Source organism: Zalophus californianus, chromosome 3 (genome assembly GCF_009762305.2).
Source record: "Zalophus californianus isolate mZalCal1 chromosome 3, mZalCal1.pri.v2, whole genome shotgun sequence".
Lineage (NCBI taxonomy): Eukaryota > Metazoa > Chordata > Mammalia > Carnivora > Otariidae > Zalophus > Zalophus californianus.
In genome coordinates, this window is record NC_045597.1 from 184,255,802 (window position 1) to 184,544,159 (window position 288,358).

General features: G+C 38.4%; 1 protein-coding gene and 1 pseudogene across 7 annotated transcripts; both read right to left on the bottom strand.

Annotated features, from left to right (window-relative positions):
* Positions 1 to 16,706: 16,706 nt before the first annotated feature.
* On the bottom strand, positions 16,707 to 186,826 carry LOC113920572 (SPHK1 interactor, AKAP domain containing). 7 transcript variants are annotated; one of them, XM_027590804.2, is made up of 14 exons: positions 186,369 to 186,826; positions 163,420 to 163,498; positions 152,258 to 152,363; positions 130,572 to 130,679; positions 63,203 to 63,262; positions 61,458 to 61,592; positions 55,438 to 55,693; positions 50,387 to 54,131; positions 36,953 to 37,138; positions 36,595 to 36,621; positions 35,010 to 35,096; positions 32,782 to 32,834; positions 32,510 to 32,691; positions 16,707 to 18,457 (listed from the first exon to the last, which is right to left on the bottom strand). In XM_027590804.2, exons 1-14 carry the CDS (start codon positions 186,391 to 186,393, stop codon positions 18,314 to 18,316), a joined length of 5,193 nt encoding a protein of 1,730 aa, XP_027446605.2. In that variant the 5' UTR covers positions 186,394 to 186,826; the 3' UTR covers positions 16,707 to 18,313. The 7 variants fall into 7 exon arrangements, with proteins under 7 accessions (XP_027446605.2, XP_027446608.2, XP_027446607.2 ...); XM_027590807.2 differs by lacking the exon at positions 163,420 to 163,498; XM_027590806.2 differs by lacking the exon at positions 63,203 to 63,262.
* Positions 186,827 to 253,529: 66,703 nt separating this feature from the next.
* On the bottom strand, positions 253,530 to 255,022 carry LOC113920199 (annotated as a pseudogene).
* Positions 255,023 to 288,358: the final 33,336 nt, after the last annotated feature.

Genomic DNA, 288,358 nt, shown 5'->3' on the forward strand with positions numbered 1-288,358 from the left:
AAATCTTAAAAAAAAAAGAGTAATGCCTGAGAATTTTCCAGAATTCTTTAAGACCTCAATCACAGATTCAAAAAATTTATTAAATCCTAATTATAATAAAAAGAATGGTATATTTAGACATGCACAAGCTAAAACACATCCAGGAAAAACCTTAAATTTATCCTTGAAGGAATAAAGGCAAATTTTCCTATCACTATGCTGTATAACGAACCACTCAGTGGCACATAGTAATTTTATTATGTTAAAACAATTCTATGGGTTAGGAATTTAGATAATACACAGCAAGGATGGATTGTCTCTGCTTCATGATGTGTGGTGCCTGGGCTGGATGACTTGAAGCCCAGACTCACTGGGATTGCCAGCAGGAATGTCTACACTTGTTCTCTCCAGCAAGGTAATTTCAGGCTAGTCTGATTTTTTTGTATGGCAGCTGGATTCCCTCACAGTGAGTAGTCGATAGCAGAAACTGAATGGCATTTAATTATTTAGCCTTAGAAGTCACATAGCATCACTTCCACCAAACACTGTTGTACGAAAATGTCAGAACCCCACTCAGATTCAAGTGCAGGGAACACAGACACTGTTCAGTTGGAGGAGTGTCAAATAACTTGTGGCCATTTAAAAAAAATCATCTTCCAAGACTATAAAAAGCTGGATATAAAGTAAGGACGACTCTTCTCAGAGGCATGAATTATTGCAATGACTTAATCAAGTTTGTTTGATATTATTTTCATGGTGCATTGTTGGGCATCTATTATAACAGATTTATAGGGCTCCCAGTTTCTAGAGGAGAGATGCCAGGCTTAAGCCCATTTCATTCCAAAGAAAGATACCAAGAGAACTCTTTGAAGAGATACTTAATTAATTTCTTGTATGCTGAACTCCATTATTAATCCAAGTGTTTTAAAAAGATGGTCAGAGTTATCTTTCAAATTTTTAGAAAGAAATAAATTTTAGTTTCAAGAAACCTCAATTATGTTATTGAGGAAACCATATGTAATACCAGAAATACTTAGTCAACAAGTTAGAAAAATGAAAAAATAAAAATAAATGTAAAAATAAGCCTGTTTATCCTGACAGATCTATTTCGTTAGACCATAGTAGTCTATAAACCCTTACTTCACTCTCTAGGCTCAGTCACATGTCCAACCCTAAATCAACCACTGTGGCCAAGGAAATAGAAAGTGATGACTAGTTCAGCCTAGGTTGTGTGCAAACTTCTAGAGGCTGGGACGTTATTAGTTTCCCTTTAAGCAAATAGATACAAGGATGGAAATTAGGAATCATTGAGATGGGACAAACAGATACTAGAAGAGGCACTACCAAGTGTCCATGATAGGTCAATATATATTCCAGGCAGAGAAAAGAGCTTATGCACAGTTCTTCAAGGCCATGGATTATTTGTGGGGAAATGGCAAGAAACTGTTATGGCTGGAGTAAATAATCTAAAGTCTTTGCCCACGAAACCGCAAGGCCCAGACTATAATTATGTCACACTGAGGGGTGATTCTATAATTGTTTCACTATCAACACTAATTTCAAAATATAGAGACATATATTCTTTTTTTTTTCTTTTTTTTAAATTCTTTATTTAAGGGCGCCTGGGTGGCTCAGTTGGTTAAGCGACTGCCTTCGGCTCAGGTCATGATCCTGGAGTCCCGGGATCGAGTCCCGCATAGGGCTCCCTGCTCAGCGGGGAGTCTGCGTCTCACTCTGACCCTCTTCCCTCTTGTGCTCTCTATCTCTCATTCTCTCTCTCTCTCAAATAAATAAATAAAATCTTTAAAAAAAAATTCTTTATTTAAATTCAATTTAATTAACATATACTGTATTATTAGTTTCAGGGATAGAATTTAGTGATTTATCATTTGCATATAATACCCAGTGTTCATTACATTGTATGTGTTTCTTTTTTTAAAATTTTTTTATTGTTATGTTAATCACCATACATTACATCATTAGTTCTTGATGTAGTGTTCCATGATTCATTGTTTGTGTATAACACCCAGTGCTCCACGCAGAACGTGCCCTCCTTAATACCCATCACCAGGCTAACCCATCCCCTCACCCCCCTCCCCTCTAGAACCCTCAGTTTGTTTTTCAGAGTCCATCATCTCTCATGTTTTGTCTCCCCCTCCGACTTACTCCCCTTCATTCTTCCCCTCCTGCTATCTTCTTTTTCTTTTTTCTTAACATATCTTGCATTATTTGTTTCAGAAGTACAGATCTGTGATTCAACAGTCTTGCACAATTCACAGTGCTCACCATAGCACATACCCTACCCAATGTCTATCACCCAGCCACCCCATCCCTCCCACCCCCACCACTCAGCAACACTCAGTTTGTTTCCTGAGATTAAGAATTCCTCATATCAGTGAGGTCATATGATACATGTCTTTCTCTGATTGACTTATTTCACTCAGCATAACACCCTCCAGTTCCATCCACGTCGTTGCAAATGGCAAGATCTCATTCCTTTGAGACATATATTCTTATGGAGCTGAGATATAGGACTAGGAAAATATAGAGAATCAGGGAGTATAAATGCAGAAGTATTACATAAAAGTTTCCTTTAAAGAATCTTATATTCTCCAAGATCCTAGCAAGGCTACGTCAAGCTGTGTTGACCACCCTCAATTATATGCTCTATTCATGGGTCCATGGAATTGACACTTGAGAACTTCCCTTGAGAGTCATGATCAAATATGCTTTGACCAGATGACAACTAGATTTATAAATATTCCAGCCTGTTTTACCTCTACCTCTCCAGACTTATACATCATTTTTCAAGCAGGCATCAAATTGGGGTGATCTTTCCGAAATACAGTCAAGGATTCAGGAATCACATTGACCCTATACCTTGGAGAGCAGCTTGCTGTTTACAAAGCACGTTTGCAAATGTCGTCAAACCAAATACTTGCAATAACCCTGAACAGAAGGTATACTGATGTTCATTTTACAGATAAGTAAACAGAGGCTCAGAAAGGTTAATGATTACCCCAGATGATCTGGCAAGCTCCCAGATGATATCAGTGGCAAATGAGCCACAAGGCTAGATTCCCTTATCTCAAATTCTGCATCCCTTTGGCTCCTTATCATGAATAAAGCAGACATTACCAGAAGTCTCTCACTTATTAAACTATGACTTAAATCATAGACTCTACATTATATTTTAAGCTACTCCATGTATCTGGAACGATAGCAATAGCTTGTCTAGATTTAAAATACTAGAATAATATAAAACACAAGTAACCTACTTTCAGAACAAATGTGCATAAAGCACATTGTTTGAATAGACTCTACATCTTTTTTCAAGCACTTCTACATTTTGTTCCTAACCACTTTTGAATCATAAGTCCTCCCATTTTCCATGCTCTGTGTCCTATATTGCCTTGGCTTTGAGACCAATCCTATTGCCTACACGCTTCCTTTTGCTTAGAATTATTTTTCCAACACCTCTTTCATTTTTGCTTTTCCGAATTTGATCTGGGCTTTAAGGCACAGGTCATGTGGAACCTCAAAGGCATTATTCTCCAGCAGATCCCTCAATCTTTCTCCCTGTAACTCTATTCCTGTCCAGTACTATCTTTCTGTCTCAGAATGTGTGTGTGATCATAGAAAGGCAGAAGGGGGCACTGAGCGTCTCTAGAGTTGCCTTAGTTCTGGCTGATATAACAGAATACCATGACTAGGGACTTAAACAACAAACACTTGTGTCCTAGAGTTCTAGAGTTTGGGAAGCCCAATATCAAGGCACCAACAGATCTGGTGTTTGCTGAGGGCATACTTCCTGGTTTGCAGATGGCCATCTTCTTGTTATATACTCACATGGTGGAGAACAGAGAGAGAGAGAAAAACTCTTTCTCATGTCTCTTATAAAGGCACTGATTTCATCCATGAAGGATCTACCTTCATGACCTAATTAGCTCCCAAAACCCTGCCTCCACATACCATCACCCTGGGGAATTTAGGCTCCAACTTATGGATTTTGAGGGGGGCCCAAATATTCAGTACATAATTCTGCACCCCCCAAATCTATGTCCTCATATCAAAAAATACATTCATTCCATCCCAATAGCCGCCAAATTCTTAACTCATTTTAGCATCAACTCTAAAGTCTGAAGTCCAAAGTCTCAACTAAGTATGATCTAAATCAGATGTGGATGAGACTTGAGGAAAGATTCATCTTGATGCAAAGTCCTCTCCAGCTGTGAACCTGCAAAACCAGAGGAGTTACGTGTTTCCAAAATACAATGGTGGGACGGCATAAGATAGACATTCCCATTCCAAAAAGGAGAGAGAAAAAAAGAAGGAAGAGGCGATGGGTCTCTGACAAGTCCAAAACTTAACAAGTTAAACTTCATGAGAGATTAAGGCTCAAGAATAGTCCTCTTTGGCTTGATGCTCTGCCTTCTGGATCCACTGGGTCATGTAATCTGGCCAGCACACATGGCCTTGCACTGAGGAAGGCCTTGTGATTGATTTATTGCTCTGCTGTCACCCTCTTGAAATTCTTAATACTTTTTTGAACAGAGGGTACGGCATTTGGACTGAGGCCAACAAATTATGTAGCTGGTGCTGCTTTCTTGGCTCCAAACCCCAACAGGTTGGTATAGAAAAGAGGGAAAAGGAAAGAAATACACATCTCTCACTTATCTGGCCAGGTTTGAAACCCTCTTTCTTGGTTGTCATTGTTTCTCTGGCCAAAACTGACTTCTAGAAATGGGAAAACATAGCTTCAGATCTGCACTTCTTAAGCCATTTCAGCCATCTTCCCAGCTGCGTAGCTAATGTGTCATCAACCTTTACTTTTTTCCTTCTCCTCCTTGGGTGGAGGGTATTTTTTCTTTCTCTTCTTGAAATCAAAGGAGGAAACACCAAGATCATCCCTTAAGGAAGGGATTCTGGTTTGTTTACTTTTTTGATTGGCTGCCTTTTTAGACAGCAGGCTTGATTATTTTACTTTAAACACACCTGAGCAGAGAAGAAAATTCCAGAGAGAAAGCACAGCTGAGGTGGGGGTGGGGTGGGGGTGGGGGAAGAAGGACCTGTTTGGTGCGGATAAGGTCGTCACTGGCATGGTGCGTTTGCCTTAATTTACTGGGGACGTTGTGGTAGGTAACTGTGCTATTTTGCTGGTAGTCTGTTCAAGAAGGTTGTCTATTGGGTACCAGGAGGCAGGAGTAAGAAGCTTGGATGCGGGAGGGGGAGAGAGAGAGGGTAGGGAATGGGGGTGGGTCATCAGGCTGCAGGAAGAAAAGGCAGAGCTGGAGTTGTGTCTCCCTCTTCAGAGATGTGAATGATTCCACTGGGCCCTCCAAAACGCTCACACACGTATCCCATGGGGAGAGCAGATGTTTGGGTTCCTGCCTCAAGGGGGGCATTGCCAACAGGATGGTATTAACAAGAGAAGCAATGGCAGTCAATAGAAAATTGTAGTTGTGCTTCTAGATAAAGAAAGAAACATTTGCCCTGCTTCCCTTCCTGCTCCCCAGTGCCCAACACTGAGAGAGATAGAACCAGAAGAGAAAAAAAAGGACAAAAATAGCAGACACTGTCCCTCTTCCCACTTCAAGCTCTTAGGCCACAGCCCGGCTGGTGCTCAGCGGAAGGGAACAAGAGCTTTACATCGCACATAAGAACTAGGCTGTAAATTGGATTAGACTGGCTGGAGATTTTAGTTATGAAAACAACCGGAAACTATGGGGTCTGCCCTAGAGGCATAATTGGTGGCAAAAAGAAATTTGACAAAACCCAGTTGGCCTAATAGTTTAATTTAACCTTGCATCATGTTTTTGTTTGCCTCACACAATTCAGATTGTTTATTAAACCATTTACATTTTCAAATCGACTGCTAAAAGCAGTCAGGGAAATGCTTTCCTGTTTAGTTTTTGTTGGGGGTTGGGGAGAGAGAAAAAGAAAGAGAGCCCAGTGTATAATTTCTTCCCTTCCATTTGGACAAATTCAGGTCCATGTCCACCCCTGAACTGATAATTGTTCCAATAACAGAAGGTTGGGCTCTGTCTGATGGGCTTTGTCCAGCCTGCACCTGTCCCTGAGATGGAATCAGCTTCTGCATCACATATGGGTTAGGTGGAGGAAGGTGGACTTCTACATAAAATCAGGTAAGGAGGAGAGGGACACAAGGTGCTGCTGATGAGGCCACCCAAACTCTACTACATGGGGCCACCCTATGTGATAATCATCTGTTTCCACCTTAGTAATGACCCACATGGCCCTTGCGTAGTGTTGGCCAATTTCCTTTGGGCTTCTCCATGCCACGGATCTCCTCCATTCCCTAGTCTGTGGGAGTGACTCATGCCCAGACAAGGGAAGGACAGGTGACAACATGTAATTGGGGACCAACAGGCCTGTGTGCTGTGGTCCCTTCATCATCCCTACCCTCTCCCCACTGTCCTACCTTCTAGACCCATCATGAGCCAAGGTTGGCAATTTGTTACTTTGAAATACCCTCCTTTCAGGACCCCTGGGGGGCTAATCGGTGAAGCGTCTGCCTTCGGCTTGGGTCATGATCCCAGGGTCCTGGGATCGAGCCCTGAGTCGGGCTTCCTATTCGGCGGGGAGCCTGCTTCTCCCTCTGCCCCTCCCCCTGTTCTTGCTCTTTCTCTCTTTCTTTCACTCACTCTCTCAATAAATAACTAAAATCTTAAAAAAAAAAAAGAAAAAAATACCCTCCTTTTAATTTTTTTTTCTTGCTGCCTCCTGGAATCAAGCTCTAAAAACAGTTTAAAATTCACCTCCCAATGTGTCTGAGATGTTCATTCTTCCCATTCTGAACACTTGGCTGGCGTGTACTTCCTCTGTCTTCCATTGAACAATTCTGCCCTATAGCTGGCTGTTAAACTTTCATTTTGAACGGAGAAATGGTGCAGCATTCATTATTGGTTAAGAATGTTTGATGTACTGTAACATTTTAAAAGGTTAAATATGATACAACATTTGAAAAATTCTTCTAAAAGCATTATGAGAGAAGTCAAATAGATTTTTTTCCTTGGTGAAGAGAATTTTATTGTGATTTTAAAGCTTTGGAAAACATCTTATAACCAGGTGTTCTTCCAGATTGAGGGCAACTTTACATTTTGCATTTACATGAAGTATTTATCCAGAGTCAGCTATGGTGAATGATCTAGAAGTATCCCTGCACGGGGATATTCTCAAACAGTTCTCTCGGCCTTTAACATAGTCATCAACTCCACTTCCCCAGCCCTATTTGCTGTCAAAATAACAGTTTTGTTTATTGTTCTCTCTCTATTTGGGGAGAGTGATGGTTGGTAGCTGAGAAAATATATGATTGAACTGACACAGAATGATCTGTGGTTTGTGATTCTGCTTCCTTTTCCTCTCTGTTTATCCTTTGACCTCTCTCACTTCTCATGCCTCCAATTTATGCCAATTTAAAATGCATCCTGCTCTGCTGGTTTCTAGTTCTGTGACCTTAAGCAAGCTATTTAGTCTTGCCATGTCCCAGATTCTTCAATAATGAAATCATAACAGTAATACCCATCTCCTAGGGCTGTTGTGGAGATTGAATGAGTTAATACGTGTAGAGCACTTAAAATAGTATCTGGCATATATAGAGCAAGTGGTCAATAAATGTCAGTGGTGGTGGTTGTTATTTTTCTTCTTATTCTTGATACCTTAATGAGGTCCCCTTGCCATTTTGAATTTCAATTTCCTTACCTACAAAATTGGGTCCATAATTTTTTCCCACTCAAATGAGTTATAGGGACCCGTACAAGGTGCACAGAAGGAGGAATCATTAGTAAAATGTTGGCTAATTAACACCGGGGTGCTTCTTGACAAAGCTGTCCTCTCTTTTCAGGATCATTAAAAGTTGGCCATGCTTGGACTTTTGTCAGATGCTCATTAGCAGATGTCACTATCTTTCAGCTCAAGGGCTTGCCAAAACCTCTATGCCGAGCTGAGAGAATTCATTTTCTTCCAGGAATAAATTCATTTATTTTTGTATGTTATTTATTCATCAATCAGAGGAGCTCTGATGACGACAGTATTGCCCTTGACAGTTGGAAAGACAGGACTCCATGTCCCAGGCAAGAGTGTGCTCATGTGTTGCCAACCAGTGTGCTCATGCAGGGCAAGAAAATGCCATGTGCAGGGACATCAAGAATTGACGAATAGTCCAGAAAAATGTCCTAAGGGAACATTTTGGGATTTTAGTTGAGGGTGGAAAAATATACAGCCCGAAAGACATGGAAGTGAGAGGAAAAACTGCCAAAGAACAGGGATGCATTGGCTCCCTGCACAGTCTGCTCTTTGAAACGGTTAACTCTTCAACTCCTGTTCCCACCATTGCTGACTGGAGGCACGTGTCAATGTTGCCATGGTAACGAGTCAGTTCAAGCTCTCTCAGTTGTGGATGTGTAGACAGTAGCTGACATTGCAGACGCCTTCTTACTTAGGACCCCAAATCACATGTTTATATTGACTAACAAGTGGTCAGGGCCATTTCATGTGACAATTTTTTTTTTTTTAAATTTTACTTATTTATCAGAGAGAGAGAGAGACAGAGGCAGGCAGAGGGAGAAGCAGGCTCCCCGTTCAGCAAGGAGCCCGATGTGGGACTTGATCTCAGGACCCTAGGATCATGACCTGAGCCGAAGGGAGACACTTAACCGACTGAGCTACCCAGGCGTCCCTCAAGTGACAATTTTTGATTTCTTCAAAAACTTTCAGATTTACCTAGAGAGGAACTTGGAACCACTGGGGTTAAACATGATCCAAACGAACACTGCCCAGCCCTCTTTCACCTCACCCTGCTTTTTAATTATGTTTTTTCCCAGCACTGTTCGCTAATGCTCTATGCTCAATTAAACTTATTTCCTATATTGTACTTTTGTTATGGCTCATCATCTGTATCCCTCACTAGAATGGAAATTCTAAAATGCCAAGCACACGGTCTGTTCTCTGTCACATTTTCTTGGGTCATCTTAAACAGTGCTTGTCATGCCTGGTGCCTCATAAACGTTCAGGGAATGAAAAGGCTAAATATGAATGCCTATCAGAATGCCAGGCAATTCTCCTGAATTCCTTTTCCTGGCTCTCTTTTCTGCAAATTGGTTACTGGGCTGTCAAGAAATGCTTAGCCAGACGGTAACACGTTGTTAAGGGCATAAGAACCTATAGCTTCCTATTTCTTCAGAGTTATCTACGGCAGCTCTGTTGTAATTGGTGCATTTTTTTTAAAGATTTTATTTATTTATTTGACAGAGAGAGACACAGCGAGAGAGGGAACACAAGCAGGGGGAGTGGGAGAGGGAGAAGCAGGCTTCCCGTGGAGCAGGGACCCCAACGCGGGGCTCGATCCCAGGACCCTAGGACCACGACCCGAGGCGAAGGCAGACGCTTAACGACTGAGCCACCCAGGCGCCCCAGGAATTGGTGCATTTTTGAATGGCTTTTTTATGGTAAAAGGAAATAACATGAAATTTATTATCTTAACCATTGTTATTATTTTTTAAATAACAACATACACTTTTATTGTTTATTATTATATTTACAATTAATGACTTACTACAAAAGCCATGTGCTGTCTCCACTCACTGTTTTTTAGCTAATTACATTATGCAAATTATTAGTAAAATAATGGAAGCGCAACCATTTTTTTAAGTTTTTGTGCTCATAGGAGGTATTTATGTAGAAACAATTATTTTGTTAATTATATATAATTCTTATTCTTCCTCATTAAGGTATATCTCTAAGGATTTCTTCTTTTTTATTATATTATTCTTAACCATTGTTATTGGTGCATTTCTTTCAACTATCTCTGCCCCCCAGTTTTATTAAGCGATAGTTGACAAACAACAATGTAAGTTGAAGGTGTAGAGAGTAATGATTCAACTTACATATATTGTGAAATAATTATCACATGAGCTTAGTTATCATCCATCATCTTAGATATCAAAAAAGGGGGAAAAAAGGTGTTTTTCCTTATGATGTGACCTCTTGTGATTTACCTTCTTAGCAACCTTCTGGATATCTTACTGCAGTGTTAGCTACAGTCATCATTCTGGACATTCCCTCTCTAGCACTTATTTATCTTATAACTGGAAGTTTGCACCTTTTGGCCCCCTTCCTCCAATAATCCCCTCCTTTCAGCCCCCACCACTGGTAACCACAAATCTGATCTTTTTTTCCTATTAGCTTATCTTTTTAAAGATTTATTTATTTATTTGAGAGAAAGAGAGAGAGAGAATGGGGGGAGGGACAGAGAGGGAGAGAGAGAATCTCAAGGAAACTCCATGCTGAGCACACAGCCCGACGCGGATCTCAGTCCCAGAACCTTTGAGATCATGACCTGAGCTAAAATCAAGTTGAACACTTAACCGACTGAGCCACCCAGGCACCTATTAGAATTTTCTTTTTAAGATTCCGCATACAAGTGAGATCATACAGTATTTGTCTTTCTCCATCTGACCTATTTCACTTAGCACAATGCCCTCAAGTGTTTACCATGTTGTTACAAATGGCAGGATTTCCTTCTTTTTGTGGCTGAATGATGTTCCTTTTCTGGGTACATTTTAAATTAAAAGTAATATATTTAATCTGCTTGGACTGGCAGGTGGTTAGAACTGTTATCTCTGTTATCAGCAAATTTTGACAAAGAAAAAAAATGCATGTGGTTTGATTGGAGGATGGACAGCAGGAGCTCATCCCCTGGCAGTTGAGAAGGAACTAGAAGAAGCTCTTGTTGCATGGAAACCTGTTCCGTGGTTATAAAGATTTGGGTCAGACTAGTATATATATATATATATATATATATATATATATATAAAAAACAAACAAAAAACACAAGAAATAACCAGTGTTGACAAGGATGTGGAGAAAAGGGAACCCTTTTGCACTGTTGGTGGGAATATAAATTGGTGCAGCTGCTATAAAAAAGTCTCCTCAAAAAATTGAGCAGTCATCAACGGAGCCCAAGGCTTTGACTGAAGTATAAAGCAGCCAATGTGGACATTTATCTTGTCATGTATTAGACATGACATATGTTATATAAACTCAACTCCGTATTTCTGCTGGAGTTAGAATTTTCTTGCTTTAAAAGTATTGTATATTCCTTCAAGAGTTACAGAGGTTTCTTTCCCTCTTCCCTGTCTTCCTTTCCTTCTCTCTCCCTCCCTTAGTTCATTCGCTCCCCTCCCTCCCTCCCTTTCTTCCTTCCTCTCTCTCTTCCGTCTTTCTTCTTTCTTTTTCTCTTTTTCCTTCTTTCTTTCTTTCTTTCTTTCTTTCTTTCTTTCTTTCTTTCTTTCTTTCTTTCTTTCTTTCTTTCTTTCTTTCTTTCTTTCTTTCTTTCTTTTTCTTTCTTTCTTTCTTTCTTTCTTTCTTTCTTTCTTTCTTTCTTTCTTTCTTTCTTTCTTTCTTTCTTTCTTTCTTTCTCTTTCTCTTTCTTTCTCTTTCTTTCTTTCTTTCTTTCTTTCTTTCTTTCTTTCTTTCTTTCTTTCTTTCTTTCTTTCTTTCTTTCTTTCTTTCTTTCTTTCTTTCTTTCTTTCTTTCTTTCTTTCTTTCTTTCTTTCTTTCTTTCTTTCTTTCTTTCTTTCTTTCTTTTCTTTCTTCTTTTCCTTCCTTCCTTCCGTCCTTCCTTCCTCCCTTCCTTGACTAGGACATAATCTACACACACACACAAAAATGCCTTTAAAACAGTATTCTTTATAGTTAGAATCTGACCCTTTTGATATGATTTCCACCCAAATCCATGAGATCCTAGAAGGGGGGTTTCTTTAAACAAATATGTATTGAGGATCTTTTTGGTACTAAGATAGAGCAGGTGCAAGAGGGAGGATCTGGAAGGTGATAGTGAATGAGTTGTATGGTTCTAGAGATGTAGAGTCTAGAGTAAAATTCTGAAAATGGCTCAAATAATTCTCCTGAAACTGAACAGGTAATGCCTGAATTTTACGTATGTGCAGTTTTCCTTAGATTTTCAAAAGAGCCTGTACCACAAAAGTATTCAGAATCATAACTTCATTTTTCTTTGCCTCTCTGAATACTCTCAAACATTCCTTCACCTCTTTATCCAAAATTGCTCAAAATCTGATTTCTCTGTATCTTGCATTGAGGAAACCAAGAGACAGCCTGCTGCTTGATGTTTAATAAGAGGCCTGTTCAAATCTTTATTTCCCTGAGACATGGAATTCCATAGAAGAACCGATTTGCTCCTCCTGGGAATGCCACCTTTTCCGTTCTCTCTGCCAAACAGCAATGTGTAGAATGTTATAGCTGGAAGTGATTTCATATATTATCTGTATACTTTTATCTGTTACATTAAAAAAACAAAACAAAATGTTTCAGAAAAAAAAAAACTTAGGTGCTGGAGGGCACACGCAGCTGGGACTGGAAATGACTGCTTTGTCTATAGATCCTTGCACTTACATTTTAAAAGAAGATCCAGATGTTGAGTGAAGGAAAAAGGAGATACTGATCTAATTGAGGAAGGCTTTACTAGACATTTCTAAGGCTTTGGCAAAAGGCTGACATGTGGCCTACTGCCTTTATCCCTAAAAATTATATTGTTATACTTAAAATAATTGGCCTGTTGCTTGAAAGAGTAGGCCAGAGGACCCTTCCCACATGGCACACATGGCTGTGAAGAATCCAGTACACTTAAAACTGGAGGCTGTCTTGGTTTTATCCACCTTCATTCGACTTTGACAAATGGCGATTCATTCTGTTTCCCTCCGGAAGAAGTAAAACTCTCCTAACTTACCTGTGTCCCATGCTGTTGTTTGTGATATGGCAAAAGAGGGTTGTATTTTGTGTTTATAAAGATTTGGGACAGACTAGCAGAAAAAAACAAATAAGAAATAACCAGTGTTGACAAGGATGTGGAGAAAAGGGAACCCTCGTGCACTGTTGGTAGGAATGTAAATCGGTGCAGTAGCTATAGGAAACAGTCTGGACAGTCCTCAAAGAATTAACAACAGAAATACCATATGATCCAGTAATTCCACTCTTGGGCATTTACACAAAGAAAAGGAAATCACTAATTCTAAAAGATATATGCACCTCTGTGTTTGTTACAGGAGCATTATTTATAATAGCCAAGATATGGAAACAATCTCAGTGTCCATTGATAGATGAATGGGTAAAGAGACTGTGGTGTATGGATGATGGAATATTACTCAGCCATTAAAAAGAATGCAATCTTGCCATTTGTGGCAGCATGGACGGACCAACAGGGAACCATGCTAAGTGAAATGAGATAGCCTGACAAAGACCAATAGCATATGATTTTGCTTATATGTGGAACCTAAAAAACAACGAATACAACAACAAAAAACAAACAAGCAGAAACAGGTTCATAAATACAGAAAACAGACTGGAGGAATGGGTGGAATAGGTGAAGGGAATTAAGAGGGACAGACTTCTAGTTCTAAACCAAGTAAGTCACGGGGATGAGAACTACAGCATAGGGAATAGTCAGAAATACTGTAGTAACACTGTAGAGTGACTGATGGTAACTGTACTCATTGTGGGGGGCACTGAGTAATGGACAGAACTGTCGAATCGCTACATGGTACACCAGAAACTAATATAACCTTGTATGTCAACTATACTTCAATAATACAAATTAAAAAAAAAAAAAAAGACTTGGGCCGGGTGTTCAGCCCAGGGACCACACAATCTGCCAGGAAACAATCTTTGCACCTGGGATCTGTGGCGCTTTGAGCATCGTGGTAGCATCTGGAGTCCCTGCCACATTCCGGGCCGGAAACAGGCGCAGCAGAGATTGAAGTAGTAAATGGGACAGAGTTCAACAAAGCAGTGAGAATCTTCCAAAGGCAAATAAATAACTGGTTGATAAGAATTTAACAAAAGGCCATTTCTAAAGGACAGACAGGGAGGAAATAGGAAGGAGATGTGGAAACTGAAAAGAAGCAGAAGAAACTGGTTATGGGGCTTTAACGGGGGTGGGGAGAGCATTTTAAGGGAACTGTTACAGGAAATGGAAAATTTAGGTGGTCGAAGGATTCTTGCAGCAACACCAGCAGATTGTATTTTGTTGGCTTTTCTCAAGCACAATTTTTGCTGATGGAAGGGAAGCTCAGATGTTTTTTCCTTGTCCACTTCATTCAAACGTGTTTATACTCAATCGGCCTCAAAGTCCTGCTGATAATGTCCTGAATATGATTTAAATGCATCCCAATACCATGAAAACATTTTCAGTTCTGTGATCAAAATTCTTATGCAACTAAAATAAAAGGCAGTTTTTCATAGAAAGTTTCACTTGCTTATGTCCAAAAGTAATTTCATAAAAAAAAAAATCTCAAGAAGCTTAATATACCAGGGCAGCAGATTCTGGTAAGCTAAGAAGAACGTTTTGGTAGAATTGTGTTTCAGGAATTAGTGGTTGAACATCGTTAGTTGGAAACAAAAGTTACCCACAGCCTACTAGGTTTCCCAGTGGGCAAGGCTTTGTGCAAGGACTAGGGCGGAAGCCATGGACCCAAAGGTGGCTCCACCCTCAAGGAGATTACAATCATCACAATCATTGATGCCCAGAGATGCAGGTATTCCACTTACCATGCTAGAAGCAGGTGGTGGAAAGGGTGTCAGGAGGCCTGGCTTGCTCAAACCCTGCAGATCCTGAAAAGAGGCTTGTTTTCAGATCATGCCTTTGGCTGGTTCCTAAGGGCTAAGCTCTGAGCCTTGGACTCCAGAATGACCTCTTATTTGCCTCAGACAGGGACCCCCCCCCAAATTCTCATTCTTCGCCTTATAAATGATTAGCTGAATGACTCATACCCACTGATCAACTAGAGCAAGGTGCTTGTTCACCACATTCATTTCACCAGAATTCAGGAGCTTCTGTCCTTTCTCCAGGCCCCTGAATGTTGACCCATCCTCAACCTGGTCTAACCTACAGCCCTCGTTAGAAGCCCCTCCTGAGGGGGTGCATAGGTGGCGCAGTCAGCTAAGGGACCAGCTATTGGTTTCGGCTTGGGTCATGATCTCAGGGTTGTGAGATCGAGAGCTCTCTGTAAACTCTGCACTCAGCACAGAGTGTGCTTAAGACTCTCTCTCTGCCCTTCCCTCCAATCCTTCCTTCTCAGTCAATTGCTGGCAGGTCTCCCAGGGGGACCACTCTCAATGTTACCACAACCTCGGTGCCCCATTGCAACAACCCCTTTCTCCTTCTCATTATAATCCTTTCAAATAAAGTCTCTCCTTGCCAATGTTCAGAGTTCATTTTTATTTGACATTACCCTGTAGCTGACTGGACAAGCCTTTACATAGCATTATTTATGCTTTCTTCTTGGTGAATAATATAAAGTGCTCAGAAGTCTCAGTGTTTTATTTGCACAAATTCTAATAATTTATTTCCTGAATTCAAAGAGCACTGATCCATTTACCTCTAAGCCCGATAAGTTTACCTCTAGTTTACTGGAGTCTAGGTCAGCTTATCCCCAAGCCTTGTTTGCTTTGTGCTTCTTTCTCCCATCCCCCAGACTTGCTGTAAAGGCCACAGCCCATGGGCCTTGGGAAGGTGAGAGGGAATGCTTGGTTGTCAGGTTCCTACTGGGATTGTCTAGACTAGAGACTACAGGCTCCCCTTCCTTTAACCTAACACCTTCTAGAGCCTCAGGCTCTGCCCCTTCAGGGTATTACTTATACCAGCAACCCCTAACTGGTGGTGATTTTTGTCACCCAGGGGACGTTTGGCAACGTTGGCAGATATTTTTTGTTGTTACAATGGGAGGAAGTGGTTACTGGCATCTAGTGGATAAGGGCTGGGGGGCTGCTAAACATTCTAGAAGGCACAGTAACAAAGAATTATTTAGTCCCAAATGTCAATAGTGCCAAGGTTGAGAAATGCCAATTTACATGAATATCACTGGTGCTAACTAATTTAGTCAAAGAACATGGGCTTATTCGAAAGTTAAAAGTGTAACAGTAAAGCTTGTCTAAGGGATGATCCACCTTCATCCAATCATACTGTGGCTCTTGTGTTCTATGAGGCACTTAGGACTTGTGGAGAAAAAAAGATGAACAATTCGGCAACAAAAATTTATTGATTAGTTTGCAACATTAGGTACAACATGTATATAACTTTATCACACGGTTACAATCCAGTATTTGTGCTTTGTAGGATAAGTAAACATTCATTTGAGCACAATAAACATCCACACACAATATTCTGGGATTGTTTAAAAAATAAATATATCCTTTTCCATTTAGTAGCACAAAGAACTTTTGGCTTGAGATAATGGATACATTTTAAAATTTGACATCTTGTTAATGTGACGGCCATATGCACTCCAATGTTCATAGCAGCAATGTCCGCAATAGCCAAATTGTGGAAAGAGCCGAGATGCCCTTCAACGGATGAATGGATAGAGAAGATGTGGTCCATATATACAAGGGAATATGACTCAGCCATCAGAAAGGATGAATACCCAACTTTTACATCAACATGGATGGGACTGGAGGAGATGATGCTAAGTGAAATAAGTCAAGCAGAGAAAGTCAATTATCATATGGTTTCACTTATTTGTGGAACATAAGGAATAACATGGAGGACATTAGGAGAAGGAAGGGCAAAATGAAGGGGGGGATCAGAGGGGGAGACGAACCATGAGAGACTATGGACTCTGAGAAACAAACTGAGGGTTCTAGAGGGGAGGGGGTGGGGGGATGGGTTAGCCTGGTGATGGGTATTAAGGAGGGCATGTACTGCATGGAGCACTGGGTGTTATACGAAAACAATGGATCGTGGATCACTACGTCCAAAACCAATGATGTATTGTATGGTGACTAACATAACATAATAAAAATTTTAAAAAATGTGACAAATTAAACACATATCCTAAATTTGGACTATTAATATAATAAATGTCTAATGAGCACTGGGGAGGATTCCTCCGTCTGTGTTGAAGAGGGAAGTAAGTCTTACAAGGAAGCTTTCTTGACATTTCAAGATGTTGATGATGCATAAGGCCAGCATTGATGGCATGGGGCCTTGTTCACACTTAAAATTACTTCACAATTTTTAAAAATAGAATAAAAGCATGGTATTTCAGGAAATCTTCAATAAACACCTTCTTTGGTCAAGAAAATAAAAGCCAGTGTACCTCATTTAGTTGAAGGGAGAGGAGAAGTTAGATACTTTTTATTTTTCAGAAGAGTCAATCTCTGTTATTAAAATAAACTAAATGTGATAATGTGTTTTCTTCTTCCCAAATTAAATGCCAATATCTTTGAATCAGAAGGAGTGTATGATCCTAGTAGGTTATGTCAAATCCTGCGTCTGTTATTACAAATGTCACCCAGGTAACAGGTCTGCCATACCAGAACCAACACATTTATAGTAAAAGCACTGAGCTCACATGTCAAGATATGACACATAACACAACAATCCCCTCATGTTTTATGAACCTCTAAGATAACTCAATATATTATTTAAGATAATAATCTCTTCATAATTTACAATAAAAATAAAATGAAAGTTTATATCTTATATAATTTAATACACAAGCAGATTTTATCTCAAAAGACTTTTTTTTTTTTTGTAAGAAAGATTTTCCTTATGGTAAGAATTCTGTAAGCATGTTACCCAAGTGATACAGAGATGGACATGAGACCATCTTCAGTCTTTCTCTCTCTCAACTAAAAACCAATAGTATTCTGGTTAGGTGGGAACACAGATATTGTTGGGGAGGTGCGGAGTATTATCAGTGAGTTGAAGTAAGTAAATGAAATCACCTCAGTAGAGGACATCAGTAATACTCTTGCACTTCCGTTAATATCCACTGATATTGGTCTGATAGTGAAAATCTTTTGTATCAAAATTCTGGAAATTTCTCATCCATATCTTAAGTGTTGACCTGGGCTGACAGCCCCTGAGTCAGCTTGAAAGAGTAAAATAAAGATTATATCATAGTTTACAAAATTATTTTGATTAGTTACTTTGCTTCTAGTTGATTCACATAATTGGAGACATTACCCAGAAGTTTATATAATTAAAAATATTTAAGAACAACTTTCCTGGATTTTTGGGCCTAGTTGTAAGCTTTTAGTTTAGGGCCCATTAAATTTTTGGTTTTTCCAGCCATCCTAATGCAAGCTCTTTTGAACTCGCTCATAGGTTGTATTGATTTGTACAGACCTATTGCTTTTCCTCAGACTTATTCCATGTGCAGTAGAGTTGAATAGCAGATTTTTTATAGCTCTGCTAATGTGATGGGATGTTTTGAGAAAGTTTAGAGCATTTAGAGCAAACCACTGTAATCTAAGCTGGGAGAAAGGAAAGGAATCTCTAAAGGGCAAAGCTGTCTTATCCCAGTTCCAAGAGCCAGTCAAAGAGACTTGGGGTCCCATCCTTCTGTTTCTCATGCATTTTGCAGTACTGAACAACGGCATGAAAGATATCTCCCACTTTCCAGGACTTCTGCTGAACCAGCCGCACGACATCTAAAAACTAAAATCAAGCACAGAGTTAGGATTCACATATTACGGATGAGCCCCAAATTTATCACATTCAATCATTCTTCCAAAACCAACATCTCTCTGGGCTATATTTTTAATCTCTAGTGACAGAGGACTATTTTCTAGGACAGTCTACTTCCTTTTTAGACAATTCAGATTGCGGGGGAGTTCTTTCAAGTGAACTGGAATTTTCTTCTTCAGAGCAGTTGCCATCCATTGACTGCTGGAGACTAGATGGAATTCTTCTTTCAAGAGTCCGTCTTTTAGATATTTCCAGAGTTTCCTCAGGTTTGCTTTTCTCTGGGTTGGACTCTCTCTGGCAGGACTGTACAGCATAGCTCCCAGGACCCTCTACCTGTCCCAAATAATCTCTGATTGGATGCATACATTTAGGCTAAGTAAATCAAGTGCTAAACTTTTGGGTATGGTCACTTACAGCCTCTTCACTCCATCTTGAAAAATCCCCTCCCCCATCATCACATTTCAAGAGACATTGGCTTTCCATTGCAAAAGGAAAAGTAAAGATTAAAGAAACACCCTAGATTTGTCACCCAGTTATTGGTACCAGCTTCAACTGGCCACGACTTAGAGACAATGTTTTTGGCTGCAGGTGAATTGTGAGCTGAAGTGTTGAAAGATGAGAAATCATTGTCGATCATTCCCTTCATGACACTGTGGGCTGAAGCCAGGGTGAAGGCCTCTCAAACTCCTTAGGCAGATACTTTTAAAGAAAAGTGACAATTATTAAGGGCCAAAACCTGTACGAAGTACATTTCTGCATGTAACCTCATTCAACTCTGTCAACAACTCTGTGAAGCAGACATTAACAATGAAAAATTGAGGTCTTGAGAGATGAAAACATGTGCACGATCTTTAGGATGATGTAAACAAAGAGCCAGATAGGAGGTCAATAGCAACTATAGATAATAGTCCCCCAGGGAAGGACAACACCTAAGCCATATCCTACTATCTTGTGCCTGTACCTGATAGGTGTTCAATGAATATTTGCTGAATGAGAGAAGGAACAAATGACCAAACGTGAGTCAAATACATTCAAAATGACCATGAAGACTATTTGAAATATGGGATGGCAACCAGAATCATTGAGGATGAACCTCATCTAAGTATTCTTTCTTAAGTGTTATGTAATGTATTTACACATATGTAATTTAAACATGTGTATCTTGAGGCTGTTTAGTCAACAATTTTCTATTGATAGGATGCTCCACAAAAGTGGTTGTAAGCTGAGGCTGAACAGAGCCTAGATTAGTGAAATGGTAGTGGGCAAGAAGCACAGTAAAAGCTGATCATGTGGCATCTGTCTTATTGAATTGTGACTGACAGCGTTGTGTATGTTGTGGGGTAGGATAGCCCGGACCTCTCTTCACTCTTCACTAGAACAGCAATGGAAGGTTAGCTCCATTCATCTCCCTTGGTCTCAGTGATAACATTTCATAAACTACTAGTTGTTTGGGACCCCTTTGCAACTTCTGCCTAGTTTCCTGTCTGTCAGATTCCTGAAATTTTAGAGAGCTTTATCTTTTAAAAAGGTTAAGACTTTGCTTAAAAGGCAAATACCCTCAGATAGGGGAACATTCCTAGCAACTATTAGTAATTTATGGAGATGAATAAAAATAACTTTGTGAGCTGTTACTTATATCTTGGCATGTATGAATGATCCGAGGCATGTTTTCTGTCATACTAATGGTAAAAACATGAAGCATCAGAGAAAAAGAGAGAAAGGCTAGGATGTCTTTGCCTGATTTGACAAATCAGACTTTTCCAGCTCTTACTGGAAGTCTAGAAAGTAGGTGTTACCAGTGGAGAAGGCTTGAACATCAAGTTTCTGAGGTCTCATTGTGAGAGGTTCATAAGTTGGTGACTTCTCTTCAAGAATTCCTTCAAGTGTCACCAATGGCCTTAGGCCAGACCCATCCCTTGAGGGTGTCTCCTCTCCCTTAACATGTCTTATAAAGATGCAGTCAACATAAAATACACAGAAATATAAAATTAGCCTCAGCTCCTTTCTTTCTTTCTGTAAACTCTGGCTCACTGGTCTACCACTCTGTTCCCAACTTTTATCCCTGAGTCATTGCTCTAAGAGACAATCAAAACTCTGGAGCAGATGTCAGTATTTGCTAAGCCCTTCCCAGAAGGCTCTCAGCCTCAGACCTCTTTAGAAGCTCAATTACTGCTTCTTTCCATCTACTTAGGACTTGTTGAAGGAGGATCTCCCACTGTGGTGATGACCACAGGATGAGGTTGGTTGACCCAAAGTTGTCAAAATGGGCCAGAAGGTAGTCACTCTGCCAGTAGTTTGTGGAATGGTCACAGGCTAGAATCTGTCTCATGATTTCTAAATCCAGTCTGATATCCCAATAAAGAAGCTTTTAAAAATGATCTGGCCCCACTAACTATAGCCTACTCTGAGGCTGTGATGACTTAATCTCAGACATCAAGACCTTGAAACATCTGTGTGTCTCATGAGCAAGAAGGTCTTACACTTTCTTTTCTTCCTTGACTGCAAGAAATTTCTAAATAAAAATGAGGCTAAAATTGTGAAGAAGCCAAGAAAGGACATTTCCAGCTTGTTACTATAGCCTTTAAAACCACATTCAATTTAGCAGCTGGCCCTAGATTTTTCATTGTGCCTGTCCATGTGTTTGCTCTGGTAATTTTATAATCAGCTTCAGTATGTCAGGGATCTGAGTTTTCCATTTCAATGCACTGAAAAATAAAAATCAAATATTTTCATTTCCTGCCATTTCACAGTCAATAATTAGGTTCCCTTTCTATAGATCATAATTGGCATTTCCTTGAGCAAATATTTTGTCTTAAGAAACTAGAAGGATTTACATCCTGTGATGGTGTATCATTGACAGACTCATTTGAAGAAGAGTGTTACATGGTAGAGGACTTTTATATTCACAGGCAGATTTACTAAATTAGACCAGTCGTTTACAAAATCCTATGGTAAAATCTATGGGAGTTGTTGCAAGCTGTGAGATTTTTAGGAAACACTCAGCTTGGATTTCTGAAAGTAACTACCTTCTTTTGCTCCAAGGCAGACTTCCATTTTATTAAACACAAGTGAGTTGGTTTTTATATTGCTTCTGCAATTATAGCCTGTAGAGCCATGATTACCAGCCTTGGCTGTACCCTGGAACCACCAGAGACCTTCAGAAAACTCCAATGCCTGGGCTTCATACCAAGAGGAGATTCTAATTTAATTGGCCAGAGCATCTAGGTCTATAAATCTCCCCAGGTGATTCTAGAACACACTGAGTTTGAGAACCTTGACTAAAGGGTTCAATTCAAGACAATTTCTTATGTTTATAAGCAAAGAGATTTAGAATCTATTATCCACGTAAATGTCAGTATTCTCCACCAAATTCATATATTGAAACCCCAAACCCCAATGTGATGGTATTACGAGGTGGGGCCTTTGGGTTTAGATGAGGTCATGAGGATGGGGCTCCCATGATAAGATTTATGCCCTTATAAGAAAAGGAAGAGACACCAGAGCTCTCTCTGTCTACCTTAGGAGGAAAGAGGGAGGGAGAGGGCCCTCACCAGGAGTGGAATCTGCTGGTAACTTGATCTTGGACCTCACAGCCTCCAGAACTGTGAGCAATAAATGTCTTGTATAAGCAGCTCAGCCTATGGTATTTCGTTAAGATGGTCTAAGTTAAGACACTATATAATTCTTCTCTATTTTTCCTTCCTTTTTTTCTCTTATTGTCCTACCACCACTTTTCATGTTGAATAGAATGAGAAATTAGATGTGAGATCATGTCTCTTCTGACCCTCACTTTCTTGGGGAGGTATGCATACACCTGTTTCCTCTCTTTCCTCTGTTCTTTGCATTGCCTCCAAGAAAAGGAAGTAATTTTCAAATGCATAAAGATGAGAAAGGCACTGATTTACAGTGAAGCCAGTCATCAGGCCATTCTAGCTCACAGAAGCTCATTCGATTTAGAAAAGGAGCTAGAGTGCAATGATACCTTGTATCCAAGAGGCAGAATAATTGGCTAATTTATGTCATTTTTTTAAAAAACAGTTACCTTCATGATTTTTTTTCACTTTGAATTAATCAGATTAAACTTTTAAAAAAATTCTTTATTTAAATTCAATTTAGTTCACATATACTGCATTATTATTTTCAGGGGTAGAATTTAGTGATTCATCAGTTGCATATAGTGTCAGCCATTGTGAATGATGTTTACAAACTGTTTTAGATCATTAGGCATTACGATTCTCAGCAATCTTTGCCCTGGAATTTAGGATACTTAAAGTTACCTCAAATTCTGCCACTACTTCAGGATATTTCTTATGGAAGGGGGTCTCAAACTTCAGTACTCATCAAAATGACTTCACTTGAGGGAAATTGTTAAAAAATACATATTTCTGGGCCCCATCGAACATAATCAGGGCCAAGGAAGGGCCTAGGCATATGAATTGTAAGTAAGTGTCCCAGGTAATTCTGTGCATTTGGCTCATAGTTGAGGTGTGAGAAATCCCATTAAAAAAAAAAATTATTATGGTATGTTAGTCACCATACAATACATCATTAGTTTTTGATGTGGTGATCCACGATCCATTGTTTTTGTATAACACCCAGTGCTCCATGCAGTACGTGCCCTCCTTAATACCCATCACCGGGCTAACCCATCCCCCCACCCCCCTCCCCTCTAGAACCCTCAGTGTGTTTCCCATAGTCCATAGTCTCTCATGGTTCATCTCTCCCTCCGATTCCCCCCCTTCATGTTTCCCTTCCTTCTCCTAATGTCCTCCGTGCTATTCTTTATGTTCCACAAATAAGTGAAACCATATGATAAGTGACTTTCTCTGCTTGACTTATTTCACTTAGCATCATCTCCTCCAGTCCCATCCATGTTGATGTAAAAGTTGGGTATTCATCCTTTCTGATGGCTGAGTAATATTCCATTGTATATATGGACCACATCTTCTTTATCCATTCGTCTGTTGAAGGGCATCTTGGCTCTTTCCACAGTTTGGCTATTGTGGACATTGCAGCTATGAACATTGGGGTGCATATGGCCCTTCTTTTCACTACATCTGTGTCTTTGGGGTAAATACCCAGGAGTGCAATTGCTGGGTCATAGGGTAGCTCTATTTTTAATTTTTTGAGGAACATCCACACTGTTTTCCAAAGTGGCTGCACCAACCTGCATTCCCACCAACAGGACAAGAGGTTTCCCGTTTCTCCACAACCTCTCCAACATTTGTTGTTTCTTTCCCTGTCCATTTTGCCATTCTAACTGATGTAAGGTGGTATCTCAATGTGGTTTTGATTTGAATTTCCCTGATAGCTAATGATGATGAACATTTTTTCATGTGTCTGTTAGCTATTTGTTTGTCTTCTTCAGAGAAGTGTCTTTTCATATCTTCTGCCCATTTTTTGACTTGATTATTTGTTTTTTGGGTGTTGAGTTTGAGAAGTTCCTTATAGATCTTGGATACCAGTCTTTTATCTGTAGTATCATTTGCAAATATCTTCTCCTATTCTGTGGTTTGCCTCTTTGTTTTGTTGACTGTTTCCTTTGCTGTGCAGAAGCTTTTTATCTTGGTGAAATCCCAATAGCTCATTTTTGCTTTTGTTTCACTAGCTTTTGGAGATGTACCTTGAAAGAAGTTGCTGTGGGTGATGTCAAAGAGGTTACTGCCTATGTTCTCCTCTAGGATTTTGATGGATTCCTGTCTCACATTGAGGTCTTTCATCCATTTTGAGTTTATCTTTGCATATGGTGTTAGAGAATGGTCGAGTTTCATTCTTCTGCCTGTGGCTGTCCAATTTTCCCAGCACCATTTATTGAAGAGACTGTCTTTTTTCCATTGCATGTTTTTTCCTGCTTTGTCGAAGATTATTTGACCATAGAGTTGAGGGTCCATATCTGGGGTCTCTATTATGTTCCATTGGTCTATATGTCTGTTTTTGTGCCATGCTGTCTTGGTGATCACAGCTTTGTAATACAGCTTGAAATTGGGCAACATGATGCCCCCAGCTTTGTTTTTCTTTTTCAACATTTCCTTGGCGATTCGGGGCCTTTTCTGATTCCATACAAATTTTAGGATTGTTTGTTCCAGCACTTTGAAAAATGTCATTGGAATTTTGATCGGGATGGCATCGAAGGTATAGATTGCTCTGGGTAGCATAGACATTTTAATAATGTTTAAATTATTAAATAGAAAAATCCCGAATTCACCGATCCACGAGCATGGAATGTTTTTCCATCTTTTTGTGTCTTCTTCAATTTCTTTCATGAGTGTTCTGTAGTTCCTAGAGTATAGATCCTTTACCTCTTCAGTTAGGTTTATTCTGAAGTATCTTATGGTTTTTGTTGCTATTGTAAATGGATTGTTTCTCTAATTTCTCTTTCTACACTTGCATTGTTAGTGTATAAGAAAGCAACTGATTTCTGTGCATTGATTTTGTATCCTGCCACATTACTGAATTGCTGTATGAATTCTAGTAATTTGGGGATGGAGTCTTTTGGGTTTTCCACATAAAGTATCATGCCGTCTGCAAAAAGAGAGAGTTTAACTTCTTCTTTGCCAATTTGAATACCTTTTTTTCTTTCTGTTGTCTGATTGCTGTTGCTAGGACTTCTAGTACTATGTTGAACAATAGTGGCGAGAGTGGGCATCCTTGATGTGTTCCTGATCTTAAGGGAAAGGCTTTCAGCTTTTCCCCATTGAGGATGATATTCGCTGTGGGTTTTTCATAAATGGATTTTATGAACTTGAGGAATGTCCCTTCTATCCTTATACTCTGAAGAGTTTTAATCAGGAAAGGATGTTGTATTTTGTCAAATGTTTTTTCTGCATCAATTGAGAGGACCATATGGTTCTTCTCCCTCCTCTTATTAATGTGTTCTATCACATTGATTGGTTTGAGAATGTTGAACCTCCCTTGCCTCCCGGGGATAAATCCCACTTGGTCGTGGTGGATGATCCTTTTAATGTATTGTTGGATCCTATTAGCTAGGATTTTGTTGAGGATTTTGGAATCCGTGTTCATCAGGGATATCAGTCTGAAATTCTCCTTTTTGATGGGGTCTTTCCCTGGTTTGGGGATTAAGGTAATGCTGGCCTCATAAAATGAGTTTGGAAGTTTTCCTTCTGTTTCTATGTTTTGAAACGGTTTCAGTAGAATAGGTATTATTTACTCTTTGAATGTTTGGTAGAATTCCCCAGGGAATCCATCAGGCCCTTGACTCTTGTTTTTTTGGGACGTTTTTGATCACTGCTTCAATCTTGTTACTGGTTATTGGCCTATTCAGGTTGTCAATTTCTTCCTGTATCAGTCTTGCCAGCTTATAGGTTTCTAGGAAGGCCTCCATTTCATCCAGATTGCTCAGTTTATTGGCATATAGTTGTTGATAATAATTTCTAATAATTGTTTCTATTTCCTTGGTGTTAGTCGTGATCTCTCCCCTTTCATTCATAATTTTATTAATTTGCATCCTTTCTCTTTTCTTTTGGATAAGTCTGGCCAGTGGTTTATTGATCTTATTAATTCTTTCCAAGAACCAACTTCTAGTTTCGTTGATCTGATCTACTGTGTTTCTGGTTTCTAATTCATTGATCTCTGCTCTAATTTTAATTATTTCTCTTCTAATGCGTGGCTTAGGCATCGTTTGTTGCTTTTTCTCTAGTTCTTTAAGGTGTAGAGTTAGTTGGTGAATTCGGGATTTGTCTATTTTTTTGAGCAAGGCTTGGATGGCTATGTATTTTCCTCTTATGACCGCCTTTGCAGTATCCCATAGGTTTTGGACCGACGTGTTTTCGTTCTCATTGATTTCCATGAATTGTTTAAGTTCTTCTCTGATTTCCTGGTTGACCCAAACATTCTTGAGCAGAGTGGTCTTTAGCTTCCAAGTGTTTGAATTTCTGCCAAATTTTTTCTTGTGATTTAGTTTCAGTTTTAAAGCATTGTGGTCTGAGAACATGCAGGAAATAATCTCAATCTTTTGGTATCAGTTGAGACCTGATTTGTGACCCAGTATGTGGTCTATTCTGGAGAAAGTTCCATGTGCACTCGAGAAGAATAAGTATTCTGTTGTTTTAGGGTGGAATGTTCTGTATATATCTCTATGAGGTCCATCTGGTCCAGTGTATCATTCAAAGCTCTTGTTTCCTTGTTGATTTTCTGCTTAGATGATCTGTCCATTGCTGAGAGTGGAGTACTGAGGTCTCCTACAATTAATGTATTGTTATCAATATGACTCTTTATTTTGGTTAACAGTTGGCTTATGTAGATGGCTGCTCCCATGTTGGGGGCATAGATATTTACAATTGTTAGATCTTCTTGTTGGATAGACCCTTTAAGACTGATATAGTGTCCTTCTGTGTCTCTAATTACAGACTTTAGTTTAAAATCTAATTTGTCTGATAAAAAATTGCTACCCCAGCTTCCTTTTGAGGTCCGCTGGCATGGAAGATGCATCTCTATCCCTTCACTTTCAGTCTGGATGTATCTTTAGGTTCAAAATGAGTCTCTTGTATGCAGCATATGGATGGGTCTTGCCTTTTTATCCAATCTGCAACCCTGTGCCATTTTATGGGAGCATTTAGGCCATTCATGTTGAGAGTGATTATTGAAAAATATGAATTAATTGTCATCATGTTGCCTGTGAAGGCTTTGTTTTTATAGATTGTCCCTGTAAATTTCTGTTGTATATCACTCTTGGGGTCTTTCTCCTTTTATAGAACCCCCCTTAATATTTCTTGCATGGCCGGCTTAGTGGTCACATATTCTTTCGGTTTCTGCCGGTCGTGAAGCTCTGCATCTCTCCATCCATTCTAAATGACAGGCTTGCTGGATAAAGTATTCTTGGCTGCACGTTCTTCTCATTTAGTACCCTGAATATGTCTTGCCAGGCCTTTCTGGCTTGCTAGGTCTCTGTGGATAGGTTGACATTATTCTGATGTTCTTCCCTCTGTACGTAAGGAATCTCTTCCCCCTAACGGCCCTTAAGATGGTTTCCTTATTTCTAAGATTTGCAAGTTTTACTATTACATGCCGAGGTGTTGGCCTGTTTTCCTTGATCTTGGGAGGGGTCCTCTCTGCCTCTAGGACGCGAACATTTGTTTCATTCCCCAGATTAGGGAAGTTCTCAGCTACGATTTGCTCAAATACATCTTCTAGTCCTCTCTCTCTCTCCACTCCCTCCGGGATTCCAATTATTCTGACATTGGAAAGCTTCATGGTGTCACTTATTTCTCTGATTCTATTTTCATGGATTCTGAGTTGTTTTTCCCTGGCCTCCTCTTTTCCCTTTTTATCTATTATATTGTCTTCCAGGTCGCTTATTCATTCTTCTGCCTCATTTACCCGAGCTGTTAGATTATCTAGATTGGATTAGATCTCATTGATAGCATTTTTAAGTTCTGCCAATTCAGCTTTCATTTCTGCCCTTAGAGACTCTATGTTGCCATTAACTGATTTCTCCATTCTAGCCATTGTCTTCACAATTGTTAGCCTGAATTCCATCTCTGACATCTTGGTCATATCTGCATCCATTTGTAAATCTGCAGCATAAGTCATAATCTCTGAGTCTTTTCTATTTTGGGGGTTCCTCCTCCTAGTCATTCTGTTGATGGGTGGTTGAGGGAATGTATAGAGTCCAAATTATTGACCAGAACCCAAGCAAGATGCACCTGTTTTCTAGGGACCTTAGGGTTGCTGGCCTCTTGTTTTCCCAGCCTGTCTTCTTGGGGAGGGGCCTGCTGCGCTGTGACTCAGGCAACCCTGTTTGGGCGGAGTTGCCCTGCCCCCCTATGGTGGGGGATGGGCTCAGTGGGAATCAGTTTTTGGGGCTTTTGTTCTCTGGTGGCTTTCCATGTCTCTTCCATGAGTCAGAGCAGAAGAGACTGTTTCCAACTCTCTGCCTCAGGGCAGAGAGATCGCAGTCTGCTCTTCAGTGAGCTCTCCAGGCCACACCATCTCTGTTTCTGTCCATGCTGCTATAAACTGCAGCAGCCTGGATTGTGTGCCCCTCCGCAGCACCCCCAGTCCTGCCTCCAGGTCGGGGCACGTCTCTGCCCTTTGAGCTTCTAAAACCACCAGCTGCCCCCAGATCGCACGCATGACCCCGCCGCTCCGGGTTTCCGTCCCGGGGCTGCCCTAAAGTCCTTTCCATGCCATTACCGGTCCGCGAGTCTGTGCCCCGTCCCCAGCACGCGAGGCTGTCGCTCACTGGCGGTGTAGGATCCCCACAGCCAGGCACCCTCCTGCTGCTGTTTATCCTCCGATATTTGCCCGGGGAATCACGGCTCCCCACTTCGCACTTCGAAACCAACTGCCTGCGATATTCTGTTTGTAGAGATCCAGATCTTCTTACATCTCAGGCTGGTTTCGTGGGGGCTCAGAGTGGTCTGGTAGATAACCAGCTCAATTCTGGGGACCAGTTGAAATCGGGTCCCCTACTCCTCTGCCATCTTTCCTCTCCCTGAGAAATCCCATTTTCAATGTGTTTGTCATCTGCTTCTAAAATAAGTTTGCATCATATTTCAAGATTTCTCTTTACTGGGAATCTGAGCTTCTCCCAGTTTATATTCACCCTACTCTGGGTCCCTCTGGAACTGGAATGGAAACTCCATGGGTCATGTCATAAGTTTTGTCTCTTTTGTTCCCTATATTTCCAGAGCCTAGAACAGTGCCTTGTTGTACATGCTTGATAAACATTTGATGAATGTTCTGAGTGTACAACTTTCAAGTGGACAGCATTTTAATGAATAGAAAAAAACACCATGAAAGAGAAAGCTTAAAAATGAAAGTGTCATTTTATTAGAAAAGAGTGACACTACGTTGGGCACCAAAAATGCTTGGAATTTGCCTTTGAGTTGAAATGTGGCTGAAATTCATTACAAGCTGACTTTAATTAAGTGCCCTTCAACTCCAAGGTCAATGGTGGGAAAGATGAGCTGCTTCAGTATTTACTCACGATACCCTTTCCTCTTCAGCTCAGGCCTGTATTGTCACAAGGCAGGGGGGTTGATGAGGGAACACCCTAGGGGGACAATTGTTAACTAAGTTAATTTATTTTAAAAATTCAGAATTCACACAAATGGGGACTCAGGGCATAGATCTATGAGTGATGTTTAATACTCGAGTGATGGTGGGAAAATGACATTTCTGAGCTAAACAGAGATGCTTCTTTAATCCTCTACAAACTGAGTAGGAACATGTGAGACATTGTTGCCTTTATGTAAGACAAAGCCTCATGGGAGGCCACAATCTCTCTTCCACACTACTTCAAAATAACTACTTAACTAATTAAGAAAGACAATCAGAATGAGGTTTCCAAATGCAACATTGATAAAAGAAAGGATGTCAACATTTTGCCTATGGATTTGCTTTATTTGACCAGTTCCATCTCAGACAACAAACAGTGCCCATTTATGGAGAAGCCAGTCTGTATAGAGAATTTTGAGTCTGAAAAAAATTAGAATATTTAGTCCCTAAAGTTACATTACTTAGAAATAAATTCCTTGACCTGATGCTACATTGAATGAGTAAAACATTACTTCCTGTTTTTCTTAATAACATTAGTGGAGCATTTATTGTCTCAGAAAAACAGCTATGAGCAAAGGCAGGAATTCCCTCCGGGAATTGAAAATTAGTGAGGATAGTGGGAGGGATGGGGTGGCTGGGTCATGGACCTGGGGAGGGTATGTACTACGGTGAGTGCTGTGAATGTGTAAGACTGATGAATCACAAACCTGTATCCCTGAAACAAATAATACATTATATGTTAATAAAAAAATTTAAAAATAAAATAAATAAAAAGTAAAAACAGAAAAAAAAAGAAAAGAAAATTAGTGAAGATAAATAAATATCAAGTCAGGGCCCAATTTACAAAATCAAGTTCGTGACACACCCTTGTCCTTTCACCTGATAAGGATTTATAAGACACATATTCACATAGAGTACTATGTTGTTTCTTCAAAATGGTTGATTGTATAAAAATCTACTTTATTAAAAGACCATCCGAAAATATACCAAGTAATGCTCTGGAGATAAAGTTGGAAACCAGCCCATCTTTCATTTTTTCCAGGAATTTGAGGATCCACTTTACCTGAGAATGTTCTTGTTCTGCCCCCCATGGCAGGGAGTCTTTAGGATTGTGTATGACAAGAAGGAGAGGTCCGATGTGGAGTGCTCTTCCACTCCACTCTTTGCACTGCGCAGGCTGGGTGGTAAGGTGGAAGGAGAATTTATCACATAGTGAACCACTCATTACCTTGCCAACAAAGGTATGGCAAGTATAGGATAGTATCTATAGATAGTATCTAGATTCAGATGGCATGGAATGGTAGGAAGAGAAATATGTTACTGGTTGGAGAGAGAAACTAATGTGGAAGAGGGCAGTATCAATTATGTCTCCTCAGTTTTTCCAGTAGCCAATGCCATTGGCTGGTGATGCAGAAATGGGGAAGCTGTTCTAATTACCATGTGCATGGGCCACGTGGTAGAGGATTTTTCATTTCAGCCTGCTAGATTTTGACAATGAGAATTCCACATTTAAAAAAAAATCCAGATCATAACTCCAAGGCAATGTAACCCGAGAGAGACACTATTGAGAATTTTCCAGGAGTAGGCTCAGACATCACTACCTGAGGATTCTCTCATGGGCCAGCCACTCTGAGTCCTGACTTGCTCATTAAAAAGGGATGATAATAGCCATTGGCTCTTCTCACAGGGTTATTGAGAAAGAAGTATAATGCATATGTGGAAGTACTTTGTGACAATAAGACATTACAAAATACACTGTGGCAGTGATTGGCAGGATCCTAAAACAGCTTCCAAGATTTCTGCCCTAATCCTCACTACCATGAATAAGATGAGAAAATTATGACCTTATTATGTACATGACAAAAGGGATTCTTCAGTTAATAATGTGTTAATCAAAAAGGAGACTATCGGGTGAACCTAATCTCATTGCATAAATCCTTTAAAAACCATTTTCTCTGGTTGGTGGCAGAAGTAAGAGACATTGACTGCATGAGAACATAGAGGGGTCCATACGAAAAGGAATGTTGGAACTTTCTAGAAGGGGCACAGCAAAGAAATGGGTCATCAGTCCTACAACCACAAGGCACTGAATTAGGACAACAACCTGAACAAACTTGGAAGCTTGTTTTTCCCCACAGTTTTCAGACAAGTGCCCAGCCAGGCTGCCATCTTGATTTCTGCCTTGCAAGTCCCTAACCAGAGAGCAAAGTAGAGTTCACCCAGCTCCTGGCAACAGAGTTGGTGGTGTTGTTTTAACCTAGCAAATTTGTGGCAGTTTGTTACACAGCAATAAGAATCTCATACAGCAACGTTATTATTAATTTGAACATCTTTAGAAGGAGCATGCTTTTAAATTATGGGAAATTGAGGTTGAAGACATTGGCAGATGGATTTGTGCTTTAATCTTAATAATTAACTTTCTATAACAGTGGACAGTTTTAGGGATATGGAGTTAGAGAGATAGTTGCTATTAATTTAGAGGTTGGCAAGGGATCTATTCCCTGACTTTATATTTCTGGTAGGTGGAGAGTGATAAGGAGGAAGTCCGTCTAATGCAAACCTGTTCAGTAGAGGGTTACACATGCATCTCGTTGACACCATGTCACAGTCTGTTTTAAATATCAGTATGGCCTCACTTTAGTTTCTTGTATCTATCAAGCCTTTCCCTTCTACCTTTTATTTAAACGAGTGGTATGAGGAGGTTGGTTCCAGAGCAAGGAAACATCAAAACAAAAACAAAGAAACAAAACACTAGACTCTGAGAAAGTTCCCATCTCCGCATTTCACTTTCTCATTGTCACCAATGAGCTGAGACCAACTGAGGGTCAAAGAAACAGTTACCATGATTATATTGATGCAGGTGGAAGGTTTCAAAGTTCTAGTCAAAATTTTAAGGTAAAAAGAACAAATAGTTCACATTTAAATGAGTTGACTGGGAATTTACCGAGTTTCCAGCAGTAATAAAAGCACAATTTATTCACATCCAAAAACAGGACGGGGTACCTTTTCAATTCTGTTTTCCTGAGATTTCTTAAAGTAGATGGTGGGGATCCCAAGTTCCGAGGCAGCTATCCACTGCAGAGTGGCTCGAAGTTCAGCGTCAGGGCACTCTGGCTCCAGGTCAAAGTTGATCACTAGCAGACTCCCCTGGGGGCTGGCTGCTCCCATTGGCACTACAGAGACACCTGAACACAGACCACAAGCCCAGGCTTACTACATGTTCCAAGGGGAATCACAAGCAAATTGTATGTCAAAATTATGGGAACGTGGCTTACCCTCTACGTTTTCTGACTGTCCTTTAAGAATCTCCTTTTCTTCTACTAATTCACTTTGGGAGAAAACAACAGTATATGGTTGGTAATGTTTAGACATTAGCTGTAAATAGACGATGCGGCAATGGATCTTATTGATCTAAAAGCTTCTGAAGTTCAATCTAGATTTATCATTTTCATAGAGGGTAGTAACACTGGAGAAATATCAATGTGGCTATTACGTAGGATTATTGGGTCTGCCATAAATAGTCCTGGCCCTTAAATAGGCCAGATAAACTACATAGTTTTAGTTGGAATAATAGGTGTGGGAGACTAAGAAATTCATCTTTCTCTTCTCCTCAACTTCTCTTCATCACTGGTTTGAGCAATCAGGGAAATATCTTGCAGGCAACTAGGTCTGATTTGGGGACTTATCCTTCTTCTGTATTTGACTTGTCATTTAAAAGACCATATATTTCCATCCTAACACAGCGATTTTTCCCCCTATACTATGATAGCAACAAATTTACATTTTAGTCTAGGAAAATATTTTTCTAATGTTTGTGGTTCTTTGATCTGAAATAAGGGTAAAAAACAACCAATGAACAGCAGAACTTAAATTGTACAACAAAAGATCTCAATTAAAATTGAAATTTTTCTTTTTCTATCAGGAGGATGGAGTAGGCTGGAGGAGATAAAAAACTAGAGACATAACTGAATTATTTCATTAGTTAAAGCCATGTTTAATGTTTGAGGTGTTTTCATACAGTAACTACTTGTTAGGGAGTCTTAATGTAATGGCAGGACTCAGTAAATGCTTCCAAAATGAGAGCATATGTCCCCACAGCTGAAAGGAGGCGACCACCTTGGGAAGCCTGTGGTTGTCCTATATTTTTGTATGGGCTAGAAATTCAGAATACAGGATCTCTTAAAATGTGTATTTTTATGAGAGTATTCTCCCTTATATTTTCTCTTACTGCTAAGATTTACCGGCTATAAATTTCACTGTATTCCTCTTAATGTTGAGAGAGAGAGAGAGTATAGTTGTTCTGCCATGCATATGGAATTATTTCTAGAAGAACAACCAATTTCCCAAGGGTCTAGAGCCTCTGCTAGGTCTCTGCAAGAGATATAAGTGAAATGAAAGATGGTAGGGACAGTTTCTGCTATTGTGGAGCTGCAGGATGCTGATAGGAGGTGGTCATTTTAGTTTTCCCTGAATGCATATATGTGTGTGGGGTCCTAGGCTCTAACCCTGGAGAAAGATGGAGAAAGGTAGATAAACAAATGTTTCCTGAAGGAGAAAAATAAATTTACCCCAAAGTAATTTTTTGTTTGTATTTTGGTTCTACTTTTAAAAAACAAAACAAAACAAAACAAACCCAAGACCACGTGTATGTTCATCTCTATTTGTGAATAGTGGCAGTAAGGAACAACAAAGGATTGATTCCTTCAATCACTAAGGAACACGCCCGCAGGCAGGATACCTGATTACATAGTGAAACAAAAATGACTTAGCTATAGGGAGTAACTGAGGAAGTAGATAAGGGAGCAGCATTACTCTTATATTTCATTTTTATCTTTCTGAGATTTCAGAAAACTCCAAACAGTAATAAGCTAAGTCATAGTGGTCAAAGATAGATTTCAATTCATTTACTTTTCCAGAATAATCACAAATTCTGGATATAGCCCTGACCTCATGTTGTCCTCCTTTTCCACACTGTATTCTGTGCTACACATGTTGTGCTCCTCTAAGTGCTATTTCTCCTTGGTCTTTGGAAGGTCTTGAGGTCTTGGGAAGCAGGGTCACTGTGTGGCAATGACATATCTGCATTGTGGCACCGTTTGGTATTAGACACATTTAGTAGTGATTATCCCAGGTGTCTACAAGTAAAGGAAAAATCATTCACATTATATTCTATTGAACAATAGTCTTTGTTGGTTGGCATGGTATGATTTAAAAGGATTTTTGCTCTTCTGTGTCCAATTAAGTAAAATGACATGCTATTTCTGATTATATGGATAAACTTTTTCCAGGATGATTTTATCAGAGGGGGCAGATTTGAAATCCAGAAAACAGTGGTGCTAATGTAGGACTATTCTCAGCCCCAGTTCTTGCTCCAGTGACATGGAACCACGGCAGTCTAGACATGATGATTCAGCGGTTGGGCACAGTCTGAATGATCAAAATGGATTGCCAGATGGAATTAGAGTAGTGGTCTCACAATCACTGCATCTCAGTGGCTACTTACTTAATCATGGGAGAAGTTGGTATGCCTTCCTGATAAATGTCCAGGTCCATAGTGCCAAGACTGCTAGTGGCACTACTGTTGCCATTGCTGACAAAGCAAAAGTTTACATATTAATGCCTGTCTCCACCACCTGGCCACACGACCAACACTGACGTTCCATCTTTCTTCCTAAGAGGTCCTTCTTTGGGTCCCCAGAAGAATATTGTTGGGGGCCTCCTAAATTAATATTTATTTCTGGACAAATTAGGGGAAGACACAACAAAAGACACTTTTGGCTCCAGCCAATCATCATCATCATCATCATCATCATCACTGGTTTTGGATTTTTGCACTGGTGTTATAGCTAGTGGGCCACACCTAGTGGGTGACTATCAGCATGGCTTTTGTATTCCTCATTCTAGTTACAGTGAGGATGTTTATCTGTCAGCAAGAGATCCTTTGGTATACCCACGGAGACTGAGATACTTCTGAGAATGCTGGCTGGGGGAGATATCAGAAGGCTCATTTGCTAGCTTCTTGACTTCTGACAGAAACCAGTAAACACATGTTCTCCTTTTGCCATTCAAGGGATTTTTCTGAGGGATAGTCCACAGAATATGCACCTGGCTGATTGTTTTCCTGTGGGACTGCAGAATTTACAAGTATGAAGCTGGGCAATGCCAAAGTTTTATTAGCTTCTTTATCGTAAAATCTTTGAGAAGCAGCACCTGATACCTTGTGTATCATGGAGAAGGAGGGCTGCTGAATCATTTACATAGGTTACACGATCAACATATGGTCTAGTTACTAGCTTGGAACTTAGTTGCTGAAACATAGGAGACTTGAGCCAATTTTTAAGCTCTTTCGGTGCTTGCAGAATGGAATGCATCCCATTTCAGCAAACCAATTGAGTTTCCTCATACTCCCACTATTTCCCAGGGACATCTCTTCCATGTCAGGTTTCCAAAGGATGAGTGCTTGTGTGTCCTGTAATGAATGGGACAGTCTTCCCTGGGGAGTACCATGAGTAACAAACTGTACTCCTTCAATTTCAAATTCCTGCTTTGGGTTTCATGTGGGGCATTGAATATATTCACTGATTGAAATCTGATGACTCAAACATCACACTGAAGGCAATTAACATATAAACTGCTGCTAGGTCTAGAGATTTATATTCTTCTCTCTTTTTCTAAACTCCATATTGTAATAATTCCCACGGGTTTGGGGGGATTTTAGACCAAGTGTTTAACACTGAAATTTTCCTAAGTCTAAACAGACTGAACTGCCAGAAATAAGACTGCTAAGGAGCCATTACCCCCAGATGCATCTGAATCCCATTTTCCCACTGGTCTTTCTGGGAAGTCTGCAGATTTTGTCCAGTATCATATCAAATAAGACTTGGGGCAGAAATGTGGAGATTCTTTTCATTTCCACCTCACAGAGGGATAGTGTTTAGTTTATGTCTCTTGATGGGCTTGGGTCCTTCCAAATCTGATCTTTCACTAACTCCTCTCTTGCTTTCTCTGAGCAACAATACACAGGGCAGGGGAGAGAAAGGGGAGAAACAGTTAGGCCAAACAACACAACACAATGTGGAAACACTTGCCTCATGTAAACCCAGCCTGGGTTGCATCTGAAATACAAATGAACCAGAGAGAAAGTATCAAACACACCAGGTGTGACAGCAGCTCTTATTTAAAAATTCCCAGTTGTTACTGAATGCACTAGCTGGGGCTTACAGAGAAAGGAATACAACTGACTCTTAACCTTGGCCAAGGTAATTAAAGGCCCAACTGGATATTAAGAAACCTCTCAGCACAAATCATGACAGGCAGGCACCTTGACCTAGCAGCAGCTTTCCTTTTTGCTCTATTAGGGACCCTTTTTGGAGAACCATTTAGAAAGTATTTTTAGAATCTGTGTTGAGACCTGTTTCCCTGGGAAGTCAAGTAAAGAGCAGGTACCTCAGGGATCGCTCACTGAGCTGCAGAAAGCTACTCGTGTCATCCGGATTGGACTCCTCATTGGCAAGCTGGGACCAGCTGTCTGTGCTCTCCCCGCTGCTGCCGGAAAGGTTGGGGAACTCATCGGGGGCTCTGCCTTCTGCCGAGACTTCAGCCCCTGCTACATCTCTGGCATCAAGACTGTCACTGTAGATGGGCAAGATATCATTACCAAGAGCAGAGACACAAGGCAGAACTTTTCATGGGGACCTGGCTGGCTTGTGCCGCAGTGAGCAGGATATACTTGGAGATGGGTGGATTTTTTTCTTTCAAGCTATTCTTTCTCCTGGTGACCTAGGTCTCATTTTGCCTTTTCAAGATTGCTGTCCATCAGTTTCCCCATCTCTTCATTTTATGTCTTTCTACTGACTCCCTCCATTCACTTCAAAAACACAGTGAAGCACCCTGGGCTGCATACATAAGCGTAAATGTGGGGCAGTAGTGTTTCTAATGAAGAGACTCAGAGCCTCCTCCCCAGAGATTATGGGTCATTCCTTCTGCAGGGAGACCAAGAAACCTGCATTTTGAACAACCACTCCAGGTAATTTTAATGCAAGTGGCACGTGGACCATGCTGGGAAAAAAAACGCCCACCCGGTTCTGTAGGTTTACCTAGTTGTATTGCCTGCAAATGGCTCTGGACACATTTTGCATTTGTAGCTACGCAGTTACACCATCCTCTCTCTCTGAAACCTCTGATTTATATCAGCACCACCTTTCGGCATGAGTGCTTTTTCAGGTCAAGTTGCTCTGCAAAGCATTTAACCCTGGATCCGACAGGATTTTCTCCTTGCAGCCCTTGTTTTGCTGGCCTCCCAGGACTTTCTGCCTCTCTGGTCACACCTTGCCGAGAGCCTGGTTCCCCGTGTTGCCTCTCAGGGCCGTGGTCGCCAGCTCTGATGGGTTCACTGCCCTCCGTTCCAGTCTGTCCCTAACAATTTCATCTACTCTCCTGCCTATGAAAATAGCTTCTAAATCTGAACTCAGCCTGGGCCCCTCTTTCCGCTTCTGGGACTCTCTTTTCAGCGGGTATTCTGAACATAGTCAATCTGTCTCATTAACATTTTGAAATCAACACATCTTAAACGAATTCTGATTGCCCTCCAATCCTCTTCTTGTGTTTTTTATTTCCATTGCCCTTTCTGTCTCTCTGCTCATGAAATTTTCTTAATTTAGGTCCTTCTAAATTGCTTGAATTTAGATTTGGAAGGAACCTCATAGATTTCCTGTAGATTATGATGCAGAAGCTTGGTGAATTAAATGATTTGTCCAAGATTGCAATGAGTTGGTACCAGACTTTAGACCTCAAGTTTTGAGACTCATGGGCATTGCTCCATTACTCTTGGCTGGACTATATTGTACTGGCCTCCTAATAGTTAAGCCCCAGCTATTTCTCCTCTTTCAACCACATGATCCAGAAATTCCATTTTTAGGAATTTATCTCCCAAAACCAAAAACACTAATTTGAAAGGACATATGCATGCCTATGTTTACTGCAGCACTATTTACAATAGTCAAGACACGGAAACAACCTAAATGTCCATCAATAGATGAATAGATAAAGAATATATAATAAATATATACAATGGAATATTAGTGATTAAAAAGAACACAATCTTGCCCTTTGGACAACATGATGGAACTAGGCGGTATTATGTTAAGTGAAATAAGTCAAACAGAGAAAGACAAATACCATATGATTTTACTTTTATGTGGAATGTAAAAACAGAACAAATGCTGGAGAATCATTGTGAGGTTTGCAACACAGAAAGAAAACCTCAAAATTATGAAGCTTGGAGCTTGTATAGGAGTTGCTGCTGATACATTTGCCTCTCTTCTTCACCAGGGGGAGAGAGAAAGGAGAGAGACAGAGGGAGATAGATTGACAGAAAGCGGAGGAGGGAGAGAAAGAGAGGGAGGGAGAGAGAGAAAGAGAGAGAGAGAGAGAGATCACTAATAAATCCAAATGTTCTCTGCAGAGAGGAGGAAACAGTCTCTACTTCACCACCCTGGATGGTAAACAAATAGCTCCAGAAATGTAAATTTCTGTATCTCTCTAAAAGTCTCTATCTTTAGGGTTAGTATTCGATCATCCTTTGATCCAGGTGTCAATAGTCTTTGTTCAGAAAGCCGAATGTACAGAAATATTAACATATTCATGCAACCTTTCTCCTGACACTACTGACAGTCATCAAAAATTAATAGTATAGCAGAGAAGGACATTGATAACTGCAAGCAAAAAGCAAGAGTGTATTTCTCAGGTGACAACAACAAAAAAATGCAATAACCTGGTGTAGTGGATACAGAATGCCATTGTACGCTGACTGCAGAGAATTTGTCTGCTGCCAGTGTGCACTGGGAATTACCAGCAGACAGAGAACTGCCTGGCCAAGGTTGTACGCTCTCTCAGTGAGCATCCCAACAACCAGCTGATACAAAGACACAAAAGGCCAGTTCTTGTCTCACTTGGCACCAAACCTGACAGACCATTACCTCTTCAGGGGTTCCTGTAGGATGTGCTGAAGCCCCAGTTGCAAACATATCTGGGGGCACCTTCTCTCCATATAATCTTGCCTTTCCTACCTCCTTACAGATATATGCACACATATCTCTGGAGAGCACTTCCTCTTACCAGATTATTGTCCTGAAAATCTCCCTCTTAAAGTCTGTTCCCAGGGGATGCAACCCAAGACACTCAGTGTGCTTCATTCTAAAAATAGTATATTGGCTGCAGAAAAGTCTATGTAATTCTCTTCAATCTTAGGATTAGTACCATTATCTTTTCTCCAAAAATGGTTATACTTGAAAAATTTTTAAATGAGTTCTAATATAGAGAGTAGAGTTTCAAATGTGTAAATTTTGGAGTTTGATGAAAAATTTCCTTTTTGATAGATGAACTGGTTTTCTAGAAAATTTCATGAAAGCTTTGGATACTTGCTTCTAAGACTCCTTCCCACAGCATTCTGCATAGATACAGTATTAAGGTGTGGCTGTTTCTAGCATGCTGTGCTACTAACACTTGATGAAAAAAAGGTCCTTAATAAGCTTGATTTTCCTTTCTAAAATGTTGAGATTTTTCCAAAAATCTCAGGGAGATGAGCAGGGAGAACGTGAGAGAATGGCTGCCACCAAAAAGACATTGGGTGAATTTAGTTAAATTCAAATGAAAGAAAAGTTTATTGAAGATAAATGGAAACAATACAAATACTCCCCAAAAGGGGGTAAATAAGCCAAGTACTGAGCACAAAGGAGAGGCTTCTAAAACCATCTGTTTTCTTAGGTAAAAAGAAATTTCCTGGACTAATTCTTTACTAAATTAGGACCTTACATTACTAGAAAAGCTCATTCCAGGATATTTCTCACTAAAGCAGAAATTAAATCTCAGTGATTGACATTGAATATTCAGGTTAAAAATGAGTCTGTCAGCATATTTTAGTTGATCTAATTTCATGCTCTATTTACAGTAATTTTCATATTCTATGTCACATACCTGGGAATTCAAAATGAATAATGATTATCTAAAATACTGGTTTTCATTTTCTTTTGAAAGAAATGTATAGCTTTGCTCATTTATTTATGAATAATACACAGATGTGTTATGCAGATGTACGTAGATGGCCTTTTTCCACTTCTGATTTCATAGTTCACATACAGAGCTTCAGAGGACCGTTTTTTATATGATATCAAATTCAATTGTAGAATTTCCGAGTTAGCAGGGACCTCAGAAATCATCTAACCTAATGTGCCCCCAACTTAATTTACTAGCAAACCACTGTCGTGATTTTTGCCATACCTGCATTCCCTCTATATTAATAATAAAAATTGTAAAAATCAGTTTAAGTAAACTAAATGTGTATTTTAAAAAGAAATATTGAATCATCACTGTAAATGGAAAACAGAAATCACTCGCCATAGGTAGGAGGTAACAATAAAAATATAGAACTACAGTAAAAGCCCTCTTTCCAATGGGTCATCCAGTTGTTTAGTTATAAAAAGTTCATTGAAGAGGGAAATCATAACAAACATACACATTTCTTAAATTTAAATTTTAGTTAACTTACAGTGCAATATTGGTTTTTGGAGTAGAATTCAGCAATACATCACTTACATACAACATCGACGCTCATCACAACAAGTGCCCTGTCTCATACCTATCACCCATCTAGCCCGTCCCCCACCCACCTCCCTCCATCAACCCGCACTTTGTTCTCTGTCTTTAAGAGTCTCTTATGGTTTGTTTCCCCCTCTTCTTTTTTCCCCGTCTCATATATTCACCTGTTTTTTTTCTTAAATTCCACATATGAGTGAAATCATATGGTATTTGTCTTTCTCTGACTGACTTATTTCGCTTAGCATAATACCATCTAGTTCCATCCATGTCATTGCAAATGACAATATTTCATTCTTTCTGATGGCTAATATTCCATTGTATGTATATATATATATGGCACATTTTCTTTATTCATTAATCAGTTGATGGATATTTGGACTCTCTCCATAGTTTGGCTATTGTTGATAGTGCTGCTATAAACATCAGGGTGCATGTACCCTTTGAATCTGTATTTTTCCTTTGGGTAAATACCTAGTGGTGCAATTGCTGGATTGTAGGCTAGTTCTATTTTTAACGTTTTGAGGAACCCCCACACATTCTCCAGAGTGGCTGCACCAGTTTGCATTCCCACCAACAGTGCTAGAGGGTTCCCTTTTCTCTGCATTCTCGCCAACACCTGTTGTTTCTTGTTTTGTTCATTTTAGCCATTCTGACAGGTGTGAGGTGGTATCTCATCATGGTTTTGATTTGTATTTCCCTGATGATGAGTGATGTTGAGCATCGTTTCATGAATGTTAGCCATCTAGATATCTTCTTTGGAAAAGTGTCTATTTATGTCTTGTGGCCATTTCTTAACTGGATTATTTGTTTCTTGGGTGCTGAGTTTGTTAAGTTCTTTATAGACTTTGGATACTAACCCTTTATCAGGAATGTTGTTTGCAAATATCTTCTCCCATTCCATAGGCTGCCTTTAGCTTTGCTGATTGTTTCCTTCACTGTGCAGAAGCTCTTTGATGAAGTCCCAATAGTTCATTTTGGCTTTTGTTTCCCTTGCCTCCAGAGATAGGTCTAGTAGGAATTTGCTACTGCTGAGGTCAAAGAGGTTTCTGCTTGTGTTCTCTAGGATTTTGATGGTTTCTGTCTCACATTTAGATCTTTCATCCACTTTGAATTTTTTTGTTAAATATACACATTTTAAATATTTTATTTTAACTTTAAATGCATAAACATGTCTTTATTCACCAAATTTGAACTAAAAAAAAAAACCTTTTAGTTTCATTGATTTTCTCCATTCTTGGCTATTTCTGTTAATTCTGTTTCTTTGCTCTTATTATTTCCTTCCTTATATTACGTTGGATTTAATTTGACCATCCTTTCTTAATTTCTTAAGGTGGAATTTCAGATTGTTGATGTTAGGCAATTCTTCCTTTAAAAAAAGCAACCCCTGCAAATTTTGATATATTGTATTTTCATTCTCATTCACTTTATTTTCACTAAAATAAAAAGATTTTATTTATTTATTTATTTATTTGAGAGAAAGAGTAAGCCAGAGAGAGAGCATGAACAGGGAGGAGAGCAGAAGCTGGATGTGGGGTTCCATCCCAGGATACTGGGATCATGATCTGAGCTGAAGGCAGACACTTAACTGACGGAGCCATCCAGGCGTCCCCATTTTCATTCATTTTAAAGTTTATTCTAACTCCCCTTGTGATTTGTTCTTTGACCAACAGATACTTTAGAAGTGTGTTGTTAATTTCCAAATATTTGGGGAGTTTCCTAGATGTTTTGATTTTGTTTAATTTCACTGTGGTCAGAGAACATGCTCTATAATATTCTAGCTTGTTTTTTCAATTTATTAAGACTTATTTTATGGCCTCATGGCTTAGCCTGGTTAATGTTTCAAGTATACTTGAAAAAAAATGTATATACTGCTACTGTTGGTGGAATGTTTAATAAATGTTAGTTAGGTCAATTTGATTGAAAATGTTCAAGTCTTAAATATCCTTATCCACTTTCTGTCTATTATTCTACCAGTTACTGATAGAAGGGTGCAAAATTTCTGACTCTGATTATGGATTTGTCTATTTTGCCTTCCAGCCTTCCAGCTCCAGCTCAATCAGATTTTGTTTCATGTAGTTAGAATTTTTGTTATTTAGGTGACTACATATTTACAATTACTGTTTTCTTAATGAATCAGGCTCTCTATCATATAAAATATCCCTCAATGAATCAGGCCCTCTATTATTATAAAATATCCCTCTTTATCCCTGATAAAATTCCATGTCCTGAAGTCTACCCAGTCTGATTTTAATATAGCTACTCCATCTTTCTTTTTATCATATCTTATTTCATCTTTGATCTTTCTTTTTCCATTCTTTTACTTTTTATCTATCTATGTCTTTATATTTGAAGTGCATTTCTTATAGAGTGTTATAGTAGGGGCTTGCTTTTATATTCAGTCTGACAATCTCTGTATTTTAACTGAAGTGTTTAGACCATTAAGAATTAGTGCAATTATCAATATGATTGTGTTTAAATATATCACCTTGATAATTATTTACTATTAATCTCATCTGTCCTTTGTTTCTGTTCTCCTCTTTTCCTGCATTTCTCCAGATTAACTGAAATATTTTTAGCATTTCACTTTATCTCCACTATTAATTTATTAGCATAGCTCTTTGTCATATTTTTAGTAGTTATTCCAGGGTTTACAGTATGCATCCAATTTATCACAGACTACTTTCAGATTACATTATACAAAGTCACATAGAATGGAAGATTTTTATGACAGTATACTTCCATTTCTCCCTCCCATCATTTGTATCATAACCAACATATACTTTAGTTCTACATGTCATAAAACATTTTTGTTTTAAATAATTATCTTTTAAAGAAATTTTTTAAAAGTAGAAAAAGTGTTGTGTATTTACCCACATACTTAGTATTTGTGGATTTCTTGGTTCCCTTGTGTAGTTCAAGTTTCCATCAGTATTGTTTTCCTTCAGCTTAATGACTTCCATTAGCACTTCCTTTTGTGCAGATCTCCTAGTGGCATGTTCTCTAAGATTTTGTTTGTATACAAAGTTACTATTTGGTCCTTATTAAAAAATTTTTCATTAAGCTTTATTTATTTATTTATTTATTTTTTGAGTGGCTTCAGGTTCTAAAACTGAGTGGAGAGAACAGAGTTCCCATGTGCCCCTGGTCCGCACATGCATGCCTCCACTATCAACATCTTGCACCAGAGTGATATATTTGCTACATTCAATGAGCCTATGTTGACACATCATTATCACCCCAAATCTGAGCTCACATTAGGGTTCACTTTGGTGCTGTGCATTTTATGGAATTGGACAAATGTATAATGACATGTATCCACCATTATAGTATCACACAGAATGGTTTTATTGTTCTAAAAACCTTCTGGGTTCCACCTTGTCATCCTTCCTTCCCTCCTAACCTCTGTCAACCACGGATCTTTTTGCTGCCTTTTCCCAGAATGTCCTAGAGTTGGAATCATATATTATGTAAACTTTTGGATAGGCCTCTTTCACTTAATAATATGCATTTAAGTTTCCTCCATGTTTTTTTCATGGCTTAATAGCGCATTTATTTTTAGTGCTGAATAATATTCCATTGCCTGGATGTACAGGAGTTTATTTATCCATTAACCTACTAGAGGAAACCTTTGTTGTTTCCAACTTTTGTCATTTATGAGTAAAGCTGCTATAAAATCCTGTGAGCAGGTGTTTTGTGTAGACATAAATTTTCCTCTCATTTTGATAAATACCAAGGGGCATGACTTTTGGATCATATGGTAAGTGCATGCTTATTTTTGTAAGAAGCTGCCAAACTGTCTTTCAGAGTGGTTGTGCCATCTTTGCATTCCTACCAGCAATAAATATGAAAATATGAATTCTTGTTTTTCCACACCTTTCTCAGCATTTTGTGTTGCCGTTTTTTTTTTTTTTTTCCATTCTGATAGGTTTGTAGTGGCATCTCTTGGTTGTTTCAATTTGAAATTGCTTAATAACATATGATTATTGAGCATCTTTTCATATGCTTATTTGCCTTCTGTATATCTTCTTTGATGAGGTGTCTGTTGAAGCCTTTTGCCCACTTTAAAAGTCAGGTTGTTTGTTTTCTTATTATTGAGTTTTTAAGAGTTCTTTATGTATTTTGGATAACAGTCCTTTATCAGATCAGTCTTTGGGAATATTTTATCCCAGTCTTCAGCTTGTCTCTGGTCCTCTTGCCATGTGTCTTTCAGAGAGCAACAGTTTTTAATTTTAATGAAGTCTAGCTTATCATTTATTTTTCTCATGAATCATGTCTTTGATATTCTATCTAAAAAGTCATTACCAAACCCAAGGCCACCTGAATGTTCTCGTATGTCATCTCCTAGGGTTTCACAGTTTTATTAAATTTTACATTTAGATATAGAATCCATTTTGAGTTAATTTTTGTGAAGAGTGTAAGTTTTGTTTCTAGACTCATTTTTTGGCATGTGCATATCGAGTTGTTCCACCAGTATTTCTTGAAAAGACTATCGTTTTTCCATGGTATTGCCTTTGATTCTTTGCCAAAAATCAATTGACTATATTTGTGTAGATCTATTTCTGGAATTTCTATTCTGTTCCATTGATCCATTTGTTCATTCTTTTGCCAATGCCACACTGTCTTGATTACTATAGCTTTATAGTAAGTCTTAAAGCCAGGTAGTGGCAACTTGACTTTGTTCTTCTCCTTTAATATTGTCTTGGCTATTCTGGGTATTTTGTCTCTGCATAAACTTTGGAATCATTTCATTTATATCCACAAAATAACAGGCTGGGGTTTTGAATATGATTGCACTGAATTTATAAATCAAGTTAGGAAGAACTGACATCTTGACAATATTGAGTCTTCTTATCCATGGATAGCCTTTATTTTTTGCTAAGTGGAGAATACAAAGCTGGCAGTTTTTTCCTTCTGCACAAGAAAGATGTCATTCTTCATCTTTTAGCTTTCATTTTTTTCTGATAAGAAACCTGATTGTGTTCTTCAGTATGTAAGTTGTTTTTTCCTCTGAGCTGCTTTTAGGACTATTTCTTTGTCTTTGGCTTATAATAATTTTATTACGATGTGCCTTGATGTGGTTTTCTTTTTGTTTATCTTGCTTAGGATTCATTGTACTTCTTGATTTGTGAGTTTATAATTTTCACCAAATTATATATTCATGTGTACCTTCAAATATTGGAGCGTGTTTGTAATAACTATTTAAAGTTTTTGTCTGCTAATTTCATCATCTCTCTACTTCCTGAATATATTTATATTGACTGATTATCCTATTGGTTATTGGTGACATTTTTCTGCTTCTTTGTTATTTTTTTACTTGTATTTTTTTACATTTTTAGAATTAGTTTCAGAAGTAGAATTCATCTTGTGATTTGAGGTTCTGAACCCTTATTTGATGGGGCTTTACCTACTGAAATCCTTTGAGACTTGGGCTTAAATACCCAGGGATTTATTGTTGTCTCTTTGAAGGTCTCACAGTGCTGTTAACTTGAAATTGCTTTAAGTTAATTTACCAATTTGGGGTTTTCTGGACCACACAGATTGCATAAATTAGAACCTCACATATGCATTAGGGAAGCTGTGGTTATAAATTCTTAGAGGATTTTCTCACTTCTACCTAGAGCCCTAACCCCAAAAGATACTTCTTCTTATCAACTCCTTTTCTGGTGAGTTAACCTTTTTTACTAAGTTTGTACTTTTTCTGACGACATAACACTTCAGGATATGGAGGTTGGTGTCATTTCTAAGTCTTCACCATTCATGGACCCACAATCTTATTTCCCAGTTTTCACTAGCTTTTAGAAAATGAACTTGTAGGTTAGGGAGACTGGCAAGGCCTCAAGAGCAAGCACAGAATTACTACTTTTGTTTCTATATCCTTTCATTTTCTGCCTCCAAGATTTTCATCATCGTTTATTAATACTGTTAAGCTCAGCCCTGTATTCAAAAGGGTATTTACAATATTTAATGTGGGATTTCTACGTGGTCTGTGGTGGGAAGATGTTTTTAGGTTAGCTAGAACACCAGTACTGCTTGAAACACAAATGTACATCTTCCACTTCAATTCTTTACATGATTGGCACCCTTTCATCCCTTAGGTCTCATCCAAATGCCCACATTCTATCTTAAGTAAACACATTCCCCAACCAGTTGTTCTCCATCACATTATTCTTTTTATTTCCCTCTCCTAACACATTGTAATTATCTTTTCCCAAAGGGTCTTTCTATGCATATTGTCATCTCTCCCACTGGGTGTGTAGGAGCTATGACAGCAGGTACTAAATCTCTATTTTCTATTGTGTGTTTAGCCCCAAGGACAGTGTGTATCACAGAATAGACATGCAAATATTCGTTGGATGAATGATTATTTTCTTGTAGCAAATAGAAATAAGAGCAAAACATAAAATATACTTCTAAAAAACCAGATTATGCCAACAAGGGCGACATGTGAATGCTCAGAATTCTCAGCTTGGTGTTTATACCTTGTGATCTCAAATTATCAAAAAGTTATATAATTGTTCTTCAATAATCTCAGAGAGGGCAGCTGAGTTAAGAACACATTACTGCCCACCAATAGGATACGATTTTCCCAGAAATCAAGAATTGGGCTATCCTCAATCATTTACCTTAATAATTGAGGGATTATTCAGGTATCTGGACAAATGTGGCAGCTTCAAATACAACAATTATTTCCATTTGGGCATGGCTTCCATAATGAATTCTGAAATTGTTACTCTTTTTTCAAATAAAAAAATAAGAAAGTGATTTTTATTTCAGTATGCTGGGCTTTTATGAAGTTTTCAGCAGAATTATGAAAATGTCCTTCAAAAAATAGCCTAAAAATATCTTCAGGACATGACACCTCCATAGGGCCAAACAGAATCAAGAGTGTCTGTGTCACCTCCTTCCCTCTGTGTAAGAAGGCAGGAACTATTTCACAGAGAACTGAGTTCTGTATTTTGACATATCAAATCCCCTAATTACAACGCTGAGCTTAGAAAATGTGGTCTAAATATAACTAATTTCCCCCTTGTAAATCTGTTTTAACAAAATTTTCACACAGTTCATAACAGGTTTCTCTTGGGAAAAAAAAATCTCTCGAAATAAAGGCAATCATATACCCTAACTCCAAACAACAAAAACGACCATAAAGTAAACATTTATTGAGTACTTCTAATGGGCTAGGCACTGAGTTAAGAGCTTTATCCCTATTGGTGAGTAAACTGACATAGAGAGATTAGGGAATTTGCTCTAGGCTAGTTAGTGGAGTTCTATAACAATTCTTTATGTTGCTCCACAAAGAAAAATATATTCAATGTCCTTATGTTTTGGAAGCAGATTCAGCTCTTGAATTTCTAAGACTGATGATTCACCATTCTTTTTTCTTTGGTTGTTGGAAAACCAAATCAGAAGTCCATATCATGAGTTGAGAGAATGTGTGCTCGGGTCCTTATATAGAATATAAATCTTAATTAGTGGGAAGCTTTATTCATGCATATTTCCCCAATAATTTGGAAGTGACCAGGTTTTATCTATTTTAAGCATAATATTAGTGATATTTCACTCAAAACTTTATAACGAATATTATTTTACTTCAGTGGCAATCAGTATTTGATTTGAGCCTGCAGCCATGAATCTTGTCTTCAAAAATGCTCCCTAACTAGGTAACTTTCTTGGGCTAAAATTCTCGGCTGGTTTATGACGATGTTGAAGAAGATTCTAAGTCAGACACCCAGAATCTAAAATAAGACTTTTCCATTTTCATATATCTCATATTAAGGTAATTCTAAAGAATATCACTTTGGTATTTTGTTTCTTCAACTCTTTGATCACTTTTAAAAACTTGTTTCTCCATACTTCCTGGAAGTGGTGAACACTAAAGTGAGGTATTGGTATTCCTATAAGACACTGATAAGTATTATCTAGAGCTGGAGAATTATGATACGTATGAATTAGTTTTGGTCAGCTTGGCCTGTATTCCATTTTGTTTAATTTTATGTTCTCTTGCTTGTAAGTTTTCATGTTTTTTTTCCCCCTTGAATTGTTCCAGGATTTAATTCAATTGGAAAGTTCTCAGCACTAAGTGGCTAAGAAAGAAATACTCAAGTGCACCTGGACCATCACCACCCACACCTTGTAATGATGCCCTATAGTGATAGGGAGCACCTTTCTTGCTTCCCTTGTAGGGGTGGGGAAGTATTAGGGATTTTCTAGAGCAGCTGAAATTTGATGAAGACTGTGTTCAACTTCCCTACTGCACCTAAATAACAGGCTCTTTGTACAATAGAAATATGCCCCTGAAAAGACTACATAGGCTATTTCTCCAACTTAACGTTTTCCAAGGCTAGTAGCTTAATATCTGTTTTTTTTTTTCTGTTTTATTTAGCTAGAGACAAAAAAAGTATAAAATAAGTCATGAAGATGAAAAGTACAGCATAGGGATTATAGTCAATAATACTATAATAATGTATGGTGACAGGTGGTGACTACATTTGTGAGCACTGACTAATGTATAGTAGAACTGTTGAATCACTGTGCTGTGCACTTGAAACTAATATAGTATGTCAACTAAACTTTAATAATAAATTTTGACACAATGGTCTCATATTCAAGAATATTATGAATTTTCTATGGAAAAGGGGAGATGTAAAAGGACTGATTCTTCTTTAAGAACCTGGAAAGAAATAATTCCTTTATCTCAAATTCAAAACGCATTGTCACTTACACTACAATTTTCTGGAAAGGAACTATTGAAATAGCAAAATTCTAATTTTACTTTGTAACATTGCCATGATTATACCATGCATCTAAAGGTCCAGCATTTGTGGGACAAGGTGTCCTTGCAAAGATTTTTAGAACAAAACAAAACAGAAAAACTTGAAAGGAGAGATGATAGAGAAATGATATCAAAATATTTAATGTCAGATTCCAATATTAAAACTTACTTAAATTTAACTTTTTTCAAATAAGTTGACATAATTTTCCTTTTTCCTTGAAAATTTTCATGAATGAATTTTAAGAGGTAACATAGTATGGGATATTAATTTTCATGAGGAAAATGAAACTCTATTTCCTCCATTATATTGATGAACTCCATTTGTTTTAGAAATTTAAAAAAATCACTTCCAACTTTCTATTATAAGTGTATATTAACCCAGGAAGGTCATTTATTGTCTCAGGATTTCAGTTCTCACCTCAATAAAGCCCTTAGGATTTAGAATGAATACTAACTAAGAAGCAAACTCCAGTACCATGCACCCTATCTAGTCTAAGGGGTCATTCACTCACCTAGGGTTTTGGCAGGCACTCATGGCAGTGTCTCCACCCCTCATCACATCTGGGACATTTTCGTCTTTCAAATGCTCCTCTGCTTCCTGTAGGGGGCTGCTTTTGGAGGGGGAGTGTTCAGATTCTCCAACACACTCTTCTCTCTGATCTGTTTCAATCTGAATTAAAGGCACTTCCCTTGAGCAAAGTGACCGCCTGGCGTGGTTGACAGGCACAGCCCCATGGCACAAAGTTTCCTTTTTAAAAGAATCTAAACTGTTGTGGTTTGTAAGAGGAACAGCTTTGCTCGGAGACAACACTGGGGGATGTTTGCTTTCGGTAATGGAGTCTTCCCTTGGGTTACCAATGGACTCTTGAACAAGAAGAGTTGGCCCACTTTGCACTCTGCTCGAAGCTGAGCTGTTTGCACATTTCTCCACTTGCATGGGAGAGCCACCAGAAACAGGTTCAGCCTCAGCTGCCTCGGCATCATCCACTATAATTTTGTTCTTCCGCATGAGGGCCTTGATTGAGTTTGCCCATGTCTCATGAATTAACATGTTGGTGATCTGGTCAGTTCCGCCTCTCCGATACAAGCAAGAGTCAGATTTGCAGAGACCCGAGGAGGAAGTGCTACTGACTGGATGTACACTTAGGAAATCTTGCTGGCTGTTTTGAGCAAAGCCATCTAAAGAGTTGGCTTTGATGGGCGCATTCACCGTCAGCCTGGCACCCAGAGATCTGCCATCTGGCATGGACGACTGCCTGTGACACAATGGGGATCGCAGAGAAGGTGACAGTAAGCCAACTGTCCAATCCTGGCTGCTTCGTCTGGAGGAGGTGCTGTCTCTGCTTTCTCTTTCAATGTCCCTCAGCATGTACCTATAAAACTCCTCGGTTATGCTCTCAGTGCTGGACTGCTTAGAGGGACAGCTTGGCCTCACACTGAGGTGGTCATTTTTACGGCATGCCTGTTGCATGGCTGAGTTCAGGATGCTGCTGGCATTCTTGCCCGCATAGTAATCCAGCAGTAACTCAAACCCTCTTCCTTCATTTTCCATCTGGTTCACCATAAACCTGGAAAACTCCTCAGTGATGCTCTCACAGCTGGACTGCTTGGAGACAGAGCTGGCCCTGCTAACTGGCTGACTTAAAGTACTCATTAAACCTAGGCTATTAACATAAGCCTGGGCATTAGAGTCCTCTTCTGGGATGCTTTCACAGCTAGAGGCCTTTAGTCGGTTCCACCTGTCTCCGCTGAGTAAGCGGTTCCGGGGATGGCTCTGGGCTTGCCAGACGCCATCCACCATTGAGAACTCTGTTAGGTTCATGATCTTGGCTGCCACTTCGTTTGCAAAAATATTGACAGAATCTGGGACATCCTCAAGATTCATTGACTCGTCCACAACCCTGTTCATCAGCTTCTCTTTAAGCTCTGGGTGCTCATCCGTTTTCCTCTTGATCTCACTGAGCCTTGGTGGCTTGTGCTTCCTCACTGTGGCCCCACTGGTCTGGCTTTCTTTCTTCCTCTTCAAGGACCGGCAGGATACGTTCGGAGTAACCAGGAACTCATTCCCTCTCTTCCATGCACAAAACCAGGGTTGTTTTCCATTTGAGTTGTCAAGGCAAATTGCTGCGATTTCAGTTGCCATGGAGACAATCATCTCTGCTAATTCTTCCGCAAAGTCTGTAATGCAGTGTATATTTGCATGTTTTGCCTGTAGCATGGATTGAGCAGGAAGCAGCAAGTCATTCCCTAACAAAGACCGGTTCACTTGAACTTCGTTGTTTAGAGGGGAGGCACGATTATACTTCTCCTGGGTGTTTGCACTGGTGCCGTCCTCTGCATCCTGGGAACCTCTGCTGCCCTTGCCCACTGCCAGTGTCCATTCTCCCTCCGAACGGGCTCTGTACTCATCCTCATTGTGCCTGAGCATCTGATGAGGGTGGTTTGGATCTTCTCCTGCGGTTCCTTTTCGATATATTTCTCTGGGGGGTGTTTTAGCAGTTGAAGATTCAGGCACTCTGGGACTACAGGGCAATTCAGATTGCAGCACGGGTTTCTTGAAGAGTCCTGGCTTTGCTGGGCCCTTGCTGTCTTGCTTCAGATAAACATCATCTACAAGACTAGTGCTACACGGATTGCTAAGTGGATAGCTGCTGGAATATTCAATGGTTTTGGTCCATGTTAGACCAGAAGCCTGGTCAGGTGGCCGGCAGCCAAATTCTGTTTCCATCCAGCTGATGGTCTCATTAGCGAGGGCAGTGGGGCCTTCCCCAACCTGTACAAAATGACTCATCTTCTTGAACGTGAAGCATATCACACTGAAGAGCAGTTGATTTGCACTTTCCATCAAGGTGTCAAGAGTTTCAGGTGAATGCCTGCTATCGTTGGGATCAATTATTTTGTTTTTCTGGTGAGCGTCATCAATGCATTGCTTCAGGATAACATTGGACAGGGTCTGTGCCAGGTCATTCCTGAGGACGTTTTTGGAGCACAAGATCTGAGGCTTTGAAGCAGTGTCTATGATTCTCTTGCTCATTGATTCCATGAGGTCTCCAATGCTGCTGCAGGGATTGGGCCTTGTTAAAACCAGAGCAGCTTCCTTGAGCAATGCCCAAGCAATGGCCTCATTTCCCAGCTCTAGGTTCCCCACTGTCACTAGACTGCAAGGCGAGGGGGCCGCTGCACAGGCCTCAGCTGCACACGAGAGGCCTCTGGGAGTCTTCGCCTCTCCTGTTTCACCCAGGCCACACACAGCAATGGCACTCGCCACCTGAGTCATGCCACACAGAGCAGATGGAAAGGAGTATTCACTGATGGATGGCTCCTTGAGTACTTTGGATATTTGAGTCTGCAGCGGTTCATTGCCTCCCACTGGATGGGGTGAAACCAAAGATTCTTGCTCCATTTTGAGCCTTTCTGTGGCCTGAGGACTGGAAATGGTTCCAATGACAGTGGCCGCACAAGCCAATGCAACTTCTAGAGCACTCTGAGGGTGTCTGCTGGACTTCTCTCCAGAGAGGACACCCGAGGTTTCAACGGAGACGTCCACCTCAGACCATGAGGAGATGCCCACCTCAGGCATGGCATCACTGCCGTCTGGACTCTGAACAATGACGATTTTGGGGAGCTCATCCCATGACCGAGGGCCCACCATACCTTTGGTGGAAGAGCCACTGGGTAGCAGAGCATTTCCAACAGAAACACTGACTGCCGATTCCTGGGGCGGTGTAGGCTGAGAGTGGGACAACCGAATAAATGCATCTTGCAGCACCGATTCTGCTAAATTTGTAGCATACTCCCCAGTTGTGGCTTCTCCACCTTGTTTGGGAGGAAGGGAGTTTATACCATCTTCACGGTCCCCTGGGTTTAAGCTGTTGTCATGCTCAGCAAGGGCACCATAGACGGGAGGCCCACTGTTCTTAACCATCTTGGAGAAGTAAGCATCCCCTGGAATATATGGTGCCTGGGATTTTTCCATGTGACCTTTAACATTTCCTGAATAGTAATAATTTGTGGTTGGCCTCTCCTTCTGCACAGCTTCATCTTTCCATTCCGATGCATCGAGGCTCTGCAAAGTGGTGTCTGCTGCTACTTTTTCCAGAGATCCTTCTGCTTTCATCGTCGGATGATATTTGCCAATACGTTTGTCTTCCAAAGCATAAAGCAACTTTTCCTTGTTGTAATTCCATCCCTCCTGAGTGGCTTCCTTTGGTTTTTTACTTTCCAAAACATTAGCTGAGACATTTATATTTTCGTCACCTAGTGAAGACAAAATGAGGGCCCCCTATTACTTTTTGGATAGCAGGATCTCATGAGTCTAAATTAACAATTATTTTTAAAAAAGGCCTTATAGTACCGGGGTTTCCCTCCCCTCCCAAACAGCATTTAGAATGTTCCTTCAAGACAAGTGAATCTGAAGAGGTTTTTGAGTTTCATTATGGAGCCCCACTCAACAAAATGGCTTTCAATGTGGGATATTAATGTCAGCACTAGAGTGGGAGAAGATAGCACTGGGGAGCTGAGTGCTGATCACCTTTCTTTCTTCTTTTCTTTCTTTAAAGATTTTTATTTATTTATTTGAGAGAGAGAACACGAGGGGGGTGGGGAAGGGGCAGAGGCAGAGGGAGAAGCAGACTCCCTGCTGAGCAGGGAGCCCGATGAGGGGGCTTGATTCCAGAACCCTGAGATCATGACCTGAACTGAAGGCGGACGCTTAGCCAACCGAGCCACCCAGGCGCCCTTGATCATCTTTCTCCATGGCTCCATGGGAAAAGTAACCCAGACAGTTGCATCTTAGAGCTTCCTAGTGCAAATGGAAGGAGGAGGAAGAATGTTTACAGCAACCTCCATAGTAAGCCTTCTTGCGAAACTTTGCTCTGAAGTTTGGGTAGGACTTGTCCCAGGGACTGACAACAACATCTGCAATATCCCTTCCTCTGTGGCTAAGAATGGGGAAAAGGAACACATCGTTCACTGAGCTCTTTGAATCAGTCAATCAAAACTGAACAAATGCTAAGTGCTAAGTATTCTCCTGTGTTATTTCCTTCTGTCCTTACCATAATAAAAGGTAAATATCATAAATACATAAAGCTGAATATAGTAAATGTAACAGTGCTAGAGGTATTATTATACTCCCAAATACTAGATAAAGAAACTGGGGCTCAGAAGGACTAGGTAACCAATCCAGGCTTCACAGTCTCAAAGAGGCAGTGCTAGAATTAGGCCAGTTTAAGTTGGCTTCAACTAATAGGTGGCTTTATGGAAGTCTCAGGGAAGATAACTTTCCTCCCTGTGATAGTCTTAGTCTCTCGGCAGGCAGGAGGATGTCCTTCAGCATCCCTACAGCATCGTTAGGAAAATGGAGCCATCCAACCATCAAGTCTAAGTGCATGAGTCAGCATCCTCACTCGTGGTCTGTTATCTTCCTGCCCTCCCTAAACTTGGCATGTGAAGATTATGATGTATCAGCCAAACTGACATGGTCTGAAACTTTCCTGAAATTTTACTCATCTTTAGAGGGTGACTAATTTCAGGATGTGCATTTGTTTCATGGGGTAGTTCTCACCGCTCCTACAGTCTTCCACCTCGCTTTCCTCCTCCAAGTGCTCAGAGGCGGTGAGGAAGTCCTCCTCGATTGAAGACAGAGAGCAATTGGTGTCATCCTCCACTTTTAAGATGTTTGTTTCCAGGTGGAGCTGCCGCTCCTGCACCAGTTCGAGACCGATCAAAAATTTGTTGATTTCAAAGATGATGCAGTTGGTACTGTTTGCCCTGTTCCCTCTCGCACACTGGACCAAACAGATATCTGGCAGCCAAGGGCACTGAAAGTGAGAGGAAAAAAGGCATTTATTGAAAGAGAGAATAAAAAACCATTGCTTCTGACCTTTCTTCTTCCACCAGTCTTTCTTGTTACAAGGAGTGGGGGAATGTTTAAAATATTTGGAATATCTTCTGGGCTTCGACTGATGCATTGTTTGAAAAAAATTCAAGTGCTATTCGGGCACACAGGGTACCTAGAAGAAAGTCCGACTTCAGGGAAACTAGACCAGTTGCATCACATATTTTTGTTGTCTCCTGTCAAAGCAAAAGTGGCACAGTTAAATAGGCTAAGGAAGACTTTCTTCAAAGCTCTTAAAGTAGGGAAAGAGGGGCCAGAACTGACCTGGACCACAAATCCACTGAAACAAAAGGCACGAGGGCTTTTAAGAGCTGGTGTCAGAGGGCTGCAGACCTTCTGCTCTTGCTAATTGGCTTTATCCAGAGGAAAAGCTAAGGTTCTTGCATCTGCATGGCAGGAGGTGGTTTTGCAAATTGGAGTCAGGCTCCTACTGAATCTAGGCTCCCATCCTTCCACAGAGAAAGGGAAACTATCTTTTTGATGATCTTACTTCAGAGATGGTTCTCAGGTCTTTGAAAAAGACACTCCTGGGCTTTAAACCTGGCATGAGGCTTTTCATATGATTTACATCTCAAAGGGGCAGAGACTCCTAACGATGTTTTCTAAAGTAAATGTTCTAAGAAAAGGGTGTCAGTGCCTGGAGTCAGGAAGAAGCCTGTCTGAAGTCTAGTCAAGCTGAGGGGAATGTTGAGGCCGTCTTTTGCACCCTTATTGATTAACCTGAGTCCCAGCTTTTCAGACCAAGATCCTTTTCTGCCTTGGTGATGTTCAGTAAAGCCTCTGTCAGTATTTCAGTATTTCTATTACCTACAGTTAGAATGTATAATGTGTATTGCTCATCTGAAGAAGCAGACACAATGAGGTACAAAGAAGTCCCCTGGAAGAGCACTGATTATTTCTAAAAGGCCAGCATATGAGGAAAGCAGTGATAAGGTGGCCCAAATCATTGGATGGTGTCCCTGTGAGACCTACTAATTCTGTTCTGTTCTAGGGTGGCAGAACATAACCTTATTCACCACTACGCACTTTTCGCTCTCCATATTGTTGTTCATTAGAACAGCAATAAAAGTTTCAATTGCTCCTGCACAGATGACTAGTAAATTACATACATATCTTATGCATTGGGGTTTTTATTTTCATAAAAGGGACAATACATTGATTCATAGGAATTTTTAACAGAAAATTCTTTGAATGGAAACAGGAATTAGTGGGGAGGAGAAAGCTAAATAAATTTATATCAAAGTGGAATTTGAAATGTTTGGGGGAAATATTCTATGCATACATGTTTATCCTACAAAGAGGATTATTTAAATCAAATGTTTATCTGCATTTAGAGTTCATTGGGTCTAATCTTAGTTAACTTGCCATTTTGGAATCCTTGAGTCTGAATACATGTGTGTGTAAGGGGTAAGTATGTGCGCATGCAGAGAAATACAGACACATAGACATCCATATTGTATTTCTGAAAGTAGTATATCTTTTTTCTTACATAAATGTCATTTATTAATCTATTTGGTTGAATATTATGATTAGAATAATTCCAGGACACTTGATTACAAAATGAAAAATCCGGTCATTCTCCAAGGGGCCAAGGGGGCTCAGAAACAGAATTGATATATGTGCTTAGGTAATTAGGTTTTTTTTTCAAGGAAGGGGGTTCATAACCTCACTTTTCAAAGTGTGGGTTGTAGACTAGCAGCTTGGCAGATTGTTAGAAATCTATAATCTCAGGACCCACCCCAGATCTAGTAAATCAGAAACTGCATTTTCAAGAAAAATCTCTTGGTATTCCCACATGCATTAACATTTGAGAAGCACTGGTCTATAGCTTTTATGAAATTCACAAGGAGTCTGAGATCCCCCATGATGATGAGGAACTAATGCTGTAGAGTAAAAGTAGCTGGCTTGATTAAAACTTTATTTCCACGAATTCAGACATAATGCACTAACTTGAAATTTACAAGATACTTTCTGGTGCCTATTATATGCAAGGTATGCTGGGAGGTAGAAACATGAATTAGATGGGGTTTGGGAGTGGGGGGTGGGGCACGATAGCCTGCCAGTGGATCAGGCATGAATAAAAATAATTATAAAGTTGAACTAGAAGTTACCATATTTATAGGTAAAAAGGGTTGTGCATTGGCCATTTCCTATCATTCAGATTAAATATTTATAACATAAGGTTTTATGTATTGTGGCAGGAATCAAAAGAGATATTATTAAATCAACATGAGCAGTTAAGTAATACCTCAAAATAAACTTGGAGAAAGGATTGTATGAAATGTGCCATGTTTCATGACTATTGCGTTTGTAGAAAGAAAATATATTTTAACTATCTTCTTGAAAGTAAATAAACATCCTAGGAGTCTTAAGTAAGTGAAGGCCAAATGACACAGCCTGTAAAATAATGGCAGGTATTATTATATAATTTTTATTGTAGTCTATTAGGTGCCTTGACTATCCTATTACCTTTAATGCACACATGGTTTCTATGAGGTTGGTGGTGCCATTACTCTTTTACAGAAGAGAGATCAGGCACAGAAAGGCTAACCGATCCTTTCAAGGTTACACAAATATAAAATGGAAGAGCCAGCACCGAAATCCAGGCCTGTTGGACTCCAATTCCTGTGTACTTTCCAATTCTCCCCGTGGCTTTCTGGTCTAATCAGCAAAACTCCAATACCCACTGAGGATGTGCAATTCGGAAAGAAGAGTGGTTTGCACCTGGACCTCCTTGAACTCATGCATGCCCAGTAAAATTATGTGTCCATCTCACAGAAAGGACAGACACAGGAGTAGATCTTCTTATTGTACCTAATATGCATCTCTGAAATCTTTTATTTGGGATTATTTATTTGAGACAGAAAGGCGGGAGGGAGAGGGAGAGAGAAAAAATCTTAAGCAGGCCCCAAGCCCAGCACAGAGCCCCATGTGATGCCCAATCTCAGGACCCTGAGATCATGACCTGAGCTGAAATCAAGAGTCGGACACTTAATAGACTGAGCCACCCAGATGCCCCTTATTTTGCTTTAAATAACATTTTCTTTCTACTTCACCTTTATTCAATTTTTTGGACATGGAAACAAAACACTTTTCATTTGAATAGTCCTTCTCAAGGTGGCTTCTTCTTATTTTATTAAATCACTATGTCTAGTCTCTGAGAATAGAGGGAAGATATTTTTTTAAATCTCCATTTTATAGAATAAGAAATTATAGTTGAGAGAGGTGAGGTAACTTGTTATCTGGACTACCAAAAATCTTTGGCGTCGCAATTTCCTGTGTCAAAGGTGCCAAGTGGCTTGTTGATTCCCTTCTTCACAGGGTCACTGGGAACGATAGCTGTGCCCTGGGGCCTGCTTTAGACTTCTCCCCCTTAACCCAGCTCAAGTTGCCTATGCCAGTATCTCCATGATTATTTGTGGATTACCAAGTAACTAACTCTCATGAGTCAGGGCAGCCAAACTGAGACTATCCTTAAACAATTAGGTTATGGCTATGGTTGGTTAACATGGGATTCCATACTGATATGCTGCCCAACATTGCTGATCTATTAAAATACATGGACTGTGGTACCTAGAAAATGAGGTAGACCTTTGGGAGACTGCAGAAGGGTGAAGTGGTATGCAGGAAGTGAGGGGGACTCTTGGGATAGAGATGAATGAAATGTTTAAGAGTGCTACAGCTCACAGGCAATTCTTGACAGCTCTTAGGAAAAGTATGCAGAATGTTAAGTATGTTTTTCATGGATGATATTTGATGAGTCCTGGGCATTTGGACTTTCCCTGACCCCAACTAACATCCGTGCTGCTTTTGTGACACCACATCATTCAATCTTCTTCTGGTTTTCATACCCTGTGGGGCACCATTTTCTGGTCTACTCACAGTCCAAGTGATTTACATGGAGTTAATTGACCTCAAACTCTGAGGTGATCATGTGACCCAGCCTGGCCAATCAGAACACTGCAATCCTCAGGCCATAGTGATTGGTTCAGAAATGGGCACATGACACACAAGACCCAATAGAACACAATTAGACTTTTGCTGTGAGCCATCTGGAGGAGACATTCACTCTTGCTCAAGTTGAACCCAAAGGGATAGTGTCTCCTCCTGGGAAGAGACTTGTCTGATAGTGGGTACAGAGAGAGGAAGTCCAAAAGAGGCCACAGGGGGAAATCCATGTCCTGAATACACTGTCCAAATAGCTGTAATAATCTACCCACTATACTTTTTAGTTACATTCCTTTTATACATTATCCAATTTTCTGTCATGTTTAATTACATATCCTAATAGGCCTGGTGCAAAAATACTAAAAAACTCAGATGTGAAAATTACTTTTTGTCATCATAGTTTTGCCCAATATAAAGAGAAGGCACTTAGAACCATTTCTGTTTTCTCTTTTCAGGTGATTAATTTTACCACTAAGAAAATGTGTTATTAGATTGACCAGGAGAAATATTATTCTAGTCTTTTTTTAAAAAGATTTATTTATTTATTTTAGAGAGAGAGAGAGAGAGAGAGCAAGAGGGGGAGAGGGAGAGGGAAAGAGAATCCCAAGCAGACTCTGCGCTGAGCACAGAGAGACATGGGGCTTGACCTTAGGACACTGAGATCACCACACTGAGATCATCGCCTGAGCTGAAACAAAGAGTCGGTAGCCTAACCGACTGCACCACCCAGGTGCCCCTTTTCTAGTCTTGATTACCAAATTGTAATAGACTGTGTGTGCAGATTTTTACAAAGCATTTGGACTAGATGCAAATGGGTGGATTTCTGAGTTTTTTTATATTTTGAAGGACTGAAGAATAAAAGAATATTTTAAAATTTTCCAGCAAAACTGAAACCCAAGAAAGAACAACTGGAGGCAAACAAATGTTCATCATTTTAACCTGTAGCTGTGTTATGTGTCACTATCAGCATACCTTATTTGGGAAGATCCATGATCTTTGATACAGTGTGCCTTTAGAAATCTTATATTTGTTTCTGTAAATCGCCTAGATGATTTAGAATTGTAAAAATTTAAAGAATGTTATAATGATTTATCTAATAACAATGAACATCAGTACACTGAAAGAGAATAATAGTGTCTGAATTCCTGCTTTATTTTTAGTAATGCTCATTTCTTCTAGGAATTTTACTCTTTAAGGAAAATTCAGTCTTTAAGGACTCACTCATTCACTTCACTCTTTCTAGGAAACTCACTTTCCATCCATAGGGTTGTTATCCTATATTTATTAGCCTGGCTCATTTAGTATATCCTAAGAAGTAAATATAAGAATAAAGAAGAAATGCTAGGATTCTGGGACCATATGGTATGAATTAGAATTTTGGTATTGTTTGTGAAACAGAAGACGAGTCTGTTTTTGATTACCTAATAGATTTGAAGAAAACCAAGCTAAGCAGTCAATGCCCAGTGTGTCTGCTCTAGTTTAAGTGCAAGTTAGCATCATGAACTTAAGAAGATAATAAATGTTAGGCTTTGAGGTAAGGGAAGCTCTGTCAAACTCTGAGTGGCATATTTAGAAGAAATAAAAAGAAGACTCTTCTTGATTACAAAGAGATTTTGGGGTCCTATGCTCTGGGAGCTTACGTGTAGCATCTGTTTGAAGTTCATACTGACTTGTGCCAAGAACTGACCATAGATAACTTATCACTAATGAATATTTTACCAAGAGCTTACATGTCTTACCTGTGAAACTTCGAAATCTGCCTGGAGATTTCCAGATGTTAACCCACTTAGAAGGACAATTTCATTTTCTTTTGGCTGTTGGACATTCATGGAGCTGATGAGTTTTGGAAGATCTGGTGAAACATTGACCAATTTCTGTAGAGGAAGAAATTAGGTAGTTTAGATAATTTCTTTTCACCTCCAAAACTCTACCCCAAAACTACTTATTTGCAAAAATAATACATAACGTATGCAAGCGATAGATTACTTAATCTACTAAGATGATTACTAGAAGAGATTGGGTGAAATTGAAACATAAAGGTTTAGATTGGAATAGAAAATTACTTAAACATAAAGCTTTAAAAACTCTTTAGTTCTAAATTTTCCAAAGTAGATATTTAATAAATACTGTCACATCACAAGTATACATAGTAAGGATTTTTTTTTCCTTTTAACTCTTGTAATAAGAGATTGTTGACTAATAATCATCTGTTCTAACAAAGTCAATAATAATCATATCAATAATAAAATAATTTCCAATATTGATTTTGCTGTATGTACTAGGTGCTATGCTAAAGACTGTACATACATTACATCTTATACATTTAATCCCCACAACACCCCCACATGGATTAGGTACCATTATTATTTTCTTTTTACACATAAGTAGCCTGAGGCCCAGAGATTAGTTTACACAAGGTCATATAGCTAAATCAGTGCCAAGTTTCTACTCTTAGCCATAGTAGAAGACTGTCTGAAATCACTTGTATAAATCTTCAAACACACAGTCCGTAAGATGCCAACTTGCTTTGGTCTCTCCTGCTCTATTTGACAGACTCTGTCTGTACTATAAGCCCATTAAATGAAATCATATGTAAAAATTTTTTCCCAAAGATCCCTCCAGGACTACACAGATGAATGATATTTGAAGGTCTGTGGAAATCTATAATGGATAATCTGTATGGGCAATTGGGTTTGAGAAACTTCAAACACATTTGCAGCATTGTCAAGAAAAAACATTATAGGAATAATTAAGTAATCACAGCCCCACTGTTCTGATTGTCAACCTACAAATAGTGTCTATTACACCACTATATTATACCAAATAGTGAGGTCAAACCCATCTTCAGCTTTGGGTATGAAAGGATAATCATATCACACCAATTAATTCTTCCTATCAGACCCCCTATTGACTCTAGTCCAAAGGACTGAGGGGCCCTTCAATTTCTTGCATGTTGTCAAGGATTTACATCAGGATCCTCCCAACCTTGGATGAGCTTGGAATATGTACTTGCTGCAGAACGCAAAGAGTCTGAGCCCCAGTTGAGTGTAGGACTGGGAAACCAAAGTTAGGGACAAAACGTTTGATAAAAGCAGCAGGAAAGAGCAGACCTGAGAGCCACAAAGAAGGGCTGGCTGGTATCAAGCAGATTTGGAAAAGCCTTGGAAACATCATCTCAGCCAGGGCATTTGAGAACAGAGGAGGTGGGGGCAGACAAAGCCACTATCAGGCCCCACGCAGGGGAAAGCACCTGTTTGGAGAGCAGCCCCATTATATTGGGAAAGCAAGGTTCGCAAGTATAAGGAAGGCAATCTGTGTGGGAGGTGGCAGGGAAAGGGTCAGGGAATGGGTTGTGATGAAGCCATTCAACTAAAGAGTTTCCAACTGAATGAGCACTATTTGTAGATGAAGTCATGTCTGCTCTCTTGTTGGTGCAGCCAGCCTTTGTCATGAGCTGCCAGAGAGCTCATGTTCCCAGTGTTACCTGCTGCAGGTGCTCCGTGCTGCATGCATCCTTGTTCACATCCAGGTTCACGAAGCAAACCTGGGAAAAAACCCCAAAACAGCCAAGTAAGTGAAAAACATGGCAGTTCTTTTTGAAGAAAGCATGGAATCCATTTGGGGGCAAATGATTTGAGAATCCTGCACATTTTGTACACTTGGTCTGACACAGAAACAGCCACTGTACCTTTGGGCTTCTGTGCAAACCTCTAACACCCTAGTCACAATTCCCTTGATCCCACTGCACACCCTCTTCCATTCATGTCCCAACAAATGAAACAGTCTCTATGTATTCAAGTCAATGTAAGTCACAACAAAATCTTCAGACTTATAAAGGGTTATCGAATCTCATGAAATAGGAGAAAAGACTTGTAATACTTTAAACCTCTGTTTTTTTTTTTTTTTTTTTTTAGATTTTATTTATTTATTTGACAGAGAGAGAGCCCAAGCAGGGAGAGTGGGAGAGGGAGAAGCAGACTCCCCTCAGAGCAGGGAGCCCGATGCGGGGCTCGATCCCAGGATTCTGGGATCAAGATCTGAGCCAAAGGCAAGACGCTTAACCAACTGAGCCACCCAGGTGCCCATAAACCTCTGTTTTTAATTGCAATGAAAATTCCTCTCCATTTCTCTTTTTTTCTCATCCCCCCACTTTCTCTGCTTGTTTACAATCCAATGCATGATAAGTGGATTTCTCTTTGTTTCATGGTTTTTGTTCATTTATTTAATCCTGTTGTGTAGTTTGCCCCTTTTTAGCTATCTTAAATAAATGTCTGAATAAGCTAGAGTATGAAACCAATAGCGACAATCTTAAAAAATAATTCAGAACAACAACAAAAGAATTGTTATAGCTTAAGTCTCAAGTACAGCACATAGAAAAAAGTCTATTATGGGCACTTGCTTGAAGATGGGGAGAAGAAAACTTAAAACACAAAGAGGTGAGATATATTCTTTTCTTTCCCCTTAAATAAATAAATTTAATTTAATTGAAATCTTATTTATTTAATTATATATTGAGTATGGTTGGCACAAAGTGTTACATCATTTTCAGGTGTACATAATGATTCAAGTTTTTTACTCCTAACAAGTTAATTTGCCCATTATAAAACTGATAACATTAACTATCTATATATTTATTTTAGTCAGATGTTTGGACTTATGTAGATGCTTGGAAGCATATGGGGCCTTTCAATTTCAGTTGTTTGGGGTTATGGTTTCTCAGAGTCCATCTTTTCTCTTTTTGCGGTTAAAAAAACATAATTGAAAGGTTTGCAGTAACTCTTTAAGAACTACAATAGTTATACATTGCTATAGTGTAAAACTCACTATTGTTTTTTTCCCCCAATGGAAGGTTTTCTTGATTTCTGAACTCAATATTTTTGCAGCATATCTCTAAGATACAGTATCTGCTTGTTAAAAATAACCTGATGGGCATTTGGGGGAAAAAGGGGAATGAACTGCCATTCACACTCACACTCAGAGGCTCTCCTCCATTGGGTTAATAAGATGTCTAAATAGGAACCAAGCATGAGTTCCTTCAGGGGCAGCATGAAGAGAGGCATGAATAGCAGATAGTGCTTGGAAGGAGTTCATGGTTTATAGCAGTTTGTGAATATTCATACAATAATTGGAGCTTTGCCCTTGGAAAACTGGTTCAATATCTGTTTGTACTCCGGGGCTTTGAATAACATGCAACTGGGACTGCATTTACTGAACTGATTAAACAGTTTTCCATTCACCTTAAAGAAAGGTGTGTTACCTTATCCTGGCACCACAAGGCTCTTATCTTCTATCACAGTGCGAGAAGATAACGCAGAGACCATGCGAAGTAACTACTTCTCTGCCCTCTGATATTGTCTTTTTTTCTCTGAAGATGAATTTTCTTTCTATTCATTCTGGGCTGTGATGTGAAACCCTGCCTACATTTGGAAGAAACCCTCCACACTTGCTAGCTGGGCCAAGACCAGAACAAAGCCAGACATAAACCAATCATTTGCTTATACTTGACACATATATTTTTCCATATCTTGGTGGCAGAGGATGATCCAGGTTTTCAGGGCCTGATGTACACACGATTTTGGAAGAACTTCTTTAAGGAAAGGAACAACAACAGGAAAGAATGTCCAATGGAAAAAAGACAGTCTCTTCAACAGATGGTGTTGGGAAAATTGGACAGCCACATGCAGAAGAATGAAACTGGACCATTTCCTTACACCACACACAAAAATAGACTCCAAATGGTTGAAAGACCTAAATGTGAGACAGAAGTCCATCAAAATCCTAAAGGAGAATACAGGTAGAAACCTCTTCGACCTCAGCAGCAGCAACTTCTTCCTAGAAACATCGCCAAAGGCAAGGGAAGCAAGGGCAAAATGAACTATTGGGACGTCATCAAGATAAAAAGCTTTTGCACAGCAAAAGAAACAGTCAACAGAACCAAAAGACGACCAACAGAATGGAAGAAGATATTTGCAAATGACATGTCAGATAAAGGGCTAGTATCCAAAATCTATAAAGAACTTATCAAACTCAACACCCAAAGAACAAATGATCCAATCAAGAAATGGGCAGAAGACATGAACAGACATTTTTCCAGAGAAGACATCAAAATGGCCAACAGACACATGGAAAAGTGCTCAACATTGCTCGGCATCAGGGAAATCCAAATCAAAACCTCAATGAGATACCACCTCACACCAGTCAGAATGGCTAAAATTAACAAGTCATGAAATGACAGATGTTGGCAGGGATGCGGAGAAAGGGGAAACCTCCTACACTGCTGGTGGGAATGCAAGCTGGTGCAGCCACTCTGGAAAACAGTATGGAGGTTCCTAAAAAAGTTGAAAATAGAGCTACCATATGACCCAGCAATTGCACTACTGGGTATTTACCCCAAAGATACAAATGTAGTGATCCGAAGGGGTACATGCACCCCGATGTTTATAGTAGCAATGTCCACAATAGTCAAACTATGGAAAGAGTCAAGATGTCCATCGACAGATGAATGGATAAAGAAGATGTGATATATATATATATATGCAAATGGAATATTATGCAGCCATCAAAAAAACCCTGAAATCTTGCCATTTGCAGTGATATGGATGGAACTAGAGGGTATTATGCTGGTGAAATAAGTCAATCAGAGAAAGACACATATCATATGTTCTCACTGATATGAGGAATTCTTAATCTCAGGAAACAAACTGAGTGTTGCTGGAGTGGTCGGGGGTGGGAGGGAGGGGGTGGCTGGGTGATAGACATTGGGGAGGGTATGTGCTATGGTGAGCACTGTGAATTGTGTAAGACTGTTGAATCACAGACCCGTACCTCTGAAACAAGATAGTAGGAAGGGAAAAATGAAGGGGGGAAAATCACAGGGGGAGATGAACCATGAGAGACTACGGACTCTGAGAAACAAACTGAGGGTTCTAGAGGGGAGGGGGGTGGGAGGATGGGTTAGCCTGGTGATGGGTATTAAAGAGGGCACATACTGAATGGAGCACTGGGTGTTATACACAAATAATGAATCATGGAACACTACATCAAAAACTAATGATGTAATGTATGGTGATTGACATAACACAATAAAATTAAAAAAAATATATTAAGAAAAAAAAAAGAAAAGGAACAACAAGGGGCACCTGGATGGCTCAGTCAGTTAAGCTTCCAACTCTTGATTTCAACTCAGGTCTTGATCTCGTGGATTGTGAGATCGAGCCCCACGTTGGGCTCCATGATCAGCAGGAGTCTTCTTGAAGATTCTCTCCCTCTGTCCCTCCCCCCACTCTCTTGAGCATGCTCTCTCTCTTTCTCTCTCTTCCAACTAAATAAATAAATCTTTTTTTAAAAAAGGAAAAGGAACAACAAAACTGAAAATTCTAAATTAGATGTGAAGGTAAATATTCATTTATTTAGAAGGAAAAAGAAATCACAACAAATCTCAAATTTAAAAAAGGTGACAAATATTACAAACATGACCACTTCCAGAAAAATATTTAACCTACTGCCCAATACATCTCCATAATAATTTTCCCTACATTTTTGGCTCCATACTCTTTGATCAACTCTTCGTATGGTAGTAGTTTTATAACATTTTCTCTAGATAAAACAGAAAGATAATTCAGTCTTAATCTAAGACTGTTCATTGATTTTTTCAGCTTTACAAACTTTTATTGATAATATCTTACACATTTTCCAAGTTGTCAAATTCAGTGGGAAACCACTCTAAGATTTCTTTCATATATGAGTTTCTATAGGCATACTCACTGTTTGTAATACTATTACAAGCTTGTGCTCTACAAACATAGGAATTTGGATAAATTGTCTTTTGTTTAATTCCCATTATAAAAGAAAAAATGCATGGTGCAATTATAATTTTCAATGCTATCAAGGAAATTTCCTCCAGGAGAGAACTTCTCTGTTGACCAGGCATTAATGAGACCCAGTCTTGTGTTTATAAGTTCACATGTCTGATGACTGAAAGAGTTCTCCACAGACTAGTTTCTGGCACATAAACCTTGTTTTCTCTCCACTATCTACATATATCTAGTTTTGGAAACAGTAGGATATATCTTATATTGTGAAACCATCTCTGACCTGATACCTTCATGTCTCAATGTCTGACTGAGTTCCCATTGTCGATGGTAAAAGTATTTCTGAGAGCCATTACTACATGTGCCTGGCTACCAATTGCTTAACTATACACTAAAGTGACCTCAAGCCACATAAATATATCTCAGGTCCACACAACCCCACTCAATTTCCCTTCAGTCAGACTCCCACACATGTTTGTGGTCACTCCAATAACTCTCAACATAATAAGATGTAGTGGGAGTTTGATTGGAAGGAGATAATTTTAGTTAAAATGTCTTCCTTTTGAAAATTTCACAAAAACATATAACCATGTGAGATGCTGGGAGTGGGGCCTGTGCACCTGATGAGCCCTGAGTTTTCAGCTTTGATGGTTTTATAGTCACGCTAAAATGGTCCATGTAATGGTATTGCTCTCTTCATAGGTTCACTCTCTGTGACCTTGGGATCTTTATTGAGACTTAGGCATCCACTAACACTAAACTCCAAGTGGAGAATGTGACAAGCTTGTGTCCAGAAGAGCTGGGGAATGGTGGGTGTGGGAGAGGAGGTTTGTGCAGGTTGAGGAGAGGACAAAGAGCTTCATGTTTCTGAAGGGTATGGTTTTGATGCTGGGTTCTGAGAAGACAAGCAATATGAGGTATTGTTCTTACTCTCAAGGAGTTTTGGTCTGGAGTCAGAATACATTCCTTAAATCTATGAAGCACATTTTTAAGTATTACAGAAGTGGCCAGTCTACATGCTGGAGATGAAGGTGGGAGAATGGGGTCAATCACAAATAGTGGTGCAGGGAAGGCTGGATTCGAAGTGAGCAGACAGGACACATTTAAAATGGCACAAAAAATGAACGGATAAATCCCCCCTGATCAGCGCTTGCTGAGTGACAGTAAGAGGCTCTGAATTAAGCACAAGAGAAGAGAGGGAGGAGACAGAGGACATGAAGTCCAAGGCAAGAGTCACGTCCTAGAGAAATTCCAGAAGTGAGGCCAAAGTTGGTGAGCAAGATGCCTTTCTTTCTACACTATGAAGACTCTGGGCATAATTCAACAGAGTTTTTAAAGAGTGAAGCAAAGAAGAAATCATAATTTTATGCTATGCTCCATGTGCAATAAGAGTTGAGAAAGACCTGAGGGTTAGACTTTCCCTTCCAACAAGTGAGGCTGCTCCCTGTGTTATTGCAGAGGTTATAAGGAAACTTCTGGTAATGGAAGTTGAATATAAGCTTCTGGGGGCTTAGGGTGAATGTTCTATGTGACTAAAATATTAAATCCTGGGAGATTCTGCATTATGGTTCTATGAGCTGTGTGTCGAAAGGAGTCCCTCAGGGTCAGGAGAGAATGCCATTAGTGGGGAAGTGAGGCTGTATGTTGGAGATACCAGCCAATTGGGAATAAGATGTAACTTCTCTGTGTTGACTCTTCATCTCAGTCTGGAATGATGCTATTGAATTATCTGTAAAATGCCCAAGGGTGCAAATCCAAATATACCAAATGATCCAGGGAAAAACGTTTTTAAGTATGTGTGTTTATTTAATAATCTCTTGAACATAGTTTATTTCCCTTCAGCTTTCACTAGATTGTTTATTCATGAAGGCAGGCCCTGAAATATTAGTGTTTAGCAAAGCCTGGTACTTGGTAGGTGCTCAAAAAATGCTGATAAATGCACACGCATGCGTGGAGTGGAAGTGCTGTCTCAGTTATCATGGGCATCACCCCTGTAATAATCTTTTTCCTTATTTATGTCATGAATTCCGATGCTGTCAATAAACAAAGTTTACTTCCAATAAGGATATAAGGCAATAGAGGAGTTATAGAATTAACTGAGCTAATGTTAATCTAGCAGTTGGTACTGTTTAAAGTACTTGGATTGGTTTCTTTTTTCCGTGAATAAGGATTTGCTAAAAATCAGAAAAAGGCCAAAGTTGAGAACCATAATTGGTAATAAATACACATAAAAGATATTAACACTTTTCTTACAATGGAAAAAACTCCTTTCTTTCACATAAACTGTATTTCGTGTTGTGTCTGCACATGTCCTGGTTTAGACCATCTGCAGAGGTACTCAGCCGAGGCAGATGGAAACAAATCATCACTGGCAGAACACAGAAAAGAACCTCTTTTCTTGCTACTTAACAAGACCAATATTGTGGTTGTATGTACCTTTCAAATGCAAATGCCTCTCTTCTGTAATTATTACAGTTTTAAAATAAAATGTTGGAAGAATAAGTATCACTGAGAAAATGATGCCACTTTACGATTGTGGCTTTTATTCAATCTAATACAATAGTCTTCAAAAGTTATTTGTACATCCTAACCATTTTAATGTCCATAGGTGATATGCTGTTTACTTTGCTTAGTATTATGGATTTTTTTAGCCAAGTAATACCAATTATTTATTTCACTATAAGTCCCTTTTCAGAAATAGAGGACCATGTAGGCATGTTTATTTTTTTTATTATGTTATGTTAGTCACCATACAGTACTTCATTAGTTCTTCATGCAGTTCCATGATTCATTATTTGCCTGTAACACCCAGTGCTCCATGCAGTACATGCCTTCCTTAATACCCATCACCAGACTAACCCATCCCCCCATCCCCCTCCCCTCTGAGACCCTCAGTTTGTTTCCCGGAGTCCACAGTCTCTCATGGCTTGTCTCCCCCTCTGATTTCCCCTCCTTAATATTTCACTATGAAATTTTAGTAAATAGTGATTTAAGATATATTTTAATGCAGGGGTGCCTGAGCGGTGTGGTGGGCTAGGCATCTGACTCTTGGTTTCTGCTCAGGTCATGATCTCAGGGCAGTGAGACTGAGCCCACCTTTGGCTCCCTGCTCAGCGTAGAGTCTGCCTGAGATTCTCTCCTCCCTCTGCCCCTGGGCCCCATGTGTGCTCTTTCTCTCTCTCTCGAATAAATGCATCTTAAAAAAGAGATATATTTTGGTGCAAGCCACTGTGAGAAAAAGGTTAACATTAAAATGTAGTAAAACAAGAAAAAAATAATTTAAAGTGGATTGTAATTCATAACATTTTTGAGTAAATTATATTTAAAAATGGTTTTAAATATTTATTATGTATTTATTGTAGAAGTCAGACAAAGCCATTTTAAGTCAGACAAAAAAAGTGTCAGATAGAAGCAATACTGTATATCATGTACAAAATTCAGGTTTGACATTTTGAATTGAAACCACAGAGAAAGAACTGATGATGACTGCCAAAGGCAAACTCCCGTTGTGTGGGGACAGTTTTATTTTTTCATGGACTCTTCAGATAGTTAATGTGATAGTTGAGAAATGCCATTGCCTTATGGGTCCAGGAGGAGCCAATCATGGTGCCAGAGGTTACATGTCAGCAGGCTTTTAGCCCAGAGTGTGGGGCCTCTGACTTCTGCTGGGTACTTTCTCATCTCTCCTGAAGTCAGCTAACGCCTGTGAAGGAAATCATCCTATATGGAGATCCTGCTTAGATAATGTTAACAAAAAACAATGATGTAAAATTGCCTTTAAAATCTGGGCATTGGAATGTTTACTATTACCAAATGTATACTTAAGTTTTATCTTAGAAGAAAGCCAATCCCTTCCTCCGGGAGCTTCTAATAACGCAGCCATCTGGCCATGTGGAGCGGGTGGGATCCCTTAATCTGGGGGTATTAAAATACTGATCTACAAACCTTTTGAAGAAAAAATTGGCTCTTTTCTTACCCCAATCTACAGGCTCCTACTAGATTCAGGACCCTGGACCAAAATTATCTTTGAAAGAATATGACATTTTCCTTGATTAGTATTTTAGACTAATGATAAATAAAATGGCAATTTATGCATCAATGTTGTTATGCCATAGTGCTGTCAGACATTCTGGAACACACTTGAGGTTTGGAATGATAACTGCATTTGTATCCAGTTATTACTGCTTTGAAATGATTGCAGTAATCACACAAAATGAAATATAAAGTTTTACTTACACTGGAGACTGTCAAATCTCTCTGCTTTTTAAACTGTCAATATTTTAAAAAATATCTTCAAATTGCTGTTCTGAAGGCAGCTGTTCAAGCAGTTTGTGATGAGAGACTCAGTAAAAAGTATAGAAATTCCTAAACAATGCCAGATATTTTAACTAGCCCATACATTAAGCCAATTTTATCCCTAAATTAAAAAAATAAAGAATAAGTATGCTTCTCAAGGAAATTATTTTCCCACTATTTTGTTGTTTCTAAAGACATTTATTTTGGAGCAAAAGAGCATACTTATATATAAAATCTGATATACATTTACCAGTTAAAAAACACACTATATTTATCTTAAGTTGCCATTTTAAAGATGTGCTTTATTGAGATATAATTCACATGCCATGTGACTTACCCATTTAAAGTATACTTCAATGGTTTTTAATATATGCACAGGATTGTGCAACCATTGCCATAATCAACTTTAGAATATTTCTTCATCCACAAAAAAAAATGTATTTATTAGCAGTCAGTCTCCATTTCTCCCCAAAAATCCTCTCCCTAGCCCTAGGCAATCACTCATCTTTCTGTCTCTACACATTGGCCTATTTTGGACATTTTATATAACCAGAGTCATTCAATATGTGTTTTTTGGTGACTGATATAATTTTTTACAACACTTTGATTTGATAATTCTACACATAACACTATGATCATCATGCTAAGTGCAGTCACCATCTGTCACCACCCAACTTATTACAATATTATTGACTATATTTCCTATGCTATACTTTTCACCTCTGTGACTTACTTATTTTATAACTGGAAGTTTGTACCTTTTAATCCCTTCACCTATTTCACCCATCCCCACTCCCCTTTAGCGCATGCTCGCGCGTGCACACACACACACACACACACACACACACACACACAAGCTTTTTGACTATAATTTTGCCATCTTTCATCTCCTTAGTGATAAGAGCTTTCTCCTGTCATCTTCTCCCACTGAAAGGGGTAGTATTAAGGAAAAATGATGCCCAAGGATGGTGGGGACAGAGATGAGTCAAATTTCCTTTGGAACAGAATTTATCTGGAAGCTTTACCTTGTTTGTATTTTAAATTGAAGGGAAAAGGAATACATATGATAGACTTGGTTCCACTTTGTTTACTTTTTCTCTCACAGAGGTTATTAGGTTTCTAATACATAAAGAGCTGAGATAAATTTCTGAACCTTCAGGAGTCATGCTCTGGGATAGTGCAGGCAAAGAAAATGCAAATATGGATCAAATATCAAGCAGATGAATTATTACAGATGTCCAGGGGCCTTCTATTCATAAGCAGACCTTTGGTTTCTTTTTGAATCAAGATGACTTTTCAACTCTTCACTTTGAATACAGCAAGTAAGCCAAATTTCAGGGAGCCACAGTAATACATTAACGAGTTTAATAGGGAAAATCTTTTTCTGGAGTATGTGGAGCATGTACTGAGCAAGGGGAAGTAGACAAAGGATTCATGTCTTCTGATAGATGAGCTAGACCTCAGGAAGTGGTAGTTGAGATGACTTGTTTGCTGATCCTAAATCACTCATGACTGGAATATGAAATGCTTTCCCATTATCAGGTCGAATATGATAATTCTATATATATCATCCTTCAAAATTCATTGTAGTTACACTGCTTTTTTTTTAAATAAGCTCTTACCACTCTCTTAGATGGTTTTAATTCAAACCTTTAACTCTCCTTAATTTGGATAAGCATGCTCAAATGAAAGCATGACAGAGAAAACAGGGCTATTCCTGAATCATGGAAGCCACAAATAACTCAGATCCCCAAAGTATGAACAACCATGATAAAAAACTAACAAGAAAGAACTGGAGAAGCAAGAAGGCTATGTGACCAAAACCCACCTAGTTTTCAAAAATTTTAAAATAATCCTATTTTCCATGTAGAGACACATCATTGTTCAGAGTGTTAAAGTTCTGTAAATTTCACCATAAAACAATGGAGTAAATTCCAGACACAATAAATGAGGTATCCATGTCGACTCTTTAGAATCTTTAGCTGACTCTTGGGAGAATGTGTTCCCCTTACATGGCTAGAACATTCTCTCATCTTTCAGGTATGAGTACAGAAGAGGCAAGAGGTTGTGCTTTGCCTACAGTCAAAGCCTGGCTCTGTACTTGCTAGATCCTAGTCTAAAGAGGTGTAATAAAATACTGTGCAGAATTTCTATGAAGACTAAAAGAAATACAAAGTAAAGAACATCAGAGAAAATTGGATGCCATTTTATGGATTTCTGGATTATTGTCTATAAGGGTGAATTATTTGAAGTTGCTGCTCTTAGTCCACACAAAAATGGCAATTTCATAAGGCCCAATCTAAATAATTTGAGGTAGAATATTATAAAGTGCATCTATTTCATAAAATGTAAAGCAATTAAAATTTGGATCCTTGCATGTAGCTACTCCCACTTCTACCCAGATCTTATTTACTTGGTATAAATCTTTGTCTCCATTTAATTATGTAAACATTATTTATAATAAAAACATTAAATTATTTTTTCTAAATCTTTATTATTTATGTTTGGGGTACATATAAGTATAGAGTGCCACCTTGTTTTTTAGGGCTATCAAATATTTAATTAAGAAATGCCTTCCTTCTTATTCCCAGAAGTATTTGTGACTTAATTTATCTAAATGTACACATGGGTATGAGTGCTGCCTGGTATCACATCCGTAAAACCAATGGATGAGTCCAACAGACATGAAAGTGCCAAGTGCATATAGGGAAGTAAAAAAAAAAATACAGTTTAAAGCAGAAATGTAGGCAAGTTAAAAACATCAACCACTGTCTAATCATTATCATTTAAGTCCCTAAATGTGAATACTGCTATTTGTGAGAACTTATAGACCTAGACATAACAGAGACTCTTTTATTAGGAAAAAGATCTTAAATCAGAATGAGTAAATACCCACTTTTATGTATACAAATCAACCACTAGGATCCAACGCATAATTTCAATTTCTTAATACAGTATAAAAAAGGATATATGGATTAGTTTTACTTTAAACACTTAAAAACAGCAGCCAGGAATGCACTTTTTACCAGTGTGGAAAAGCTTATCAGTTAAATTGACAAAAATCCTCCTCCAGGTATGATGAGACAACTCATCTTTGACTATCACGTAAGAACCAAATGCTATAGGCTTGATAAATTACTGTAAATACATAGTTTTAAATTTTGTAGAAATTTTTTTTTAAAGATTTTATTTATTTGTTTGACAGAGAAAGAGAGCACAAGCAGGCAAAGTGGCAGGTGGAGGGAGAGAGAGAAGTGGTCTCCCCACTGAGCAGGGAGCCCAATGCGGGACTCGATCCCAGGACCTGGGATCATGACCTGAGCCAAAAGAAGATGCTTTAACCGACTGACCCACCCAGGCATCCTGAAATTTTGTAGAAATTTTTGTATTGGTATAAGAAAGTGGTCAAGTTTCATTCTTCTGCATGTTGCTGTCCAGTTTTCCCAACACCATTTTTGAAGAGACTGTCTTTTTTCCATTGGATATTCTTTCCCGTTTTGTCAAAGTTTAGTTGACCATATAGCTGTGGTTTCGTTTGGGGGTTTTCTATTCTATTCCATTGATCTATGTGTCTGTTTTTATGCCAGTACCATACTGTCTTGATGACTATAGCTTTGTAATATAGCTTGAAGTCTGGAATCATGACACCTCCTGATTTGCTTTTCTTTTTCAGGATTGCTTTGGCTATTCGGGGTCTTTTGTGGTTCCAAACAAATTTTAGAATTGTTTGTTCTAGTTCTGTGAGAAGTGCTGGTGGTATTTTGATAGGGATTGAATTAAATGTGTAGATTGCTTTGGGTAGTATAAACATTTTAACAATGTTTGTTCTTCCAGTCCATGAGCATGGAATGTTTTTCCATTGTTTTGTGTCCTCTTCAATTTCTTTCATAAGTGTTTTATAGTTTTCAGAGTAAAGATTTTTACTTCTTTGGTTAGGTTTATTCCTAGGTATCTTACTGTTTTTGGTGCAATTATAAATGGGATTGATTCCTTGATTTCTTTTTCTGGTGCTTCATTATTGGTTTATAGAAATGCAACAGGTTTCTGTATGTTGATTTTATAACCTGTGACTTTGCTGAATTCATGTAATAGTTCTAGCAATTTTTTTGGTGGGGTCTTTTAGGCTTTCTACATAGAGCACCATGTCACCTGCAAAGAGTAAAAGTTTGACCTCTTCCTCGCCAATTTAGATGCCTTTTATTTCTTTTAGTTGTCCAATTACTGAGGTTAAAACTTCCAGTACTATGTTAAATAATAATGGTGAGAGTGGGCATCACTGTCCTGTTCTTGACCATAGGGGTAAAGCTCCCAGTTTTTCTCCATTGAGGATATTAGCTGTGGTCTTTCATATATGGCCTTTATGATGTTGAGATACATTTCATCTATTCCTATAGGCAGTAACATCTTTGACATTGGCCACAGCAACTCTTACTAGACACATCTCCAGTGGCAAGGGAAACAAAAGCAAAAATGAAACTATTGGGACCTCCTCAAGATAAAAAGCTTCTGCACAGTGAAGGAAACCATCAACAGAACTAAAAGCCAGCCTACAGAATAGGAGAAGATATTTACAAATGACATATCTGATAAAGGGCTAGTATCTGAAATCTATAAAGAACTTATCAGGGGCTCCTGGGTGGCACAGTTGGTTATGCTTCCAGCTCTTGGTTTTGGCTCAGGGCATGGTCTCAGGGTCGTGAGACTGAGCCCCGTGTCTGGCTCTGTGCTCAGCATGGAATCTGCTTGAGATTCTTTCTCCCTCTCCCTACCCCTCCTGCTTTGTGCTCGCTCTCTCTAAAATAAATAGATAAATAAATAAATAAATAAATAAATAAATAAATAAATAAATAATCTTTTAAAAAAAGAACTTATTAAACTCAACACCCAAAAACAAATAATCCAGTTTAAAAAATGGGCAGAAGACATGAACAGACATTTTTCTAAAGAAGACATACAAATGGCTAATAGGCACATGAAAAGATGTTCAACCACTCCTCCTCAGGGAACTACAAGTCAAAACCATGATGAGATACCCCCTCATACCTGTGAGAATGGCTAAAATGAACAACACAGGAAACAACAGATGTTGGCAAGAATGCAGAGAAAGGGAAACCCTTTGCACTGTTGGTGAGAATGCAAACTGGTGCAGCCACTCTGGAAAACAGTATGGAGGTTCCTCAAAAGGTTAAAAATAGAACTATCTTATGACCCAGCAATTGCACTACTAAGTATTTACCCAAAGGATATGAAAATAAAGATTTGAAGGGTACAGGCATCCTGATGTTTATAGCAGCATTATCAACAATAGTCAAACTATGGAAAGAGCCCAAATGTCCATCAACTGATGAACGGATAAAGAAGATGTGGTATATATACACAATGGAATATTACTCAGTCAGCCAAAAGAATGAAATCTTGCCATTTGCAATGATGTGGATGGAGCTAGAGTGTATTATACTAAATGAAATAAGTCAGTGAGAGAAAGACAAATACCATATGATTTCACTCATCTGTGAAATTTAAGAAAACAGATGAACATATGGGAAGGAGAAAAAAAAGAGAGAGGAAAGCAAACCCTAATAGACTCTTAACAATAGAGAACAAACTGGGTAGAAGGAGGTAGGTGGGCAAGGATGGGCTAAATAGGTGATGGGTATTAGGAGGGCACTTGTGATGAGCACTGGGTGTTGAATATAAGCAATGAATCACTAAATTCTACTCTTGAAACCAGTATTACACTATATGTTAATGAATTAGAATTTAAATAAAATTTAAATAAAATTTGAAACAAAAAATTTGTAGAAATTTATGTTTTATATTTTATGCTAATGAACTAGAATTTAAAATTTGAAACAAAAATTTGTAGAAATTTATGTTTTAACTCTTCAATTAAGCTTTCATTAGAGGTTATTTCTAATTTTTCACCTTCAAAGTAATAAAATCAAATAAACTTCCAGTGATTGCCTTTCTTCACTTCTTAAAGTCATATACATTTGCGAACACAAAAAATGTAAAAGTGCAGACACACATTTGCAGTCTGAGTAGCTTAACTATTTTAGAGTAAATGAAAAGCAATTCAAGCACTTAAAATTACTAGGAATAAATGATAGTGAATCTAATTTTAAAATGCAAATAACTGATCTAAACTAGACATCTAACTAGCACATCTCATATTTTTGACAGCCAAACCCATAAATAACTCCAAACTTTACCTCTCCAGGATGCCTCAGGTATACTTGAGCAAACACTTTGTGCATTTCCAATAATTAATGCTGCAGTCCGTCAGTATAGATAAAAAGTGCAAAAACCAAACACTCAAAAGCAACTTCAAAACACACATGTGTTGGCGATGTAATGCAGGGAAGTGGAGTGACTCTCTAAAGAATTTAGTCCTCCAATTCAGCTGTTAAGGGGAGAAAGGTACTTTTCCTTCCTTTGAACAGATCTAGATTGACTGTCTACATTGATGAATGGCACCAGAAAGCAGTTGTCACTTCCACATCACTAGGCTCAGTCTATTTGGCCTGCGCTAGGTCTACATATGAAGCCATTAGCTCAAGGCACATGTCCCAATTATTGTCCCCATAGCTTTGATCCTGAGGGCCCTTTAGCGACTCAACTTAAAATATTCTAACAGGTTGGCAAGTCCTTAGAAGTAACTTGCTTTTCAATTAAATGACTGTAGTTTACACATCGTCAATAAATAATTAGGTAAAATAATTAAAGAGAAACAAAAAATATAGAGAGAACATCTATCATAGTAAAAGGATAAAAACTAGTCTTTCATATTTGTTTCCTCTGACAATGATTCTGATTACTTACTAAAATATCCATGTTTCAAAAGACTTTCTGCATAGTGAATACAGTGAGTGTGTTTGTGTGTGTGTGTGTGTGTGTGTGTGTGTGTGTGTTGGTAAAACTACATATATCCTGATTTCTGGCTTCTTTATCCAGTTTGCTTCCTTAAACTTTATTTCTTTAAGGTAATGACTTCTGGAGAAATGGCTAATTCAAGTTAGCTCAGGCTGGTAACAAATATGGCAAGTAAACCTTCAATTCCAATTATGGAATCAAGTATTCAAAATAGGTGACTCAGAAACTCTTCGAACACTTTATATTCTCTAACTACTCCAAAAATCATAGACAGCAATAAGGCAGGGAGCTGTTTTTTTTTTTTTTTAAGTTTCATGTTTCAATATTTCTGACTTCAATCATGAAAATGCCCATTAATCTGACCTCATAATTTACAGAAAAAGAGGGAAAATTAAAAAATAAATATCATTATAGTTTCCTGTGTGAGGTTAAAAATTCCAGCTTTCAACTGAAGAATACTGTGAATTGCGTATTTGTAGCTTTTGGAAAGCCTCCAAAAGACCTCTCTCTGTGCAAGAGAGGCAGCACTGTCCGGACAAGATCATCTTGGGCTGTGAGGCCGTGAAGCTCATTCATTTGTAATGCCCAAACCTCATCATAGCATAGTCTGTAGCCAGCTAACATTTACCACTTGAAAGGGAAACAGAGTAATACATAAGAAACATTCTTGGGCTTCAAATAACTTCATCAAATTTTTTTCACTAGGAGTAAATAATAAAAGAACAATCAAAACAAATAACTTCTAAAATGTAAGTGCAAATACATATAGGAAAAATGTGTTTTTAGTATTTTTATTGCAGCATAGAATAACAGAATTTTAGAGCAGGAAGTGCATTTAAAAATCTTCTGGGAGTGCCTGAGTGGCTCAGTCAGTTAAGTGTCCTGGCATTGATTTTGGCTCAGGTCAATCTAGGGTTGTGGGACCCAGACCCACATCGGGCTCTGCGCTAAGTGGAGTCTGCTCAGGATTCTCTCTCTCCCTCTCCTTCTGCCCCTCCCTGCTCACTCTCTTTCTCTCAAAATAAATAGATCAAATCTTTAAAAAAAAACATCTGGTTCAACTCTTTCATTTCATCTGTAAGGAAACTGAATCCCAGGTAAGGAAAGCATGCCAAATTTCAAAGCTAGTTCGTTCGTTCGTTCGTTCGTTCGTTCGTTCCTTCCTTCCTCCATCCCTCCCTCCCTTCCTGCATGTACTTTACTCATTCTATTCACTCATTTATTCATTTAAAGAAAACTTAGAGGGCAACTTCTATGCTTGTTGAAGTAAATATTGACATACAACAATAAAAGGGTCAGAGATCCTTCCCTTCCTTATGATCTGGGGGACTAAAGTATTTATTTACTGGAAATCAGACCATTGTAAATGAAGACAGAGAGGAATGGATGTTACAACAGAGGTACAAGCTAAAATGATAATGGAATCTAGATAAGGGAAAAGGGTGGGCTTTGAGACGCGGAGGTTTAGAAAGGCCAGATGGAGACCTTTGAATAAATTAATCTAGGAAACAAAATGAAAAGGTAGATATACTGGAAGAGAAAACTGGCAAAATGGTAAATGAAGGTTCCATTGTCTTGATAGGATTCTGTGCTTTCTATTTTAAGCACTGGGAAGCAACAAGAGGATGATGAAAGCTGTATCTTAACTTTTGCCTCATTGTCAGCTGAGGCTGTGGGTGTCAGTTGAGGATAGATGCCCCTTGAAATCTCCTTCAATTACCTTTGATGCTTCAATTCACTGGCACAAAAGTGGAGCATCCTCCAGAGATTTCTACAAGGTGGCCATCTTACTAGAGATCAACTCTGGTGTGAAACTCAGTCATTTCTTTGGTTTGCACAGAAAAAAAAAAAAATTCACACCAGCCCTTTTAGTTTAGTAGATTATGTCAATATCTTTTGGTGAAGAGGGGTTGTGTGTGTGTGTGTGTGTGTGTGTGTGTGTGTGTGTGTGTATAGGGGGTATTTACCCCTTTACCATCACCCTGTGCTTTTCATTCCTTTCCTTCCATCTTATCTCATCTACTCCCTCCTTGCTACTCCTGGACTTCAAATTCTCCATCATGCAGTATGGTTTCCTTGCTGAAATCCTGACACAGCCCAAGGCAGGATTGGGAGTATATGATGGTGGTTGAGAACTGGACTCCTATCCCAGGTCCCCCCTCTTGAGCAACCTCTTAAAAGGCTCCATATCCTCATCCATAAAATGAGGAGACCACAGTATCCAACTCATTGAGTTTTTGGAAGGGTTTAAGACATAGAGCTTATAAAGCCTAGCTGAGGAAATGCTCAATAAATATTTTTGCTTTGCTATTATTATTATTTCTCCATACACTTACCAATTTATATTTAAAATTATTTAACTTTAAAGTACATACACTGTTTAACAGTCTTTTAGTGAAAAATATCTGCCTTGGGGCGCCTGGGTGGCTCAGTTGTTAAGCGTCTGCCTTCAGCTCAGGTCATGATCCCAGGGTCCTTTGATGGAGCCACACATCAGGCTCTCTGCTCAGCGGGGAGCCTGCTTCTCCCTCTCCCACTCCCCCTGCTTGTGTTCTCTCTCTCTCTCTGTCAAATAAATAAATAAATAATATTTTTAAAAAAAGAAAAATATCTGCCTTCTACCTTGTCCCCCTCCTAAATTGTGACATTTCCCAAACTCCTTCTTCAATTTCTTCAAGTATACTGCTATACTGATCTCAAATGTTAGACATTGTATCCTATACTGTAAATGAGGATTTAGCACTCTTAGACTGTTATCTCCACTCCACTCTCCCTCCACTCTCTCCTCTCCATATTTTTATATCACAATTTTTGGCAAATCAGTATTTCATGTTTGCTTTGTTGTAACCAAGTAATTATTGATCAGTGGGAGCCACATTGTATACTGTGATTTTCCTTTTTCCATAAAACTTACTCTTACTGGATTCAATTCTTGACTTACATAGTAGATTGAATCATTGTTTGGCCAATATTCATCTTTTGCCAGCTCCATAGGAAGAATCTACTTCTCTGCCCATTAACTATGAACATGGCTATGTGACTTGCTTTGGTCAATGAGATCTTAGCAGATGTAACTCAAGCCAATGCTTGAAATGTACTTGTGTGGCAGGTACGTTTGTGCCTATCATCTTCCTTATAGGAACTTGCTCTGAGCCTAGCCCACTGACTCAAGGACTGTAAAGGACATGATCAACACCCAAACCCAGTCAAGCCCAACCTGGCAACCCCACAACAACCTGAAGACCCATGTGAAGTATATCTTTGGATACCACTGAAACATTGTGGTTGACTCTTACACAACAAAAGCCAGTTCTTACACCTATTTTTTCTGATTAGTTTTGTTTTACAGTTAGTAATCTTCTTTAAAATTCTAATAGATTTACAAAAGCATTAAGAATAACACTTTTCATATCATTAAACACAATATGACATTTACTTTTTTCCCGTTTAACCTGGAGACATTTTTATCGAGTCCCCTACCCTCTAGTCTCATCCAGGTTAACTGTCCTTCAGGTTTCATGCACAGCTGCCTTCCTCAGACTTTCCAGCCTCACCTATTTTGGATCATCTGTTTTAAATAGCCAATGTCTCATTTCTTGATTTACTCTCTTGTTTTGAATGTGCACATTTGTCAAGTAGCTTTCTTAGGGTGCATGGGAGAAAGCTTTAGGCATTGCTCATTTTGGAAAAGTCTTACTTTAATCCTCACTTTTGATTGATAGATTGGCTAGGTATAGAATTCTAGGTTGAAAATCCTTTCACTAAAAAATTTGAAGACATTGCTCTGATGTCTTTCAGCTTCCAGCAATGCTGTCAAACAGCGATATGCTGTTCTGATTCTTTTCCTTGTGTTAGCGGCTTATTTTTCTTATTAGAAGCTGTGATAATCCTCTTTATCCTATCCCTTGTATTATAAAATTTCGTGATGGTAAGACTTACTGTGGATTTCCCCTACTGGTTGTGGCCTATTTTCTGAGCTCTATTAAGCAAAACACTCTTTCAAATCTGAGAAATTTTATTATCTTTTTGATAATTTTGTCTCCTCCATTTTCTGTTTTCACTCTACCACTTATATTAGTTAGATATTGGATTTCTTGAATTGATCCTCAGATTTTTTTTATTATTTCCTCTTTGCTTGCATTTTTTGTTATACTTTCTGAAAGATTCTCTTGACTTTATCTTCCAATATATCTATGGAATTTAAAAATTTCAGCTCTCACAATTTTAATTTCCAAACTCCCTTCCCTTTTATAATTGCTTAAAAGAATAAGTCTTATTCTCATTTTATGGATGCACTGTTTTACTTATTTCTCTTATTGTAAACATTCTAGATATTTATTTGTTGATGAATTACTTTTTTCCCTATATCTTTTTCTATTTCTTTTGAGTTCTACTTGTCTGTTTTATTTGTATCTTTTGTGTTAGAGGTTTTTTTCAAGTCTCTGTCTTTAATTGCACATTTATATTTAGGAGTGATGAACTCAAAGTCAGATTGGAAACCACTGAGTGTTTATTAACTAACAGTTTTCTCTGTCAGTTGATTGGATGGGGGTACAGCCATATAATCCCTTGCTATCAGCATGTAAATGTTCCCTTCCTTGCAATCAATCTGTTTATCCAAAGAGGAATTCTCCAATTTATTGCTTGGGGTATTGTAGTTAACAGTTTGGCTTCCAGCATTTTGGGATCTTGGTAGTATAGGAGTTGGAAAGAGTGTCTTATCACTTAGCACTTGGACTTTCATTTACACGCAGGTTTTAGTACTGTGATTTTCCCTTATCTTTCTCTGGAGACTGGTTTAGTGTCACTATGGAATAAACCTTCAATACCATTGGTTTATTGAAGAATCATTGGCTGAATATTTTATGCACCACCTACTGTGTGAAGTGCTAAGAGTGCAATGAACAAAACTTCTTGCTGAGAAGGAAGGGATGGTGGCCTCCTATGTAGGATTAGGGAGAGTTTCTTACTAGGTATGTCTCCTGATGCAAAGGGAAGCAAGGGCAAAAATAAACTATTGGGACTTCATCAAGATAAAAAGCTTCCAGTTAAGAAATGGGCAGAAGACATGAATAAACATTTCTCCAAAGAAGACATACAGACGGCTAACAGACATATGAAAAGATGTTCAACATCACTCAACATCAGGGAAATACAAATGAAAACCACAGTGAGATATCACCTCGCACCAGTCAGAATGGCTAAAATTAACAATACAGAAAACAACAGGTGTTGGTGAGGATGCAGAAAAAAGGAACCATTTTACACTCTTGGTGGGAATGCAAACTGGTGCAGCCACTCTGGAAAAACAGTATGGAGGTTCCTCAAAACATTAAAAATGGAACTACCCTATGACCCAGCAGTTGCACTACTACCTATTTACCCAAAGGATATAAAAACACTGATTTGAAGGGATACATGTACCCCAATGTTTACAGCAACATTATCAACAATAGCCAAATTATAGAAAGAGCTCAAATGTCCATTGACTGATGAATGGATAAAGAAGATGTGGTTATATATACACAATGGAGTATTAATCAGCCATCAAAAAAAATGAAATCTTGCCATTTGCAATGATATGGATGGAGCTAGAATGTATTGTGCTAAGCAAAATAAGTCAGAGAAAGATAATACCATAGGATTTCACTCCTATGTGGAATTAAAAGAAATAAAACAAATGAACATGGAGAAAAACAACAACTTAACTATAGAGAACAAACCGAGGGTTACTAGAGGGAAGGTGGGCAGGGGAATGGGTTAAATAGGTATCAAGGAGGGCACTATTGCGATGAACACTGGGTGTTGTATGTAAGTGATAAATCACTAAATATTACATTTGAAACTAAAAACAAAAACAAACAGAAAACAACAACAACAACAAAACTGGATGAAAAACGAAGTGATAGCATGACTAAGAAATGTCAAGCAGTTAACAGCACCACCTACCAGCTCCTGGGATTCCACCCTCCACCCCACCAACTGGGGAAGGTTCGTTGCTATGGCATTGGTTCTCTTACACCTGGAGGGTAGAGAGGATTAATAGTGGTGACAGCAGAATTTCAGGTTAAGAGTGCCAGCTCAGAGTCTGGTAGGAACTGGGGCACCTTCCTCAGGGAGAGTTATATGCACACAGATGACAGCTGATGGCATTCGGGCTTCCAGTGGAAGGAGATGAGGCTGCCATCTGAAATCCATTACTCCCTTGAAAGCTGTGCTTTATGGCAAACCTCTGTCTCTTGAAAATGCGAACAGTAGTATTTAAGGACTTTAGCACATTTCTTAGAGACCACAGGATTCCAGATTGCTATTCCAGTTTCTTTGGGCACATTGGTGCCAATTATCTTCAACAGCCTAGAGCCCCCAGATGTGAGAAACAGCCCATGTGAGTTTGATGAGATCATTCTGGTGCTGACCACAGGATGGATCTTTATTTTTTGCACACCTGATCTCCACATTCAATCTTGAAGGATAGGTTAGGATGAGGGTAAGAAATGGGAGTGCATTTTTTTCTTCTGATCATTCAGACCTCTTAAGTGCTACCTCCTCAAAGTGATCTTGTACAATCATCCCATTATTGTCTCTTCTGGCACTGAACACTTCTTCATGGTGGTTATCACATCTGCATAAGCTTTATTTATTTCCTGTCTTTTTTCTCAATTAGAAGGTAGATTTATGGAGAACAGGACCGCCATCTATCAGTGTGTACCCGACATCTATTAAAGTGCCTGGCACCACAAATGTTCAGTAAATAGCTGCTAAATTAATAAAGAATGACCAGGTCATAGAGGAAGATAGAGAGATCTTGAATTGGCCATGTCAAATGTTCCATTTTGGCCCAAACCTGTGTTGTTTTGGACTATTGCTTTCTGCCTGATTTGATTGGAAGCAATTTTGTAGTTAATTTTAGCATAATCTGGCAGGACCTGCTTTCCCTAGGAATCAAGCTGGCAATTCTCATTCTTTCAGACTTGAGAGCATCTTAAAGTGTTTTTTTTTTTTTTTTTAATATGAACAAGGGGCTACAGCAAATAAGCAAAAAAAAAATATCTTTGTTCTTCAGGAAGTATTACATATGGGCACGAGCCAGAGGGCATCATATTTCTAGGTAATAAATACAGTAAATAAAAGGCGGCTTATGAAGTATTGACAAAAGTGTTTGTAAGCCAGTTATCAGACAGCTTTTGATGTATGAATAGGGAGAATCCCCTTCACACTTCCTGTGCCTTGTATGGGAAGGGGCTTTTTTCCTTTGAGTGGCTGTATATGTGTGTGTTCGGGGATATTTTAAGGTGGATTGCTCTAGCAGTATTTCTGAGAGTAGTTGAGATGGTCCTCATAGTTAGGAAATAAATAAAATCACAAATCACCGGTGCTCGACAAGGTACACTTGACTTGCTCAGCGGACTAAGGAAGTTGCATCAAGTACTTGCATTCAACAACTTCAGCTGCCACCGCACAATTAAAAAGGAAGGCATAAATGAAAGTCAAAATTGACTTGACCGTATGTTTTACCTCTTCCTTTAAAATTATCTTGCATACATAGTTGCAGAAGATGTTCTGACACTTACTACAAGTAAAATATCTTAAAAGAACATAGTATTGAAAAAATACACTAAAAATCATGCTTTTGGTACTGAATACCATCACACTTTGGGGTAGGGTTTTAACATGTGAATTCTGCAGGAACACAAACATTTAATCCATAACTTCACGTGTCTGTCTTGGAAAGACCTCTATGTGGGCAGTTTCTTTCCCCGGACTCTGCCCTTCTCGAATTCTAATATTAGATTAAAAATTGGTCTCATTTCATCTCAGATCCTTGTACTTCTACAGAGTTACAGAGATAGGCCTACATTTGTTTTGTTCCCGCTGCTGCTGCCTGCTCTAGGACCTCGTTCTCTGTGACTGGGAGCAAAAGTCTTCAAATGACATCCCCAACTTCAACTATCTCCATTCTGTGTCCTGCTCCTCCCCAGCCTAAAAAGTTTCCATTTTTCCTTTAATGTCTAGAGGAACCTTAGCAAGGGGGATGAGTCACTCCATGTGCTAAGTGCTTATACATAAATTATATCACTATACATGCATTATATTACACTTTGTATACTTTAATCTTCATGTGCATTCTACCATTATACACACATTATATCACATAATGTCATTTAATCCTCACCATCCCCAGATAAGGTAGGCACTACCACCTTCATGCACTCCACTCGTCAACTCTGCTCCTTAAATTCCAGCCAAATGAGACCAGTGGAATGGTCTGAACATGCCCAGGGCTTGCTTGCTTCTACGCCTCTGCTCACACCTTTAGCACTACTGGGGAGGGGCCTGTTGTCTATGTTGTGCTCCTCACCCCCTCCTCTATGCATCCATTCAGACCTCAACTAATATGCTGTCTTCTTCAATGCCCTCACTTGCAGGTTTTCTGAAGTCCTGTGTTCCCCTAAGCATTTGTTCTTAACTGCTGCTACATAGCATTGTCCTAGTCATGTTAATAGATAGAAGGGTCTTCTTTTAGTAGTTCATGAACTCCTTATTAGAAGTGTTTGCTTATTCACTTTCACTTAAAAAATTATATATAGTAAAATTTATATCCAATAAAGCTCAGTTTTGGGGGTGTACAGTTCTATGAGAAATCTCTTTCCACTGTGTGTGGGCACAGCAAGAAGGCAGCTGTCTGCAAACCAGGGAGAGAGTTCTCACCAGAACCGAAACCCTGTTGGACCTTAATGTTCAACTTTCCTCCAGAAACTACATAGCCTCCAGAACTGTGAAAAAATAAATTCCTGTTGTTTAAGCCATGAACATGTAAAATAAAATAAAAAGAGTAATCTTGAATATTTTTTTTTGCCTGATTGCATCAAACTAAACAGGGAAAGAATCATTATTTAGAAATGGGAAAATAAAAATTTTCAGTGGGTTCAAAGTGGACAAAAAAAATGGGAGCTGTTATTTTGACAGGCAGAAATCTGCACATACCACGCAAGAGATAAGCAGACCTGAGACAAATTTGTTTCAGATAAAGTAAACCAAATGATAGGAAAATAATAAAATAATATTAATAAACATTCACTCTTTCGATTTGGCATGTAGAACTTTCTTTTTTTTCTTGAAGCTACATTAAAAACACCATTTTCTGTAGAAACTCCCTCCAAAGTCATTTGATACCTGTATTTTAATTGGGTAGGAAATGTTCTGATGTCATGTGTAGATTTACATACATCTTTCTCATATACCTTGTCAGATTGTGTCATGTTAAAATTTCCAAGTTACGGCGAATTTAATCACACAGTCCACGGCTTTCTGCCCTGTGGTTCTTGTAACCAGTAATGAGATACTCAGCTATACAGCCTAAAAAATTAAACAGCTAAACAGCTTTTTAGCAGCTACAGATGAGTGGCATACAAAACCATGTCTTGAATGCGATCTTTGTGAGCCTTTTACTTTCTGTTAGCAATAGCAATTTGCTTTCTCTACCGGGCCAATTAGTTGTAGATGTGAGCCAATATTATGTTCATATTCTCTTTCTTCTCTCCTCCATCAGTTTTCATAGAAACAACACCAAAAATATACACAATCTATTTTTCTCTGTATTTCTGCTTTACAAATGAGTCTTCACCACAGAGGAGTTAGAATTTTATGAAAGGGGAAAGATTAATGAAAGCAGGAGGAAGCTGCTGCAGGTAAATAATTAAAATTAATAAACTTGGATTCTAAAATGATTACTAAGTGAGAAGGAAGATAATAACTAACATTTATTGAGTCAAACACTATTCAAAACACTTTGTGTCATTATTTTACGTACTCTTCATAGCGATCCTGTGCAGTAATTACTCTAATTATTCCCAGGAAACCAAGGCACAGAAAAGGTAACCACAATGTGTAAAACCCTATGCTAAAAGTCATCAGGGGAAAAAAATAAAATAAGATAAAATAAAAGTCATCAAGGGGCATAAAAATATCAACCCAAAGACCCAAGGTCTAGAAGAGAAGGTAGCAGTTGTAATAACATGTATTGGTTGTGTTAGTGAGTGCTAGGCACTGTGCTATGCATTATTTTAATTTGTCTTCTGGAAGCCCAAAGATGTAGTTATTGTGATTTCTGTTTTCTAGCTGAAGAACTGAGACTTAAATAGGTTAAGTAAATCCTGCAAAGTCAGGCAAATACTGTGCATAAGAGTGAAGATTAAATTCCAGTCCGCATAAACATTTTAACAATGTTTATTCTTCCGATCCATGAGCATGGAATGTTTTTCGATCTTTTTGTGTCTTCTTCAATTTCTTGTTCTGTAGTTCCTACAGTATAGATCCTTTACTTCTTTGGTTAGGTTTATTCCAAGGTATCTTATGGCTTTTGGTGCTATTGTAAACGGAATTGATTCTCTAATTTCTCTTTCTACAGTTCCATTGTTAGTGTGTAAGAAGGCAACTGATTTCTGTGCATTGATTTTGTCTCTTGCCATATTACTGAATTGCTGTATGAGTTCTAGTAATTTGGGGGTGGAGTCTTTTGGGTTTTCCACATAAAGTATCATGTCATCTGCAAAGAGAGAGAGTTTGACTTCTTCTTTGCCAATTTGAATAACTTTTATTTCTTTTTGTTGTTTGATTGCTATTGCTAGGACTTCAAGTACTATGTTGTACAACAGTGGCAAGAATGTTGCCCAGAGCAATCTATACTTTCAAGGCCATCCCGATCAAAATACAAAAGCCATTTTTCAAAGTGTTGGAACAAACAATCTTAAAATTTGTATGGAATCAGAAAAGATGCTGAATCACCAAGGAAATGTTGAAAAAGAAAAACAAAGCTGTGGGCATCACGTTGCCTGATTTCAAGCTATATTACAAAGCTGTGATCACCAAGACAGCATGGTACTGGGACAAAAACAGACACATAGACCAGTGGAACAGAATAGAGACCCAGATATGGACCCTCAACTCTATGGTCAAATAATCTTCAACAAAGGAGGAAAAAAGATGAAATGGAGAGAAGATAGTCTCTTCAATAAATGGTGCTGGGGAAATTGGACGGCTATATACAAAAGAATGAAAATTGACCATTCTTTTACATCATACACAAAGATAAACTCAAAATGGATGAAAGACCTCAATGTGAGACAGGAATCCATCAAAATCCTAGAGGAGAACATAGGCAGTAACCTCTTTGACATTGGCCACAGCAACCTCTTTAAAGACACGTCTCCGAAGGCAAGGGAAACAAAAGCAAAAATGAACTTTTGAGACTTCTTCAAGCTAAAAAGCTTCTGCACAACAAAGTAAACAAAGAGGCAACCCACGGAATGGGAGAAGATATTTGCAAATGACACTACAGACAAAGGGCTGATATCCAAGATCTATAAAGAACTTCTCAAACTCAACATCCAAAAAACAAATAATCAAGTCAAAAAGTGGGCAGAAGACATGAACAGACACTTCTCAAAAGAAGACATATAAATGGCTAACAGACACATTGAAAAAATGTTCATCATCATTAGCCATCAGGGAAATTCAAATCAAACCACACTGAGATACCACCTACCACCTTACACCAGTTAGAATAGCAAAAATGGACAAGGCAAGAAACAACAAATGTTGAAGAGGGTGTGGACAAAGGGGAACCTTCTCATACTGTTGGTGGGAATGCAAGTTGGTACAGCCACTTTGGAAAGCAGTATGGAGGTGCCTCAAAAAATTGAAAATAGAGCTACCCTATGACCCAGCAATTGCACTCCTGGGTATTTACCCCAAAGATACAGATGTAGTGAAAAGAAGGGCCATATGCACCCCAATGTTCATAGCTGCAATGTCCACAATAGCCAAACTGTGGAAAGAGCCGAGATGCCCTTCAATAGACGAATGGATAAAGACAATGTGGTCTATATATACAATGGAATATTACTCAGCCATCAGAAAGGATGAATACCCAACTTTTGCATCAACATGGATGGGACTGGAGGAGATTATGCTAAGTGAAATAAGTCAAGCAGAGAAAGTCAATTATCATATGGTTTCACTTATTTGTGGAACATAAGGAATAGCATGCAGGACATTAGAAGGAAGGGAAAAATGAAGGGGAAGAAATCAGAGGGGGAGATGAACCATGAGATACTATGGACTCTGAGAAACAAACTGAGGGTTTTAGAGGGGAGGGGGATGGGTTAGCCCAGTGATGGGTATTAAAGAGGGCATGTATTGCATGGAGCATTGGGTGTTATAAGCAAATAATGAATCATGGAACACTACATTAAAAACTAATGATATACTGTATGGTGACTAACATAACATAATAAAAAAAAGAAACTAAACTGGAAAACACAAACTTAAAAATAAATAAATAAATAAATAAATAAATAAATAAATAAATAAATTCATTCCAGTCCACTTGTCTATTTTGCTGGCTCCAATGTGTCTTTATTGAAATAAGGACCTCATACTTAGGGACAGAGGTCAGTCACATTTGAAGGAATCTCCCGTGGTTTGGTTCAGCAACCCATTTCTAATCTGGGCTCCAAATCCCTTTTTTAATAGTTTACGGGCTATAATAAGAGCTCGACACCAGGAACTCTAGTGTGGAACCAGAGCCGTTGCCATGATTTCAGAGTACAAAGAGAACTTAGAAGTTGTCTTTCCAAAAAGAAATGCTAATCCACATATATCAAGATGTTCACAGGTATTCTGGGGCTCACAAGTTAATTGGGTTAAAAGACAGGACCTAAAACTGTTTTTCAGATTTGCCATCAAATTTGGAGTTTTAACCATGTTTGAAAGATAGTTACTCATGATACAATTTCCAATATTTATACGTTTCTTCTAATCTACATTCAATGGAGGTGGACCTGGACTGTCCAAACTATTTCTCTAAGGGATGTTTCACATTCCAGGATATTCCTGGGAATGATTCTTCCTGCAGGATGTATATTTTGGGGCATGGAGTGGGGTGAAGGGAATGGATTGTATAGATCTATCAGTGATGGACTGCTCTGAACTAATGATTTTGTTTTTTATTTTTATTTATTTATTTTTAAGATTTTATTTATTTATTTGACATAGAGAGAGAGAGAACAAGTAGGCAGAGAGGCAGGCAAAAGGAGAGGGAGAAGCAGGCTCCCCACTGAGCAGGAAGCCCGATGCGGTACTCAATCCCAGGACCCTGGGATCATGACCTGAGCTGAAGGCAGCCACTTAACTGGCTGAGCCACCCAGACACCTTTTTTTTTTTTTTTTATTTTGGTGAGAACACTTACCATGAGATCCACATTTTTTTCTTTTTTTTATGTTATGTTAATCACCATACATTACATCATTAGTTTTTGATGTAGTGTTCCATGATTCATTGTTTGCATATAACACCCTCAAAAAGTTGAAAATAGAGCTACCATATGACCCAGCAAGTGCACTACTGGATATTTACCACAAAGATACAAATGTAGTGATCCAAAGGGGTACATGCACCCCAATGTTTATAGCAGCAATGTCCACAATAGCCAAACTATGGAGACAGCCAAGATGTCCATCAACAGATGAATAGATAAAGAAGATGTGGTATATATATATATATATATATATATATATATATATATATATATATACAATGGAAAATTATGCAGCCATCAAAAGGAATGAAATCTTGCCATTTGTAAAGGTGTGGATGGAACTGGAGGGTATTATGCTGAGTGAAATAAGTCAATCAGAGAAAGACATGTATCATATGATCTCACTGATATGAGGAATTCTTAATCTCAGGAAACAGAGGGTTGCTGGAGTGCTGGGGGGTGGGAGGGATGGGGTGGCTGGGTGATAGACATTGGGGAGGGTATGTGCTACGGTGAGTGCTGTGAATTGTGTAAGACTGTTGAATCACAGACCTGTACCTCTGAGATCTACATTCTTAACAAAATTTTAAGTGCACAATACAGCATTATTAACCATTAACTACAGGCACTATGTTTTACAGCGGATCTCTAAAACTTACTCATCGTGCAGAACTAGAACTTCAAACCTTGTTATCAGAGGCTGGAAAAATTATTTTCATTGCAAAAATGACTTATTTAAAACATTACTCTGTGTGATATTTACTTCCAGGGCTTTAATATATTTGCAGCTGAATCCACGATGGTTGTTGAGGATTTTTCTCTCCAAGAAGTATTTAATGTTGGGTTCAGTAGGTGATTTGGATAAATCCACAAAGAACCTGAAGTAGGAGCCAAGGTGGGTGGCAGAGCTTGGAAGAGGTGTCCCACAGGGAGAGGGTGAGAGTACTCAGGTACTCTGAGTTTGGTGGGTGATTGAGAAAGGACCATGAGAAAAAGAGACATTACCAAAAGCAGCCCATGAGAGGGGAACGTGGTGGCCTTATCTCTAGGAGCAGAACACAGGTTGAAGCTGGTGACAAAAGCTCCATGAATCACACTGGATTTGGGGCCAACCTTGGACAATTTTTGGAGCACTGGGTGTTGTATGTAAATCATGAATCACTAAATCCTACACCTGAAACTAATATTATATTGTATGTCAACTAACTAGAATTTAAATAAAAACTTGGATAAAAAAAAGAAAAAATTCTCCATTTTCATATGTGTGCTTCATATATAGTTAAGTGTGGATATTCTTTTCTTACTGTTAATCTTCCTCCATGACGACATAATATGGGGATAAAGCAGTAGGCAGGTTGGACTCTGATCGCTGTAGGTATGCATACCTAGGGATAGCAGGATGAGGGATGAGAGCTTAAGTCAACTAGCTTTATTACTGTATTATTGTTATTATTATTATTATTACTATATTACTACTACTAGTTGCACTCTCAATTTTACCCGTGACCTGGTAAGTAAACATTACAATATAAGGCTCAAACAAGGATTTTTGCTTGGTGATAGAGCTCTGATATTTGAGCTGAAGTATTTATACTCAAAATATCCAGGGAATGAATTCCCTTGGAAAGTAGTATTAGCTGTGGCCACTTCAAACCAAACCAAACAAACACACCTTGTTTTCCTTGGAAAATGAATGGATCTGGTAGTGATTGAACCTAGACTAGACTGCAGCCTTACTGGACCTGATGCAAAGGTGATGAATGAATGATTAATACATCCAATCCCTTCCAGATCCCTTCCGCTGGCACTCAGAGTCCAAAAGTAGCCAATTTGCAGCCTGGAAATGTGTTCAGCGTGGAACGGATAGTGTTTCGAGTGAAATCAAGGTAACATTAAATAATAAGATGAAAACATAGAGGAAGGCAAACCGTAAGAGACTCTTAACTGTAGGAAACAAACTGAGGGTTGCTGGAGGGGAGGTGGTGGGGGATAGGGTAACTGGATGATAGGCATTAAGGAGGGCACGTGATGTAATGAGCACTGGATGTTATATGCAATGGATGAATCACTAAATTCTACCCCTGAAACTAATAATACACTATATGGTAACTAAATTGAATTTAAATAAAAAATTTTAAAAAATGAATAATTTGACGATTTCACACTTAAAAATCTGGATTTCTAGCCTCTTTATAAAGCTCTGGATAATAAGCCTTCATTTCCTGATGGCAACAATTCCAGAGACCTTTTCAAGTGGCTCGTGCTCCCTGGTTCTCCAGTCTCCACCACTTCCTAGTGCATCCTGGACACTGAGGTCTAACCGCAAGTGTCATCTGTCATTGTGTTTTGCATGGTATTTTTTTTAACAGTAGAAAAATAGGTCTCTGAACCCATCTCTTCATTAAAAATGAGAAAATAAAAATGCCAAGACTAAGAGTTTTAAGAAAAGGGTAGAGAGCCCATTACTTTGTGGCAGTGAGTACTGGATCTACATGTTTAATATACAGAGTATATCTGTCTTTAAAAGAAATAATGATAAAATAATATTATGAAACAATCCATCATCAAGAACTCTACAGGTATAAAGAAAAGATGCATGATGAAACAATTGGTGATCTGTAAAAAAGGACTGAAATTTTAAAAGCATTTGTTTTGGATGTGAGTAGAATATGTGATGCTTCTGCAGAATTAGTTATGCATTAGGGAAAATAACTTATCTGAGCAACTGCTTTTTACAGATGGCAGATTTATTAGATAAAGTCTATCGAGTGCTGCAGGAATCATGTGCTCTGAATAGAAACAAGCTTTTACAAACAAAATTCTAGTTGGAAATAATGTTGCTTGGCATGTTAAAGCTACTGCTGAAATTTTACTATATAATTTACATGGAAAATAATTTGTGCCATCTTTTCAAAGCACAGATTGATTTCTATCTATTTATCCATCCATCTATCTATCTACTATCTATCATCTTTCTATGTAGTACCACCCAGTTAATTATATTCGTTCCTGGTGTTGATAATAATTCTGCTTTAACCCAGAACTTTTGGATATAGTGCTCCTAATGGCATAATGTCAGGAAATACCTTACCGTGTTTCTTGAGAGAGGTCAAATAGTTTATTGTCAACTGGTCAATAAGAGGTGGTGTTGCTGCTCTGGTTGGTGTTAAAGTCAGACTCATTATGCAACTAACATACACAGTGGCAACATTTTTCAAGAATGTAGAAAATAGTTCGTGTGGTACGTTATGAACTGTTTTGTCTGTTTTTGTTAAAAAGTTAAAACTAGACAATGTTATGAACAAAACCATTAGCTCCATGAACTTAATATGCTCCATGAACTTAATATGGTCTGATAGCCTGAGTCAAGATAAGATTGCTGGATGCATGGACATGAAATTCTACACAGTGCTGATGCTTTCAGTATCGCAAAGTGCTGAAGAGGATTTTATCTGTTGAAAAACATCAACTTATTCATGCATCCACCATTGCATTAAAGATCTGGCCACTTCAGTTGCCAGTACAACCCATCTAACCACTGAACAGCTATCAGAATGCATGCTTTCATTGACCCAATAATCCTAAAATTATGTATTTGGAGATGTCATTTGGGAAGAAATAACCTAGTTCACTATATGCTAAATTCAGTTTCCCAAGTGAAACTGAGCCACATTGCCCACACTATGGCTTTGAAGGTTGAGGTTTAAAAAGCCAAACTGAGGGTTCTAGAAGGGCGGGGGGTGGGAGAGGTTGGGTTAGCCTGGTGATGGGTATTAAAGAGGGCATGCTCTGCATGGAGCACTGGGTGTTATACACAAACAATGAATAATGGAACACTACATCAAAAACTAATGATGTAATGTATGGTAATTAACATAACAATAAAAAATTGTAAAAAAAGCTTTCTCTGGTCAGTGTTAAACTGCAAGTAAAATTAATTAACATTGCTCAAGTTTTCTCTCTTAATATTGAAATTGTGAAGGAAGAGCTACCAATGGAGATTACTGAAATAGAGAACTATAACTAATCTAAAAATGATAACATTAGAATACCTAAATTCTCTCTCTCTCCCAGATAAACTACCTTAAATATAAGAAGCATGAATCTATTCAGCCTTGGTAGTACCTGTGTTTGGGACTAGTTGCTTTCCATTATGGAAAGTAACAAAAGAAAATATCACACTCAGCCAGTGGAATCATGGCTGAACTTGGTAATACACATTGCAGATTGAAATATAAAACCTGCCATCGACATCTTGTATAGAAGAAAAGGTTTCAGATTTCTAGTTTCAGATCGAGTTCTAATGAGTTACCATATAAAACTGTAATAATAGGATGTTTCTATTTTTACAATATATAGTTTAAAATGTTTTACTTTACAGTGTTATTTTCAGTGTCAATCATGTTTGTATTATGTTAGGTATTTTTGTCTACATTTAGTAAAAATGAATGACAGATGATTACATTTCTGGCAGATGCTGGCTTTATTCCTGTGTGTCAGTCATTACATTACCTGCCTTACCCCATGGGCATTTGGATTTATGTTCCCTGATATAGATATTAATTAAAGTGTGAGAGCATGAAGGGAAAGAGAATGTAAAAGAAAGAGAAAGGAGGAAACAGAACTCTTTAAATTCTGACATAGGATCAGAGTAAGAGAACTGACAAGGGACATGGGTAGCCAGAGAAGTAGATGGGAAACCAAGAAAATATGATGCTGTAAAACTTGAGAGAAGACAGTGTTGGCAGAGGCAATCCACCATGAGCCCTGTGCACCCTTGTACTTTCTTGCTGGGTATGCCAAAAACACAAGGCCTTGACTACTCTTTACCAGGGCCATTTCCTAGCCTTGTGTTTACAAAAAGCAGTCTTAAAGGATGAGGTATTTTTTTTTTTTTTTCAAGATGGCTTTGGCTATTCAGGGTCTTTGTGGTTCCACACTTCCTGGTTTCAAACTATACTACAAAGCCACAGTTATAAAAACAGTATGGCACTGGCATAAGAATAGACACATAGACCAATAGAACAGAACAGAGAGGCCCAAATTAAATGCTGGTATTTAAGCCAACTATTATTTAACAAGGGAGTCAAGAATACCCAATGGGGTTAGGACAGTCTCTTCAACAAATGGCTCTGGGAAAACTGGAGAAGCACATGCAGAACGATGAAATCAGAACTCTATCTCATATCACTCACAAAAATTAACTCAAAATGTATCAAAGACTTTAAACATAAGACCTTGTACCGTAAAAGTCCTGGAAAAAATTAGGGAAGAAACTCATCAATATTGGTCTCAGCAACAATTTTTGTGGACAAGATGCCAAAAACACAAACAACAAAAGCAAAAATCAATAAATGGGACTATGTCAAACAGAAAAGCTTTTTACACAGCCAAAGAGACAATTGACAAAATGAAATGGCAGCCTACAGAATGGGAGGAAATTTTTGCAAATCATAGACGAGATAAGCGGTTAACATCCAAACTATATAATGAATTAACACAACTTAACAAAAAACAAACACTCTAATTAAAAATGGGCAGAAGAACTAAATAGACATTTTTCCGAAGAGGACATAAAAATGATCAACAGGTACATTAAAAGATGCTCAACATCATCAATCGTCAGGGAAATGCAAATCAAAACCACAGTGAGGTATCACCTCACTTCTGTTAGAATGGTAATCATCAAAACAAGAGACAACAGATGCTGTCAAGGATGTGCTGGAAGGGGAACCATTATACACTGCAGGAATGTAAATTAGTCCAACCACTATAGAAAACAATATGGAGGTTCCTCAAAAAATTAAAAATAGATCTACCATATATGATCTAGCAATTCTACTTCTGGTTATATACCCAAAGGAAATGAAAACAGGATACTGACAAGATACATGCACACCCATATTTATTGCAGCAGTATTCATGATAATGAAGATATGAAAACAACCCAAATGCCCATCAACAGATGACTGGATTAAAAAAAAGATGAGACATATATATTATAAACAATGGAATACTATTCACCCATGAGAAAGGAAGATATCCTGTGACAACATGGATGAGCCTTGAGCACATTATGCTAAGTGAGATTAAGTCAGACAGAGAGAGATAAGTGTTGTATGATATCACTTATACGTGGAATCTAAAAAAGTCAAGTCTATAAAAAAACAGAGTAAAATGGTGGTTACCAGGGGATGGGGGAGGGAGGATAAGATTAATGGTATTTAAGGGGGCAAACTTATAACAAGTAGTAAATAAGCCACAGAGCTCTAATGCACAGTACAATAAAGCCAATAATATTATACTATAATGATGTGATGCATATTATTTCAATGGCAATCATATTACAATATATAAGTGTATCAAAGTAACACACTATACACGTTAAATTTGTAAATTGTAACATGCCACATTTGTCGAATAAAAAATTCATTTAAAAAAAAAGGATGAGGCAGTGTTTCCCCTCCCTACCGACAAAAGAATAGGCTCATTTATGGCTCACTATAAAAGCAATGATTTTTCCAAGCTCATCATTCTTTGGTTGTGCTGCAAACGCAGTGTGCATGACGTATACTTGGGATCCACCAGTATCGGTCCTGTGGTTCTTTGAAGGCAAGAGAAACTGACAAAAGCACACTGACTCTGACCACTGCTGGGTTTGAGTAGTAAAGTCCTTTTGCTCTGACCCAGCAGTGTCGTGTCTTTTCTTGGAGTTGGTTTAACAGTAACAGCCTAATTATTAACTTGAACCCAGGGTAAAATCTCAGCTCTTTCACAGTCCTTGACAGACACGTATTCACCTAAGGAGGCATCTGCTTTGCTGAGAGGTCAAGAAAGATAAGGATGGGAAAAGGCTCTTAATGATCCTTGATACACTTGGTAAGAGTAGTTTCCATGGAGTTCTGAGGGCTGAAGAGACAAGCCTAACCAATGTCAAAAAGTTTGTTTATAAACGAAAGTACAGAGGAGGCTAACAGCTGAAAGAAGCAATGGGGTCAAAGGAGAATTCTATTCAGTTATTACATTGTGTCTCCCTCCGTCCGGCTTTCTGCCCCAGGCTTTGGGGCAGAAACTTTATGAAGGCTGCTTCTTTTGGTTGCGCAAGTCTGTGCCATTATAACTCTAGGGGGCGCCATTTACTTACTAGTCAAGGTAGAATTGTAGGGTTGTTATAACAGTTTTCTGGAGGGAGGTAGTATGTTGATTCGAAGAAGGCGTGCTCTTTGGACCTGTGGCAAAACTGCCTCAGGGGACACTCAGGATAAATCTGCCATTGAGCAAACCAACCTCAGGCCGTAGAGATGGCCTCCTTGCCTGCCCTTGACAAAGATTTTATCTGAGTTAACTAAGCACCGGGGTCAGCAGTACTAGGATTCATTGGTGTACAAGACACAGTTCCAGCCCTCAAGTTCCAGAAACCTTTCGGGGAGAAATAGATGCTGACCACGCTGAGGCATGAACAATGGATAGCTGTCAGCCACCAAAGTGGGGGGGAGTTCAGAGAAGTGAGAATTGTTTGTGCAGACTCTGAGTTGAAACGATTCACATTGGAGTGGCTAAGGAACAGTGGCGTGAAGCTTCCGATGGCATCCTTTATCCCACGGGGCCCCTGTGGTTCAGGCTGGAAGGGCATCATTCACGCTGGAACTTAAGTACGCCCTCAGAGGCCCAGAACAAAACTGAAAACTGTAGCGGTCCCAGAAAGAAGGAAAGAGGTATGTATGTATGCTCCACTTTTCCTAATAATTAGACAATCGAAGAAGAGCCAGAGAAGCTCCAAGTGGTTCTTGTTTATTTTTTCTCATGTTTTCCCTTGGATTTTGCCTCTGATTTCCCAATAAAATGTGGTCTATTCTACAGCTGAAATATACCTGTGCTCAGAAACTTCAAAGGTTGAGGATGCCAGGGTGCACCTCTCGACGCCATCCTCAGCCACAGCTACACCCTTCCTGCACCTCGCATTCTTGCCTCTCTCCTTTGGGTCTCATCTTGACACAAAGTAATTCATTTTCTATGAAATGGCAATTTGTGCCTCTTTGAAGTGTATCCTCTTTTCTTTTTTTCAATATTTTATTTATTTATCTGACAGAGAGAGACACAGCGAGAGAGGGAACACAAGCAAGGGGGGGGAGTGGGAGAGGGAGAAGCAGGCTCCCGGCCGAGCAGGGAGCCCGACGGTGGGGCTCGATCCCAGGACCCCGGGATCGTGACCCCAGCAGAAGGCAGACGCTCAACGACTGAGCCACCCGGGTGCCCCAAAGTGTATCCTCTTTTCAAAAGGTTATCCAATTACCTTCTGTCTCCTTTCAAGCTACAGTCAAGCTGTTTGAATCTGCAGATGCAAAGCTCCCCTTCACCTTCTGAAGAGAACAGAGAGCAGAAGAGCTGGCAGCGCCCTGCAGCCCTGCTGTGTGTGGGCAGTGGAGCCAGAACCCAGAGCTGCAAATTGCTCAGATGGTGACAAATCACACTCATTTCAGTGTCCACAAGAGAGGCAACACATTTCTCAGCTAGTCGAGCTGTTTGGAGCAATAGGAGCATTCACTCTTCCATAATAAATTCTCCTAGCGCAAACTTACTGGAGCAGATGATCCCTTAAAATTCACCCATTGTTTTTAGCACCCATTTAAACAAAGCCAGTAAACCAAAGAGATAATACTTCAGAGGCTGTAAATGTGTTTTTGATGTACTATCCTGTCTATTAGGCTTCCTTTCACTTCTTTATTCGTCTGTCCTGCTTCATTGTGTTTACTCCTTATTGCAGAACATATCCAGGATTGTCCTTCCCCTAATGTGAAAATTCAACACCATGGATATGACTTGAAGAGCACAAACCACTGAATGTGTGTTGAAAGACTCAACAATCTTGGTTTTTTTGTTGTGTGAGGATGTCAGGCAGAAGGCTATTTTGCTTCTCTCTTGCAGCCTAGCAGTAAAAGAACTGAAAAGGCAGTAGCATTTGCCTTTTTGATTTGTACACTACCGAGGCTAAGTAATTTGAATTGCAGAGACTCACTGGTACCTGTTGGAAATACTGGTGGGTGCTTCCAATCACAGTCAAAAGTGATTTATTCTTAAAATCACACAATGAAATAAAATAGATAAAAGATCAATATCGAGCTAGCAATTTGCAAAGCATAAAACTATATATGAACTACACACGTGGAGCTAGAAATCTGGGAAAGTTGAGGTTTCACATGCTCCAGTACAATCATCTTGACTTTGTGATTGACAGGCCCTCTTGAGGGCTGAGCCAGCCGCCTATCAGACAGACAGACAGATGTGCAGAGAGACTATCATTCAGTCATGTATTCAAGGGCCTCTGGTTCAGAGCTGTGAGTGAATTTGATTCCAATCAGGGCCCCAGGACTTTAAATGAGCATTTCTGTGCTTCTGTTTTCTGTTTATATACTGGGGGACAGGTGAGACTTCATTTGAAAAAAGATTTTTGCTGCTTAAAAAAACAAAAGACCATGATGCTAGGCATATTCAGAGGCTTTATATGAATTATTTACAAATATACACGTATAGTCACAAATTTTAGCTTGAGTTGTTAAATATATAAGGAGATGGAAATCTGCATTTGTCTTTGGGACCAAATAAACCTTGAAAGTGTTACCTAAAGCAGGTTAAAGTAGAGCAGCACTAATATTTTGAACATGTTAAAATTTTATGTTCCAGGGTTCTTTAGTTATCTTTAAAACATCTTTGTTATTATTTTGAGTTTCAAACATTTCCTCTCACTTCAGGCATTTTGTGTTTTATTCCTTTGGATTTTAATATTACAGAATTTCATTTTTGATGAAAATTAATCACCAAACAGCTATGAGGTGGTGAGTTGTGTTCTTAAAATCATGTAACTCCGACAGTCCTTTCTTTCAAAGATGCATTAGGATCTTTCCTTATGTAAATATCAAACCTAGTTTATGATTACATGTATTTGCCTTTGATCATGTTTCTGCCCCTGCCTAGAATTGTCTTCCCAATTTTTTTCATCCAATTAATGTTCACCCCACAATTTAAAAACATAATCACACCTCCTCTGGAACCTACTTTGCATGTTTAGTTTTTTTCCCATCACCTTCTCTGACCTGAAATAACTCTTCCCTCCCCTGTGATCCTACCTCCCTTCATTAGTCTCTTTGCTGCTAAGATATCACCATGAGGTGGAGCTGAGAGAATGACAACCTTCCCCCATCTCCACAGAGTGCCTTGTAGACATGACTTATCTAGCTTTATTTAATTTGTTGTAAAAAAATGTTTTTATTTATACTTTTACAGATAATATGGCCATTATAATAAGTGAAACAAAAAATAAGTAAAGACAAAATGGATCACCCCAACTCCTCTCCCCACCTCCGCCCTCCAAGATTCATTCCAGTGCAGTAATAAATTTTAACAGCTTAATGTATGTCCTTCCATATCTCACTCCAAACCAATCTGTATCTATATAGATGTACAGCTCTATCAACATATACATGTATGTATGCATGGGTGTGGGGATCTTATTTGTTTTGTAACAATAGAATTTTACAATGTATGTTACAATATGCCTTTCACATGGACACCCATATATCTAATTATATATAATTGTTCTAATTTTTCATACACGCACTACAGTTTTCAATAAAGGGGATCATAATATAATACACGATGGGTTTTTCATCCACAAGATGCGAGAATGTATTTGGGAGGCTTACTGGGGGAAAGTGTAATCTTTCTTTTATTCTTTTCCTTTTTACTTAATTTGCCCTATTCCTTTATCTGTCATTTTCATGTGAAATCCCTATTCCTTCTACACCCTGATCTGTGGTAAGAACCTGATATATGTATTCATGTGTGTGCATGTTTGTGTATGTACATATATATATGCGGGGTTTGGACGTTGCTTTATAAAACTGAGATCATATTATATATCTTTCTTTATATGTGATTTCTCCCATTCATCAGTATATTTTGGAAATCCCTCCAAGGTAGTGATACAGATCCAGTGCCTTCTTTATATTAACTGCATTTTATCCTTTGGGCCAACAGAGCGTAATTTGTCCAACCACTCTCTTATTAAAGGGAGTCACTTTACTTCCAGGTTTGTTGGTTTGTTTATTTCTGTTGTTGCCACTATGAAGAATGCCATATATAGATTCCTGTTTTCAGTTATTTTAATGGATTCATACCAAAAGTGGGATTTCTGGGTTGAAGGGCACACATGTCATTTAAATTTTAACAACTATTTTGGTTTCTTATCTAAACATGTTGGAATAATTTAGATGTCATCAGCAGTTTGGGAGAACATCCTTTTCCTGTATTCATGTCAGTAATATAGGTGTCTTCTTATTACTAAGAAGCATAAAATTGTAACGTGTTTCCTTGATGAAGCTCACGGATCGTCCCTGTTCTTTTTCTTTTTTTCCTTGTCTTTTCAGTCCCTTTTTAATGGAAAAATTCAGTCCCCATGCACTTACTTTGCCATTTCACCTCTCATTAATCTTCCCAGTTACTTGGTGAACCATAGCAGTCTGCAGAATCAAGTCTTTTTTTTAGTTCAGGTGAACATTTCCTTTTAAATTATTTAATTAACATTTTCCTTTCATTTCCTTAACATTCCTTTTTCTTTTTCAGAACCTTGTCATTCTCCTGTTCAATTTCCTACATCTGTCTTCTCACTATTGAATGCTTTTATTTTCAAAATCAGCGGTTTGAGATATTTCTTTTGCTTTATCTCCTGGACTACAAATTTGAATCTCTACAGTAATTGTCTTCCACTCAACTTATCTCTTGAAATTCTTAGTTTTAAAATAACGGCTTTCAGCGTTCAAGAATTCATTGTTGTGTTGTGAGTAGGTTTCCTTACGTGCTCTGTACTGTCCAAGACTAGCCAGTCTAGAAGCCCCAGAGTCTCCCTTCAAGAGGGCAGCTAGGTTGGAGAGAGAGAGCTGGGTGAGAAAATGATGTGGGACTCATGAAGCCACCTCGTTCCAGATATTGAGTAACTTACAGAACTAGAGGGAAGTAGTTCGAATGATTCAAGCTTGGAAAACATACAGAAACCCCAAGAAACTAAGTGGCTGGATCCACTCCAGATCAGACCGTTGAAAGATTGATTAAGCGCTACTGCCATTGTCACATTAGTCAGCTGTGACTTGCAATGTTGCCACGTAATATTGAGTGCCACCTGCAGGGAATGAGTTCTGACCTGCCCCCACTTCCTGTCCCAGTTGGGAACAAGAGCAAGTTATTGGCCAAGCTTAAGTCAGACACCCATGTGCTAGCTGGAGAGTGAGTACCTATCTGTCTTTTTCAGCTTCTGAAAGAATTAAAACATTAATAAATCCCCTAAATATAGGAAGGAATTTCATATGCTAAGCAGACAAAGAAACTTCAACAGCAGTGTGATGATTAATTTTATGGTCAACTTGACTGACCCATGATAGCGAATTAAACATTACTTCTAGATGTGTCTGTGAGGGTGTTTCTAAAAAAGATTAGCAACTTTCAATTATATAATACAGTATTGTTAACTGTATTCACCATGCTATACATTAGATCCTGAGAATTTATTCATCTTATAACTAAAAGTTTGTATTCTTTGACTACCTTAATCCATTTCCTAAACCTGCTCACCTCTGGCAACTACCAATATATTCTGTTTCTATAATTTGTTGTTGTTGATCCTACATATAAGTGAGATCATATAGTTTTTGTCTTTCTCTGACTTATCTCACTTAGCATAAGGCCTTCAAGTTTCATCTATGCTGTTGCAAATGGCAAAATTTCTTTTTTTTGGCTGAATACTATTCTGTTGTGTGTGTGTGTGTGTGTGTGTGTATACAGTGTGTATATTCATATACATGGTATATGTATATGTGTATGTACATATATTTTTTCTTTATCCATTCAACTGTCAATGATACACAGATTGTTTCCATGTCTCGACTATTGTAAATAATGCTGCAATGAACATTGGATGTAGGTATCTCTTCAAGGCACTGATTTCATTTCCTTTGGATATACACCCAGAGTGGGATTGTTGGGTCATATGGTAGTTCTATGTTTAAGTTTTTGAGGAACTTCCATACTGTTTTATATAATGACTGACAATTTACATTCATACCAACAGAGCACACAGATTCCCCTTGCAATGTCTTATCTTTTCAATTACAGCCATTCTGACAGGTGTAAGTTGATTTCTCAACACTGTTTTGATTTTCTCTGATGATGAATGATATTAAGCACCCTTTCATATATTTGATGGCCATTTTTATGTATTCTTTTGATAAATGTCTATTTAGGTCCTTTGCCATTTTTTTAACAAGATTATTTGCTTTTCTTGCTATTGAGTTGTATGAGTTCGTGATATATTTTGGTTATTAACCTCTTATCAAATGTGATTTGAAAATATTTTTTCCTATTTTTTAGGTTGCCTTTTCGTTTTGTTGATCATTTATTTTGCTGTGCAAAGCTTTTTAGTTTGATGTAGTTCCATTTATTTATTTTTGCTTTTTTTGCTTGTGCTTTGGGTGTCATATAAAAAAATCATTTCCAAGACCAATGTCAAGAAGCTTTTTCCCTGTTCTTCTAGTAGTTTTATATTTCAGGTCTTATGTTTAAGTTTTTAATCCACTTCAAATTAATTTTTGTGAGTAGTGCAAGATAGGGGTGCAATTTCATTCTTTTGAATGTGGATATTGAGTTTTCCAACACCACTTACTGAATTTTCCCCATTGTATATTCTTGGTTCCTTTGTCAAATATTAGTTGACCACTTATGTGTGGGTTTATTTCTGGGCTGTCTATTCTGTTGCATTTGTATTTGTTTGTTTTTGTGCCAATACCCCATACTGTTTTGATTACTACAGATTTTTAGTACATTTTGAAAACAGGATGTGTGATACCTCCAGCTTTATTCTTTGTTCTCACATTTGCATTGGCTATTAGGGGCCTTTTGTGGTTCTGTTTAAATTTGAGGACTGTTCTATTTCTATGAAAAATGCCGTTGGAATTTTGATAGGAATTGCACTGAATCCATAGACGGCTTTGGCTAGTATGGATATTTTAACAATATCAATTCTTCCAGTCAATGAACATGGGATATCTTTCCATTTATGTGTTTTCTTCAATTTCTTTCATCAATGCCTTTCAATGTTTTCAGTGTATAGATCTTTCACCTCCTTGATTAAATTTATTACTAAGTATTGTGTTGTTTTTGATGCTACTGTGAATGGGACTGTTTCCTATATTTCTTTTTCTGATAGTTCATTGTTAGTGTATAGCAATGCAACTGATTTTTGTATGTTGATTTTGTATTCTGCAAATTTACTGGATTTATTAGTTCTAACAGTTTTTGGTGAAGACCTTAGGATTTTCTATATATAATATCTTGTCATCTGCAAACAGACTCATTTCTTTCTCTTTTTTTTTTTTGTAATTTGAAGGCCTTTTATTTCTTTTTCTTGTTTGATTACTCTGGCTAGGACTTCTAGTACTCTGCTGAAGAGGACTGGTGAGAGTAGGCACCCTTGACATGTTCTTGATCTTAGAGGAAAAGTTTTCAAACTTTTAACACTGAGGATGATGTAAGCTGTGAACTTGTGATATATGGCTTTAATCACATAGAAATACATTCCTTCTATACCCAAATTTTTGAAAGTTTTTATCATGAAAGAATGTTGAATTTTTTTCAAATGCTTTTTCTGCACCTATTGAGCTAATCATATATTTATCTTTCACTCTGCTAATGTGATGTATCACAATCATTGATTTGCCTGTGTTGGACCATCTTGGATCTCAAGGATGAATCCCACTTGATCATGGTGTATGATCTTTTTAGTGTACTGCTGAATTTTGTTTTCTGGCATTTTTTGGATAATTTTTACATTCATATTCATCAGGGAATTTGTCTGTAGTTTTCTTTTCGTGTTGTGTCTTTATTTGGCTTTGGTATCGGTTGAATCTTAGCCTCAAAAATTAAATTTGAGAGCATTCCTTCCTCTTCAATTTTGTGGTAAAGTTTAAGAAGGGTTGGCATTAAGTCTTTAAATGCTTAGTAGAATTTACCAATGAAACCATTTGTTCCTGGGCTTTTCTGTGTTGGAAGATTTTTGATTACTGATTCAATCCTCTTACTCATTACTGGTCTGTTCAAGTTTTCTATTTTTTCATAATTCACTCTTGGTACATGATATGTTTCTAGGAATTTATCCACTTCTTCAAATTTGTCCAATTTGTTGGTATAAAATTGTTCATGGTAGTGTCTCATGATCCTTTGTATTTCTATGATATCAGTTGTAATGTCTCTTCTCTCACTTCTAATTTTATTTGGCTCCTCTCTTTTTTTTCCTGGTTACCTCTATCTAAATGTTTGTCAATTTTGTTTATCTTTTCAAAGAATCAACCCTCAGTTTTGTTAATCTTTTCTAAGAATCAACCCTGTTTTGTTAATCTTTTCTATTGCTTTCCTATTTTCCTTATCATTTATTTCTGCTCTAATCTTTATTATTTCCTTCTTTCTGCTAACTTTGGGCTTAGTTTGTTCTTTTTCTAGTTCTTTGAGATGTAATGTTAGGCTGTTTATTTGAAATCTTTCTTGTTCTTGATGCAATTATTTATAACTATAAACTTTCCTCTCAAAAATTTTTTTGCTGTATGCCACGTTTTATTTTTCCATTTTTTTTAAAAAAATAAGATTTTACTTTATTTGGCAGAGAAATAGAGAAAGAGAGAGAGGGAAGCAGGCTCCCCACTGAGCAAGGAGCCCAATGCGGGACTTGATCCCAGGACCCTGGGATCATGACCCGAGCCAAAGGCAGACACTTAACCATCTGAGCCACCCAGGCACCTGTTTTTCCATTTTTGTTTGTCCCTAATATATATATTTTTTATTTCTCTCTTGATTTCTTCTTTGATCCATTGGTTGTTCAGGAGTATGTTATTTAATTTACCTGTATTTGTGACTTTTCTAGCTTTCCCATTTTTATTGATTTCTAGTTTCATACCACTGTGGTCAGAAAAGATACTTGATATAATTTCTATCTTCTTGAACTTGCTACAACTTGTTTTATGGCCTAACATATGATCTACCCTAGAAAATGTTGCATGTACTCTTGAGAAACTTGTTCTCCTGCTGTTGGATGGAATGTTCTGTATATGTCTGTTAGGCCCATTTGGTCTATGGTGTTTTACACATCTGTTGTTTTATTTTTTTTTTTTCACTAGAAAATAATGTTTTTTGAAATTCTACCAGCTACACAGTTTGCTCCTGACATTAAGCTCCTTCTTTGCAATTCATTCTTGCTTAAGTGGTCTCATGAATCCTTTCTTTTCCTCCACGGTCTGGAATTGGCCATGGCCAAATTTGGAGGTGGTGTCAAAGAACTTAAGGTCAATCTTCTCCAGGGCCTGCTGAGGACTTAGAGAGAGAAAACACTTGCTTCTTGGTTCCCAGCACGCAGTCTTTCAGCATGACAAGGTCATTGGTCACTTCATCATAGTGGACAAAGCCACCCAGAGGGTTAATGCTCTTGTCAGACCGATATAATCAGTGGAAGCATTGTTCTTGATCAGTTTGCCATCCTTGAGGAAGTAGCCCTGGACAATCTTGTAGATCTTCTTATTGATCTCAGTATGGTGATGTAGCCTTTCAAATCTGTTGTTTTCTTATAGATTCTCTGTGTAGATGATCTATCCATTGTTGAGGGTAGAGTATTAAATTCCCACCTATTATTGCATTGTTGTTTATGTCTCCTTTTAGTTCGATAAGTATTTGCTTTATATATTTAGTTTCTCTAATGTTGGGTGCATAAATATTTAAACTTGTTGTATCTCCTTGATGAATCCTCTCCTTTAACATTATATAATGACCTTCTTTGTCTCTTGTGACCAATTTTAGCTTAAGTTTTCTTTTTTTAATATTTAAGTATAGTTACCTCTTTTTTCCTTTGTTTACCATTTGCTTGGAATATCTTTCTTCCATCCCTTCACTCTTAGTCTTTTGTGTGTCCTTAAGCCTAAAGTGAGTCACTTGGAGGCAGCATATTATTAGATATCAGTGTTTTTATAATACAAGAATTCAAGAAGGTGGAAACTATGGCATATTACTCCTACCTATACTAGATTAAACATATTGAAAAGTTACTTTGGCATGACATGATACTGTGTTTTCCAGAGGTGGTTACACCAATATGTATCACTTCACATGTTCTTTTTATAACACAACACAAACATTCCTCCAGCGAATGGTGGGATCATTTCTTCCTTTTTTATCTTTTATCTTTTTTTAATCTTTTATCTCTTTTAGCCCATGTCTACAGTAGAAGCAACCCTGGCGATATATGAAGATAGGCCAAAAAAGGCATTATAGCTTCCATCTAGCTCCTGGAATACATGCCTTGGGAACCCTGAGCCACCATGTAACAAGTCTGGCTACTCTGAAAACCTTATCCTGGAAAAACCACTTGGAGAAACAGAGAGATTAAAAATAACACATTGAAATAAAGAGCTATACACAGCAAGGCCCAACTGTTAGAGGTCCCAGCTGTTTGAATCTTCCAGCCCAGACGTTAACCATTTGAATGAGTGAGCTTTTAGATGATTCTAGTCTCCAGACTTCTGGCCAACTTATTTGATGCCCAGTGAGCCAGGCTTCTAGTCTTCCTGCTGAGTCCCAGACAGCATAGGGCAGAAACAAACCACCCCTTTGTGCTCTGTCTGAATTCTTGACCCACAGAATTTATGAGCATTAAGGTTTGGGGTGATTGGTTGTGCATACATATTAACTGGAACAGATAATTAGAAAATCAAGGACTTTCAGAGATAGAAAAGAATTCTGAGAAAAATCTAGTCAAAGTTTATTTTACATATGATAAAATTGGCTCAGAGGGGCAGAATAATTAACTCACCATCACACAGCTCATTTGTGGCAGAACAATGGTCTTTCCTTTCTTGCGAAGTGGGAAGAGTGCTGGTCTGGTAGAGAATGCCCTACATGAGTTAGTGAATTGGGATAAGGTCTTCTCTCTAAATGAATATCGGTTCATGCAGCTCCAGATACTCAGGGTGGATAAAGCAAGACCAATGGCAATGAGGTTCCCAATAGTTACTGCATGCTTTCTAATATACTAGGCAGATCCAGTCCAAAAAAGTGTTAATTGTATGCACATGTGTGAGTATGTAGGTGCTACATAAGGGTTAGGAGGATGTGGGAATCTTTCCAACTCTGATTCATCTGACTCAGAAGTATGACTACCAAAAAGAAAAAAAAAAAAAAAAGAAGTATGACTACCAAGGGAGCATGCCTAGAATTATTAGATGGGTAGTCTTGAAAAAAATGCATTATTAATGTACTGCTTAATAACACAGAAAGAACTAAAACATGGTGACATAAACAAAAGCCTGACCCCTCTGAGATCTTCACATGTGAGTGTGTTGCCTAGATTTTCGGCTGTACCACAATGCTCTCCAAATTAAAGCAGCACATCAGCAATCACATAATTTCTGGTGCACTGTTAACTCTAACAACTAGCCACCTGGTCACTCCTCTCGGCTAAGGGACAAAACTGCTGCCCTCAGGACACTGTGAACTGAAGATCTACATGTCTCAGCCCCTCTGTGAGTAAGTTTGCTCAATGTTACTTTAGCAACTACTCCTAATATCATTTAATACCTTTTTATTAAGAGCATATAGTCAAAGACTTTGAATCTGAAGTTAACAGAGCTATGATGCCATGAGGAAGACCGAAGAATCATTCCCAATGACTCCCTGTGGTTAATGTAGGAGAGAACCACTCTGTGAATTGTCTGCACTAAGGCAGGCTGCATTTTTTGATAATTTGAAAAGAGGTGTAAGCAATTTAAAAATTACTGTAAATGTCTACTATAATTAAAAAGTGTATTTAAATGCAAAACTATTCTGTAATGGGAGTTAACTGATATAAACCCAGTATTATGTGTACTTTATATTCAAACCCATGCAAAAATAATCTTGAATCATTGAAGTCATCAGAAGTATTCCCTTGATAGTGTATGACTATTTTTTAAGGCTGTCTGCCTTCTTTTTCTTCCTTTCTTCCCTCTTTCCTTCCCTCCCTCCTTCCTTCTCTTTACCTCTCCCGCTCTCTCAGTCTCTTTCAACTGTTCCTGCCAATCAAATTTCTGTTCACCATGAGATAAACACTGTCATCACAGAAAAAATGAGGTTATCCTATTTCAAAGCCAAGAAAATTTTGGCTCCAAGAGCAGAGACTGTGTCCAGTCACCATTGTAGTTCCAGGGAGTAGCACAATGCCTATTGAGGTAGGAAGAACATAATTATGGAAGTAAATTAAAATTATAGAATATCATCACAAAAATGGATTTCAAAGATGAAAGGATTTTTATACCTATGTTTTTCTCTTGTGCCATGTGTGTAGTAACTTTTTAACACATTGTTTTTTGGTATACACAAATGTGTCTGTTTTTCAAAATTAATAATGACTTAGAGCTCAGGTTAACTTACTTCCTGAAATCTGAGGCCCAGAAATGAGGAAATGTATCCTGGATCCCACCACCTTTGAATTCTCAAGGACTTACTTTCCTCTTCTAAAGAGCTGACCAGTGTTTGATCCTCTCTCTGAATTGCAAATCACACATCAAAGATTTTTCAATGACTGGGAGCATGGCTTTTGCAATTTTTGGTAGGTTGTGATTAACAGGCTACAGTAAAATGGGATAGCAAATGAGGGTTTACAGGACTAAAAATACTGTTAGTAATTACAGCTTTGAGAAAAACAAAGGCTAGGTTTATGCAGGAAGCAATATGGTTCTCCCCAAAGATACCCAATTACTCTTCAGTGAAAAAAGAAAACTCAGTATATATGTCTAATTCTCAGATGTAAGTCAGGGGAAAATGCTATGAAACATGTAATTTCTTAAGACACTTTGAGTAGTTAAGCTAGAAGAAGCTAAGGTGGGGGGGAGGAGAAGCTAAGAGGTAAAACAAAAAGACCACTAACGTGAAACAAGAATAAAAGAGTTTGTGGGAAATTATTATGAAAAGTCACGTTGATAAAGATTTCAAATCATATCATGGTTTTATGTAATGGGAAGCAGAGACCAGCCAATTAAAAGTCTTGATGGTGGAAAATAAATTCCTTCAAACACTTGATGCAAAAAGACCTGGGAGTTTCTTTAGATAGAACAGAAATAGTCTTGTTTTTATTCATACTAAACCAATACTGCAGAGAAGTATTATTTATCTTCCAAAGCATTAGCTCTTTGTTTTAGCATATAGGTTGGCAAACTGCTTCTATAAAGGGCCACAGAGTAAATATTTTAGGTGTGCAGGCCATAAAGTCATTGCTGCATTTACTCATCTCTACTGTGGTGGTGGGGAAGCAGCCATAGAATATACCTTAGTGCATGGGTGTGACTGTGTCTCCATAAAACTTTATTTATAAAAACAGGAAGTGAGCCAGACTGCATTTTACCAACTGCTGCTCTAGAGAATCAAAGTTACTTTACTTTCCCAATTAATCCTTTAATTGGCAAGTGACGTGGCCAGGAAGAGGCTGTTTGGCAAACGTAATTAGAAAATCTGGTTTCAGGCACCAATTCCATCACTTTATGATCCTGGACTAGCATTAAACTTTTTAACACCCATGTGCATCTCTTCCATAACAATACCTCTTCTGGTTACTTCATAGGGTTTCTGTAAAAAACTCAGTGAAATAGTATTACTAGTGGAAACACTTTGTAAACTAAAGTATTATAAAATTCTCATTACTAACAGGTGGTAAGTGAGCAGAAAATTTATTAGATAGGAAGTTAAGATTGTAGCAAAAAAGCAGATGCAAATGTATGGAATCACTAAGCAATCACTTTCAGCGGCCTTCTGTTTCTATATAAAATGGAACAGACAGATTGCTCGATTGCCGTGAAATCAGAGGGCTAGAAATGGCTTGAAACAGTATGGAGACTGCAGGAAGTGCTGGAAGATAGGACTCTTGGTTAGACGACTGTGTCTTATTCCTGGCTTCACCATTTACTGGCTGTGTGACTCAGATACACCACCCATGTCAACCTCGCCTGGAGAAAATAATACTCCCTACTTTCTAGAAATGTTACATGAATTAATGAATCCACTTAATGTCCTTAGCAGAGCTGCCTGACAGACCAGAAATATTCGATAAATATAAGTCCTTTTTTATTGAAAAAAGTTTCACAAAGTCATGTAAGTCTGGAATGGAAGAGCCTGCAGAGGTCATTTACCAGATGCCTGAAGCACCTTTATGTTGTAGCTCTTTGTTCATCCCATCTCTGAACACTTATTAGAAAGCTCATTACTTTGCACAGAACTCAGTATAGGTAACGAATTCAATATTTCTATCATTATTATAGGAAATTTATTTCTTCATAGGAAAAGATAAAGCCGTGTTTAGATTTATTGTCTTTTTTTCATTTCTCCTACACATGTCTAAGCCCTAAAACAATACACAGCATCTTGCCACCTTAATATATGGTACCCACCGATGTAGCCTATAGAATGCAACACTGGCTAGGAAACCTTACTTCACCTGCCTCTCAAAGGATAGGCTGGCAAAGCCCTGCCCATTTCATCTTTCAAGGGCACTGTGTGTTGTTAATTGGCATTGATAATTAGTATTAATTTTTAAAAGATTTTATTTATTTATTTGAGTGGTGGGGGGAGAGAGAGTGAGAGAGAGCATGCACAAGTGGGAGGGAGGGGCGGAGGGAGAGGGAGAAGCAGACTCTCTCTGAGCACGGAGTAGGACCCGGGGTTTGATCCCAGGACCCTGAGATCATGACCTGAGCCGAAGGCAGATGCTTAACCAATTGATTCACACCCAGTATTAATTTTTTTTTTTAATTTTAAACAAGACATGAGATTCATAACAGAGTAGCCCTACAAATAGGAAGGTAAATAAATGACTATACAGATTTGAAAGTAGCTTAACGCCTGCATGGGTTTTTCCCATCATTAGCAACACCCTAAGAAAACATCAGGTCCATTCATTTCACATTTTTATATATTCCTACATAAATACTGTTTATTATAAATTAGTCAAGTTTTTGGTTGGTCTTGTTTTCAAACAAATGAACTGACATAAATTTTCATGCACCACAGGAATCCATTATTTCTATACCATCTTAAATGTCTTGTGAAGCTTTGTTTTAGGCAATCTCTAAAATGTTCACCCTTGATTAATTCTGAAAAGTGCTTTCAAAAACTATAACCCAAGCGGACTTTGCTTAAACACATTAATTTCTCCTCCAGTTTCCAGGCACATGCATAGGGCTTGAGTCCAATTCTGTGCTTTTCTCCTTTCAAATCACTTCTCTTTAGACCAAAGGGATCTCTGCCTAGATGGCGAGTCAGAAAGGGTTATGATGGACAGAGGAAAAAGGGCATCTTCACAGACAAGCTTACTGAAGGAAGAAAAATAGTCAGTAGAGTTGAGTTGTCCTAAGAATAGCTTGAAGCCTGTGGCATTGATTGACGAATTCCCTTTGCAGTTACTAAGGTAAACCAAAAATACACCCCTAGTTCTTTTGCCTTTTAGGTCAGTCAGACAGAATGTGTTTTCACAGACAAAGCATCAGAGCAACAACAATCTGCTGAGTTAACAGAATACCATGCTGACGATCAGTGTAAAATTAAAAAGTAAAATAAAATAAAGGCAGAAAACATTATGCTGCTCTCACTAATTAAGCAAAATATCACTTTCTTCCAATACTTCCTTGTCAAGAACAATGAATAAGCATTTGAAAAGAGTCTTAAACCTGCAAGAAACTTTTGAGCTCACATCGACCAAGTGACTTGGGAATTTGTGGTGATAAATGAAGTACAACCCTTAATTTTCTTAGATTTTTAGCCTGCATTTACCTCATATTATTTATCAATACTCCTTGACAAAAAAATGCAGTGACCAGAGAACTTTCTTTGCTACAGATAAATCTATCCATGAATTTCTGGTTGAAAATAAACAAAAATTCTAGTGTGTTTCAAGAATACACGGCTAAAGTCTCTTGTAGGTTGGTGACACAATTATGTAGGAGCAAATAATGACATAAGTGGACAATTGGGTCTTTTCTGCAATCAGTACTACAGAGAATGACTCAGTTTTAGCTATTTGACACTTATCATCATTTGCCAGATCTCATTTAATGTTTAAGTACCTTCCAGCCAACAACGAGATTGCAAATCAATTCATATAATATCTAAAGGAACATTTTAGCAATGTTTATTTTGTGGGTTCACTTTGAAATTATATTATATTCCTTAAAATTAAAAAAAATCAATGCTGTTTAACAAGTTTTTAATGGCGGCTCTGGACACCGAGTGACCCCTGTTAAATGTTTTCAGAATAAAATTAATAAAAGCGTCTTCTGAAGTTGGACTCCATGTATTACAAGAAACTCCAATTTTTTCCCCCCTTGTCTCTCTTGACAAACATTCACTTGTTAACTTTACACAAAAATGAGATGCTCTCAGATGGTAGATCCACTTGTGGTGAACACAGCATAATGTATATAGTTGTCGAATCACTAGGCTGTACACCTGAAGCTAATGTAACATTGTGAGTCAACTATACTTCAGTAACAAAATAATAACATAAAAATAAATAAATTTTTAAAAATGAGATGCTCTTCTTCGGGGACATTGAATGCCTTAGCTTTCATAAGACAATATCCACTCTACCTTCAAGAAGTCTGAATGCAAAAGGATATCAAGCTAATTTTATTTAACTGGAGACATGAAGCTCCTGACTCTAGAGTTATAAACCCTGCCTGGGTCACCAACCTCCATGGTATAGGGTAACATGGACTAGAAAAAGAAGCCACAGTTAGTTTCAGATCAGGGATGACAGCATGGGGAACTCTGTGCACCAACTCCCCTGTGAAATAGGCAGAACTGGCAAAAACCATAAAAGCAAACATCTTAATTCTCAAGAAATTGTCCTCAGGACATAAAGAAAATGAAGAGATTTTTCAAGAAGATCTAACACTCAGAACAGGGAGACTCTGTAGCATTTAACCCATTTAAACCACAGCTCACTTTCTCCTTTCCCTGCCTCCCCTTGGCGTTCAACTTGACAGAGCCCTTTGGGTTCCTCTTCCCTTCCCAAACAAGGATTACTGTCTCTCACTGAGAGTCAGAGACCGCCAGCATTTCTCATCCTGCCTAACTCTGAGTTGAAGAGGTTAAATTCTTGGTGAGTAAAGCCAAGAAGTCAGGGGCTTTTTTCCTCCATCTGGGCCCTACTTAGGGGCCACCCCAGAGCTGACAGACTGACAACCCCAGAGCTGACAGACTGACAGACATGGTCAGTCCACCGTGACCACCCTCACTCAACCTGCTTGTAGAGCAGAGGTTCCAACTGGCAGGGCCAACCAAGAGCTCTAGAGGCTAGTACGCCACCCAGTACTGAGTAGCGCTCGGAGAGTTTGCCCTGGAGGAGATGTAGTCTGTAAGAAAAGAGAGCTCAGAAGATCTCCCCAAAGGAACTGAGATTATCTGAAATGGAATGTGGAAGCCAAGATAAGGGCACTCAAAAATAGGAGCTCCTCTTAATTAAGAGCAATAAGCTAAACTGCAGGCCAGCTAGTTTACTAGAGAGAACCAGAAAAAAAAAATAGCTAAAGAAAAGCCCTCATGGGGTCAGAACAAAATTTAAAACTGGTCACAAAAATTATGCCTGCCTAAATTTAACTGGATCAGACGGCTGAGCAATGTATACTCTAGGGCGTTGTTAAAAGCAATAGAGCAGTCAGTTGGTAAAATAGTAAAGTCAAACAGGAAGGGGTATAATGTCAAATGAAACAGGCAGCTTAAAAGAAAGATCAGAGGGAGACCGTCAAAGAAAGACTTGCTAAGACCAATGTCATCCTAGGTGACTGCTTAGGCCCAAGGCTATGCATCCCTGAGGAATGACACCAAAGGCTTCACGCTGTAATGGGGAAATAGATTCACTAAAACAACATAGCCTAATAAAAAAAAAAATAAAAAAAATCAAATAACAACAAAACAAGCCCAGGAGAGTGAGGGGGGATCAGTATCCAGAGTTGTTATATTACCTAAAATGTCCACTTTTCTGAGCTGCTTAAGATGCAGAGATTCTTTGCTCATATTTCCATACCCCTCAGAGGTTCTGATAGAGTAGTTTGCACAGAGTAAAACCCAATAAATGCCAGCTGGATGAGAAAGTGTAGGCATTGCCCCTTGAGATGACCAAGGGCTAAGTGGCCTGGCTTGATGGTACAGACATATCAGATCTTAATGACATTTATACCTACAAATGATGATGTAACCAGGTATGTCAGATACAATCAACAGTAATTTATCTACAAACATGTGACAATCTTAAATTTACTAAAAACAACCAATAAAGCTAAATATCTTGGAACTTTTCAATAATACTAATTTAGGGTCTTCAGCTTGGATTGCTAATGCAAGTTTCTTATGCCTCAATCCTACAATGAAGAAATTATATACTTTCTATGACATTTTGATACAGTAATTATAATATTTTACAGAGATGGGGACCTACCATAAAACTGAAAAAGTATACTCACTGCACTAAGAGCTGGTGGATCTGGGGTTTAGATTTGGCCTTGCTACTAATTTACTCCATAGCTCTGAGCAACCCTTTCTCTTCATTGCAATTTTTTCTTCTCACCTGAAAAGTGAGAAGGATGGGCAATATACCGTCTTAGGCTTATTCCAGTTTTTGGGTTTTGTGATGTCACAAATGGAAGCTTAGCCACTTAGTTTGGCAGAATAGGAGAACACTAGTTCATTCTGTTTGCTTAGCATGTGGTGTAAATATGCACTCCAGTTAGTATTAGATTTTGGTGCGACCAGTAGGCTCTGGCAAATAAATATTGTGTTTCCAACGTCAAAGTGTGCCAATGTCAAAATGTTTCTTCACTGACCTGTGATTTAGTGTAGCACTTTAAAAATTAGGATAGCGATGGTGAATCAGCTCCTTTGGAATTCATATTCAGTCCAATTGCAAACTAGAGCCATGGTCTTGAATTAAGACACTGAACTGATTCAGCAGCCCCTGGAGGAATTCTGTGATGCTGAGGGTGGTAGTGGGGACTGGGAATGTAATTATTCCTACCACCAGAACCTTAAAATAAATCTAGGAATTTGTTGCTGCAAAAGATTTCAGGAGGAAAAGATACCAGGGCCTTAGGGTGTTCTTTGCTTTTTTGTTTTGTTTTGTTTTGTTTTCCCCTTCTGTGTTTGCTTTTGATTTTTGCATATTAAATCTCAGAAGAAATTTGTGGGGCATTAGGCAATAAAACAGTGACAGTGAGAATGGAAATGCACAGCCAGACTTGAAAAATCAAAACGGTTTTCAGTAACCGATTAGAGATGAAAAGTAAAGGAGAAACATAAGGTGAGTGTGATTCTAAGGAGCATAGCATGGGGAAATATGTAGATTACAAAACCATCAATGGAAATTGAAAATTTAGAGGGCAGAACATATTTTTAGATACCTACCTCCAGTTATATTTGGGTTATTTATGAAATGTTCAGGTGGGTGTATCCAACAAGTACCTAGAAATATGTCTACAGTACACAGATAGCAGTCACAGGCATATAGATGTGGCTAAAGTCATGAGATATGGATGAATGATCCAATGAAAGCAATCAGCAAGAAGGGACCAGGCTTTTGCACAGATCATTGGAAAATGCCACCACAAAGTGCCAGGTGGTGGAGAACAAAAGTCCAGGAATAAGACAAAGAAGTAATGATCCCAGAGGCAGGAAAACAATTAGAATAATAATGTTCTTGAAGTCATGGAGAAAAGAGCTAGTTTTCAGAATCTGGGTGAGGGTATGAGTTCAGTGAGTTCTGCCAAGTAATATAAATAGTGAAAACACATCAGTGGATTTGGTGACACTAATAAGAACAATTTCAACAGAATGGTGAGCCAGCCAAGTAGTAGCCAAGTAGCAGAGACAGTATACTTTTTATTTGTTTTTAAGTTTGGTGATCAAGAGAAGGAGGATGTACGATGAATGGTTTCACAGGCAGAGAGGGGCAAGGAAAGTGTCTCTTGCTTGCCTTGATATGTGCTTTTTAAAGAAGATTTGGAGTAACATAAGTATATGTAAGAATGGAAAAATATATATAAGTAATAAGAACGCAGCGGGGAACAATACTTTTATTTTTTTAAAGATTATTTATTTATTTATTTGACAGAGACACAGCAAGAGAGGGAACACAAGCAGGGGGAGTGGGAGAGAGGAGAAGCAGGCTTCCTGCTGAGCAGGGAGCCCGATGCGGGGCTCGATCCCAGGACCCCGGGATCATGACCTGAGCTGAAGGCAGACGCTTAACGACTGAGCCACCCAGACACCCCGAACAGTACTTTCATTAAGAACGATGACCACTTGTTCTCTTTAAGACAAAGCAATTTTGAAGCACTACAATATTGAAGTAATTGACAAACTAGCTGTCAGTTCCAAATACAGTAAGGAATGCAGGAAATCACAGTGAGTTTCCCAGGAATTAATCTGAAAGAAGAATGCAATATTTTTTCCTGAGTTGTCATGAATAAGCAATGCTTAAAAGATGAAATGACGGTTTTGTGTGAACATAGTTGGACTAAAAAAGTCTATAAGAATTTTTGAGGCAGGAGGCTGGCTCCAGGGCAGCCTAGGAAAAGGAAATAGCATGGGCAAAGGGACACTGATGTTTAAAGAATGGCAAGTATTCCAGCAAACTTGGGGAAAGGGTGGTAGCAGGGAGTGAGGGTTGATCAAGAGCCAAATTTGGACAGGGCAGATGGTGGAGGGTCTTGAAGTGGATGCTTGAGCCCAAATATGTTTATTGGATTAATTTATTTTATTTTTTTATTATGTTGTTAATCACCATACATATATATATATATAATATGTTAATCACCATATATATATATATATATATATTACATCATCAGTTTTTGATGTAGCATTCCATTCATTGTTTGCGTAAAACACCCAGTGCTCCATTCAATACATGCCCTCTTTAATACCCATCACCAGGCTAACCCATCCCCCTACCCCCCTCCCTTCTAGAACCCTCAGTTTGTTTCTCAGAGTCCGTAGTCTCTCATGGTTTGTCTCCCCCTCCAATTGCCCCCGCTATCGGATTAATTTTTATCTTTTGGACCATTCTTTTTCGGTTGGGTCTTCATGAAGTGAATTGTTTACTTACTAGACCAACACTTACAACAGAAATATATCCAATATAATATTATAAAATGTATATATATATATAAAATATATAGTATATATTATATGTATATGCATACATGAATATATATATACATATATGCACACATATGAATAAGGGAAATAAGTTGGCTTAATCCACTGTCCTTTATTTTCCAGATTAGTTAAGATTTTATTTTCCAAATCATCTTCAGAGAGTAAGGCCACAGAAGATGGTGTTGTCTATTCATGGAGAGTGGTAAAAATCTAGACACGCTACTTCAGGTAATGAGAAAGAGGGTTCTAATAATCTACTTGGTCCTACACTAACATACTTTTTGAGCTGGAAAGCATTTGAGAGACTGTTTAGTGACAGAAGTTCTGAATTCAAATGCAAATAGAAATTGGCAGGTAACAAAAAATGACACCAGCTGTGCACAAGATGAAATGGCAGCTGTCAGAAACTAGAGTCCTACCAGCTCATTCCATCCCATAGACATGCTCTGTTTTGTTTACACAATGTTGAAAGAAAATTTTATTACTGGTCAATTTTTAGAAGTCAGATTTCATGTAGAAAACAAAATTTCTGACTTCTCTTAAAAATGAGGAGCCCTTCAACTCAGGACCCACATTCCCATTTGGAATAGAGATGAGCTGACATGCCTGTTCTTTCTGGTTTGTGGGGGGAAAGGGTGGAAGGAAATAACCTGGGTACCAAGAGTCGATGCATTAGGTATCAGAATCAGGGTGCTTTTCTTTCTTGTTGCTTTCCAATTATCTCTTATGTAACTGCCATTATATTTGATAAATAAGGAAGATATGTTATAAATAAATGTAATACACCTCAATCTAGAAATTGGTTGCCTGGGATATTCCAGTGATACTGAATTCTGTGTGGTAGAGGCAACAGCCATAAATTAATGGACCTTGACCTACAGGTAGGTATTTTGGACTGGTTTTGGCTGTCTCATGAACTTTCATTTTCAGTCCTTCCTCCCAGTGCATATGGCCATTGATGGGGGTAACAGGTGAGCAAGGATCATTAGGGAGTAGTGGAGGCTGTGCTTTCCTCCCGTGTCTCTGCAGGCGTGAGGGGAGCTCAAGTTGAAGCCTATGAATAGTAGATACTTCTGGAGAGACTAAGGGTTAAAGTTGGAGAAACTTTAGAGCAGCAATTGCAACTGGGTGAGATTTTGCCCCTCATCCACCACCCCCAGCCAGGAGACACTGGCAACATCTGGAGGCATTTTTGGTTGTTACAACTGGAGAGTAGATGCTACTAGTATCTACTGGGTGGAGACCAGGGATGCTGCTAAATACCTTACAATGCACAGGAAAGCCCCCCACAACAAAGAACCATTCAGCCTAATCCAACAATAGGGTCAAAGGTTGTTGGCCCCTGCTTAAGAATAATTCATCTCTGGGTCCTAATAAAGCTACCCAAGCCACTACTGACTTAGGCTGTCTGCTGAATTATTGTTTTAAACGAAACCCTAGGCACAACTTAGCAAGGGGCAAACTTTCCTTCGTCCCTTCTGGCCACTTCAGATGCTTCTGGAAAGTACATTGAATGCCTCCAGATAATTTGACTCAATTTCAACCAGCCAATGTGCTCAGTACTGTCTGAAATGTAAAGTAAGGGCTGCCTCTGGTCTTAATAAGAGAGTAGTATTCAAGTATGGAAGAGCAGAAATTCTTCTTTTAGCACTTTCTTATTTCCTAATAAACCTCTAGGTTGAGCTTGTGTCATTGTTACAAAAGAGAGAAATAGTATTCCAGAGGCTCTGAACCAAAAAGCAGACATCCTACAGTAGTCATTAGTGAGGCCCACTTTTCTAAATTTCTTCTTATTTATTAAAAAAAAAAAACCTTAAAACTCTAAGTTGTAAAAAAAAAAAAAGCTATTACTTATAACTAGTTTTCTTGGGATTCTGGAAGAACTGATTAAGAAAGACATGTTGATCCAAACAAACAATTCTACTAAAAAGAAATAGAAATTATATAGTCGATATCCTTGAAGCTGAAAAGTATTTAATGAGGAACATTGTTTATTGTTTTTAGTTTTTCTTGATTGATAGGCTTTCCACTCAGAGGAAAATTGCTATAATAGCAGGAATTGTATGAAATTTGAAACTCAAAGCTATTCTGAGCTATTTTAATAATGCATTCATCTGTCAAAATGAATTTTAAAGAGGAATAGTATGAACACCCAGGTTTAAATGTACACTCAGGTCTATTCATCCGACTGTACTTTAAGCACAAAAATATCAGGATATATAAAATCCTCCATTATGTATTTGAAACTCAGGTTTACATGCTTAAATAATAATCTCTTGCTTTTGGGGGACCCTGGGACATGGGGATCGCCATATGAGCACTTATCAGAATACCCCATGCTCAGTTGCAAATCCTTTTTTTCTATCTATACACCTTTTTTGGTTTGACTGATCTGCTCTACTCTCTGAGCGTCCCCGTGAAGACGCTCAAATCTCTTATCTCTCAACCTGATCTTTCCAGCAACTCCAAGTTGTGCACCTGACTGCCAACTTGACGTTTCCACTTGGATGACTAGAAGACATCCAGCACCATCCTCCTGCTCCCACATCCAACTTGCTCTCCCCATCACAGTCAATAAAATTTCCACCCATCTAGGAGCTTAAGCCCAAATCATAAGACTTAATTCTTGATTTCTCTCTTTCCTTCATCCAACTGATTAACCTGTCCTGTTTAATATATATAATGTACAATTTTGGAGCTTATTTTTTATACACAATTATATTGGGAGGCTTTGTTTCCATGTGCTGAAATATTTTTATTTTACAAAACTTTGTAAAGAATGCATCAATCCTCATGGTATAAATGTCCAACATTTATTTAACCATTCCTATACTATGGGGCATGCAAGATTTTTCTATTTTTTGACATCACATGCTGTTGAATTCATTGAATACTTAATCATATTTACTATGTGCAGGCACTGTTCTAAAACTTTAGACATGTTAATGCATCTAATCCTTACAATCCATGAGATAAATACTATAACATCTCTATTTGACAAATGAGAAATCTGAGGCACAGAGAGACTAAACAACTTGCTCAAGATTATGTAGCTAGAAAGGGGAGGTGGGATTCAAATCGAAGTACCCTGACTCCATGTTCCTGAGTCCGTGTTTTAAGTCAATCTGGTTTGTTCCCTTGGGTACATTACTTTGCTCATTGACTGTATTTTACATCAGTCTGCACATAACTCTGGCCATTTCTTTAGAAGTGGATCAATAGTCATGAATATTTAAAACGTTTTGGACAGTACACATTGCAAAGCTTTTCTCCAGGAAGATTACACTAACTGTCAATTTCTACTCCTTATGTCAGTTGTTGAGAGTGTCCTGTTAACTGTGCTTACATCAACACTGGGTATAATAATTTTTACAATCTTAACAAGTTTATTGGAAACAAATTCTGTAATAGTTATAATTGATTATCTTTGATTATCAGAGCAGTTAATTGTTTTTTTCAAGTCTAGAATAACAATTGTATTATTCAGTGAATGTCTTTTTTAAAAAGATTTGATTGATTTATTTATTTATTTATTTATTTATTTATTTATTTATTTATGAGAGAGAACAAAAGCAGGTGAGAGGTACAGAAGGAGAGGGAGAAGCAGACTTCCCACTGAGCAGGAAGCTTGACGATCATGACCTGAGCCAAAAGCAGACACTTAACAAACTAAAGCACCCAGGTGGCTGTTCAGTGAATTTCTTATGTTTGGCTTTTTTCCAACTCTGCTGTTGGAAATTTCACTTTTTCATAATGAATTGTGGTCACTCTTTATGCACTGAGATATATATATATAGTTGTTATTTGATTTTTCATTTTGTTTCTGTTGTTTACTGAAGTATATGCACTGAAAAATTGGTTTCTGCAGTTGCATCAAACTTAAATAGTCATACAAATAACCACCTAGATTTCCCTCTTAATGTCTTTTCATATTATGACTAGTCTCATTCCACTTGTTTAAGTAATGCTTAGATATACACTGTAATTCCTGCGGCCAATAAAGAAAGTCAAGGATCTTAATTTTTATTACGCAGCATTTTACCTATAACATAAGCGATAGAACATGAACTCAATTTTCAATTAAAATAAACTTGTAAAAACTCCCTCTTAGTTTCAGGATCCATGACATTGATAAATGTTCAGACTAGATCTAACGTCTACACCCACATTACTACTGTACCACTTGTCCACACACTGTAGGTGTCACCCTCAAGTTATATCAAAACTCTATTCAGTTTTATTTATCACATTTCTAGGTGTCAGTTTCTTGCATGTGACCTCATGGACTTAGAGCCGCCTAGTTGCTTTGGTGGGTGGCTCTTTTCTCTACCACCCCTCCATGTCATGCTTTATCACAAAGTGTTCTTTCTCATTTATTGGCTTCTAGAGGCTTGGTAAAGTTTAGTGGAACTTTTTTTCATTGGGAGTCAAAAATTTTCCCTGGGACTCATGGATTTCCCAAGGAGCCTCAGGAGCTACTGCCCAGGGCAAGGTGAGGCCACACAGACCACTTGTGAGCATCTGCTCCATGGCACTCAGAGCTGCCTCACTTTCTCGGTTTTATCTAGGGCTGGGTTAAGAAGCAAGACTCCAAAAAGTTCTTCTGGACCAATCAACGGTGGGGGACCAACCAACGGTACCAAAACCCTGAAAATCAACATGGAAGACACGTAACTTACCAAAACTTCTGTTCAAGAGCAGTCCTGGATGAAGATGGCAGGAATAATGTACCAGGGCTGAGGGCTGAGAGCTCCCTCTCATGTGGGCAACCTGACAGCGTACTGTCTCCTGAGATCGGGTCCATTTAAATACAGGGCTTTCGTTCTGCTCAGTCTGGCTGACTTCCACTGCCAGCATTTGATTTTTCACTTTTATGGGGGCAGCATTTAGCTTCTCCTTGAAAATTCTTGAATAAATATTTAAAGAACATTATTGTGTAGTTGGAACCAAATTAGTAGCCTGAACAAGAGTTTCTGCAGCTCTGGGTTCAATCCTGGTTTTAAATATTTATGTTCCACACTGAAGTATGTAGGGATAAAGGGGCATTGTGTCTGCAAATCATTCTCAAAAGTTTTAGAAAAAAATGCTATATGGACACTTACAGATGCATATACACACACAAAAGGGAAGGATTATGGGGAACCTGGGAATTCTAGGAATTCCTGCAATTTTTCTGTAAGTCTAAAATTAAAGAATTAAAAAAAACAAGTTCCAAACTTGATTTTTTAAAGGAAAAAAGCATTAAAAGTTTCTTGAAATCTTGGTAAATACCTGGACTAGATAATGTAAAATAACTCTTCACAGTTCTATAGTTATATTTTTCCTTGATCATATAAGTCTAGATTTTTCCATAGATCAGCTTATCAAGTGGAGTATTTGTCTCTTCCTTAACTTACCTTTTTTTAAAATTTCATAACAGACTTGGTATAGAAATATTTGGAGAAATAATATAGAATAAAGAGCAGTCATCCAAGATATCATTTTGTCATTTTTGCCACTGGGTTGCATTGACATCAGAGACTCATGGAACAGCTGTCAAATATCTTCTTAGTTTTGCAATATCATGTGTGGGATGTTGAAGCCTGCCTGAAAATTTAATTTGTTTATTTAAAAATTGAAGGAAAATGTAACACATTTTCAAATACTGTGATTCATCAATTAAGATGCACCCTAGAGGGTATAATTTATTTGCAGAGTAATAGCCAAATCTTAAAATGATCCATAACAAAAGAGTCTGACACTAGATATAAATAGAAGGGCCATATGCACCCCAATGTTCATAGCAGCAATGTCTGCAATAGCCAAACTGTGGAAAGAGCCGAGATGCCCTTGAACAGATGAATGGATAAAGAAGATGTGGTCCATGTATACAATGGAGTATTACTCAGCCATCAGAAAGGATGAATACCCAATTTTTGCATCAACATGGGTGGGACTGCAGGAGATTATGCTAAGTGAAATAAGTAAAGCAGAGAAAGTCAATTATCATATGGCTTCACTTATTTGTGGAACATAAGGAATAACGTGGAGGACATTAGGAGAAGGAAAGGAAAAATGAAGCGGGGGGGAAATCGGAGGGAGAGACGAACCATGAGAGACCATGGACTCTGAGAAACAAACTGAGGGTTTTAGAGGGGAGGGGGTGGGGGGATGGGTTAGCCCGGTGATGGGTATTAAGGAGGGCACGTACTGCATGGAGCACTGGGTGTTATACGAAAACAATCAATCGTGGATCACTACATCAAAAACTAATGCTGTATTGTATGGTGACTAACATAACATAATAAAATAAAATTAAATTAAATTAAAAAAAGAAATAATGTGAATTGTCAAGGTAATTTTAATGAAGCATTAAAACGAGGGTTTCTGAAAAATAAAAAAAATAAATTTGAGTAAATAGCAAAGGGTAATAGCAGATTAAAAAGAAACTAAATCAGTTTTTAATTAAAAAAAAAAGTCAAGAGACTTGAAAAGTCTAATTCCTACCCCTTGTGTTAAGGACCTCTATTAAGATAATGTCTCAGCTGTTGGGTTTGGAAATTGGCTTCCAATTCCATTACCCTTCTCCACATTTCTTTCTTTTAAATAATCAGGTTAGGGGTGCCTGGATGGCTCAGTTGGTTAAGTGTCCAACTCTTAATTTCAGCTCAGGTCATGATCTTGGGGTTGTGAGATGGAGTCCATTGTTGGGCTCCGCACTCAGCTCGGGGCTGGTTTGTCCCTCTCCCTCCCCCTCTACCCCTCCCCTTGCTCGCTCTTTCTCTCTCTCTCTCAAATAAATAAATAAAATCTTTAAAAAAAATGAGGTTAAAAAAAAAGACCCTGAAGGTTAAAGTTAGTGTATTAATTTTTTTTTCAGAATGGCAAATTAGAAAGAAAATGAAATTATATAGTTTGATAAGAGAATGCTATTTAGGAAAACATAAGCAAATTTTTTATATTGGATACCTGATGAAAAACTTTTAAGGGTGACTTTTAGAGGGCTTCTTGAGCCAGACTTCCTGGCAAGCTGTTCCTGTTTGGTGTGCCTATCATATTTCTGACTACGTCAAACTACTCTTCATTAAGGCTCTTCATTTTAGCTGTGAAATGAATGCAGTTCTCTATTGAAATAATAACCAAAAAATTCTTCGCTTGATGCTTGAGAACAAACAGTCATACTGACCCAGGAGCACCACACCCTGAAGGTTTTCCAAGTCTGAGTTTGTCCCTCAATAAAAATTTTAAGTGGACATCTCGAATTCAGAAAATGTTGGTACGCTGATGTTCTTAGTTCTAAAAAACTACAAGTCCAGACACTTCGAATGCAGTATATTGGATCCCAAGTCAATTAAAATGGGATCTCAAAAAGTTGGCTGCTAATTTTGATAGGGAAGAAATCAGTTAAAGAAGCAACGATTAACACAAGAGCTATGAACAGAGTACAAAGCGATAAAATATGAACCAATATTGCTACAGGTTACTCAGATTCTGTTCTGGTTATTTGAATAGAGATTTTTTGATCTGGGATGATTTTATTAAACTGAATTTTTTTAAAGGTTTTATTTATTCATTTGCAAAAGAGACAGAGAGAGAACAAGCAGGGGGAGAGGCAGAGGGAGAGGGAGAAGCAGACTCCCTGCTGAGCAAGGAGCCCGATGCCAGACTCGATCCCAGGACCCTGGGATCATGACCTGAGCCGAAGGCAGACGCTTAACCATCTGAGCCACCCAGGCGCCCTATTAAACTGAATTTTAAATGAAACTTGAATAAAGATATTATTTTAAAATACAATAATTTCCCCTTAAATTATACCTTTCACTTTCATCCTGCTATGGAGAATTTGTTTTTAAAAGGCAATTAAGTACATGAATTAATAAAACCCTAAAAAAAAAAACACACCAAAAAACCCCAAAACCCAGGAGCACCTGGGTGGCTCAGTTGGTGAAGCGGCTGCCTTCGGCTCAGGTCATGATCCCAGGGTCCTGGGATCAAGCCCCACATGGGGCTCTCTGCTCAACGGGGAGTCTGCGTCTCTCTCTCCCTCTGCCTGCCGCTACCCCCTGCTTGTGCTCTTTCTCTGTCAAATAAATAAATAAATAAATAAATAAATAAATAAATAAATAAAATCTTAAAACAAAACAAAACCCCAAAACCCTGACCATTTTGGCCACTCCCTATGTATTGTTTGATTAAGAGGTCCGGGTCTTGATCTCCATGGCTCACCTCTATTTCCCTTCTAGAATCGCTTCCCTCCAGCAATGTCTAACTTTGGACTCTGTTTTCTCTTCTCACCCTAGAAATCTGTGCCAAGTCAGAAAGACAGAAAGGACTCCCACTTTAAGAAAATGGGACTAAAGGATACTTTGGAGAGATTAGGGGCTGGCAAATTTACCACAGGGATTTTGAAATTTCTTTTAGCTTTAGAGTCATGGACAATTTTTATAAACATTGTGGGAAAACAAATCTTCCAGTATGTCTTTTATTAGTGTTTAGGATTTTTCCCCTTTCGGAAAGAATAGAAAGAACCGTAAAAGCTCAACCTCACTGATGTCATCTGACACTATGAAGGGACAAAGAATTAAGGAAGGAAGTCATATGGTTTTAAGTCCAAATTTGAATCCATTGGGATTGGTGGGGAGTGGGAGGAGAGTTCTTTTCCCTTGGGGAGATCCAATGGTAATCTTGAATCTGGCTATAAATTAAACATTTTTAATTGCAGAGTTCTAATCCAGATTCCAAAAACAGAAAGTTTTGAGAAGACCTCTTTGCCCTCCACCGCATAATTTTTAGTGCCCCAACTTTCCTGCTTTCTCCAAGTGGGAGCCTTCATTTTTTAAAGGTTTTATTTATTCATTTGAGAGAGAGAGTGGGGGGAGGGGCAGAGGAAGAGAATCTCAAGCAGACTTCCAGCTGAGTATGGAGCTCAACTCAGGGCTCCCTCCCACATCCCTGAGATCACCACTGAGCCGAAATCAAGAGTCCGACGCTTAACAGACTGAGCCACCCAGGCGCCCCTCCAAGTGGGAGACTTCTTAATACAGGAGCTGCTTGGAGAACAATTTTTTCCAGAATGTAGCTGGAAAGCTTTTACGCTCCATTTTTCTCCCTTTTACAATGGACAGCTGTGTGATTAGAAATCTGTACCCACAAATGTCTGGATTTTCTAACTCACCTCAGAAGTAAATTTGCAAAGGAGGTATCACTATTAAATTACTCGCCTCCTAATCCTTTTTGTTTTCCCCAAAGATTTTTAGACAGCAACCAGTTATCTGGATAAGGGATTAAAAGTCCTAAAAGTAGTGGGATTAAAATCATTTGCCTAAACAAAGAGATTGAAATAAGTCTGTTGAATGGACTCTGCTTTCCCTGTGCGACGAGACTCTGCGGTGTGAAATGTTTTACATCCTCTGTCTGCCAGTTCTGGTTCTGCCCATTTTATATAAAAAGCTTCTTCATCCCATTTTCAGCTTCCTTCTTTTTTTTTGTTTTAATTTTTTTTTTCTTTTAACAAAAATGCTGGCATTCAACTTACCTCCCAGAATAGCTCAGAGCTGAAGTTCTCAGTTTAGTCATGAGAATTACATTTCTCTCCGCTTTGGAAATACTCTTCCCCAATCTCTCTAATTATGACCCCATAAGGGCGAGGTGACTTCAATTAAAATGAAACATATCACTTTGTAGAACATAGAGGAAAGAGCATCTTTGAACAGGAAAAAGAAATCATATTGTTGATTTCTCATGTCAATATGTACCCACATATTACGATAAGAATTTTGCTTATAAGAACATCTCTTCCTTGAAAAAGAAGGTTTTGTATGTAAAGCTCAGCTCCAGTATATTAAAATGCATACCTGTACATTTCTTAGGTTGAAAGGTTTTCAGATGATGACTATAACTTATAAGAATGGTAGAATATTTTTACACCATTTTCGTGTTGGAAAATAACCCACTAGCAGCAGTTATAAAATATATTGAAAAGAATCCAAGAGGGCTCTTGAATGGTCTCTTATTTCTCATCATACAGTTCTATAGCTGAATCGTTTTCTCAGTCAGTTTTGAAAATATAAACATCATTTTTCCTTTTCAGAGAATTGATCAGATTAATTTACCCACTGAAATGAGCAAAATGAGAGTAGAAACATGAGCTCAGCATGCTATTTTGTTAACGGTCTGTGCAAACCAGTTATGCATTTTCCAAAATGATACTTTCCTAAGCTTGTATTTAATGAATTATGAAACTTCCATCTTTAGCATGAGCACACGTCCCGGACTCCCTGCTTTCTCAAAGTATACCCCGAGAGTTGTGTTTACTTACGGTAGCACAGTTTTCAGACTTGTCTTCCACAAAACCAATCTGGCAAGGCGTCCTTTGGTTCTGTAGCCAGTAGTCTGTAGACTCGAGCAGGCTGTTGCTGCAAAGAACCTGGAGGGAATCGAGAAAACCTTCTTAGTGTCACACGGCCAGGCTTTCTATTTCAACAAGCAGCTCTTTTCTGAAGAACCTGTAGGTGTTTTCTTCACCTCAGAGCATCTGGATATTGGAAAAAAACTTACATGATAATAGCACCTCTAGAATGTGTAAAATATTCAACCAGGAGCTGGTTTTAGAGGAATACATTGATGTTAATACTGATCTTTCTTCTGTCATCAAATCCAACATCTGGAAACTTCAATGATGTCCAACGTGTGGAAACTTCAAATGATTATTTTGGGGTATGGTTCAATTGATAATGAGGATCAAAGTTCATTTTAGTGCTAGTGCACTCTATGAATATTTTCAATCTTAAAAAAAAGTGTTTTTCCTTTTGGTGCAATATTGCTACTGAAATGATATTCCTTCAGCTTTAGCTTTGCCAACATGTCTGTGAAAGAGGATTCAATTCTTACAGAATACCCAAGGTACTATGTTAAGTTTAGAAATTATTAAGAATAAGTAAAGTGCATCATGACAATCATTTTCCATGTTGAAACAGTACAGTAAAGCAAAACAAATTTGAATACATGAATCAAAAAAAAAACCCAAATATGATTAACAAATGACTGGTTTCTGGGCTTGGATTGTAATGCAAGGAAGAAAAATTATATTTCTGAGACAAGATATTTTGAAGATGCAATCTCATGAATAACCAAACAATTCAAATTCTAATGTGTTTTAACACTACCCAAACAGTGTATAAGATTTTTCGCATCTTATGTGAGATTTCCAATGCTCTCCTGGGGTCCTCTACTTTATTAGGGTACACATCTGCTAATATTTGACTCACTACCTTCACTTAAGCAATAGAATAGATTTAATCAGTTTGGTTATTGCCACAAAATAGAATGACACTTCAATTACATTTCAGCTGCATAACAAAGGATTGTCGTATGCTGTAAAGATAAAAACACATGAATTTTTCTCTCAGTGTGAGTTAACCAAATATAATTATGACACAACTTTCCATAATACTTTTTGTTTTTGCTGAGAAATATTATTGCTTTTAAATCTTTTCCCACTCAATGTTTGTTATTACTAGAGATGACAGATTTCTATTGTCCTTTTCTAGAATAGTACAAAGAGCCACATAGTGGACAAGCAGGTAACTGAATGATGAACGTGGACTATGATTGTGGACTAAAGTTGGCAACAGAGCTTCTTGGTTCTCTTGCAGATTTTACCTAAACTATGGTTCTCAAAACACCGGCTGGGCCCCCAGGGGTCCCTGAGATCTTCCAGGGAGGCCAGCTGTCAAACTATTTTTATAGTAACAGGAAGACTTTATTTGTCCATTTCACTGTCATGGTCTCTTAAGTTTCCTGTGGAGTTCTCCAGGACCCACGCCAGGTGTCAGGGCACAATTGGCCTCATGCAGAAGCCAACAGCAGAGTCTGGCTGCCTTATGTCAAGTGGGACATTAAGGAGATTTGCTAAAACTGTAAAATGAAGTCGCTCCTCTTCTCACTAAAAGAGGTTTTTTTCTAAAAAACATTTTTATTTTACATAAAAAACATGCATATTAATTCCTGTGTTGTTCATTTTAGCCATTTTTTTAAATAAAGAAGATGTGGTAAACATACAACAGAATATTAGCCCTAAAAAAGAATGAAATCTTGCCATTTGCAACGACATGGATAGATCTAGAGAGTATAATGCTAAGGGAAGTAAGTTAGTCAGAAAAAGACAAATACCATATGATTTCACTCATATGTGGGATTTAAGAAACAAAACAAATGAGCAAAGGGGGAAAAAGAGAGAGAGAGACAAATTAAGAAATAGACTTAATTATAGAGAACAAAGTGATGGTTATCAGAGGGGTGGGGTTGGGGGGATGGGTGAAATAGGTGATGGGGATGAGAGAGTGCACCTGTCGTGATGAACACCAGGTATGAACAGAAGTGTTCAATCACTATACTGTACACCTGAAGCCAATATTACATTGTATGTCAATTAACTGGAATTTAAATAAAAAGTTAAAAATATGCATATTAACATGTAATGTGTTTATTATTGTTTTCGAAGCATTTTTAAAATAAAAATTATTATTATTTTAAAATAAATAAATAATAAAAAACCTTTCTTAGCTTTAATTGATAATTTGAAAAATGTCAGCGAGTATAACCGCTATAAACAAAAGCTTTGTGAGATCCCCAATACTTTTTTTATAGTGTAAGGGAATTTCAATTCCAACCCTCCAAAACTGAGAACTATTAATCTAGACTCACTTTATTTAAAGTAGAAAAAGGCTCTTGGTCCACCCCACTCCTCACTGGTAATCACTTTCACTTCCAGCATGGAATAAGAGTTTAAGAACATGTGCACAAGGGGTCTGAGTTGAAATCCTAGCTTAGTAATTAATGGTTATTCTACCATTCTTGGTTATTCTACCAAGGTTATTTGGGCAGCTGACTTCAGTAATACTCACCTGGTAGGATCATTGCCTATTCAGGGAGGTGAGAAGTGTCAGACACTGTGGCATGCAGATAGCAGGTTATCCTCTTTTCACTATTCTTATTTGTAATTAACTACAAAGGGAGACAGGAAATTGAATGCTTTCACTTGAAATTAGTGGATTGAAAGCATTTCAGATCTGTGAAGACAATTTGTCTTTAGCAAATCTTCTAATCTAAGGTGTGATTTTGGTTTTGCACTTTGTAGTATTAATAGTTACAGCTACTATTTTTTGTATGCTTAGAATGTGCTGGAAAATGTGCTAAATTTTTCCTTCTATCTTTTTTTTTTACCTTTTAATTTAATCCTTATTGCAATGCTACAAGGTAGAAGTTATTTTAAAGATAAGGATCTTCACAGAAATTGTTCTTTTGAAGGTGAAGATCTTGAGGCTCAGCGAGATTTGAGTTTCTTTCCCAAGTTGCTCAGAAACTGGCTTTGGATTTGGTTTTGAAGGTACCAAGGTCTTTACGTGAAACAATTTAATTATGCTGCCTTCCATAACCCATGCAAAATGACTCTAAGTTGGCGTATGTTTCTCAAAATTTATGGACACCTCATTTTTATTAATATAACTATACCTTCTTATGGACTTCCATTTTTTTTTTTTTTTTTTAAGAGAGGGAGAGCATGAGCAGGAAGGGTAGAGGTAAGGGGAGATAGAGAATCTAAAGCAGGCTCCATGCCCAGCATGGAGCCCAATGTGGGGTTCAATCTCATGATCCTGAGATCATGACCTGAGTTGAAATCAAGAGTCAGACACCAACCAACTGAGTCACCCAGGCACTCCTATGGACCTCCATTTTAAAGCTGTTTTTCATGAGTGAAATTCTGAAGTGACACTTTTCCTTAAGGAGAAGGAACATTTTGTGGTGTATATTATAATAATTAAATTAATCCACTTGGCAAATATTATCAGTATTGAATTTCTCAAAGAAAAACATGGTTTTACATCTATTTGTGTTAACACTGAAAGAAACCCATATTGTCATGTCTCTGCTCTTTGCCTGTCCGTGACCTTTAACATTTAGAACACCCATCAGTGAAACAAAGTTTTCCTTCACTCTGAACCATAAGAACATTAGAGACTTAAAATGGAGGCATCAAATGAACATCCTAGTTAATTATACTTTACTGTGTAGTATAATAAACACTCCGACTATAATCACTTCTTAGTCATTTCAAAGCTCACTCCTCAAAAGGTAGCCACTGGACGTCTTCTACTTTCTATATATTCAAAGCACATAGAATTATGGTTGTAACAAAATATGTCAACAAAAGAAAGAAACTGTCATTTATCAGAGCATATGAACTATTTTTGTCCAAGGTCAGCCTTAGGAAGGGGACAGAGTTCAGAGACAAGTCATTTGGGTCTTTCAGAAAGTGGTGACTGGGTTGGCATGTTTTCCTGGTGAAACACTGGGAGGAAGAGATAGAGACACGCAAAGGCCTCAGCCTGTCACCTCCCACTGTGAAATGCCCACAGCTGTGACAGACACTGCCTCATGACGAGGCCGATGGAGACAGCAGCTGGCTAACTTGCTGGATTTCTCCTGCATTTAACTCCTTCAACAGAGAAATGAGGGCAAGAAAATGAGTCTGTCAAGTCTTCTACTTTAAGGGTATTTTTGTACCTATTTTTAAAGTAAATAATAACTGAAAATACGCAAAGACCTTGTTCTGTTCTATCCTAGCAGTGAGGAAAGTCAACAGCTTTTTGGATCTGCTTACTCGGTAGAAAATGCTAGAAAGACTACCTGTTTGGCTAGTCCATACCCTGGGATACAGAGTGTCCTCTCTACGGTATATCTTTGCTTCGGAGGAAATAGAAATGGCAGAAAAAAGAAGTGGAATTTAAAATGAAACCTAAATCTTTCAATGCTTTAGAAGAAATATTTTGAAGAGAGCTTTGATGAGAGTATTCACTATGTAACTTTAAAATTTGAATTTTATTCATCATAATTAAAGAAATAGTTCACTTGATTATGTTAACAATTAAAGTTGCCCCATACATTTCATTAATCGAGATAATTAATACCGATATTCTTGATTAAATAATACTACATTTATTGAGAATGTTCTGGGCTAAGGCCTTAGGATATTATCTGAATTAAACCTCTAGACATACAAGGTAGAATTGAAAGCCCATATATGTAATGTGCTTAAAACAAGAGAACGTATAGCAAGTTCTCAATAAATATTAGCTATCATAACAATGATTCTTCTCTTTTTTCATGGGCTTAGAGGGGTCACTAATTTGCCTAGTTAGTGGAGAAGCAGGATTTGAGCTGGGCTCTCCAATTCCAAAGCCCCCATTAGCCGGTGCTCCATTGTAAGTTGGTAAAATCACATAATTTCTTGTGCTTGTGTCTAAGGAATCGCAGTCTATGCATTTATTCATGTCTCTCTCTCAGGACCCTGGTCTGGGTGGTAAGGAGGTTTGAGTTCCAGTCCTGAGCCTACTGTCTGTTCGGTTAAATCACTCACTAGCTTCCAGCCTCAGTTTTGTTAACAATCAATTGATGCGATCTGAAGGCATGTAACTTCTACACGGAGCAGCACGTAACTCTCCCCCTGGTCTTCCTGCTTGCCCTCGCCCTGCCTCCTCTTCTCCCAGGTATACGAAAAGCCAAATAAGCAAAGAGAATAAAAATTCAGCCTTCAACAAACCACTTAGCATCACATGTTAGGCAATCTTAACCTGTGAAGAGCTTTTGGTCTAATGGTTTAGACAAACCATCAGAGACACAGGAATGCTAGAAGGAAGAATACATACTTGAAAGTCTAATGATTCTGAAGCCTTATGAATATGATCTCCCTGCTGAGAGAGTCACTTTCTGAGGGGGAAAAGAGAAAAGCTCACCAGGTTCTCAATGGCTCATTTATTTATCTGCTGTTTTTAGTTTCAGGTTTACTTATTTCAGATGAAGAGCTAATCATGAATGTATTGTGTGTTCACAAACTTGAAGTAATAATGACACGTTTTTCTCTTAGAAATGCAGGAGTGTCCTAAACATTGAAGAAAGATCTATCTGCTCTATCTTACAGTGATTTCTCTTTTTTTTATAGAGCGATCCAAATTACATAAATTTACCTTTGACATAGAATGGGGAGGGAGAAATAAACTCTTAGTAACCTGGACACATCTAAGCAATGCCTTAAATCTTTGTTCAAAAAGTAACCGAGGTTGGAAAAGACAGTAACTTATGGTTGGTTAGTCACAGAGGTTTAGAGGCAGAACTGGAATTCTATGCCACCTTATCACTTACTGAGTAAACTTGGGCAAGTCCTCTAACTCCTGTGGGACTTAATTTCTGCATCTCTTACATGAGGACAAATGAAGCCCCTTCTGAAAGTTGTTCCAAGGTTCAAATAAGAGCCATGAAAAACTATGGGGAAGAAACTGAGGGTTGCGGGAGGGCGGGAGGTGGGGTGATGGGGTAACTGGATGATGGGCATTAAGGAGGGCACGTGATGTGATGAGCACCGGGTGTTGTATGCAACTGATGAATTACCGAACTCTACATCTGAAACTAATGGTGTACTATATGTTGGCCATTTTAATTTAAATTAAAATAAATAAATAAATAAATAAATAAATAAATAAATAAAATAGACTCTGGAAAAAAATGTTTGTAAAGGACTAATCTCTTCACAGAGTAGGCAAGTGATATAGGATAGCTATTGTCACGAGAATGCAGTACAATTTAGACAATGTTTTCCATCGGAACATTTTCTTGATCTTTGTGCCACAGTTGACAATGTTTTATTATTCATAATTTATGATGTACCACTCTTTTTTTCCTCCTTCTCTAATCTCTTTCAGTCAATATTTGGTCAATGAAGGTTCATTGAAATCTTTAGATATCTGACACTTGGAATATTAAGATGAACAAAAATGATCACTGCCCTTTTGGAAATTAAGCTATAATAGGGGAGAACAAACATTCACAGGACTATGATAAAGAACACAGGTGCTTTGATCAGTGGCAGCAGCGCAGGACAGATATCACCCAGGAGGAGTGGGTGCTTCTACCCGTGGCAGGGCTGGCGGGAGACTGCACTTGACCAGAGCTTGCAAGATACTTCCGAGTGGTCTGGGAGCGTTGGGGGAGGCAGTGGGGAGGACAGGTCTTTCTTTCTAAATAGCTTTTCGTCCTCCGATGCCCTAACTGGGAATATTCCCTCTAGTTCTGTCCTCAGGGTGCTGCTCTTTTCCTCAGAGAGCTCACTGACTCCTGGTCATTAATTACCATCTGGAGGGAGGACTCAATGGTCCACAGCTTCAGCTTTGACCTTTCCCTAGAGCTTGGCTTTTCACTTTTCTAACTGTTAGTTACTACGCTTAGGTCTCCCGCTGTCACCATGAAATCTTGGTTTCTAAACCCAAACCACCTCCTTCCCCAATTCCAGTCTCTAAAAGAAACCTGACTCCCTAACTCCCCTGTTTATAGTTGAAGGCAGAACAATTCTCCTAGCTACCCAGGCTTGGAACAGCTGTGCCATCTGGAATACTGATTTGTCTGTTTCTTGTCTTATATTCTGCTCTCCAAAGTTTAGTTTAGTTTAGTTTAGTTTAGTTTAGTTTTTTTTTTTTTTTTTTAATTCTCTCCCCATGAGACTGCATACCATGGACTAATCTAGTCTCTGGGGGATACAACAGTGAATAATACAGAGTTGATCTCCATATTTATGGAACTTAAAATATAGCATGGGATCCAAATAGTAAATAAAGGAGCGATGAAATGCACATGTAGTTACAAATTGTGGTGGGTAATTATGAAGAAATTCAACACGGCACACAGACAGAGCATAAAGGGGATGGGGATGATATTTGGGAAGGACGGTTAGGGAAGGCTGGAGCCCTAACAGTTCATGTTGTAATTGTCTGACTCTTCTATCTCCCTTGCTCCCTCATCCTTTACTTCCCAAATCCACCTAGCTCACTGAAACCAGAGTAAAGGATAAGTATGTAAGCTTTCATGACAAACCTGGTTGCAAATTCCAGTTTTTCCACTAATTAACTAAGCAGCCGAAGGCAAGTCACTCAGCCTCTTTGAGACTCAGTTTTCCCATGTACAAAAGGAGGTTGATATTGCCGCTCAGAATGAGGGATTTTTAATAGACATTAGAAATAATAAATGCACACAGCATCTGATTAAGTGTTCACAAAAAGGTTTACATCTGTAAATTACTGATTTTATGTAATTCTATTCCAAGACCTTCACCTTGATTGATTAATTGAGCCAGTACATATTAGCATTTTACCAGCTAGTCCTATTAGCCACTAGGCTAAGCACTGGATAATAGGAAAGAAGGGACATATTTGCTGTCAGTGAGCCCAAAATTTTATGGCCTAGCATTCAAGACAGATCCTAATTCAACTCCCACCTGTTAATCATTTCATGGACATTTACCAAGCTCCAATGATGAAGATATTGTCCTATGCCCAATATAGCTGTTTTCTAAGCTTTGTCTCCCGTTATTTCCCTGCACATACCCTCTGCTATAGTCCACGTTAACTAAAGAGCACGGTCTTTATGATGCATGTGGTTTTCCTCATATCTTTTCATCTGCTCCCTGAATTTTTTCCATCTGTGCTCTTGCCCAACCATCAAGAACTAATTGAATCAAGGCTCCGCTCCCCATAGCACGTGTTTCTCTTCTGGTGAAATCTCTATAATGAAAACAATACTTCTACCTCAGAATTTTAGAATGTGCCTGTGTGTCTTTTCCTTCCTATTATGATATGGGTGCACGAGTATCTTACTCAATTTTATCTTCCACACTTATCTCTTGACACATAGTTGGTACTAAGCAACTGTTTGCTGTTTGGCACCAAAATATTTTGTACTTTGTGTAATGTAGATTTGTAATTTTCTTTTCCGATGATTGTGCTTCAGAAAGAAAACCTGTGAGTGATTTATTCAATATGAAGAAAATTTAAGAGTTAAATCTAGGCACACAATGATATTTTATATTTCTGCAAGGTTTTTACTTCTCTCAAGGATTTTATGCAAAGGTAACAATTTTAAATTAGAGCAAGATCTGCATTTTTGCAGATCTTATGCAGCAAAACATAATCAAATTTCATTTTCTGATAATTTTAAGTGTAAAGATGGAAAGCAGCCCCAAAGCTTTTTTTTTTTTTTTTTTTTAGATTTTTATTTATTTATTTGACAGAGAGAGCGAGAGAGTACAAGCAGGGGGAACAGTAGAGGGAGAGAGCCCGATGCGGGGCTCGATCCCAGGACTCTGGGATCATGACCTGAGCCGAAGGCGGACACTTAACCATCTGAGCCACCCAGGCGCCCCAGCCCCAAAGCTTTTAAGAGAGGAAATTTCCACACACAAAATGCTGTATTTGCTTAATGTATGCATTGTGATTAATGATGGAACGTTTCTTAAAATTAACTGAATAATGCCATCAGAAAAAAGGATTCCTCTTTCTTCAAAAGCGGAGATTTACCTGCCCCTCCAAACAAGTAGACTTAGAGAAGTTAAGTGTGCTGGAATTTTAAGACATCAATGCGAACAGGGCCTGGCGTGACCCCTGGTCATCTGCTTACTCAAGAGTTTCAAACAAATATTATTTTTAAAATGAGTCATAATACAAAAAAGGTTTGGAAACCACTGTCCAAAGAAATCTTTCTTACAAATATGACACTCAATTTTCACGGAAGAAAGAAAAAGCAAGAGCTATAAAATAAAGGGAGTAAGAGAAGCCCATTGGAAGAGCCATGGGCATCATTCTGAGAAGAATCTCCAGGCCCCACTGGTGTTCTAGACTCTAAGAAACTTAATTAAATGTTTCTTACAGAAGAAGGCTATAGTGTGAGCAGGACAATCAGATTTTCATAGTAAGTGGGAGAGATAGCAAATAGCTGATTAGGATGAAGGCAGCTACTCATAGACGCTGTCACCTCTGTGCTCCGTGGTATAATTAATGGCATCTCTACTGCAGGTAACTCTTTCTTCATGGAGATATCATGATCCTATACAATTCACCCCCCTTTTTTGGTGTTGTTATGAGTTTTTAAAAACACACATAACTGTGTCACCACCATCCTGGTCAAAATGTAGAACAACTCTTCAGCTCCAACCCCCGCAAAAATTCCCTCCTGCTCCTTGTAGTCAAATGCATCCTAAGTCCCAACCCCTGGCAGCCACTGATTTGATTTCTATCCCTAAAATGTTGTCTTGTCTAGAATGTCATGTATGTGGAATCACTTAGCATGTAGCCTTTTGTGACCTGTTTCTTTCACTTGGCATAATGTGTTCGACATTCATCTACATTGTTGTGTGTTTAGTACTTTTTTCTTCTTTTATTGTTGAGTGGTGTTCCATTGTATGGATGTGTACAGATATTTTACAAAACGCATTTACCAGGTGAAGAACATTTGGGTCGTTTCTAGTTTTTGGTTAAATATGAATAAAGCTGCTATAAACATATGCCTACAGGTTTTTGTCAGAAATTAAGGTTTTGCTTTGCCTGGGTAAGTACCCAAGAATGAAGTTAATAGGTAGTATGGTAACTTTGTAAGTCAGTCAGAGAAAGACAAATACCATATGATTGCACTTGTGTGTGGAATTTAAGAAGGAAAATAGATAAACTCAGGGAAAAGGAAGGAAAAATAAAATAAGATGAAAACAGAGAGGGAGGCAAACCATAAGAGACCCCGAACTTTAGGAAACAAACTGAGCGTTGCTGGAGGGGAGGTGGGAGGAAGGGGTAATTGCTTGATGGGCATTAGGGAGGGCACTTGAGGTAATGAGCACTGGGTGTTATATGCAACTGATGAATCACTAAATTCTACCCCTGAAACGAATAGTACAGTATACATTAATTAAGTTGAATTTAAATAAAGAATAAAAAAAGAAACTGATAACCTGGCTTCTAGCGTGGATTTATCACTTTCCATTCCCGCCGGCAAGGTATGAGAGACCAAGCTGCTCCACATCCTCATCAGTACCTGATGTTGTCAGTTTTGCTTTCAATTCATTTTAGACATTCTATCAGGTTCATAGTGGTATTCCATCCTAGCTTATTTTCCTTTTAATTTGTAAAGATATGATTTTTTTTCCTTTTTAATATTCTTCTAAAATTAAAATCTTAATTTGGATTCTATCTTGCTGCAAACCCTATTCATAAAACCATAATGCATAAATTAGACAATATATTTTTAAACTTTTTTTAAAGATTTTATTTATTTAAGAGAGAGAATGAGAGATAGAGAGCACGAGAGGGAAGAGGGTCAGAGGGAGAAGCAGACTCCCCGCTGAGCAGGGAGCCCGATGTGGGACTCAATCCCGGGACTCTAGGATCATGACCTGAGCCGAAGGCAGTTGCTTAACCAACTGGGTCACCCAGGCGCCCATATTTTTAAATTTTTTAAAAATATTTAATTTATTGATTTGAGAGAGAGAGAGAGCGAGCACGGGGAGGGGAAGAGGGGGAGGGAGAAGCAGATTCCCTGATGAGCAGGGAGTCTGAAGCAGGGCTGGATCCCAGGGCCCTGAGATCATGACCTGAGCAGAAGGCAGATGCTTAGTCAACTAAGCCATCCAGGTGCCCCTAGACTATATTTGATGCTAACTCTGAATGCTATCTCTAAGAGAAGGATAATGCCATCCACAGTAACTTTTCATTCATTCTCTCATTCATTCCACAACTACTTGTTGAGTACATATTAGCTTTGAGGGTTTTTAAGTCTTGTTTTGTTGTTTTGTTATTTAAATACACTTTTTTTTTCATAAAATGCTTTTATTCAATGGGAAAGCCAATTAAGAGGTATAGACTTGGGAGTCCAGGAAGTGATGTCCGAGTAAGATATATTTGTTAAACTCTCCTAAAGTATAAGCATAGATAGTCAACATTTATATCTCTCTCTGTTTGCTATTTACATGAAGTGTAGAGTACAATTATCTGAGATGCAACATTATACTAGTATTTGTCTCTTTCTGTCTGATTTATTCACTTAGCATGGTACGGTCGAGGTCCAGCCATGTGGTTGTGAATGGCAAGATTTCATTCTTTTCTATAGGTAAGGAGTACTCCATTGTGTATATATACCACATCTCCTTTACCCATTCATCCACTGATGCACACTTCAGTAGTTTCCGTATCTCGGTTGTCGTAAATAATGCTGCAAAAAATATGGAGGAGGGGGTGCATCTGCTGGTTCTACTAGGTGCTGCTTAATTATCCAGGCAATCAGGGGTGAACAAAACAGGAATAAAGACAAAACAGACACAGTTTTATTCTCATGCTGTTGGAGGAGGGCAGACCATAATCAAATAAATTTTAGAGAAAGAGAGAGAAATTGAGGGAGGGAATGAAAAGCACTTTGAAGACAAAGCTGGAGAAAGGGATCATGAAGTAAGGGATGCTTATGTCAGAAAGTATTTTCTGGCAGGACTCTGTGAGGGTGATGCTAAGCAGAGAGCTGAATGAAATGAGGCACCAGCCACACAGCCTTTTGGGGGAAGAGCAGCCCAGGCAGAGAACATCAGCAAAAACAAAGGCTCAGAGCAGGAGTGTGCTGGTTGTACTAAAAGAACAGAAGAGACACCATTTTGGCTATGCAGTGTAAGCAGAGGAGAAGAGACGAGAAAGTATTTCATTATAATTTTGGAATGTTTAGTCACTGGCTTAAAGAGCAGTGCTAACTTAACTTTTTTTTTAATGACTTAACTTAAATTTTTATAATAGCTTAAAGCACCCCCCACACACACACGAGGTCAGAAGACTTTGTATAATTTTACACATGTAATTTCACGTTGATTTAATCTATGCTTCAACAAACTTTCTGAGAATTCTGACATCTTTTGTTTCCACCTTGAAAAATAATTAACTTTGCATTCCTTCATGGGGAAACTATAATGCTTATTTAAAACACACCGAGGAGCGCCTGGGTGGCTCAGTTGTTAAGCATCTGCCTTTGGCTCAGGTCATGATCCCAGGATCCTGGGATCGAGCCCCACATCGGGCTCTCTGCCCAGCGGGAAGTCTGCTTCTCCCTCTCCCACTCCCCCTGCTTGTGTTCCCTCTCTTGCTGTCTCTCTCTCTGTCAAATAAATAAATAAAATCTTAAAAAAAATAAAAAAGAAAGAAAACACACTGAAATCCTGAGAAGAGACAGTGTACAAACTGGAAATCAAATTATGTGAAAGAAAAAAAAACTAGCATAGAAAACTCAGTGATTCAGTCTTCGTTTCTCTGAAGGTTTAATTAAATGTTAAGATAACATTTTCCTTTTAATGATGATTCTAGTGGCTGGCTGCCTGAGTTCTTGTCTATTTAGTGTCCTTTGACAAAAAGGAGAAACTGTTACCCAAAGCATGTTTGATTATTCCTAGGACATAGTCTGTAATATAATTATCTGCTGGTTGGATGTGAAGCATTCTTGCCTCTTTAATACTGACCCCTACTACAATTTGGAAATCTTGTAATTGATTATGTGAAAGGAGATTCCAAAGTGAACTAAGCATTGCTAAGAATGTCATTTCAAAATAGGGTGAGGAGGGCATGGAGGAAGTAGGGCCTATGCACAACCCCTGTTTCAATTCTGTGAACACCATGAACTTTTGACTTTTGTCAATTGCGACTGGACCACCTCCTGAAATACATCCTTCTACTTTGGACTGAAATAGTGAAACATCTATTGGCTAAATGGCCAATCCTGTATTAGTCAGTCAGTTTAAGTTTGTCAGCACCAATCATAATTCCTTCAAAATAAGTTATGTAACCTGGTGGTTTTTGCCTTTATAAGCCTGTACTCCCCACATGCAATTCAGAGCACACTTTCAACTTCAGTCCGCTTTGCATCTAAGACCCCAAATACATACTTTTGGTTGCTCAACAGCCTCTTCTTCTTGGTCAACAATTATTTTTAAAGTATTGTAAAATAAGGGAGTTTTTCAGGCCCTGGAACAAAACAGTTCTCTATTATTGAGGAGGGGAATGCCTAGAAAACACCAGATCAGAGGCATAGTTGGTTGGGAAGGTTGAAAAGGAAATGGTAAGCACAGGATCTGCACCTCATTCTCTGTCTTTACTGTGCAGGGGGTGGGAGGCAGTACCCCCAGATAAGAAAGAAGGCACCATTGTCATACCTCATCATAAACATACCTCTAGGTAAACTGTATTTTTATAGCAGGAGAGTCCTTACCTATGGAATGCTTTTAGCAATAGGTACCTGGTCTAACTAAACTTGCCTCTGATAAACATGGAACATACTGATTTATGGAGTATCTATCTCTGACAAATGTCACATATGGATGCACTTATCTGAGTCTAAAATGGAGATTTTTCATGAACAAAAGTGATCTCTTCTTTGAAATTATTGTCCTGGTGTATGTAATTTAGAGACTCTGTGTGTTGACCTGGGCCAGAGCATGTCCTAATGTGGCAAGAAATGAACTAGACAGAGCCTCGGTGACAGTTTCAGATATCTCTCTACATTTCTTGGGCTACACAGTTACTTGTTTCCTGGAAACCACATTGTATTTCAGTGGAGTCACAGAATGCTATAAGAGCATAGAGGACAATTCAGAAATATCAAGCCATACTTGTTTACTTCTGCCACATCACACAGATGTCAGCTGGCTGAAGAATGCTTTGAAAGTTGATCAGAGCTTTTTCTGCATGAAAGTGATAACCGAGTTTGAGTCTCAAGTGTAAAATGCAAGAGTTACAGAAACAAATAGGCTCAGGAAATGCAAATATAGTATAATTTATGAATGGTCAGCAATGTTTTAAACAGAATAAAATTAGACGTATAAATAGAGGACAGCTGATTGCTATTTAATTGCTATTTAGAAGCACTATAATGCTGTACTGTTGATATGATCAGTAAGGGGATGTTAGGAGAAGCAAATGTTAATTCTGGGAGAAGCACAATATAAGAAAAACACACATGCCGGAAAATATATGGTATGCATCAAGGCTTACCATTGATTTTGGATTATTTTGTATAGGCTTCCAAAATGTAGGTAGTGCGAAATTTACCACTGGTCAAAGGGACAGTGGATTTAATGGCCATGTATTATTTGGGGATTGATGCATGCCTTTGGCCTTTGGCAATTATAAGAAAGTGTTTGGAAGAAGCTACTGGAAGCATCTACCTTCTTTAAGATGTAAACAGATGGACACATAACTTGCTAAGGGAGACACCTGCTTCTTGGATGCTCTCCATCCTGGAGAGTATGAGCCCTCACATGCGTCTTTCAGGGTGGGTCTAATTTTGGAAACATGGACACAGAAGTGAGGGGGCTCATTCTCAGGGATGAGGCCCCCAAGGGCCTCCTCTGAGGGCTGCTCAAATTTATCTGGGCCATATCCTTCTTTCCTTCTCTGACACTGGCCGAAGTGACAATTGGGCATTTCAATCAGAAGACCAAACCTGGAAGGATACAGGAAAAGTGGAAGCTCTTACGGCTGGTGGGGGATGCATTGTTTACTCCATACTCCAAAGCCAAGAGCGCTGCTTATTTGGGAGACTGGAAGGGAAGAGAGTAAGGCTTAACGTAAGTGGTAGGAAGCAGGGATGGCAGGTCTTTTTTAAACACCCACAAATAGAAAGGAGGAAACTTTCTATTATTAGATATTTTTTAAAATTTTAGACCCCTTCCATTCTTGCATAGAGATATGTAATACATAATATAAAGGCTTGGGGAAACTGCAAGAATTCAGAAAAAAAAAAGATCACTTGCCTAGTTCCCATCATGTAGCATCACTCTCAACTCCACAAAATGTTCTAAGCTATTTTGGGTTTTCAGAGTCCTACTTTTTGGTTAAAAGAAAAGAAAAGAAAAGGTACTGCAAGCTCCTTCCAGGAGTTCTCCACACATAGCAAAAAGGATGCTCAAGGAACTGAGCTGTAGAGGACAGAAGAAGACTGGCATATTGGAATCTCAAGCATGGTAGAGCAATTGCTGGAGGCAGAGAGAGAGGAGTAGAAGTTTTCCAACATACTAGCTTTTGGAATAAGAAGATAAATCATATTCAAACTGCAAAATAAGCCATAATTGATAGTTTTGAACAAAGTTTCCCACATAGGATTACCAAATTGGCATTTTCCGAAGAATGAACTTGCGTGTGATACGTGAAGCCCCACCTCTGCATCTCAGTGTGGATCGGTTGGAGGCAGAGGAAATCTGTCCCACCAGAGCCTTCATTTGCTGCCTTCTGGTCTCAGTGCAACTGTGGCCTCCTGGATGTCAGTGTGGTCAGGGCATAAGGAAGGTTTCTTAGGTGGTCAGGGAATTTTGTGGCTGGCTCTGTGTCTCCTCCCACTGCCGGGATGCAGGTCCCGCCTCTCCTCTCCCCGCGCCCCTACCCACATCAGGTGTGCCCCTCCTGGCATCCCAGATTCCAGTCTCCCTTTGCTCTAAGGAATTCTTTTTAGAACTACTAAATTAGCTTTCTTCAGATATCACTTTTAGTAAGACAATTCTGCATTTATTTTCTTTAAAATCTCCCTATTTCTTCAATGCCTCTGACTACTCCTGCAGAATGTCAATAAAACAGAACACCCAGCAATTTGTACCAAAATGTAGCTAGGCCATTCTGGTATAAGGAGCTGGGTCTGAAGACCACTGCCAGGTTGCTTGATCAGAAGAGCATGTGTATAAAGCTGTGGAGTGCTGCATACTCCAGGATGAAAAGCTTCGTATCTTCCTTCTATAGAAAGTGAATATGCCCAATTACACTGACTTTGTTTTTAATTTTATTTATGTATTTACATTTTTTTAAAGTCCTTCCTTCCTGTAAGGAATCAGCTTCTAGAAGCACAGAATATTATAGCTATTTTCTATCATGTACTTCCTAGAAGTACTAATGGGGCCTTTGGCCCAGAACAATACAATTCTGACTAATAAAAATGTCTTTGGAGGTATAGATCAGATCCCAAGAAAGCCTCCCAATTTATATGTCTGTGCCTGCACACATTAATTGAATTGCTTTTGTTAATTACATGCCATCAAGACGATATGAGCTTAGATGAAAGTGTATTTTACAGAATAATATGAAGCATCCAGGGACATAATTCTTCAGAGGTTTTTGTGCCACTGTTGACAACAAATTTAACTCAGTTTAAAGGAGGCTAGTCATGGCAAAGAATGCTCTTGAGGCTTCAAAGAGATGATCAGATATCTTATTAAGATCAAACTCCACCTCTGGGAAACTGAAGTCTTTTCACTCTGCTGCCTTTCAGGTCCAGGTTTAATGGGGATTTAATTAACATGACATAAAAAGAGAGGGATATTTGGGTGTTGATTTTTCCCCAACAATTCTTTCGTCACATGAATCCTATTCAGACACTTGATTCCACTCTATCTTAAAGAGCAAATCTTCAGTCCCATGAAGTGGAGCAAAGATTAAAAATGCCTAGCTACTGTGGAAATGTGACATCGAGTATAATGCTTTCAAAGTAGAAGAAAATCTAACAGAGAGTCAACATAACGAGGGGACAGTGCATGCTACCTTGGATTAGTTTTTAAATTCTATTTAAATAAAATTTGCCCTGTGTAAAGATTGTTTATTTGGAATCAACTAATATGTACTGAGCACCAGCTGTGTGTGCTAAGAACTTACACAAAACGGGGCTGCCTGGATGGCTCAGTCGGTTAAGCATCTGACTCTTGGTTTTGGCTCAGGTTATGATCTCATGTCATGGGTCAAGAGGTCGAGCCCTGCGCTGGGCTCTGAGCTCAGTGGGTAGTCTGCTTGAAGATTCTCTGCACCTCCCCCACAATCACACACACGCTCTCTCGCTCTCAAATAAATAAATCTTAAAAAAAAAAAGAACTTACCCAGCTTTTTTGCATATAAACATCACACCAACACCAAGACATCCAAGTCAGAGAAGTTAGGTCACTGGCCTAAGATCACACAGTAAAAGAGAAATCTGGAATCTAACTCAGATCTTTGTATTCCAAGTCCAGCTTTGTTATGTGGTATCCTACTGTCTCCTAGAGACAACAGATTTTGATTTATTATAAAGAGAATATAAAGGCTTTTTTCACTTAGTGTCTAACAGATATAAAATTGTAACATTTATAATCATTTAACTCATTTAATGGAAAATCCCTATGATTCAGTTTAATAATAGTGATTGTATTTGTCTTATAGGAAGGATTGGTCCTATGAGAAGGGGTAATATCAGACAAGATCTATGTGAGATAAGATTCAAGAGGTACCACACAGGGCTCTAGTAGTCACTCTCCACCAGCTACTCTTTCTCTCCAATTTTTTTCCTGCAATATTTTGAAATTCCATCCTTTTAAACACATGATTTTGGAGTATCACATTGCACACATTAAGACTTTCCTCAAGTTCAGAGCTCAGTAAATTACTGTGACATAGAGGAGATCTCATATTCCAAGGTGGATGGATTGATAGTGTCTGCTTGGAGCTTCAAGATGAGTAGAATTCTGAATTCAAGTCTGGGTTCAATAGGCTCAATTATCAATGTAAGTTAAGGGAGGGGGCGAATAGTAGTAGTTCAGCAGTAGTAGTAGTTAACTAAAAACAGGTTTTATTTGTCACTACTATATTAACCTACACAATCACTACTACCTCAGTGAGAATTTATCTGATAACTTTCCTAGCATTTAGAGGAAGGGAAGAAGACAAAGAAAGGATCATTCTGAGGCTTGAGCTGGTTATATAATCATATAACTTATTGTGGCCCTTCTGAGAGCAAAAGGGGGTCTATTAACAAAATGCGAGGATAATATATGTAAACTACGATTGGGTGGTAGGGTCATCTGAGCTCTGGGGAAAGGCGGTCCCTTAAGGAGTTCCTCCTTTAAATAAGTCCACCCAAATCTTTTTTCCTGATGCTATGGCTTTTTCACAGCTGTGGCTCCCAGCAACTATATTTCCCCAACAGCAAAGAGGAACTGAAGCAATTGCACATGTGTAGGAGTCCTGAAACCCTTGGAGATTCAATGTGACACACAGGAGAGAAATTCAGTCAATTTGCAATTTTTCAGAGGCTGATTGTCCAACTAGTGCATTAACTTCCAGACCCCTGTTTTATTTCTCCCACCAGTTAATTTAGCAATATGTCAGTTCTGATAAGAAGTTTTGATGGGGAAGAAGATGAGGCTATTACATAAAATTAGTTTGGGGAATTACCAATAGATTTCAATTATCCATGGTACTCTTACTGAAGGTTGATCGACTGTGAACCGTGGTGATTCAGCTGGACAGCTTTGCTATTTCTAAGATAGAGCTCTCCTTGTCTTTTTGTCTCTTCGAATACACATTATATGTGCATTTATAGATTCTCACTTGCCCAGGCCCATTATCTGTGATTAACAAGATTTGTTTTTTCAAATTGATCAATGATCACTTAAATCAGTTTGCAGTAATATATAATAATAAAATAAAAGGATGAACTCATTCAATATTCAGTGTCTTGTTATTGAGAGCCTATGTTCCAGATATAAAAAAGAAAACAATAGTGAGCTACTCTTTTGAAGGGAAGGAAAACAATTAAAGCCCGCATGGTATATAACATGTGGCATATAGGCTACTAAACTGTCTTTAAATGCAATTATTATGGAAGCTTAAGAGAACATTTAAAATGAAAGGAATGCACCCTGAACACTGGAAAAATACTCCAGGACACAAAGGTGTTAACTTCTCCTGCATTAATTTGTAGCAGCTCCTCCTAAATTAAGTTGGATAATCAACCTAATTCACTCATTCAAATCTTGATCATACTTGAAAGCCCAAATTGAAACCCAATTCTCTTTCTGAAGACTGTTGTCTGTTTCAGGTCCAGAGTCTTTGCTATAGATGCTCACAATATTCATTTTTCCCATAATTGATACTATCTTCAGATATTGCTGTATAGTTACCTCACATAGTTATTTAACTTATGAATTACTATGTGATTTTCACATGAGAAACCAGTATTATCTCCCAAACTAGGCTATAAATATATATGTATTCTTGTATCTCTCCCCAAGATCTAACAGAATTTTGAATGTATTTATACCAGAACATAGGAAATTGCTTGTAATTGATCATTTTTAATCTGTAAAAAAGAAAATTTCATATGGTTCAACCTGCTAACAATCCTAGAAATGGTTGTGGTATGAGTACGATTATGTTTAAAACTTTAAATTCATATATATGTACATACATATATGCACACAGACATATTTTATATATATATATATATATATATATACACACACAGATAATAAATGATTGAGTTTGGATTTTTATTTTTTGAGAAGACACCAGTCCCAAAGAGCTCTATTCAGTAGCTTCCAGACATGATTTTTAAGAAATGAATATGACGACTTCTTTTCCCAGAAAAAAAAAAAATGTAGCGGAGACAACAGAGCATAAAGTACTAACTCTCTCAGGATGGCAGTGTGTATATCGAATTATTTTCTGGCACCGTGTACTTATTGAAAAATTATTCTGTAGAATAATGTTACTCATAGATAGTCTTTGAGTGCTTACGATACGCCAGGCACCATTCTAAACATTTCACGTCTATTAACTCACTGAATCCTCACTTGTCACCTTTTTTTTTCAGATGAACAAACTGAGGCATGAAGAGGTAAGATAATTTGCTCAAGATAACACAACTAGTAATGATTGAACTGGGTGTCAAATTCAGGCAGTCTGGTTTCAATCCTTAATTTAAATACCACCTGGACTCTAATCAATAGAAACAGAGTTATTTAAAAATTAGAATAAATGAAACATCATGTAACTTTGGGAAATGTATAGCATCTGGTGAAGACTATCATTTGGAGTTACAGAGTTGAATAGAACATACCCCAAGGCTTGAAGACCTGCAGTTTTAGATCTCTCATATAAGCAACTCGAAATCATTTTGAATTATAGTACCTCAGTTTTCTGCATTAAAAATGGACATTTATAGCACTGACTCTTCTATAAGGATTTTATTAGAGGAGAGTGAATAATAGATCTATAACACATGAAAATTAGAGCCTTGAACCGATTAGACCAGTTTATTTTTACATTTGGTTATGAATGTATACATGCAAATAGTTTTGTAAAATTATGTTTAATGCTACTTTTCTATAGTCAGTATATGTTCTCTAACACAGATATGTGTGTGTCATTTTCTTTGGTACTTGAAAATGATATAAACACCACACAAGCAGAGAATAAATAAGGCTGCTTAACTGGGTGTAGTAATCAATCAATACACATATGCATACATAATGTTACAATATGTATACATAAATAATATATATATACACACACACACATATATACACGACACAAAATGTTTAGTAATAGAATTTGTCTTGATTTACACCTACGAATATTTTTTATAATTTAACCTTTTTAAAATAATTAATGAAATAATTCAGTGTGATATCATCTAAGGTTGGATGAGAAGAAACACATCTTCCTCTGGAATTCTGCAGCAAATATTAACAAAAGCTTTAGTTGGGAAATCGGACGTTTTGCTTTAAGTTTCTGGGCCTTAAGTTGGATTGACTGGAAAAACGAAGCAAATGAATTTATATTGTTCAAATGACAACTTTCAGCCAGGGCGTGAAAGCAAGATTTGTTTTTTAGTTCTAAAGTCTATATTCTAGGAAATGTAATTCTGTGTCTCATAATAAAATAAGCCAAGCACACCCTTCTCTTTAAGAAAGTATCAGAAGAACAGCCATGAGTGTTTCTTAGATACAGACCTAGGTGCTTCCTATAATATGAGCCACTCAAAACCTGGGAGGGTTTTTCTGAAAGGAAATGCAGCGAGAAGCTATTACCCATGGCCAAGTTTGTGAAAAGGAGAGGTAGAAGCTTTGGGCGGACCCACAGTGAGGGCTTATAATTTTCAAGTCATAGCTATCCGAACTGCTTGAGTTTTCTGATCATTCTCATGAATTCCATTTTTAGTGGCGTCAGAGGTTAACCAGGCCAGCAAACTGTGGGCTACTCCATTGTTTGTTTTTGTTGTCGTTGTTGTTTTCTGCTTTAGAAAAAGTACTTGGAGAGTCAAACTACACTAGTGATCAAGTTCAGTCAGGGAGAAGAGAGTGCTGGTAGGCAAGCTTACCTTCTTACAGGCTGTGATGGAGCTCCCCAGGCCGCCTCTCAAGCTGTGGCTGGCATTGCCCTCCCGCGGCGCAGACACCTCGTACATCAGTGGTGACTCCAAGTTGCTGTTGGTCCCCCAAAACACAAAAGAGAACACATTCAGGTGAGTCATCTCCGTATTCAGAACTGAAGAAACACAATGTGGTTTATCAAAAACCATCTTTTCAGATTGCACGGAAACTGCAAATCCTGCTACACTGACATTTCTGTTGGCTTCACTCCTATAATGGGGGGAACCGCTGTGAGCTATTCTCCTGGGAATAGGAAACTGTGATCCAGTGACTTCTCATGGCTTACGTGGATGCAACGCATCTCTCTGACTTCCAGCCCTGCTAGTTTTTCTTAAGCAAGCAGTTTTAAAACCCAAATAATGCTTTTTGAACACCACATTAATTCTGCTCGGAATTAAAAATGTAAAAATATTCATCTTATTTCTTGAAATGAATGGCCAAACATAATTTTAATCAGGAGGCAGGGCAGTACCATGAAAAGAATGCAAGCTTTAGAAAAAGGTACATCATCTCTTTAGATCTCTGTGGCTGGAAACATTACCTTAACTTCTCTGCCTCCAAAATTCTAGACTTATCTCCCCCTCCCCCCATGTCTAATTGAGATCATTACCAATCCTGCTTTTCATGATATGACTGGAAGATTTTGAATTCAATCCAATTGAAATACAAAAAGCCCTCTGGATTTTATGTATTTCTAAATATTTCTCTTCTGAAAACCTGAAAACTAGGAATTTTAAAAAAGTGTATGGGTATCTGAATTCTACACATTTTACTTTTGTTGTTCTTGACCACATAGAATATGGACAACTCCTCAAAACATATTTTTTTTTGGAATATGATCTAATAAATCTTTGTGTACTCATCAAGCCAATATTTAAAAATGTTCTCTTAAAAGAAACAGCAAATAGAAGATCAGTTAAACAATGCATTTCTAACTAATATGTAACCTTCATGTTTTAAGTTCTAAATTAGTCAATTTTCATGACATTAAAAGTAAACATAAGTCAGAAATACATAAATGAAGTCTGTTAGTATTTCCATTATTAACTATTATGAATGGCTTTTTTTTTTTAATGACTGCTGATGGTGTATATAACAGATCATAGATTCAGGTAAAAATTGCACAGAATAATTCAAGTAAAATCTATTTTATTTTAAATTTTCATATATTATTTTCTGAGTAATTGCCACCTTGAGGACTAGAATGAGCTTAATTTAAGTGAAAGGAGAGCACTCATGTTAATCTTGGCTTAACTGGGAAAAGGCAGTGGAAAGAAAAAAGAAAGGAGGCTGGTACTTGGCTCCAGATTCCTAGCTACTCTGCTGCCTGCTTCTTTGGATCTGTCTCTTCATTTTTAAATGAATGTTGGGAGTAAAGTCGTGGTCCTTTCTGGCACTAGAAATCACTTGCAAAATATCATGGAGAGCCCAAGCCCTATTTTTACAGGTGTCTCACAATGTGGGGCCCGTAACTTTTAGCTGACACTTAAGTGTGTCTATACCTCACACCCAATAGCAAATGCCCCTCTGAATGCTTTCCTGGCCTTAGGACAGTCTGGCTCTTACCCAAATGCCAAACGTTTATCATTGGTAGGTTCCAAGCCACTTCTATGTGGAGGGTAAGCCCGTAGACCAAGCTAACTTGGATATGTAATAACTTGGCTCATGAGTCAAGGAAATCATACTTTCCAGGGTTAGGACATCTCCCATTTCTCTCTACAGGGTTAACAACCTTAGGAGTGAGATGAAAGCAGGCTGAGAAGTAAGGTTGAGACAGATCTGATGTGAAACAGGGTAGGAAAAGAGCTTCAATAATCTCTGATTGCTCTAGAGGAGAATGCATCTACCTTGGGGAGAGTTAGTTAGGTCCAAAGTAAGGGTTAATGGGAACACAGAGAAAAGTAAAAGATCACCCATGGAAATTCCTCATTTCCCCATAAAGCACATTGTATAGGACTGCAGGTAGACAAGGTGCTATGGTAATTTTCATGCATAAAAAAAGTTTAAGGACTGCTGCATTAGTCTAGTGGAAGGAAGAAATGACAAGTCTACCCACATATACCTTGATATGAAAGCCCGACTGCGTTTAAGATGATTGTGAGATCCCAGTTGGAAATGAAGGTGAAGAAGGACTTTGAAAGTATTATTTGCCTATAAGGCTCACTCCATTTGTCCTAATGCTAAGTCTGTATAGCACTAATATAGAAAGTAATTTTAAATATATATGTGCATATGTGTGTATTTATTTATTATTGTGAGAATTAAACAGGGTAGTAGACTCACATTAGTGGGAGTAAAATCAGTGCATTACTCGACAAAGGTGACGCAGTTCCACTGCAGCAATATTCAAAGCAAAAGCAACTTCTAATCCCCAGAAACACATTATAAATCAATTTGGTGACGCCTAACATGCAAAACTATGTGTAGAGAGGCTTCTCTTTTAAACCATGTGACATGGGTGTGAGTTCCCAGTAAGTGACTTGACAACGCAGCCCAATCTGTTCCCATGCCTTTGGGATGGAGATGGAATTTTTAGAGTGTTTGCAAAGATGCTGTCTTTGGTCTCTGGGGAAGCAGAACATCGGCTGCTACAGGATGAGGCAGAGACAGCAACATGAGACTCATGCATTTATTAAAATGAGGGCAAACTGACATTAAAAGAACTGCTGTCAAGATACAGTGCAACCTTCTAAGTTGCTCCTAATGGAGAAGACTGCAAGTTCTTCCCTGGGACATTTTCTTTGATTTTGACAAATGTTGACAGTATTTCTTAAGCACATCCTTTCAGACTGGTTTCATGCTGAAACTGCTAAATGTGTTTCAATGAGGAGGTAGATCAAAGTGGAAAAGAAAGTACAAAAGCAGAGTTTGAAGTAGTGACTTTAAAAATACAATGGGAAGAGAAGTAGTCTCCCTTACAGAAAATATCATATGTGAATGAGGTGCTGAGTTACCACCACAGTACAATCATCAAGGATTCATGCAGTGTGAATAAGTAGGTCATCAGCAGTGACAATGGCTTAGAGAATAGTCAGTGACTTCTCCAGAGAGAGATAAGTGTCCTGTTACTGGAAATCAAGTTGCCTATATTTTGCTACTCAAAGTTTGGTCTGTGAAACAACAGCATTGATACCGCTTAGGAGCTGGTTATATACCCAGGAATTCAGGTCTCTCCCTAGAATTACTGAATCAGAATCTGCATTTTAACATTCAACCTGGGGGATTCACCTGCCCGTTAGAATTTGAGAAGCATTTATCTGACATGTTAAATTAAATACATATTCCCATTTGCCCTTGGATCCTTGCACATGGTAGTTCTTCTTTGAAGAACACCCACCCCAGGCCTCCTCCTTCCTCTTGAATAATACCTACTCTACCTTTTGGGTCTCCATTTATAAATCACCTCTTGCACCTCCTTCCTCCCCAAGGAGGCCACTACTCCTCTCCAACGTATCACCAATACCTCATGCAAACACAAACACACTCACACTCTAACCACGCCCTCTATTCCCAACCTTACCCTAACCCAAGAAGTGGGATGGACACTCTTCTTGTGTGTTCCAACAACACCCTGTACCATGTCCTGTTACAGCACTTGTCAAATGGCATATAATTTTGTAATATTTGTCTGTCTCCCCTTTAGGCTGTAAATACTGAAAGAACCCGGACCTGTTAGGATGGAGAACAGCGCCAGCCAGTGGTGGATGCTGAATTAATACTTATTAATGTTCTTACCTTCCTGAGCATCCTGGTGGACATCAAAAGATTAGGCACAAAAGAGTGTTTGAATTCAATGCTCAATTTTTTGCAGTGGTGACAGATGGTGAGATAAGCCACCCTTGAGGAGATCATTTAAAGAGTTTCCCAGGATAGATTTAATGAAAAGGGATCCTGCTGCTATTGTTGCTCAAATGTCAAGTAAACGAAGTGTAAAGTTAAAATAAATTTAGCAGAACCTAAAAGGTAGGATTTGTTCTTATCTCCTGCCCACTTATAGAATGTTTGCAGTAAAATGTAGTAATCACCATTCCTTTGATTATCTCTATCCTATTAAGGATATTTACTCTTGAGCTTTATACTAAATCCTTCCATCTCAAGACTGGAGAAAAAATAAAAGCTCACCTCTATCAGAAGAGAACTTTAAAAGGGAATTGAGATGGTCTCATTAAATTCAGTTTAATGACATACCACAACTAAGAATTTAGAGGGCTTTAAAACACAACTTCACGTGGTTCAAAATGAAAGTGTGCTCAAGTGGATGTCCTTATTTTACTCTCAGCCAAAGGGATTAACATGTTACATGAAGCTCAGAGGTTTAGGTCAGTCTTTCAAAAACCAATTTGTTTTTAAAATCCCATGATGTTTGTTTCTCTTACCTTCATCTTCTTTTTAAAAATTTTTTAATTTTTTTCCTTTTTATTTAAATCAATTAGCCAACATATAATACATCATTAGTTTTTGGTGAAGTGTTCAATGTTGGTTATTAAGGAGGGCACATGATGTGATGAGCACTGGGTGATAATGAGCAACTAATGAATCATTGAACATTACCTTCACCTTCTGACTAGTCTATTGACAAAGGCTTTCTCCTTGGCCAAACTTTAGTCAGGCTCCCCCAAGTGTCTTGTCAACTAGATCTTGACCTTGAACTACATCCCCGCCCTTGACCCACTGAGCCCAGTTTTTAGCAAGGAATCCTGCTACGTCAGTTTAGTAAGAATCCCTCCACCCTTGACATCTCTCCTCATCCCTCACCCTTGATAACTAGGTCCTTGGTTGGCTTTTAGCAGGAATACTGTTAGGCTATTTTAGCAAGGATCCCCCTACCCTCAGTATTTCCACTTAGTACACTGACCCCCTCACTCTGCCTATTGGCTGTAAGTTCCCATTTGTCCCTGTTATATGTGGAATTGAGCTCAGTGTTCTATACTGATGTCTTTCTCTCCGACTGCAGTAACTCAAATAAAATTTGTCTTGCATTTTTAGCAAATGTTTGGTGCAAAATTTTTGTATACAGTATGTGCTTTTATACTCTCCTGCTCCTTCTTTTCTTTCCTAGGTTGGAGACATCAGAACATGATTTTCTTATCATGCAATCCATACAAATTAAATATGTCACCAGTTCATCAGAGGCTGAAAGACCTAAATGGTCCTCATTAATTCTGTAAGACTTCAGTAAGCTTATCAGAAGGAACAACTATCCAAATTTTGGAAAATATTTAGAAACACTGTTAAATGTCCTACTTCAATATTTAAAGGCAACTGAGTAACTATAGAATGGTGAATTCCAGACTTTCCCATCTCTTGGACCAGTGAAATAACAATAAAAACATCAAGAAGATTATAAAGTGGCCATCCTTTTATTCCCAATAAGGACATTTAAAAAAAAATCCCTACCTCTGCTTTCACCATAATTCTTCAAAGAAAGACCATTTTAACAATGTAACAAAAAACTATGATAGATGATTTAAGAATGAAGGATATTTCTTTTTAAGAAAAGATAGTTGAGGAGCGCCTGGGTGGCTCAGTCGTTAAGCGTCTGCCTTCGGCTCAGGTCATGATCCCAGGTCCTGGGATCAAGCCCAATGTTGGGGTCCCTGCTCAGTGGGGAGTCTTTCTTTCCCTGCTTATGCTCACTCTCCTTCTCTGTCCCCCACAGGCACACCTGTGCACACATTCTCTCTCTCTCAAATAAATAAATAAAATCTTAAAAAAACATAAACAAAAAAGACATATGATTATAGGATAGTTAATTCATTTGGTAGACAATTTGTACACCAGGGGCTAGTGATTTCTCTATTTTCAGTACTAGTCGGGCTGAAATCTTTTATCATGAGAAATTAAATTGAAAATTGCTCAAAAGAGACTTTTTATTCAGGCAACTCTCAAATCTGTCAGATATATCCAGTAAAACATAAACCTCATCATATGTAGATACCGTGCAAAAATATGTAGATTATGATAGAAAAAACAGTCAACTTCTTTATATAAGAAAAGTGTGTGTGTGTGTGTGTGTATACAGGTATATATATATACATGTAACATCATATTCAACAGTATATATATATATATATAATAGAAAATATATTGAACAATATCTTGTGTGTCTCAGATGCTGTGCTTTGCAAATCCATATATTATCTCTAAGAAAAGAGGTGATAGCAAGTAATGTCCTCATGAATTTAACCACTACTATGGGGTTTATTAGCTTTGGACCTTAAAAAGCTGTTTCACAATCTCAAGCTCCACCAAGACCACGAGAAATCATTTTAAAGCTGTATCTTCTTGTTCAGAAAAGCTCAGGCAAAACAGCATGATAGCTTAGCTTCCTTTTTTCTTTTTGCTAATGAGGGCTATAGGGAAATTTTGCAAGACAAATATCTTGCAAAGGTGTTTGCAAAAAGACTATTTAAACGTAAGGCAAAAAGTACACATCACTGTTGCTAAGTAAGTGTTTCATGAATATGTATTTATCCATGAAAACTATTACATGTTTCCTACTGAAGTATTTATCCCTAAGTCCTTTGTTTCTAAAAAAAAAAAAAAAAAACTTTTAAGTGTCTATTTGTTTCCATGGTCAAAACACTTTATGTATGTCACTGCATTCTGCTGCATCTAGACTTTTCAGATACATTCAGAATATATGTTATGGTAACCACCTCAGCTCCCAAGGATTTCTGCTCTTCCATCAAACCACCTGGCCCAGTGCTGTTATAAAATCTTCTCTGTGTTACTTTTAACAACAATTACTATCATTTAATGTATAGTGGGTGCTTAGAGCTCTAAGAGATATTTTACTTAGTCTTTTAATTATACCACTTTTATAGATGAGAAACTAAGGATTAGAGGTTAACATAATAGAATCCAAGATTATATTACTCGTAAATAACTGATCTGAGATTTCACCTGCTTCTCTTAGCACTATACCATGTTCTTTTCCACTATGATCTCTCATATTCCATCTAATCCTTTGCTTCTATGACCATGACATCCAAATCAGTCCTAATGCAGCCAAAACCCTGCCAAAGCACAGGCTTTGGCATTTGAGAAACCCAGATTCAAGTTTCCACTCTCACCATTTACTATCTGGATGGAATGGGAGGGGTGCCTGGATGGCTCAGTCTGTTGAGCATACGACTCTTCATTTCGGCTCAGATCATGATCTCAGGGTTGTGACACTGAGCCCTGCATTAGGCTCTGCTCTGGGCATGGAGCCTGCTTAAGATTCTCTCTGCCCCTCCCACACACCCCCTCCCTCTCTAAAAAAAAAGAAAAAAGAACTGGACATGTTACTGAAACCTCTCTAAGCCTTGGTTTCCTCATCTGTAAAATGCAGATTAGATTATAATAGAAGCTTTGTCATAGAACTGTTCTGGTGGTTAAATAGGGTTATTCTCGTAAACCAGCAATGTAATGTTGGCATAGGGTTAGTACTCAATATTAAATTGAGAAATGATATCACATTAAGCCCTATAAGCTAATTTAGTCTTAAGAGTTTCCCTGTTGGATTTCCAGCACTTCTGAAAAAAGATTTATTTATTAAATTAAATATAACATATGCAGACCTTTTGAATAAATGCATAAGTACTTCTTATGGTGACATTTCTCTTTTCTGTTCTCAGACCTAGGTTTTGAAAATATATACAGTAAAGATTTTCATAATTATGCTGACTCTTGACTATTATCACAAGATTATAAGATGAAGAATAATTAAGGCTTTTTTAAATCCAAGAAGACACAGAATTCATTCAATTGGTCTAAAACTGTACAAAGATGTGGCCCATTCAGGCACAGTTTTATATCTATCAACATGGGAAAATATCCAGAAAATTGAAGCAAAGTTGCAAAACTCACAAAAGATCAGTCCGATATTGGTGAAAATTTGATTTGAAACTGTTTCTAGGGAAAAGTAGCTGTATTGCCAAAATGCTACTTTAGTTGAAAAAAAAATTAATAAGATTACTTTAATAAATACATAAGAGAAATTTTTCTAAGGTATTTAATATGTTCCCTCTGTGTTTCTGTTTGCCCTCTTCATTTGCTTGGGAAACCTTTTCTTCTGGAGATACTGGGAGTTAGGCTTCCATGGAGCCCTGCTTCAGTCATCACAAACATCACATCATGCAACTGAATTAAAGAACTGTTACTAGAGGGGTGGGATCCAGATTTAAACCATGCATGCTGGAGATATATATATATAAATATATATATATTAAGATTTTAATTTATTTATTTGAGAAAGTGAGAGAGAGCAAGAGAGAGAGAGCATAAGCAGGGGGAAGGCAGAGGGAGATTGAGAAGCAAACTCCCTGCTGAGCAGGGAGCCTGCCGTGGGGCTCCATCCCAGGACCCTGGGATCATGACCTGAGCCCAAGGTGGATGCTTAAACAACAATGTCCAGGCACCCCTGGACATTTATACTTAAATCCAGTTATATGAAGTGGTGCCTAGGTGGTGCAGTCATTTAAGTGTATGTCTTCATCTCAGGTCATGATCTTGGGGTCCTGGGATGGAGCCCACAGTGAGCTGCATGTCGGGCTCCCTGCTCACCTGGGAGTCTGTTTCTCCCTCTCCCTCCATCCCTCCCCACCCCCCGTGCTCTCTTTCTCTCAAATAAATAATATCTTTAAAAAAAATAATGTGTGACATAATGCATGTTGCTTCAGGGAGTATATAAATTGACATGACTGCTAAGGAAAACAATGTGCATGCTTTTCAAGATTTTTATCCGTGCACACCTGTCACTCAGGAACGCCCTTTATAGGAATCTATTCTAGAGCACAGAGAGCAAGATCAAGTACGTACTGAGATATTCAACTCAATATTATTAATAGAAAAAGCTGGAAATAAATAATATGTTCACCAATAGATACACTGATGGATTTAGTATGCAGACATTAAGATAATGTCTCTTCTCCCGCCCAAGAAAAAGGTGCAGGAAAATATTGCTCTGTTAAATGAACATAGTTGAACACAAAATGTTATTTTAGGTCTATTCTGTGCTCAAAACTTTGCAGTATCACTGCAGTTCATTTCCAGGAAGGCCATAAGTCATTGCCGTGGGCTGTAAGGCCCTAATGCCTGGACTCCCCATCAACTCTGAGACCTCATGTTCTCCATGCTCTCTTCATCTCCCCCTCATTGTTCTGCTGTCTTAGTGCCTTCCCTACCCTGGAATGCTCTTTGCCCGGAGACCTGCACACTTCACTTTATCACCTCCGTCAGGTCTTTCTCGAAGGCCTCTTCTGGATGCAGCTTCCCCTGACCATCCTGTTTACGGTTGCCACCCAGACCTCCCTATCCCTGGCTTCCGATCTTTCCTATCCTGCTCTGCTTTTCTCAGTATCAGTATCATCTTCTAATATTCCGGAATGTATTTATTTACTGTTTATTATTTTTTATGAGTCTCCACACACCCCACAGGCAATAAACTCCACAAATGCAGGAATCTTTGTTGGTTTTTCAAGATACGATACCTGTGGAAATCACAATTCAGGAAACAGATCTTCACCTATCAATTTAAAATGTATCAATTTCCATTTTAAGGCACATCTGTATTTTATATCAAATGAACATGGGTTCTCCAGTCTAGCTTGGGTTCAATTAAAATTGCTAGACTTTCTTTCCAAATTTGTTATTTAGTTCTCGAGGTGAGAAAGAACATCTAATTCACTACTGAACCTCACAAAGTGCCTAACACAACACCTGGCAATTATTAGTCAGTGCTCAGTAAATATGGTAGGGTCAATAAATGGCACCGCTTAAAATCTTAGCGATTTGTCTTTGTCAGATAAAAGTAAAGACAAGCTCTCAGTTCTCACTTCATGCTTTTGTCTGTGATGGTCTACAATCCTGAGATACAAATGTTGGTGAAACTATCAAATAGCTAGAAATAATCCATATAAACCATGAGGGAAATGTCATGGTTTTTGTCAAGATGAAACTCATGTAAATTATAATTGCAATATTTGAACCCACCACAATAAATGAAGAGATGTGACAACATCTACACATTAAACAAATATGCCAGATGAGAAGACTAGCAGTTAATATAAATATGTCAAGACTGAAAAACTTCTTATGTCATGTGATATAGTTAAAATATGACTGCATGGTGGAAGTCAGAAGACCTGAATTTGGGTCCCAAATGTCACTTTTATTAGTTTGACCTTAGGAAATTTACTTAATCTCCCTGAGCCTCAGTTTCTTCATCTGTCAAATGGGACCAATACTAGTTACTCTTCATGATTTGCTGCTATTAAAGGGAGAAAGTCTCAGCCAATAGTAACAGGTACAACTGATTGACATTCACTCTACCTCCATCGTTATGACGGGATCTTTATCTTTGTCACTTCATAGCCTCACAGCGTCAGGACAGTGGAGGGGCTGCTAGCCTATTATCTTCATAAGAATAAGACTCAGAGGTTTAGAATTTGCTCAGAGTTACACAGTTAAGTGGCACAATTTGATATGCAAACCTAGATGAACCAGACCCCTGGTCTGTGCTCTCTCCCAGGTGCCCAGCTGTCTCCACGTAGCACCACTTGCTTTTGTCACAGGCTAAGTTTCTTAAGAACTGTTTTTCTTTTGGATGCTCCCATTTTATGGGGGGGGGGGGGCTTTGGGCCCAGAGAAGAGGACTGCAGACAAGGAGTGAGGGTTCACAAGAGGGGATGTCGCTGGCTGCTGCACCAGGTGGGATGGTTAGTCCCAAGGGAAGAGGGGGGCTTCAGCCAAACACACTGCCAGCTCCTGGTCTCCATGAAAGTGGAATAAAAAAACCCCTCCTTTTGTGATTTCAGGGATGAGGAAAGCCCCACCTAACTAAACATTTCTGCCACCTAGCAAAACTTGATACCGGAGTCCCTGCGAATGCCTTAGAGTCATTTATGGGACACAGAAAGGGTAAAATTTGACGGTAAGAAAGAGATAACATGCACTGCAGTGTGGAGCTTGGCAGAAATAGTGTTGCAAACCAGAAAGCCAGCAGTCAGGGTCAAAATCTTAGAGTTGGGAACCCAGGGGGCCCATGGGATGCTGGAATGAAAGTGGAAGTCCTGGTTATGACTTGGCTGCATACATCCCTTGGACCCCACACTCCACAACCCACCTGGATTCCTGGGAGTGTCTCCTGGTGGACAAGGCAGCAGAGAGGCTGGTAGGTGAGTTTGGTTCAACTACCCACATGGCTGATGGAGAGGACCACACCCACAACAAAGGAGTTACAAACACCAGCAGATTTGGAGAGGAGGCAGGAGAGGAACAGGGTGGGGGAAAAAAGAAACAGAAATTTTAGTGTCATTCAAGGAGAAAGGCACACTCAAGCAGGCTGTCTTTAAAAAGAACAAAAGTAGCTAGATGATGAGGTTGTTAACAGTTCAAAACAAAACAAAACAAAAAAACCTCAGAAAAGGGTTCAAAAACTGCACGCATATTTTCAGATAGCGTCTGTCTTGAGTAATGTGCTGGATGTGTGATTGGGCTTCACATCTTTATTGCATCAAAAGGTAATCCACATCTTGCAGATAAGAATTTCAGATCCTTCTAACCTAGTTTACGGCTATCTATAGGTGAGGAGCATTTTGTGCTTCTTAAGTTTAATATTTTAATACTAAGATTAATATTAAGAGAAAAACAGGGCAACAGATTTTTATGGAAATTGAATGCCTTGTAATCAAGTTTCTCTACAATGCTTACCTGGAGGTATGCTCCAGTCCTTTTTTTCTTAATTCAAATCAATAGTGTATTACCTCAAATCTCAAAAGCTAGAAAGTCATTATAACTATGAAAAAATAATATATCTATATCTTACATATTAGATTTATAAGAGCAAAGGTGAATAAGGAGACAGTGAAATTATCTTTGCATCTCCATGACTGATAGTTAGCAGTACATGATTAGAATTCAAGAAATTTTATTGTGTGGATAAAGACGTCAGAGAAGACAAAGGCAGTAAAATATCAGAGCTATGAAAGCAGGAGATACCTGGTGTGAGGGCATGGCCTATAGCACCATCTGTGGTCATATAGGAAGACCTCCAATCTATGCCATTCACTAAGGGTTACAGTTTTCTCTGGAAAGGTCTTGTCTGCTTTCTTTAGACTTAGTCCTAAAAAATTCATATTTATTGAAGTATACAAATTTTCTTCTTAAATCTCACTTTTTGTTTGTGGCTCATATGAAAAAAATGTACTTTATGTGTGTGCTTTGATTTATATTCAGCAAACATGATAAACTCATTTATTAATCCTAATAATTCATCTGCAGATATTTTGGGCTTTCTGTGCACACAATCAACTAAACTGCAAATGTCGAGAGTTTTGATTCCTCCTTTGCCATACCTTCTACTTTTTGTTTCTCATTATTGTCTTTCCGTGTTGGCTAGGATCTTCAGTGAAAGGTTGAATAGAGTAGTGCAAAAATCCTTAAAGTTATACCACTATGTATTATGTTTCCTGTAGGTTTTTATTAAGGAAGTTCTTGTCTATTTACATTTTTCTAGTATTTTTATCCTATTAATCATAAAAGGATGTTGCATTTTATCAAATGTCTTTTTACATTTACTGATATAACCATATTGCTCTCTTCCTTTAGAATGTTAATTTGATGAATTATAATTGATTTGTAATATTAAATCAGTCTTCAATTCCTGAGATCAACTCACAATTTGATTACAAATGTATTATCCTTTTTATATATTGTAGGACCTAGCTTGCTAATATTTTGGTTAGGAACTTTTTCCCCTCTGTGATTGTGAATGAGATTGACCGTATTTCTTTTCTTCCCTTGTCAGATTGGTATCAAGGTTATGCCAGCTTCATAAAAGAGATTTAGGGTATTCCTCTTCTATTTGCGGGAAGTGTTCTGGCGCTATAGGAATTAACTCTTCCAGTGAGGCTGTTCGGGAGTGGAGCTTTCCTGTTGGCAGGGTTTTAACTACAGAGTCAGTAACTCTAATGTTTATCATGGTTCCTATTTCTTCCTCAGTTACTTTGGTAGGTTCTATTTTTATTTAAAATTGCCTTTTTAATCCAAGTTGTATATATATGTATTGACATGATGTTTTATACCATTACTATAATTTTGTCTATGGTATCTGTAGTAATGTTCTTTTTTTTTTTTTTGTCATTCCTAAAATCACTTTTTTGTGCTTTACCTATCCCCTTTTTAAATTAAACATGTCAGGGATTTTTGCCTCTTCAAAGAACCACCTTTTGATTTGTCTATCCTTCACAGTACTACGTTAATTTTCAATCACATAATTTCTGGTCTCATTATTATTTACTTTCTTGAAGGTTATTTTGTTGTTTCTTTTTAAAATCTCAGGAGATCGATATTCACTATCATCTTTAGGCTTTCCTTTCATTTTTTTTAATGTATGTCTTTAAGGACATAAATTTTTTCTCTTATGATAGCTTTACCTGCATTCCACAAGTTTTGAAATGTGGTACCTTTATTATCTTTCAATTCAAAGACTTTTTGATTTTCATTATAATTTTGTTGATTTTATTTCAATTTATATGGAAAATTTCAATTTGTCTTTTCATTACTGACTTACAGTAGAATTGCATTTCACTCAGACACCGTGGTGTGCATAACACTGATCTTCGTATTAAGAACTGCTTTATAATCCAATTATGTGGCCAATTTCTGTAAATGTTATATGTAATCTGCAGGTTTGGGTTATCATAGTCTAGGTATGTACATTGAGTTAAGTTGATTGTGATAGATCTTCTAAGTTTATACAGATATTTTTTGGATAAATTCTTTTTCTATTTCTGTCCATTTTTGTTTTAATTTTAAGGATACTTTGTTATATGAATACAAATTTAAAATGTAGGCATGACTTGCTGATTATTCAACCCTTTCCATTATGCAGTGACATAACTTCCGGCAATGCTCTTCTGTTTTAAAGGTTATTTTGTCTGATAAAAGCAACATCAGTTTTCTTTGGTTAGCTCCTGAATTATGTATTTTTTTCCATCCTTTTAGTATTTTAAGTTTTAAATATGTCTTACTTTCTTTGATTTTGCAAAATCCAAATGATAATCTTTGCATTTTCTCTGGAGCATTTAGTCCATTTACTTTTAATGTAACCATTGTATGTTTAAAATCTTTTATAATATTCTTTAGTAACACTCCCAGTTTTTGCCTATGAGAAAATATATTTATTTATTCTTGCAAGATATTTTCACAAAGCATAGAATTCTAAACTGGCAATTATTTCCTTCATACAGTGACGATATTACCTCATTATCTTTGGGTTCCCATCGTTGTTTTTGTGATATCAGCTGTCATTGTTAGTTTTTAAAGGTAATGTATCTTTCTTCTAGCTACTTTTAAGATTTTGTTTTTCTTTGATGGTCTGTTGATATTTAGCTAATAATTCCTTATTATCATATCCACCCTTCAGTTCTTTTAGTAAACTTTAAAATGTTTTATTATAAATTCAGTCATTTTCATCAAGAGGATTGATGAATAACTTTGTTATATTGCTGGAATTAAAACTCATAGGCCTTTCAAAGTTATCTGATGGTGTGGGGAAGAACACACAGAGAGAGGAAAATAGTACCAACAGGTTTCAAGGATGAGAAAAATGTGAATTAAAAACAACTGACCCATTTCCTGAAAAGCTTTTCATGAAGAATTAGAAGTAGTGGGGTGGAGTAGATAATTAAGTGACCTAAAGATACCTAGTCATTCGGTTATTTCATGCAATGGCAGCATGCTGTAGCAAAACAGAAACAGCAATGGTAATAATACTTATTATATGTCACCCCTTGGAAGTTAAATAAAACCATCTTCATTTTTTATGAAGATTAACATATAGCTAAAGTGACACATTTTTCAAGATGGACCTGGTTTTAAATCATTTACAGAACTGTACTTCAAAAACACATCATATTTGGCAGGGTAAGTGTTGAAAAGTTTGGAAAGTTTTAAAAAGATGGTCTTCATATGCAGATAAATACAGCATACAATCTTTTTCTTGAAAAGCAGCCATACTTTAAAGCAAGTTTACCTCTACTCAATATATCAAAATGCCAAGGCACAGAAAACACAATATCTGAGTTTATTGATAATCACTGAATCTTACATTTTGTGTTATAAATTCATTATAACAATACATTGTTGTTGGGTTTATAGATTTCATTTTGTAGAAAAAGCTTAGGTAAGTGACTCACGTACAGAATTCAGATAGGATGCATGCTTCCTCCCTGCCAGATCTAAATTGCTTTCTCTACAAGGCATTTTTTTACCCTAATGGAAGTTGAGTAGCACAATCCAATATGTTAGAGAGACAGATAGAATGATCAATTTTTCTATGACTCCACTCTGGTTTAATTTTTTAAAAAACCAACTTAAAAATGATCAGGTTTCAGAATGAGATGCAGAAATGAAGGAAAGACTCAAACATCTACTTTTTCTTTTCTCATGAGTTCATTCAACTAAAAATATAAGTAAGTGAATGGACTAATAAAAAGACAGACAAAATGCAGATCATCATATTAAGTCCTAAGCTATAATGCTTGAAAACATTGAGCTTGCAAGAGAAAAATACATCTGCACTTTCCACTTCATAGGAAGAGTATGTGAACCAAAGGCACTTAGAGATTCCTCTAAGTTTTATATTTGAGAGGAAAATTTTAGTTAAAAATAATGAAATTCTAATTTGGGCAGCCCTTCAGAAATTGGAATAATTGATATTACTGGCTAAATTATATCTTTGCACAATTTTAGATAAATTATTTTTAAGCCAACTATCCATTTATAAGGTTTATTATTTAACCCACCTAAGAAAGCATTCTTGTAATAGTATAGCAACATTCTTCCTTTTTTGTGTAAATCATATTCCTAATCACAAATGCCTCTACCATATACCACAAGGCATCATCAAACTGTTCAACTGTATTTTTTTCATCTAGGTTAATTAATCTCAATTATTGAAGTTTAGCTGGTACGGTTTTCTTATTTCATCTTTAAAGCTAACTTTGCCCAATCTTTCTGCTTTCGGGAGGTGAAATCAAGGCCGAGAGCTGGGACCAGCATCTCCGTTGGAAGGTTAGCAATGAATACTCTTGTCACTCATTCTGCAGTATGTATTTCCGAGATAAAATTTGACAAGGGTAAGAATTGCTGCTTCCTAAAGGTAGACATGAGAATAGAGCAATCAGAACACAAATTATTAAATAGTTGGAATCTATATGCAACTATTATTAATGGGAACCTCAAGTGTAATGTCACATATGAATCATAGCAACCTAAAAGTTCACTCAATAAAAAGACCATAAAATGCATATAAATATGCACTTCAGATTGTATAACTCCATAGATTCCCAAGTAGTCAAGATTCAAGACACCTTGACTTGTTCTTGGAAATCACATTTCATCCTTTCTAGGGGACACGGAGCACGGAATTTTACTGAGGTTGAGCAGATGAACGTGTTTCATCATTATTAGGACAATATAGCCATTGTCACTGCAGGTTGATGCTGTTGCCTCATTAGATGTCACTAAGAAAAGTGAACTGAGAGCAGTGAGCAAATCCAGATAGGGAGATTATGTAAAGAGACTTCCAGGCTGCTTGGTGCCTTGAAACACTCACTCTCTTATTTCCAAAGTGTTCAAAGTACAATAAACATATTTCTGAGACAAATTCTGTAATTTAATATTTAATGGCAAGTTATAGTTGCAAACAGTAAATTAAACATCTATGTGGCACAGGCAAAGAGGGAAAACAAAGTCTCAAAGTTTAGGAGCTGCTGTTAATTGTAGTTCAGGGAGAGAATGCCGCAGACCATCCAGCTTATTAGACTGTTTCTCGGCAAAGTGAAATGAATGTGTCCTAGATAGAAGATCATCCCGGTTAGAAAAGTCTTCCCTTGTGAAAGATTTAAGCTAAAATATGACAACTAAGAGAACAAGACTTTTTCTTTTCCCTTCAAAACCTTTTCGAGATAAGATTACTATCTTTTATGTATACCTTCACAGTGTCTACATTATGATTTCTCAGAGAATCTGATGTGCATGTCTCAAATGTAGCTACAACCTGATTGTGATAGACCCACAAACAGCAACCAAAAGGAAGCCTTGCTTATATCAGTGTTCTTGATGTGTACTGTAGGATTGCCTGAATGGCTCAACTCTTTTCCACTGTAGATGAATGAAGTTCACCCTCCAAAAAAATTACAAGTGTAAGGGCTAACATCAATAAATAGTCAGTTATATATCCCAAACCTTTTGGCCACTAATTCAAATTTACCTCTGAGCCTCTCATTTTCTTAGGCAAGATCTTCTAGAAATGCACAAGCATTTAATTTCTTCTGAAATGCTCAATCAAAATGAGATTCCTTTCTAACAATGTGTTAAGTTCTAATAGACACTTTGTACGCAGAAAAGGTTACTGAGCACCAAGAATTGTATGAAGTGTTCAAGACGCTACCGTGAATAAAATCGAAAGCCCTACCTTCATGGCATTTATATTGCATCGATGGAGAGAAACAAACAAAAAAACAAAAAAGCAATATATAAAAGTAGAATATGTAAAAGATTAAGGAAAATAATACTTGAATATTGCTCTGATGAAGTGAGCATTTTCACATAGGTTGCTTAGTTTTCTCTGCACACAAGTAGTGAGAATTGGGTCAAGAAACGTTAATATACAGATTCAAAGTAGTTAAATAATTTGGCCAAAATCACACAGTACATCAAAGAACATCTTATACCCAGGTCTTCCAATCCCATGCCTTGAGATTTTTTCCATTACACAACACTGTCTACACAGTATCAAAAGTAAATTAAATGTTCCCAAAGAGTTGTGTACTGAATATCATGGAAGTGAAATATCCAAATGATCTGAAAGATTAAATATGTATCTGAATATTTCAGGGTTCTCCACTCATAGGCTCAAAGAAAGCAGGACTCAAAGAGAATAGAATGAAGCAGCTGGATAATTAGCAATGGAACACCTGTTATTCCCCTTTTCTATTTGTTTTTTGTTTTGTTTCTTTTTTTTACTTTCAGAAGAACTCAGAGTCTATTTGCCTTCTTGCAGGTGTTTCTATTACTTTGGTCTATTAATATGGGAGTAAAGGAGGCATTATTTTGATGGAAAGGCAATGGAAGAAAGAGAGCAGTACATGTTCTTAAGGGTAGGGATAGTTCACGGAGATCACTGGAATTTGAAATAGTTGGACTGCTTTACAATTGCTAGGAAAGCCTTCTTTGGAGAGTCTTGAAAACAAACATGTCGGCTGCAATATTTTCACGGATTATTTGGATGCCACAGAAGCTCAGTAGTTGTTCTGTTTAGGTTGAATAATTATGATTCTTGAAAGTAAAGTTACCAAGAAAAACAAGGAACCAAAGTTTAAATAATGTTGCTATTCATTAAGCCGTATTCACCTGCTTCAGAGGGCAAGACTGATGTAGAAATGCCAGGGGCAAAACAACATGCCAAATTTAGTGAAGCTAATTATGACTGATATGCTTGCAAAAAGTCAGAAATAATGCATCAGAATGGACACCACACTCACGGGTTCATTTCATCCATGACTTTGCACTAAAGCCAAGCAATAGGGAAAATCCAGCAATTATCTAGTGAATTTAATCAGTGCTGATGTTCAGTGTTGATCATCCATTCAAACAACTTCCTATTTATTGTACAAACTGTCCACTAACTGCCTTGTGGAGCAGTGGAATCAGGATTCCAGTCTAGGTTGTGGGACCCCCAGGTCTGAGCTCTTCCACCACTGTCCTGCTAACTAACTTAGGCATAGTCCAGGTTCCTAAACATAATGTCAAAGCAAAAATTGTACCAGACAAAGTTCACCAGGTAAGGAAGACTTTATACAGGGCTACTGCAAAAGGAGAGAAAGCAGTCTAAATTCAACTCCCTTCAAACAAAAAGTAGGAGAGTTTTTAAGAGCAGAGGTGCTGGTGGTGTTAATTGGTCCTACCAAAGGAAGTAAACTTTCTCATATCTTCCCATAGGAGACAATTTTATAACTTAGAACAAAGGTGCCTACAGAAGCTAGGCTCTTTCCCTCCTATAGAAATTGGGAGATCTGGGTGCTATCTCCTATGGTGTTTACATTCCAAAGAGACTGTTTCCAGGTGCTTAACAAAGACATTCCTGGCTCATAAAAACAACAACAATTAAAAAAAAAAAAGCTTTGCAAAAGGGCAGAGAAATCAATTGCAAGCACAAGTTTTTTTTTTTTTTTAAAGAAAATGCTCTAAGAAAAGAGAAGCCTGGGGCTGGAGTCAGGAATATGATGTCTAAACTTTAGTCAGGATGAGGGAAATGTGCAGTCCATCTCGGTGGATGGGCTGTGGGTGCTTCCATCATCAAGCCCTTGGCTTCCTCTCCATCCTCATTTCTTACCACAGGGAACCATGCACTTTGCTTCAATGCTATCATCACTATTCATCTATGGAAATAATTTCTGTAAAAGTGTGTCTTTAAAATCTCCCTCCAGACTGATCTATTGTTTGTTGACTACTACTGGGAATATGTCAGGTGCTGGGAGCCAAGCTGGGATCGTCTAGTTTATTAGGAAAGGGAGCAGAGGAATCAGGTGTTCCCTACCCTCAGCTGCCAGGTAAGGGCTTTAATATAAAAACTTCATCCCTTTGAGGAAGACAGAAATGAGCCAAAATACAGATTAAAGAGGAGTAATTTCAGCTTTAGTTTAGTGTTTTGAATGAATCTGAGAGGTGATGCTGTCAGTGGCATTTGTGGGCTCAGAAGCAGGAGCTGTGGAATGTTGCATTAATCATGTCCATCTTCTCTGTGACCAGAACATTCAAATGATCTTTCGTTAGAACTATGTGAACCTTCTCAGTTAAATGCTTTGATATATTTATTTCGTTAAGAGTAGACTTTTGTATACCAATCAAGGATACTCTGATGAGACAATGAATATTTTTTAAGTGTACTTTTTCAACATACTCTAAACCTTTGCATATTTGTAAGATAATAAATGTTTGGATCCAGGGTCCTGAACTCAGTGCCCCTTCCCTTACATGGACTTTCCTGGTCTTCCATTTGAGATATTAGCATCTATGTTCTCTGCACTCATAGGTAAACTTGGCTCAAGAATTATCAGGTAAAGGGTACATTTAATTTATTCACCTTCCTTGATGCCTTTTCATACATTCAATCTAAATTGCTACCTGCACATTAAAAATAGGCTGATACTCGTGAGATATTTTGTAAACACAAAGACTTCTGTAATCTTCACTACAGTGGAGATTCCAGATGATTGAGTTTTTGAAATATTCAATTGCACCCGTATGACTTCATTAGATAATTTGCTCATCTACAGACAATGTTTGTGAAAATAGAAAAGGTTTTCAGCAGTGCCATACCCTGGAGAAAATCTGGTAAACTTAAAGTCATTGGAACTTATCCCCCCACAGATCAGGTGTCCCAGTTATTCTGCAGTTTCAAGATTGTGTAAGAAAGCAAATGGACCGACCACTAACAATTAGTCTCCAGTGAAGATCCTTCCCACTTGAGTGTTTATCTCTGTGCATTGCATCAACACCTTCGATGGTTGTTTTCTGTTAATGAGTTCAGAGGATGTGACTTTTATCTAAATCAAATACTAATCAATTGAAAGAAATCTTGCAAAAGATGCAGGGATCAGAAAGGAGAAGAAAATGATACTGGAGAAATCTTTATCACATGTCAAACCATCTCTAAGTAAGCATCTGGTAGAGTGAGATCAGTTAACATTGGAAGAAGAGAAAATCAAAGAGGGTGATGACATGACAGATATTTTCACAAGAGATTGACTTGAGAATCAAAGAATTAAAGGGAACATTGGCAAAATGGATGAGGCTACTGAATATAGTACTAACACTGTTTATAATATTGTGACCAAAAGTGCCATGTTAACAGACAATTTTGAAGGGAAAATTATGATCTTCCAATCAGCACTGAATCCATTATTTGTTTATTACACAATTCATGTTATTTTAAAAATATTGATAAAATGAACTAATTTTAGAAATTTTATAATTTTTAAGATAAATTTCCAGTCAACTATATTAATTGCCTTCACTATTTAATGACATTTACTCTTCTTTGTAGTAAATTTACTTCATGTGCCCTTTTCCAGGTTCCTGTCATCCTCACATGACGAAGATGGCCACTTAACCGACTGAGCCACCAAGGCGCCCCATTGGACACTTTTTAAATAGTGATTCATACGATGAAACTATAGCTCATTTTCTAAATGATAAGGTTCCAATGAAGTCACCACATTTTTTTCACCTTTGCAAGAAAAGAAGGCTAATGGTTTAACAGAATGCCAGGTCAGATCACTGACCTGTTGATAATTAGACAGGTGAAGTGTATTATCTCTTTAATTGCTATTTTGAAGCACTGTTAGTTCATTCAGGGGAAAAAAAAGTAGAAATTAAAAATCTTCAGGTTATATTGAGTGCATGAGTCAGCAATGAGCACATCAGGTGGGGCCAAGATTTCACATAGAAAAAAATGACTTCAACTTGTCCCTTATTTTTTACCTGAATTTCTTTTCTTTTTTTGGTTTAAATTACTGAGATATATTTTTTATTTGTCTGCATAAAATAAGTGGAAGTACTGGCTACTGAAACTATAAATGAACGAATAAATCTATTCATAGGCATAATCTATCAAAAGTTATTTATTGCATTCTTTCATTATTATTACGTTAAAAATTAGATTTTTGGGACAAAAACCAATTAAGTGTATTGCTTAACTTATGTTAATACTAAAGTATAAGGAGAGAAAATTATCAATTCTCCTAGTATCTTTGGAAGCAAAATTAAATATTTAAAAATTCTTCTCCTTTTACTTAATGCATTTTAATACTTAAAGTATGCTCAAATGTAAAATTTACAAACGAAAAAGGGCACTTTTAGGCACTAACACTTGATACAAATTGATATCCATTACATATGCACATATTTTTAAAATGAATGTATAATATCATGTTGAATAAATAATTAAAAAATACATCTCACAAAACTTTAGCATTCTATTTTATTATGTGTTTATTCTGAAGGAGCTGGCTCTACTTTAAGGATAATTATTTAATAATCATTTTAAAAGAACTGCTTCTGACTTTTCAAATCAGGTTATCATTAAAGAAAGTCTAATTAAATATGAATACACCATTATTTTATACCAGTTCCAATTCGCCACAGGTCAATTTAATTCCTCCCAAACACAGGAAAATTATTCTTTTGTATTGCTTATAAAGAAAATGATTGAATGTGTGAGTCATTTAATAATGGATATTCCATCTTGTTCCACTAGGAATTTGTAACAGCTAACAGAAAAGATATATATAATAAAGTGGTAAAACATAAGTTAAAACTCAAGGCTAAGGAAAATAGAAATTGTAACAGAAGATCAGTATCATGGTTAAAGACAGCACAGGTATTCAGGTAATAAGCTCCTACATGGTTGTTATAATTGAACTTTGAATTTGTTTCTGGGATTTCTGGCAGCTGAAGTGAAATGGAGACATGGGCAGTTATATAGTTATTATATTTCTTGAGGAAAAGTAAAGAAGGTATTTAGATGTGGGTGACAGACAAATTCTGCTGCACCAGAAAATACCAAGAGCTTTTATGTTTTGGAGCTTATTGTTAGGATTATTTTAAACAAATACCATGCAATGGGAAGTATAGGAATCAGGAGCTCAGGGTTTTGTTCTTGGCCCCATCTCTAAATATTTGTATGATTTGAGTAATTCATTTAACTTTTTGTGATTTCAATTTCTTTATCTGTAAAGGAAGGGCATTGAACAAGATGATCTTTACCGAAGTTCTTTGTAGCTCTAATATCCCACGTTTGATGGGTTCCCACTTCTCCAGCACAGAGAGAAAACACTTGATCTTTCAAAAGACATATTTTATAAGTAAATTTCTTACTAGGGAGAAATTGTTTTAAGAAGTTGTTTTTAAAAAATTCTTTAAAGAAGTTAGGGGTCATCTGTCAATCTCAATCAAATAAGAGAACTGATCAGCTTGGTTAGCCTGAGAGAAGCCACTTGGGAAATGAAGAGAAACTAGAGTCAACATGTGCTGGGTATCTACTTCCTAGTATGTCTCCTTCCATCTGCAATGCCCCCTGCCCCCAAGGTCACATGCAAGGAGGACAGGAACTCAGTCTTACCCTATCCCAGAAACTTGAAGGTGTCAGGAGTGAGTGTCTGCTCAATAACTGTTGCTTGATATCTGACTCTCCAGTCTTCCTCTTCTTCTGTTGACATGCTACCAGAATCACGGTGCAGCATTAGAAGCATCTAATGCGGGGTTTGAGGTCTAATGTCATTGCCTATCTTGAAAGTGGTGTGGAATCAAAACAACCTTTGAAAATTCCTTAACAATTTATAAATTATGGCCTGTTGCCTTTTGTGAAAAAGTCTCATGACGTTATTTGTGTGTGTATGTACTATATAGAAATGCAAGATATGTATTAAAAATACAAAAAAATATAAGCTTACCATGCTTTTAATAATGAGAGACAGCCAGAGAATGAAAGAATTAAAAAAGGAAAATGAGCATGTAGCATTGAATTTACATGGGTTAAATGTGCTTACGGTATGCCATGATATCACTAAATAGCAGCAGCTCTGTGGGACTGTGCAGTGGGCAAGGAAGGATATCAGGACATCAGGATTGAGTGTGATTCCCCGTTCACACTCCATGTCCTCAGGAGGAGAGACCGACAGGCCACAGTATTCACTGTTATTATCTGGAGCTGGTGCATAGGGCCTGCTTTCTGAGTGCTTCAACAACTAGCCCAGGTGAGTTCCATATCTCCCTTTCTCCAATCCCATCCTCATATCACTGCATGTTAGTGATGAGGATCTTTGGAAGTCCAGAGCAAAAAGAGAATTCTGTGAGATCAGGCACAATGCACTAGGTTTTACTGTAGTTTCAAACAACTCCAAAATCCCAGAGAATTAAAATCACAAAGGTCTAGGGGCACCTGGGTGGCTCAGATGGTTAAGCGTCTGCCTTTGGCTCAGGTCATGATCCCAGGGTCCTGGGATGGAGCCCCACGTCTGGCTCCTGGCTCAGCGGGGAGCCTGCTTCTCCCTCTGCCTCTCCCCCTGCTCATGCTCTCTCTCTCTCTCTCTCTGTATCTCTGTGTCTCGAATGAATAAATTAAAAAAATCTTTAAAAAAATTTTTAAAAAATCATGAAGGTCTATGTCCTGCTCATATTACATATCCTTCGTGGATTAGCTGAGAGCTCTGCTTCAAGTTGTGGTCACTCTAAAACTCAGGCTGGTGAAACAGCCACCACGTGAAATCTGTTATTCACCATCATAAATGCCCTCTTTCTCTTTAACACTTCCACTTGGAAAAGACACATGTCCCTTCTACACACTTTGGATTGGCCCAAGCAAGTAATATGGCCATAGCTTGTACCAAAAAGATGAGCAACTGAAATCCTACCCAATGCTTAGGAACACAGCTGGAAATATTTGCTGAAGAGCATTAATGACCATTGCAACAAAGAGATATGCCAAAGAGTGAATTCTGTAAGGTCTCCAGGTCCACTCTGAACTGGTCTTATGTTCTTTTTTTTTTTTTAAAGATTTATTTACTTATCTGAAGGAGAAACCATGAGCATGGGGAGGGGCAGAGGGAGAGGGAGAGGCAGAATCCCAAATAGACTCCTTGCTAAGCATGGAGCGCGACATGGGGTCTATCTCACACCCTGAGACCATGACTTGAGCCAAAACCAAGATCAGAAGCTTAACCGACTGAGCCACTCAGGTGACCCCTGGTCTTATGTTCGTAAATAAACTTCAGGAACCGGGTCATTATGTCAGCTTAGCTACACTGAATGACTCACATACGGCAGTGGAGAAACAAATCATCCTGTCCCTTTTCCCCTTTATTTAAGAAAAAGGAGAGAGAGAGAGAGAGAAAGAGAGAGGGAGAGAGAGAGAAAGGGTACTCCTGGTAGAATCTCAAGTGCCATTTCAGAGCCAGGGTGATAAATTTTTTAGTTAAATCAATGCCTGTGGTGGCCCCCAAAGATGTCTATTTTTAAATCCCCAGAACCTGTGCATATGTTGTTATATGGCAAAGGAGAATCAAGTTTCAAGAGGGAATTAAGGTTATTAATCAGCTGACCTTGATGTAGGGAGATTATCCTGGATAATCTGGAAGGATCCAATGTAATCACCAGAATTTTTAGAAGTGTGAAAGGGAGGCAGAAGAAGAGGTCAGAAGTCAGAAGGATGTGTAGGAAGATGTAGGAAAGGTGTCATCAAGCAAATGCTTCCAACTCTGAAAGTTGGAAAAGGCAAGAAAACAGATTCCTCTATAAGGCTTCCAGAAAAGAATGCAGACCCGCCAACACCTTGATTTTATTCCAATGAGACCCACGGCAGACTTCCAATGTAGAGAATTATAAGATAATAAATTCGTGATCTAAGCCACTAATTTGGCGACGATATGTTAAAGCAAATAGAAAACTAATATAACACCTTTATTTTTTTTAAACTAACTTGTACTTCTAAAACCCTGGCTACTCTAAGAAGTTCTATTAACTATTTCAATAATTTGGCCATGCAATATGTATTTTAAATTAAAGGAATAAAAAGAAGCACACTGGTCTGCATATTATTTTTTTAGAGAGAAATTCTCTCAAACCATAGGTCCAAATATGTCACCTCTTCTATTTCATGCAGAGTGTGGCTTGATATGCAGGTAAGTTTTCAGTGCCTGGATTCTTAGACCTCTTTGGGAACAGACACAAACTTTGTTTCATTCATGTGCTTGAGTCTATTGGTTGTCATGCTCTGGGTTTCCACTGCGTTCCTGTTGTGTCAAAATCTCTTACAGCATCCACCTGTCTTCACAGTTGTTTTTGAGTTAAACACCATAGTTTGAGAAAAATTGAATCAAAAGACATTTAGCAAAAAAAAAAAAAAAAAAATGCATGTTGAAATTGTATACTATGGTCCTTGAGGGCAAGAACCATTTCTTACTCACCATTATATAGGCTTCAGTAACTTTCTTAGGAGTTCAAAAATATCTGAAATAAATGAAGCCATGTGGCATGAATAAATGTCTTGGAGGCCTCCAGTGTAGGAATGTACATGTATTAGGGAACAGAAAAGGACAGTGATGTCGTTTGACAACACTTGAACACTGGAATTTGAAAAGCAGTGTTCAAATTCTGACTCTGTCACTCACTAATTGAATCATCTTGTGCAAGTCATTTAACTTTGCTAAGCCTAAATTTCTTCATCTTTAAAATGGGAATAAAATAATTGCTCTGACTTCCAATTTCCACTCCAGGAAACTCTATTACCCTATACAAGATATCAGGCTTTTAATAAAACGTTATAAGTCATGTTAAAAGGCAGGAGAAAAAAAAAAAACAAAAACACTTTCAAGGGACAAAGCAACCAACAGAACCAGACTTTACTGTGTCACTGATGTTCAAACTATCTGGCAAAGAATTCAAAATAATGATTATTAGTTTAATGGCTCTGATGGAAAAGGTACACTGCATGCAAGCTGACATGGGTAAATTTTGTAGAGAAGTGGAACTAGAAGAAAAATCAAATGGACATGTAAGAAATACAAACCACTGTAATGGAATGAAGAATGCTCTAATAAATTCTTCAGTAGAATCAACTTAGCTGAGGAAAGAATCAATGAACTCGAAGTTGGCCAAAACAAATTACTTAAACTGAAACAAAAGGAGAAAAAATAGAATAAAAAACTAACTAACTAAACAAAACCAGAAGTGAGTATCCAAGAACTATATTCTGATATATGAACAATTGGAATTCTAGAAGGAAAAGAGAGAATGAGAACAGGGTAGGAAACATATTAAGAGATCATGGATAAATTTTTTTCAGAATTAATAACAGACACTAAACCAGAGATCCAAGAAGCTCAGAGAATACCATGCAGGATAAATACAACACACACACACACACACACACACACACACACACACACACACACACACTCCTTGGCATATCACATTTAAATTGTTCTAAATAAAAGATTAAAAAGAAAATGTTGAAGGTGGGCAGGGAAAAAGGACATATAACATAGAAAGGAGCAAAAATAAGAATGTGAAACAGTTTCTTAGCACAAATCATAAAAGCCAAAAGACAATGGAGTGATATCTTTAAAACAATGAAAGAAAAAGTATCTTGACAACCTAGAAAACTATAGTCAAAAAAATATGATTCAAAAAGTAAAGGAAAAATAGACTTTCTTGGGCAAAGAAAAACAGAAAATTCATTGCTAGCAGACATTCCTTATAGGAAATGTTAAAGGAAGTTTTTTGGACAGAAGGAATGTAATATTAGACAGAAGCTTGGCTCTACACAGATAAAGTGTCAGAAATGGAATAAATGAGGGTAAAATAAAATTTATTTTTTCTTATTTCTAATTGCTCTAAGAAATATCTGACTTGGGCGCCTGGGTGGCTCAGTCGGTTAAGTGACTGCCTTCGGCTCAGGTCATGGTCCTGGAGTCCCGGGATCGAGTCCCGCATCGGGCTCCCTGCTCGGTGGGGAGTCTGCTTCTCCCTCTGACCCTCCCCCCCTCATGTGCTCTCTCTCTCTCTCTCTCATTCTCTCTCTCTCAAATAAATAAATAAAATCTTTAAAAAAAAAGAAATATCTGACTTTGTGAAGCAAACATAGTAGCACTAATTAGTGTTCATAGCATACACAAAAACAAAACATATGACAATAGGATGAAGGATAAGAGAAGAAAATTTGAATATATACCTGTAGGAAACTTACACTGGGCATGAAGTGGTATATTGTAATTTGAAGGTAAATACTAAATAATAATAATAATATACATAAATTATTTTTTTAAGATTGATTGATTTTAGAGAAAGAGAGAGAGAACGCGGGGAGGGGAGGGATAGAGGGAGAGAGAGAGTCCAAGCAGACTCCATGCTGAACATAGAGCCCAATGTGGGGCTCGATCACATGACCCTGAGATCATGATCTGAGTAGAAATTAAGAGTCTTGTCACTTAACTGACTAAGCCAACCAGGCACCCCTATAAATTCTAAACCATAAGACAATCACAAATTTTTAAAAACAAATATAAACAATAAATTAATAGGGATAAATAGAATCATTAAAAAATTCTCAACCTAAAGGAAGGCAGAAGAGAGGAAAAAAGGAACAAATAACAGATAACACAAATAGAAAATAGCGAGTCAGTTGGTGAATTTTAATCCAGACTTTCTAGAATCATAATGTGAAGAGTCTAAACATACCAATTAAAAGAAAGAGATTGTCAGAAGGGATTTTTAAAAAGTAAGATATAGTAGCCTATCTATAAGAAACAACTTTGAATATGAAGACTTAGGTTAGGAGAAAAAGGATGGAAAAATGTAAGCCAAGAGGAAGCCGGAGTAGCTACGCCAGTGTCAGTCAAAGTGTGCTTTGTGTCTGAGTTATGTGGGCTATTCACCAGCATTGATTTTAAAAAGCTATCACAAAACAATTGAATTTAGAGGAGTTTATTAGGTATGATAAGCAGCAACAGCTAAAGGTTCACTGTTCCTTGTACTTCATACACGCTATCTCAAATCTTACAATGTTTGCCCCAGTGTGGGCAAACTGTTAAGTAGTAAAACCAGGGTATTGATCACTGTGCTCTGTGATTAAGAATAAGATTTTATTGTACCTCCTGTGAGCATTATGCTGCTCTCCATAGGGGGAGACATTAAAAACAATCCAACTCATTCTCTAAGCTGGGCTTTCTTTTGGATGGGTGGAGTGTTGCTTCAGTTCTTTTAAATGCCTTAACTTCATCTGTCTCTTTCAGTAGAATGAGATATTCATCTGTCTCATGCCCAACTGAAAGTCACTGCTACAATAAAGTCTGCAGCAGTATAGTTTAGAAGTTAAAGGGACCTAGAAGAGCAGAATATTCAGGGTATATGTCATGACATCTAGGGCAAGATAGAGGAGTCACAGGTCAAGCAACATGCCGAGGCAGACACAGCCATCACTTTCAGAACAGGACTAAACACCAGGTCTCCTGCCATCAAATACATCACTATTTCTTCTTTCTCACTTTACAAGTCTCTGGAGCTATTAACTCTCATGCCAAAATAAAGCCCCATTAAAATGAATAGTACCAGGCAAAGGCAACCCCTTGTGAATGAGGCAAGCTCTAAGAGTTCGTTTAAAAATTGATTATTCGCTTTTACTGCTGAGCGCTATTCCATGGGATAAATAAACTGTGGTACATCCATACAATGCACTACGACTCAGCAATAATAATTGTTGATACACGCAATGACTTGGGTGAATCTTGAAGACATGATACTGAGTGAAAGAAGCCAGTTTCAAAAATTACATATTGGATGATTCCATTCATATGACCACCTCAAAAATGTAAATCTGGACTGATGAAGAACAAAGGTGTGGTTGGCAGGTGGCAGGGGAAGGATGTTTGAGGTGATGTAACCATTCTTTATTCTGACTGTGGTGGTAGTTAAAGGAATCCACATATGTATTAAAATTTATAGAACAGTATAAAAGAAGTCGATTTTAGTATAGAACAGTGTAAAAAATAAAACTTAAAATGGAGGCTTGTCACTCCTCTATTTTTTAAAAAATTGATTGTTTGGTATCAGATACATATTTTGCTATAGGAACTACATGGCTAAAGATCAGAATGCCTTCAGGTAACAGCATACCTGTTGAACACTGGAATTTGAAAAGCAGTGTTCAAATTCTGAGGCAATATGGATCTCAGAGTCCTTGGTAGAAGGACTAATTTCCAGTTTCTTTCTCTGTAGTAGGAAACAACACCTCTTGGGCCGTGTTCCCTTGTGAATTATGAGTTGGAGAATGTGGTCATGTCAGCGCTGCTTTTGAAGAGAGCATGACTTTCAGGATAGAGAATGGCCTTTGGTTTACACTTAAGATATTGTCTGTATTTGTCCCTGCTCCTCAATTTGTTAAGAGTGATAACCTAATCTTTTAGGTTAATCTTTTCTGAGAGTTTCAGATAAATAGGACACAGAAACGTAATGTACTCCTGAATCTTTCCTTTCACATGAATTTGAAAACAGATAACCTTTCAATAAAAAACTTGTTGACAGAAGACCATAGTCTAGTTTACAGCATTGGGTTGTTTGCTCCATTAGAAGAAAGGAAATCCAGTTGTTTTTTTTTTCCTCCTAGAACTAGCATTCTTCGAGCAAAAACCTTGAGATTTTGGTGGGCTTTAGTGAAATGCTGCTAGGTTAAACTTAGGTTTGGTTAAAATAAACTCACGGGAAATCTATATCAAAATACCTTATTTTTTCAAAAGTTCATCTTTGATAATTTTCTCATTCAAAGTGTCATATAAAATCATTACTGAAATAGAATCCAGTAAGCAAAACAAAACAAAAATAACAAAATAATACAGTATAAAAAAATGCAAGTAATTTACGAAATGAGATGGCCCCTTTCTTAAACTTCAAATTCAACCTTAGATATGGTCAAGGTGACAAATTGTTTCTGTTTACAAAAATGATCTTTTCAGTGTTTGTTGGCTTTAAAAGATGATCTTGCTTTTAGGCTGCCCCCATGTGTTCTAATGATATCAGTGTTTGTCCAAACTGTGCACCAAAATCTCTTTTTCCTCTATTTGAAAGAAAGCATGGATTTTCAATCAATACAAGAAAGAAAACCTCACCTAAAGCCAGAAGAACTCTGTGGATGACCCAGCTCTGCTACATACTACTGTGTGTCTTTCTAAATCTAATTATTGTCCTCATTTAATTTCCTTTTGCTTCAAAATTTTCAACTAAGAAGAGGAGATAATTATATCAGTCATATTAACTCACCAGGATATGACGATCAAACAATTTCACATAAGGCTAATGCTTCATAAAATATAAACCTTATTTTCTACACACTAGTTACCAATGTAAGTGAGACTTCCCTTCTGTCACGGGTAGCTACTGTATTATAGCGCCATGAACTACAGCAACAGAGCACGGTGTGTGAGAGTCCTTGGATATTCTTTTATTTTCATAATATCTATCTAGTTGTGTGACCTTAGCAAATCAAATCAACTTTTTATAAAATAGATAACTAAAGAATCTAAAAAAATTTTCCCCCTTTTTTATGCTTTTTTTTTTTCTTCCTTGAACTAGACTACTAGTCAGGACACACTTGGCTTCTGGATCTATAATACAACTAACATGCGAACATTTCATCTTCCCATAGCTCAGCCCCAAGACTGGAGACACCTTCCAGCTTTGATAACCAGTGACTGAAAGAACTCTGTAATGTAATCCACATAGCTTATTGTACATTCAGAAATGAAAATATTAATATTAATAACTAATAGAAGCTTTACAGAAGTAATGTAATATAGTATAACAATTCGAAGCATAAACAATTCCTTTTTTAAAAAAAACATGCTTCAAGTATCTAAATTGTATGAATAAAAACAATTTTGAGATCAGTCGTCACAGAACATTACTCGAATAAAATTTCATTTATATCTTTGATTCACTGAGAATTTTAAGAAACTGTAAAAGCCAACACACAAAAAATTCTATAATTAACTCAGTGTATTACTAAATCATTTTGTTTTTCCCACCCAAGTGTTAAACAGAACGTCTTCAATTGCTTTATAATTCTTAAGGGAAACAGTGATTTATAATCATCCACTTAATTATATTAATACTGAAAACATTTCAGATTTAGACAGCACAAATATTGATTGACAACAACTTGATTTTTCCTGATCATTGTCATTTTCTTGAAAAAAACTTGTGAAGAGTTTCCTGTCATCAATTCTTTAAATTCAAAGTTCTGTGGACAAGTGGTATGACTAATAAAGTATTTCCATACAGTGTTTGATAATTCTGGTTTACTTTTTACATATCAATTCCTATGGTTTCCAATTAAATATAATGTTTCTTTGAAAGAGAGGATCAAATTAGCTATTCTATTAGAGTTAACTGAATATGTTTCATATAAGTAAAGATGTTAATAAAATAGCAGAATTACTACACTGATTTGTGGAAATGTGATGTGTCTTGGTGAATAAACAATACTATTTAAATTTAAATTCAAAATTTAATTTGTGGCAGCTGATATTAAACCTATATTAATATTTTTATAAAATGCTACAAGATACAGAGAAATTATCATCGCAGTTGCTTGGCTCTTTATAAACCCTTTTTACAGTAATGCAATAGAAATAATCTTAAGGAATTATTGGCATAATGAATTTTAATATTTTAGAAAATGTCCCAGCTTTTGAATAGGAATATAGTCCTGATTCAGGCACGGCACTATTGATCTGCAAACCGGAGTGTAAGACAAGCAATCTCTTTTCAAAAGTGCCTCTATGGGAATGCTGGAATCACAGTTTACCAGTTCAATTCTAAAGATCTTAAACAGTAGAAGAGAGGGTGTAGAAAGTGAAGCCCCGGTGGACTTTCTTTCAAAGTGCCCCACACTTTTACCTAAAATTCAGTGGCAATATTTTTTTTGTTTTAAAACGAAAACAAAAACAAAAAACAAAAAACTTCCTGCGGTTCTTATTGTCCTTTTCATGCATTAGGGCAGAGTGGAAAGACTTCGTGGTAGCCTGATCATGTTTGGCCCCAGGGTTAGAGATTTTGCACTGGAGAGCAGCTTCAGGCCAGGCATAGAAACCACCATGGACCTTTTCAGAGCCCTTTGCTACCCCGACAGAGAAGGGATGCTAAAGGCGGAAATTGCCCGTGGAGCTAGGAAAGCTCTGTTTCATTACAGAATATAAATACTTCAAGTCTCTAGATGGCAGCGTTCAACGCGCTTGAAGAGCAGTTTCATCCTCCTCTGCCACCCCCACTCCACTCTCACCCCCATCTTGGCTACTTGGCAATATAGTATCAGCTACATGTGTGCCCTAGCCTGTGGATGTTGGGTTTTGCCGCTCTCCAAGAACGCGAGCTGAAAAATGTTTATTCCTGTGCCTGACGATCGCGGCAGGAAGCTGCCTAGATGTGTGCTTGGGGAAAAGGGGAAGGAAGGGATGATAGGATGAGCCACAGGAAGCCCCTCACCCAGGAGGGGTGGGGTTGTGCGGGCAGCAGTGAGCCCCCCCGCACCCCCTGGTCTGCAGCATCCCCTGCTCTCTGTGTGGACGCTCTGCCACCTGCACAAAGAGCGCAAAAGCCACCGTGTCCAGCTGAGGGAACACAACCGGCGCTATAACCTCAATTTACCCCTAAACGTTTTATGGGAGTTGAAATACAAAAATTTCAGTTTCTCAAATTCGCAAAGGACTGAATGTGAAGGACCGCGGAACAGGGGCGAAGGGGGAGAAGGAGACGCGAACCAGGGAAACACGCTGCTCCCGCCTGGCTGAGTCGAAGGTGGCGTCCCTGACCTACCCCGTGTGGAGACCCCAGGCTGGGACGGAGGCAGGGGACGCGCTCGGCCAGCGCAGACTGGTCTAGGATGTGGGGGCGCTTGAGGCGGGGGGGGACTGGAGCGGCCCGTGTCTCGCTGTCCCGGGTCTCGATGGGGCGCAGCCTGGGTGTCGTCGGGGATTAAGGGCAATTCCCCTCCCCCGCCCTCCTCCCCAACCACTTGACACCCTGGCAACAGCGGACCCTCGCTCAGATCGGAATGGACGGGGATGGGGGGTACTTTGCCCTAGTCTTGCTCCCTCCTAATATCATCCCTACCTTGAAGCCCCTCTCCCCACAAGGCGCGAAACCCGTGCAGGCTGCGTCCACGGGAAGTCCGGCTCCTGGCTCCCGCCGTGGAGAGCAGACCCCAGCCCCGGCCCCAGAGGTGAGCCCGAGCCGTCCCTACACCCTGAGCCGCACTGGCGCGCAGGCCGCACCCAGCTCCGCGCCCTGTGGGGCAGGAGACTGGGGTCACCATCCGCCGGGCGCCCCTCACACAGCCGGGGCCAGACCCTGCCAAGCGCAGACCCTGGCGCCCCCGGGGCAAGTTCGGGAGCCACCCGAGGCGCACGGCGGAGTTTGAGGGCCACTGGGTGGGGCAAAGGGGAGAGCAGGTCTTACCTTGGTACGGAGAGCAGGGATCCATCCATTGTCGATGGGCGCGCAGAGAAGAGAGGCGGAAAGCGCGGGCGAAGGACGGAAGGCTGCTGCGCGAGAAGCTGGTTCCCGGAGCGCACGGACGGGCGCGCGCGGGGACAGAGGCGCGCAGGCTGGGACAGCTGTCGCGACACGCTCCGCCCTGGCCGGGAAGCGCGGCACGCCGCGACCGCGGGGAGGTCCCCTCCCGGTCGCCCCTCTGATCTGGCTAGAGCGCTGAGCCAAAGCGGCAGCCCTTGGCCCTCCTCCAGCTCTTCTCCACCCAAGCCCCGGGCAAGGTTGCTGGAGGCTCCCTCTGAGCTTTCCTTGCCTCTCCTGGAGCCCAGCAGAGGTGACCCCGACAGAATTTCTCTCTCCCCGCCCTGCCGTCGCGTCTCCTCCCCTCTACCTCTTGGGTACAGCAGGTCTCAGCCCTGAAGTTGTTCACCCACTTTCCCACATTTGCACTCTACCGGCAATACCCACATTCCCCACTGGTCGCGCACCAGTCCTAACCTCATCTAGATTTGAGGTTATTTTTGTTACCTTCTGCAATGTAATGGCTGATAACTCAGAGCAATGCAATGCTCTCCTTGATCCCCCAACTATTTTCCTTTTAGGTAGACTCTCTTTCTGTTTTTGGTTCTCACAGTTCATCTAACTCATTTTGCTTAATTGTGACTCACTTATTCCTTGCCTGTTAGAAGCTTGTGTGCACACAGAGATCTCAAAACCCATGACAGTGGCCATCCATCAGAGTCCAGCACCCAGGACCTGGGGGGAAGGCTGTCACAAAAATTCCTAAGTGCCTGCTTCAGTATCTCCTTGAGCAACAATGACATTTGTTTTAAGAAGAAAGACATTGGCAGCAGCAAATGACTGTTAGGAGGGAGGGTACTATTGACTCTGATCCTTTTTCACTACATAAAATATTATGTGTTATATTAAATTATATATTACATATAATATATGTTTTATATATACATATATATATATATATATGTATATATAAAAGAAAACCATAGAACTTCCACAAGTGGGAAAGTGGAGTATGTGTATTTTGCCCTATTCCTCCTGGTAAGTGTAACTAAAAGCCGAAGATTATAAAACAAATATGAGGGATGCCTGAGTGGCTCAGTCGGTGAAGCGTCTGCCTTCCGCTCAGGTCGTGATCCCGGGGTCCTGGGATGGAGCCCCGCATCAAGCAGGGAGCGTGCTTCTCCTCCTGCTTGTGCTCTCTCTCTCTCTCTCTTTGACAAATAAATAAATAAAATCTTAAAAAAAAAAAAAACAAATATGAGAAGACAAGAAGGTGCACAGAAGGCAGACAAGCTAGGGACCCTGGGACAGAAGGACTGACATTGTAGTGACTTCCTGGGTTTTTCTTTTTGCCTCACAGATCCCAGCCTTGGGGCTGAAGAAGCTGGCAAACTGGAAATGTCAGTGGATGCAGACAGAAAAACCCTCTTGTTTCTAGCTATAGGACCAGAAAAGAGGCAATCTAACAAGACAGAATATTTACAGACAGTAATGGCTATGCTCTGTCAGAACATGAAAGAAAAATTCCTGTGGTTCCACCTTAACGTACACCATGAAAAGACAAGTGGGAAACCCAGATTCTACTATTTCTAGGCTCTAAGGAAGCACCCCAACCGCCGCCGCCCCCCCCCCCAGCCCAGCTGGTGTCAGAGAAGGCTAAGTAGGGAGCCAGGCGTTTGCAGCCATCCCTCCCACCTTGGTGTCAATGAAGCCTGTATTTTCATACAGCATAGCAGTAATGAGGCTGCTTCCCATTCTGCACTGGGGGAGTATAAGAGGAGGCAGAGTGGAGAGTCAGAAGTTTCACCACTGCCCAGAACAAATGCTGAGGAAAGCAACTGTCAACACAATATCTATTATCCAGTGAAAATATTCTTCAGAGATTAAAATGAACTCAGAGCATTCTCAGATGAATGAAAACTAAGATGATTTGTCACCAGTAGACCTGCCCTGAAAGGGCTGAAGGAGGTTCTCTAAATGTCAAGGACATTATAAGGAAGGAATCTTAGAACATCAGGAAGGAAGAACACCATAAGCAGTAATATGGTAAATACAAGAGGATTTCTTTCTCATCTTGAATTTTCCAAATTATATTCGACAGTTAAAGCAAAAATTATAAACAGTGTCAGATTTCTCTTTTTTTAAAAAAAGATTAATTTATTCAAGAGAGATAGAGTAAGAGGGCGTGTGAGTGGGGGACAGGGGCAGAAAGAGAGAGAGAGTCTTCACTAGACTCTCCGCTTGAGCATGGAGCCTGACATGGGACTTGATCCCACAATCCTGAGATCATTACTTGAGCCAAAATCAAGAGTTAGATGCTTAACCACTGAGCCACCCAGGCACCCCAGTTAGATGTGCTTCTAAATGTAGAGAAAACATTTCAGACAATTATAAAGGGGAGAAGATAAAGGGACATATGAGATCTTAGATTTCTATATTTTACTCAAACTGGTAAATTGACACTACCAGGAGACTATGATAAGTTATGCATATATCATGCAATACATAGAAAAATCATTAAGAAAAGCTATATAAGTAGATATACTCAAAACATTATGGATGAATAAAATTAAAATAACAAGAATGTTAAGTAGCCACAGTAAGGCAGGCAAAAGAAAACAGAAGGAAAAAAAGAGAAAACAAACAAAAAACCCATAAAATGTCAATTTTAAACCCTGGTATATTGATGATTGCATTAATTATAAATGGTCTAAACACAACAGTTAAAAGACAAAAATTGGCAGAGTAGATTAAAAACTCACCCAATTATATGCTGTCTATAAGGAATTCAAATATAACTATATAAGAAGGTTGAAAGTAAAAATGTGGAAAAAGATATATCATGCAAATATTATTCAGGAGAAAGCATTAGTGGCTACATTAACATTAGATACAGTAGACGTCAAAGAAAATAAAATTGCCAGAGAAAGAGAGGGAGATTATATAGTGATAAAGGGTTAACCCACAAGAAGGCATAGCAACCCTAAATATGTACACATCAAACAACACAGCTGCAAAACATGTGAAGCAACAAACTAATAGAACAGAACGGAGAAATAGGCAAATTCACAATTATAGTTGCAGACTTCAACCACTCTTTCTTAATTGATAAATTAGACAGAAAATCATCAAGGATATAGAAGGACTTAATGGCATCATAAACCAATAGGATCTAATGGTACTTATAGAACATTGCACCTAAAAATAGTAGAATACACATTTTTAAAGAATCTATGGAACAGATGCCAAGATAGACCATAACCTGGAGCCCAAAGCACACCTCAACAAACTGAAAAGAATTGAAATCATATCCAATGTGTTCCCCAAGTGCAATAGAATAGAAGAGAAATCAGGAACAGAAAAATAAAAGAAAGATATTCCAAAACTAAAAACTAAATAACACACTTATAAATAATCCAAGGGTCAAAGAAATCTCAAAAAAAATTTTAAAACACAATGAATTCGATGAAGATTAAAATACATTATCACAATATGTGGGACATAATTAACCAGATGGGGAAGTTTATCACACTAAATGTACATACTAGAAAAGTGAAAAATTCCCAGATCAATAATCTAAGGTTTCACCTCAAGCAATTAGCAAAAAGAAGAGCAGAATAAACCTTGATTAAAAAACCAAGGGTGGAAATAATAAAGATAGAAGCAGAAATCATTGAAATTGAAACAGAAAAACAATTAAAAATTGAGTGAAACAGAGATGCCTCTTTAAAAAGATCAGTGAAATTGACAGACTTTTAACAAGATGAACAAAAAAACCAAGAAGGAATAAACCACCGAATTAGTCATTAAATAGGGGGTGTCACCACAGATCCTGCAGTCGTCAAAAGATAAATAAGAGAATATTATGAACAACTCTGCACATGTAAATTTGATACCTCAGATGAAAAGGACCAATTCCTTGAAAAACACAAAGTACTTTTTATGGGTTGAGTTGTGATCTCCAAAAAAAGATGTGTTGAATTCCTAACCCCCAGTACTTCAGAATGTGAATACACTGGGAAATAAGAGCCATTGCAGATTTAAGCAAGTTAAGATGAGGTCATTGGGGTGGGCCCTAATCCAATGTGACAGATGTCCTTATAAAAATGGGAAATTTGGACATGCACACACATGGAGTGACGATGATATGAAGAGACACAGAGTGAAAGCAGTGTGATGAGGGAAGCAGAGGTTGGAATTACACTTCCATAAGCCAAGGACCGCATGGGTATATCAGAAACTGGAAAAGCAGAGAAAAGATCCTTTTCTGACAAGTTTTGGAGGGACCCTGCCAACACCTTAATTTTGGATGTCTAGCTTGCAGAACTGTAAGAAAATAAATATCCGTTCAAAGCCACTCAGTGAGTGGTATTTTGTTATGGAAGCCCTAGGAAACTAAGACACTATCTAAACTGACCCAATATGAAACAAATCATTTGAACAGCCCTATAACTATTAATGACATTTGCAATAGAAGAAAACCCTTCCTAAAACACTCTCCAGACCCTGATGATTTCACTGGAGAATTCTGTGAATACTTAAAGAAAAAATTAACACCAGTTCAATGCAATCTTTTCCAGAAAATAGAAGAGAAGTGACTATTTCCTTATTATTTATTTATTTATTTATTTATTTTTATTTTAAGTAGGCTCCACACCCAGCATGGAGCCCAACACAAGGCTTGAACTCTCGACCCTGAGATCAAGACCTGAGCTGAGATTGAGAGTGGAGCTGAGATCAAGATTTGGAGGCTCCCCCGACTGAGCTACCCAGACACTCCTCCCAATTTATTTTTTGAGATCCGTATTCCTTGATAGCAAAACTAGAGAGATTAAAAGAAAGCTATGTACAAACATTATTCATAAATATAGATGCAAAAATCCTTACCAAAAGACTAGCAAACATAACTCAGCAATATATAAACAGAATTACACATCCATGACCAACTGGAGTTTATTTCAGGGATCCAAGGGTAGTTCAGTATTTGAAAATCAGTGTAAATCACCATGTTAACAGATTAAAAAAAAAAAGATCAGATCAACAAGTGCAGAAAAAGTATCAAATAAAACTGAACAGCCGTTTATAATAAGGAAAACTCTTAGAAAAATAGGAATAGAGGGTGACTTTCTCAACTTGATTCAAAACATCTACCAAAACCCTACAGCTAACATTGTACTTGTATATATGGTGAAAGACTAAATTATTTCTCCCTAAGGCTAGAAACAAGGCAAGAATGTCAACTCTATTTAACTATACATGCTGGCAGTTCTGGCCAGCATAATAGGCAGAAAAAGGAAATAAAAAGAATACACAGTGGAAAGGAAGGAATAAAACTACTCCTGCCTTCAAAATATGTAATTGGCTATGTAGAGCCTAGAGCTTAAAAATTGCTAGATTGCTAAGTACAAGGTCAACATGCAGAAATCAATTGTATTTCTATATCCTGGTAATGAGAACATAAACATCGAAATTAAAAATACAATGTCATTTAAATTTACTCAAGAAATGGAACACTTAGCTATAAATCTAATAAAACACAGACAGCTCTTGTAGCTGAAAACTCAAAATACTGAAGAAAGAAACCAAAGAAACTCTAAATAAAGACACATACTGTGCTCTTGAATTAGAAGGCTCAACATAGTAAAAATGTCAGTTCTCCCCAAATTCATATTTAGGTTTAACACAGTTCTTGTAAAAATCTCAGCTAGTTGTTTTTTTTTTTTTTTTGTAGATATAGACAAATATAGACAAGATTATTGTAAAATTTTACAAAGAAAGGCAAAGGAACAAAGATAGCTAAAATTGTTTTAGTAGAAATAGGTCTACTTGAATTCAAGACTTAGCATGTTGTTACATTAATTAAGACTGTGTGGTATGGGGGAAAGAATAGATAGATCAATGGAACAGAATACAGAAACCAGAAATAGACCTGCACAAGTATGTGCAACTGATTTTTAACAAAGCTGCAAAAGAATTCAATGGAGGAAAGACAGTCTTTTCAACAAATAGTGCTGGAACAATTAGACATTCCTATGTTAAAAAAAGAATGGACCTTGACCAAGTCTCACACCATATATAAAAATTAACCTATAATGAATCTCAGACTGAAATGTAAAATATAAAACTATAACACTTTTAGTTCAAAACATAGAACTAAATATTTGAGATCTAGGGTTAGGCGGAAGTTCTTGGACTTGGCAAAAGCACAATCTATAAAGAGAAAATTTGAAAAATCACATTGAATTTAAAATGTTTTGCTCTGAGAAAGACCTTAGTAAGAGAATGAAGACAAGCTACACATTGGGAGAAAATACTTGCAAGACAGATACCTGACAAAAGACTAGTACCTAGAATATATTTTTAAGACCTCCCAAAACTCAACAAACAAACAAACAAACAAACAAACAAACAGAGGTGCCTGGGTGGCTCAGTTGGTTAAGCTTCTGCCTTCGGCTCCGGTCATGCTCTCAGGGTCCTGGGATCAAGCCCTGCATCAGGTTCTGCACTCAGTGAAGAGTCTGCTTGTCCCTCTCCCTCTGCCTCTGCCCCCACTCACACTCTCTCTCTCTCAAATGGATAAATAAAATCTTGAAAAAACAAACAAACAAAATCTTGCTAGAACTTGGGCAAAAGACATAGACATTTCACTGAACAAGATTTACTGATGACAAATAAACACATGAAAAGATGTTCAACCTTATTATCCATTAGAGAAATGCAAATTAAAACCACAATGCTGGGGCGCCTGGGTGGCTCAGTCGTTGAGCGTCTGCCTTTGGCTCTGGTCGTGATCCCAGGGTCTTGGGATCAAGCCCCGCGCTGGGCTCCCTGCTCGGCAGGGAGCCTGCTTCTCCCTCTCTCACTCCCCCTGGTTATGTTCCCTCTCTTGCTGTGTCTTTCTCTGTCAAATAAATAAATAAAATCTTTAAAAATATAAGTAAAACCACAATGCTATTTCACTGTACACTGATCAGAATGGCTAAAATAAAAAATACTGATAAGACCAAGTGCTGGTGAGGATGCAGAGAAAATGAGTTACTCATCATTTATCCATTGCTGGTGGGAATGAAAAAGGTAAAAATCACTCTGGAAGCAGTTTGGTGTTTCTTAAAAAAAACTGAATATGCTAGAGCCACATGACCCAACAATTTCACTGCTGAGTATTTATCTGGAGGTAGATGAAGTTTTATGTTCACACAGCATCCTCACTTGAATGCCTATAGCAGGTTTATTCATAATAATAAAAAACTAGAAACAATACAGGTGTCCTTCAATGGGTGAATGGTTAAACTAACAGGTACATCCATACCATGGAATACTACTCAGAAATTAAAAAAAAAACAAAACTATTAATATAGGCAACAACCTAAATGACTCTCCAGAGAATTATGCTGAGTAAAAAAAACAATTTCAATGTTACATTTTCATATGATTGTATTTATATAATATACTTGAAATAACAAAATTATAGAAAGAGAGACCAATTGCCAGGGAGGGGATGGGAGCAGGAGGGAAGTGGGTGTACATATCAAAGGACAACATGAGAGATCCTTGTGGTTATGGAAATATTGTGTGTCTTGCCTATACGTATGTCAGTATCTTAGTTGTGATATTGCAAGCTAGATTTCACAACATGTTACCATTGGGGTAAATTCGTGTTGGAGGAAGTCATGGAAGAGCGTCTGACTGTTGGTTGACCTGCCAACTGGACCCAGGCAATCAGAAGGTCCTTACCCCCTTCATACCCTTGGGATGTACATTGCACTTTGTCTTCTTTGTGCTAGAAGGTGCCCCATGGACCTAGCCTTGAGATTGTAATGTGTTGTTGAGGCCATGTGGACAGATATGTGGCTGAACCCCATTAAGACCTCAATATAAACTTTTAAGATCCTGGAGACTGGTTTGGAAATCTTCTTTTGCAACCATGCAAGACAAGCTTTATAAGTAAGTTCCCTTGCTTATTAAACCTACCATCTACCAATTTGGAATGGCCTGCTACTTTCCTCAGTCTCTCTTTTCTCTCTGTATATGGGGGCTGGTTTCAGATTTCACCCAAGAAGCTCCAGAGGGTGTGAAGTTGTGAACAAACAATCTGATAAAGAGTATGTAGGCTAACTCTCTTTTCTTTCTTACAAATGCACGTGAAATGACAATTACAGAAAAATAAAAAAGTTTAGCTTAAAAAAGAAAAAGAAAATATTGCTTTAATATTATCATCTGGTATATTCCGTGGAGTAACTAGTACAGAACCTATGGACAAATTTAGAACTTTTTCTCTAGATTATACTGTCTCCACTAAAGAAAGAAAATGATTGCTTTCTAAGTGTCCATAATCAATGGCAATTTAGGGATAAGTAGCGACACAAAAAAGGGGGAGGCGAGGGAAGGAAGAAGGGGGAAAGAGAAAGGGAGGCAGGGAGGGAGGGAGGGAGGTAGGGAGACTGATGTAAAGCCATCTTAGCCACAGTGGAATAAAGAGATGGGCTATCATGACTTTGTTGCTAAGGAAACATTCTCGAACATTGTTTAAAGGCTTTAAATACTTTACGGTAAGTCTTGAATAAACTAATTTTGGACTATTTTGTTGGAGCAGGTCTCTGAGAGATCAGCTTCACTGTATCTAGAACCATAGACCACAGGACTCATCAGAGAGGTAGAGTGTGCACATGCCACCACTACATCCTTACACGGATTTTACTTGCATTTCACTCTACTGTATTTTTCTGTAGAGCTTTTGTGATCAGTTTTTAGTGCTGCTATAAAAAATTACTACAAACTTAGTGGTTTAAAATAACAAAAAGATATCTTACAGTACTGGCAGTTAGAAATTAGGTATTGGTCTCATCAGGCTAAAATCAAAGTGTCTGCAGGCTTCGTTCTGTTCTGGAGGTCCTGGAGGAGAATCTATTTCCTGGCCATCCAGGTTGTTTGTAGAATTCAGTTCCTTATGGTTATGGGGCCAAGGTCCCCCTTTCTCTTCTGGCTATAAACTCAAGGCTGTTCCCAATTCTAGAGGCTGCCATATTTCATGAGTCATGGCTCTCTCCCTCTATCTTAAAGCCCGTGCTGGTGGGTCACATCCTTCTTATATGCCATCTCTCTGGCCCACTCTTCTGGCCACTTTCAAGGACTCACATGATTAGACTGGGCCACCTGGATAACCCAGGATAATCTCCTCAACTCATTCTTCAAGCTCATCACAACTATCAGCTTGCTTTGACCATGTAAGGTAACATAGTCACAGGCTTTTTGGGGGTTGGGGCATGAATGAATTTGAGGGCCTGTCCGTCTGCCTACCACAATCAGTTGTTCTGATGGGCTGAAGTGGGAAGCAGGGAAATGCACCTCAAATGCAGTGACATGCCTTTATCTTTGTTTCTTAAACACGATCTACTATTACAAGGATCCCCAGGTTGTCTCAGGTCCCAACTTTCTATTACAGAGTTGTACCTGTTAACTTCCTTTCACTCCTCTCCTCTGACTCTTCACGCTCTCAGTCGATAAATACCCCATGAGCAGGTCCTGTGACCCAGGTACTATTATAGGTGATATGCATAATCAAGCTAAACCAGCACAAGAAGATTCCTGCTTGCTCCCATGGAGTTTATATTCTGAAGGAGGAAGCAGACAAAATGAAATATTTTAGATGGCAATGCACAATATACATTACATACAACAAGGTCACTTTGGATTGAATGGCTGGGGACCATATTTCTTAAGAGCAAACATTTAAGTTTATACCAGGCCAGAAAGAGCTAGATGTGCAGAGATCTAAGGAAAAGAGCTCAGACAACAGGCAGAAGCAACAGTTACTGAAATTGCTCCTGAAACTAGGAGCACATTTTCTTCATTGTGCTGGCTTTCCCTCTTCCCTATGTAAGATTTGGCCAACTAAAGCTTGCGCTTCGCAATTCATTCTCAGGTCGAGTACAAAGGCAAAGCCAAATCCAAGAAGTGAGCATCATAATATTTCCCTCTCACCCTCCCCCCCCACCTCCTGTGAGTTTCTTCATGTCTTCATAAATATCTGTACTGACTGTAGCCATCACTGACTAACATTGAGGTATTTCTTCCAAGATATGTGAGAGGCATGATATATATTTTCCCATTTAAAAATAAAAAGAAAAGAAAAAAGTTAAAGTATCAAGGAAGAAATAAATCACTGTTGCAGAGAAGTGGTTCAGTCTGTAATGTATATGTCACACATTAGAGGCTAGTACTTGTTAAGAAACAAGGAAAATATCTGTGTGCATTCAAAGTCCTAAAAATTTCTTGATTACTGAGACTCAGAGGCTTTTTAAAAAAAAAATTTTATTTATTTATTTGACAGAGAGAGAGCACAAGCAGGCTGAGCAGCAGGCAGAGGGAGAGGGAGAAGCAGGCTCCCCACTGAGCAGAGAGCCCAATGTGAGGCTCTCAATCCCAAGACCCTGAGATCATGACCTGAGCTGAAGGCAGATGTTTAACTGACTGAGCCACCCAGGTGCCCTGAGACTCAGAGTCTTAATTTACAAAACACAGGAGAACATTCTTGTGTTTTGCAATTGCAGTGATCACTGCACGGGGCAAAACAACTGAGCAATGAAGTTTCAAAGAAAAATTAATGAGGGATATTTCTAACTTTTTGTGTATCATGTTAACATAAACAGCTGGGAAATTTAGATTTTAAAAAAGCAGATGGAGAATATGGCATCATGGAACTCTCCAAAACATTAGTTTGACTAAAAATTTCCTTTTCAATTTCTTAGTTTTGCCAGGCTTCTCAGCTCTGGTGCCTGTGGCACTGCTCTCCAAAATGTAGGCTTCTACCAATTATGGGAGCAGGAAGAAGGAGGTGTCATTAGGCATATGGTTCTGGATGGTGGCCATCAGAATTTGAGCTCCTGAGGGTGTGGGCAGGTGCCAGGTACTGTACTTTTAATGTGGTCTTAAAACAGAGTCAGAATCAGTTGGTTTGGTTCAGATTTCTGGAACAAATCTGAGGAGCTAGAATGTAAGGACTCGGAAGTTTTGGATCCAAGATTCAATGGTAGTCATAGAACTTTAGGGGTATTGTGTAGGACCTGCATGATTCCTAAGAGTGCATGAAAATGACCAAGATCTGTCCGTGTTGGCATTAAGCAAGGGACCTACTTAGCTTGCAGGGTATAGGTATAGAAGAGGCGAAGCAGGATGTGAGGTTTATTCAGCAGCTTAAGGAGTTTGGAAATCAGGGGTCAGTAATGAACTCAGAAGCAGCAATGAAATGGGAAGAAGTGCCCAGAGAGCCCTATGGCCACTCTTTCTGGCAGCCTCTTAGTATCCCTCCCTGATGTCTGCAGCAGCATTGGTGATATTGGTAAACTCAACAAGATGCCTCTCCCTCCACCTCCCACTTTATCAGTAAATACCTGGACACATTAACTAACTTACACTTGTAGAAGATTGTTCTTGAACATAGTTAAACCATGATCTTTGAGTTGGTGTGTTTTACTCCTGTCTGTATATCAATGCTTAAGCCCCACAAAGATGCACTAAATTAGAATCTTTGGACATGGTACCCAGCCATCAGCATTTTATAGAAGTTTCTGGGGTGATACTAATGTGCAAAGTCTGTATGAGTCTCTACTGAGATTATACAGCAGTTCTCTACTGACATTGAAAATAGATGAAGTGAATTATGGGAGAGTGCATGGTGTTGTAGGAAAAGCACAGAAAAAGAACCAAGAAATTAGAAGATGTGAGGTTTTCCCCCGCATGTCTAAAATGCTGAAGGACACGAGCCAAGTGCCCAGGTATACCCATAACATTTGTGGGACCTGTGGCAAGTGTACCAACAGAAGTTCACAAACCTTGTGTTCCAATGGTAAGTTGTTTAAGAAGTTGTTAAATACCCTCAATTTGTTTTTCAGAGTCCATCATCTCTCATGGTTCGTCTCCTCCTCCGATTCCCCTCCTTCATTCTTTCCCTCCTGCTGTCTTCTTCTTTTTTTAAAAAATATATTGTATTATTTGTTTCAGATCTGTGATTCAACAGTCTTGCACAATTCACAGCACTCACCATAGCACATACCCTCCCCAATGTCTATCACCCAGCCACCCCATCCCTCCCAACCCCCCACCATTCCAGCAACCTATTGAAAGAAAGAAAGAAAGAAAGAAAGAAAGAAAGAAAGAAAGAAAGAAAGAAAGAAAGAAAGAAAGAAAGAAGGAAAGAGGAGGGAGGGAGGGAGGAAGGAAGAGAGAGAGAGAGAGAGGGAGGGAGGAAGGGAGGAAGGAAGGAAGGAAGGAAGGAAGGAAGGAAGGAAGGAAGGAAGGAAGGGAGGGAGGAAGGAAAGCAAAAGGTTTCTGCTTCTGATGAAGAAAGTTGCAAGAGAATGCTGCTATGGGTCTAACAACTAAAACAAGCTTGAATAATTTATGTAACCATATGTTTTCCAAACGCCCCAAAAATTGAGGACATAAAAACTAATGAACCAGACTTCAGAAACTAACATGATCTTAATAACACACAAGAAAGAGGAGCTCTTGTAAGGCAGAAACTGTGATAAAAAAGGGATAAGAAAAAAATCAGCTTAATATGTAACACATTTTTAACGGTGCATGGGGGTTGGCAGGACAGTTTGACATTTCATGACAGGCCTGAGAATGTCTACCTCAATAGAGATAACAGACTTTCATGAGATGTCTCTTCCTAGCCACGGATAGCAGGATGCCTTGCAACCCTCATTGCTTTTGAATCCTTTGTCTAGTAGAGAATGGAGTGTTCTTTCTTCTTTATAATGTTCATGGAACCCTTTTCTCAAATCAGCTGGTTACATGGCTTCAGCTGTAACAAGCTTATTCTTTTTCTTTTCTTTTCTGAGTCATTGTTTCCCACTGCCAACCTTCTGACATGGGTTTTAATTTCCCTGTGGCTGCTTCATAGGAGATCCGTGAAGCTTCAGTGAGATGCCGCATGGAATTTCCCACGGTGCCTGACATATATGAAAAGGCTTAACAAATGCTAACTACAGCAACGATTATTATTAGAGATCATCTTTTTCCAAGTAGGAGCAGAGAGGAGCATTCTTTAAACCCCTCCACTACCTCTTTACAACCTACACTTCAAGTTCCTGTGACGGGTGCTTTCACTGGCAGGGGGCTTCCTGGCTGCAGGTGATTTTCCCCAAAACCCCACAAAGCAAGTGCCTGCTGGCAATTTCTCTTCCCCTCAAAGCTCCTTGGAGGAGCTCCTGACTGACCAGGAACAGTTGATTTGAATTAGGATTAAATAACTTTGTATCAATAAATGGCAACCGGAAGGTCGGGATTGCTTGAGGAATGAGCTGTGGCTGTTTTTCTGCTCAAAGAAAAGGTTTTGATAGTTTAACTACTCTATGATATCATATCATTGTCATGAACTCTTTCCCACTTACCTAGGGCCTGTTGTGACTAAGCCTGGTTTGCTCTTCCCATTTCTCTCCTATTGTTCTGTTTTTTTCTCCCACCATTCTGCTGTTCTGCATTTCCTTTCTAGAAGCCTCTGCCCTTAGCTGCCTTTTACCTCCCCCACAAAGAGCTAGCTGATAAAGTTTTAGAATTGTTAATCATCCCAGTCACATTTGAACTCACGAATATTTGTAAAACAAAACAAAAAAGAAAATTCTTTGGTTCTGGACTCCAGAGGACACCCTTAACATATTTCATTTTACACATAGTTTTCTCTCCTTTTCCTTTTTTTTCCCCCCCAGAAAACTAAATGCAAAGTCTGGGGATTTTATGGTAAATATGAACTTTACTGTATGTTATAATGTGTCTTAGTCGCATTAAGAAGGGTAATTAAAGAAAGCTGTGTGGCCTCAGGTGACCTCTTCTTAAGTTCTTCCTGATCCAGTTTAATCATGTGTAAAATGAAGGGATGAGAGTGACTTTGAAGTGCCCTTACATGCAATGTTCTCGAATGGGGTGATCCTTAAAGATTCACCACATCTAGATGGCCGTTTGGTGATCTGTGCACCACACGGATATAAGACTTTTAAAAGGCAAAATGTTTTTTGAAGGTGTATACGGGTGTGCATGGGTGTATGTGATTTTGTGCGGTGCCACATGAAATCTACATGGTGTTGCTCCCACTGGTGAAGAATCTTGCCTCTCATAGTCAGGGTCTCACCAGTACCAGCATCTGCATGGGACTAAGATGGCAAGGAGAAGGCTTTCTTAACGTGACTTCTTAAGAATGACTCAACCCAAATTCTGGAATGAGACTATGTGCAACTCTAAATGCTACGTGATATTATTCTCACACAGCCTTTTATTTCCTCCTTAATCAGTACCTGGTGTGTCCTTAGTTATTGTGGCTAACAACATAGTCTGGGCATTCTCTGGATCCTGTGGAAATGCCAAAGTATTTACACTTTCACAGCAGGAAGATTATTTCCAACCTGAAAAGGTGAACATGATCTTGCTATCTCCTGGGAAGAGGCAGGGACTTTAATATTTAACCATTTCATGCCCATATACTTGAGGCTGCACTTGCTTCGGGGTATAGGTTTCCCAAACGGAAGACAGGGTGATTTGAACACTTGGAAGCCATTGTTCAGTATAGCAGATGGTTTCTATCCATCTTAGGATCACCATGACCAGGATATAGGACTGTTCAAGAACTCATTAGGGCTAAATAAGGCCATTAGGGTATATCTTAATCCAATCTGAATGGTGTCCTTGTAAGAAGAGGTGATCATGGCACACAGAAAGATGCCAGGGGTGTGCATGCACAGAGGCAAATAATCTGGCTCAGTCACTTAATCATCCAATTCTTGATTTCGGCTCAGGTCATGATCTGAGGGTCCTGAGATCGAGCCTCGAGTCCAGCTCTGTGCTCAGCATGGAACCGGCTTGTCCCTCTCCCTCTGCTCCTCCCCCCACTCATTTTCTCTCTCTCTCTCTCTCTCTCTCTCAAATAAATAAATAAAATCTTTAAAAATAATCTGTGTGATGGTTAATTTTTGTGTCAACTTGGCTGGGCCATTGTAGATATTGTGGTCAAGCATTCCGGATGTTTCTTATGAAGGTATTTTTGGATGAGATTGACATTTAAATCAGTGGATTTTGAGTAAAGCAGATTTCCCTCTATAATGTAGATAGACTTCATCCAATCAACGGAAGACCTAAATAGAAAAAGATTAGCCTCTTCCTAGCAAGAGGCCTCCAGACTGGACCTACAACATTGGCTCTTTGTGGGTCTCCACACTGCTGGTCCACCCTGCAGAGTTTGGACTTCCTAGCCTCCACAATCATATGAATCAGTTCCTTAGAATAAATCTCTTTCTATATACATGCACATCCTACCGGTTCTGTTTCTCAGGAGAACCCTGACTAATACAGTGTGGACATAGACAGGCATGCAGAATGGGGTGCTTCAATGCATGCCTCCTCCACTGCCCTTCATGGACTAAAGAGGGGAAAGCCAGAAAAGCAGATGCATCACCATACAATGTATTAGGCTTCAAACCAGGCTACAAATGAAGAGTTAGGAGGGAAAAGTAGCAATAAATTCTACCTGAAAGAGACAATTGGAACATCCCAGAGGAAGTGGCATTGAGTAGGATGTTCCCAGGTCATTAAATTGGGGGAAGGATGGACGACGGGAGCTTTTTTGTCAGAGGAAACAACATGTGCAATGGCAAGAAATCGTGCAGGGACCTGAAATGTTGAAGGATGTCAGACATGTTGGAAGTGGGAAGATGAAAGCAACAGACAAGGGGACAGGCGTGCAGGAAACTGGTTCTCTACAGGACAGGGGGCTGGGCAGGGGAGATGATGATACTATCCCCTGCCAGGCTAAGAAGAAATAAATGAACCAAGGAGACAAAGGAGAACAAGCCGAACCTCTGGAAGACAGCCCATTAATAACCAAGACAATCTCTTTTAAAATTGTGAAAATGTGCCAGTTTAACTTCAAAGAAAAAGACGTGGGGTCTCAATGAATGATCTCAAAGGATGGAGATAGCTTCAGTAAAAACTCAAAGGTTTTTCTTCTCTAGGATTTTGACTTTCTTTGAAACTATTGGTGAGGGCACTAGATAGTGCAAGCAGATAAGTTACCATTGGAAAGATGTGAGTTACCTGAACTAGCATGAAGATTGGTGTAGCACAAGTATTCCTTCTGCTGTTAAGAGCTGAAGGAGTCTAAGGTGATCCACGAGAGGAATGGGAAATTATTGTGCAAAATTCGTATCTCTTGTCAAAACAATTGATTAAAAAATTTCTCAAACTGAATTCCAATTCTTCAGGATACAGATAACACTCTAAGACTCCCTCTAGGAGGAATACAAAGTGAATAGAACATAAAACCGACCACAACCAATAATGGAAATAGCAAATACTTGAAGGTGCTTTTCAACTGTGAATTAGAATGTTCTAGAATGGATTCAAACTCCAAATATGCTTCTTATGAAGATGGAGCAGATTGACATGAAAGGGAGAATGGGAATACCAAACATTATCAATTTTTTTTTCTGGAAAACTGATAACAGGAGTGGTTTCTGAAACATGCAAAGTAAATAAAAGATTTCAGAATAATGGGACCTCTGTATACATTCTTCAGTTGCTAGAAATCACAGCACGTGCTTATGAAGATGTGGAAGGCAGCTTTAACACAGGAATCCAAATGATAAATAAGCCTCTTGAAACAAACTTTCAAAAGAAAGTGGCACTAGGTGTTATACGAAAACAATGGAACGTGGATCACCACGTCAAAAACTAATGATGTACTGTATGGTGACTAACATAACATAATAAAATTTAAAAAAAGTGGATAAAGAAGTCATTATTGGTATGTATATAAATACAAAGAGGAGTACAATATATTATGGAAAAAATAAGCCTGAGTCCATCTCGGAAGTTTGGACTTTTCCTGGTCCTAAATCTTGGAGTTAAAGAACTGGGACTTTAGGTTTTCCTGCCCAATTTCCAATTAGAAGGACATCTTGATAACAAGATTTGTTTCATTTCTTCAACTCCTGAAAGTCCTGCAAGTAGAACTTATTTTACACATCAAACCTTTGGGAAAATAGATGGACAGAAAAGAAAGTGAGGGCATATCACAGCAAAAAAAAAAAAAAAAAGGGTAATTTTAGCTTTCCTCTGTAATGGAAAATACAAAGGGTCCTATCTTTTGGCTTTTGTTGATATTTAAAACAGTGATGCTGTTGGTGGCATCAAAGAGTTCATGATGCACAGTTTGCCTGCTGACACCAAATACAACAAGAGGAACTGCCCACCAGGACCCTCAGTTCTGCTCAGCCCATGGGCACACCAGATACCTTACACATTTCAGTGCTGTGTGCTGGACCTAAAAAGACTAGATTGAATTTAAAATTGCATTATGACTCATTGATGCAGAAAACAGATTTGCTTCGGTCCATTTTCTCTCAACACCTGAAAGGAACTTGGATTATAGCTCTTCTTGGAATTCCCCCAAATGTAGCTGCAGCCACCTGAGATTGGGAAAGTGCCACTAAATACACAAGGTACCATCATGAGTAACAATTAGCAGTGCTATTCAGAAGTCTTTCACGTTGCGGTTATTGACAAAATATACCATGACGGCTCTTGAGTCATACCATCTCTGTACTAATAAACAAAGCATTATCCCTTATGAGTTTCCCACTCTTTCTTCTTTTCCAACAATATTTTGAATTTTTTGAATAAAACAATCCAGAAAACTGTTTTGATTGAAATACATGTATCATTTAGTTTATGCAAATATTACCTAAAGTGTAAATTTATTACTCAGTAATGCAAACGGGAGACTTGGGAAGTAATAAATCATAGCTAATGTGAACTAACAAATGTAAACACACTTACTTTTCAGGAGTGCTGATTGAAAATTGATTTTATGCTCATTACTGCTGGTCAACTATTCACAAGGACTTTCTATATTTTTTTCTGATCTTAAAAGGAATCACATAAAATATGGAATAGGCTTTAAAAAGTATAGGGCAATAAAATAGAAATGACCCATAACCTCAACAAGCAGAATCAGTATTGAAAGGTAAATATCTCTCCTGGACTGAAAGAATGAAAATCAGCTTGGATTGAAGAAAACATAGCACCCAAAGAATCAGGCTCCAGGACAGACACAGATAAAGCCAGCAGCAAGGTTCTCAGGAATCATGGCTCCTCATGGGTCATGCAGCAGCCGTGAAATGCCATGACGGCCCCCTCTTGGAGTCTTTGCAATTGACTACTACTGTCTTACCCCAGACCAGCTTTGTTTTCCTATCATTACTGTGATACCATTGCTAAACTGCTCTTACCTGTCAGCACCCAATTTTTATTGAGTCCCACTTTTAATCTTGCCTCAGAAGTAGCAACCAGCAAAAGGTAGAAGCTTCCAGTTATAAGATAAATAAATGCTGGGGATGTAAGGCATGAGGAAGTCACAGCATGGTGACTCTAGTTAACAATGCTATGTCGTGTATTTCAAAGTTGCTAAGACAGTAAATCCTAAAAATTCTCATCACACACACAAAAATTAACTATGTGTGGTGATGGGTGTTAACTAGACTTATAATGATGATGATTTTTCAGTGTTTACATATATCAAATCATTATGTTGTATACCTAAAATGCATACAATGTTATATGTCAATTGTATCGCAAAACAAACCACATTCGGGGGGGGGGGGGGAAATTTAAAACCTTGACATGATACATTTGAAATTGCTGTCTTATTTGAGATGAGACATTATGTAATTACTGCTCTGGCTCTGTCTGGAACAAAGCTAAGTCTCACCCAATGGCTTTCATGCTGATCTTTCATTAGATAAGATACAAAGGACTGAAAGCTAACTAGGAATGTGAGGCGGACTCTTAACATCAACATTAGCATTGTTTCTAGACACAAGGAAATCATTCCTGACCTTTTAAAAATACAGCAAGGTGAAACCTTATCATTAAGATTTCAAATGATAATGCAACATATGAGAAATGTATGTTTTATAAATGAAAAAGTATATAATCGTTCTTTTATAATCAAATAGTTAACAAAGGGGAATAATGAGGAGCGATGGCAGAATGAGAAGGAGACAGTCTATGGAATTATTCAAACCCAGGTGCTATGGACTGAATGCATCCCCTTCCCCCAAATTCATATGTTGGAGCCCTAATCCCCAGTGTGACAATATTTGGAGGTGGGGCCTCTGGGATATAATTAGGTCATAGAGCCCTCATGAATGTGATTGGTGCCTTGTAAGAAGAGATACCAAGTGCTCTCTCTCTTTCTCTCATTCTCTCCCCTGCCCTGTGAGGACTAGTGAGAAGGAGGTCATCCTCAAACCAGGAAGAGAGTGAGTCCTCATCAGGAACTGAATCTGCCAGTGTCTTGAACTTGGACTTCCCAGCTCCCCAAACTGTGAGAAATACATGTTTGTTGTTTAAGCCATTCAGTTGATGGTGTGTGTTATAACAGCCCAGACTAACTGAGACCCTGGGTTTGAGTCACAGATATGGAACTCATTAGCTGCGTGATTTGGGAGGAGTTCATTAATTTCTCTTATCCTCAGTTCCTTTCTAGGTCAGATCTGCCTCTCCAAGTGGTTTGGAAAGTGGAGACAAATGTATGCTAAGCAGCTGAGATTAGTACGAGCTAACTATTAGGGAGTGGATAAATGGTGGGTATTTTTTTTTCCACTGTTACAACTATCAAGTGAGCAATTATTTTTGCACATTTATTCACAGCTCTGTGTGCACTCACACTCAGTTATTGGTTCTCCATGAGATCAATGACTTGGCATGCATGACACCAGGACCTGGGATCATGACCTCAGCTGAAGGCAGACACTTCACTGAATGAGCCACCCAGGCGCCCCATCTCATTTTTATAAAGAATTAGGCTTTATGAGAAGCCAATCACATTAAAAAGCAGAGAGATATGAAATACAGCACCTCGTTATACTGCTTTTTGGACTTCCCCAAAACAGTGATGTAAAATATGTGCAATGAGCCCAAAGTGCCAGAATGTTCATGGATTTCTATTTTTAGACCAGTTTTAGAACCTAGAAACCTGTACTATTTGCATAATTATGTCCCTTCAACTAAGAACTCACCTTGCAATGACAGGAGCATGATCAATGAATATTTATTAACTAGACACGATTATACATTAATTATACATAAATTAGCTTATATGGTCTCCATACTTTATACCCTATTGACAGTTAACTTTTTAGATATTGTAAACAAATGTCTCAAAGTTAAGTTTGGCTTTAGTTGTAGATAAACAGGGATAATTTTCAGTATGTGGAGGAGAAGCTGTGTTCTTCTCAGCATGGAAAAGTCTTTATTCACTCAATAACTGGTGCCTACCAAAGATTTGCTCATTTTGTTTCGAATTTTGGGGTCCTTTACAATGGGAATCTCTGTGGAAATGTAGCTCTAAAATGCGTTAGCAGTTCTTTATACCTACTCTCAATTTGCTATCTGAGAGAAAGCTTTAATTGGAGAAAAGTAGAACTCCTGTGAAGATACTGGGTATCAGAGAGGTTGTTCTACAGCTAGTGGGAGAAAACTTTTACCAAATCAGTAAAGTGGTGTTCTGGAACACAATCTTCACTGTTTCATAATTTACTGGTGAGACTCTATGTCAAGAGCTATTTTCTGTCCTTGGGCTTGCTTGCACAACATGCTTCCTTATGTATTGCCTAAGATATGTGAACAGTGATCATCTATGTGTACTGTTGCAACTGGCTTGCAGACACCAGCATCTGTTAATTCTCATCAGTTAGAAATTCTACCAATATTAGCATCCTGGTAGGTAATATCTATGTAGTACTTACTATGTTCCAGGCATTGTGATAACTGTGATGCAGATATTTTCTTAATAAAACTACCTCCCAATAACTCAGTGAGGAAAATATGTATCATTCTCATTTTACAGATGAGGAGCCAGACATAGAATATTTACATGACCTGCTATTATTATCAGGGATATTAAGTGGGAAAACTATCCTAGTTGTGTATGAACACAAAACATATTTTTAAAAACCACCTTGATATATTGTTTTTCCCCTTTGATAACTTCCTTTAATTTCATCTCAGCTGTTTTAACCTGAAGATATTTCTCAGAAGTGATACATGGGAAATAGTCTTTGGACATCTGTCATTACTATGCTATCTTTCTGGGAAATCCACTTCATTCTTTTCATGGTATAATACCATCAAATTCACCATATACTTATTTGCGTGGGTGTTTTGCTTTTTAAGTGAACTACAAATTACTTGAGACAGAGACCAAGTATTCTTCATATGTGTCCCACTTTCATCTAGCTAGCGGACTTGAACATAGAAGGTGCTACAGAAATTCATTTCTATTTATTCATATATATTCATGTAAATTCTAATGATGGATGTAGCTTTGTGATATCTGTAATATCATCTAAACTGGAGATATTATAAATACACAAAATGTTAAGCTACATAATGTAGCTTGATAACTCTCATCTTCCTTCAGGAAAAGATCTATAAATAGTTTGTGTGAGACTTGCAAATAGTAGATGTAAAACAATAGATTTTTAAGTTTTTAGTTTTTAAAGTTTTTTTTTAAATTAAGCCTAGAAAGTGATAATGAGTTAGTTTCAATTGAAATAATCAACCTTTTATAGACTGTATTAACATTTTATTCTGATAAGACAGAGTGATCAATTGTTCTTATGTGTGTCCTAGAAAATTAAAGAACAAAGTACTTAGTAACTTTGCTAAGAACAGTTAGTCTTTGAAAGAAACATAGTTTATGAGTGATAAACTAGTGCAAAGAATGTCATAAATATACAATCCTGGCTCAAGATTTGTCAGAAATTCTAAAAAATATGATATAAGAGTTTTCTCTTTATATATCCATACATTCTTAGACATGTAATAAACTTATAGACAGTAGATATAATTTGAATCATAGAGCTAGAAAAAGATCAGTTAATATAATCTCTTTATTTCAGATGGGAAACTGATGTCTATAGAATTTAAAGATTGGCCCAAGGTCACATGGCTAATTGTTCATATGACAAATCACAATTTCTGACGTCTAATTCCTTATGCTTTTGATCATACCATACCAAACAGAAAATATTATTAAACTTTTTTTACTTGTAGTTTTGCTTTACTTTTCCTGTAATACATTTTAACCATATACTCCATTAGACTACTGATCTTCCAATTTTGTAAATAAATACTGGGTTTTTCCTTCATTTTGAATATTTCTTGAGAATGTATGGATTGCCTCTGGATTTTAATATCTGGCTTTTTCTTTGTGAACTCACTAAAACTTTTTTGTCATAATTATTTTTTGCAATAATTAATTATAATGTTTACCATTTTAATAATGCTTTTGGTTTTACAAAGTGCTTCCATATGTTATAACACTTGAGGCAAGCAGCAATCTTGTTGAAGTATGTCTTTCAATGAAAGACCAAACTGATTTTGTTACTTTCCCCGTTAAAATCATTGGATGCTTCAGAAACACTCCTAACTCTGTAGAAGGTGTAGCATGATTGGTCCACCCTTCCTTGCTGACTTTATCATCTGCCACTCACTGCCAGCCAGCTTCATTGGCTGCCTTCCTGCCCACTGAGTGCACCATGGTCCTTCCCAATTCAGGGCCATTGCACATATGCTCCCTTTGCATACAACACTATCCTCATGCAAATAAAATCCCTTTCTCTTTGCTCAGTTACATACTACCTTTTTTGGATTGCAACCCAACATCACTGCCCATGGAAGTTTTCCCTGACCCCAAATGTGGTTCTGTTCCCCTCTTATATGTTCACAGCCCCATATACCTTCCCTCAATGATATTAATTGCAGTATAACTTTATACTCATTTTGTGATCATTTGCTTAGTCTTCTGCTGTCTGCATAAACCTTTAAGCTCCAGGATGGCAGTGAGTATGTATTCCATATCTATTGTTAGGTAAATAAAGCTTCGTTGCTTAGAAGACTTATTTATTCCTATTCTCTGTAGTTTGGAGAATTGATGGGCTGCACTGGGAAATTGACACCTTGGGTCCTTCACATAGTTAAAAGTTAAATGTCAAGTGAGACTGGATTCATTTTTAAGACTTCATACAATAGGGTGCTGGAGCTGGAACAGTGAGAGACTGACCAAGCCTGCACTCCCTGTCCCCTCCCTCTTTTCCCATTGCTTCTCCACGTGGCTAGCTTTGGACTTCTTCATGGATGGCAACCTCAGGATAGTTGGAATTCTTGCATGGTGAGCTCAAGATTCCGCACAAGCTAGTGTTCCAAGAGACAGGAAGTGGAAACCTGCCATCTCTCAAAGCCAGCCTGGAATCTGGCACCATATTAAGACCATTGTATTTGACTGGTCGCAGAGCCTACCTAGAATCAAGGGAAGGGAAATCGACTCCTGCTCACCATAAGAGAAAGGACTGAACATATGGGGAAGGAAGAAATTGATAATGGCCATCTCAGGGGCCAGTGACTACAATCTGTTTAGGGTAACTGTTTTATTGTAACTGCCTAGCATTTTACCCTACCTAGCATTGTACCTGGCCTGGAGTAGACACTCAATGAATGTGTGTTTAATAGATAAAGGAACAAAGGAATGAATGAGAGCACTGAATATCAGAGTGGTTAGGTGAAATGCCTGTTTTCTGGCACCTGGTAAACAGTGGACATAAGAAAATAAGTCACCTCATGTGTAATGCTGTTTCTAGGACACTAGACTGTACAGCCCAGTGGTCAGTGACTGGATGAAGATCTGAAAGAGTTTACAGGCATTCCTGTGAGGCAGAGGGTGAGGCTGGGGTTGCTCTCAGAATATCCAGCACAAGAAGAATCAACTGGAAGGGACCATGGAGATAAAAAGAGTCTCAAGGAACACTCAGCACAATGCTGATTTTTCAACTCTTCCCCCTCAAAAACAATCACAATCGTCATCCCCTCAAATCCCTTTAAATGGTTTCCCCTTCAAAGGAAATAAGTGAGATATTACCTATTAAACATTTCATGTCTTCAGACGGAAACCTGAGTGAGAGTAGTACTGTCAGCCACTCAAGTAGAAGGCTGTATTGCCCGCTCTGAAATTCACATAGTCTACTGTAAAGAAATCTGAGCTCCACATAGAGGAAGAGTATAACACACTGTTCTTCTATGCCATTCATGAACCCATGCAGATTTTCCCAATTCATTCAAATCTGGAAGTGTGAGAAACCTTTGCCCAAACTCTATTCCTGAAAGATTTCCAGCTTAATTTGTAAAAGCATTTCATTTTGTGACACTTTCATCTTCATGAACATTTAACCAAGCTAAATTTACTCCCAAGAGTTAATCACATGGCCAATACCCATTTGTTTTTGCCACTTTGTCTCTTGGAAGAGGGGGATGAATAGGAAACTTGAAGTGAATAGTGCTTGCAAATCACCACACTTGACACTTTAAAATGTCCTCTGACTGATCATGCCAGAATTTTTTTTATAAAATACCAGAGTTAATCTCCATGAATAGAAGGGTTCCTTGGGAATAGAGGTCTGGAGAAGTCACCCTACTGTGCTCCAGCAGAAACTTTTGTTAGTCTAAACATTGACTGAAAAACATTTCAACTCAGGCCTTTGATGTTTACTGAGGATGTCCAGATGCATCCATGGACTAACATAAAGCCCAGTGTCCCTGATGGGGACCCAAAAGGCCAGTGTCAGCTCTAGCATATTTGTAAACCACTTTCATTCCCTAATTTACAATGCAGGTTTGCTTCAGAGAACAAGCTGTCAAATCCCAGATTTAGTTTCTTTTTTGGCAAAGAAATAATACCAGAGCAGCAAACTGTCTTCTATGGCTAAAGGACAAGAAGACAAAGGAAAATAATTTCCATGAGGCAGGTAGGTCCATAGACCAAATGACATACCCTCGTCTTGCCTACAGTTTCAGATTTTCAATAGCGGTCTGAGATATTCCTAACACTTGTGATGACATAAATAGGTTGTCTCAGGAACACAACCTGCTGACCAATATAAAATAGCTTTCAGCACAGATGGTAGTCTGTTGAGCCAACAGTGATAAAACTTTTTATCTTGCACTCAATTGTTAGAAGACCAGCATGCAAACATTTGAACTCCACATAAAAGTTTTGCTCATATCACAGCTAACCATGGACATCGCTGTAAGATCTTCTTAGTAATAGGGACATTTCTTAGTTCAGGTGGAAAGAAATCGGAAGAAATGAATAAACGATTTCACTGGTTGTGGAAATATTTTTTGATTGATATAATGCAACTTATAATGCACAGTTTTATGTACTTTTAAAGGCAGCTATAACTAAGTGTTCCTCTAAATTGAATTCAGTAGTAAAGAGACAGGGGAACCAGGTAAACTGATCTTTAGTGAGAAAAACAAATCAGCTTTACAAAGATTGAAAAGATCTAACAATCTCATCAAATGTTTTAAAAAGTAACTTTAGCCCTGGAGACCCCAGTGGGCATGAGTGGTCAGGTCTACCAATTGGCTGCACCAAATGTAGGACATAATGAGTGACAGGTCTGGGTATAGCAATATTTAGAGTGATTATAACACTTTTGCAAGTTCATGAAATACACTGAATAGAGGAGCTTATGGACTCCTGGAATTTGTTACCGTGAGCCAGAACACTTTTCAGTGGCTTCTAGACCTACACAAGTTCCTTGGTAGAAACCAATCTGGGGTCTTCAAGGAAGCCAATCTCCTAATTTAATGTCCTCACTGAACTGAACTTGGAGAACAGGGATGACTTCAGTTACAGCCAGCAGGCCCTCAGCTTTCCCTTAGCCAGGGTTCCCAACATTTGGACAAATTAGGTACAAGAGAATTATTCTTTCTGTCCCAGAAGGCCTTCTTCCTTCTTTCCTAGGAAAAGAAAAAGATGCTTTGTTTTTTTAATGGATTTGAAAGAGAACTTTTTCTAGAGGTTTTATTTGTAAAAAACTTATTGACAATATTTATATGAGATTTGAAGACCCTGGGGAATCAAACAGTTTTTAAACCAATAATTTACTAATACTTTCTCCATTAAATGCTTTTTCCTGTCCATGTTCCTCAGTATTAGTCAAAGATACAGAAAAAAGAAGTTTTCTGTGTATATGTGTGTGTGGAGAAAGAGAGCAAGAGAGAGAGAGAGAGAGAGAGAGAGATTTTTTATCTCTAACTGGTATTGAACGAATGAATGGTCCTTCTGGTCTTTATAATCAATTTTCATTTTGGATAACTCAATCTTCTTTGCTCCTCTATTATTACATTTTCCTCTAAAGATTATGTTTCTGCCCAAGAACCAAGAAGATCCAGTTTCTTTCCATGCTAATGAGTTTTTGCTGTTGTTCAAGTGACATTCCTTTCAGAGGACTAATTACCTTATTACGTATGTGTACATGTGTTATTTTTTTCACATAGAATATTCATTTGATGAGTATGTATATTTCCTTTTATGTCTGCTCTAGCCCCTGGCAATAGTTGTTACTCACTTGTAGTTCTTTAATTTTGTCAGTCAAGAAATATTTATTGAGCACTTTGTGCATACACACGGCGTTATAATAGCTGCTGGAGGGTAAAATGTGGGTGAGATCCAGCCCGTGACAAGAAAGGACTTTTAGACTAGTTACATCATTAAATTGGTTACAAATTTAAACTTAAACATTTATGAGTCACTTTATAAAGTTGTTTCATAACATATTGTTTCTTGTCATGTTCACAACCACCTTATGATCTTAGTAAAATAGATATGATTCTCACTTTATGGGTGAGGAAAGAAAAAGTAAGAAATAAACTTCAATGGTGATATCAAAACTGGTATCAGCTTTAGTTTTGCTTTTTAAAAAAATTCTTGATATTAATCTTTTCTAATTACCAGAAGAAATAATTATAGTACTCTAGGTAACATCAGGAATATGGTATATTTTTCAGGCATAATTGTTTCAAGCAACTCTTTTCTACTCTAAAGGTAAAATAATATCTTAATAAAAAGTCATAAAATAGCACTATATTACAAAAATATTCCATAAACTCTGTTATTTTTATAGCTAATAGGTTTTTTTTAGCCCTTAACAGTACCTTTATTGAGTTCTTAATACACAAATAATAAAACACTCTTCTCAAGGGTAAAAGTCAATGAGTTTTGACAAATATATACAGCTCTCCAACCACCTCTCAAATCAAGGTCTAAAATATTAGAAGTAGATTTTAATCTTTGAGTTTTTTTCACTATACCTTCCTGGACCAGAGCTCAATCCCTGAAGGTAGATTCCGGGGACCACATGGGGACATGGATGTTGGGGTGGTAGTTGACCCAACCCAGCCAGGCTGACAAAAGTCTCCTCTGCCACTTCCCTTTCAAATTGCCCACTGACCAGCCCCTTGCTTCAAAGCGCACTTCAGGAAGGTGGCAAAACAAAGCCATCTGCTGGAAGGGCAAGGCACCATTTTCCTCTAAATGCCTCCAGGAAGCAAGACCTCCTTTTATACTATCTGGGCTCATATTCTTGTGCTGGTTTCCTCATCATATTCCCCCCACTTCCTCATTCTGTCCCACATTATATTGTTCCTTTCAACTGAATAACTCTGGTTGCCTTCCTCCCTTAAAAGAAGATCATGCAGAACGTGCCCTCTTTAACACCCATCGCCAGGCCAACCCATCCCCCCACCCCCCTCCCCTCTAGAACTCTCAGGTTGCTTTTCAGAGTCCATCGTCTCTCATGGTTCCTCTCCCCCTCCGATTTCCCCCCTTCATTCTTCCCCTCCTGCTATCTTCTTCTTCTTCTTTTTTTTAACATATAATGTATTATTTGTTTCAGAGGTACAGATCTGTGATTCAGCAGTCTTGCACAATTCACAGCTCTCACCATAGCACATACCCTCCCCCATGTCTATCACCCAGCCAACCCCTCCCTCCCACCCCCCACCACTCCAGCAACCCTCAGTTTGTTTCCTCAGGTTAAGAATTCCTCATATCAGTGAGGTCATATGATGCATGTCTTTCTCTGATTGACTTATTAAAGAGGGCACGTTCTGCATGGAGCACTGGGTGTTATACGCAAACAATGAATCATGGAACACTACATCAAAAACTAATGATGTGATGTATGGTGATCAACATAACATAATAAAAAAAAAAGAAGATCAGTTCTCTCGTTTCTATCTTTGTCTATTTGGAGACACATGTAACAGACATTTTTAGAAAGAGAAACCACAGGTAATTGTGGTGATGCTTCTGCCCTATGTAAAAGGAAAGCATACCTGTAGGCAGGAGGTTTACAAGCAAACTGCTTACCTATAGTCAGGAAGCTGTTCTGCAAATTATTCCTTTGTGAAAATGGAAATTACGGTCTTTTACATGAGATGTCAAATGAAAGTAGTGTGCGAGGCATTTTAGATGCCTCACAGAGGAAAATTCTCCCTGCAAGCCAAAGGAAGTCAACAAGGAACAAATAGCGTTTCTCTAACAGTTGCGTTTGCCACTTAAGAAAGCAGCATCGAAGTTCTGCATGTCCTGCCTTATGTGTGAAAATAAGATAGTTCTCCTTTTGAAAACATGCCGTGCTGACTGTGAATGAAAAGCAAGTGAGGACAACATCGACTATCATGTGCATTTTTGGCGCATGAAGTGGTTGTTCTTTGCTCGGAAGTGAGGTGTGAGAAACACACATGAACCATGAAAACAAATGCCTTTTTTGCTCCTTTATAGAATATACTAAGCCCACCAAGGGATCATTTCCAAAGATGTGTCAAGCTGTGGACTGAGCAATTGAAACGAGAACTAGGAACAAAGATAGCAGAGGTGAAGTGCTGTGTTTAGGAAGAGATCAGTCTGTGTCCTGTAAATACCTCTGAGGCAGTAGAATGGAAGGTCTATGTGAAAATTGATCGCTCTACCTGAGATCCATTTAACGTATGTTTTTAAGCTACGTGATAGGCTCCTTAAAACATACTGGAGGCTTTAATTTTAATTTTTTATTTATTTTTAAGTTTTTTTTTTAAGAGAGAAAGGAAGAGTGTGCGCACATGTGCAAGAGCGAGGCGGGGGAGTCCCATGGGGGACAGACGGGGAGGGAGAGATTCTCAAGCAGGCTCCACACGCAGCTCAGAGCCCAAGGCTCGATCGCAGGACCCTGAGATCATGACCTGAGTGAAAATCAAGAGTCGGTGGCTTAACCCACTGAGCCATCCAGATGCCCCTGGAAGCTTTAATTTTTAAATGCAGTGTAGGAGAACCATATATAAATATATACATGGAAACAAAGAAATGTATAATATAAACATATGTAGATATATAAAGACATATATATGTATATAGAGAGGTGTCTAAGAAGCCATATTATTATTGAAAGATAAAGAACATTGTGTTATTGAAAGTGAGCACTATAGCTTCATTTTATTGCTCTCAGTGTGTTCTATCTTTCTAATTTCAAAAATGAAGTGTCTGGGGACAATTTGAGTGAAAAAAATCTCAGGAATTCCATACATGGTTACATGAATGATCAGCCTGTCTACACAGACAATGTTGGGTAATTGAGGTTGATCTTTGTCATCCTTCAGCCTGTGTGCCCCCTGCCCTGATGGGTAATATTTTGTATATGTACATGCTCAACAATTTATATAATTAGATGTGTTCTCCCATATTAGCTTGCTCTCCCAATCTTTACACATTTTACAACAAAACTTTTTCAGAACTTCTCTCTTTTTAAAAAACTTTTTATTTAACTTCAATTTAATTAACACATATTGTATTATTAGTTTCAGAAGTAGTTTAGTGATTCATCAGTCGCATATAATATCCAATGCTCATCACATCACTTGCCCTCCTTAATGCCCATCACCCAGGTTCCCCATCCCCCCACCCACCTCCCCTCCAGCAACCCTCAGTTTGTTCTCTAGAGTTAAGAGTCTTTTATGGTTTGCCTCCCTCTCTGTTTCCGTCTTATTTTATTTTTCCCTTCAAATCTTCTCTTGCACCTCTCATAGACAGTCTCATCTTTTATTTCACAGAGAAAACAGAAATAACGGAAGTGGGGTTTCTCCATTCCTGCCTAGAAAACCTGCAAGTCTGCTTGAGTCCACACTGCCACTCTTATCCCTGTGAAAGGGACTTCTCTGCTCTTCTGAGTGCTAAGTTCCCAAAGCTAAAAACAACAGCAGGAACAATAAAACACTGAGCAAGACTGGAATTGTAAGCAAGAATGGGAGACCAGCATTGCATTCCACATAGAAACTCACGCCATAGGAAATCACCTCTGCCCATTGGGGCCACCATGCGGCAATGTGCTGTGTGTAGAATTTAGGGCACATCCTGGGGCTGGGGTGTGCATGAACAGCAAGACAGGTGCCTGATGCTCTGAAGAATTCTGTTAAGTAGGAGAGGAGAGGGTAACATTCAGGCAGCCCTTGTTCCTGCTGTTTGGGATAACAAGAATTCATGGATTTTCCTTGGGTTTAGTAGACACAATAAAACACAGTTGGTTCCTTCTCCAAGACAGTGGTCTGCCAGCATAAGGAGACACCAGTCTGCAAGTCTGTGGGGTGTATTTTGAAATACAGGCTAGGAGGGGATAATGGTAAAATCACATCAGCCACATCAAGGGATTGTCCAGAGTAGAGCTCCCAGAGGGTCTTCCCAAGGAAACCAAGTCTGGGAGCCCATGGAAAACATCATTGTTTTCCAGAGGACATCAAACATCAAGCAGGGAGTCCAGCAGCAGGTCAGGTATGCAGACAGTGATGTTTGGCCCTTTTCTTTAATCCTCTTTCTCACCCCTTGGAGGAACTAGAAGTAGAAGGATGGAAGAAGAAACAGCAAGGAGGAATAATTCTTGTAAGAAGAGACACACTCTTGTCTGTGATGTAACTTGTATATTAACACTTGGGCCTGATCATTTTTTTAACACCATCCTCTGTATGAAGAGATTATTTTCAGTAATAGTCTTGAAAAATTATTATGGCAAGAAAAGTAATGCAGACAGTGGAAATTTTCTTTAATTGAACTTCAAATGTATATATAATCATGCCAGTAAAAGATGAAAATAAATTTAAAATGAAAATAAAGTTAATATTAAAAAAGTAATGTAAATGTTAAGGTAAAAAAGAAGAAAATTTAATGGATTGATACTTTTAAATTACGTTGTTATACTTTTAAAAGAAAAAAACTATACCAATATATTAATCTGTACCATGAATAATATAATTTCAGTTTTCTCCAAATATTTGTGACTGTTAAAATTGTTCTTTGCCTAGATTTGTTCATATTTGATTGATTAAAAATTTTATTCATTTTAATTGTGAAATGTTTCTTTCACATGTAACAACAGATCTAAAAATAGTAAACCAAAGTCTTAAACATAGGTTAAGTTTGGCAGAAATTCATAAAAATTCCATTTCATAATAAATTCCAGAAATTGCAACACTATTTAGATCTTTATTTCTTCAGAGTCGATTCTAGAGGCAATGAAATATCTCTACAGTTGGAACATTTCCACTAAAATATCTTCACCAGAAAATTCAACACAGACTTCTGTTATATTTGGAAGAAATTTCCAAATTTCTTTCTTCTGCAAGAATCAAAGTAAATGTCTAAATAGCTTTACTTGATTCATTTATTTAGAAAAGTGTCTAGCTCTTGGTGAAAATGATCACAGCATTCAAATACTGTCTTTTTGGTGTCTCTGGCATCACAAGGCCATTGTCTTCTGTCATTTCTCATGGTATTTCTTAAAATTTGATTTTTTTCACTATATAAATTCTATTTCTTTACATTGTATTTTTGTATAGTCAATGGCATTCTCTACAAGGAACCATTTTAAGCCCAGTGTGTTGTTCACTGTGCATTGTTCAAGTTTGATTCTGGTTGCTTTGCCTCATCTAAAACTTCACAACAGAAAAAAATAACTCAGAAAGAAAAACTGTATACAATATCACTGCTTGTTTACAATTTTACAGTTTGTTACATCCCGTGTACACCCAAGAATATGTAGGGGTTGGTAACGTGAATTGTGCCTTATCAAGTTCGAATGATTCCAAAAGTCTGTTAACTTACTCTTGAAATGAATGTGTGGCTGATGCTGTGTGTTCTGGGTCAACTCCATTACTGGAAGTTCTCAAAATTAGCTTCTATGTAGAACAGCACATTTATTAAGAGGAAAGTAAGATAAATGTGCTCATTTGAAACATGGACTGTATTCTTAAAATTCAACAGTAACCTTGGAATTTGTTTACAAGTTAGATTACATAAAAGGTTTTTGGCGGGGAGGAGTATTTCACTGCTGACATTGTTTAAATTTGCCTACCGATGGTGGTAGTCCTTTAAGTGGTTTTATTGCTGCCTGCATCTTGAGCAGATTGCTCCCATATCCGGGGAGTATCCCACTCACTGCCTCTGCCCTCTACCAGGCTGAACTTAATGTGCAAAGAAAGTTTTGATGTAGATAAATGCACCTTTTTATATGTGAAAGTTGGTGTAATCACAAAAATAAGACAACTATAACCTAAATTGGCCAGAAGCTAAGGATCCCCTGGAGATGCCATCAAGAGATAGAAAAGAAAGATACGACAGGGCAGGACTGCACCCAGTGAATGGAACGATATGAAGCCTTTTCATATAAATGATCATTATTCAATACAATGGCTACAAAAGTTGCAAAGTCTTTTCCAATTTCCTATCAATTACTCTCCCCTCCCAAAGCATAAACTAAATGCCCAAATTAAAATACATCAAAAACGTTGAGTCAAAGGTTAGTCTTCCCTTTCTTAGTGTCATGCTATTAAATCATCATGTAGTTGTCTGGTAATAGGATAAATAGAGAACTTAAGAAGTTTTCGAGCTCTTTAGGGTCAGGATTAAAAGTAAAAGGGAGAAGTATTGCTTAAATATGTGTCATGAACTGAGTTTGTATTTTCAAGTAATAGACCACACTATTTGTGTGCGCCTGGGAGAAAGAGAGGGAGCAAGCTTGACTGACCAATGACTGACTTATGGGCAAACATTGGGTGTTTGTGTCATAGTTATCAAAGAAGGAATCTCTACGTATGGTCAGTCTGGCAGCTTTGTAAAGGTGCTTGGGCTGTTACTCTCCATTTGCTCTCCCCTCTTCCTAAGATCCATTTCCAGGATCTCGAGACCAGGGCCCCAAGGTGACTGATTCCTATATACTACTGGATCCAGATCCCTTGACCTTGCTTCATATTACGTTCAGCTAATAGGAGATGCTGTCGGGAGAGGTCTGTGCTTGCTGCGGTAGCTGTCTCTCTTTATCAACAACACCAGTCAGGTGGTCCCACACTTCCAAGGCTCCTGCTCTTGTCAGAGTTTCCTCCCCTTGCTCCTCCCAGGAGTAGAGCTTGCTGGGCCAGAGAAACTTAACATCCCCTGTTGGTTTCCTTGACCTTGCCCATAACTCTGTTAGTATCCCATTCATTAAGTTTGAGCCACGGTCTCAGCTGAAAATGCCTTCGGTCTCCTGCTGGGACTCTGACTAATGCAGTGCCTTTTTTGTTGGTTGGTGGTTTTTTTGTTTGTTTGCTTGTTTTTTTTTTTTTTCTTCAGCGATCCCTTATAAGACCCCTGCTTTGCCTGCCTATGCATCTTCCAGCAATTCTGTCTGCCTCTATGATGCCAACTCCGCTACATTTTGGGCTGGATCCTTAGACATGATAAACTCTTTGAACATCAGTTTTCTTGTCTGTCCCATGGAAAATGTATCTAATAACAAGGATTAAATGAGACAGTGTATGTAAACACGTACATCAGCATGGCTGGTACATCACGGTACTGAACAAAAGGCTGTCTGGTCATATTACTACAGAGAATCTGGAAAAGCCATTCTCAGCATCCTCCATCCCTCAGTTTGGAATGGCTACTCCATTTCTTTGTTTAGAGATTTAGTCTCCTCCACCCATACAGGGACCATAAGGTTGATTTCTTGCTCCTCCTTTGGAATGAGGTGCATGGAATTGGGTAATCATATAGTCCATGGTCATGACACCCTCTTTTTGGTCACTATATGGCCCCCTTTTATTTATGTAGTCAGCATCCTTAAGCCCACCACTCAAATAAAAGCAAAGTTCTTGATGTAATTTACCTGTAAGCCTCTAGTTCATCCTGCCTCCACCCATCTGATACAAACATCATCTTGGGTGTCATTTTCATCATCCCTTTGCTTCCATTTTTGTCTAGTTTGATTGCGTCTATATGCACTCCTTAAAAAAGTAAGCATATTTATTTTACTTGTTAATTTATAAAAATGGTACGTGGTATGAAATCTTTTGATCTTTTGGGCTTCATTTTTTTTTACTCATTTTTATTTTTCCCAGATTCCTCCGTGTTGTTGCATATTGTTATATTTCATTAATCTTCACCATTATGTAGTATCCCATTTTATGAATATTTGTTCACCCGCTAGGTGCACACTTTTGTTGTCTCCAGATTTTTTGCCATCATGAACAGTGTTATTATCAATATTCTTGTTCTGATTCCTGTTGTTCTTGTGCAAGGGATATTCCTAAAAATGAAGTTGCTGGGCCTCAGGTATATGAACAGGCAACTTCAGGAGATAATGGTGTAATGTTTTCCAAAGTGCTTACACAAATTAACACTTCTAACAGCAATGCATAGTAGATTCTGTGTTTCAAAATCCTATTCAAACTTCGCAATTTTTCAGACTTAAAATTTGCCAATCGAATGGCATGGACTTGTATCTGGGAAAATGACTACCAGTCATTGTGATTATATTGTCTTTTTTCACTAATGATGTTAAACATCCATTCATTTGTTTCTTGGCATAATGGGATGATTTTTTTCCGAAATTGATTTTTTATTTTATTTTGTTTTTTTCGTTTAAAAAAAATAAATTCAGTTTGGTTAACAGATAGGGTATTATTAGTTACATGGGTAGAATTTAGTGATTCATCAGTTGCATATAACACTCAGTGCTCATTACATCGTGCGCCCTCCTTAATGTTCACCAACCAGTTACCCCAACCCCTCACTCCCCTCCCCTCCAGCAACCCTCAGTTTGTTTCTTAGAGTTCAGTGTCTCTTATGGTTTGCCTCCCTCTCTGTTTTTCTTATTTTATTTTTCCTTCTCTTCCCCTATGTTCATTTTTTTGTTTCTTAAATTCCACATATGAGTGTAATCAGACGGTATTTGTCTTTCTCTGACTGACTTATTTCGCTTAGCATAATACCCTCTAGTTCCATCCACGTCGTTGCAAATGGCAAGATTTCATTTTTTAAATTTTTTTATTGTTATGTTAATCACCATACATCATTAGTTTTTGATGTAGTGTTCCATGATTCATTGTTTGTCCGTAACACCCAGTGCTCCACGCAGAACGTGCCCTCTTTAATACCCATCACCAGGCTAACCCACCCCCCCAACCCCCTCCCCTCTAGAAGACTCAGTTTGTTTTTCAGAGTCCATCGTCTCTCATGGCTCGTCTCCCCCTCCGACTTACTCCCCTTCATTCTTCCCCTCCTGCTATCTTCTTCTTTTTTTTTTCTTAACATATATTGCATTATTTGTTTCAGAAGTACTGATCTGTGATTCAACAGTCTTGCAAAATTCACAGCGCTCACCACAGCACATACCCTCCCTAATGTCTGTCACCCAGCCACCCCATCCCTCCCACCCCCCACCACTCCAGCAACCCTCAGTTTGTTTTCTGAGGTTAAAAATTCCTCATATCAGCAAGGTCATATGATACATGTCTTTCTCTGATTGACTTATTTCACTCCGCATAACACCCTCCAGTTCCATCAACCTCGTTGCAAATGGCAAGATCTCATTCCTTTTTATGGCTGCAAAATATTCCATTGTGTATATATACCACATCTTTTTTCTCCATTCATCTGTCGATGGACATCTTGGCTCTTTCCACAGTTTGGCTATTGTGGACATTGCTGCTATAAACATTGGGGTGCACGTACCCCTTTGGATCCCTACATTTGTATCTTTGGGGTAAATACCCAGTAGTGCAGTTGCTGGATCGTATGGTAGCTCTATTTTCAACTGTTTGAGGAACCTCCATACTGGGTTCCAGAGTGGTTGCACCAGCTTGCAATTCCACCAACAGTGTAGGAGGGTTCCCCTTTCTCCACATCCCCGCCAACATCTGTCGTTTCCTGACTTATTAATTCTAGCCATTCTGACGGGTGTGAGGTGGCATCTCATCGAGGTTTTGATTTGGATTTCCCGGATGCCGAGTGATGTGGAGCACTTTTTCAAGTGTCTTTTGGCCATTTGGATGTCTTCTTTGGCAAAATGTCTGTTCATGTCTTCTGCCCATTTCTTGATTGGATTATTTGTTCTTTGGGTGTTGAGTTTGATAAGTTCTTTATAGATTTTGGATACTAGCCCTTTATCTGATATGTCATTTGCAAATATTTTCTCCCATTCTGTCGGTTGTCTTTTGGTTTTGTGGACTGTTTCTTTTGCTGTGCAAAAGCTTTTTATCTTGATGAAATCCCAATAGTTCAGTTTTGCCCTTGCTTCCCTTGCCTTTGGTGATGTTTCTACGAAGAAGTTCCTGCGGCTGAGGTCGAAGAGGTTGCTACCTGTGTTCTCCTTTAGGATTTGGATGGACTTCTGCCTCACGTTTAGGTCTTTCAACCATTTGGAGTCTATTTTTGTGTGTGGTATAAGGAAATGGTCCAGTTTCATTCTTCTGCATGTGGCTGTCCAATTTTCCCAACACCATTTGTTGAAGAGACTGTCTTTTTTCCATTGGACATTCTTTCCTGCTTTGTCAAAGATGAGTTGACCATAGAGTTGAGGGTCCATTTCTGGGCTCTCGATTCTGTTCCATTGATCTATGTGTCTGGTTTTGTGCCAGTACCATACTGTCTTGATGATGACAGCTTTGTAATAGAGCTGGAAGTCCGGAATTGTGATGCTGCCAGCTTTGCTTTTCTTTTTCAATATTCCTCTGGCTATTCGGGGTCTCTTCTGGTTCCCTACAAATTTTAGGATTATTTGTTCCATTTCTTTGAAAAAAGTGGACGGTATTTTGATGGGGATTTCATTGAATGTGTAGATTGCTCTAGGTAGCATTAACATCTTCACAATGTTTGTTCTTCCAATCCATGAACATGGAATGTTTTCCATTTCTTTGTGTCTTCTTCAATTTCTTTCAGGAGTATTTTATAGTTTTCTGAGTACAGATCCTTTGCCTCTTTGGTTAAATTTATTCCTAGGTATCTTATGGTTTTGGGTACAATTGTAAATGGGATCGACTCCTTGATTTGTCTCACTTCTGTCTTGTTGTTGGTGTATAGGAATGCCACTGATTTCTGTGCATTGATTTTATATCCTGCTACTTGACTGAATTCCTGTATGAGTTCTAGCAGTTTTGGGGTGGAGTCTTTTGGGTATTCCACATACAGTATCATATCATCTGCAAAGAGTGAGAGTTTGACTTCTTCTTTGCCGATTTGGATGCCTTTGTTTTCTTTTTGTTGTCTGATTGCTGCGGCTAGGACTTCTAATACTATGTTGAATAGCAGTGGTGAGAGTGGACATTCCTGCCATGTTCCTGACCTTAGGGGAAAAGCTCTCAGCTTTTCCCCATTGAGAATGATATTCGTTGTAGGTTTTTCATAGATGGCTTTTATGATGTTGAGGTAGGTACCCTCTATCCCTATACTCTGAAGAGTTTTGATCAAGAAAGGATGCTGTACTTTGTCAAATGCTTTTTCTGCATCTATTGAGAGGATCCTATGACTCTTGTTCTTTCTTTTGTTAATGTATTGTATCACGTTGATTGATTTGCGGATGTTGAACCAACCTTGCAGCCCAGGGATAAATCCCACTTGGTCATGGTGAATAACCCTTTTAATGTCCTGTTGGATCCTATTGGCTAGTATTTTGGTGAGAATTTTTGCATCCATGTTCATCAAGGATATGGGTCTGTAATTCTCCTTTTTGATAGGGTCTTTGTCTGGTTTTGGGATCAAGGTAATGGTGGCACCATAAAATGAGTTTGGAAGTTTTCCTTCCATTTCTATTTTTTGGAACAGTTTCAGGAGAATAGGTATTAATTTTTCTTTAAATGTTTGGTAGAATTCCCCTGGGAAGACACCTGGCCCTGGGCTTTTGTTTGTTGGGAGATTTTTGATGACTGCTTCAATTTCCTTAGTGGTTATAGGTCTGTTCAGCTTTTCTATTTCTTCCTGGTTCAGTTTTGGTAGTTGATACATCTCTAGGAATGCACCCATTTCTTCCAGGTTATCTAATTTGCTGGCATAGAGTTGCTCATAATATGTTCTTATCATTGTTTGTATTTCTTTGGTGTTGGTTGTGATCTCTCCTCTTTCATTCATGATTTTGTTGATTTGGGTCATTTCTGTTTTCTTTTGGATAAGTCTGGCCAGGGGTTAATCAATCTTGTTAATTCTTTCAAAGAACCAGCTCCTAGTTTCGTTGATCTGTTCTACTGTTCTTTTGGTTTCTATTTCATTGATTTCTGCTCTGATCTTTATTATTTCTCTTCTCCTCCTGGGTTTAGGCTTGATTTGCTGTTCTTTCTCCGGCTCCTTTAGGTGTAGGGTTAGGTTGTGTATATGAGACCTGACTTGTTTCTTGAGAAAGGCTTGTATTGCTATATGCTTTCCTCTCAGGACTGCCTTTGCTGTATCCCAAAGATTTTGAACAGTTGTGTTTTCATTTTCATTGGTTTCCATGAATTTTTTTAATTCTTCTTTAATTTCCTGGTTGACCCATTCATTCTTTAGTAGGATGCTCTTTAGCCTCCATCTATTTGAGGTCTTTCCGACTTTCCTCTTGTGATTGAGTTCTAGTTTCAAAGCATTGTGGTCTGAAAATATGCAGGGAATGATCCCAATCTTTTGGTATCGGTTGAGACCTGGTTTGTGACCTAGGATGTGATCAATTCTGGAGAATGTTCCATGGGCACTAGAGAAGAATGTGTATTCCGTTGCTTTGGGATGGAATGGTCTGAATATGTCTGTGAAGTCCATTTGTCCAGTGTTTCATTTAAAGTCTTTATTTCCTTGTTGATCTTTTGCTTAGATGATCTGTCCATTTCAGTCAGGGCGGTGTTAAAGTCCCCCCCTATTATTGTATTTTTGTCTATGTGTTTCTTTGCTTTTGTTATTAATTGCCTTATAAAAGTGGTTGCTCCCATGTTAGGGGCATAGATATTTACAATTGTTAGATCTTCTTGTTGGATAGACCCTTTAAGTAAGATATAGTGTCCTTCTTCATCTCTTATTACAGTCTTTGTTTCAAAATCTGATTTGTCTGATATAAGAATTGCCACCCCAGCTTTCTTTTGGTGTCCATTAGCATGGTAAATGGTTTTCCACCCCCTCACTTTCAATCTGGGGGTGTCTTTGGGTCTAAAATGAGTCTCTTGCAGACAGCATATTAATGGGTCTTGTTTTTTAGTCCAATCTGATAGCCTGTGTCTTTTGATGGGGGCATTTAGCCCATTTACATTCAGGGTAACTATTGAAAGATAGGAATTTAGTGCCATTGTATTGCCTGTGAGGTGACTGTGACTGTATATTGTCTGTGTTCCTTTCTGATCTATGCTGCTTTTAGGCTCTCTCTTTGCTTAGAGGACCCCTTTCAATATTTCTTTTAGGGCTGGTTTGGTGTTTGCAAATTCCTTTAGTTTTTGTTTGTCCTGGAAGCTTTTTACCTCTCCTTCTATTTTCAATGACAGCCTTGCTTGATATAGTATTCTTGGCTGCATATTTTTCTCGTTTAGTGGTCTATAGATATCATGCCAGTCCTTTCTGGTCTGCCAGGTCTCTGTGGATAGGTCTGTTGCCAATCTAATGTTTCTACCATTGTAGGTTACATATCTCTTCTCCCGAGCTGCTTTCAGGATTTTTCTCTTTGTCCTTCAGACTTGTAAGTTTTACTATTAGATGTCGGGGTGTTGACCTATTTTTATTGATTTTGAGCGGGATTCTCTGTGCCTCCTGGATTTTGATGCCTGTTTCCTTCCCCACATTAGGGAAGTTCTCTGCTATAATTTGCTCCAATATACCTTTGCCCCTGTCTCTCTTTCTTCTTCTTCTGGGATCCCAATTATTCTAATGTTTCGTCTTATCGTATCGCTTATCTCTCGAATTCTGCCCTCGTGATCCTGTAGCTGTTTCTCTATCTTTTTTTCAGCCTCTTTATTTTCCATCATTTGGTCTTCTATATCGCTGATTCTCTCTTCTGCCTCATTTATCCTAGCAGTTAGTGCCCCCATTTTTGATTGCACCTCTTAATAGCCTTTTTGATTTCGACTTGGTTAGATTTTAGTTCTTTTCTTTCTCCAGAAAGGGTTTCTCTAATAACTTCCACGCTTTTTTCAAGCCCAGCTAGTATCTTTAAAGTCATGATTCTGAACTCTAGGTCCGACATCGTACTAATGTCCGTATTGAGTAGGTCCCTGGCAGACGGTACTACCTCTTGTTCTTTTTGCTGAGGTGATTTTTTTCGTCTTGTCATTTTGTCCAGAGGAGAATAGATGAATGAGAGAACAAAATGCTAACAGGTTAACAACGTCCCCAGCAAATATACTCTATACAAATCAGAAAAGACCTGAAACCAGCGGAAAAGAAAGGGAAAGAAAGAAAAAAGAAAGAGAAAAAAAAAGAAAAAGATAAAAACAAACAAAAACAGAACAAAACAAAACAAAAAAACCAGAATATGATCAAATATGATCAGGCTAGTGCATAGATCAGTGCCACACACTAGATTTGGGTGTATTTTGGTCTGTTAGAAGAAACTGCCTCCTAAAATTTTAAAGGAAGAAAGACTTATATATGTACAAAATAAGGGTTCATACAATGAAGGGATGGAAAATGACTGTAAAGATGAAACTTATAAAAGGTTTATAAACGGAATTGATAAAAAGTTGTTTGAAAGAAGAAAGAAGAAGATTTAAAAAAAAGAAAAAAGAAAAGAAAAAGAAATGGAAGAGACTGTGATCAGGCAGGAGACTAGAACAAAGCCATACACTAGTGATTTAGGGTATATTTTGATCTGTTAGAAGAAACTGTATATCAAAATTTTAAAGAGAGAACAACCTTTATATATATATGCCAAAAATGAGGGTAACTACTATGAAGGGATAAAATATGACTCTAAAAATGAAAAATAAAATTTTTTTTAAAAAAGGGATTGATAAGATGTTGGTTGAAAAAGGGAAAAAGAAAAATTCAAAAAAAAAAACCCCAAAAAACAGTTAAAAAAATTATCTTTGAAAAACTAATGAATCATGGTTAAAAAGCCATGAATTCTATGTGCAGTATTCCCCTAGCGCTGGAGTTCTCCCGTTCTCCTTGATCGGTAAACTTGGTCTTGGCTTGCTGGCTGTTCGTGCTGATCTTCTGGGCAAGGGGCCTGTTGCTGTGGTTCCCAAATGTCTTTCCCGGAGGCGGAATTGCCCCACCCTTGTCGGTTGGGGCTAAGCAAGCTGCTCGGGTTTGCTCTCAGAAGCTTTTGTTCCCTGAAGCTCTCGGTACAGCTTTGGAGGACCAGGGTGAAAATGGTGGCCTCCCAATCTCCACCCGGAGGAGCTGAGAACTCGGGCCCCGCTCCTCAGTGTGCCCCTAGAGAAAAGCAGTCACTCCCGTCTCCCTGGTCTCTGGCCGCACCCCGTGCTCACCCGTCCTGTGACCTAGCTTTGCTATCTCTGGCACCCGACCCCGTGTGGAGTCTCCAAACCCAGCAGATCCCTGCGGTGCGCTCCTGTGCCGCTCCTCCCGGGGGAGGGAGGGGAGTCTCCCCGGATCTGCCGCTTGTTGGGTCCCTGCTGGAGGAGCAGTGGCCCGACTGGGCTGCGGATCACAGTTTATGGCAACCCCGAGCTGAGAGCCCGCGCCTCGGCTCCGTCTCTGCAGCTGGCTTCCCCGCTCCGATCCCTGGGAGCTCTGCCGCACTCAGGCACCCCCGGTCTTTCTGTGACCCTGAGGGTCCTGAGACCACACTGTCCCGTGAAGTTTCCACCCCCTGCTTAGCCACTGGAGCGACGTCCCTCAGCGGAGCCGACTTCTAAAGGGTCCGATTTTGTGCTCCGCGGCTCTATCACTTGCCGGAAGCGGCCGACGGAGGCCCCCTCCCCCGCCATCTATCCTCCCCAATATCGCCTGGGATTCACTTCTCCGCACGTCCTACCTTCCAGTAAGTGGTCGCTTCTGTTCAGAGAGTTGTTGCTACTCGCTTCTTCGGTCTCCTGTTGAGTTTGTAGGTGTTCAGAATGGTTTGATCCCTATTCAGCTGAATTCCTGAGACCAGATGAAATCCAGGTCTCCTACTCCTCCGCCATCTTGCTCCGCCCCCCAAGATTTCATTATTTTTGATGGCTGCATAAAATCCCTGTGTGTGTGTGTGTGTGTGTGTGTGTGTGTGTGTGTGTGTGTGTGTGTGTGTATCACATCTTCTTTATCCATTCATCTGTTGATGGACATCTGGGCTCTTTCTATAGTTTGGCTATTGTGGACATTGCTGTTATAAACATTGCAGTTCACGTGCCCCTTCGGATCACTACATTTGTATCTTTGGGGTAAATACCCTGTAATGCAATTGCTGGGTCATAGGGTAGCTCTATTTTTAACTTTTTGAGGAAACTCCATACTGTTTCCCAGAGTGGCTGCACCAGCTTGCATTCCCACCAGCAATGTAAGAGGGTTCCCCTTTCTCTGCACTTTCACCAACATCTGTTGTTTCCTGTGTTGTCAATTTTAGCCATTCTGACTGGTGTGAGGTGGTATCTCATCATGGTTTTGACCTGTATTTCCCTGATGTTGAGTGGCTGAGCATCTTTTCATATGTCTGCTAGCCATCTGTATGTCTTCTTTGGAAAAATGTTTGTTCATGTCTTCTGTCCATTTCTTGACTGGATTTTCTGGGTTTTTTTTTGGGTGTTGAGTTTGATAAGTTCTTTATAGGTTTTGGATACTAGCCCTTTATCTGATATGTCATTTATGAATGTCTTCTCCCATTCCACAAGTTGCCTTTTAGTTTTGTTGATGGTTTGCTTTGCTGTGCAAAAGCTTTTTATCCTGATGAAGTCCCAATAGTTCATTTTTGCCTTTGTTTCCCTTGCCTCTGGACACGTGTCTAGCAAGAAGTTGCTGTGGCCAAGGTCAAAGAAGTTGCTGCCTGTGTTCTCCTCTCGGATTTTGATTGGTTCCTGTCTCACATTTAGGTCTTTCAGCCATTTTGAATTTATTTTTGTGTATGGTGTAAGAAAGTGGTCCAGTTTCATTCTTCTGCATGTGGCTGTCCAATTTTCCCAACAGTATTTGTTGAAGAGACTATTTTTTAAAGTATCTTTCCTTTCTATTGGGTCATCTATGCTTTTTAAATTGCGTTTTGGAGTTCTTTATATATAATCTTAGAGTTATTCCTTTCTTGGTTGTGTGTACAAGTTTATAAATTGTGTTTTCATTTTCTTTAAAGCATTTTCAATGAACAAAAGTTAATTTTAAAAAACAATTGCTCTTTTCCATTTAGTCAATTTTTTTGTGTGTTTGTCTTGCTTAAAAGATCTTTCGCTACCTAAGATGTAACAGATATTCATCTATATTTCTACTAGGGGGCTTAAGATTTTGTTCTTGATATTCAAGCAATGATCAACCTTTTAAAGACAAATAGTGAGAGTATCCAAATAAATATTTTTTTACACATAAGATAGTTTGTAAGATGTAGTTGGGATGTCCAAATACAATAATTTTAGAGACATGTTGATGATTTGAGGAGGATGGGGTGTCTGGGTGGCTCAGTCAGTTGAGCATCTAACTCTTGATTTCAGCTCAGGTCATAATCTCAGGGTCGAGGGATTGAGCTGTACCTCGGGCTCCCTTCTCCCTGCTCCCTGGAATCTGCTTGGGATTCTCTCTCTCCCTGTGCCCCTCCAGCCCTTGTGCACATGTACTATAAATAAATGAATATCTTAAAAAAAAAAACTGGAAGTGAGTATCACTGTTCCTATCCATGAATGATGATAAATACTTTGTTCAAATATTAGGCAAAATTTAAAATTTTGAACTTTCATCTAAATGCAGTGAGACACTTCTAGATTTTCCTATAAACATTTTTATTTACCACAGCCATTAGATTGCTCTCAATTCAGCTCTTCTTTTACTCAACTGCTGCTTATTTGGTGCCAGTTCTGTGTCACCATGTCTCCACTAAATGCCTATTTAGTCTTGTTTCATAGTTATGAATATACCTGTGTTTGGAATAATCAAATATTTTGTATAAAACAGAAATATATTTTCTTTCCTAGATTTTCAAATTTAAAATGCAAAATGATTTCTTTATGCTGAAGCTAAACATCTTTGAATATATTTGGGGAAAATTAGAAGATAATTATCTACTCTCTAATATATTTTCCTTACTCCCTGTTCCTTCTCACTTCTGTTTTTCATTTCTTTCTAGAAGCTATATTCATATGTTCTTTTCAAATTGTCAGTTTAAGATGCACAAATAATTCTTTAATGTAAGTGTTTTGATATTTTTTCATTTGTTGAAGGTGATTATTTTAAACCTGCTACTGAGACTTGATAAATCAACACTTATACTACATACAAAAATATATTAAGAACAATAGATTTGTTTTCCAAGATAAAGCATTCTTTTTGTATGAGAATTCACTGTATCCTGCTACTAGGCTGGATCAGGAGATCATTTTAAAATAGAATTAAATGAAAGAATAAATATAATTGTATTTCATGACATATTTAACATGTTTGAAGTCAAATAGATGAATTAATTTTCATGTCAAAAGTGGTAGGGATCAAATCATATTTTAGACCACGTGCCAAAAACCTGAATACACACACACACGTGCACACAACACACACACACATACACACATTCTTCCACAAACTTAATGGGAGTTTTTAAAAGGCTTTCTCTTGGTGGCAACAGGATTCAGGGTCAAAAAATTAGAAAGTTAAAGCTGATTTGAACTGGTTTGAAAATTTGACTTAATATATGTAAACAGAATAGTGCCATGAGCAAAGGTGAAATACACAGTTTTTTTCCTAATCACACGGAAAATAGTTCAAAATCTATCACATTTAACATGTCTAAGTAAATTACATGGTATTGAAATCATATGTATGTTAGCATATGTTCTCTGACTCCAGAGAATTCTCACCTCTCCATGTCCTTGCTCTCCTGTGTTACATAATTATAGTCATGATCATCCATCTCATGCTTTTTCAGAAAAACAAACTCCGTAAGTCACTTTCCATTTTTTGAGTGTCAATTTATTTAATAATATTATCTGTAAATCCTCTTAGCTGGGCACACGTAAACGGCAATAACTTTAAATGCCCAGTCCGTGGAGGAAACAGCCAGACACCTGCCAAAATCTGTGTGATTCCTTTCTCCTCCCACATTGGACCTTATTTACCACAGGAGACTGAGTGATGGCACAGTGGTAATCTATAGATTAAATATTAGAGGAGACTAGTTTATTTCTTATTTTCTTAAACAATGGACAGAGAAAAAAATTTCTTTTTCTTGAGGGCACCAAATGAAAAATATTAACAAGTTCTCATTTTATTTTTCCTGTATCAGAAATTTAAAAATTTCACATGCCCTGCTTTACTTTGAGTGTTTCTTTCTATGTTGGAGTGGTTTGTGGCAGCACAGTGAACCCTGCTGATACCTCGTCCCATAGCCCCGTGGCTGCCTGCAGCACCATTCCTGCTCACTGCAGGGCACACATGTCTCTTGTTTCTCCTACTGAGAGCTTTCTCGTTCCACTGAAAGTAAGAGGAGTTAACACCCCACCAGCACAAACTTCAACCCAAGGGGAACGGTAATCAGTCAATAAACACCCCCAGTTTCTTCTGGTGGCCAGTTCTCAGACATATTCCACTTGGTTTCTAGAGGATTCTAAGTGGGATGAAGCCCCAGTCACTTTAGCAGGACTCTGGTTATTAATTTATTCTTTGCTGGCTTTTCTCCCTTCCTCTCCTACTTTCTATGTTCCCTCATTTGTGTTTCCTGGTACAATCCACACCCAATTCCTTGTCTTCGATTCCGTTTTAGGGTAATCAGAATAAAGACAGGTAGCTACAGTTTTCATTATCCAGTACACATTTTCCTTTTCCTACTGTTGATAAAACATCCACTTTCTGAATGGAAGCCACTCATCTTTTACCTTAGTTATCCTGGAAGAACTGACAGTCAGAGCTTTAAGTTTCCTCTAGTTTAGGGGTATAGGCATGTGGCCTGCGCCTAGTTAAGCATGGTATCCTAACTCCCTTCATTCAGTGGTTGAGCCAAGCAGTCTAGCCATACATTTGATACATGCTTACTGACAGACAGGCTCTCTCTTCTTTCTGGATCACAGTTTCTGCAGATGCAGATCACGACCTTCAAAAAATAAACAAACAAAATAAAACAAACAAACTAACAAAAACCCCACAAAAGCCTGCATGAAGCAGAAAGGAATAATACAACAAGAAAAGAGAAGTCAAACACAAGGAGCGATTCATAAATAAAAAGGAAAGAGGAATGAAGAGGAAAGTTCAGAATATGTTTGGACTCCTGGGTCTTGTTGGGTCTCAGATACAATCTCTGGGTTTCCCAGTTATCTGAACATTTCACCACTACACTTTTCTGTTAAGCCAGTTTAAGATGGATTTCTGTTAGTAAAGACTCAGAGTTCTGATGATCATATGCACTCTCTCTTCTTCAGGGAACACAGGTGAAAACATAATATAATAAAGTACACAGCGTTCCATTTTATGGTATGCTTGATACTTAATTTTATTTGAAGTATTCTGCTTTTCCATGGTGACAATACTTTTACCGTGCAAGGAAGAAATGAATAATTCTTTTCAACCTCATCAATGTCTGGTTATTGTACTGGTGCTCAGCACAGAACAGAACATGATGAAATCACTTTTAAAATGTTTGTTGAATGAATGAGGGAGGGAGTTTAAGTGCAGAGCCTGTGGGGAAAGTAAGCATGGCACATTTGGGCAACTAAAAGAAGGCCAATATGGCAAGTGTTTGAAGAGCCAGTGTGGTACCAGAAGAGGCTGAGAAGGTAAACAGGTGGCCAGGTTAGGGCCACTAGGTGGCACACTCCCAGAAAGGAGCTTCCACATTATGGTTTATATATAAATGGCACCTCTGGAGCACAACTCAGCTGTGAATGGTTCCCCTCCCTCCTCCAGACCAAGCTGTGTCATGCAGCGGCCCTGGGACAGGTGATGAAGAGGCAGGAAGAGCACCAGGTTGCTTCCATACCAAAGGAAATGAGGGAGAAAGAGTTTTGTTATGAGAGAAATCTCACAGATAGCTAGGCTACTCTGGGCAAAGTTTTCATACTTATCATTGTTTGTGGTTGATCTATTTCTCTGTTCGGGATGCACACATTGTTAGCAATTGCTATTGACAGGAAATTCCAACACATGTACTTACTTTAACACATGCAAAAACATTTATGCATGCAATCCAGTTCTCAGGACTACAAAAATGCAAAGAATCTAGATGCAGTGGATTCTCTAAACTAAATAAAATCATCCTCACATCCACTCCTACAACCTAACAGCCAGTCACCCAGTAATGTTTTGAATTATTTTTTTGTTAAGATTATTTATTCACACTTTACTTTCAATTCTTTTTGATGTATTAAAATGAGAACATTTGATTACATGTCACCTCCCTTGCAAGAATTGCCAAAAAATCATAATAAAACCCACATGTGTTTCCTGAATGGTATGTAACTTTCTAGTAAATAAGCAGGGTAAAATAGGCAATCTTAATTCTAATCTATCCTGAAACTATCTGCATAATGCGTGTTCTGCCATAAGAGAGCTTTTAAGCAATCATATACTAGATTAGCATATATGACAAGAAGAGTAGCAGCTTGCTTTTCTGCCCACTTTCCAAAGAGTTGCGTGACTTAATGAGAAAATACAATTTCTCTTTGTTTCATGTAACCGATGGTCTCCCAAAAGACATTGTCCATTCCCTGTCTCAGAGCAAAGTTAATTCTTTGGCTCATTTGCTTCGGGAGCCAGATATTCCTAGGCTTAATTGATGCCTCTTCCATGTTTAACCTCTATAACCTACATCTAATGTTCCTTAATCTCAGTGTTCTCAACTGTAAATGGGAATTATAATGACTTTACCTTACTAAATGTGAAAATATAAATATGTAATGTATATCTATGTCTGGCACAGATGTTATTTTTATCACTGAATTTAATGGTATGTCATTCATTTATGACTAAATTACAAATATATTCCATTTAGTACCTAGATCTTGACCCGTCTGGGAAATAAATGTATCTCATAATGCCAACTCCTGTCCACTTGAGCATCTTCCCCCTTCCAACTTGATGTGCTTCTTCAAACTAAAGGTTTTTATTCTTCTTTCAAGAGTGAACAATTGTTAGCCATGTAGATACCTCCTTACTATCTTTTCCTTCTTGCTCTGAAACATAGAGCATGCTGATCCTGTCATTTTATCCTCCATGCTTATTAATCTTGCATTCATTTTTCCTTATCTCATTTTGTGCGGCATTCTGGTGATTTCCTCAGCCATATTATACAGTTCACTAATTTTCTCTTCTACTCCAACCTGCACATGGAATTTTAATCAGAAAATGGTAGGTGTATCATGAAGCTATTTAGGGATGGGCAGGGTGGTGGCCCTCAACCCTGACTGCACATAGAATTGCTTGGGGAGCTTTAAAACTCCTGATGTTGAGGCTTCATCTCAGACAATTTAATTAGAATCTCTGGAAATGAGGAACTAGACAACAGTAGGTTTTTTAACTTCTGCAGATGATTTCAATATCAGAAGCCAATTGTGAGGCTTTCTGGCAAGAAGAAAGAGGGAGGCCTCAGCTTCACATCAGTTTGGAGGTGAGCCATGTATGAGACCTGACTGATGATAGCAGAATGAAAGCACAAAATCCAACTTAGTTGAGCTCTTACACTTTTTAAAGGATGATAACCAACTTTGAATGTGCTTATCGTGCATTTCAGCATGTAAAAGAGAAATAATTTTCAAGAAATATTTGTTTAGAGTTAAATTCCAAAATGAAAATTCTGAATTGGTAACTGCTATTTATTATGTTATAATTTTTTGTCCCTTTGAAAGAGTAGATAATGCCCTTCTATATCAGAGTAAGTTTGGTGTATATGATGGGAAAGTTTAGGTACAATGAAAATTATAGTAGTAAAGGTTGTGTTTGAGTATCTTCTGTGTCTGGCACTTTGTATGTTTTCTTCTAATTTTTACAAGGAGTTGGGTATTATTATTTTCCTGCTTTGCAGTTGAGGAAACAAACATGGGAAGGGTCAGCAAACTGCCCGAGTTTGCACAGCTCATGAATGGCAGAGCTCTGATTCCAAACCCAACCATTTCAGCTTCCTTATCTCTTTGCCTTTATGAGTTAGTTATTGCTTATTGGTACATACAACCATTATTCACAGCTGATTGCACTGCCTGGAAAATACCTGCTACCAGTCCTCTGACCTCTGTTGGGCAGCCATGGTCAGTTGTCTTTGGGCAAATATATTTACAGGTGTCTCCCTCCTGTAGCAATTTTCCAACAGTTGGCCAGAAATACTCTAATCCTAAAGACTCTATAATTTTTGATTATCTTCAATCCATGACATGGCAACCTTGTAGAGAGAAACTGCTCAATAAGTATTTATGGAACAAATAAATGAAATGAACACAGAATGAGCAAAGTTGGAAATGAGTCCTTCAGAGACTTGTGTTGGGTAAGCATGTGTAAAGTTGACAACCATTCTAAATTTTGGAGCAAATACAATGGGCCTTGAAATAAGGCCAGTCTTGGTTTGAACCACATATTTATACTCATAAAATCTGTAAACATAAGTTATCTTTCTGAGCTTGGGTTACCTTCTCTATAATGTGGGATAGTAATGATAACTTCTAAGTGTTTTATAGATAAGAAACCCACCATCTGTAGAGTGACCAGCTTTCAATAATTTAATCTGAATTTTAGGAATTTATATTAAAAAGAAACTGTTGTTCTGTATTAAGATTATTGTTGACGGTTAAAAAATCTTGTGCTTTTTTTCGAAATAAGTCAGTCAGATAAAGACAATTATCATATGATCTCACTGATATGTGAAATTTGAGAAACAAGACAGAGGATCAATAGGGGAAGGGAAGGAATAATGAAACAAGATGAAACCAGAGAGGGAGACAAACCATAAAAGACTCTTTATTTTGTTTTATTTTATTATATTATGTTAATCACCATACATTACATCATTAGTTTTTGATGTAGTGCTCCATGATTCATTGTTTGCGTATAACACTCAGTGCTCCATTCAATACATGCCCTGTTTAATACCCATCACCAGGTTAACACATCCCCCCACACCCTCCCCTCTAGAACGCTCAGTTTGTTTCTCAGAGTCCATCGTCTCTCATGGTTCGTCTCCGCCTCCGATTTCCCTCCCTTCTATAAGAGACTCTTAATCTCAGGAAATGAACTGAGGGTTGCTGGAGTGGAGGGGGGGTGGGAGGGATGGGGTGGCTGGGTGATGGACACTGGGGAGGGTATATGCTATGGTGAGCGCTGTGAATTGTGTAAGACTGATGAACCACAGACCTGTACCCCTGAAACAAATAATAGATAATATGTTAATAAAAAAATAAATAAAAATTTTGTGCTTTGAGACTAATAATACTTTTTTTTATTGTTTTATTTGCTTAATAAAACATCTGCCTAGATGTTCACTAAGTGATTTAAAATAAATACTTCTGGAAGAAGGAGAAGCATGATCCCAGAACTGGTAGATAAGGGACGCTGAACAATAACAGAGGAAAAAGAAATTGACCCCACCTATGAGAGAAATACAAGGAAAGTGGATCAACCAATGTCTTCAACACATAAATACTTTTTTTTAGACCCTTGTTCCCTTTCTCTCCTTGCAGTCTAAATTTTTAAAACTGATCTTGAATCAGAAATGATTTATAGGTTAAATAAATTTGCTCAAAAGAAGACTGACATTTCAACTGCATTCTAAACACATTCCTGTTTAAGACCATACAAAGTTTTAATTTTAACTCTGGAGGAACTCCATCTCACCACATTTTATTATTTCAGTGACAGATGTTTCTAGCCAACCCAGTGAGTCACCACATGTTTTTCTGACTATTTGTCTTTCATCACAATGTACATACCCTCAAGTAATCCTTCATAAGGCCAGCCTTGAGCCAGCACACTTTGACTAAACTAACTGCCATTTAAAACCGTGTAGCCTCCAATTAGAAAGTCAACCGAATCACTAGGAAAATGCTATCGTTTTCAGTAGGTTTTCTGGGAAGGCAAACTTTTTTCCCTGAATATATTGGTATTTTTATATTACTATGTCATAGTGTGGAATGAGACTCGTCAGATATATCCGCTTTATGGGATGGTTCCTTGTTTTTATTACATTTGGTTGAGATTACCAGGGTGACTAATAAGGACCAAATACTAGCTTTATTTTCCTTGTTTAGGAATGGGAATTCAGTATTTAGTTTTATAAATAAATAAATAAATAAATAAATAAATAAATAAATAAATAAATAAAAATGAGAGGCTTTTTTTTTCCTTGTAAGGCATAAGTATATAATCAATACCCTTGAATAACAACTTTAATCTCTGTGTGGGATCCTCAATTTACTCCCCTGGCTCTTTCTTACATGTAACTAATACTTTGATCTTATGTTTATTAGTTCCCTGCTTTAAAAAATAATTTTAGCACATACATAATTATGCTTAACAATACAGAGATTAGGTTTTTTTGGTTTTGTGTGTGTTTTGTGAAATTCATATGCAGTCTTCCAGGTCTTGTATTTTTAACTCAATATGATATTTCTAAAATTCATCTCCATCATTTGTAAATGAGACTCATTTGTTTTCATTGCTGTATAATACTCCATGGTAATTATACAAAAATTGATTTGTCTCTTTTTCCAGTAGATGGACTTTTATCTCCCCTAACCATTTGGATATTCTTGTACCCTTTTCATGTTGTACACTATGCAGGGGTTTCTTTAGGATAAGAATTTGCTGGGCCATGGATATATCTCTCTTCACATTTCCCACAAAATAGGAAGTAAGTTGTCTGCCAAAGTGGTTATACCAGTTATAACTTCTACAAGAGTATATATGCTCTTGTTGCTCCATATCCATATCAGCATTTGATGTTTGTCGGGTTCCTAAGTATTTGTCAGGCTAATGGATGTGAGATAGCATTTCACTGTGATCTTAGCTTGCATTTCGTAGATCACTAATGAGATTGAATGTGTTTTCATATGTCAGCTTATGTATTTATTCCTCCATATAAGACCTGTTTCATGTCCTTTATGTATTTTTCTATTGTGCATCCTTTTATCTGCTTCTCATGTATTGAATTAATTACTCATTTCTTAATGATCTTTAATGCTATTTTTATCATATATTGTAATTACTTTTCTGGATTCTGTGATTCATTTAGTCCCTGCACTAAAATTAGCTATATCAATTATTATGGATTTTTAAGTTTTTATGTCTGATAGGGAAAGCTATATTTTGTTCTTTTTATTATTTAGGATTGTTCTGCGTATATTTTGCCTTTTGTTTTTCCAAATACATTTTCAAGTATTTTTGTCAAGTTTCCTATAAAATGCTATTGGAATTTTTATTGAAATTATGCTGTTCAGGTCAAATTGGGGAGAATTGAAAAATCATTCTACCTATCTAATAAAATATCTATTTGTTTAGGTCTCTAAAATATATTTAAATAAAATTATATGACTTTCTTGATATAGGTGATGTCTATCATTTATTTGACGAATTCTTTGATTCATTTCAGTATTTATTTTTATTATAAATGGTATGTTTTTAAAAATTTCTGTTTGTTGGGGCGCCTGGGTGGCTCAGTCGGTTAGTGTCCAACTTGATTTCAGCTCAGGGCACCATCTTAGGGTTGTGAGGTGGAGCCTGGCATCAGGCTTTGCACTGGACATGGAGCCTGTTTAAGATTGTTTTTCTCCCTCTCCCTCTGCCTCTCCCCACCCTCTCTCTCTCAAAAAATAAATAAATAATAAAAATAAATAAAATGAAATTTCTGTTTGTTCCTGGCATTTAGAAATGCAATTAATTTTTATATATTTATCCTCTATCTAGCCATCTTTTAAAATGATCCTTATTATTTTAAGAATTTGTAGATTTTAGGAGTTTTATGTAGGTAATTATATCAGCTGCAAATTAAAAGTTTAATTAGTTTCCATTTTTCTTCTCCAGTGTTTATGCTATTAGTTTCAGGATTTAATTTATCATCATGGGTGCATAGTATTCACATATATATTTGTGTTTTTCATCAGTTTAGAATATTTGCATTTTTAATCTTTTCAAATATTACTTCTTTTCAAATATTACTTCTCTCTTCTCTCCTTCTGAAACTGCTGTTAGATATATGTACCCCATTCTCACTCTATCCTTCATATCTTTTAAGATTTGTTCACATTTGCCAATTTCCTGACACTGTATGTGACGAATTCTCTGTCATGTCATGTCATTTTTTTTTTTTTTTACATTATTTCAACTAATTCTCCCAAGAATTAGAAGTCACTATCTTCATTTTACAGAGAGGGAACTGAGAAGCTCAATATTTATTTATAGTCCATTCTTTTACACATTGATTTAAAATACCACCTTTATCATAATGAGAATTGCCATATAAACATGACTCTGTTTTTAACTCTATTCTGCTCCATTGATGTATTCAACTATTTCTGCCTCAATACCAAAGCTTTTAATTATGGATTTATTTATTATATATTTTCTTATTTGCCATTATTATATTTTTTAAAAAACATCGTGTTTTTTAAAAAAAATAGATTTGCCCCACATGAAGCCTATATTTTAATTTTATTTAGTTTGTTGTCCAGGGAATAAATACACATGATATTATATACAAAAACACAGGAGGGTAAATAATAACTAAATAAGTCTTCCTCCCATACAGTCGTCTATGATTCAGTTCTCCCTTGAGAGGCAACTGATGTTACCAGTTTCTCATCTGTCCTTCTAGAAATAGTCCATAGTTATGAACTTTAAAACAAATTTATCAAGTTCTACCAAAAAATTTTGTTAAAATTTTGATTGAATTGAATTTATGGATTAATTTGAGGGAAAATCTATGCAATAACCTCATTCAGCAGCAAAATGTCTTTCCATTTCTTTTGGTCTTCTTTTATGTTCTTCAATAAATTTTTATAACTTTCTTTTTATCTTGTTATGTTTTTGAAATTTATGTCTAAGTATTTTAGAATTTTTGTGTGTGACAGTAATGAATGGGATCCTGAGTGTTGTTGGTGTTGTTTTTTAATCTCTTATGAGTCTAATACTTTCTGATAATTTCTCGTTTGACTTCCTTGCATTTTGTATCTAGATAATGATATTGCTAACAAGTAATCAAGTAATTGTATTTGAACTGGAAGTTCAATTCAATTTCGACTGAATCTTTTCTTTCAAACTTTATACTCCTTTTTGTACCAAATTTATTGATTTAGCAAGACTTTTAGTAATTTCCAGAACAGTAGCAGAGGTAGAAGATAATACCATCTTATCCCTATCTTTGTGGGAATACTACTTTTACACCACTATCATGTTTGCTGTGTGTTCCCAGTAGTTAAGTTTTCCTTTTCCTAAGTTTTTTCCCATCTACTAAGAGTCTTTTTTTTTTTCCTTTTACCTTTTGACCTCCTTCACCCATTTCTCCCACCCCCATCCCCTGCTTCTTTCAAACATCAATCTGTTCTCTCTAGGAGCTTGTTTTTTTGGGGGGGGGGGAGGGGTTAAGTCCCACATATAAGAGAAATCATACAGAATTCGTCTTTCTGTATAATTTCTGACATATCGTCTAGTTCTATATTTTCTAATTCACTAAATGTTTCAACTATTTCTAAGCTGATATTTAGGCTATCTATTGAATTTTTTAATTTAAAATTTAATTTTTTGTTTCACTAGATTCTGTTTTTAAATAATTCTTCTTATTATGTTCTTGATGATCTCTTGTGGCATGTTCATCTTTGAATCGTTTATTTCTGTAATAGTTGCACACATAGCTGAACTTGGCAATTCCAATATCTTGAAGCTATAAGAACATCATTTCATATTCCTGTTGGCATGTATAGTAGCTTGTCTTCCTTGATACTTGATGTTTGTGGACTTACGGTTTGGACTTCATTTGTGGAAGATTTGTATGCTTTAATTGTCATAACTGTTCTCTAAAAAGGGCTTGCCCCTGCTTTGTCAATACCAGGGAACATCCTCAATCTGGGTCTCTTTCTACCTCCCTCCTTATTGTGACTCAGTATGGGATTCTTAGACTCAAATTCCTTACAAACTGTCTCTTAAGGCTCTCCCATAATTGAGTTACTGTTGGCATTTGCCTTAAGGATAGCACTTCTTCCCTGATTGTTCACTGTTTGGTCCCAACTCCTTGATCTGACTCCAGACCATATTAGGGAAAAAAAAAATGGGTGCGATGAAGTGAGGAGGAGGTTTTGAGGAGAATTTTCTTACCTCTTTTGAAACTATGCAGATCCTATATTTTCTTCCACAAGACTGTATTTCTATTCAGCCATAATGTTGAACACAAAAGATCTACATGAGAATTATTTGACTAAGTTTTGACTGTGAGATTCTTTTCACATTTTGTTGAATACAGACTTGTTTAGAAAATTATATTATAGAATGATAATAACAATTAACACTTATTGAACACTTCCTATATGCAGACACTATCCTACACATTTTACATTATAGTTAATTTCTCCAAAGAACTTATAAAAGAAGTGCAATCATTATAATCCCCACTTAAGCAAAATGTGGAAATTGATACACAATAAAATTAAGTATCTTGCTCAAAGTAACATCTCTAGTATTGACCTGGGTAGCCTTTACAGAGCCAGCTTTCTTTAAACATTGTGATACATTGCCTCTCTAAAAAACAAGTCAAAGTAGTCAAACATCATGGGGTTCTCCACAGAAAGAGGCACCAGTCTAGAGCTCATGTGCGACCTCCAACTCCAGAAAGTTTTATGTTGGCTTCTCAGAAAAGCTCGTACCTAGTGCTGTCTGTGTCCATGGCAGCCTCAAGTGGTGGATGTATTTCTGCAGTCCTTCAGGATTTCAGCCAATAGATAAAGGCCAATCTTCCTTTCCTGCTGGTAATCACAGTCTCTTTCAAGGGTTCCTTTAGAGACTCTCTCAATAGCTTGCGTGAGGTTCACAAAACAACATGGTGTGGGCAACAACGTACCAAAGAGTAAAAACACAGGAAAATACAGCAGGGAAGTTTTTCCTTTTCTTCTCTGTACCTCTACTTCAGAAAATCGAGGATATAGATGGGTTTACATATTACCAGTAACGTAACATTACATTAGTTTAATAGACCTGCCATAACAAAGTACTACAAATAGATGGCTTAAACAACAGAAATTTCTTCTCTCAGTTTTGGAGGCTAGAAGTCTAAGATCAAGGTGTTGGCAGAGTTGGTGATGTTTAGGGTCTGTGGGAAAGAATCTGTTTCATGACTCTGTCCTAGGTTCTGGTGGTTTGCCAGCAATCATTGGCATAACGTGGCTTGCAGAATAGCACCCAATCTCTTCCTTCATCTTTACATGGCATTCTCCCTGTGTACATATCTCTGTCCAAGTTTCTCCTTTTTAAAAGGATACCAGTCATACTGGAATAGATCCAACCCTACTCCAGGATGACTTACCAAATGAATTCCTTTTATCTGCAATAATCCTATTTCCAAATAAGGTCACATTCTTATATGTGGGGGTTAGGACTTCAACATATAAGTTTTTAGGGGACACAATTCAACAGTGTATACTCTTCCATTCTTAAGTGTTTCTCCCCTACCTCAGGCATCATCATCATCACTATAATTTACATTTTAAAACATTAATATGCATATTATTCACCCTTCTAATTATGTTACATATATTGAGTAATGAATTCTCACCACCTTTCAGCACCTTTGAGGTGCTATTGTTAAGTTTATTTGACAAACAAGAAAGCTAAGGCACAAAGTGGTTAAGAAATTTGAGGTCTTAGAGCAAGAAAGGCTCACACCTGGCAATAGCTCCAGGTGATTGCTCTTAATTATTATGCAGTACCACTGTAATATTGTGATTTCTAATAGGAAACATGGTTGGTCTTTTTCCCATTTCCAGCACAGAGCTCCTAAAACCCTTGTAATTTCCTAAGTGTGAGAGCAAAAAAAATAAAACGTGCTTATTGTTATGTTAATGAGGTGACTTAGTAACACAGCTTTTAGTTACCAGGAGAATCAACCTTTTGATTAGAGGGTAGAAACTTTCAGTCCCACCCCCTGACTTCCAGGGAGAGGAGAGGGCTAGAGATTGAATCAATCACCATTGGCCAATGATTTAATCAAGCATGTCTATGTAATGAAGCCTCCATAAAAAAACAAAAGCACAGACGATAACCTGGATTTGTAACTGGTGTCTGAAGTGGGGGGCAGTCTTGTAGGACTGCGTCCTTAACCTTTGGGATCTGATGCTATCTTCAAATAGTGTCAGAATTGAGCTGAATTATAGGCTATCCAGCTGGTGTCCAGGAATTGCTTGGATGTGCATGGAAACCTCCCTATCTTATATTAGAATTTGGTCCTAGAACCGTAACCTCATTTATGCATTTCTCCCTTCATACATAATTCTCAGTTGTAGAAAACAGTTGTGGTTGTGGCTGGCATACCACTACTGTCTTTAAGTACGGGTCTGGGTAATAATCTCTTTTATGTGCCATTAATATTTTGCTCTGTTTTTTGGAATATAAGTTTTTAAAATTAACAACCTTAATATGATTTGAAAACTATGTATGAAAATTATTTAAATTTAGTAGCTGCTTTTTGACTTTTTTATTTTGATTCAGTGATAGAATCATTTCTGTTTGCACTTCCCTTCAGGAAACTATATATATATATATATATATATATATATATAGACACACATATATATATATGTATATATATATTTTTTTTCATATTTTCATCCTGGGTTAGGATTTTACTTTCTAATCCACTTCCAATTCTATTCATGTAAGGAATGCTTGAATTAAAAATTAGGACTCCGTTTTCTACTTCACCATAAACCATGCAGTTTGCTGAAATAAAAATGGTCTAAATAAACATATTTCAATGAGAAGTCTCATAAAAACACTTTAAGTTATAGATACTGTCGTGTTTTAAAATATAGTGAAAAGACTGAAACAGAGCTTTTTGGCTTTTTAACGGGTACAAGTGAATTAAAACTGGAACTTCATTTAAAAGAGTTAAAACTGCTTGTTTTAGGTGGGAATATATTCGCCTGAAGCAGAACTGGCTTTCTGAGCTTGAGCTCTAATATGTTATGTATTTCACTGTTTCTACTTTCCTCGTGACATTTATTCAATACATTTTTCTGTTATTTGCTCCTAAGACCTCAAAACATATTAAAGACATTTATCACAGAATTGAAAACATTTTGCAGGTCTTAATCTTGAAATTTAAACACAAAAATCAATTATCCTGTGAGAAGAGATTTAAAACTAAAATATATCAGTTTACCTTAATAGAGTGATTTTCCTAACCATTATTTATATAAAAATATGTTCTGTGGAATATACTCTATTTCTATTATTTCTATTACATGTATAATTCCCAGTGAAACACTTAATGTATAAATGACTGTAACCTCTAGCTGCCATCTTGTATTTAATTTTTTAATATATATATTTATACCAAAGTTTTCTAAATTAGAAAATTTGTAAATGATGCTTAGATTTATCCTCAGCATACATATATGATCAACTAGTATTATAATTTTGCTTTTTGTATCTTGACTTTTTGTTTTCCACATGATTTAAGAAACTGATGTGTTAAAAATTATTATTATATGTTTTGGACACACAAAGCATAAAGGTAGAATTTTATGACATCAGTTACTGAAAGGGGGTAACTGACAGAGCTGTGAAGGAACAGAGTTCTTGTATGTGGTTGGAATCAAGCTGGCGTAAATTCAAATAGGAGTGTAATCCCTGATGTAACCACAGAGAAAATGGCTAAAGAATACACTTAAAAAGAAAATCTGAAGGGAATTTAAAAATTTCACTATAAAAAATCAAATAAATTCTAAGAGGAAGGTAATGCAGGACATGAGGGACAATAGAGATATAAGGTATATTGAAAACAAATAGCAAAATGGCAGAAATACATATTTTCTAAAGCTAACTTGAAAAAGGACAAACTAAGAGAACTCAAACTTCTTGTTTTTAAAATTGACTACAAACCTACTGTAATCAAAACAGTGTGGAAATGGCATAAAGGCATACCTATAGACCAATGGGATAGAGGGTGCAGAAATAAACTTTAGCATTCATGGTCAAATGATTTTTGACAAGGGTGCCAAGACTATTCGTAGGGGGAAATGGCAATCTTTTCAACAAACAGCTTTGGGAAAATTGGATATCCACATGCCAAAGGATAAAAACCAACAAAATAACTAACAATCTAATTTTAAAATATGCAAAGAATTTGAATAGACAGGTCTCCAAAGAAGATACACAAATGGCCCTATGAGCACCTGAAAAGATGCTCAACATCACTAATTGTTAAGGAAATACAAATCAAAACAACAACGAGATGCCACTTCACTTCATTAAAATGGCTACTATTAAAAACAAACAAAAAAACCCCCAGAAAATAATGAGTATCGGTGAGGGCGTGGGGTAACTGAACTCTGTGCCTAGCTGGTGGGGATGTCAAGTGGCACAACTGCTGAGGAAAACAGTATGAAGCTTCCTCAAAAACTTAAACATAGACTTACCATATGACCCAGAAATTCCACTTCTGGATATACACTCAAAAGAATTGAAAGCAAGAACATAAACCTATATTTGTATACTCATTTCATAGCAGCATTATTCATAATAGTCAAGAAGTGGAAGCAACCCAGGTGTTGCTTGCATGGATGAATGGGTTGATGGTTGAATGGGTAAGCAAAATGTGGTATAGACAAATGGTGGAATGTTCAGCCTTAAAAAAGAACGAAAGTCGGCCACATGCCCCAGCATGGATAAATCTTGAAAATACTATGCTAAGTGAAATAAACCAGACAAAAAAGACAAATAGTGTGTGATTTCACTTATGTGATACCCAGACTGGTCAAATTCATATAGACGGAATGTAGAATAATGGTGTCTAGTTGCTGAGAAGAGAAGGGATGGGGGTTATAGTATAACGGGTCTCAGTTTGGGATGATAAGAAGGTTCTGGATGTGCATAGTCGTGATGATTGCACAACAAAGTGAATGTACTTAATGCCAGTGAATCGTACACTGAAAATTTTACATGATAAATCTATGATTTATGTTAAGCATATTTTACCACAATAAAAAGTTATTAGTTTAAACATTTATCAAAAATGGTAAATGGTTATTAAAATTTTCAAACAGAACAGAGGTGCATGAAGTAAAAAGAAAAAGCTTTTTTCCCCTCACTTGTACTCCTCCAAAAATTCTTTAACTTTGAAATAACATTTAAGGGCTATTTTATGATATTAGCCCAGATTTCTTACGTAAAGAATACAGGCAATGTGTAGGAAGTGCTAGTAAAAATTAACAAAAATATGGGGCTTATAAAGATAAAAGTATCCATGACAAAAGAGCAATTAGTTATATGGGATCATAAGTGTTTATCCAAATATAGGGCTCAGGCAGAGCCTGAGTTCTTTCTAGATGGTTAAATAATATCTGGAGCACAGATGGGCCTTTTTGGCTCCTCACACATGTAAAATGTGATGTGTGTTTATAAGATAATCCCTTATGGCATGGCAAAGCATTTCTCTATTTTATATAGAACTTATTTTTACACTCAATAGCTCTTTAATCTTGAAATCCTAACCTCAGAAATCTGTCCTGTGAAAATGCTTAGTTGAATAGGTTTTTGCCATAGGCTTGTTTATTCACATTTGTAGTTCACCAGGATAAAGCAATGAATTCAAAAGCCAGTATGCTCTTAATTGTTCATAATTCTCACCCTAGAATCAGCCAAACTTCCTCCTTATTCTCTAATTTTTCTTTTTTTTATATTCTTACCCCTCTCTGTTATCCTAACTTAAAATTCCTTCCTTTTCCCTTAATGATGAAGAACCTGAGGCAGAACTTTCCTCTATGGAGCCTTTCCCATCTACTTCAGGGCATGTGCACACTCTTTATCATAGTGTTCGGGCTTATGGCCATCGAAATATCCTGTTTCTTGTAACTTTCTTTATTGCTTAGACACTTCGTGTGGGTAAAACTTTTTGCCTCTATATATTGTCTACAAACATATAACAGGACATTTTCACCCCACTAGATATATAATAAATCAACAAGTCCATATTGATAGCATATGGTACTAATAGACATTCTTTAATAATGTTACCTGCTACCTTCATATCTGCCTATTATAATACATATATATTATGTATATTATATATATATACTATTATATAATATATTATTATATAAAACTTATTTTATATAATGTATCCAAATCGTTCTTTTTTGCATATGTTCTGTAGTCTCTTAGACATGATATATCAGTTTTCTTAAACTCTATCAATAAAAATGTATTCACCAGCTGATTTTCCGGCCCTCTATTTGGTTTGACATTAATCCACGCCAAGACTCAATTTCCTACGATGTAATATTTTTAGAAAATGTAAAACATTATTTTCCTTCCCATTTTTATACAGTCAGGTGTTTGGAGAAAAATACAATATTATGTTGCATTTAAATTTCATAAGAGAATTCCTGTTATTTTGAATGATCTGGACTGGCTCATAGCTTGATTTAAAGAGTTGATTTGTGGGGCGCCTGGGTGGCTCAGATGGTTGAGCGTCTGCCTTCGGCTCAGGTCATGATACCAGCGTCCTGGGATCGAGTCCCGCGTCGGGCTCCCTGCTCCTTGGGAGCCTGCTTCTCCCTCTGCCTCTCTCTCTCTCTCTCTCTCTCTCTGTCTTTCATGAATAAATAAATAAAATCTTTAAAAAAAATAAATAGAGTTGATTTGTTTTTGCACAAAGTGTGTGTTATTTTATAGCTTATTCCCTTACATGTTTGACACGACGAAGCACATCACAAAATTGATTTTAAAACTATGAAAACTGGAATTGATGCAGTTTATGTTCCCACTCTGACTGGGAGGGTAGTACTAACGCTTGCCTGTAGTTGTAGGTGAGACCAAGGTGTCATGTATCAGTATATGATATCAGCACGAATCCTTACCTAGATGTGTAAATAACTTGATGACCCTGACTTCATCTGCAACCTATGGAGTTGTGTGGTAGAGGCTGGTGCTTGCCTCCCAAAGTTGTAGCATCAACAGTATCACCTAGGAAGTCATTAGAGATGTAGGTTCTCAGGTTCCACATGAGACCTACCGAAGCAGACATAAGAGGTTGGGCTTCCAGATCTGCGTTCTAATTAGTACTCCAGATGAACCACTGGCCTACCCAACAGCTACTGCTAACATAATTCCTGCTTCATTTAGCAGCAACATGCTCAAGGCTTTCCTCCCATCATCAGGATCAAGTTATGATTAGTCTGAACCAGTCTCGTGAATGCTATTTATTTTCACCAGGATTGGTACAGGGGATGGCATGCCAACTACTTCTGGCCACTCATGCATTATAAGAGAAGCCAACTGTTTCCTTGTGGGAGACATTCTGCTTCCTGATAAAAGATAGAGCCAGCCTGAGAAGAAAAAGCTATTTTACTACCAACACCTCACCTAACCCCTGATTTCTGTGTGAATATAGTTAGTTGTGTGATGTCTGTGATAGCAGCTGCCAAATTGTAGCTAAACAGGGAAGGCTAAGAGAAATGCAGAAATGTCACCTCGGTGGTCTGATAACTGCAGAGCCCCTGAGCAGACCTGGAAGTCACCTGTCCCAGAGCTCTTGGTAGGTAAGTTGTAACAAATATCCTTATGGGTAGTCGGAGGTACCTTTATTTTCAGTCAACACATCTTAAGTGATAAGAACTGTGTATGTTGACATTTTGTCAAACATCATACCAACTGCATGGTTTATAAAGGAATTGCCAGCTAAACTTAGTTTCAGGAGTCCTATGGCTCATAAATAATTATGAGGAAAGTACCAGATTTAGAGAATATCCAATGCCCACATTTCTGTGCCTCAGATTAAGTGAATTTTAGGAGCTGTGGCAGAGCAATGGATTTGTAATGGCATCAGGAGAATGGAGGAGAGAGGCAGGCCCATTTGATGAGTGGTTATAATGCATGATTCTCTTCTGGGGTGGAGACCATGGCCAAATCCAGTGAGCAAGGGAACAAGGGAATTGAGAGGAGGTTGGGGAGGAAATTAGTAGATGTTCATGAAGAATTAGGATCTTAAATACATCACATAGTGATGGCAGATTTTTAAGCAGGGAAGTAACATATGTGCTATGAGAAAAGAGAATTTGCTTCTTGAGGGATTGAAAAAGGCAACTTCTACTGTTTTATTTCATACTAATTGGTATTTTATGTAATTAGGTGACTCTTTTGGAGGGGTCTCCAAGACCATCCATATGTTCAGTGATTTGCTAGAAAAAACTCAATTCAGCATGGAGTTATAATTACATCAACACAGCACACAGACACAGCTGAATCTGTAAGGGAAAAGAATACAGGAGTTGTCTGGTTACGTACACATTCACTTTCCCATGCTCCCTCTTTCCTATAAGTGTTCACACAGAGCACATTCTCCTTCTAGCCTCTAGTAGCAAAAATCTAGCAGTGTGTGTGTGTGTGTGTGTGCGCGCACGCGCGTGTGTGTGTATATATACATATATATGATGTTTCTGCCCAGGGAAGCCCAGCTGAAGCAGGTCACATATGTTAAATTCTTTGCTAGGAACTAGCAAAATTCCAGACTTCCAGTAAATGTTAACAATAAATCATGTTGTATGTACAGGCATAAGAAAACAACCTTATCAGTTAGGGAAAGTTCCAGAAGCCTAGCCAAGAGTTAGCCAAGAGCCAACCTTGAAAGCAACCTCTTCTAGAGATAGCGGTTCTGGGCTTGCTGTGTTAACTGTTTTCTGCGCAGCAGATTACCATGTAAATAATAAAACTATCCAGGGTGATTCTTACATGTTACATATTTAGTTGGTCAAAATATTTCAAGTTTATTTTGTAATGATTTCAGGTAGATGCTGTATGTGACTTTTAACTGAACTATGACTTGTATAATCAATAAGACAAAACATTGACAAAACTTTAGTATCTCTATCAGAAACTAGAGAAGCACTAAAAAGCTAGAATAATAGAATAATATATTTATATAATATATTTAATAATATATTAACTTTAGGGAGTAATATTCATTTTGCTATTTTTTAAACATTATTTTAGCTGACATCAGTGTGAAGATGGTCATGACATTCGCCCAAGACATTGTGTTTAAGAAGCTGATGAAAAATAAAACACTAACAGGAAAGGGGCATGAAATTGTCAGAACTTGAGCGGAAGTATTTGAGAGAAATGGAGGTAGTGATATGATGAAAGCCAGTAATGTACATTTGAACTTTGGATTTCTTTTTAAAGCCAAGCTGGTTATCTTAATACTATAAAGTGGTGGTGTAAGGAATCCTCATGTTTAAGTTGGAAAGGGAACTACTGTCTCCTTTATGCTTTTTTGGGGGGCGAGTTGCTCAGTTTGCAAAAATAATAAATGCACCTAACAAGCAGAGCATAGATTTTACTAGGTACTTACAAAATCGAATTAGTATAATCACTTTCCAGATGGTACATCCTTCTATCATGTCTAGCCAAGGCCTGAAGTTTTTGGACCATGGATACTTAAAAGAAAAATTATTTTTCTCCCTATTCAGTGGAAGAAAAAACTACTACTTCTAGGTATCAAGTATGAGAATTATGGTATAAATGATAAACTCAGATTCCCGGGTTGAGTTTGAAATTGGGCACTGTAGTAGCATGAATTAAAACCATATCATTTCTTAAAGATTTTTTATTTTATTTATTTGAGAGAGAGAGAATGAGAGAGAGAGAGCATGATAGAGGGAAGGGTCAGTGGGAGGAGCAGACTCCCCGCCAAGCAGGGAGCCTGATATGGGCCTTGATCCCGGGACTCCAGGATCATGACCTAAACCAAAGGCAGACACATTTTTTTTTTCTTAAAGATTTTATTTATTTATTCATGAGAGACAGAGAGAGAGAGAGAGAGAAGCAGAAGGAGAAGCAGGCTCCCAAGGAGCAGGGAGCCCAATGCGGGACTCGATCCCAGGACCCTGGGATCATGACCCGAGCCAAAGGCAAATGCTTAACCATCTGAGCCCCTCAGGTGCCCCGAAGGCAGTCACTTAACTGACTGAGCCACCCAGGTGCCCCTAAACCCATAACATTTCTTAATGTATCTTTATTCACTAAATCTCAGAAAGAGTCTAGAATAGCTCCTAGTTCTCCAATTGAAATATTCAGCCTAAGCTCTAATTGCGATCCTTGAATATATAACACAAGTTAAGAAGACACCATCATTCACTGGGTAGTTACTCATGAAGCCACAAATAGTCAAGCACAGTTTTGCTGTCACTTCGTGTTTATCTGCAGCTTATTCAATATCATGATCAGGGAAAAAAAATACAATTATCTCAGTTTATCTTCTGAAATATGGTTCACAACTACAGATTTTCATAAACGATAAAAGTAGCTCTCATGAAGTGGCTCTCTCCATTGTCATTACAGGATGCCGCGCAAAGGCCCGAGAGAGCAGCTCCAGAGTGAGCTGTGTGTAGGAGTGTATACATTGTATATACATTCAAGAGTGAATGAGTGTATACAATGCACCAAGGGCTTTTGTAGATGTTTTTGTATAGTAGCCTACCTCATCCTTACCAGGACTCTAGGAAACAATATACACCCTTATTTTATTTTTGTGAGAAGTTAGAACTAGTCTGGTTGAAATAAAAAGCCCAAGTTCATATGGTTTTAAGTGGAAGAGCTGGGACCGACTCATAATCTTGGTCCATAGTCCAAGCTTTTGTTAACTACAGTGACTGAGTGCAGAGACCTGCCATTTATATGAATGAAACAGAATTTGTATTCAATAAAACATGAATATGAAGATTAAAAATTAATCTTTGGAATAAGACAGGAAAAAGGACATTTTTAAATCTCACTCTTAGAAAATTTGTCATGTTGGAAGCCTTGTAGTATTCTAAGCTATCTTTCTAATCACTGTCACATTTTCTCTCCTTTGCTACACCATTATCCACTTCATACATGAGACAACTCATAGTCCAGCACTGTTTAACTATCGTTTCATACTTACCTAGAGCACATTCAACAATGTTATGGAATAAATGAATCATGTTCTTGTTTTACTTCATTCAGAGCTATGTTATGAACTATGGATTCCCTTCCCTGCTGCCACATTTTATTTATTTATTTTTTTATGTAAACTCCATGCCCAGCATGGAGCCCAACATGGGGCTTAAACTCAAGACCCTGAGATCAAGACCTGAACTGAGATCAAGAGTCAGATGCTTAACCCACTGAACCACCTAGGCACCCCTGTCAAGTTTTATTTTCAACTGAATGAATATCCTTGGCACAGAAACACACAGTGGTCTCTCTGATATTAAAATGCTCTTAATAACTGTGGCCACCAGCAGAAAGAGGTGGGAACGAGAACATGAGGAACTGAATTCAGCTTCCTAGGACTACAGACTTCAGCATGCCTGTTAATCACCTCCATCCTACTTAAAAATAAGCAATGGTTTTGAGCCTCGTGGTAGATCTAGAAATTGGCATTTTTTGATTAGCAATGATCAAGTCTGATGTAGATGAGAAATGTTGCCCTAGGGCAAGGAGCTACCAGAAGTTAGAGAAGCTTTTTTTTTTCTTTTTCTGGCTCCAAAGATCTTTTACTGAGACCTATTTAAAGCATTTTAGTCCTTAATTCAAAGAAACTTCAGTTCAGCTGAATGGCTGATGGCTGATCTAGGTAAAGGCTTCACAGTGACAAAAATATGCCCCACCTACAAAGACCTCAAAATAAGTTCCTAATGGGAGTGTGAATGTACTCAGGGTCTCTGTCCCATCTTCTTCAGGGTTTAGTTGAGCTCTTCAAATTTGTGAATCTGCTGGATAAAGAAATCCCCATAGCACTTGGTGACCTTGGTGTCTGTGATGTGGATCATGTCCTTATCAATGTAGAAGTCAACCTCAGAGGCGAGCTGAAATTCTCCATCGAGGGCAGAGATGCCACTGGTCCACACCAGGTTCTTCATCTTGTGCTTGAAGACAAGGAGCTGGATCCGGAACTCCTGCTCTGTGACGTCCAGGAAGCCAGTCAGCTTGGCCACAGGCATGGTGGTGTAGAGCTTGAGGAAGCTGCGGATGGTGGAAAGCTGGGCCTGCGGTTGCACTTCATCAGAAAACACCTTCAGCTGCTGCAGGACTCGTACCACAGGAAAACACCTTGTGGTAGTTGGGGTGCACGTTGTCGTAGTTGGGGACCATAGGCAACAGGAATTTGGGGCACGAGCAGCTGAAAAGTTCCTCATAGCCCTGTGGGTCACCCTTCTGCATGCAGAGCATCTTGTCCCCGTATTTCTCCTGCAGCTGCAGGTGAATGCTTTCATTGATTCGCATGTGGTACATGGTGAGGGCGATGGCCAGCAGTGCGTACATCTGCTCATTCTGCTTGTTAATCATCTCATACTTGTAGGTGGTCCTCTGGAACATGCTCTTGGTCCTCTGGATGTAGAGGAGGATGCTGGCAAAGACTCAATGGCATCCTGGTAGCGATGCATCATCAAATATGCAAAACCGACGTAGTAGTATGTGGTGACCTGGCACTCAGGCACCCGAGAATACATGCTTTTCTTATTCAGTTTGATATTTTCCAGCACCTTGATGGCCTGGTAGTAATCCACCAATAGGGAGTGCAGACGCAGAAGCCCCACCAGGCTGAAATACCCAAGCATCTTGTAAAGGGAGTGCCATCCATACTCGCCAACCACACTCTTGGGATCACCTCCACTTGTATACACCTCCAGCTGCCGGTTAATGTTGGACTTGTCTGCCAGGGAGTGAAGGACATTGAGGACACTGTGAACATTCCAGATTTGGGGACTGGAGCAAAGGAAGTCGATCTCCTCCTCTGACTTCTTGGCAGTCTTGCAGCAGTACTGACTGAATGACTGAAACTGATAGACGAACTCGTCAATGATATCCCAGAGCCACTGGTTGGGTAGTTCAAGGGGAGCAGGACCATCAGCATTAAGAATGTAGTTGAAGAGATTGCAGTAGTTGTAGTAGGATTCAAACCTCTGCTCCAAGGAAGGCCCTCCACTGACTTCGGCATATATGTGCCTGTAGTATAATTCTTTGTACAAAATTAGGAAGACGGCATCATTGCCAGCCTGTGGAGCAATGGCTTCCGCCTCAGGCCAAGGTGTATTCTTGAAGAATCTTTCAGTCAACTTGGTCCAGCTGTTCTCATAGATGTCCTGGATCTCATATACCTTCTGATCAATGACATCGCTGGATACACGACTGGCCTGCAGCTCATACACCTTCTGGTCAATCAAATCTAAGATGGTTTTGTGGAAATATTGGATGAAGTTTTTGATCACTTTGGGGATCACCTGATAGGTCTGCTGTTCAAACTGACGTTCATAAGTCAGATCCTGCTCTGGATCTCCTGTGTGCATATCGTAGTCGCCTGGGTATGCATAGGGATCATAAGCAGCCTCGGACACGTAATCATCAGCCAGATAAGACACGGCTGCATGGCTCATGAACACTGCCAGAGAGCTGTTTTTGTTTTGTTTTAAGTCATCTCTACACCCAACATGGGGCTTGAACTTACAACCCCAAGATCAAGAGTTGCATGCTCTATCAACTGAGCGAGCTGGGCACCTCTTGTTTTGTTTTGTTTACATAGATCAAAAAAAACCCTGAGAATCCCACTGAATCACTGATGTATGAAGAGAGATAACACTTTGAGAAAGGATTATGGGAGTCCTGATATGCATAAAATCACTTCTTTAAGAACTAAGTTTCATTTGATTTGCTAGAGTTGTATCCCTCCAGCCCAATATGGAGACCATCTGGATATGGGATGAGATGAGCCATTAGGTGAGGGCAATGTTTCAGGGACTTACGAAAATCTTTGTGGAAGAAAGCAAAGTTGCTAATAACTGAAGGGAAGACATTTATTAGGCAGCTTTAGTGTACTACCAGTGAAATGCACTGTGGGAGAATATAGGGTCAGTTTGGTAGCTGAAATCACTTTATTCTACATGATTCCATAGAAATTTAGTCTAAACTCTATCCTCAAGTGGATGAATAGTATTGAGTTTGGCTAACAGGGCTTTTCTTCTATTACTTATTTTATAGGTACTCAAAATACATATTCATGTTTTCAGGTAACAATGTGGTATCTAATCTCAAAAGAACTTTCTCTTTAAAGGAAAAATATTCTCTATAGAAATGTGAGATGGAATCCCCATCAGCCTTTAAAGGTAGAAGTTTTATGGGCTATTTAAAAATATGTATCATTTTGGGTCCTAGTTAATAAGAACCCTTTGGATAAAGACTAGCTTTTCTCATGGCTGATCTTTGAAATAAAAATGTGATAATGCTGCTTTCACAAGTTCAGTTGCATTTTTATCTCATCTGAAATCTTTCAGGTTTCCCTATACTTTGAAGCACTGATTGACAGGGCACTCATTGCGTGTTAAGAATGTTACCAACTTTGTTAAGTTGCTGACAGAGAATACATGTGTCAAAGTCTGATGCCAGACTATAAAAATATCATCTTCAGTAAAAATTTTCTTCAAGACCTTCCATCCTCATGTTTGTATCTTGCTGTTATCCAGGTTAAAAAAAAAAAAAAAGACCCACAAAACAAATATCACAATACCCAATAAAAGTATGACCAGTCTTGGGGCACCTGGGAGGCTCAGTCGTTAAGCGTGTGCCTTCGGCTCAGGTCATGATCCCAGGGTCCTGGGATTGAGCCCCACATTGAGCCTGCATCGGGCTCCCTGATCAGTGGGAAGCCTGCTTCTCCCTCTCCCACTCCCTCTGCTTGTGCTCTCTCTCTCTCTCTCACTGTGTCTCTCTCTGTCAAATAAATAAATAAAAAATCTTAAAAAAAATAAAAAAAGTATGACCAGTCTCTCTTCTAGGTGTACTTACATGACGTCTTGTCTTAGAATGGTTGGTGTGTTAATCTTTAAAGATGAATACTTGCATTTGATTTTTTTCTTATTGATAACTTTTGGTAGCTCCAAATTCACACAAATTTTCTATGGAGAAAAGAACCTGGCTACAAAGGACTACTCGGGCAAATACATAGGTGTGCATCTAATAAAACATGTATAGGATTTGAATCTTGAAAACTATAAAATCATGATGAAAGAAATCAAATATCTAAATAATGAAAATACTATGTTCACATATTGGAATACTCAACATGGTAAAGATTTTAATTCTCTCCAAATTGATATACAGGTTTAATACAATTCCTATCAATATTGCAAAAGTTGATAAGGTTGTGAAGGAACTGGATCACTCATCTATTGCTAGTAGAAATGTAATATGGCACTGCCTCTTTAGGAAGCAGTTTGGCAAGTCTTTTTTTGAAGATTTTATTTATTTATTTGACAGAGAGAGAGCAGGAGAAGCAGCAGAGGGGGAGGGAGAACAGACCCCCTGCTGATCAGGGAGCCCAATGCAGGACTTGATCCCAGGACCCTGGTATCATGACCTGAGCTGAAGGCAGTTGATTAACCAACTGAGCCACCTAGGTGCCCCCTCCAGTCTAATTTTTTAACCTAAAAATGTGTAACTCTGTAGGGAAGCCTCATTAATAAGAATCTTCAATATCATATCAAATATTGCCATTGGCTTTTCCTTTTTAAATCTTTTTTTTTTTTTTAAATAGTGGATCTAGGAAAATCTCTTTTGCCTTTAATGCTTCTCTGGAATAAAGCATTAAAGATGCATGAAAAGTGGTAGTGATGGCAAGGCATGAATCTAGGACAGAGAAATAGAAGAGAAATGACTGAGATTTTAGGAGAATAATATGTAACAAAATAATTGTAGGAAAGCTTTTATAGGTATTTTAAAAAGATAACAATATGGATACTAAGAGAAGAGAAAATTTTTTAAATTTAAGTATGAGAATAGAATATAATTTAATAAAATCTCATCAGTGAAACATGAAAAAGACAAAACAAAGTATTAGCCTAACAGGGTCAGACTATGACAAAAAATGCCATGAGGGCCAAACATTACACCTTCTCTGCTATTCTGCCTTCTAAGTCTTTATTCCCAGATGCCTTTAGAGAACCTCTGGGTCATACCTTGTTTTTCCTGATGTCCTCTTCTTAAATCACATCCTACCTTATCTACGTTGTATTCATGAGACCCAGATGAAGAATAAGAATAAGCACAGTTTTTTTTTTTTCCCTGAGCATTTTGTACTAAAGTGCTGTGTGGAACCCTAAGAGACAAAATTTAGACATTTTCCATGAAATACCTCTGCGGGAATATTCTAGGAAACAGATTACAGGAACAACAGTGATAAGAGATAATCTAATTTTATAACTGAAAATGAGGATTTTTTCCCCTATTCTGATGTCCTATATCAGATAGTTTCTATACAATTCATTTGGTCGATATCATATGCTTCCTGAGAAATGTTATATTTCAGAACTAGCAAGAACTTTTCAAAACATAGTCTCACTTCCTTTAAAGCGGAGCAAGCTGGGTTGAGGTATAGTTAGGTAACATGTCTAATTTCACACCATCCCTGGTTCCCCTTGAAGGCCAGCTCTGATTCATGGGTGGAGACTGCCTGGAACACTCTATTGAGATGAACTATGGAGCCCAGTGAGAAATGGTGCCATGGTCTATGAGCAATACCCTCCATGACCAGCCAAGGCTGAGTGGCAATCCACAAATCCTCTTCTTGGCCAGCCCTGGAGTATGACAGTCACAACATGGGGCTCTCACTCCTTAGAGGTCAAGACTCTGTTGGAGCTCTTCTATCTAACACAGTACCTGATGGAGAATGTCAAAAGGCAATTATTACTTGAATGGAGTCTCCATAACTATGCTGTATTTTTTCATAGTACTTAACCACATTCTCACAGAGCATAGTATTTACCTACTATGTGTATTTTCTGTATCCTTACACTAGCATGTAAATTTCACAAAAGCAGGAATATCTTCCTTCTTGCTTTCTTCACTGATACAATCATAGTGCTTAGAAAAGTGCTTTGTTCATAGCAAGGATCCAATGCACATTTAGTGCATTAATGCATTAATTAATTTAACTGGTGTTTTTTCCACTACCTTATATAGCGACTCTTTTTCAGGAAATCAAACTGGGGGGAGAGGAGAGAAAGTCCCATTCAACCATAAAACAAAATCTGTATCAATTATTTCTTACCTTCCACACAGTTGCACACAGCCCTTGAACAGTGACATCCATTGTCCTCTTTGTACTTTGCTAAACACGTTTTTGAGTTTTTCAAATACCCCCATAATAAGACAGCCATGACCTAAACGTGATGCTCCTCCAAATTTTTCTCATGGGAGTACCCTTCCACTTTTACCCTAAATACAAAACTTAAAGACAGAAATACCATTAAATGACTGTGCCCATCTTCTTGACCACCTTGTTTGTTTCTGTTTAAGAAGAAACCACCCAGGCAGACAAATTCTAATGTTAATCTTCACCAGCTTATTTCAGATCCCAAGTAGAGTGTCATGGTGGACAGGTTAGGAATAGAGGCATCTCGGACAGAAATAGCTTAAGGAAGCCAGAAAGAAGGAAAACTTTAGGGAAGTGTCATCTCCTTTGAGGTATATTCACTGCCTGAGCTGCAAATAAAAGCCTGTAAAGTGAATCTTAAGCCTGCATATAAGTGTATCTCCACTCTTTAATCTCTCCAGGGAAGTTGGTCCTGCTACCTTACAAGATAAATTTCCCAAGTGTTTAATACACTAATTCATTTCCAAATGACTTCTGAATTACCAAACATTGAAAATTTTGAGGCTTGAGCCCTTGGCCTTGGTACTTCAGAGGCACCAACTATAAGGTTTACAATGCTTTGCAGAGTTCTATTTATAAAGGATTTTTATACCAATGTAAGCATTTCTACCCATAAGGCAACGTGTGCTGCTGACCAGAATGACAGAGTATTGAGAGGTAGAATGAGTGGCGTTTCCCTTCACAATTGCTAACATCAATGATGCACCTCCCCCCACCGCCCGCCCGGCCCATGCCAGCACTCTTACCACTGCTGGCCCTGCAACCAGCAGAGAACTTTGTGATGCTGGGCACCCCTCACTTTAGTTGGATCTGAGCCTGGCTTTTGCCAAAACGTGCCATCTATGCTAACCTCCCGGAAGGTCTTGTTAAAATAAAGACTCTAGCAAACAGCACTCGAGTCTCAAGCTCTTCCTAGCCTTTTGAGGTGTTGAGAATTTGGTCCAGGGGTCCATTGCACCAAAATTATCTGAGGCCCTTGTGGAACACATTGCCAGGCACAGCTGCAGGAGTACTGAGGCAGTATCTCTGGCGGTGGGGCAGGTAAGGAGGAATGTTTCATGTGACCTGTACCAAAATCCTAAGAAATAACTGGAGAAAGAAGAATTTGGCTTAACAATGAGGGACAGGATTCAGATGCTGCCTTTTTTTTTTTCCCCCCTGTTTCTTTCATCCACACAAACATGAAAAGCCCTGCCACGCTTTCTGACATTTGTCTGATCTCACTTCTGGTACAAAGAACTAACTTCCTCTGTGAGTCTGTTTACACCGATGAGCTGCCCAGAAGTTCCTGTAGAAATATTCTGTAAAAAAGTCGTGTTAAAATTGTCCCGTTTTTCTCACTTAAGAATCCTTTGAGATCTCAAGCTATTTGTAAAGATGTAAATTCAGCGGCTTGTGATACGTTCTCCTCCCTCTTTTTTTGTGTGTATTCATGCTGAAAAATAAATCTCAGTATTTTATACTAATGAATAATTCATATACAGTGAAAAAATGCAGAAAGGAAGGGGTGTGCTGCTATTTCCATAAGAAATAAGCCCCTAAGCTTCTGACTTGGAAGTCTCACAATATCAGCATCTGGATATTTATGCTTGTAACTACAACAGGGAAGATTACCTGCTTGTGTACTAAATCTGTCAAATTCAGAATGAAGTGAGGTCTATGTTTTTCAATTAAATTTGGCTGTTGAACTTAGGATTTGTCTTTGGCTAGGGAAAGAGAGATTTCGGCAGTTAGTAACTGCCACCTGTTTTTGGAAGGTGAAGTCATGGCACTGAAACAGAGGATAAGCTGCCTTTAACCACCTTTTTGAGGCCATTTCAGTCTCGGTTCAACACAGAAAGGAAGACTCTTCTACAGAAGTAAAATAAATATTATCAACAGGTCTGAGAGAAACTGTGAGCCAGACAAAGCAACACTAGGCTGTGGGGTTGTCAGAGGCTCTTTCCAGAAGCTGTTTGTCCCGTGTGGGAAACCATTACCTCCTTGCCAGGCGCCCAGTATGGAGTGCTTCCTTAACTGCCTTAACTGCCTTTGAAAAGAGGGGATGGGAGAGAGAGATGGACGGAGTATCATTTATTCATACCTTTAATCCAATTCCAGTTCAACATTTGGATTTTTTTTTCCCTCCGAAGATCACTTGGATGTACTCAAGTTGAATTATGAAAACGAAGAAAAGAAAAAGCAAAAGGATTTAGTAACCATGCAGCGGGAAGCTAGGATAGGAAGTAAAATTTTGGTTGGGAGACTCTTCCTCCAGGGCATCCTTCGAAGGTTTTTAACTGTATTTGTGCCTTTTGCGTTCAAAGTGTTCAAATCCACAATTAAAAGAATATAGGCTAACTATCCAGGAAGATTGGCCATGGGAACAGAGATGGTTCATGCGAGATGATTCACATGGCAGCGAGTTTCTCGGTGACTCCTTTCCATATGATTTCAGAAGCCAGCATTATGAGGTGGTATAACACAGATTCCCTATAAACATTCCATTAGAGTTTTAAAAGGCAAATCCTGATGAAGGCTCTGTTTTTCCTTGGAAAAAGCATGTTTATTCTTTATTAAAATGGGCTGATGGCCTAATGATTTCCGAGCTTGGTGTTTCAAGTACAGTTTTCTTGCCCTTTCTCCTGGCAAATGTAACAGTGTTGACAGGCATGATGGTGTGCACCATCATTGCTGGCAGGCTGAATGCAAGGTTGTCAGAACTCCTGGCCCACCTTTTTCCACTGGCAAGCCTGTACTTTAATCATGCAGATTTAAATACAGAGTAAGCAAGAGAATGAAGATAATCGTCAAGATGGGTGAGCAGTTGCCCCTCCTTTCAGGGGCCCAGTATCTCCATACTTGGCCAGCATGCCTTGCCCAGGGCTGTCAGTCACAAATTCAGAAGAAATGAACACAAGTTTTCTTTATTGTTTTTTTTTCCACTTCAGTATTATAATTAGTTATGTAACTATTCTATAACAAGGAGCTGGGTATTCTATAGGGCATTGTTAGTCTTATTTGTGTATTTCTTTCCTCAACATCAGGCAAATATGGTTGATTTCACAATAACCATGTTTAAATCTGCATAAATTAGATGTTATGAGAACACAGTTTTCAACTCACCATCAGGTACCTTCACATTTCCTAGCCTTATGTATTTATGTAACTGCTCAAAGACAAAGATTTTTTTTTTAACCAGGGAGATTACTAAAATGATTATAATCATCAGCTATAGGTTAATTATGAGTAAAAGATTTCCTCGAAGCATATTAATTATTCTAACAGTGCTTTCACTTGAAGGTGTCAGGTTTTATTTAACAGAATTTTTATTAAGTATGTATAGTAGCACCCTGTTTGTATAGTCTTGAAACACATCACTTCTGTGTGTTTTCTCATCTGTAAAACAAGATTAAGATAGATAATCTCTAATTCACTTTTTTTTTTTAAGATTTCATTTATTTATTTGTCAGAGAGAGAGAGGCAGGCAGAGGGAGAAGCAGGCTTCCCGCTGAGCAGGGAGCCTGATGGGACTTGCTTCCAGGATCCTGGGATCATGACCTGAGCTGAAGGCAGTAACCCACTGAGCCACCCAGGTGCCCTCTAATTCACTTTCAAATCTCATTCTCTTATTATATGAATGAATACAAACCAGGATCTCTGTATTTTTTCTCAACAAATATTTACCAACCCTATTTGTGCCTGGCATTTATATAATAAGTAGTGAAGTGTTTACATGTAATATTTAGTCTTGACAACAATTCTGTGAAGTGGGTATTTTACCCCAGTATTATCAAGGAGGAAATTGTCAACATGCCACAGCTCATAATTGGCCAAAGTGGGACTCAAACCCAAGTGTGTGTGCGTGTGCGTGTGCGTGTGTGTGTGCGTGTGCATGTGTGTGTAAAATTTTGAGACCACTTACCTGTATGTATCTTTCTATCGAGTGTATGAGCATAATGGCCTCTTGGACTTTGTGATAGATATAAAGAAATAAAATACAAAGTCCCTATTCTCAGGGAATTTGTATCCTAGTTAAAGAGACAAGACATGCCTAATAGTAAGTAACATTAAAATTGATAATGCCAGCTGTTCCAAAAGGCTGAGAACAAGCATCAGATGGTTGGGAGAGACAATAAATGTCATGGGTTCCTGTGGGTGGAAAGAATTGGCGGGGGGGGAGTGTTTCAGGAGACCCAGTCAAAGTTAAGAAATACTGCGTCAGGACTTCTAGGCTCCTCAGAAAGGAACCGAGAGGGGGGTCTCAGTTTTCTCAATGGCAAGGATTACGCCTTTGCTTTTCTGCGATATTTTCCCAACCTGGAGGGAAAATGATGATTCTACAACAAAAAAGGCTGTTGTTCATTGGCCGTGTCATTTTTTTTCTTTCTTTTTAAAAAGATTATTTATTTGAGAGAGAGAGAGAGCAGGGGAGGGGCAGAGGGAGAGAATCTTCAAGCAGATTCAGGGCTGAGTGTGAAGCCCCATGCTGGGCTTGATCTCAAGACCCTGAGATCATGACCTGAACCGAAATCAAGAGGCAGCCGCTTAACCTACTGAGCCACACAGGGGTCCCAACTGTGTCATTTCTTTTAAAGAAGAGAATGCATACCTTTCCTCAGTACTCTGAGAATGCCATAAAGGATTTCATGTTGAAGGTGCTATTGCGGTGCTGGACCTGCACTGCAATGGATGAAGGTGGCTCAGTTCTGCGCAAAACTGCGGGGCACAGAGGTGAGAAGCCAGGCAGTCGCCCCATAAAATCCACAGCTTCACATATATGTATATACGTTGTGGCATCTAAATCAAATATATAGCAGTGCTTACTTGAGAGGGTTGGCATTAATTCAGATGCTTCATTATTAAGGCATTGTTCAAATTATTGTTTAAATTATTAAAATAAATGTGTTACTTTTCTAATTCCAATAACTGACATTTAAAAAATGTTTCACTGCATACTATTGAATCTACTGAACTTTACATGTCTGAATGAACATGAATATGGATCAAAGGAGTTCAGCATTTATCCTACTTTAGAAAATTCTAGGTCTTATAAAAATAATGAGAAGAAAATTGTATAGAAGATACTTATGGCTGGCCAGCTTAGCTGGTTAGAGAATAGAGTTACTGCTGGCCAAGGCATCAGCTTAATTCCTTAGCGGCCATTTAGTTAAGAGCAGATCCACGGCCTCAAGCAGCCTGCCCAGACAAGCCACAAATAGTCTCTTGACAAAAACATATCGTTCTTAATTGGAATCAAGTGACAAAGTGTGGATGGTTCAGTGACATTCAAATCAACTGTGAAGGAGGGAGCTCCCTGCACTTTAGGGATGGGAGTGAGTAACTTTACACATGAAGAGAAACCATGTCTTCCTATGCCACAGTTTGTCTTTGAAATATTTCTCAATTTACTTTCATAAATTATTTTGCCAAGCCTTTACTGCCAAAAGTATTAGAGAAGTCCTTGACCAACTTAATCTTCACAGAATGGATCTCATAGGTAGGTGGATTTCCAGGCTCTTGTTGCTCAATCCATTCCCAAACAATCAGACGCAGGGAGATGCTGCTTTGGCTGCAGTTAAATGGCATTTTTTTAAAAAGATTTTATTTATTTATCTGAGAGAGACAGAGAGCAAGAGAGAGAGCATGAGCAGGGTGAGGGGCAGAGACAGAGGGAGAAGCAGACTCCCTGCTGAACAAGGAGCCTGACGTGGGGCTCGATCCCAGGACTCCTGGATCATGACCTGAACCAAAGGCAGGCTCTTAACTGACTGAGCCACCCAGGCACCCCTTAAATGGTGTATTTACTGAATTATGGAAGTCACTAGAAAACATATTTCATCAGAGAATAGAAAATTCTCTTTTGTAAAGATGTAGTTTCCCTACATTGGCAAAGAAATTCAAGCCATCCCAATTAAATTGACTATAGGGGCTTGTTTGCTTTGTGGAATTTCAGGAAATAGCATTGAAGGTAGAAGTTTTTTGTAAAAAGAATCATTCAATAATGTCCAGGGTTGCTCTGAAAATAAGGAGTCATAGGCACAGGGCCCTGGTTCAATGAAATATTAAAGTACATTAAAGTTTTACATTAATGAAGACACTTGGAAAGAAGAAGCAGAAACAAATCAATGAAGCTAAAGAGAGACTTCTCACCATTATATGAATATATGAAAATTTCATAAAGACTAATATTTTAAATATTTGGTGAAACATGAATTTAATCAATTATTAATACTGGTATAACTGCCATTTATAAAAATAAGAAAAAAATTCTTATTGCATTTGATGCATTAAAAGAAATTCCAGGTGATCAAAACTCAAATATTAAAAAAATATATCTAATATGCATTGGAAGAAATCAGTGGGAATGTTTCTTTTAAAAGGTTTTCTTGGGGCGCCTGGGTGGTACATTTTGTTAAGTGTCCGACTCTTGGTTTTGGTTCAGGTCATGATCCCAGGATTGTGGGATTGAGCCCCAAGTTGGGCTCTGTGCTCAGCATGTAGTCTGCCTGAGATTCTCTCTCTCCTTCTCCCTCTGCCCCTCCCCCCTCAAATAAATAAATAAATAAATAAATAAATAAATAAATCTCTTAAAAATTTTTCTTGAAATAAATCCAATACATATTATAAATAAATCAAATTTATTTCTAAAAATATTTCTTAAATACAAAACACTACCATAGGGTTTATTCATTTATATATGATTTAATAGGTTGAGAACTGCATAGATGCCTTGGTGTTTTCTCCATCATCTATTTGTTGTGTCTAATGTTTCCCAGGTGAGAAACACACACCTACCTACTCCAGTTACTCTTAATTTTGTTGATCCTAGTAATTTTTTTTACCATAGATCTTCAAATAATAAAAGCTAATACTTTACTTAGTTTTAAAATAAGTAAATAAATACCAAGGGATAAAAGCCTGAACCCTGAGTGGAGCGGTTTTATTTTGGAGCCTGGGACGAGAGTCTAGACTCTGGGGTCGAAGTTCAGGGCAGGAGAGATGAGGTAGGTGTTTCAAGGTCAGAAGGCCATGGAATTCTTGTATTAAGAAAGCAGAGCTGCTGGGCACTACTGATGGCCACCATAGGGCCTGTGGTCAGAAAGCCTGGAGATGCTCTGCTGGGGCCATGGGGAGCAACCTGAGGTTATAGGTCCTAGAAGCCTCTGCTGTGTTTATATCAAGTCCCAGTAAAGGTTGTGGGCCCAGTCAGGTCTGCACTGGCGGCAAGGTTCGTCAGAACTTATCATGTGGTGGGCACTGCTCTGAGAGCTTTACGTATAGATTAACTTTCATCAAACCAATGGAATAGTTCTGCTTATTTACCCTCATTTTTATAGGTGAAAAAAATTGAGGCACCGAAAGTTTCAGAAATGTGCCCAAGTTCCCAGTGCTGGTGGTGGACTGAAATAGTCTGGATGCAGACTCTGAGTTCATATTTACTATGCTGCCTACAAACCAGACCAATAAATGAGTTTTTAACATGAATAGGGCTACTCTTTTTTCTGTAGATCGGAAGAGAAAGAGGAAAGTATTTTTTTTTTTTTAAGGAAAGAAAGCAAGTTTATTGACACTTGAGTGGGAGATTTTTCTCTCCTTCCCCTTCCCTTCCCCATTCCACTCATCTGCTTCCATTTTGTCCTAGATGTGTTGTCTGAGGAAAACCACAAGAGGTGGTGTTTTTAAATGATAACCTGTTAGGACCACAGAGGTAGAACTCTCTGGCTATAGTTTTAATTATTATTGCTTCAGAGATCCTTGTGAACAATTTGGTCCGCATCATAGCAAAATTAATGAAGAGAGCATGTGCGGTTGCCTGTTAGTGGACAGAGTAGTTTTGAATATACAGACAGAGCAGAGACCTGGTGACAGATGCAAATGCTCCAGGCAGCAATTGCTGTACACATTCCTCTATCCACAGCTCCATCTGTCAGCACAAGTGTGTTACTATTTTGGGACTCAATTGATCCACTTGGAGAATAATTTTCAGGCTTGTTCTTAAGGTTAAAATGAAATTTGTAACTCACCAAGACTTTTCCTGCCTGCCATTGAATTCCTTCTCTTTTTCACTAGAAGTAGGAATTATTGGGGTGAGAAGATAATTTTACATTTTGGGGGGGTTGGGTATGCTTGCAGGGGATGATAGAACACACACATTTGACACTAATACAAAGTAAAAGCAATTAAAAAGAAGAGTGAGGATATCATGCTTTCTGCAGGGAACATACTGATTTGAAAATACAGTCTGATAATAATCCATGAATAGGAAAGCCCAGACTCAAACAGAAGTGTCCATTTCCACCACATCTATAATGCAGCTGTGAACCTAACACCTGAATTTAAAAGGAATATCCAAGAAGTGAATTCCTAGCCCAATGACATTTTTTTTTCTCCCTCACAGTTTAAAGCCCTAGAGATTAGATTGACCATGGTCTTTCATCAGTGAAAAGAGATGAAAAAAATAATATTTTACCTGTGCCCTATAAGAGAGAAATATATAAGTATACAGTGAAGTCTCAATCAAGATTCTTTTTTCTTAATTTTTTATTGTTATGTTAATCACCATACATCACATCATTAGTTTTTGATGTAGCGTTCCATGATTCATTGTTTGGGCGTAACACCCAGTGCTCCACGCAGAACGTGCCCTATTTAATACCCATCACCAGGCTAACCCATCCTCCCAACCCCCGCCCTTCTAGAAACGTCAGTTTGTTTTTCAGAGTCCATCATCTCTCATGGTTCGTCTCCCCCTCCGACTTACTCCCCTTCATTCTTCCCCTCCTGCTATCTTCTTCTTCTTCTATTTTTCTTAACATATATTGCATTATTTGTTTCAGAAGTACTGATCTGTGATTCAACAGTCTTGCACAATTCACAGCGCTCACCATAGCACATACCCTCCCCAATGTCTATCACCCAGCCACCCCATCCCTCCCACCCCCCACCACTCCGGCAACCCTCAGTGTGTTTCCTGAGGTTAAGAATTCCTCATATCAGCGAGGTCATATGATACATGTCTTTCTCTGATTGATTTATTTCGCTCAGCATAACACCCTCCAGTTCCATCCACGTTGTTGCAAATGGCAAAATCTCATTCTTTTTGATGGCTGTATAATATTCCATTGTGTATATATACAACTTCTTCTTTATCCAGTCATCTGTCGATGGACATCTTGGCTCTTTCCACAGTATGGCTATTGTGGACATTGCTGCTATAAACATTGGGGTGCACGTACCCCTTCGGATCCCTACATTTGTGTCTTTGGGGTAATTACCCAGTAGTGCAGTTGCTGGATCGTATGGTAGCTCTATTTTCAACTGTTTGAGGAACCTTCATACTGTTTTCCAGAGTGGCTGCACCAGCTTGCATTCCCACCAACAGTGTAGGAGGGTTCCCCTTTCTCCACATCCCCGCCAACATCTGTCGTTTCCTGACTTGTTAATTCTAGCCATTCTGACTGGTGTGAGGTGGTATCTCATCGAGGTTTTGATTTGGATTTCCCGGATGCCGAGCGATGTGGAGCACTTTTTCATGTGTCTGTTGGCCATTTGGATGTCTTCTCTGGAAAAATGTCTGTTCATGTCTTCTGCCCATTTCTTGATTGGATTATTTGTTCTTTGGGTGTTGAGTTTGATAAGTTCCTTATAGATTTTGGGTACTAGCCCTTTATCTGATATGTCATTTGCAAATATTTTCTCCCATTCTGTCAGTTGTCTTTTGGTTCTGTGGACTGTTTCTTTTGCCGTGCAAAAGCTTTTTATCTTGATGAAATCCCAATAGTTCAGTTTTGCCCTTGCTTCCCTTACCTTTGGCGATGTTTCTAGGAAGCAGTGGCTGTGGCTGAGGTCAAAGAGGTTGCTACCTGTGTTCTCCTTTAGGATTTTGATGGACTCCTGTCTCACATTTAGGTCTTTCAACCATTTGGAGTCTATTTTTGTGTGTGGTATAAGGAAATGGTCCAGTTTCATTCTTCTGCATGTGGCTGTCCAATTTTCCCAACACCATTTGTTGAAGAGACTGTCTTTTTGCCATTGGACATTCTTTCCTGCTTTGTCAAAGATGAGTTGACCATAGAGTTGAGGGTCCATTTCTGGGCTCTCGATTCTGTTCCATTGATCTATGTGTCTGGTTTTGTGCCAGTACCATACTGTCTTGATGATGACAGCTTTGTAATAGAGCTGGAAGTCCGGAATTATGATGCTGCCAGCTTTGCTTTTCTTTTTCAATATTCCTCTGGCTATTCGGGGTCTCTTCTGGTTCCATACAAATTTTAGGATTATTTGTTCCATTTCTTTGAAAAAAGTGGATGGTATTTTGATGGGGATTGCATTGAATGTGTAGATTGCTCTAGGTAGCATTGACATCTTCACAACGCTTGTTCTTCCAATCCATGAGCATGGAACGTTTTTCCATTTCTTTGTGTCTTCTTCAATTTCTTTCATGAGTATTTTATAGTTTTCTGAGTACAGATCCTTTGCCACTTTGGTTAAATTTATTCCTAGGTATCTTATGGTTTTGGGTGCAATTGTGAATGGGATCGACTCCTTGATTTGTCTCACTTCTGTCTTGTTGTTGGTGTATAGGAATGCCACTGATTTCTGTGCATTGATTTTATATCCTGCTTCTTGACTGAATTCCTGTATGAGTTCTAGCAGTTTTGGGGTGGAGTCTTTTGGGTTTTCCACATACACTATCATGTCATCTGCAAAGAGTGAGAGTTTGACTTCCTCCTTGCTGATTTGGATGCCTTTGATTTCTTTTTGTTGTCTGATTGCTGTGGCTAGGACTTCTAATACTATGTTGAATAGCAGTGGTGAGAGTGGACATCCCTGCCGCCTTCCTGACCTTAGGGGAAAAGCTCTGAGCTTTTCCCCATTGAGAAAGATATTCGCTGTAGGTTTTTCATAGATGGCTTTTATGATATCGAGGTAGGTACCCACTATCCCTATACTCTGAAGAGTTTTGATCAAGAAAGGATGCTGTACTTTGTCAAATGCTTTTTCTGCATCTATTGAGAGGATCCTATGACTCTTGTTCTTTCTTTTGTTAATGTATTGTATCACATTGATTGATTTGCGGATGTTGAACCAACCTTGCAGCCCAGGGATAAATCCCACGTGGTCATGGCAAATAATCCTTTTAATGTACTGTTGGATCCTATTGGCTAGTATTTTGGTGAGAATTTTTGCATCCATGTTCATCAAGGATATGGGTCTGTAATTCTCCTTTTTGATGGGGTCTTTGTCTGGTTTTGGGATCAAGGTAATGGTGGCACCATAAAATGAGTTTGGAAGTTTTCCTTCCATTTCTATTTTTTGGAACAATTTCAGGAGAATAGGTATTAATTCTTCTTTAAATGTTTGATAGAATTCCCCTGGGAAGCCGTCTGGCCCTGGGCTTTTGTTTGTTTGGGAGATTTTTGATGACTGCTTCAATTTCCTTAGTGGTTATAGGTCTGTTCAGCTTTTCTATTTCTTCCTGGTTCAATTTTGGTAGTTGATACATCTCTAGGAATGCACCCATTTCTTCAAGGTTATCTAATTTGCTGGCATAGAGTTGCTCATAATATGTTCTTATCATTGTTTGTATTTCTTTGGTGTTGGTTGTGATCTCTCCTCTTTCATTCATGATTTTGTTGATTTGGGTCATTTCTCTTTTCTTTTTGATAAGTCTGGCCAGCGGTTTATCATTCTTGTTAATTCTTTCAAAGAACGAGCTCCTAGTTTTGTTGATGTGTTCTACTGTTCTTTTGGTTTCTATTTCATTGATTTCTGCTCTGATCTTTATTATTTCTGTTCTTCTCCTGCGTTTAGGCTTTATTTGCTGTTCTTTCTCCAGCTCCTTTAGGTGTAGGGTTAGGTTGTGTATTTGAGACTTTCTTGTTTCTTGAGAAAGGCTTGTATTGCTATATGCTTTCCTCTCAGGACTGCCTTTGCTGTATCTCAAAGACTTTGAACAGTTGTGTTTTCATTTTCATTGGTTTCCATGAATTTTTTTAATTCTTCTTTAATTTCCTGGTTGACCCATTCATTCTTTAGCAGGATGCTCTTTAGCCTCCATGTATTTTAGTTCTTTCTGACTTTTCTCTTGTGATTGAGTTCTAGTTCCAAAGCATTGTGGTCTGAAAATATGCAGGGAATAATCCCAATCTTTTGGTATCGGTTGAGACCTGATTTGTGACCTAGGATGTGATCAATTCTGGAGAATGTTCCATGGGCACTAGAGAAGAATGTGTATTCCGTTCCTTTGGGATGGAATGGTCTGAATATGTCTGTGAAGTCCATTTGTCCAGTGTTTCATTTAAAGTCTTTATTTCCTTGTTGATCTTTTGCTTAGATGATCTGTCCATTTCAGTCAGGAAGGTGTTAAAGTCCCCCACTATTATTGTATTGTTGTCAATGTGTTTCTTTGTTTTTTTTTATTAATTGCCTTATATAATTGGCTGCTCCCATGTTAGGGGCATAGATATTTACAATTGTTAGATCTTCTTGTTGGATAGACCCTTTAAGTAAGATATAGTGTCCTTCTTCATCTCTTTTCACAGTCTTTGTTTCAAAATCTAATTTGTCTGATATAAGGATTGCGACCCCAGCTTTCTTTTGGTGTCCATTAGCATGGTAAATGGTTTTCCACCCCCTCACTTTCAATGTGGGGGTGTCTTTGGGTTTAAAATGAGTCTCTTGCAGACAGCATATCGATGGGTCTTGTTTTTTAATCCAATCTGATCGCCTGTGTCTTTTGATGGGGGCATTTAGCCCATTTACATTCAGGGTAACTATTGAAAGTTATGAATTTAGTGCCATTGTATTGCCTGCAAGGTGACTGTGACTGTATATTGTCTGTGTTCCTTTCTGATCTATGCTGCTTTTAGGCTCTCTCTTTGCTTAGAGGACCCCTTTCAATATTTCTTTTAGGGCTGGTTTTGTGTTTGCAAATTCCTTTAGTTTTTGTTTGTCCTGGAAGCTTTTTACCTCTCCTTCTATTTTCAATGACAGCCTAGCTGGATATAGTATTCTCGGCTGCATATTTTTCTTGTTTAGTGGTCTATAGATATCATGCCAGTCCTTTCTGGCCTGCCGGGTCTCTGTGGATAGGTCTGTTGCCAATCTAATGTTTCTACCATGTAGGTTACATATCTCTTCTCCCGAGCTGCTTTCAGGATTTTCTCTTTGTCTCTGAGACTCATAAGTTTTCCTATTAGATGTCGGGGTGTTGACCTATGTTTGTTGATTTTGAGAGGGGTTCTCTGTGCCTCCTGGATTTTGATGCCTGTTTCCTCCCCTACATTAGGGAAGTTCTCTGCTATAATTTGCTCCAATATACCTTCTGCCCCTGTCTCTCTTTCTTCTTCTTCTGGGATCCCAATTATTCTAATGTTGTTTCACCTTATCGTATCACTTATCTCTCGAATCTGCCCTCGTGATCCTGTAGTTTTTTATCTCTCTTTTACTCAGCCTCTTTATTTTCCATCATTTGGTCTTCTATATCACTGATTCTCTCTTCTGCCTCATTTATCCTAGCAGTTAGTGCCCCCATTTTTGATTGCACCTCATTAATAGCCTTTTTGATTTCGACTTGGTTAGATTTTAGTTCTTTTATTTCTCCAGAAAGGGTTTCTCTAATAACTTCCACGCTTTTTTCAAGCCCAGCTAGTATCTTTAAAGTCATGATTCTGGACTCTAGGTCCGACATCGTACTAATGTCCGTATTGAGTAGGTCCCTGGCAGACGGTACTACCTCTTGTTCTTTTTGCTGAGGTGATTTTTTTCGTCTTGTCATTTTGTCTGGAGAATAGATGAATGAGAGAACAAAACGCTACCAGGTTAACAACGTCCCTAGCAAATATACTCTATACAAATCAGAAAAGACCTGTGTCCAGGGGAAAAGAAAGAGAAAAAAAAGAAAAAGAAAACGAAAAAGATAAAAACAAATAAAAACAGAACAAAACAAAACAAAAAAACCAGAATATGATCAAATATGATCAGGCTAGTGCATAGATCAGTGCCACACACTAGATTTTGGGTGTATTTTGATCTGTTAGAAGAAAGTGCCTCCTAAAATTTTAAAGGAAGAAAGACTTATATATGTACAAAATAAGGGTTCATACAATGAAGGGATGGAAGATGACTGTAAAGATGAAAATTATAAAAGGTTTTATAAATGGAATTGATAAAAAGTTGTTTGAAAGAAGAACGAAGAAGATTAAAAAAAATGGGAGAGATTGTGATCAGGCAGGAGACTAGAACAAAGCCATACACTAGTGATTTAGGGTATATTTTGATCTGTTAGAAGAAACTGTATATCAAAATTTTAAAGAGAGAACAACTTATATATATATATGCCAAAAATAAGGGTAACTACTATGAAGGGATAAAATATGACTCTAAAAATGAAAAATAACAAATTTTTTTTAAAAAAGGGATTGATAAGATGTTGGTTGAAAAAGGGAAAAAGAAAAATTCAAAAAAACCCCCCAAAAAACAGTTAAAAAAATTAACTTTGAAAAACTAATGAATCATGGTTAAAAAGCCATGAATTCTATGTGCAGTATTCCCCTAGCACTGGAGTTCTCCCATTCTCCTTGATCGGTAAACTTGGTCTTGGCTTGCTGGCTGTTTGTGCTGATCTTCTGGGGGAGGGCCCTGTTGCTGTGGTTCCCAAATGTCTTTCCCGGAGGCAGAATTGCCCCGCCCTTGTCAGTTGGGGCTAAGCAAGCTGCTCGGGTTTGCTCTCAGGAGCTTTTGTTCCCTGCAAGCTCTCGGTACAGCTTTGGAGGACCAGGGTGAAAATGGTGGCCTCCCACTCTCTGCCCAGAGGATCTGAAAACTCGGGGCCCCACTCCTCAGTGCGTCCCCAGAGAAAAGCAATCACTCCCGTCTCCCCCGTCTCCGGCTGCACTCCGTGCTCACCCGGCCTGTGACCGAGCATTTCTATCTCTGGCACCCGACCCCGTGTGGAGTCTCCAAACCCAGCAGATCCCTGTGGTGCACTCCTGCGCTGCTCCTCCCAGAGGAGGAAGGGGGTCTCCCCAGCTCTGCTGCTTGTTGGGTCCCAGCTGGAGGCGCAGTGGCCCAACTGGGCCACGGATCACAGTTTGTCAACCCCGAGCTGAGAGCCCACGCCTCGGCTCTGTCTCTTCAGCTGGCTTCCCCGCTCTGATACCCGGGAGCTCTGCTGCACTCAGGCACCCCCGGTCTTTCTGTGACCCCGAGGGTCCTGAGACCACACTGTCCCGCGAGGGTTCCACCCCCTGCTTAGCCCCTGGAGTGACGTCCCTCAGCAGAACCGACCTCTAAAAGTTCCAATTTTGTGCTCCGCGGCTCTAGCACTTGCCAGAAGCGGCCAACGGAGGCCCCCTCCCCCGCCGTCTATCCTCCGGAATATCGCCTCGAATTCACTTCTCCATAGGTCCTACCTTCCAGTAAGTGGTCGCTTCTCTGTTCAGAGAGTTGTTGCTACTCTCTTCTTCAATTTCCTGTTGAGTTCGTAGGTGTTCAGAATGGCTTGATCCCTATTCAGGTGAATTCCTGAGACCAGACAAAATCCAGGTCTCCCACTCCTCTGCCATCTTGCTCCGCCCCCTCTCACTCAAGATTCTATAGAAAAGGGAGTCAAAGGACACTATATAATATAGTCCATTCAAGGTAACAGCTAAGGAAAAGGTTGCCTTACTTTTGCTTCCTCTTTTGAATTAACAAAATAAAAGTTTGCAATAAATACAAATAACATAAATATATTTAGACCTTAGGATGAACCCATAATGATGCTCATAGTCCAAGTCTATCACATCTTGGACACTGGTATCAGGACTCCCATAACATTTATTGTAAAGCCTATTCACTTCTAACTTTCAGCGATGGAACTCAGGAAGGACTTACCTCCTGTCTTCCAAGAATACCTTGTTTTCCCCTACTTTTTTCTTGTGCTCCTCCACCAAAATTGCCTTATCTTCGCTCAGCCTCTACATACACATCCAATGGGTCCCTCCATGAAGTTCTACCAGATTACTCCATTCTAGAAGTTTCTCTTCCTTCACTCTCCTTCTAAACCACATGAAATCCACAGGTCAATCAGGGGATCCTAGTATACTGACTTGTGTCCACTGAACAAGAAGACACAGAGATGGGATGAGGAATTTAGGGATGGGGCTGTGCCTGGGGAAGATAATGGAAGAAGAATGCAAAGTGGGGCAGGAAAAGCCTTCAGATTGTGATGTAGATCTGATATCCAGGAAAAGAAAGAGGGAGAAAGCAGAAGGGGACAAGGAAACATGGGCTGTGGTGCAGATCTGGCACTGTCAGCCAGCAGAAAAGGGAATCAGGAACAAAGATTGCCTGGTAGAAGAACCTTGCATTGGGCAGAAATGGGCAGGGTCTGGGACCCTCCCTGTGCTCATTGTCTGGAGGTTGCCCAGGAGGAGCCGGACATTTGCTCAAAAGCTGTACAGCTGCTGTGACTAGAGGCTGCCAGCTAAGGGCCTATCTTGCAAGTTCCTTCTTGAAGGGAGATCCTAGTCGCACACCCCCATGTTGCCACACTTAGAACCTGCTGATTGTTATGTTACACTATCATTTGTGTCTCTTGTGAATGTTCAACTTACAAGGTGTGGTAGGCTGAATGATGCTCCTCTCCCCACCCCACCCCCGCCCCCAGAAGTTCATTTCCTGCTTTCCAGAACCTATACATATGTGAATAAGTTAAAAGGACTTTGCAGTTGTGAATAAATTCAGGATACTGAGATAAGGTGATTATCCTGGATTATCCAGATGTCTCTATCATAATCACAAGGGTCCTCATAAGAGCAAGGCAGTCAAGTTAGAGGCAGATTAAAAGATGTCAAGGCAAAAGCAGAAATTGCTGTTGACAGGAACGGATCATGAGCCAAGGAATGAAGACAGCCTCTAGACACTGGAAAATGTGAGAAAATGGATTCTCTCCTAGAGACTCCAGAAGGAACACAGCCCTGCTAATTGCTTTTGATTTTGATTTTGAACCTGCTTAGATCCCATGGTCAGGAACCTTTGGCTGCTGTGTTCACTGCTCAGCATATTAGCCCTGTTGATTATAGTACGTCTGACCTACAGAACTGTAAGATAGTAAATTTGTGTATTTTTAAGCCACTAAATTTGTTGTAATTTAGCATAGCATTAAAAGGAAACTATTACAACAAATATTTATTGATGAGGGAGCAGAAGGCTAGCTGAGGACAGGCAGAAGCTGACACCCCACAACCCCCCCCCCCCACCATGGGATATATGTGACATTCCTCAGGCACTCCTGGCTGCCCTAAAGGAAAAACAAATAGTTAATTTATAGAGATCACAATCTGGCAAGATATGAGTCTCCCTCAGTTTACAAAAGTCTTAGCAATTTCCAAGAACAAAGCATTTCTATCAATGGCCTAGCTTCCAGAAGGGAATGTAGATACAATTAAATGTCCTTATAATCTGCAGCCCATTGACAGATACTTGAAACGGGCAAAGTGTAATGTGCCTCCAGGAAGCTCCCAACTATCTTACTTTAATGCCTTACTAGAAGGAAAAACGACCTTAACTTGCCAATGGCAAGGCCTCCATTGTCTTATAGGTCCTCTTTAGCATATGAAAGTTCTTTTGAAACCTCCCCTTTTCCTTACCTTCCCCAACCCCATAGTATATAATCAGCCACCCCTCACAATCCGGGGCAGCAGCTCTTTCTGTCCCCATGCTTCAGTAACCACCCTTTTGCACCTAAGACGTCTCAAGAATTCTTTCTTGGTCATTGGCTCCAGACCTCACCCCACCAAACCTCACCTATATTCCAAACCACATCATTTATGACCTGTGTCCTTGTGCAATATTACCCCTTTATAATAGCTCAAGGGGAAAAACAGCTACCCAATTGCTTAGAGATCATGATTATACAGATTGTATTGGCTCAGACAATGGCCCAATACCAGCTGCAAAACTAAGACAACCAGCTTTGCCTCACTATCTGGGTTATAAAGGCTGGTTAATTAAACCAAATTCATCAAAAATTTTGCAGGAGTTTGGAATTCTAGCCCCAGGACCCATTAGTGGAAATGTGTGGATCTCAGAGAGAGAGGGAAAGGGATCCTCTGCCTAGTGCTTGCCAATCACATTAGGAAATTAAATCCACTGAAGGGAGCAGAATTTGCCATCCCAAAATATGCCCCTTTGGCATAAAGATTATTTTAGGCTTCTTTTCAAGAAACAGCAGACACAGGAAAAGCTCCAAAAACTGAGTAGAAGTTACCTTTTTGTAAGAGAAATTTACATTTATAAAGGAACTCTCCATTTGTAAGGTTGTCTTCCTCTCTGTACCAGGAAGAGGAAGATGACTAAATCTCTGGAAGCGATCATCAATGGGGAAGGCAGAGACTTAAATCTGTATAGCCTTATCCTCATTTACTGTGTTTTTCATGGAAACCTCCCATAACTGGTTCCCAACCCCAACATCTTTGGTCTTTAGCTGGAGATGGTATTTGAAGTGGTGGCTTGGTCCAATTTTGGGAGTTACTCAGTTTTTCTTGGTCTCTCTCATGTGTACAGGAAGTACATATGCTATTAACCTTGTTTTTCTTCTATTAATCTGTCTTTTATTACAAGGGTGTTTCAGCCAAGAGCATGAAGGGTAGAGGGAAAATTACTTTTTCTCCCCTATACAATAAAAAACCCCACAGAATCCAGTGTCCTATCAGTAGATGCAGCCAGATTCCTAACATACTTTACACAAGGAAGTAAATGCCCCCTTGCCCTGAAGCAACCCTACTCCTCCCTTAGTCAGTATCCAGCTACTTGCTCTGAAGGTATATAATGGCAGTACAGGATGGCTGAACACCAGGTGTTGGCAGGCTCTATTAGAAGGGTTTCAGCCACAGTGCCACCGGGTGTGGATGCTGCACCAGAGCTCACCTCCCTCTACATTAAATGATGCCAATGGGAATGAGGCTTAAATAAATTGCTCCCTCCTTATATTATGCCTCAAATTACATCCCAGGCAGAATGGCCCTCCCAAAGTAACCAAATCAGACCCATCTGGCTGGCAGGTTTATGTGTTAATGATTCTACTATAATTTTAATGAAGCAATCTCAAGATTGTAAAACTGCCATCCACAAAAATGTCCTTACAATGAACTCATCAATGTGCCCAGAATTTGTATGCATTATGGATGGAGTCCCCACAAAGCTCAGTAACAGACCACTAGCAGTAAAGCCCCTATGTGTAATTCCATCCTGAAGCCAGGCCAGTAGCATATATGCTCAGAATCTAACACCACCCATCCACTCCTGCCTTTCATGGGTGTCCATTTGGGAAGGCCACATTGCCTTAGGCTGGCCTCCACTACCCCCAAGTACACCAGTGCCTCAGATGTTGTCACCCCAGCCCAAAAGAACAATGAGGGAAACAACCCCAAACTTATTAGATATTCCAGTTCCTCCTCCCCTTGCCTCAGGTCCCCTTCCCACCAGAAGAGAAATGACTAGGGTGACTGTCAACCTGGGGGAAAATTTGCAAAAATGTCTCCGATTAATCTATCCTATGGACCCTATTAGAATAATGTACTATTTTTCTGAAATCCTAACCACTTGCCCCTCAAAACCTGCCTCTATCAAAACGCCTGCAAAACTGTAAGTTCCCTGTGAACTGCCCAACAGCACTAAATCTTATTTCACCTTTGTGGCAGGTCAAATAATGTATTATAAACCACTAGCCATCATAAGACACTTCCTCAAAAGACCCCAGACTAACCTGCATAGACCGCATGGTCAAGGACATTTTGCTGCTGTGTTCAGTGCTCAAAGTACAAGATTACAGCTTTTGCTTTCCACCTGGTGCATTCACAACAGACTTTACCCTCGGTGATGGTTTTACTTGGAGGGCATTACTTGCTCCATTGGAGGCTCAGCTGGAAGTCCAGAATGTTCGCCAAGATCTCTCCATCTAGGTATATCCAAATTTCAGTATCTCCCCATCCTGCTGAGATCTCTGAAATCTGTTTTCCTCTCTCCAGATTCCCAGGGGTTGTTCCCTGCTAAACCTTCTGAAGTCTTTTCCTGTGCATGTGCAGGTGGGAGTCATCCAAAGAACTGGAGTAAATTTTGTTTTGGAAAATATTCACAGCTCCTTTTCTGCAAGTATCTCCTCTTTAGTAACCTGCCCCCAAATGCCTTGAAAGAAAGACTTCTATTCTGTCTGTGTTCTAGTCTGTGTCCTATTTCCTGGCACCACAGTTTTGAAAAACGTCTTGAAGGAAAAAGCCAGAATGAATATGAATCACCTGTTGCATGTCTCTTCTCTCAAGGACCTTAGTGTTGATCTCTGTCCAGCGCCTTCAAACATTCAAATGGTATCACAAATATATACAGCTGAACCTTGAACAACATGGATATGAACTGCAAGGTTGTGCTTATATGCAAATTTTTTCAATAAATATCGTATAATACTGGAACTGTATTTTCTCTTCCTTATGATTTTCTTAATGATGTTTTACCTTCTCTGGCTTACTTTACTGTAAGAATAAGGTATGTAGTACATATAACATACAAAATACGTGTTAATTGACTGTTTAGGTTATCAGTAAGGCCTCTTGTCAACAAGAAGTTATTAGTAGTTATGGTTTGGGGGAGTCAAAGTTATATGTGGATTTTTGACTGTACCGGGTTCAACATCCCTGGTCAGCCCTGTGTTGTTCACCAACTGTATAGTCAGGTATATCAGTTGTTTGTAGCAGCATGGCTGGTTAGCTATCAGCTATTCTATCAGGGCCAGAAGGGAAACCCTGCTCCTTCCGGCTTTGTCATTCCCATTTGTTCTCCTTTGCATAAGTCTATGTGTCTGTATTCATGAAATTGTTATAATGTTACATTAGCTTTCTTAAGTTTGTAAAAGCCAGCCAAGCAAGGGTCTAGTTCTTGGCATATGGCCTAAAAATTCAATTTTTAATGTGTTGATATCATCTTGACTGTAGCTAAGTTTTTGTGTAGTTTTTTCACATGAGTTGATCTTAAAAAGGATCTCTGGCAGTCAGTCTTGTAGGATCTATTTTGAATCTGAATGTAGGATTATTCATAGACTGCTATTGACTTTAACCTTATTAATTTTGTACCGGGTTTTCCTAGGATAAGATTTTCTTAAAGCTTAGTCTGCCTGCCATGTGCTGAAAGAGATTTTGCTAATATTTACATATATACAACCATTGATTCTTATTTCAAACCAAAATATAGTTTGCCAGACCAACATGTGATTAGTTTCATCAGTAATAAGAACTGAAATTTGGCTGTCCCCAAAGGGCTAGGGAACCCTCATTAGCACTAAGACATGCCACTCACAATTTTAGCAAGTGCTATTTCTGTCTGAGTGTAAGGTCAGATACCTGATTGATAATGCTAAGGAATGACAGCAGAACAGGGGTGAGGCAATTAGTGACTGAAAACCAGTAAAGTAATTTAATGACAGATGAAATTAACTTTGAATTATTAGAAGATATTAAAATGATTTGGATGCAATGACTCTTTTAGCAGCATAATTCTGTACCTCATTAGGAGCAAGAAAATGGTCACTTAAAGTGTACAGTTTGATGTGATGGATGTTATTGTATTAAAAATTTATTAAATTAATAAATATTTATATAATGTCTAATATCTACCAAGTACTTGTGAGTCCTGCTACAAGAAGTATTGCAGTGTTGGAAATAAAGAAGGCATAGGACATGTTATCTCATAAGAATATTAGCTTTAGTTAGAGAAATGCAGTGATGTTATTCTTTCCACTTTTAAATAAACTCTTTAGAAATAGAGGTCTATTTCACCATGAAAATGGTTTTCACAAGGAAACTGCTTTAAAAAGTTACATAGAGAGTAGATAAAATGGTGCTCTGTGTATGAGTGAACTACTTCCTCACTAAAGATGATGGAAAACATAATTTTTGAAAAAAAGTATTACAATGTGTCTGGGAGGAAACATTTTTCTCTACTGTTCAAGATTCTTCTGGCTGGGCTAAGAATTAAATTGAGATGTATCTATTAATTAGATTAACTGGAGTAAATAAAATGTAATTATGTGTGTACAGGTAATCCACATAAATATGAGAGATTCCAAAGACAGGCAAAATGAGGTATGTTATCTTGAACTATGGAGAAGGGAGTAGGGATCTGAGACTTCAAAGAGAAAGAAAGCAATTCATAGGAAGATGCAAAAGAGTAAAAGTTTGGTGAATAAATGTTTGCTGGGACAGCCAGAAATAATGGGACATAGAGAGGAAGTTTTTAGAAATGGACTTTGCTAAGTTCCTCCCTGTCTCCCACACCTAGGTCCTGATATACTATAGTAATCTGGGGTGATAGCTCCCTTCCTGGAGCAGATTCTCTACCTAAATTCTTTTAGGCAGTTATGGGGAAGTTCAAAAGTTCTTCCTAAGCTTTCTGTTTCTTAAAAATAATCAGCTTAAGATAATCCACATGCCAAAGAGACACATTTTGGAGTGGTGAATTTTTCTCCCCTAGAAATAAAATTTGTAAATAAGAAAAATGGTGTCATTTATTGTTTGCCAGGATATATTGAAGTAATATACAGATTTCTCAAAAGAAGGTATTGTCTTAGGGTATACAAAGGTTCACACTCAATTCTGAATGACTGCAAAGCCTGCTTTCCTAAGCACAATGTACCGCTTTTGCAATGATCTATCTGTTTTCAGTTTTCTATCCTCTGCTCATTGAGTGATTTGTTCAGCTTATGTAGCCTTTTGCCTCTCATAGTCATTTCAGAGCCTAGCTTGTTTCACAGGACACTTCATAGGGAAAAGATCTACATAAGGATATCCTATTGAAATAAACTGGTTTTAAAGGAAACTATAGCTCATTAAATCCTTAGATGGCAACACTTCCATTTAACTACCAACTAATTTGATGATTCTTGTGAAATATATCAAAATCCATACCAGAAAGTGTTTCTCTATGCAAACAGATTGCAAATGTCATGAAATTTGCCTCTTGCATGAAATTAGCTCATGAAATTTGAGTAAGTACTATTTGTCACAGATTTTATTGAATTAAATGATTGTTGCTGATTGCATTCACATGGTCTTCAGTGATGTGAACTTACTGTTTCCTATTATGAGATGGAGTTTAGTTCTCTACCTCCTGTGATATCTGGGCAGACCCTGAAATTCCTTAGAGCAAAAGATTTGAATAAAGTGAAACCATACAGCTTTTTTCATAGTCCTTAAGAAGACTGGCAGCTTAAGCTCCCTGCCTCTTGGAGCACTCTTCCTAGGAACCCATCTACCCCACTGTTAGAAACACAAGTTCATAAAGAGACTGTATCTAGGATCTCTGGTCAACAGCTCCAGTTAAGTTCACAGAAGGTCTCCAGCAAAAGCAGACAGCCATGTGAGTGCACCCTCGTGGACCTTCAGCTTAGTCTACCTTTCAGATCACCACAGCTTCATCTGTTATGTGACTGCAACTGTGTGAAAGATGGACACAAATGAGAACCACCCTACTGATCCCAGTCAGTCCTCAGAAACATGACATATAATAATAAATTGTCATTTTAACCCAACAAGTTTTAAGATGGTTTATTATGCAACAATGCATAACTAGAATATCCATAAAGACTTTTTACGTATTTTTTCCCCTATAACCCCAAGATATATTTGAATGGCTCTACTTTCAAGTGCTTTGTATAAGGCTACTTATATAAGAAGCCTAATTTTAAAGTAGTGGCATGAAGTGGGTTACTATTCTTATCTTTAGTAGATATGGGAAATAGCTATAGAAAAGTAGTATCAGTTAACCAAAGTCTTGAGCATATAGTAACTAATTATATGCTATATTTATTTAAGGATTTAAGTAACCTCTAGATTCCTTAGACTCCATGACCTCAGGATAGGTTCCCAGGCATCAATTTCTGAGAAAAGGCATTATACCTACAGGTAGTGATGATTTTCTATGTCTATTTCTCCTATATTATTTAGAGTTATTTTTACTCCTGTTTAAAATTACAATGTGATTTCATCTCCTGATGGACATTACCTGATATATTCCAGTTACCATCACTCCCAGAGAACCATGTAAGGAATTTGTGATTCCTATCCTTTCAATTCTAGGCTTTGCAGGTCTAGTGGTCCTGGTTCTCAGAGCTGCAATGATTTCATTAGGGAACACAGCAAGAGTTTCATCAAACTATAAGCCAAGGATGCCACCTGGTTTATTTGAGCTGTTTCCCAAGAGATCAGATGACACAGAAAGGTGTCACTATTTTCACCTAGGTCATCCACTTGAACATCTCTTGTTACTTACCTAACAAATTTTGATGGTAAAATTTTATAGGGTAGTCATTATGATTAGGGGCTCATTCCTTTTAGTCATAGAAGGTTTGAATTGTCCCACCCAGTAAGCAGATGTGCTAGCTAAAGTTGAGGGGAACCTAAAAAGGGCAGAAAAGAGAGTGATTGGTACCAGTTGAAGCACCAGAATCACTAACATTCTTATAAGTTTCGCCAAGAAAAGAAGCCAACCAAAATCCTTAAGGAGGTGAAGGAAGTAAGTCGATCCATGTGGTACGAGTGTGACTATAGCAACTGCTGTTCTGTTTTATCCCGATTCCTCTTCCAAATCTAAGGTACTCATTCCCTCAGCTGCCAGAAGCATTGCCTGCTGATGGCTCACAGCTGAGTCCATCCACAGAAATTACCCATGGCTTAAAGGAACTACCTCATCCAAAGTTATATTTTCTCCCTGAGGACAGTCATACATGATGGCTTGTCAGTGTGTTTGGCCTACTCCTCTGACTAAATTCAATACATCTCTGAATAGTATATCAGCCCCAAAGCCTTTGCTACAACTGCATTGAAGTATAACTTCTACTTGTGAGAAATCCAGCTTCCTTCAGTCCCTCACATGTGCTATTCTTGAGAACACTCACCTGTAAACTTCTTCCATGCAAAGAAACTGCTTACCAAAATCTGAAATAATCATATGTTGTCAAGATTAATCTTGTTTATTTATCTGCTTCAAATTAGGGTTGATACTGCAATACTAGTGAGCAAAATATTGAAGTCACTCCCCACACTGAAGTAAGGCCTAAGCACTCTGGATTAATTCATATTAATTTCTTGTTTTACCAAACAAAGTTGTGTTTAGAGTATCTAAAGTAAAATAGATGTTACTCCCTAATACCTTATGCCCGTACAAAATTTAAGAGTTTTATTTTCTTCATGTTTTTTTTCCCTCTCATCACTGAATTGTATAATTTAAATAGATTAAGTGGTGCTCTGAGCATTAAAATGAGCTGGATAACTTCATTCCCTCTACAATGTGATCAAGTCTCATGACAGGTTAGTTCATTAGACAAGACCCAGTGAGTCTATAACATATGGTTTAATTTCTCTGGGAATTTATAGTAACTACCATATCTCTTCTTCAGAGATGACACATTCATTTCCCTCTCCTGCCGACCCCTGGAAATATTAACACTTGATACAACTCCATCCCTCACTGGGAGTTTCCCTCAACCATAAAGAGCTGCCTCAGTCAGGGCTATATGTTCTCTCAGGAGGTAGCTTGCTGATGGTGACTGGCCAATGCAAAGATACAAAGGTCCAGCCACATTTTCTTAACTTGGAGCAATACTCTCCCAGCCTCAGAGCTCCCCATAGAATTGGCTAAAGCCTTGGTTGCAACAGAAGTTCAAATCAGCTTTACCTCTACCCAGGCTTACCTTTCTTACTTCCTTGTAGGTATCATCCAAGAGCACCCCCTAATAATCCATTTGTGTATAGTTCTTATCTCAGGGTCTGTTTCTAGGAAACCCAGTTTAAGGTAGGCAACAGGACCTGGTGATCATTGTCCTGTCACATGGCCACAAACTACATCTGTAAAAGCTTGGCTAGTTTTCATATGAAAGCTGAGAGAAATGTAAATTTGTCTTCTGCCATGGCATCTTCCTCCAAAGGCAGGCAGGCTATTCAGCATATTTCTCAGAGCAAGAGAACAAAACATAACTTCTACTTGCACCATAACATAATACGAAGGACACTAACAATGAGACATTATTTGACATTATTATTACCACACTGCATTTGTTTGCCAGCAAAGAAATGTGGAAAAGTAATCTTAAATTGTTGGTGCAGCAAATGCAAATGCAGATTCCAACACCTACTGAACGTTTCCAACATAGAAACTGCAGAAAATAAACTGCTATTTTAGTTTTTCATCCATATGTTGGGCAAACTAAGGAAAAAGTTGTGAAGTAGTAAGTTTAATGTGTAGTAGAGATAAAAGACTAAGAAATTGGGAAAAGGCTAAACGCAACAATCTTTGCCAACATTCTAAGACTCCATCTTCTACTGACATATTTATTGTTTCCGTTGTTCTTGTTAGTGCCCTTAGGAAGTTATTCTTACTTTTATTTATTTTTTAAAAGATTTATTTATATTTATTTATTTATTTATTGAGAGAGACAGACAGAAATAGCGAGAGAGAGCACAAGCAGAGAGGAGAGGGAGAAGCAGGCTCCCTGCTCAGCAGGGAGCCCAACACGGGGCTCATCCCAGGACCCCGGGGATCATGACCTGAGCCTAAGGGAGATACTTAACTGTCTGAACCACCCAGATGCCCCTATTCCTACTTTTAAAATGTTTGCTTCCCAGGTGAACAGGTTACACAAAAGAGCTATTTCCTCTGGAACAGGATTTGCAAGCATGCTCAGAGCAAAAGGTCATGCTTTGTGGTTTTTGAGGTTTGCCAGATGAGGTGAGGAGTGACATGCACATTGTTGCACTGATGAATTCCACCTTTTCCACAGTCTTGTTGGGTTGTCTTCAGTAGACATTTGTTCATGATTCTGTCCTCTGTGCACTGGAACCAGGAAACCAACTCCCATCCCTACCGAGCCAAGGACTGAGATAGGATTCCAGATCTGGTTTCTTACTGGAAGCACCATTCTAAGAACCTGAGATGTGTTAACTACTTCACAAAGGTAATTTCATTTGATCCTTACACCTCTTCTGAGGTAAGTGGTAAGAGTATATTTATAGTTAAGGAGTTTGAGATTATGGAATGTAACTTGATGAAGGTATTCTAGTAAATGTGAAACCAGAATTTAAACCCATGTCTATTAGACTCCAGAGGTTATTTTATTATTCATACCCATAGCATGTGAGTTTCTTCCCTCCCTATAGAATTTAGATTGTTTTATGAGCAAGAGGAATCCTTGAATTTTTAGAGTAGGGGAGTAAACCAATCAGTGTAATGATTCAGGAGTACTAGTCCTCCCAAAGTAGATAGTTGGATAGGCACTGGAAAGAAGGTTGTGAAGGTTATTATAATTGTTCACATGTAAGGTAAAAAGGCTCACATTGTAATAGTACTGACAATGGAGAAGAGTTGGTGGACATGAGAGATATTTCAACACGCTGATTACATGGGAACTAACTGGTTGCACTGTGGCTAAGGCAAGTGAAAGGGGGTTATGAGAATGGTGTTGAGTCAAGCAGAAATGGGGAACATGATGATGAAAACATTAATTACTCTTTATACATTTTGATTTTGGGATACTTCCTGGACTTCCAGGGGGAAATTATTAATAACCAGTTGGAAATTCAGAGTGATAGTAACAATTTACCTCTTTAATATTCTAAACTCTTGATTAAAAGCCTATAAACCACATTTACACAAAGACAAAAAATAAAGTCTTGGCTAGTGGAAATACTGTATTGTCTGAATACATTTGAGTGAAGATAGACATAAATGCGTGGTTTTGACAACTGAAACAAAATAGTTACTATAATTTAGGCCATTGAAATGTCAAGAAATAAGTAAAGCCTGCACAAGTGCTCAGGGAAAAATGCAATTATTTTAATATTTACAGTATAGCTTAAATTTAACCTTTAAGTTATAAGGTGCTATAGTTCTCTGGCTTGATGACAATGTTTGGGTGTAATTACAAATCATTCCTGCCCAAATATATTTAAGGTCACAGCAGGTTGCTTCCAAATGGCCAAAATTCAGTGCTAACTGTAGAGTGTTGAACCTAGAATTGCTTTGGACCTAAGTTTCCCTTGTACAGACAGCCAGAGGGATATTTATTTAACTAGAAATTTCCATTTCCATGATGCTGAACCTCAGTGCTTCCAAAAAGTAGAGTAGGTGTAATAGTTATCTTCTGCTGTGGATCCTCTGCTCCTGGTCACCTTAATCCACTCAAGCAGTGTTGGCTTCTCTTATCCTTTTGTCTTCAAACTTCTTCAGTCTAGTTTATATTTATTTTTCTTTTTCTTTTATCATGGAAATATATGGTTCACATACCATAAAATCCACCCCTTTAAAGTGTACAATTCGGTGTTTTTTTTCTTATATTCATAAAGTTTTACAACCATCACCACTAATTCCAGAACATTCATCACCCCAAAAAGACCCTCTGTAACCCATGAGGAGTCACATCCCACCTTCTCCCATAGCCCTGGCAATCACAAATCTAATTTCTGTGTCCATGGATTTCCCTATTCTGGACATTTCATATAAATGGAATCATACAATATATGGCTTTTTGCATGTTTTTTTCCCACTAGCATAAAGTTTTAAAGGTTCACCTGTGCTGTAACATGCACCAACACTTCTTTTTATTGCCAAATAATATTGTGTTTCATGGATTTACCACACTTTGCTTTATTCATTCATCTGTTGATGGACATTTGGGTTGTTTCCACCTTCTTGCTTTTAAGAGTAATTTTGCTAAAAACATATGTGTGCATGTTTTTGTGTGGACATATATTTTTAGTCTCTTGGGTATATACTTAGGAATGGAGTCATTGGGTCATATGGTAACCCTAATGTTTAACTTTTTGAGGAACTGCCATACCAAGATAGCTGCATAATTTTACATTCTTACCAGCAATGCAAGAGGGTTCCAATTTCTCCACATCCTCACCAACACTTAATGTATGTCATTTTGATTAAAGCCAGTGCTGTGGGTGTAAGGTGGTATCTCATAGTGGTTTCAGTTTGCATTTCCCTAATGCCTAATGATATCAAGCATCTTTTCATATACTTATTAACCATTTGTATATCTTCTTTGAGAAGAATGCCTATTCAGACTTTCTGTCCACTTTTTAATTGGGTTAATTGAAGATTTATGCCTCTGGTTAATTTAGGTTATTGATTAATTTGAGCTAGTTTTTGAAAATGATGTGAAGTAGGGAATCTACCTTCATTCTTTTGCATATGATTATCTAATTTTTATCACACTGTTTATTGAAAGACTGCTCTCTGCATTGCATGGTCTTGGCATCCTTGTTGAAAATCTCTTGACTATAGAGGTATGGATTTATTTCTTGACCCTCAATTCTATTT

Coding starts and splice junctions, on each gene's coding strand:
- LOC113920572 (XM_027590804.2), bottom strand. CDS start 186,393: ATGGATCCCTGCTCTCCGTACCAAG. Junction 63,263..130,571: donor AGTCTGAAAACTGTGCTACC/GTAAGTAAACAC, acceptor GTTTTTTCCCAG/GTTTGCTTCGTGAACCTGGA. Junction 54,132..55,437: donor GGTGGAAGACTGTAGGAGCG/GTGAGAACTACC, acceptor TGTCTTCACTAG/GTGACGAAAATATAAATGTC.